This window comes from Miniopterus natalensis, chromosome 11 (assembly GCF_054644295.1).
Source record: "Miniopterus natalensis isolate mMinNat1 chromosome 11, mMinNat1.hap1, whole genome shotgun sequence".
In the NCBI taxonomy this organism is placed as follows: Eukaryota; Metazoa; Chordata; class Mammalia; order Chiroptera; family Miniopteridae; genus Miniopterus; species Miniopterus natalensis.
This window is the reverse complement of record NC_142091.1, coordinates 60347183-60608182: the sequence shown is the minus strand read 5'-3', so window position 1 is coordinate 60608182 and position 261000 is coordinate 60347183. Positions and strand designations below refer to the sequence as shown.

Below are 261000 nucleotides of genomic sequence, written 5' to 3'. Positions count from 1 at the left end.
CAGAGATGTGTCAGGCTAATAATAATATATGCTACTTTTCAGGATTTTGTGATGTGTAAGGTACTTGACAGATTATTCAAGTTTGTAAATTGAAACTTTTTTTATCATTGTACATAAACATTCATTTTTGTACAAAATTCTGTTTTTTTCCCCTACAGAGACACTGTAAATTATATAAGCTTTAGATCCGGAAAAGCTTGCTCCCCGCCTGCCCTGCCACAGCTCCTCGAAAGGTGAAGTTTCCTACAGCTACAAGTACGGTGGGTTCCAGAAACCACTCTTGTTCTTTGCCTGTCACGCCCGGAGAGGCAAAGCTACCTGAGAATCACAGGGGCATCCCCCTGCCCTGTCGGTTTCCCTGCTCACACGTTTTATATAGAAAGTCATGAAAATTCCATCCTGGTCCCTTCCAAGTGTGCTGGTTCCTGCTGGAATCCTGACCGATAAAACTTGTGAAAAGCAAAATAATGCGATGCGTGTTAAAGGAGAGTTTCTGGAGACATCACAGCTCTGTCTCGCTCAGTGCTTCTGTCTGACCAGCATGGTGCAGGGCAGTTCTCAAACTTTTGGGTTTAGAACCCATTTAACACTCTTGAAAATTACTGAAGACTCCAAAGAGCTTTCTTCTTTTCAATTTTATATATATGCACATTTATAGAGATAGATACACATTACGACTGAGATAAGTTAAATATTTATTTGTTTAAAAGCCTAATATATATTAACATAAAGGACAAATTGTTATGAAAAATCTGAGGATAATGGCATTAATGTCTGACATAACAGAAGACATTTCGCTTCCCATACCTGCCTTGCATTCTATCTGTGGCAACATTCCATATCATGTAACTTTTGTTTTTAGAGAGTGAGGGAAAGGGAGAGGGAAAGAGAGACATTGATGTGAGGGCGCAGCATGGATTGGCTGCCTCCGATGCACCCCGCAGTGGGGATCGAGCCCACAACCCCGACATGCTCCCTGACCGGGAATCGAACCGGCACCCGTTTGGTGCACGGGACAACACCCAACAAACTGAGCCACATCGGTCAGGGCGCCATGTAACTTCTGGAAAACTCTACTGTACACTCATGAGAGAATGAGTGTTCTATAAAAGAAATAACATCTTAATATTAAAGAAAATTTTTACCTCTTTGACTCCCTGAAACGGCCTTGGGAACCCACAGGGTTCTCTGGACCACACTTTGACAATCACTGGTATAGAGAAATGGACACTGATTTAAGAATCAATATCCTCCTTTGGCTTCTAGTCCTGATTCTGCCATCTCCCAGCAATGTGGCCTGCAGGAAATTATTTAACTTTTTTAAAACATAGTTTCCACATCGACTAAGTGAAGAGTCCAAGTAGGGGAATGAAGAACATTACTAATACTAAAATTTTTTAATTCTTTCCTTTGTACCTTAATGTTTACTAAAAGAAACAAGAGCTGCCTCTAAGTCACTTTGGAAGTTAGCTAATGAGATGTCAGTATGGTCGATCTGAGTATTAGTGGAAGCCCAGTGCCACAGTGTTGAACTTTTCTAAAGGCAGGTATCAGAAAAACAAAGAAGAAAAAAACTATGACACATCTAATTATGACTTATTTTGTTGAGAAGTTAATACGTATTTTGAAACTCTCAATCTCAACATTGCCAAACATTATTTAAGATAGAATGTGGTTGTGATGAGACATGTTAAAGCTTCCTGGGAAAATTACAGTGATTCCCAGCTTTCCATCAACTGGGAACTTAAAGAACTGCAAATATGTGGCCCACCTTGAAGATACTTGACATGAATGTTTTCAGTGCCAAAAAAGAAAAGTAATTGTGCACAAAACAATATTATTTAATACTGAGGGTAGAAGTTCTCATAGTTTGGGAACTGAGTTTAGGAAAAACAGGCTCCTCTCCTGCTTACTGGCTGGGTTGTGCCAAGGACAGGGATGGCTTTTGTAACTCTCCCCACCCTTCCTGGGATGTGTCCAGCCCATTAGCAGCCTTGTTACGGAACATCCAACTAAACAGGATCTCTGGGAGTGGAACCAAGGTTGTACCTTCTCAATTAGAAAACAGCGTGCACCAGTAACATGATCTCTGCCTTCCCTTAATTTTTCCTTGGGCTTGATCTTATATCTAGACCCACAGAAGACTGCCACTGGCATGTGGGAGTGGTGATGGTTGTTGACTCCTGGAGGAAAGGGGAGGAAAGAGTCAGGACACACTGGAGAAGTCAGTTATTATTAGGTAGGGCAATGTCCATGCAATAGACATCTGGCCCATTGAGAAAAGATCTCTGTTAACCTCATGGGGCTTTCGGTACAAGCCACGCTCTTTGGGTGTATCATAAATCATCTAGCCTATAGATGGTAGCCTGGAGTATGGGACTTCTCAGCCATGACTTCAATGAAAGCCGTCGCTGCAGATTTTAGTGCTTGTGGCCTCTCCAAATGTGCACTGGTTGTTCATTTTTAGATTCATAGCTTAAGAGCTATAAGTAGAGCTGGCTCCGAATTGAAAATCAAATTCTGCTGGCTAGCCAGTCCTCAGTGGTTAAGCATTCAAAAGGCTTTTATTGGGTATCTACATGTGCAGGCACTGGGGGGTTTAATGGTTAATAAACAGTCAAAATTCCTGCCCTACAGACCTTATAATCTAGGCTTCCCAGATAGCAATATCACCCTGTCAGGAATCTGTTCCCAAGGGACAATAGACTGGAGTTCAAGAAACATCCAACCCCCTCAAGTTATCAATTTAAAAATAAGAGGTTAATATCCAAAGTACATAAAGAACTCCTATCACTCAGTAGCAGAAAAAAAGACAAATAATCTGATTTAAAAATGGGCAAAGAATCTAATTAAACATTTTTCCAAACTAGACATACAAATAGCCCACAGATATACAAAGAGGTGCTGCGCATCTCTAATCACCAAGGAAATGAAAATCAAAACCACAATCAGATATCACTTTATACCTCTTAGGATGGCTATTATCAAAAAGACAAGAGAGAATAAGCGTTTGTAAGAGTGTGGAGAGAAGAAAACAAACGCTTGTGCACTGTTGGTGGAAATGTACAGCCACTATGGAAAACAGTATGGAGGATCCAAAAAATATTAAAAATAGAACTACTATATATGATCTTGCAAACTTACTTCTAGGTATATACCCAAAGGAAACAAAATCAGTGTCTCCCAGAGAAATCCACAACCCCATGTTCATTGCAGCATTATTCACAATTGCCAAGATATGGAAATAACCCAAATGTCTGTTGACAGATGAGTGGGTGAAGAAAATTGGAGGGAGATAAATGATTGAATGATTGATTGATTGATAGACAAATAGATAGATACGATGGAATATTATTCAGCTATCAAAAAGGAAGTAAATCCTGCCGTTTGTGATAACATGGATGAAACTGCTAAATGAAATAAGCCAGACACAGAAAGATAAATGCTGTACGGTTTCACTTATATATGGAATCTAACAAGATTGAGCTTACAGAACAGCTGCAGGGGGCGTGGGATAAGGAGATGTTGGCCAAACGGTACAAACTTGCAGTTCTAAGGTAAGTTCTGGAGATCTAACATACATCATGGAAAGCATAGTTAACAATACTATATCATATACTTGAAATTTGCTGAGGGTGTAGATCTTAATCTCACCACACACACACACACACACACACACAAATGGCAACTGTGCCCAGCTGGGTGGCTCGATTCCCCATCAGGGCACATGCCCGGGTTGTGGACTCGGTCCCCAGCAGAGGGCGTGCAGGAGGCAGTCAATCAATGACTCTCTCATCATTGATGTTTCTATCTCTCTCCCCCTCTTCCTTCCTCTCTCTGAAATCAATAAAGATATATTTTTAAAAAGGCAACTGTGTGAGGTGATGGATATGTTAATTAGCTTGACTGTAGTAATGCTTTCACAATGTATACATATATTAAATCAGCACTTTGTACACCTTAAATATACAGACTTTGTCAATTACCCCCTCAATAAACCTGGGGTGAAAATAAATAACTGAGATCCTGAGAGATTATATCTGTGTATCTGGGGTTTGAAGCTAGTTAGAAAGCCATTACTAGAACCCAGCTGCAGACTCCCAGACTTACCCTCTTTGGTGATACTCTATTTTCTTGCCCACAAAATAAAAAGCTTAGCTTCACATGTAGAGTCCTCAGACCAGCAAATGTCTGCTGACACATGCAGAAATCAACAATCATTGACTCTTGCAAAAGCAGAATGCTGTTTGTCTGGTATGTTTGCCAACTGCTGGAGTACATTTGTGACATAAATTTGTTTTTCATGAAACTTTCTCTTTTTAAAACCAAAGTTCAACAGAAAACTCAGCTGAGACATGAGAAGTATTTCACACATAACTTTGATGGGTGGGTGGATTTAAATGGTTAAGTATGAAGTAATGGCATTAATCCCTGTTATTTTATGTATATCAGGAAACCCTCCTGAAAGCGTTCCTCTCATCAACATGTAATATTCCTGTAAGCTGGTTTTTCGGATTGCTAAAAGGTCCTAGCATAACCTTTGTACTAATAGTAATTTTTTAAAATGTGCAAGACTGCTCGGCCAGCGTGGCTCAGCGGTTGAGCATCGACCTATGATCCAGGAGGTCGAGGTTCGATTCCCCGTCAGGGCACATGCCGGAGTTGTGGGCTTGACCCCTAGTGGGGGGCGTGCAGGAGGCAGCTGATCAGTGACTCTCATCATTGATGTTTCTATCTCTCTCTCTCCCTCTCCTTTCCTCTCTCTGAAATCAATAAAGATATATTTAAGTAAATAAATAAATAAATTAATTAAATAAAATGTGCGAGACTGAGGCAAAGTCGCGGAATAGGTTTAGGAGTAGGAAGACAGGCTAAGGTCTCCTGTTCCTTTCTTCCTTCAGGCATCCAGTGGGTTCAATGCCCTTTAGCTTAGCGTACTAGGTAGAGCAGTTGAATTCATAAGAAAATTGTTAAGTAGGCAATGTTCTAGTTGTCTCAAAAGATTTCTTTTTAAAAAGAAACCCAAGCAATGAAATAACAGTTCAGTGCAGACATCTGTGTTCCTGATTATACTCTTGGTAAACTCTAATGGGTTTACCCTTGAATGTGTTGGCAAACAGATGTGGTTGCCACTAGCTGGCATGACCTCATGTCAAATGATAGCAACTCTCCCACATTTGTACCTAGAGCTCTTTTTTTTTTTTTTTTTTCCAATTATAAGATCATACTTTTCTTTTGCAAATTAATAATTGAAAGATTATTAGAAAATTAAGTTATTTAACATATCAAGACAATGGCAGCCCTGGAATTCTATTTAATGGCTTTAGTGGGTTAGAATGAGGAGCAGTTAGAGTAGTCTTGAAGGTTCATGACAAGGCAAATATAGTTTTAACATCATCTGTATGTTAACTTTGAGTGGCTGGGACAAGAAGAGATTACAGTGACTCTAAAACCTTCCAATTCACCCTTGGCAGCACCACCAAATAGAGACTTTGGTTTGACATCGTGAAAATGTTATAATATTACAGATAAGTAATTTAATAACAGGTTAACAGGTAGACTTAACACCTGTTACATACACATCAGGTAAAGCCCAACCGATGTCAAGACGCAACGCACAAAGGACATTTCGCCATAGTTTAAACAAAGAAAAGTGCTGGGTCATCACCTGGCCTAAGGCCGTAAAGTGAACTGAAGTCAAGGTGATCTGATACCCTGATGGGCCATTGCACTAAAAACTAAATAAAACAATCGCTGTGTACACATAGATCTGAGCACCCAGAAAATTGCAGACAGTTGGAAGCAATGCTTAAAAATGTATAAAATAGTATATTTCATTAAAGCTTGCTTGCTCGCTTCCTTCTCATGTAATTTCACTGTTTTTGTAAATCAGTAGGCAGTGACCCAAAATAGCTTTTAATATATCTATCTCATAGAAAGAATTTCATAGTAGACTTTTTTTTTCTTTTTTTTTTTAAATTTAAGAAAAGTTTTATTTAGGATTTATTGAGGGCTAGCCTTGAAACAGTGCTCTGACTTGGGCGGGGGGGGGGGGGGTGAGAGGGACTTATGCAGGCAGAAAGGTAAATGAAAGTACATTTGACACTAAAAGTTACAATCAGGGTACAATTGCTTCACTGGCTTCACATCAAATGGGAGGGACGCATAGAAGGGAGAAGGTTGGATTGCTGCTGAACCTCCCGGTGTGGAAACAGGATGGATTGTAACGGACACAGATTCGGGTAACAACTGAAACTGTGCTCCAGAGAGAACAAGGAAAGGCAGAGTTTAGTTATAAAGGGCAAGACCATGAGAGCTGTTCTCATTAAGGTCCTCCATGAAAAGGAAAGATGTCGGCTAGGTCACTTGGGGTTGATTAGGCGTGCAAATGGGGAACGCTGGTTGTGGAAATGGATGGTTGCTGTCAAGATGAAGAATTCAGATGGTCTGGTCACCATGAGGAAGTCCAGTCTCTGGAGCAGTCGCTCGTTGACCCAGGATGTTTGTTACTCGGTCTTGAGCTGAGTTTAGCAACAGGTCAGCAACTTAACAGTAGTTCCAGGAGCTGAGACACTCTTATAGCTCTTCGTATAATTGAAAATCGCATATATGTGCACACATAAGACCAAAAACGTCCGTACTGCAGGCCATGGTCCTAGACTGCCAGCAGGCCGGGTGTGCGGCTTTCCCCTGCCCTACCCTGTGCCCCGCTGGGACCACTTTGGCCCTTTCCCGCCCAGCCTTTGGGACACACAGAATCCCCAGCCCACCAGCCTGGAGGACTCTTTCCAGGTGGCTCTTGGGTCCGATCTTCTGAACAGATTGGATGAGGTAAAAAGCCACAAGAGCCAGAATGGGGACAGTGCCCTTCCTTCCTGCTCTGACCAGCGCCATTGAGCCCGTCACTGCGCCTCATAGTAGGCTTTTACTAGGTGTGCCCGAGTGGTCAGCTCACCTGTTGGTAGAAGTGTACTGATTTTTATTTGAGTGTTCAACGTTTTCCATGCACCCCATGTGGCTAGTGGCTACCACATTGCACAAAGCAGAAGAGAATATTACCACCATTGCAGAAAATTCTGTTGGGTAGCACTGAGATGATAGAAAATAATATTTATTAAAGTATTTTATAAATTTCAAAGCACTTCTTAAAAGTCATGATCATGATTATCACCTTCATTTTCAGTCACAGGAAGGAAGTGATTTTCTACAAATAAATTGAGTCCTCTACAAAGTGTAGCTATCTCCCAGAAAATCTTTAACACTTTAATAAAATGATCATTATTCAATTACTCCTTGATGTTTTTCTCTCTTGCAAAATCATTTAAAATAAAGTGCCTTCCCCCAGAGCGCTACACAATTCCTCTGCTCCAGTAACAGCCCCTCTCCTTATTGCTTAACTGAAATGTAGGAAAATCTAAAAAGGCTTAATCAGGAGACTTGGGTAAGGCACTGGCCAGAGCTTCGCCCTCAGGAGTTAAATCAGCATTGAATTTGCACTGCCAAACGGTTTAGGAATAGTGCAGATGTTAATGGTTCAACTCAGTTCACTGTCACAGAGCTTTTGATTTCAGAGCCGTAATGACACAGGTTCTCCTTGTCATCCAAACTCACTCTCCAAACTCTCTAATTCACTCAACTCGGGCAATCTGAACCCAAGAACGGAATTCATTTGGAAAGCAAGGGATGATTTTATAAAGAATAAGACAATCGCCTGAAAGCTCTTTGTCCTTAGAAGTCTCTCCCAGTAGGGCCAGGAAACAACACTGGCTGATGCCATTCATTCCGTTAGAAGACAGAGAAGACAGACATCAACGCTTCTTCCACAGAGCCTTTCTGTGCCTCTAACATCCTGAAGACTGAGACTCATTTGGTTCTGAAATGTGCAAAGAAGCCATTTACACCAACGGCATTTTAAAATAGTGCTTCTGGAAATGCAATTGAAATTAAGGGCTGCTATGTTTCACAGTCTCTGTAAGTCAAGTCTTTATGCGTATACCTCAAACTCATACAGGGCTGCATGTCAATTATATCTCAACAAAACTGGAAAAAAAGAAAAAAATTAAGGGCTATACATGGAAAACATTTCAAATTAAAAAGGTGGACATGTAAGCAGTACAAAGATGGGGCTTTAGCAATCAGATGCATCTTAAGTGATGAATGACTGTAAGAAGAAAAAAACCTTCCAGCTATGAAGTCATGGTGAATTTGGTGAATTGTCTGCTCAGGTTTACCTAGGAGAGAGGAAAACAATTACAGTGGTACCTGGGTTTTCCAATGTGATCCATTCCGGAAAACCGCTGAAGTTCTGAAATGTTGGAAAACCGAGGGATCAACAGCCCACAGCTGGGCCTCAGGATCTCGCTGTGAGCGGAAGCCGGGGGCATGTTCGACTCCCGAGGCGGGTTCAAAAACCGACACGTTTCCTTCTGGGTTTCCAGCCTTTGCAAACCTAAATGCTCGTCAACGGAGACGTTTAAAAACTGAGGTGCCACTGCACTTAAAACCTTAAATGCCTTAGCCGTTTTGGCTCCGTGGTTAGAGCATCAGCCCTCGGACTGGAGGGTCCTGGGTTCGATTCCAGCCAAGGGCACTGTACCTGGGTTGCAGCTCGATCCCCGGCCCTGGTCGGCATGCAGGCCGGAGGCAACCAATCAATGTGTCCCTCTCACATCGATGTTTCTCTCTCTCTCTCACACTCTCTCTGAAAAGCAATGGAAAAAAATATCCTTGGGTGAAGATTAAACAAACAAACAAACAAAAACCTTAACTAACTGTCCTCTTTTTTGTCTGCTAAGAGAATTTGGGAAGCATAATTTAGATCAATGACTACTGACCTGAATCATACTTCTATACCACACCCTCCCCTTTGCAGACGGAGATGGAGAAAGTCCAGGCTAGGGTCTAGCAGAGACATCAACGAGTCCTTAGCTAAGAAATGACTGGCCTGGAGGTGAGTCTGGGGGCAGTAGAGAGAGTTCTGCATAGTAAAGCAAAGGAAATTATTGTTGAAGTTGTTGAGGTCCAGTGGTATGGGTGTGGGGAAGGGGAGAGACCTAGAAATGACCAAGGGGATTTTGCAGAACAAAAGAACTTGGTTCAGTTTTGCAATGTGCTGGATAGAACTGCAGCAGACTCCTCCCATCCCTTTCTCCAAATCTCCAGTAAATGTCTCATTCAACAAATGACTGCTGTTTCCTTGTAGGGTTCATGGGAATGAAGAAAACCTGACTGGCCCGGCTCAGCAGCTGAGTGTTGACCTGGGATCCAGGAGGTAGCAGTTCGATTCCCGGTCAGGGCACATGCCGGGGTTGTGGGCTCCATCCCCAGTCGGGGTGCAGGAGGCAGCCAACACCAATGACAACTCTCTCATCATTGGTGTTTCTATCTCTCTCTCTCTCTCCCTTCCTCTCTCTGAAATCAATAAAGATATATTAAAAAAACAAAAACCTGACTGCTTTGCATATGTCTGCATCATTACTGAGCAGAGAGAGAAATTTTGCAAAAGGTAGTATTCCCCTTAAACCTGAGGGGCCCAGCCCCAGACTCCAAGCCCTGGTCTAAAACAGTGCTACTCACACTACATTGTGAGTGGGAGCCCCCAGGGACTTGCAAAGAGGCAGATTCTGGTTCAGTGAGTTTGCAGGGAAACCTGAAACTCTGCAATTCCTACAAGCTCCTGGGTGGTGCTGATGCTGCTGGTCTGAGGACCACACCCTCCCTCTTTCTAGACCAGGCTTCAGGAATTCTTCCCCAAGGGCCCCAGTCCGTGTCCAGCCCCCACGAGCTTTGTCCCTGGGTCCATCCTCCAGATTATAGCCCATGTTGCTGGTGTCCACATCCCTAAAACCAAGGTTTGCCCCAGGGGTGGTTATTTGAGGGTGAATGGCCAGAGCCTAGACATACTGGGATGTCCATGATGGAATTGTGAAATGGTGGGGGAGGGGACACAGGGAGAAAAGAAGGGTGTGGACTGGGAAAACTGTAAATTTCAACTTGGCCTTCTAGGTTGTTATGAAGGCATATTTGTCAAGGCAGGAAAACAGTATAAATTTTATTTAATAGTTTGTTAAATATTTAGAAAATTGTTACGCAAGCCTCCCCTCCTATTCCTGCCCTGCTCTGGGCCTTGCAAATTTTTAGGAGCAGGTCCCTACAAATGTTAGGGGCAGGTCCCTCCCAAGGAGACATGGCTCAAGCCAGCCCAAGGGCCCTGTGGGAGCTGGAACCCGGCAGAAGGAACTCTCCCCGGGAACATGCAGGCAGCCTGGCAAAGATGTGCAGTGGGAGCCTTGAGCTCACATCTGGGTTACACTGAAATGTCTGGAAGGTATCAAAACACGATAAGACTGCACTCTATAAAAAGATGGCTCCATCCCCAGAAAACATGTGATCGCATTAGAGAACCCATAAACAAAGGCAAGTCATACATTAAGGACAGTTCGCTTTCTACGCTGAAGCGCGAGAACTATGAATCTTCAAGCAAACTCAGTGACATCTCGAACGCTTTAGTTCACCGGCTAATAGAGAAGGGACAAAACCTGGAGAGAATTACCTAATATATTCCAGTAGTTCTGTACTTGAGCTTTCGACGTGAAGGGTTACAGTAATATTACAAAATCACTGTCACACCTCTGTGTGCACAGGAAACCGCAGTGCTATCTATTCTCTTCTTCACAAGGTCAGGAAGTCTGACCAGTCAAATGTAGAGCATACCTGCTTTTAACAGCATCAGGTTCTCTTTCTTACTGGCCAAATTCCATGGCTATTAGAGGCCAAGGCCAGCCAGGTTGATGAGGGGCAGGGCCCCCCGGATTTTAATCTCCATTCTGGACTCTAACCCGCTGTGTAGCCCCGGGAAACCGTTAAGCCTCTCTGTGACTCATGTTTAAGTTAGCGTGACTGCAAGGACTTCAGCACACCCGCTCTGTGGTGTCTATAAACACACCATTGTTTTCTCTTAAAGTACTGCCGCTGATGGTATTGTCTGCTGTCGTCAGGAGAACTGACACACATCACAGAGTAAAAGAGGAGATCAATTAAATCTCATTTTTATTGGTGAGACGATTGCAGCAAAAGTTTAGTGGCTGATACAGATTCCTTCTGAACTTTAGCTGCAATACTTAAGCAGAAAGGGGGAATGTATTGATTTGCAATTAGAAAGTCCTTGGACAGGCAAGGGTTTCAGGTGCACATCCTTTTAGGTTCAAGATCAATGAGGATCCACCTGGCACCAGATCCTGCAAATTCTAGCCCTTCAAGCAGCTACCTGCAAAGACCGAGGACAGGACATTTTACATGACCCCAGGGGATTTTTACCCCCCTAGTGCCATTATTAACAACCATGTAATGCACCAACTTCCTTAAGGTAACGCCCTGGGATTAGGTGTTGATTCACAAGGAACCTGAATTCAGAAAGGGCCCCAAGCCACTGACGAAGGTTGAGCAACAGAACAAGCTGGTACTGATCCTGTTTTATTCAGATTTCACATTTATACACATACATCCTCTGTGAGAGCTTATACATGTGTCCCTCTGGGGTATGTTAAATCACAAAACATTATTCAAGGATAATATTTCAGAAGTCCTGTCCTGGAATGAAATAACAGGGCTTACATTTAGAAAATTAGGTTTACCAGCTTCATTACCCTTGTATTTTAGGGCCAGATGATTGGAGAAGCTATATAGCGCCATTTCTTAACCCATGAGGAAACTTAGACAGTAGCCTCTGTTTTTTAACCATAATATCTTTCTTTTTAAAGTAGCCAGAAATTAAATAAAGACACCTAAATGCTCAGAAACGCCGTGAACAGACACAGCTTCGTGGACCTGTGGTTTTTTTGCCATCCTGTGGTATCGGAACCGTGCTTTAACCTTCTGGTGAAAGGAAGGCCTAGGAATCGAACTGCGGTTTGTTTGGGAAAGACGTGTGTGTCAGTTGGACATTTTGTTTCTGTTTTCATTTTGTTGTTTGTTCTTTTGTTTTTGCTGTTATAGATGGCACTGCGATGAACATCCTTAGAGCTCGCTTCTTGTGCACATCCATAATAATTTCCTTAGGATAAACCCTCAGAAGTAGAATTACTAGATCAAAAGTTATGCTTAACTGTAAGGCCTTTGATGAGTGTGCCTCAACTCATCTCTAGAAAAAGAATGCATTCAAGTATCCATTCATTCCCTCGTCCTCTTGAAAGCACTGAGCGTTATGATTGCTTTTTGTTTACAGCTCTCTTGCAACACTTTCCAGGAATTATTTGCCTTCAGCCCTTGGTCCCTGACCTTTTATCTTAATTTTGCCTCAAGGACTTCCTTTGGTGGATTGGATTTTGACCATGGTATTATTTACAGTGAGATTCTGATTTGGTTGTTTGAGGGTAGAGCTGCCCAGTATTTTTTATCATTATATGGGTTTGAGGAACCACTGCTGTTTTCAAGTCAAAGTTTGTTTTAATACAAGTAAGTGCATTGACTACATTCGGGTTAGAGAAAGACAGATGGTGTGATTGTGAAGAGCATGCCTTGAAACTAAAATTGAAATCTTTCAACACTCTTCAGTGTGGTGTTTACTCAATTATTCAAAGTTTATTCATCACCGACTAGACTCTTGACCTATGTGCTTGGGATATAAAGGTGAGTGATAACAATCCCGGCCCTAGAGGAGCTTGGGCTGAAGGGGAGGCTGACAGGTAAACATAAATTGCAATGTGATGTGAAATATGCTATTAAAACATTTTTATCACAGGTCACAATAGCACAAATTGCTACATGGTGAGAATTGAACATTACATAACCTCTGGTTCATTCATTTATTTCCATGACACTTAATAAAGCCAGGCCCTGTACTTTTATTTTCAAAATGTATTGTTTTTCTTGTAACAAATCAATACAATACATACTCATTTCAGAAAGATCAGAAAATGCAGAGAAGTTAAAAAAATACTTTTAAACTGTAATGTCTTCTAGTTTATCTACCTTGAGCCACATTAGCACTTTAATATTTTAAGTTTTCTATTTCTATGACAAAAATGGGACCAAACATACATGTCTTATAATCTGTTTTTTTTATTTGCTGTATCATGAACAGATTTCAAGATAAAAGATATATTTCTACCACATCAATTTACATAGTTACATATTATTCTACTACACAGATATTCTATTATTTATTTTAGCAATCTGCCATTGTTTATCATGGACATTTTTCCTATCTTTTTACAATGACTAACAATACTGCAATGGATTTTTTTGTTACTAAATATCTGTGCTCATTCTTATTTCCTTACCACAAATTCCAAGATGTGATATCAAGTAACGTTCGATACGCTTCACCTGTAGTCAGATTGAGACACAATGGCTGTAATAGATATTTCCCAGCTCAATTGCTTTTGTGGTACTAGCTGCTGTAGATTAAACTTGATCCAAGGGTGTGAGCCCAAGGTCACTGGCTTGTACCCCTGAGCCAGCTGGAGGTATCACCTTGCTGCATGACACAGGTTCTGAAATGGAATGTCTTTTGAAGCCTGATTGACAGGATGCCTGGGATAACTTGCAGACTACCTTCCCACTTGTTTTTGTTTGTTTGCTTGTTTGTTTTCAGATATTTTTTTAACTTGCAGACTACCTTCCCACTTGTTTTTGTTTGTTTGCTTGTTTGTTTTCAGATATTTTTTCCTGACATTGATGTTTGTATCTCAAACTATATTAGTGCACTCTTGGCAAGGTTCCTCTTGGGCCATGTGTAGCTATGGCTAGCGAAAACCAGGGGAATGTTTCCTTCTGCAAACTTGTACGTGATCTTGGGCCACTCCAAGCTGATTTAATAAAGAGCATTTTACTCTCTGAGAATTATATTCTTATTCAAGGAAAATGAGAAGCAGGATAATACGGTGGGGAATCCCTTCAATGACAATCAGCCAGTGCCTCTCTGGCAGGTCCAATGTGGGCATGACAGTGATTCCAACACAGCTTGCCTAGAGCTTCTGGCTTCCTTGGTGCCCCAGTTTATCAAATATTAGAAACAACGAGGAGTCAGATTACAGAGGATTAAGAGACATGGTCCCCAAGATTATACCCTGAGAGTTCCACTAGATACCCTTAAGCCACCCACCAGCTTGCAGACTAAGTCTGAGCAAGGCCAGCTTTACTCCTCTCTTCAATATTTGAAAGGGAATTCCAGCTACATGGCAGATGAATTCCAACTACAGGACATTCTGGATAAAGCAAAACTGTGGATACAGTAAAAGATCAGTGGCTGCCAGGGTTTGGAGAGAGAGGAGGTGAATAGGTGGAACTTGGAATTTTAAGGGCAATGAATCTCTTTTGTAAGATACTATAATGGTAGATACATGACATTACACATTTGTCCAAACCCATAGAATGTACACCACCAAGAGGGAACTCTAACCAACTATGGACGCTGGGTAGTAAGGATGGGTCAGTGCAGGTCCATCAGCTTTAACACATGTACCACGGGTAGGGGACGTCTATAACGCGGCAGGCTTTGTCTGCATGGGGACAGGACATATGTGGGAAATCTCTGTATCTTCCTCTCAATTTTGCTGTGAACCTAAAGCTGCCCTAAAAAATAAAGTCTTTTTAAAAATGACAGCAAAGACAGAGTTGTCTCATCAGCATCATTATATTAACTGCTCCTGAAGAATTTCAGAAAGCAGGTTGTAATGTCAGACTCCTTCATGAGCAGATGAGTCAAATGGCAGTCACTCTAGTCATTAAGATGCCACCATCAGAGTCACCACTTTACGTAATGTCACATTAACAATAAGCAAGAATAAAGAGGACTGACTGTATTTCTTGTGCTCCCTGGAAAACACAATTTCTGTAGAGAGGTTGTGAGATGATGGGAAGAGCTGTTTCATTAGTTCTTTGTCAGTTGAGGGCCGGGTGTTTGGGGCGACTTTTCCTTGTTGCTGGCCTAAATGATGCATTTTGTTGCAGTCTGGCTTCTTTCTAGTTAATCTACTTGATCTTCAATCATTCTTTTGGAAGAGAGAGTTCTAAATGTTCTTAATTGTAGTATTTTGTGAATTTACAAATCCTTTGCCATACAATCTTAATAAGCAAAATATGTGTCGCCTACAAGGAGACAGATTTCTGGTTCCGAGCAATGAGTGCTGCCTAATTCAGTGTAACTCAGCTGCATTTAATGTAACAAATATTGATTGAGTATCTATCTGCATTCACACCATGCCAGGCGCTAAGGGGAAAAAGGTGTGGAACAAGAGCTAGACAGGGTTCCTATCTTAAAGAGAAAACAGGCAATGCAGTGGAAAGGAAGACAGACGTGCACCCATGAAACAATTCAATCTCGCCATTGGGCACACATGATAAACGTCATTCGCTCACCCACTGGACAGAAGTCTGGATGCTACCCATGGCCTGTGCTAGTGGGAACTGGGGATGCACAGTTAACTGAAATGAAATCTCTGCCTTCCAGGTGCCTGCAGTGAAATGGGAAAAAATCAGACAGGTGGACAGCAGTTCCATTGCACTCGAATGGGGGATGATTACAGCAGAGTGGGCCTGAGAGGGGGGTGGGCCCAGGGGGGTTAGGGGATGGTTCCCTGAGAAGATTGGTGCGAGGCCCAATGGAGAAACTGCCGATCCAGGTCTTCGGCAGAGAAAGTAGAAGGTGGGCCTTGGGGCGAGGGCTTGAAGTTTGTTCATTAGATGTGTCTAACAGAGCACATTGTTTTAATAACAGTCACGTATGAAGCAGACAAGAGCACTAGGTGGTAAGGAAGTTGCACGTTAAAATGGGCTAGACTACTAGGGAAGGGTTCATGGAGAGGCCAGGAGAGCAGAAACTCTGTGGACCCTTGGAGGACGACTAGGGTTTGAGAAGGCAGCATGTAAACCGATGTAGCATTTGGTTAGGGGGGGTGGGGGCACGACAGGCATTTGGTTAGATATCTTTTAAAAAATGTAAGTGCATACCCTGTGACCTATAGTACCATTTCTAGGCATCTATGCTATAGAAATAATTGCCTGGGTAGAAAACGAGTCATGCACAAGAAGGTTTACCACAGCGTGTATAGCAAAGGAAGAAACCCAGAAAGATAAAGAAATATAAAAAGGAAAAAGGGAGAGAGGAAGAGAGGGAGGAAAGTATGAAGAGAAAGAAAGGAAGACAAGCCCCTTGATAAAGAAATTACGGCACAACATACAATGGAATACTGTTCAGTCATTGACAAGATGTTACTGTCCCTACAGTAAAACGCATTAACTTGGAAAGATGGCCATGATATCTTTTCACAGGATGTTTTTAGTAGTTTACATAAACCCATATTTCTGGGGAACAAAAGTGCGGTGTGTGTGTGCATGAGTTTGTGTAGAAGGAGATGTGTCTTTTAAGCTTAAGGAAAAATTCTGGAAGGCCCAGCCGTTAAGGGGCATGAGCCTGAAGGGATAAACAAAGAATTTTCACTTCCTACTTGGCATGCTGTTAGGTGGTGGGTTTATGGTTGGTAGTAATTTTCATTTTGTTTTTCCAAATACAAATTACAAACAAAAGAAAAACATGTAAATATTTAAAATGAAGTTGCTATCCTAGATTCCTAATGTAAAATTTAAAAGCATCTCTTTTCTAACTTTGGGGATGGTGATGATTTTAAAACCACAAGCCATACACGGGAAAGATAACTATTCGAGAGTTACAGCCTTCAGTGACCTTTGGACTACCCCTTGATAAAAGTTTGGACTATGTTGGCATCAACTCAGAAATTGAGAAAACAGATCAACAGTAATTGTTTGTACTAATAACACGGTGATTTTCACATTGGAGGGGAAATTAATACCTAGTTAAATGTACCCTGAACCCCCAAATCTAGAGGAGAGCCCACATTTGCAAGTGTTTTCTTTGTATCAGGGGCTATATTTTTTACCCTGGAGCATATATTCTTAACATGAAACTAGCAAAACTAAAGTTAAGGATGGTCCCATTAGGACTGCCCCAAACCACTGAGTGAGCCCAGCAGACAGACTGAGATGGACATTACTCAATGTTATGATGTCTGAGATTTGCTTTTTTAAAATCCTGGAGATGGGGAAGTAGGTGGCAGTGTAAACAAGGTTGGCCATAAATTGATAATTATTAAAGCTGGGTAAAAGGTACATGGGGTTCATTATAAAATTCTATTTTTTTGTATGTTTGGAATTTTCAGTAATAAAGAGTTTTTTAAAGTGTATAACTAAGATCATTCAACTAGAGGTCAATAAATCTTGGTTTTTGTAGATGTCTGATCTGGTTTGCTGACCAAATTAAGCCAAGAAAACTTCCTGTACTCCAGTGTTTGTCTATAATATAGGGGTCACCCCTAATGCGCACTAACCTCTGCAATTCCAAGTGGATTTTTTACTTTGATTTGGAGTGCTTTTTAAAAAAGACTAAAATAGGGTTCAATTTTTAACCCTTTCGTGCTAATTAAAGACACATTCCCACCATATGTGTAGCCTTAATTGTCTTCAAATTAACTCAGCATTTAGAAGGCTAAGGAGATCACTGTCTGAGCTCTGAGGATCATTTTCTTCCTCTGGTCACATCTGCAATTCATCCATCCCTATGCGAGGGGCTGTCTACAATCATTCCTACTACTGAGCATTCTTGCTTAAGGGCAGACAGAGACATCTTCAGACTCTGGAAGGAATTCATCAATAGCCATAGCTATTTGGTCCTAGATCTATCCATTTGGGAGATTTAAATTTTTTCTAAAACTCCAGCTCATGAGTAAGGAATTAGACTTTTTTGGTGCAAGTTTTTAGCAAAATGAACGAGAGCCACCTGCTGGGAACAACGGAATTTCTTGGGCTGGCAAATTGTAGAGCAAGTTTCCAGGAATCCATGCATTTGAATCACCTGACACCCACTGGATTAAAATGAAGATTCCTAGGCTCTAGTCCCATTGAATTAGGATCTCTGCAGGTGAGGTCGAGGATTAGTATTTTTAAACCAGTCCTAAGACACTTTCAGGTTTAAGAGGCAAAAGCCTTAGTTCCCAAACTTGACTGATAAGAATCACTTAAAAATGCTTGTTTAAAATACTTTTATCTGGACCACACCCCAGGCTTACTGAATCAGGACCTCCAAGAAAAGAGGCTGGTTCTTTAGATGTGTAATAAGAATGTTAGATGAGTCTCAAAAGATAAACGTTTGGTAAATATTGCAGAGTCGAATGTCATACTTAACTCTAGAAATTCTCTATACCAGGGTAGAGGAGCACAACTGCAGCTAATTGATAATTCGTGTATAGGACATCCAGATGTGGGGATTGAGCAATGGTCCCTGGGTTTCCTGTCCTGTCGTTTTAACACAGCTCTGTAGTTTGACGTTCCAGCCCATCCCTTAAAATTCTTGCCCTTAACCCTCAGGCTTCTGATGACTCCATCTATAATACCAACTAATAAATCAGTGATGCCAATTCCCCCTTGGAGAGACCTGACCCACCCTCACCCCCGCTTCTAGCTTTGTGAAGGGTCAGATGGTGAACCTTGCCCTGTTCTGGGATTTATCTGGGTTTCTTTCAAGGGTCCTGCCCGAGCACCACTGACTGAGCAGACATATAAAAGATGGCTGTTGTCTTTTCTGCTTCAAGTTCAATAAAAAGTCCCAGTTACTTTACAGCAGCTCTGTGGGGGTGGGGAGAGTTCTCTGACCAGTTAAGCCTGGGATATATTGGGTTTAAAAAAATAAAATCTTAAATAAAATATTGTGCATCATGAATGTACCACAGGGAGAAACAGAACGCAAAATTTCCCAGACTTAACCACCAGCTCTTTTCTTCACAGACCATCTCATGAGACTATTCTACAGAACATGTTCTGGGGAAGTAATATTTTCCCCTTAGTCATCTCCGTGCTCTCTATTTCAAATGATCCGTGTGCATATCCAGTGGGGAAGGTCCAGAAAGCAATGCCCTTGTCCCCAATGGGCTAACCTGTTGCATGGAATGAAAAGATGGTTTTCACACCATCAGTTCCTTTTTCAACAACTGAGTGTTCTGCTAACCAAGGCATGCTTGTTTACCTATCGGTGTCTTTTTCTGCTCTCATTACATTTCACAGAATAGTCCCTTCCTTATGTTTGCACCATTCATTTTTAAAAACTTTAATTAAATTTATTTATTTATGTATTTATGTATTTATTTTTATTTTATTTTTATTTATTTAATTTTTTAAAAATATATCTTTATTGATTTCAGAGGGAGGAAAGGAGAGGGAGAGAGAGAGATAGAAACATCAATGATGAGAGAGGCATTGATCGAGCCCGCAACCCGGGCATGTGCCCTGACCGGGAATCGAACCCCGATCACCTGGATCCTAGGTCGACACTCAACCGCTGAGCCACGCCTGGCCGGGCTATGTATTTATTTTTAGAGAGAGGAAGGGAGAGAGAAACATCAATTTGTTTTTCCACTTACATATGCATTCACTGTGTTTATACCATTCTTTCTTTAGATTCATCAACCTGTGTGTCAGTGAGCCAAAGAACTGGCAATGGCCCTTGGTCTGTGGTTTTTGAGCAGCTCTGCAAAGCATGTTTTGCAAAACAGCTACTCATGTGCCTGTCTCTACATGTTGGTCATACATTTTTTATGGCAGGAAGCTTGTCCAATGCACCTCCATGGTAACTAGCACAGTTCCAGACCAAGTAGGTGTTCCATAAATGTTGTTGAAAGAATGTACCAAAAATGATCCACTAACTAAATTAAAACTTGATCACTCTCCAAAGTCAAGCCATAATCTACCTTTCTCACAGGAGTGTTCTGTTTATACTTAAATAACTGGGATTATAACCCCCTCACTTTTAAGGAAAATTCTAGGGCATTTTGTCCCCTAACCTCCAGAAACAGAAATGAGACCTTGCCCAAGGTGATATTTCTAAATTTTATTCTAAGTATCATCTCTTATATGTTTTCATGGGCATCCCAGATCTGTTTTTATTTTTTTATTTTTTTTTATTTTTTATTTAAAATATATCTTTATTGATTTCAGAGAGAGGAAAGGAGAGGGAGAGGGAGAGATAGAAACATCAATGATGAGAGATTCATTGATCGAGCCCACAACCCGGGCATGTGCCCTGACCGGGAATCGAACCCTGATCGCCTTGATCCTAGGTCAATGCTTTAACCACTGAGCCACACCCGGCCGGGCCCAGATCTGTTTTTTAATTGCTCACTCCTCTGGGAATTCTCCCAATATTTGCTATGATTGCATGAAGTCCTTTTAAATTTATCCAGCTATGTGACAGTTGTTTTCTTTCAAAGATTTTGTTTGGGTCGGGCCTGAATTGGGATGACACTACCTTTTCTTTCAATGTAACTTGCATTCTTAAGATTAAACACACATGTGCGTAAAATAAGCCATGTTCTTTTTTTTCTTGATCTAAAGTTTTATTACTTTACCCACTTGCCAACTTCCCAAAAGATTAAGTGAAATCAATAAGTTGGTTAATTTTTAAGATGACTCAGTGTATCCTGTCCACTACTGCTATCTCTCTCGATTCTTCTTCTTTCTACTTCATTACACAACACACAAACTTGGACACACGCTGGGTTTATTTTATAGTCCACCAGTGCTCAGGTGGACTATAGACGACTTTGGGGAATATGTGAAAGACAAAGATTTACAGGCTTAGTCATCTTTCATAAATTTCTAGCCCCCTTATCAGATTTTTTCATAAGGATTTTTCCTCCCTTTTTAATGGAGAAAATTACAAAACACACTTCAGGATGTGCCTCTCAAAGATAAGAACATTTAATAAACATAACCTCACTACCATTACCACATCAAAAAAGCAACAAGTATTTTGTAATAGCAAATATCCAGGCAGTGTTCCCTATTTCCAACTGTTTCATGAGGTCAAATGTTTATTGATTTTTAAATAAAAAAAATCAGATTCCAAATAAATTCCACACGTTGTGATTGGTTGATGTGTCTTTTAAGTCTCTTAGTGTACAGGTTTCCCCTCCACCTCTTTCATTCTTTGTAATTTATTAGTGAAACTCAGTTGTTTGGCCTGTGGCACTTCCCACAGCTGAAGTTTTCTGAACAAATCCTTGTGGTGCAGTTTAACATCCACCGGATTCTGATATTTGGCTGTTGGCATGTTTAATTATCATTACACTTTAAGTCATCGAGTAACCTGAATATATTAAGATAAATCACGCCTGCTATTTTCCCCGAGAAAAACTCCAGGTAGTTTCCCAGGTAACCTTTCTATTCAGTAAGTTCCTTGTCGTAAAATTCTAGTTAAATAATTTTTGTTGCTTTCAAGGAGCAGCGCAACAAAAAGAAAAAAATAGAGGGGGGGAAAAAATCAAAAACAGTTGGGGGAATTTATGTCCTCTAAACATCCATTAGAGGGCGACATTGACCTCAATATTATATTTTCCCTAAGAAGTTTTAAACTGCATCAAATTTGTTTTCACCCTTTTGGCAAGTTGAACTTCATTACCTACCGTGACTTCTTAGCTCAGCTCCGTAAGATACAGTCACACCTCGTGTGCTCTGTTAATTTGGCCTCAGAAGTTGTCTTTTCTATGACTTCCATCCTTGACTCCGTTCCCAGTTCCAACCCCGAGGCGGCGATATTGCATAAATAAAGACCCCGCCAGAAAGGAACAACTAAGCCAGAACTGCCCAAGAAAGGGAGTTTCTCCGGGAAAGGGCCATTAATTTAAGAAGGAAGGAGACAAACCAGACATTTCCAGTTCTTATCCAGCTCACGGCCCAGGTCTGAACTGTGTGAGACGCAGCACAAAGGGAGCCATTCAGGAGCGCGAAGGCCGACGTGGGGGAAACGCGCGCGCCGTCTCCGTCTTGGCTTTGAGGTTCCACGCGACCGGGCATATGCGTGTTCGCGCACGTGCGTGTGAATAGTTAGAGAACAGCGGCAGGACGGGGTGGGCTGGGCGTGAATCTGCTGGGACCAGGAGCGCTCTGACCGACCATCTCCGGACAGACGGGTTTACAACGGCTCTGCTTGGAGGTCAGCACTCACCACCGCCATCCCCCCGAGGAAACCAAGTCCTGAGGGGGCGTCCGGCTCGCCCCCGGGCGCACGGTTAGGAGGTGGTGCGTTCAGCCAGGGGTTCGAGCTCAGGCCAGCGCTAGGGACCTCGCTCACCTTCCCGTTCTTCCTGCAATAACCCTGCGCACACGCACACTCAACACCCGCACCTGACAGCAAGCGCTACTGAGCAGGTCGACGTAACAGGGGAGTCACGGGCTCTTGAGAATTTGATCAGTTGGGGCCCTCTCCCCAGAGCAATAGTCGGAAAACTGCGTGTGTAATTTCAAGTGGGGGTGGGTGGATCGTAAACTTCCTGCAGCCCGTCCGTTTTCACAGGTTCCAGGTTAAGGAGAAATTCCGTTCCGGCTGGAGCCTAGGTAGCAACTTAAAGAACCAGACGGATTTGGGAGGAGCAAGCATGGGCGTCCCTCCTCCTTCCAAACGCCACTGGAGTTCCGACTCAGAAAACGGGAGGGGTTTGGCAGAAAGTCCGGGAGAGGGGTGGAGCGCCTGAGCGGGGCCCCCTCCCCCATTCTCCTGTCACCCAACCCCACCCGGGGCCCGCACTCCAAACGCGGGCGCTCGGCTGCAGAGGCCGTGGACGCCCCCGGACGGCGGCAGGGGGCAACGCACAGGGGCTTCTTTAAATTTTTCTTTAGATCGGCAGCTCCGGAGACTAACATTGGGACTCCTTTTCCCCGATCTCTCCTCCCACCTCCCGCACGCTCTCCAGCGCTTTCTCTCTTCCCCTCCTCCACTGTCACCCGGGCCTCTGCGCCCGACTCCCGGCCTCCAGCCCCGCCCCCGCCGCCGAGGGTTTTCGCCCGCGGTGGAGTGAAATCTACATAGTGACCGCCCCTCTAAGAGATCATTGGTTTAGCCCTGCCCGTCGCGGCCGGTGATTGGTGGGCCGCCCCGGGTTATTTGCATGCCGGCGGCTCCGAGGTACCCAACTGTGCCGGCGGCCCGCGCCCGCAGAAGTTTGCTGTGCGCTCGCGCCGGCTGGTCGCGGGCTCGCTCCGCGCCGGGAGCCGCCTCCTGCCGCCGCCGCCGCCGCCTCGTTCTCTCGGGATTCCTTGTCTGCGAGCTGAGACGCCTGCTTGAGGGAAGTTGAGGTGGACAAGGGGGGTGCTGAGGAGCAGCGGCGGGGGGCCATTCCAGTGGCAGCTTTGCGCCCAGACGCCGGGCGCCCGGGGCTCTGGTCCCGGCGATTCTCGCCCACCTTCCCGCGGCCGCCGGGCGGGCGGGCGATGCGGCTGCCGAGCCCCTCAGCATCGTGAAGAAGGAGGGCGCCCCGGAGCGCCTGGAGCTTGTTTCTGCCCACTTGGAGAAGGGAGCATGGAGTTGTGAGCGCCCCTCGCTCGGCGACGCCGCCCCCGGCAGCCTCCCCATGGCCGGGACGTACAGCTCTACTCTGAAGACGCTGGAGGACTTGACCTTGGACTCCGGGTATGGGGCCGGGGACTCGTGCCGCTCGCTCAGCCTCTCGTCCTCCAAGTCCAACTCGCAGGCGCTCAACTCTTCGGCGCAGCAGCACCGCGGGGCGGCCTGGTGGTGCTACTCTGGCTCCATGAACAGCCGCCACAACAGCTGGGACACGGTGAACACGGTGCTGCCCGAGGATCCCGAAGTGGCCGACCTCTTCTCGCGCTGCCCGCGCCTCCCGGAGCTGGAGGAGTTCCCCTGGACCGAGGGAGACGTGGCCCGGGTGCTTCGCAAAGGCGCCGGCGGCCGGCGGCTGCCCCTCTTCTCCGCCGAGGCGGTGAGGCGCCTGGCCGGGCTCCTCCGAAGGGCGCTCATCCGAGTGGCCCGCGAGGCGCAGCGCCTGAGCGTATTGCACGCCAAGTGCACCCGCTTCGAGGTGCAGAGCGCCGTGCGCCTGGTGCACAGCTGGGCGCTGGCGGAGAGCTGCGCGCTGGCCGCGGTGAAGGCGCTGTCCCTGTACAGCATGAGTGCCGGCGACGGGCTGCGCCGGGGCAAGTCGGCGCGCTGCGGCCTCACCTTCTCCGTGGGCCGCTTTTTCCGCTGGATGGTGGACACCCGCATCTCGGTGCGCATCCACGAGTACGCGGCCATCTCGCTCACGGCGTGCATGGAGAACCTGGTGGAGGAGATCCGGGCCAGGGTGCTGGCCAGCCAGAGCCCCGACGGCGGAGGGGCCGGGGCCGCGGAGGTGTCAGCCGAGGCCCTGGAGATGGTCATCAACAACGACGCGGAGCTCTGGGGCGTCCTTCAGCCCTATGAGCATCTCATCTGCGGCAAGAACGCCAATGGTAAGCGCGCGGCCCCCCACCCATGAGCAGGGTGGGAGAGAAATCCCGCCCTGTCCCACCCTGGGGTGAATTTTTTAGGAGGAAGCTGGTGGGTGCGCCAGGACCTGAGAGAAAGCGTTTGATCTGTGGATGGAGTTGTTCATTAAATGGCTCTTGCCTGAGATTGTTCTTCTGGCGACAGACTTTTGGAGGGTAAAGTCGTGGTTGATCTCCAGCCTGTTCTGCGTGTCATTGTCACTTTCTGGGGGCCGCTCACTGATTGAGCCTCTTGACCAAGCCGTTTCTGAACCTCCCTCCAAGTGAAGCTTTTTGCCCCGCGCTCCTTGCCTTGCCTCAGTGGACCTGTAGTTGGCGTCTTTCCTGAGGGCGGGGCACACTGACTGTGGTTCTGCCCCCTGGGTCTCTCCAGCCTAATAGCAGCAGCCAGGGGGTCCAGACTCTTAAGACCTGAGCCTTGGAATAGTGGGACCGGAGGAAGGGAGCAGGAAACCCAGGTCTGGCGCTGCCTCCTTGGGCTTGGCTGGGTTGAAGGATGCCCTTCAGGCCCTTCATCGATAAATAGTGGTGGGTTCTTAACTCTGTGTGCCCAGGGTGATGGAACCTGGTAATTCCTGTATTCTCTTCCCAGAAACGGAACCATACACTGGCTCCCAGGGCCTGACTTTCCAAGCTGTCACCAGCCAAGTGAGCAATTGATTAAAGCCGTGTGTTGTATTAAATGCACAACCTTATGGGCTTTCCTGACAGAATCGATGACCCAGTGAACCATGTTTTGGGGAAAAGGTATGGGGGGATGGGCAACTGCATGGTGTCAAGTCTGGGAAGGAGACCACTGAGTAGTTGACTTTCTCTGGAGGATGATGACATGGCTTCCTGCAAAGGGAGAGAAGGAAGCACTTGACCTTCTCCCTAGAAAGGTTGGGGTGTGACAGTTCAACAGCAAACTGCCTATGAGACTCCAATTTCAGGAGTCAGCACACCATAAATTATTTAGAATGGTACTATGGCTACATATCCTGGCAATCTGATTGGAAGGCCATCTGGGGGGCAGCTTTCTGTGGCAAATGAGCAGTCAGTGGAAGAGGTCAGGTGGGTACTGGAAAGGCATAAAGGGAGTCAAATTTAAACATGGTTTAGCATGATCATAATCGCTAACGTTTAAAATGAGCACTTAATGTTTCAGTCTCTGTTCTTGGCACTTTATATGTTAACTCAGGTAATCCTAGCAACCCCATTAGGTAGGCACCTATAGTATTATCCCCATTATACAGATGGGAAAACTAAGGTACCCAGCAGTTAAGTAATTTGCTCAAGATTACACAGATATTAAGTGGCAGAGCTGGAACTCAAACCCAGGCAGGCTCCAGAGTTTAAGCTTTTAGCCACTAGAGAAAAGGAAACAGCTTTGTTTTTATTAGTCCCAATTCCAAGGAGAGCAGTTGACTTCCTAGATCTCATTAGAAAGGCTGACTTTGTATTCCCATGGCTGACTTTTGACTTTCATTGGTTTTGTTTTTATTTTTGGCACAGCCAAAGGAGATGCCTGGAATGGAAGAGCGTTTGCCTTTTAATTTTCTTCCTCTTAGGTCAGAGTTGAGGTCAGTCCAGAATCTCAGTTGATGATGTCATAGCTGATAACTGTGCTTTGCCCTCCAGGTTTGTGGCATCAACACCAGGAACACAGCTCCAGCAGAGGAAGTGGAGGGCAGGGGGATTTCCATCCAGTTGTCATAACCCAGGGGAAGAGTTCTGTACTTTTGGCTGAGGGGAGGTTCAGACTGAAGGCAAAGAAGTCAAGACTGCTGGGAGAAAAGACTGAGGCCCTAACCCTATAAACCAAACTAGAAAAAAGATGGACTGACAGGTGCCAAACAAAACAAAACAAACCCATGCCCTTCACAGCAGAGCTGGTGCCCTGCAGATTGAGGCACATCTCCTTTTTTCTAACTACAAACTGAGGCTGGTAAGAGCAACTGCCTCTCTCTAGGGTCCCCTGAAAATGAAGAATGGCCAGAAATTGCTAGAACATAGGTGTCTTCCACTGAAGGGCCATTTCTTATCTAGGGTCATCACTCTTGGGAAATTTCTTTACATGGGTTTTTGATCCTATGATTTGACCTTTTCTCTACCCCTCCCCCACTCTAAGCAATGCTTCATAAGCCATGCTAGTCAATACAGCAGGACTCTGTGTGACAGCACAGCTCCCCGGATCGTCAGAGCGAGCATCTCCCTCTGGCCACTCCCTGGTCCCCAGGGAACTCCCTTGCAGGAGAGGTGACCATTCACTTCCACTTAGTAACATGGATGCTCATTTTTTATACATGAAAACCTGGAGGTGGCCTTCGTAAACAATAACTAGGCTGATTTATTAAGTCTCCATAGACAAAGTGAAATGAATGTTTAGTATTAGAGCAATGAATTACCTAGGCCTGAAAGCTGACTTCAGGGGGAAGCATAAGCTGCTTAGGAAAGAAATGGAGAGATCCAAGCCTTTGCTGTACTAAAATAAGCCCAAGGCCAGCAAGGTTACCATTTACACAGCTGAAGACCAAGTGGGAAGTGGCTACACATGGGAGGGAGAGTGCTGGTTCAGATTCTTGTCCAGCTGGTCTTCCCTTTAAATTACATATTTATTGTTGTTGTGCCTGCTAATTATATAGCATGGGCACATGCATTTGACTCAGCTGTACAGGGCTCTTAAACTTTTAAAGTCTTCCAACCAGGAATTTAAGGGCCCTAATCCATCTATTCCTGTCCATTACTCAGAGTGCTGGGCAAATATGGTTTTGCTCAACCCAAGGTGGATAATAAAGTTCTGTGGTGTTTATAAAACATGACATCATAGAGCAGCAGGAGTTATATATCACTTGCTCATTTGGTATCGATGTCCCTGTTCCCAGGACAGTGTCATTAAGTGATGATATTCTTGTGGCTTTCATATGGGAGGCGGAGTAACCACTTTAATAGAGTTGTATTTATAAACACGGAGCTGGCAGAAAATAGAAACTTCTCTCATTCTCCCTCCCTCCCTCTCTCATCACTGAGTTTGATGCTGGGGCCTCACTTCTGGGTTTCTCCTTGGCCATTTTTCTTACTAAGTTTTTATGAGTCCCCATGGCATTTGAGAAAGTTTTCTTCAGTTCTGAGATTCCGGGTTAAATGATAGAATTTTGGTGAGAATATTCTTACTCCAAAAGTGACCAGGATGTACACAAGGGGCGCTCTGTCTTAGTAGTAAAGACTTTGGAGTCACAGTGAGGGTTTGAAGCTCACCTTTGCCATTTATATGAGTGACCTGGGGCAAATGTCTTAACCATTCTAAGCCTCAATTTTGTTATCTGTAAAATGGGAGATAATGACAGCACCTTACTCAAGGTTTGTAAGAAGATTCAGTGAGATCATAAAGATCTTAGCACATAGTAAATGCTCAATAAATAAAGCAATTCATTCAACAAACATTTATTGAGCCCGACCCTGTGCCCACATGCTGTGGATTAAAATTAAATAGTGAAGGGAGAGGAAGGGTCCTTCTCTCATGAAGTTTACAAACTAGTGGAGGAGACAAGAAATAAATAAGGGATATACTCTTATCAGTAAGTATTATTATTATTATTTTTTAAAAAGCCAAGGTAATGGGATAATGTGAATGGGTCTAATTTAATGCCAGCCCAGGAAGGCCTCTCTGAAGTTTCATTAGTAATAGTCAATATATCAAAACTGCTATCTAAGGATCTCTAGGCAAAAAATAGTGACTGGAGACTTTCCTGAATTATTCAGGTATCAGCTGAGGCAACTCCTAACAAATGTAGCAGCTGAGAAATAAAAGGGCTGCATCTCTAGCAGGAATGAAAACTCTCCTAGTTGTAGGACTCATTTAGCGAGGAGATTATGGGATGGCTTGCCACTGAGATCATCCATGGAAGGACCAAGGGTTAATTGAGCTGTTAGTTGCAGTTTAATCAGTTTCCACACCTGGGTAGTCTGAGGGATGAGGGCAGCTTCCCATCTCTGACTATTTTATTGAAGCCAGGGGAGCTGGTAAAACTGAAACAGAACAAACTTTGGAAATGAAAACATATTTTTTTCCCTTTGAATGTCTGAGAAATGCAACCCAGCCTTGCCTAGAGGAACCAAGTGGAGTTCTGCCTCCTCCCAAGAGTTACCTGACTCCTCCACCCCCGACTGGAGGAACCACCTCTCCCTGGGGTCTCCACAGCACCAAGAGTGCATTCTGGAATCATTTCCTGCTGTGTCTGTCTCTCCCATCGAGCTGTGAGCTCCCAGGCATCCTGTCTCCCCGGGCCTCACACTGTGTCAGGCAGAGTGGGTGCTCCATAAATGTCTGTCAGGCAATTGATTGTGCCTCCCATACAAAATGTTTAATTCCAGAAATTTAACTTGAAATCCCTTGACCCCTTGGAAGAACCTTCCCCCTTTTCTACCCTGGCAGGGAATTTCACGTTCTTGACGAATAGAGGCAGCGTTAGGGGGGTACCCAAACCATAGGGATGTCACTCAGTCTTTTGATACTTTAATTTCTAGCAAGGTTTCCTAGGCCAGCTGTGACAAGTACATGTAAATGGGAGGGATTTCAGGTCAGGGAGATTCCTTCAGTGTGAGATGCCCAAAGTGGGGGGCTCATAGTAGAAGTCTGATAGGCAAATGGGAGATCCACAGCAGGATTGAGTTGAAAATCAGAGGCAGTCAGTTCCCCTAAGAAGAGGACTTCAATCCCTCCTTGCCTGCAGAGCTGCCCCAGAGGGCAATCTCTGCTGACGACTATTGCTCATAAGAGGCGTGTCTGTTCCACCCCACCTGCCTCCAACTTGAGAACAGAACTAAGGCGATCAACTGCCGAGACACGCCGGGATGCATAAACAACACCCAAGGGTCTGAAACAAGCCAGACACTTGGCTACTAATCCCCAGGTTGGTTCTTATCCCACCTCACCATCAGCATCTAAACTCATAAGGTCTGGACAGTGGGTGGATGCTTCAGCTTCTGTGTCCACACTTCTGCAGCCGTAATAACAGGTCTGATCTTTGTACAACACTTTAAACTGGTTATCACCTTTGCTCTCCCCGGATCCCCACAAAAATCCAGTGAATGGAATGCCCTCTCACAGAAGGGTCTCCAGGAGCCCAGAATTCACAGCTCAGTAATGGCTGGGCCAGGACCAAGCCCCATATTGCTCAAGCCCCAGGCCTGTGCTTTTTTTTGTGGAGAATCATAGAAGCAAAAGTAGTGAGGAGCAGGTCAGCATTTGACTATCTTCCATTGGCAGCGAGGGCCACACTCATAGCAGCAGCAGTACTTATTGTAGATCTTGTTTGTTCATGGCTGGCTGTGTCCGAGCCATAAAAATCCATTAGGCCGGTGAATCTTCACAACCACAGTGAGGCCCAGGCATCGAGGCTCAGGCATGGATCTTCCTCCAAAGGATGCTGTGTTGCTGTTTCAGTGTTGCTTGCTGGCTGTCTCAGAGTGTGCCCTGCAGGTGCCATTGATTTTTAAGGAGCCATTATTACTGCTCCTGAGGGGACAGGGAGCTCTGCTGCCCAGGGAGGGCCTTACAAGTGTCAGCTGCTCGGTAATCAGCAAGCTCAGCTGAATGGAAAAGCTGCCGGCTCCCCTGTGATAATCTTCCACCAGAGGGGAGAGAGTCAGCTCCAGGAAGGTGGACACAGGAGGGAAGCACCGCTGGTCTCAGGAGTGCTGGCTTTGGAGTTGGCAGAAAAGCCTTTATGAAGGGGACTTTGATGTCCTCAGAGTCTACTACATTGTCAGGCCACTGGTGAAACCTCAATGCTAGCAGCACAGGGAGAGAAGGAATCAGCACAATAAGTGCAGAAATGCTTTGGCTTTGAAGTCTGAGTCAGGTCCCAAGTGCAAGTGTCTCCGTTTCTTTATCATAAAATGAGGGGCCAGGTCAGCTGTGCTTGGTTCATACTCAGTGCTCTGGGGATGTTAGAGCTGCTGCCAGTTTAGTTAAGAGATAACAGTAAGTGTAATTCCTGGCTCCCTCACTCCTGAACTGTGTGACCCTGGGCAGGTGGTTTAACTTCTTGTGCCAGAGTTTCTTCCTCTGTAACGGGTTTTCTCAGCCTTGTCACTCTAGACATTTTGGACTGGATCGTTTTTTGCTGTGAGGCTGTCCTGTGCATTGTAGGATGCTTAGCAGCCTCCCATCTCCTACCTACTAGATACCAGTAGCACCCTGCCTCCCTCTTCTGCCTGTCATGACAATCAAAAATGTCTCCAGACATTGTCACATGTGCCCTAGGGGGCAAAACCAACCCTGGTTGAAAAACACTGCTCTATAGAAGGACTGAAAAGAATACCCAACTGGTAGGATGATTGTGAGGATTTAATAAGGGTCTCTGTAAGGGACTTTGCACTGTGCCTGGCACATAAAATATTAATTCTAATTATTGGTATATTTTTGCAAACTTGCGTTGGATGCGCTCTTCGTGTTCACTTTTGCCAAAGTGGGAGTCTCTAGTGCAGGGAAATATCATGACCCAAATCCCAGGGTGACAAGTATTAGTCACAAGGCTTTCCTTGGTGACTAATAGATAAGAGGAAGATACGGAATCTGGAAAAAGCGCCCTGCTCTTTTATGGCTCGGTTGCCCCCACAATGAAGCAGTTGGCAGTGGGCCTAGAGATCAGGCCCCTCTCCCAGAGCTCGCGCCCGCCCCCACAAGGACGATAGCAACAGTGCAAACCTGAAGCTCCAGACCCCAGGGAGCAATTGCAGATATTGGACCCTGCTTGTTGCAGCTGCCCAGTCCGGAGCCACAGGACGGCAGGTGTTTTGTGTTTTGCCGGCCTGTCATGTAAACAGACTTTGTGGTCGTCTTGCTTGTTTTAAAAAAGGCCTAAATGGTCTTGCAACTTTGGCGGTGTATTTGGAGCTGCATGCTGCACTGGGAGGAGAAGTGAAGACACACAGCCCACGTGAGCCTGAGAAATGCCACGCTGGCCACATTAATCAACCGCTTACCGAGCACCAGCTGCCGACAGGGCCGTGGAGACAGCCTGGAGGAGACGAGAGCTGATCTTGCCTGTCAAGAAGTTTAGAATCTAGTAGGGCAAGCAGAGCACATGCATGGGGCCTTAAGAAGGAAGTTTGTGGTCCCCACGTTCAAATGACAGCAACAGTGCTGACAACCTCCACTTCCTGTGTGCCTCTGTCCATCGGGGGTGCTTTTCATGAGCTATTTCATCTCACCTGCCCAAGCCCCTCTGTGTGATAGATATAACATCTACCCCATAGATGGGGACCTTGAAGTTATTGGTGACTGGAGAGCTCAGATGGGAGAGATGAGCCCAGGGTGGGTGGGAGGGAGGGAGTTGGGGCTGCTTTGGAGAGCATGTGGCACGTGAGCAGGGGGACTGGGACAAGCAGAGCTGTGGCAGGGAAGGGGAGCTGGGGCAGAGAGTACGGGGCGCCCAGACAGAGGGAGGCAGTGTGAGCAGAGACCTGGAAGCCGGAGTGTGTGCTTTGGAAAACAGCAAGTCACCCTGTTGGGCTGGAAGGTTCAGGCATAACAAGGAGGAGCAGAGTAAGATAAGACAGTAAAAAGGAAAACTTTCCCACATCTTTTATCCAGATGTTACGAAGCCTGCCAGAGTGCAGGAAGAGCGTTTTCCAAAACTTATTTTTATAATTCAGAAATTTAGCTTGTCTGCTCCCCAGCTCATCTTAACCACAGTCCCAGACCTCCCATCACCCCTCCTGTTGATTGAAAGCCTGACCTCAAAAATGCCCCAGTCCGCTGTCCTAGCAACGCCAGTAATGACGGAAGGCTTTAGCCGAGCAAACTTGGGTTGAGAAGGCATGAGGAGCAGGCTTTCTTCGATCGGCTTTGCTTCTTTTGTTGAACTTGGCTTCTGACTTGGCACTTCTTCCATGGCCCTGAACGTAGCGTTTCAGGCCAATGCTATCCCGGTACAGAACCAAGCTCAGGGCTGACAAACTCATTAAATGAGACCATTGGATGGACTTTTGCCAAAGCAGGATCTTCAAACATGGAGTGGGAAAGGGACATACAACAGGATGCAATAAGAGGGCCCCAGAACTTTCTTGGGGCGTAAGTCCGACTTGATATGTTCAGGTTCCAGTTTAGTGTTTTGGGAAAAAACAGCTCAGTTCTCAGAGAGGTTTAGTCACTTTCTAATTCTTGGCAAAAGTGTTTCCAGAGGCTTGATAATAAAGCTCTCTGTCATGTTAAATGTTTGAGATTGTGGACCCGCCTTATAGCTCAGTGCCATTGGGATTGGGCTTCCTAGGATCCGGCTGAATTCCGCTGACAAGAATAAAATGGGATAGGTCATCTATGGCTTAGCTCATAGCCTGGGTGTTAGTCCCTTTACCTGACCCTGGTGTGATAAAGGAATTTTCTTGTCCCTCGAAAAAGAGAAATCTTGAACATTTTGCAAAAAGACATCTATAGTCATTTGTGGTTCATAATTTGGGGCCCGATATTTGCTTTCTCAAAGTGAGCTGAGGTTGAGGGGCAGGGCCAGGTCCACGATGGAAAAATTAAACAGGAAAGCTGAACTTGAAAATACCACAGATACAAGGTTAGGGGTGGATGGAATTTAAATTGGACCACAAAGAGTCTAAACAGGCCTCTCAGTGCATGAAAATCATCCCTGAAATTGAGGCCAAGCTCTTGTTGAAAACTTAAGTTGTGTTTTTAAGTCTGTATCTTTTAAAATATGAAAATCAGTATTTGCTGTGAGCAGAGTTGTTAATCACAAGCCGAGGCTCATGCCTCACACCAAGTGTATGTGTGCAAGCATCTGGGACAATCGTTCAGAAAGTGAGGAATTTGGATCGAAAAGTTCTGGATCGGAGCTTGGCCCCTCTGTGACCTGGAGTAAATAGCTCCATAGCTCCATCTTCTTGGCTTTCTGTTACTTTATCTGTGGTGTGAAGAGGTTGGACCGGATTCTCCAAGGGCCCTTCTGTCTCTGATAATGTTTCTAGACCCCACATGGACACTGTGAAATCATTTCCCTCAAGTCGAGCCCTGTAATTAGTATCCTTGGGAACAAAGCGCCCCAGATGGAGCTGGATGTGTTCTCCGAAGAGCTGGCTGGGTCGCAGGACTAAACACCATCCTTTTTATACTGGGATTAACTGCGATTATTGTACTTAGAGTTTTTCTTCCCCCTTCGTCATAAGGATGAGTTCTGTCTACTTTTGGCTGGCCCGGCACTTCAGCGCTCGACAGCTGCATCCAGGCCCTGCAGGCCTGCACTGTGGGGAGGTTGGCTCCGAGGTGACTTCATACTCCCGTGTTTGAAGCCCGCCTACCCAGTCTCGGGTATTTATAGCAGGGGAGCAGCTCGAGAGAAAAAAAATTAAATAAGCTACACCCTTCTTTATACTATGTGGGACAGAGACAGGCATTGTGAGGAATGTAGAAGGCAGGACTGTATAACCCAGCGGGATATTTTTAAATGCTGCTTGTTGCAGTTGGCAGGGCCCTCTTTTCAAAGAGGAGGGAAGTGAGAGTAAGTGAGGATGACAGGCTGCCAGGGACTCTGAAGCCTGAGACATGGAGCCCAAGGTGGATGGGCCCTGAACCCCTGTTCACTTCACAGTCACCACATTAGAGCAGGGCTCAGGGAGGCCACCATGGCAGGCTGGGTAAAAGGGGTGGCTTGTCATTCCTCTTCCCTACAGTGCACCCACCCTACGGTCCCCACATTGAAAAATTAAGAAAATGGCCTGGAGAAGACAAAGTATATGGCCCAGAACAGTTGTTTCTGTGCAAACCAGGGGCCTGGCTGCTGCTTTAAACTCATCTTGGGAGCTGGGTAAATCAGGTCACACGTGGGGACACTGTTTGGAAGGGAGTTGCTTGTAGCTGTTCTTCTGGACACAATCCTCCCAGAACGAGGGGGAAGGCCAGAGCTATGCTGGGACCCAATTCAGTAGCAGGTGAGAAGGCTGCTTCTGCAAAGTCATCACAGTGGCCCTCCATGTCTGGGGATGCTTGTAAAATGTCCCAGGAAAGGCTTGTGTGTTTCCTGCCGCGTTGGTCTTGGAGAAGACAGATGATGGTTACAGCAGGTGGTTCTGGAGATTAGGAACAGGGGAGAAGCCACGAGTTTAGTTTGGGATACATCCACTCGTTCATTCAGCAAATATTTACTGAGTGCTGGCTGTGCACCGGGCACTCTTCTGGGTCTTGGTGATAGAACAGTGAAGGAAAGTCCTGAAGGAGCGGAGGGTGCAGGCCGGATGGGTAATGAAGAAGAGCGAAGCATGCTGGAGGGCTCACAGTAGGCAGCCAGGCCGGGGGAGACAGCCGGGCAGAGGAAACAGCCAGTGCCTGGTGGGTTCAGGGAGACCAGTGTGGCTGGGGCGTGTGTGTGTGTGTGGGGGGGGAGGCGTGTGGTGGGTTCAGGGAGACCAGGGTGGCTGGGGCGTGTGGGGGGGGGGGGCGTGTGGGGGGGGGCGTGGGGGGGGTTCAGGGAGACCAGGGTGGGGTGTGTGTGTGGGGGTGGTGCAGGGAGCATAGTAAGAGATTCTGTTGGAGAGGGAATGAATGGAGGGGTGGCTAGTCAGGTAGGTTCTCGTTGACCATTGTGTGGTACCTTGGCTTTAATCCTGAGTTATTGGGAGCCATCAGAGGGCCTTCAGCACAAAAGTGCTGTGATCTGATTTGCACTGTAACAAGATCATCCTGTCTGCTGTGTTGGAAATGGACTGTAGCATTGGGTGTGGAGTCAGGGTGACCACTTAGGAGGCTTTGCAATAATCCAGGTGAGAGAGGATGCATGTAGGCTTGGTCCAGGGTGTCAACAGCGTGGATGTGTGAGGAATGGGAGAGGAATTAGTATGACACCAAGGGTTACGGTCTGAGCAACTAAAAGAATGAATGGCCATTGACTGAAATGGGAACAGCCACGTAACAAAGCAGTCGGATGGAGCCAACGATCCGAGTGTGATGTTGGTTGCTTGTCTCAAACTTAATATATAGAGATGTCGAGGAGGAGGTTGGCCTCCAGATCTCCTGGACTGGGAGGAGAGGGCTCTTTGAACGTGCTTAATCGTATGATGATTGAAACATTGCCCTCCTTTGTCCCACCCAAGGGTAGGCACAGTGCAGCAGGGCTGGACAGGGCCTTGGGCAGTAGAGATTTAATTTTCAGTCTTATAATTCTTTGGTTGATGGCCTTACGAGACACTGAATCTTGCTTTCTAGCTTCTTCACAGGCAGCCAGCAGCCTCTAATGAAGATCATCAAATTTGTGGTTTCCTGTCATTAGCATGGGGTCTGTTTAATTAGGTCCAGTTGTTCGTGGACCCCTGGGACTTTGTGCATGTGTCCTTCAGTTCTGGGAAAGCGAGACTCCTCCTTCAGGCAGCTTCGGATTCCTGGAGGTCAAGTCTAGGTCAGAAATTTAGCCAGAAAGAGAACCTTCCTGGGTGCTGTCAGAAGGCACAGGCGCCTGGAGTAGTTTCAGAAGGACGTTGGGAGTCATCCAAGTGCCTGACGATGGTTTGACCTCTTTGACCTTGGCTTCTAAGGAGGGGAAAGATAACACAGGGTGGCTCAGAGGTGGAAGAGTCACCACTGCTTGACTGCCAGCTAGTTAGTCTGTGAACTGCAATTTCTTCTTCTGTTTAATGGGTATGTCATGGTTCCTATCTCACAGAGTTGTTTCAGTGACTCTTAACCCTGAATTCACATTAGAATAACCTAGAGTTTAAAAAAAAAGAGTGTGTGTGTGTGTGTGTGTGTCTTAAGGCTCTCACCTCCAGAAAGTCAGATATAAATGGTCTGGAATGAGGCCCAGACCATGTGGGTAGAGTTCTTGGGAGAGTCTGGTGCTCAGAATCTCAGACATTAGCTATCACTAGTGGTAAAAGAATCATTGTTCTGGAGGCCCATTTCTGCCCCACCCAGGAGAGTGACTGACTTCCACCTCACAGTTATGCTGCTTTGGCTCACTCATCTGGGGGAATCACAAGAGAAACTCAAGAGAAGTTTGAATTGTTAGGTTTGCATGGACAGGGCAAAGAAAGATCTAGAATGGCGGTGGCATTAGATTATTGATTTATCCCACTGGTAAATACGGTGGGTACTATTAGCTCCATCTGTAAGAGGAAACTAAGGCATAGAGAGGTTAACTTGCTCAAGGTCACGCAGCTAATAAGAGGTGGAGACTGTAATTGAACCCAGGCAGCCTTACTCCATGCTCTGTACCCTCCAACCCTGCTATGTCCCCTCCCCAGCCGGACAAACCAAGAAATCTGAATTCTCAACTCTGAGCCCCAGCGCGTACATACCATGAGCCTTTGCAGAAACCAGGCATGTGCCATATGCTTCACATATATGATACCATTTAATTCCCATTATCGCCCAACGAGGTGTGGACTCTCCTTACTCTGATTTCATAGTCACAGAAAATGAGGCTCAGAGACATCCAGGTGACGTCTCGAGTAAATGACATTGCAGGATTCAAGCCGAGTCTGTTGGGCTCCAGGGTCCTCGTCTGCGTCTGTCCTCTCCCAGTGGCCTGGGCGGGGATGAGCTTATGCAGTGATTTCCTGAGCAAAGAAATGAATGGGTTGGCCCAAGAGGGCGAGAGGAACTGAAGCAAGTCCGTCCCTCACTGCTTCTGAACAACCGAGCCATTTAGGTGCCTTAAAATAGTAGCATCGCTCAGCAGGGCCGCCAACCTGACAGGCCTGCAGCTGCCGCATGGGTGTTCATTCGTTTAAAGATAATCCTGGAAGCTTTTCTTGTGTCCGTGTGAATGAAATAACCTCCTGAGACTGGGTTGGTTGCTTAAAATAGTTCAAGAGGAAGAACGTTTGGAAGCTGTGAGCAACTCGAGTCTATTTCCTCTCCATTGATGACACCTTAGAGAGCGCTGCGCCTCTTCTTGTTTACGCTCCTGGCTTTTCCTTTCCACCAGATTTTAGCATTTATGTCTTCATAAGCCAAAGGAGTCTGTCACCAGAAAAAGCGACCTTTTGTAAGTAACTGGGGACTCTCTAAACATGTAATTTTGTCTTTTAAAAGGGGGGGGGGGAATGCGGCGAGGCCATTGACTTGAGAACGGGCCATGTCTCTCTCCCAGCGGCAAGGGCTCCGAGATGGGAGCAACGATGTTTGCTCTGGGGCCAGGGGAATGTACCCGATTCATTCACGCTGAGGCCTGTTCTGGGAAGCGCGAGTTTTCTTACAGCCTTCATCCTGCGGCTGTAAGAAAACCTGAGCTGCCACGAGTGCGGGGGGCTGCTGCATTCAGCCTTGTAGCCACTAGCCACGGGAGGCTGTGTCAATGTCAGTTCAATAAAATTCAATAAAGTTAAAAAATCTCTTCCTCTGTCACACAAGTCACATTAGTGCTTACTCATCACGAGGCCAGCGCCTACCGCATTGGACGACGCAGATGCAGAATTTCTCCATCAGCGCAGACACCTCCACAGGGCACTGGCATTAGAGCGGGTCAGCGGGCGGTCACTGGGGCTGGCCTCTGGGTTTTCACAGGTCTCAACATCTCGACCACTCGCCAGGCGCTCTCAAAAGCCTCTGTTTGCAGAAACAAGAAGATTCATGGAAGTGGAGATGAAGGCCATTGATTCTTGTGGCTCTAACCTCTGGACCCCTTAACACAAGGCCAGGATTTATGGTTTCCAAGCTGCACGGCCTAGGGCAAGTCACTTAGCCTCTCCAAAGTTGTTTTCTTGTCAGGGAAATGGTGATGTAGAAATACCTCAGAGGGATTTTGTGAGGATTAAGCAAAATGACCAAATATGTATAAAACACTTTGCAGAGTGCTGGCCACAGAGTAAGAGCTTTCATGTGTTACAAAGTTTTCTATGCATTTTCTCCTTTGAGTCATACAATATTCTCCGGAGGTAGACGCTGCTGCTATTTTCAAGATGATGAAACAGGCTTCGGGGAGTGCTCTTGCTACTGTCACCGCTACCGAGTAGGACTTGAACTTGAGTTCTGCTTTTTTCCTCCAAGGCTCTTCTTTCCTCCTGGGCTGTTGATTGACCCCTTATAAGTCAGAGGATGTTGGTTTCTGTGAACTAGGAACTCTTGTGGGTAGAGGGGTCTGAGAGGATGTTTGCTCACACCAGGGACATGAGTTCAAGCCCTGAGTCCACTGCTCACTTCCCCAGATCATACAGCTAGTTATTTAACCTTTCTGTGCCTCAGTTTTCCCATCTGCAAAATGGGAATAATACTAGAACTACCAAGCCCAGCATGGTAGTTGTGGGGATTAAATGAAAGGATGCAAAAACAAAGGCACTTAGCTCAGTGCCTGGCACAAAGCAATCACCAGAACAAAACTGTGGCTGCCATCTTCATCATGTGTGCATCCAGGCAATGGCGTTGGAGTGTTTCTACTTTCATGTGTTGTTTGCATTTTCTCCTTAAGGATGTTTCATCTGTCTAGTCAAAAGAAGTGATGCAGGGGCTATTAGTGCTTACAGTGAATGTGTAAGTTAAATTTGTGTATCATGGGCCTCCACATGGTCTTCTCCCTCCCTCCCTCCCTCCCTCCTTCGCTCCCTCCCTTTCGAAGGATGATGGGGATAAAAAGCGTGATTCTGTGCAGTTGTCATTTTAGTACCGCTTCCCTCCTGCTGGTCTGGGCTGTGTCTCCAGCTCCACCCAGTCCACCGGTGTAATCAGAGCTAGATTGTTTCTATAGGATTAGTTTGTGGTGTGAAAGGCCCATGTAGTTATGCGATGGCTGCTCATTTGCCCACACCCAGAATGTGCTAAATCTGCCACTTGCAATGAAATCCAAATAGCTCAGAGCCATTTGTAAGGAATCCAGTCATTTCCATCACAACTGTTACAAGAGATGGGCTTAAATTAGGGGACTCCAAAGGCCACTGAGAAATGGTGAGATTCCTACTTTCCTTCTGCAGATGGGTCTACTGAGGGAGGTTCCAGTTTCAAAGAGAAGAAGGAAGGACGTGGGGGCAGGATATTGCGTAGTTGTGCTTCTATTGTGTAACTCAGGCCCCTCTGTGGGACTCCCCAGGCTGACAAAACCCTTGTCTGTTGTGCGACTTCCCTGGCACTGACAGGTCACTCCTGGTTAATGGGTAGCTCGGCCTCTTCTTTGCAAAGAGTTGCTTTGTTAGTTAGCCCTGCTGCTCTCTCCTCCATTTTTAGCGAGGCCCCCACACCTCAAAGAACCGTGTGTGCATGTGTGTGTGTGTGTGTGTGTGTGTGTACATACCTGTCGCGTGAGCCCACACATCTCCTTCTCCTTCTTAAAATGCAGGAAATTCTTAAATCAGTCATTTCCAGGCCTGGCTGGTTGCTAAAACATCTTGAGGCACTTTGAAAATTTATATTCTGGGACACACCCTGGATACATTAAGTCAAAACCTCCAGAAGTGAGGCCAGAACACTTGGGTTTTTTAAAATGCTCCTCAGGTGGTTCAGATTTGTGAGTCCATCCTGTGTCACAGTCAGGTTTGTCGTCGGGGCTCCTTCAAGGGTAGGCCTGGGGCAGAGGCCCCCTTGGAGAGAGAGGTGGCATGTGAGCTGGTCTTTGAGAGTCTCTCTGAGCAGTGGCATGGAGACCAGGGTTAGGGAGACTGAGCAGGAGGTAGGAAAGGATGTTACCTTGGGAAAGGTAATAGTAGCCAACATTCATTGGGTCACATCTTGTTTAATGCATCCAGCCAAACTGCAGAGGTGGTGGTGAAAAGGGCACAGGCTATGTTTGCTAGGAGGTGGGGCAAGGTTCTAAATGATGTGCACAGGTTGTCTCATAGCATCCCCATGACAGCCTGCGAGGATCAGGTGCTATCACTTAACATCACTGTGCAGAGGAGGACACTGAAGCCTGCGGACAGTTAAAATGACTTGTCCAAGGTCACACACACATAGGTGGCAGAGCTGAGATTTGGGGTGAGTGCTGTCAGGCCTCAAAGCCCACGCCTTCCATTGCTGGAAGCTGGCTGGGGTTTTAATAACAATCCTTAGGGTATTCAGAGTGGATCAAATGAGAATCCTGTAAGTTTTTCCAGAGGATCCTTTGTGCCATTTTTCCCTGAGGCACTGCCCTTTGGGCCTTCCAGCCCTGACTTTCAAAGCTTGGCCCTGTCCCTCCACAGGCCCCTGTTTGAGACCAGCAGCCAGCCCGCTCTACTGCTCTTAGGTGGAGCGGTCTGTATTTTGGTCTGCTGCTCCTTCCCTCTGCGCCGGTGCTCTCAGCTCTTCTCCTGGAACAGAGGCCTGGAGCCGGGGCCTTCCTCAGTGAAAAACTACATCAGGTTCTGAGAGTGCCGCAGTCACCACCCACGGGCACACTCAGCACAGACCTCACCTTAGCCGGCATCCGTCTTCGCCACCTGTATTCAGATGGCCGTGCCCTGTAGACCGGGAGGCATACAGCTGAGCGACTGGGGGTGTGAGTGTGCAGCTGGACCGCCCGAGCTCAAATCCTGGGCCCACTGCTTCCTTGGCAAATTGCTTCACATCTCTGTGCCTCAGTTAACTTGTCTGTAAAATGGAGATAATACTGCCTACCTCGTGGGTGGTTGCAGGGATTAAAAGAATTATATCTTCTAAAATGCTTGGGACGGAGCCTGGCATTTAAGTGGCTGGTATGTTGGCCATTATGATGATGATGATGACTCTTTGGGGCTGAAGGGTCACTGGCAGCCCTCCTAGTGGTGTGAGAGGGAGCCCACTCCTGTGTGAGGTGAGCGCACCCTGAGTATTGCAGCCGAAAGATCCAAGGGCTTTGCGGACAAATCCGGGTTTTCTCGCAGCTTTTTCGAAACGTGACACGGGGCCAGCCCCTCAGCCTGTGTGCTTGTTTTGTTCTGTTCTTTATTCCGTAAAGTGGGGATGACGGCAACACCCGCCTTGCCGTGTTGTAAAAACGAAATGCAACCATGTGAGCAAAGCTGCTCACACGGTGCAGGGGCTCGGCCGGCAATGAATGAAGGGGGCGCAAAACGGGTGGAACGAACCTCAGCAACGTAACAAGCGGGGGGAGTCAGCCTCAGGAGGTTACGTACGGCACGATGTAAGTTTTATAAAGTTAAATCTGAAAGCCGTCTGAAGGATCTCTCACAGGCATAGCACGTACTGTGCGAGGGAGAAAGGGAAGGGCTGGGAGCCACGGTGATGGTCATGCTGCGTGGGAGAGGGGAAGAAGGAGCTGGGGAGGCAGGGTGGTGTGGGCAGATGTGGAAGCTGTCCAGGCGCTAGCTTTTGTTTTGGAGGTGAGCTCACACTATGATAGTGAAATAAAAATGGTCACTACCAGGGATTATGATACATCAGACTTGTGCACCTGAAGTTCAAATACTAGTGGTTCTCAATAGGTTTATTGAGCTGTTTATTACTATTATCCTGGGAAGCCCTGGACCACGCCACAGGCCACCAGTCGTGCCTTTGGGATTCCCTGTCATCTGTGCATACAGCCCGAAAACGGTGCCCTTCGGCCCCCAGCCTCAGTGGCTTCCACCCGGGAACTGGAGCAGCCGGGATACTGATGTTGCCTTGCTTCCCGGGTCGGTGCAGGTCTTGGGCATAAGCTCCGGTGTGTGTCTAAAATAGCTGAACAAAGACCGGGTTGTTTTGGTTCTCGCCGTGCCAGATATAAAGGCTTTCATTAGAATCGCTTCAGGAACATGCGTGTTCGCCAGGAGCCTGGCTTTCCAAGGGAAGGGAACGTTTGGGTTGGATCTGGTGGTGTTTGCCTTGGTCTGATCTTAACCTCTCTGCTTTCACTGCCGCCACCGAGCTTCGCGACCTGGGCCTGTGGCTTTTCTTTATCTGCCGTCCCCTCCCTGGCACGGAGGGGACGCATGGAGGGTGTTGGAGACACCAGGTCCACGGCATCGGGGTATAAACGATCCTCATGACCTCCACTCTCCTGAATTTCACAAAGTAGAGGAGGTGAGAGCACAGGTTTTGAAGGTGAGAGCACAGGTTTTGAAGTTACGGAGACCTAGTTTCAATATTGGGATCTTCGCTGTGTGATTTGAGGTAGGGGCGTTCTCTGTCTTTTCTTATTTTAAACTGAGGTGTATAAAGTGCAGGAACTTAAATGTCATTCAGTTTGATGATGTTTTACCCCGACATACACCTGTGTAACCTGCCCAGGTCAAGATCAGGATCTACAACACTCCCACTCATGGCCCTTCCCTGATCCTGACTTTTGTCACCATCCCTTAGTTTTGAGTTTTTGAACTTCTCGGGGTGGGTACATATCAAACCTGTCTGAGCCTCAGTTTCTTTCTTTTTCAAAGTAATGTTGCAGTACTTGTGTTGTAGCCTTCCGAGAAACGAGACAGCCCGTGTAAAATATCTGTAGAACAGTTAGCACTTAATCAGGTGAAGCTGTTTATTGTTTATCAGTGCAGAGTTTGACTTCCAAGGTCTTTGCCTGTTTCTCCCCAGGAGACGAAGGCTCTCTCCCTCCGTGCTGATTGGGATTCCTGTTTCCTGTGCCCTCCGAGCCCTGGGACCCCGCACACACTTCTGAGATTGTTGCATACCTGGCTTTCAGGGTTTCTTACTAAAACCAGTTCTTCTTGCTCAATAAGGCAGAGGAAATGGGCAGGAAAGCAGAGTTCTGCTGCTTTTGCTTCTCTTTCAAAGAGGGTCTGTTTGCTCTATTAGCAAAATCAACAGAGGCTTTGCAGGAGAGCTGGCTGTGCTGGCCCCGCGCCCCCGCTCCCCCGGGTGGGGGCTTCCCTGGACGCCAGGTTTGCTGAAGTGCCAGGAGCCAGTTGTTGTGAGGTTTCAGAGGCAGTGGAGGAAACACCCCTTCCACTTCCCCAAAACAAAGACAAACAAACAGAATAACAACAACAAAAACCAATCCTCCACTGTGGATGCCTAAAATTTTGCAATTATAATTTAATACTTTAGGTCAAGGAGGGGGGAAGCCTAAATATCCTGAGTTGGGGGAGGGGAGGCTGGGGGGGGGGCATAGCTAAATGCTGTATCTCTTTGACCTTAATCTGAGTGGTTTGTCTCGTGTCCTGTCCTGAGGGTGGGTCTACATGGAGGAGCAGATAGAAATCTGCACCTGGCGGGTGGCACTGAAGAAGCGGGAGGCAGAGAGAGGTTATGAAGGCCGATTCCCTGAGCTTGTGATGTGGTCTGGGGCTGGGGCTGCCCACAGACCATGCTTCACACATTTCCAGGACACCCACTTGATGGCAAGTGTTGTGTCCAGATACAGGTGAAAAGTTACAGTCCCTGCCCTTCAGGGAGAAGCCTGGAGCTAGGGAGTAAGACTTAAAGAGGCATTTGTAACACAGCCTCCTACGTGCTAAACCTGGAAGCCCATGGCCCCTAAGCCGGGTTGGAGCACACGATTATCATGGTCCTGGAAGAAGTGTCATTTGGGTTGAGATCTGAAAGATAAACAGAAATTAGCCCTCAGACATTGAAAATATGTGACTCACATCAGGAAATAGGTTTTGTATTTATTCAACTGCTTGACACTTTTGCTAATGGCAAGACCATTGATTTTTTTATCCCAACCACCTTGCAGCCCCTCTGCCCTGTGCAGTGGAATTTTGAATACCACACAGGTCTTCTGACTTTCGTTTCCCTGGGAGGTGGGTGAGAGAGGCTGGGTGCGGAGATCCATTTGTAAACTGAAGACTTTATTAGTAAGAGTTTATAAGCCAGAGAGCAACCCTGCCACAGAACCAGGAGAGAGAGATGTTTGTTATGGAAGAAGATCCCCGCTTGGCATCCCTCGTGCGGCCGGTCATTGCGTATGGAGCCGGCACGCCAGATTTCTCCAGTTACCATGGGACCCAGACTTAGACAGGAAATCATGGTAGGATGGGAAAGGGTCCAAAACACACACGGCTGGTATACAGGCAGCAGTTAGAAAAGAGAGTATGAGAACAATCTATCTATTTTCCTGCACGAGGACTGCAGAATCAAATGGGGTTGTTTTTCCAAGACTCCTTACGTTTTATGGACCCAATTTTCAAGCTTTAATTTTTTCCACATTAAGCCATGCTCAGGTTATTTGAAGTGGCCCTATTGTATGTTTGCGGGGAGTACTTCTTAGGCTCGTTCTGTGTTTTCTAAAACTCCCAAACTCAACAGGAACCCATGTCCCTCCAGCCTGGGGGGACATTTTTCCCCAACACCTGGAAGGAATCTCTCTCCGGTTTCACTGCGGCTGTCCCTTTCCTGCGAGCGGCCTGCTGGAAACCCAGCACTCCCTCGTTTTATGGGATGTGCGAGTGGAAAATAGGAGGGGTCCACCGTGAGGCAGCACTCCTCGCGGCCGGGTTTCTTGGAAATCTCTGCTGCCAAGTCCAGCAACTGAAATTTCTCATTCATAAAGCAGCACATTTTCATCCTGCCTGCGAAGTTGTTAAAAGAAATTGAAAAATCAGGAAGGGATCTTAACTTGCACTTTTGCAGATGGTGCTCTGGAAAAGTTCAGAAGGGGCCTGGCTGTTCATAGCTTGGGAACAGCTCCAGGCCTCCCGAGGAACTTCAGATAAGTCGCTATTGATAGCATTTTCCGTGAACAGCCCTGGTATATTTCTCAGGGAGTGTGCTAAGTCTTTGATGAAATGACAGTTATGGGGTTTGTACCCCTGTACCCATTGACAACTCTACCTAATTCTCTCTCTCTCTCTCTCCCTCTCTCTCCTGGGTCAGGTATAATTTATTGGTCGAATTCATTTAATTGAGTTTATAGTCTTGGCCACACACTGTGACATTGTGATCATGGCCACTGTAGGAATGCGAGGTGAGGACAATATTCTCTTCTATGGGTACAGTGCCTTATGGATTTTACAAAGCACTTTCACAGTCTTTCTCATTTGATCTCAGCTATTACAGCTAACACAGCTGGATCTTTATACCAGGTACACCCCTAAACTTTACAGACTTTGCCTTATATCATCCTTAAAGGACCCTTTGTGGTAATGCTCAGATTATTCCCATTTTGCCAATGAGGAACTGTGGCCCAGAGAGATTCAGCCTCTTAGTTGAGATCGTGTAGCTAGTTGAGGGTGGACTAGGGATATTTGAACCCAGGTCTACCCAGCTCAAAGCCCATATTGCTAAATACCCCGTGGGACTGCCTCCCATTCTCTTGTTTTAGAGGTAGATGGCTTCACACTCCTGTAGAAGAAACTGAGGCCCGGAAGAATTTGTGTGAGGTCCCAGGGCCTATGAGTGACCCAGCATAGACCAAAAGTCAGGTCTCCCGAGGGACTGTTCACCTGAGTATCACCCAAGTGAGGTCACCAACATTCCCAAGTCAGCAGCCACTTGGTCAGCAATGGCCAGTCCTGTTCTCATTTTTAGGGCAGGCAGATGGTAAGGAATTCTGGGAGTCCAGTGCATTATTCTCATATTCCAAGTAATTCACCTGAAGCTAGGAAGCTGTCAAGTTGCTACTTATAAGTGCACTTCTTTTAGAAATTTCTGTATCAAGACACTTTTCAGGTTGCAGACACATTTCAAATCGATGAAAGCAAAGGGGCTTATTTAAAAGTCCTGAGTAGGGTTGGCTTCAGGGGTGCTTTGATTTGGGGCTTCGGAGGTGTCTTTGGGACCCTGTTTTCTCTTGTTTCCTTGCTTCTCTGGGTTCTGCACCGGGAGTGGCCACCTTCTCCAGCAGCCTTTCTCTTGTGATTATAAACTGCCTGCAGCAGCCTCAGCTTTCAAGCCTAATAGCAAAAGGAGCAAGTCAGCTTCTGGAGCAGCTCAAACAAAGACCTGATTTGAGTTTCTTTGGCTCTAATTGGCCTGACTTAGGTCATGTGCCCACCACCGAGCCAGTCAGTCCGTGGAGTCCAGCGGCCACATGCTTTACCCATGCTGGGAGGGAGGACTGGGAGCACTCAGGGTCTGAGAGCCCTAAGTGGGCTGCGGATAGAAGGGGAAAGAATGGTTGCTGTGGAGACAGGATGCTGGGGGTGGGAGTGGACTGAGAGATCCAGAGGGGAAGGAGAATGGAAAAACCTGTCTTATAGAGAAACACATCTGCTACATTAGGCTGGGCAAGGGTAACTTTTTTATTTGAAGAGAGTCTCAACAGACCATTAATGAGACCGAGAAGCTCACAAGTATCTTTTGTCACAGCTATTAAAGCAATTATTATTTATTATAGTCACTGGCTTCAGTGTATACTTGTTCTAATGTAACCTTTCTTCTCTGGAGAAAGCATTTCTTTGGCATGCCTCTTAAATATTCAGATTATAGGGAAAGAGTCATTTAGGTCCCGAATAGCTCTGGACTGGGCATATTTCTATCATTAGGACAGAAATTTAATATCTTAAATTATGCCAGATGAATTAGTGTCGCTTCTCTTTTCTTCCAATCTGTCTCCAACTCACTGCCACCTTGACCTGCTTCAAGCTTTAGTGAGACCATTTGATCTAAGCTGCGTGTTGTCAAACATGAGCCAAGTTCATCTCACAGATCCTTGTTTTTAATCAGCTGCAGATGCAAATGGCAGGTGTGACAATATTGGAGACCACATGTTTCCAGGATCCTGGATGGCTTGGTGGCTAATTTGCTTTTTTATTTCAGAACTAAGCCAGACAAGGAGGGGTGTTACTCAGTGTTCCTTTTGAAGTACCTACAGCTAACTAGATCCAGATAGTGGGACTGTTTAGCCAACAAGGGTTCCTTGAACGCCTGCCCTGTGCCGGCATCTTATAGGCATCATGGAGGACACGAAAGGGTGGTTTCTACTCTACCCTGGAGAAATGAATGATCCTGTTGCGATAATCGTAGGAACTGTTTATTCAGCAGTTTCTTGGTGCAGGCCCAGCCCTTACTCTGTGCTGAGGACTTGGCATACGTTGTTTCATTTAATCGGAGGCCTGGAGAGGTGGAGCAGCCTGCCCCAAGTCACCAGCAAGTGAGCTGCAAAGCCAAAGCCTACATCCCTCACTCACCCCAGTGTCGTGGACGGAGACTGTCCTTGCAGGATTTCTCACAGTCAAAAAACCGAGCTCTCCCCTGATAACAGATTTCATCACTCATGAAACTGCAGGCCTGGGAAGAAGGAAGGTTGCCTGAGTGCTGAGGCCAGTGCCCTTCCAGAAGGAGGGTACTTGGGTGGGCCTCCTGCCAGCCTGTGTGACCCACGTGTTACTTCCATCTGTCTGACTTCTGACTCCAAGCTGCTGGCCCAGCCTGTCTGCAGCCCAGACAGCAGGACCAGTCCAGGCACGAGTCAAATCTTTATTCTGAGATTGGGTGGAATCAGAGCTGTTCAGAGCTTCTGAGGCCACCTCAATCTCAGTGTTTTCACACACTGTACCAGATGACACATCTGAGAGCGCAGGCAGTGTGGGGGTTGGAGGTGTTAAACAGACGGTGAGGCGTTGGGTCTGGGAGGCCAGCCGGCAGACAGAGCGCATCCTAACCATACACACACTCCACCGGGGGCTCGTTTAAACCAGACTCTGCCAAGGCCGGAGAAGCAGAAAACATAATCCAGACCCTTTCTCCTGGGCAAGATTGTTTGGTTTTTAAAGTTTGGTGTATTTTTTTTATATATAGTTTCTCTTGGGAGAAATATATCTGGGAGAGGGGGAGGAGTAGAAGTGAGGGAACTTTTGCCCCAAATCTTTAACAGCAGGGTGTAGAGCCCCGTGTATAGTATGATGCTATAGAGTTGAGAATTTACTCCAAGGACAGGATTTTATCCTGGGCCGCGGATGGCTTTTTCAGCAAAGTTGCTGACTCCTGTCACTTTTGGGGTTGCTTTCCCTCAAAAGCTACTTGAGATTGGAAGGGAACTGGGAGTAAGTGAAGATAAAACTGAATGCGCCCGAGGACTGGCAGTGAGAGCCAGGCAGCATCTTTCCTGCCGGGGCGGGGAGTGGGGTCCTTGATGAAGAAGAGAGGATTTTCCTTTATATGAAAGTTAGCTTTCTATTTATCCCTAATAATTGTCTTTGCTATGAAGTCTACTTGATCTGAAATCCCTCATAGCCGCTTCAGCTCTCTTTCGATCCATGTTTGCAGAATCTATTTTTCCATACATCTCATTTTGACTGGCTTATATACCAAGTGACTTTCTGGTAAATATCACATAGTTGCATCTTTGTTTTTTACCTAGTCTCACAATCTCTCTTACCTGGTGTGCTTAGATTATTTACATTTAATATAGTTATTGATATATTTAGATCTAGGGTCTACCATTTGACGTTTTATTTCTGTTTATCTCCCTTTTTATTTCTCTCTTGACCCCCTTTGTGTAGTTTTTTAAGTGGGTGATCTAAGGTTTAACAAAATACATACTGAGGTTTGCCCAATCAACTTAAAACAGTGTTTTTTCTACTTCAGGGGCAGCGCAGAATAGTGACCACCATGCAGATGCCTTTCCCTTCCATGTAAAATCTGGCTTTGGAGGAAACCATTCTAACACCTATCAGGTAGCGCAGAGAGAGGAGGAAGACCTGGAAGGAATGAAGCTTGGTTTTATCTCACTCATTCACTCAGTCACTCACTGAGTAACATTTATCCAGCATCTGACGAGGCAACAGAATCTCTTCCCTTCTGGGTTGTATTAAGTCAAAGGCTCGTATTAGTAGCAAGAGTAGTAAGAGCTAACTTTTGAGCACTTACTGTATGCCATGTATTTGTTCTAAGTTCTTCACAGGCGTTATGTAATTATTCCAACGACACTAGCCTGTGCTACTCTACTTATCTGCATCTTATAAATGAGGAAACTAGGGCACTGAGAGTTCAACTTGCCTGAGGTCACCTCGCAGGTAAACAGCAGACTTTGGACCCATTGATTTTTATCCCATTATCAGAGGATCTCAACGGGGAAGGAGCGCACTGGAAGGTATACAAACTGCTAGGCTGTCTTGGGAACCTTGAACTCTCCACGATGCTCACACCTTCCTCTGCTGGAGCCAGTGATGGTCCACTTAAGAGGCTCCTTTGTTTCCAACCGGGTTGTCTTCCCATCCTATAAACTGATAGGAGCATTTCTCTGTGCCAGGGGTTATGCACATAGTACCAGAGCTCTGGAAATGGACCTCGAGTCTGAGGTTAGAGCCAGAAGGGACTCCACATGCGACCCCCTTCCGATGTGGAATATGAGTTGGGAGGGGTGACACCGGCAGAGGCAGAGCCTGGACTGGATGTGGGCCTCCTGACTCCTGCTTTTGGTCTTTGCGCTTCTGTGTGCCTTCCTGGCAGAAGGGTGTGGGAAGCTGAAGAGGAGCTGAGCTGGAAATTCTGATCTGTGACGGGGACAGCCAGCAGTCCCCGCATGGGAGCCCTTCCTGGCATGCCAAGCCTCAAAAGGCTTTGGCAGCTGGGCTGTGCTATTTAATCACCTTCTGGAGGCTGATCCAGTGGTCTGGCAGGATCGTGCGGCGAGGCCGAGATCTATTTGGAGCCTTAGGTTTCGCATTCCCTGAAGAGGCAGGAATGGACTTCAGAAAGAACTGTTGGAAGGGTAACGCTGTCACACTGGCACCTGCTTTTTAATCACAAGACCCAGTATGGGAATGGCAAGTAGATATCACCTCATGGACCAAAACTAATCAGATGAGGGCGAGCGCCTGGAGCACGGTGTTGAAGGCAGGCTCAGTGAAGAGAATTTGGGGACCTGTTGGTGATGCCTGTCCTGGGCTGAGGAATGGACTGAAAGCATGTCCGTCGGGTGTGTGTCATCTTAGGTGTATGGATGGGTTCAACAGGCCTTGGATTTTAGTTGTTGCGCCATAATGCCCACCCTCATAGGATTATTGTGAGGATTAAACAGGAAAATATGTGAAGTGCTCATTTAGTGGTAATCATTCCGTTTAGGGCTGGTACGGGCTTTTAATAAGAGAGAGCTTTCAGTCTATTCACTCAAATATTTGGGTGCCTTCTACGTGCCTGGTGCTGACTTGGCCCCAAGGAAAAATTGTATAAGACATACTAGGTCACTGTTCCCAAGGAGATTGTTCTAGATGGAAGAAATCGATAGTAACTAGTAAATAGGTAGGCTAGCTTCCGTGGTGATAGGAGTATTGGACATTAGCCAGACTAATAAGGTGGAGAAGGGCTGCAGCGGAGGGAAGGCAATGTGAGGAGGTGACATCTGCACAGGGGCCTGACTGTGGGGGGTCAATAATGCAGGAATCCGGGAGAACCTTCCAGAAAGATGGAAGAAAATGTACAAAAGGCCTCACGGAGGAGCAGCGTGAAGGCACAGCAGTGAGCTTTCCGAAGGCAAGATCAGAGGTGTCATACCTTGCTTAGTAAACACTTTTTAAACTCTTGCTAATGTTCAAACATTAGAAAAAGCAGAGACTGATATAATGATGAACCACTATATGCCCACCACCCCTATTCAACAATTACCACTATTTTCATGCTCTCTTCATCTGTGCCTTTCTTTTCTTTGGCTAAGGCACGTTAAAGCAAACCCCAAGCATCATGACAGTTTTACCCCCAAACACTTCAGCCTGCGTTCTTTAAAAAAAATAGGATTTGCTGACATGTTCACGTAATCTCCTTTCATTGTCACAGTAACTCTTTAATGTAGCCTAGTACCTAGACCACATTCAAGTTTTCCTGTTTACCTCAAAAATATAAGGTGGTCAGTTTGAATCAGATTTCAGACAAGGTCCACGCACTGCAAATTGTCGTTGACCCAAATGTGTTTTCAGGATGAGCGTGGCGAGAAAGGTATTTGACGTCAGGCCTGCACTGTTGGGATGGCGTTTGCCTGTCTCTCAGGCCTGGTGTGTAGTTTGGATTGTTAGGAGCCCCGGAAGACTGTGGACTACTGTAAACATTGCTGGGCTGTTTCCCAGACCGACATCAGAACCCCTGCATCACACGCTGTCCTTGCTAATGGAACTGGGGCTCTGTGTAAACTGGGGCTCTGTGTAGGGACTAGAACCAGTGTGCATTACCAGCCCCCTGCCAGCCCTGAGGTCAGCTCTGACTGACTGTTGTGGTTCTAGTCCCCTTGTGAGATAGGAGTTCAGGTCCCTGAAGGAAGTCTGCTAGGTGGGGCTTTGGGAAGGATGTTCCTCTCTTAAAGGGATGACCCAACTTTGGGGGCATCTTCTTTGCAGGCTCCTGGATGTCATTTGGGGATGTCTGGAGCCCTGATAGCCACCCTCGAATGAGGGTGCAGGGAAATCACACAGAATCCACCATCCTGGCGCAGGCCGAAGGGGAAGAAAAAAATCACTAGAGTCCTTGATAACAGTGTTGAGTCACACAACCAACCAACCAGGAAACCACCCTACCTGGGATGACTCCTCATGAGATCAGATTGCCCTTATTGTTTAAGCCACTTTTTATTGCGTTTTGCTATCTTATACCCAGAAGAATCCCAATGATACCTAAACACTCAATTCACAGCCATGTTTCTGGAGAAAGAAATATCACCCCTAGTAGGTTTTCATTTTCTTTGGATCAGAAAAGGGGAGTTGACCTTCAAACTATCCTATCCTCCTGTTTAAGCCTCTGTGTTTTTGTTCATGGTTTTAAAAATTGGTTGGTTAGCCCAGCCGGGCGTGGCTCAGTGGTTGAGCATCGACCTAGGTAGGATCCAGGAGATCAGGGTTCGATTCCCGGTCAGGGCACATGCCCGGGTTGCGGGCTCAATCCCCAGTCAGGGGTGTGCAGGAGGCAGCCCATCAATGACGACACTCTCGTCACTGATGTTTCTATCTCTCTCTCCCTCGCCCTCTCGCTGAAATCAATAAAGATATATTTTTTAAAAAATTGGTTGGTTAATGTTTCCCCTTTTCCTTTGAGCTCCTGGCATACCACTATCTGCGATTTGTCCAGAAAGATTTACGATGGGTGGACTTCTGTGGCATGGAGGACAGCGATGTTCTTTCTCTCCTTGCAAAGATTTAACCCAAGACAAAAACCTGTTTAAATAGTGCTAAGTGCTAAAAACTTAATGGAAGATTTTAGCACACGTGACTGGAAGAAAGCGAAAAATTGTGTGGGAATGGTTGATAAAGTTGCATGTGCTGCTTATTAGAAGAACTGAGGCGTCCTCTGGTCGGGGGGAGGCAGGGAGCGGGGCTTGCCCAGGAAGACAAAGGTAGTCTGGTGTGTTCTGGGAGAATTCAGCAACCCTCTCGTGTGGACTGACAGGGCTCATGGAATGAGTACCCAGGTAAAGTGAGGGAATGGAAAAGGCATTCAGTGCAGTCCCCCAACAAGGACCACTTGGGCTCCCTGGGTCCACTCTGCTTTGGAGCGGAGATTCTGCTGAGTGAGGCATGTCCTTCCCAGTGACCTGTTGACGTAACTCTCTGCACCTGGGGGAGTTGAAACGGACCGTGGCCTTTCACCATCAGCTGGACTGCGTCCGCTACTGAGTACCTTTCTAGGACCCATCTTCCCCTGACATGGATTGCTCAAGAATGCAAAATATTTAAATGCTAGCTCAAGCCAAATATCCTTAAGAAAGGAAACATGCCCCTTCCTCAAATAAAAACGAGTGCCTTCCAAAGCCATAACTAGCTCCTGTTCAGGTCACCTATGCATGTACTTGGGGGAGGTGGCCATAAATCGAGTCCCGCTCTGTTAGGAGAGATCGCGGAATAAGATGAGTGTTAAGAATAAAAATAAACTTAGGTGACATGTATTAAGAGGTTGGTATGTTCCGGGTACTGAGCCAGATACACCCAGTAACTCATTTGAATACACCTGCTCTCTAAGAAGGGGTGGTGTCTTGTTTTCCAGACGACAAAACTCAGGCTTGGAAAAGTTAAATAACTTGCCACAAGGTAACAAGCGATGGTGAGGGGATTCACGCCGAGGTCTGGCTAACTCCAGAGCTGCCTGCTGATGACTTCCCAAAGGTGACAACGTGGTAGCTGCTTAATGTGTGTTGGCCGTTCCCTTCTTGTCCACAGCCCGCCCTCGGCTTGGAGCTGCCCCAAACCGAGGTTTCTTCTCTGCCTCTCAGTCACCAGCCAGCCCGAGCACCAGCTGGTCCTGGTTGGACCTGCCCCTCTATGATAAGGTCAGAAGAGTCCAAATGAGCCTTGCTGAAGACAGGCTCTGTGACCTTGGCCACCTGGCTGTAGAGTGACCACCTAAGTCAGTGGGATGTGGGAAGGCAGGCTTGAGCCAAGGCTTCCTGTCTGCGGGATCCTGACCACGCAACTCTTCACTGCACCGCCTCGCTCCTGTCATCTGCCCCTGGAGTCTAGGGTGGCCTCTGCTCCGGTGCTCTTCCTGTTACCCCGAGGGGCTGGCAAGATGTCCCCATCTGCAAGGGCCTTTGCTGTCACTTTGCTAGGGCAGTGCTTGTCCCTGGCTTCAGAATTATAGGCTGGGAAAGGCATCCTTTGGCAGTACAGCCGACTCAGGCTAATAACTAGGACAGTCCTCTGAAGGGTATGCCAGCCACCTTCCCGAGCCCTGAGATGATACCTCTTGGTATTTTTTTCATCAGAACATCTTGTTTCTCTAAATGGTGGGTATTATGAATATTACCTGGGCTGGTGGTTAAGCTGCCCAAGGAAGACCTGAGAGCGCATTATGCGTCACCTCCCAGCTCAGAACACTGAGTTCCAGCTCCCCAGCGGGCGCTCAATGCAAAATGATCCCCTGGGCTTTTCAACTCAGTACTTACTTGGTGATTCATGATCTAGTCAAACCACCTGCTTTCAGAATGCCCAGAAATCTAAGGTGGAATGTTGATGACTGCTTCATTGTGAGGGGAGCAGCTGAGACTTGGAGTCACGTCCTGGTTCTGCCACTGGCTGGCTGAGTGGCCTTTGGCCATGTTGCCTTCTCAGGGAGGTGTTGGGGGCATGACTGCTCTAGGCGGTCTCTGAGTTGCCTTTAAAATCAGTGACTTTTAATTATGTTGCTCAAGAGTTCTTCCTATTCCTAGCATTTGTTCTTTCCGTCAGCGCCAACCCACTGAGTACTCTGGAGGCCAGATACTATAGGAGGAAGTAAGACCACAACATGAGGGGCAGGGGACAGTCCCAGCTCCCTTGCCCACAGGCCTGTAAATTCTACAGCAATGACCACGATGGCACTCTGAACAAAGGGCAGCTGGGTCAGAGGGCAAGGATTGCCTAAGCCAGGCCTCCCCAAGCCAATCCAGAGTGTAAACAGGTGTCATAGGTGACATGTGTAACCTGCCCAAGACCAGTAGTGTTTCTGTTAAACATCTGAAAACCCACACTGTGAAGTACCAAGGGTTCTCCCACGCATTTGATTGGAATGACTAGCCCTGTTGATTCCGTAGTTGCCTGCTACTGGCAACCCTGGATGTCTCTCCTGCATAATGATTCTAGAGTTGATATTGATGGGGACTGAGGATTCTGCCCAGATCTTTAAGTTCTTTCCCATGTGCTGTTCTGGGCTTTCCCACTGAGGCCATTAGCTTGTGGAGGCTGGGAGCTGTGTCATAAACTGCTCACATACCCTTGGTCTCACCACTGCCTTAGGCACACAGAGTCCTTAGTGTATCCTTAATGTAGTCAATTAGGAAAGACCCAGCTGAGCTTTATTTACTCTTGGAAACTTTGTGTGCAGTTTTTATTGTTGCAGTTGTATCACAAGTACACAGTGTATTCAAGTACACAGTGTATTTAAATAGCTCTGTTCTGAGGCTCAAGGATTATCTGTGAAGTTTGGTTGTAACAGCACCAGTGGAAACAGTAACTCGGCCTTGCTATTTTCACCCCTCTGCCTGGTGCATTCATAGTTGATGATGAAATATTTGTGGCAGACACATGTTGGACCAGGTCACTTACGCCTGAGGGTTTTGGGGGAGCAAATGGGCCGAAAGTCAGAGAAGACCCAGAGTGCCTTTCCTCCCAAAGGATCAGAAGGCCCAGGCCATCGGCTGAGCTGGACCTGGAGTGGACTTTAAAATGAAATCATTTCTAGAAAGTGAGTGCTCACCTACTCTAAGGAGTGCTTGTCTATCCAGAGGGTCTCAAGTTGCTGATGGCTGAAGAAAGGATAAAAAGAAGCCTTTTGCAGCTTTTCAGATACCCATGTGACAAGGGCAACTGTGATAGCCAGAGTCTGTGGGGCTGACCACAAAACACAGCCTCATGCTGGCTGCCCTGGGCTGAGAGCTGTGTCCCATGTGGCCTCTCCCTTCCCCACTCCCTGCCCCAGGGAGCACCCTTTGAAGGCTGGAGCAGTAGTTTCCATCCCCCTGGGTGGGGAAGGCAGAGTGACATCACCATTTTTAGCCCCATTCTAACAAATCTGGTCACTTGGTTCCAAAATTGGTTCTGGTTGTGTCAAGTGTTGGGTCAAAGCAAAACATTTTTTCTTGAAACTTTAATTGCAAACGTTTAATTAGCAGCTTCACACTGGTTGGTTAGAAATTGCTGTATAAGCTGGTTGGGAAAAATCCTGCACCACCTCAAGTCCCTTCCCTGTAAAGGGCCGCAGCACAGGTATCTGGGATTCTGTCTGTCTGAGGCACCGAGATCCTGCCCTGAGGGATGGCAGCTTCTGTTACTGCCAACATGAAAAGGGAGACTGACTTAGAAGAGACCTGTGCCCTTAAGAACTGGACTCATCCTGAAAAAAAAGCCTTGGGGCCATGGCCGGCCAGCATGTGCCCTGTCCTTTCTGTCGTGTCCGCCGATGCTTGTGGGTGAGCTGTGATTTGGGTAAGGGGAGGAGCAATGGAGAAAGAAGTTGGGTGGGGGAGAGGGGAGAACGGGAACCCAGAAGTCGTCCCTGGAATCAGTCTAATTGTTTCCATTCCTCTCGTGAATACTTGGAGCTATATTCCCCAAAGCTTTTTGGCTGCCCAAGTACAGCTTTCCATTGTTTCAGAGTTTCCCAGAGATGGGTTTTTGAACCTCGGAGAGCCAAACCTCAGACCCCTCCAAGCTCCAGGTCAGGAAAGGCCTGGACACAGGTAATTTCAGATGGGCTGATTTCTCTCCGTCAGCAGAAGCCAGTCAGCCTGAACTGGGTCTGTTTGTTCAGTGAAATCCTGGAACCTCAGGCCACTTACTCTAATCAGGACCCTCGCTCTGTGGTAATGGGGGCCCCTCAATCTAGGATCTGGTCCCACTTAGATTTCCAAATGCCAGGCGAGCTTGTACCCACAGATAGAGTGTCTCCCGCTCACGTGGCCTCCTGCAAACGCAGACCGTCCAGAATACAGGCTCGTTCAAGTGCAGGCCCCCATTTAATGTGGAATTTTGAACTCCTGGCAGGATTTTTCCAGCCTCCGTTTTTTCGATGGAGGGTAAGATAATACGTGGCAGCCTTTCTGGAGAAGTCATTTGGAGAGATGGGCTGGGACGTGGCAAAATGAGGATCATCGGGACCATTACGGGTCTGGTTATGCCTTGTAAATTCCCTGTCTCCCTCGGTTTCTCTGGGCCAGCCCCTAGAGGCAGGGCCAGTCTCGCGAGGTCCCCATTCAGAGGGCCCCGTGCTTACCTTAATGACCAGTTGTCGCTCCTTTGAAATTCTTCATTTTGAATGAGGGGCCTCCCATTTTCATTTTGCCCTGGCCCCCACGAGTCATGTAGCCAGTCCTGCCAGGAGGGTTTAGGAACCCTGGGGTGAATACATGGGGTGAAGGCTGGGCTCTGCCACTCATCTGCCATGAGACCTGGAGCTCAGGGGACCCTGACCTCTTATCTTAGCCTCACTGTCCTTTCAGATGAGAACAATCCTGTACTTTTCCCCTGTAGCTGCTGTGGAGAGAAGAAAAGAGTATGTCTCAGCATAAGGGGAAGAGAAAGATTAGGAAGAGATCTCAAGAGGTCTTCCATGAGAGCTCTCACCAGAAACCAGACCTTGATAAACCCTGATCTTGGACCTTCCAAAACTGAGAGAATATAAATTTCTGTTGTTTAAGCCACTCAGTCTGTAGTCTTTTGTTACAGCAGCCCAAACACACACAACATATTGTGTGCCAGGCACTGGGTCAGAGTTGGAGTATAGCAGCCCGGTTGAAGGAAAGAGACGTGGCCCCTGCCTTCATCAAGGCTGGAGTCAGCCCAGACCAGCTCATCCCTCCCTGAACAAATGCAGAATTCTCTGTTTTGTCTCAATTTATCAAAGAAGAAAAGCTTCAAAGGCTGGTGGGTCCAGGAGTCCTCCAGGCTGTAAGGCATAGCCCTTCACCCCGCCTTCCACATGGCCCTCTGGGCGCCCTCACGGGATCTGGGTGCTGGATACCAAAGAACTAAAGCCACATGCAGGAGAATATTCCAGGTAGTATTTTCCGCGGTCACTGTCACTGGGATCAGTCCTTGCCCTTTGCTGTTGTAAATGTTGGGACCTCATTGTGTTCATTCGCCGCAGCACAGGGTCAGCCAGGTCCCCCTCGTGACCTGCCCCCCACTTGGAGAACTCAAGACATCGTTGTGGGTGCCAGAGGAAGTCCCTCCCGTGGCGCAGTGGGCTTGAGGTTTGGACACAGCGACTTTCTGATTTCTTGCTTTCTTGTCCCAGGGGTAGTAATCGCAGTAATGACAGCAGCACTTCGGCGAATGTTTAAGTGCCAGACACTGTCCTGAGTGCTTCACCTAACATGCTGACTTATTTGCCATAGAGTTGCCAAGTCGTCCTGCTAACTCTGTGTCACAGATACAGAAACTGAGGCAGACGCGTGCTCACAGTGGCACCCCCTCTCCCCCACTGACGTGGCACAGCTGACACTATCGTCTGTGTGTGAGCCGGTGTGTGGCTCTGACTCCTGTCTCCCTGGGTGTCTGCGGTGACTTCCCTAGACATCGCGGGTCAGGTGCCCTTGGCTGCAATGATTAGCTTGTGCACAGGGAAGGCGGGGCCTGGGCTTCAGCGGGGAGCTTCTTAGCCAGGAGGTTGGGCTCCTCTGATGAGTGTGATAGTGACGCAGGTGCTGGCTCGCCTTCTGAGCCAGGTGGCCTGCAAGGAGCTACCAGACACTTGGAAGAATGTGGTCAGACCACATCCTACCCAGGAGACAGCTGGGGCGCTCAGCAGCCAGCCAATGCGACTCTCCGCCTGCGAGCCAGCCCTCCACAGTGTGCGTTTGGGGTGTCTGGTCTTCCTCTGCCTCCTCTCCCCTCTGCCAGCCGCTCTCCAGCTGCTGACCTCATTCCGCAGAAGGCCCCAGAACCCCTAGAGCAAGAAAATGCGCAAGGGCTCCTATATAAATTGCATGGCTGACAATGAGCTATTGTTAACCCTTTCGGTTCTTGGCCCATTTCCATATCAAGAATGTCGATTGGATTTTAGAGGATTTCATTTGCCAAGAAAGTTTTTTGTTTTTTTTTAAGAACGTGGGTTTTAGTTTGAGGCCCAGCCCTGCCACTTGCTAGCTCTGTAACTAAGACAACACCCTCTCTGAAGCTGTTACATAGGTTTGTTGAGAGGATTCCATGCTCTAGTGCGTGAAACACACTTGCATAGTTATGGCAGATAGTAGGTGCTCAGTTAATATTAGCTGCTGCTGTTGAGCACAGTCTGAGATAAAGGAGTATCTTTGGGGAGGCTTATTTTTCATAAGTCAGTTGAGAGAAGTAAAAAGAAATGAGAACTCTGAGGACTACAAACCAGTTTGACGTGGGGGACATCTTAGAGGGTCTTTTGGACCTAGAAATAAGGAAGTACTGAACGCACTACTACAGACAAAAGCCAGAAACTGGGTTCTGATGCAGCAAATATCTGTTCAGCCCTGGGGAATGTCTGTGGTTCATCTCCTGTGATGCTCCAGGCAGCCCTAAGGTAGTTCCCCACCCCACTCCACCCCTGAGAGAACTTGCCCCATTTTGCAGATTTGAACCTACAGCTTCTGGACCCAAGTCCAGTGTTTCTGAGTTCTCAGTGACCCTCTGAAAATGAGTGGGGAACATAGGTTTTCCTGGGACTCCAGTGTTGAACCAAACAGGTAACTGCTTTGTGTGCATCAGACATGCTCAGTCGATTCGAAGATGCTTTTCAGGCAGAAGCACCTGCTGTCCCCCAGGATCATTTTGAGTCACTTTCTCAGAATGAACTGGCGATTAGAAGTCCTGCCCCAAGAGAGTAGTACCTGATTGCTCCCAGAGAGTGCTTGCTGTTTCCTTTACTATAGGCTTGAAATGGTGTAATTCCCCTAAGGCAGAATGCTAGTCACCAGGGCTGGGTTTTAATTGCCTCCCATTAAAAATGGACACTTTTTTTCCCTTTTCTAGTCAGCCCTGGAGAGCAGCCTCAGCTAGTGTCCCTGAAAGGTGTGTGTGTTCTCTCTGTCTCTAATATCAGTGGCAACTTTAGAAGTGCTACTTAGGCAAGGTTCTCCATCCAGTTTCAGGGAGTGGTGGAGGGATTGGCTCGAAACTCCATGTGCATGGCAGGGATACAGTTTTCTTTTAGAGTAAGTGGATTTGGGTGAGTTTGGAGCTGAGGCCTTGTCCCAGCCACCCTGCAGTTTGCAGGATTATCTGTCACCTTCAGTATTTTTAGACCTCCCGGAGGCAGATAAATTTAAAAGCACTTGTGGTGCGCCTTCCTGGGTCTGTCTCATGGAAGTGCTATGTTCCTGCCCAGCTTCACCTCACAGGTCGAAGCCCTGAGGGGCCTGACAGGCCAGGGTGTGCGTGAGGCCTGTCAGGATCCACGGGGAGTGCAGTCTAGGGTCCTGGAGCAAGCTGACCAGCAGAGAGCTGAGAAACAGTATCTTCTCACAAGACCAAGAAGGTCGGAAACACAGGGCAGTGGAAGGGGTGGGTTGTGCATGGAGCCCCTTGGGAACAGAGAAATGACCTCTCCACATGGGGTCCCTCAAGACAGTGTCATTTTAAGTCTAGGTATCCTCCCTCAGGACCTAGGCTGAGGACAGGGACCACTAAGGAACTGCCCCTTTCCCAAAAAGACCACACCTGTGTGTGCATTTGTTTTTGAGTGTTCTGTGTGCGAGGATATATCTGGGGACTGAGGATATGGAAGGGCAGGATGGCAGTTGTGGGGCTAAGGGGGGGCGCGCATTAAACAGCATAACTGGGGTGCTGACCATCCCGGGAGGAGAACACTGAGCCGCTTGAAACAGGGGTGCTGACCCACATGGGTCAGGGGAGGCTCCTGGAGCCAAGGTTGCAGTGGAGATGAGAGAGGTAGGTTGTTTGAAGGACACCACAGGGACAGATTTGGAAGCTGATTGGCTGTTGGAAGTGTTGAGAGGAGAGGTAAGACAGGTCAATCAGGACTCAGGTTTCTGGCATTCACAGCAGAGTAGATTCAAGCAAGGTGGAAACTTTAATGGGAGGTGTGCACAGTGGGAGAGGAGCAGACTTGGGACATGCAGAGATTGGGGTATCTGTGAGATGCCCAAATATGGTTGTAAACAGAAAGTTGGACTTAAGTCATCAGCATACCCATGAGCAGTATTTAGAGGCACTACTTCTGGAGTCCTTCCTGCTCTCAGCCCCTTCTGTGCCTTATCTCATTTCATTGACAAGCATCTCTCTCTCTCTCTCTCTCTCTCTCTCTCTCTCTCTCTCTCTCTCTCTCTCTCTCTCTCTCACTCACACACACACACACACACACACACACACACACGTGCTTATCTGGAGTCCTTCCTGCTCTCAGCCCCTCTGTGCCTTATCTCATTTGATTGACAAGCATGACACACACGCTGCTTATACCCTGTGCTTAGAAAGGAGAGTAGAGTGGAGGCCCAGGGGGTGAAGGAAGGCACCTCCCAAACACATGGTGAATAAGTTTCAGGGTCAGACCCAAGCCATCTTCCTAAGTACCGTACATTCAATAGGATAGTGGGGAGTGGGAGATGCAAATTGCGTGGCCTCTCTATTTGGCTCCCACCTGAGAAAATGCCCTGTGGCCCCTGCCTTCAATCCAAGACCTGAGGACAGGAATGTTGGGAATGAAACCATCAGAAATAAATCTGCCAGAGACAGGAAATTGGGTTGGAGGTGTCTTATCAGGTGCCGACCTTAACCCTGCCCTCCCAGAGACGCACCAACACCCTGAGATACAGAAATACAGATATGGTTCCATTGACAGCTGGAGGCTAGACAGCTGCAGACCCCTGGGAAGCCCAAGACCCTCAATGAATCTGCGGTGCCTTTTGGCTATAAACCCAACTGCCAGGAATGTCCCAGCTTCCCTCCAACTGGGGCTTTAGGTACCAGGATTCAAGAGGTCCCGTTCCTGAGGCCCGGAGGCTCCTTAGCATTAGCTAGCCACAGGGAACATCCTGATTTGCCTGCTGCCCTAATGTATTTTTAAGGCCACAAACACTGAATTCCTCAAGGGCCACAGCCCCACTGACTGACATAAGTTGGTGACAGAAATAGCCAGCCCAGACCAACCCTTGATTTCAGGCCTCAGGGGCCAGCAGGCCTTCTCGAAGCAGAGACTTGCATGCAAGGATTCCTGCTCTCAGGTTTCCCCAATGAAATGTCCTTCACTGGATTTGAATCTGGTCATGGGTTTGAGATAGGAAGGTAAGAGTTTAATTTTGGTAAAGGAGCTAGTAGAGATCAAAAGTCTGTCTACATATTATCTGAAAATGGTTATATAAATCATAGCGCTTGGATATGTTGACATTTATGCAGCCATCAAAGGGTACATTTTTGAAGGAAATACAGTGGCATAAGAAAATGCTTACAATTTCAACAATAAAGATACATTTTTTTAAAAAGAAATGCTTACTAAATATGGTTAGCAGGAGGGTTGGGATAGGAAACTATATGCCATGGTCCAGTCTGTCATGCGTGTGTGGAAATATACCTAAGGGTTACCAGTGATTACTTCAAGGGGGTGGAAACACACAGTTTTTATTTTCTTAACTTTCTAACATCTGGCAAAGTTTGTATCCTGAGCATGTATTGTGTTGAAACGTTGTCGCATGCTAAGTGTCCTACTCAGAGGTGGCTTCCTCTCTGGATGGCAGGTGGTGGGTGATGCTGAAGTGAACATGTTCGAGGAAACAGCAGCTCTGAGCAGCACCCCCCCTCTCCCTACAGCACTGAGGCCCGGCCCTCACGCTTTGCGGGTGGATGCGATTGAACCAATTTACTTAAGCTCATTGTTTATGCTAGCTTTTTCACGGGCAGGAAAAGTACACATTGGTGGATTTAGATTTTTTTTTTAATAAAAATCTTGACATAGTCAAGATGAGCAGCCGAAGACCCATTTCGGGCCCACAGGCCCATATCTGTAATCCCTTTACATGAAAACACATTTTTGTGTATGTGTTTAATTCACTTGCTGGCATGACTGGGGTGGGTGGGTGTCCTTTGAACAGCGGTAACCGCAGGAAAGGAGGCAGATTTCGGAGCATGTGGGCGGCTGCCTCTGCCTCGAGTCCTTTTAACCGCAGTGACCCAGGTGAGCCAGGCCGCTGCCAGGGCCGTCGAGGCTGGGAGTCGCTTCTGTGACAGCTTTGGGAGCTGGAAGATGAACCAGGTAGAAATTGGATAGAAATTAGAAGAGGGTTGGACAGAAAGACTTGAGATCGCAGAGATGTAGATGAAGTTTCTTACCCTCTCTCCTTCCCTCCTTCCCCCTCATGAAAGCAAAGATCCAAGGCGCTGGTGTCTACTCACTGGGATAGAATGGAACCGCCCCCCAGTGAACAGATGGACCTGCGTATAAGTAAAGTTAACCCGACTGAAAAAGAGCTTATCATTCACATTCATTTAAGGAGGAACAGGAAAAGCAGAGCAAGTGAAGAAAAACAAAAGGGAAGAATCATTTACAGTCCTTACCGGGGTTGTCACAACTTAAAAGCTCTTCTCATTGGCCACCTTTGCTGAGCACCAAGAGTTTGCGCTCATCTCCCAGGCCAGCTTCCTTCTTTAAGAGGAAGGGTGAAGCAGCTAGGCGGAGACGTGTGGGCTCTGATGATGCCCAGTTACGTTTGGCAAGCCCAAGACAGGTATTAATGGGACCAGATCATTTTTCCACACGAGAGGCCCGATTGCCCAGCCTAGCGATTTTAGCTCTTGCCCTGCTGTAGATCGTTCAACAAATTAATGGCATGCTAATGGTGCCTTTCAGGCTTCTCGTTTATATTAATGAGTTCCCCTCCATCCGATAGCCAGTGATTTATAGCAGTGGAACTCGGAGCCTGGCTATAAAGATTGTCTTTTGTCACTCTTTCTGGGGTGGAGCAGCCAGCCTAACAAGCTAAATGGTGGGGTTTTGTAATTGAATTCTAAGATGTAAAACGCCTGATGCGAGAGCATTTCATTCTGATCAGGCCTTTGGGAACTGAAAGGCCTTCAGTGTGTCTCCCACCACCCAAAGCTGAATGCAGCCTGATCCGGGTTCCCACAACTGTGAAACAGAGTGTGACGTGATTCTTAATGCGAGGGTATTCATGCTGAGCTAGCACGACAGTTAGATCCAGCGGGCTGTGTAAATGGCTCCTCTAAAAGAAAACAGTATATTTTTAAAAGCCATAAAAGAAACCACTTTCTTACCTTGAGGGCACATATATTCTCCCCCTTCAAACCCCCTCCCCCTCACCAATGTGCCAGGCACCATGCCACCTATTTTATTCCTGTCTCATTTAATCATCCCAATGGTTCTTTGAAGTAGGTAGTAATATTCCCATTTTACAGAGACAAAACTGGAGCACAAAGAGGTGAAGAAGAGCCCCCCCCCCCCCTTAGAGCTAGTAAGTGATGGAGCCAGGATGCCGACCTCTGCTGCCTCCCAGATCGCCTGCTCCCTCTTTCCTACAATGTAAGAGCAATGCAGGATGGGGGACCGAGATGAGCAAACTCAACAAGCCCTTAGCACCAGGGCCCAAAGTGTACTTGCTGTCAGTTTGAGCCTAGGAAAAGAAAAGCCCCTTACAAATGAAAAGGCCCATCCCCCTGAAGGCTTCAGGCAGGGCTCACTTACTGGCCTGAAACGTCCCATTGGGAGTGGTGGGCTGGCAGGTCCCTGATGGAGCAAGATCTGCAGAGCTGCAGCTTCCTTGGGCTTTGCAAACAACCGCCTTCACTGTTTTCCATGAGGACTACACTGTCACGACTTCCTAAACACACAGTCCTTCCAAACGAGGGAACCTGATCCCCTCTGAGATCTTGGCTCAAACATCACAGGAATGTCTTGCTTAACTGATTTTTTTTTTTTTTTTAACATCAACTTGGGTTCATTTTCTGTGGTCCATGACCACCGTGTATAGCTGTGTCCCAGAAACGATCCGAAGACAGCTTATTTTTCATAAGCAGGAGTCTGGAAACTTAATTGATGCGCCATTCCTGCCTCCCCATGCAGACTCCTGCTCAGTCTCTTCTCTTTACCAACTTTGACTTTGATTCTTTTAGTTCTTCCTATTTTACAATCGCCAGCCATTCCAGAAAAACATCTGCTAAAAAGATCCATCCCCTGTAGTGGGAATTAAGTACATATTTTCACTTCAGACAGTTTTACCTAATGTTTTCTACATAGCACGGTGCGGAGGATTAATGCAGACGTCCCTGCAAAGCTCCTGTGAAACCTTAAGCTGCATCTTCAATCACTCAAACTGTTCAAGGGCCGGAATTTGCAAGAGGGTAAGGAAGTACTGAGAATAAAATTAGAACAGGAATTTTTATTAATTGAAACATTTATGCAGGCCCGGTCATACGTAGGAAACACTGAACTCTTTGCTTTGATGTACCCAAGCTGAGCACTTCTTTATGGGAAGACCAGAAAGTGAAATGGCTTTTACAAGTAACTGGTTTAAAAGAAGAGAGAAATGAGATTCCCATCCCCACCCCACCCACCCCCAAGTTTCCTTCTATAGTTTTCTATGTTTTAAAGGTAGAAATTAAGGTCTGGGGTTTATGTGAAGGGTATGCCACGAATGATTGAGTCTGGTCATTAATGTTGCAGTGAAATGTGGACATATATTTTGTGATGTATAGTGGAGTAGCCGAGAGTCCTGGGTTCTGGCTCTGTTTCGTACACACCGTGTGTGATCTTGGGCAAGTCACTTAGCCTCTCTGAGTCTGAAGGAGGTGGAAAAAAATTGACAGACTGTCTGCTTACACTCACCTTGAAAGTTCCCCAGTATGGTTATGTTTTCATTTTATGGTATTCTACTCTAAAGCACATTAGAAACAGTTAACTGGAATTTGGCTGGCATTCTTTAAGTTGAAACTTAAAACGTATGTAGTTGAAAAGACTGTAGAGAGAACTGCATAAGGTACAAAGCCTTCAGAGAGGCAAGCGATCCCTTAAGAAAAAGCAAAATCATTCGTCAGTTTACAGAGCATCTACCCTGTGCCAGCTACAAGGCTCGCAAGTGAGGATCTAACATGATTATGTATGTAAAGTGCCAGGACTAAACCCACCTGCCTTAGTGAAATAGAGTGTTCCCCCCTTATTCGTGGGGGTGCAGTCCAAGACCCCCAGTGGATGCCTGAGACCACCCATAGTACCATATCCTATATATACTATTTTTTCCTGTACAAACTACATTCCATAGTCAGTTCACTCTCTTGTTTTCCCACACCGCCTCTTCTCTCTGAAACCTGAACACCTACTCTCTCCTTCACATTCAGCTGTCTTTGTTCTATATACCACTGAGGAAATAGCAGCAATCAGAAGGGAATCTCCTTATTTTTCCTTTCCCGAGTTGAATGGTCTCCCTGCATCTTATCCACACACTCTGCCACCCCTCCAGTGGCGGGCCTGTCCCTCCTGTCTTGCATGTCAGCATCCCGTCACCTGTAGCCTACCTAAGAGCTTTGCGTCTGTGGTTCTCCCATCTCTGCGGGATCATTCCCATCAGCAGACAGATATGCCATTTTATAAAAGTACCGTCTTTAAGAAACTATTTTCATGCCCACTGTCCCCTCTCATTTCTGTGTTCCAGCTTATAGTGAATTCCCGGAAAGCATCGTCTCTAGTCAGTGCCATCACTTTCTCACTTCTCCTCTGTCGGCCCCACCAGCGATCAAGTTTCCTCCGCACGACTCCACTGAGCTGCCTTGTTAGGGTATCAGCAGCTTCTGTGCTGCCCGACTCCGGTCCATGCTCAGTTCCTCATCTTACTGGATCTCTCAGAAACATCAGTTTTTCTTTGAACTTTTATTTTGACTGCATTTCACATGTAGAGAAAGTTGCGAGAGTAGAATAAAGAATTTCCATATATGCTCCATGCAGATCCCCAAATGTTAGCATTTACCATGTTTGCTTTCTCCTTACCTCCAGCTCTGTGTGTGTGTGTGTGTGTGTGTGTGTGTGTGTGTGTTTGTGGTGCACACGCTCGCACACATGTGCAAGTTTCCTTCCCTTTTGGGGCTGCTCAGCAACATTAGCCACAGCTGGTCACTTGTCCTTAGTGGAACGGTTCCTTCACTTGGCCTCTGGGACACCACACTCTTGCTTCACAGTCCCTTGGGAATTCCTCCCCTCCTGAGGGGAGAAAGCTCTCCAGCTCGGCCCTGGGCCTCTTCATCATGCTCATTCCCCAGGCACTCACTCTCATTTGCTTCTGACACTCACCTTCTGCCCACAGCCTGGAATGCCTCTTGATGTCTCCATCAAATGTCACATGCCCCAAACTGCCGTCCTGATTTCACCTCCGCAGACCCCGCTTCTCGCCCAGCGCCTCCCCATATCAGCAAATGGCACATTCTAGTCCCTCTGCCAAAAAAACCCAAGCAGTCATCCTGGATTCTTTTTTCTCGCATCCCACATCCAATCCATCAGCCAGCCCATTGGCTCTGCCTTCAAAGAATCCTCATTCCCACTGCTGCTCCTCCAGTCTAAGCTGCTGTCTTCTGGCTCCTCCGCTATACCAGCACCCTCCTCACCTGTGTCCCTGCCGCCGCTCTTGCTCCCTGAAAGACAGAGCTTGCCATGCCCCCTTGGCCAAAGGCTTCTTGTCATGCCTACAATAAAAGCCAATGTCCTTTAGTGGCCTGCAAACCCCTGCCCTCCTGGGTGACTCCTTTATTACCACACCTGGGACTTTGTACCTGCTGCTACCTCCAGCCAGTTGGCCCCGTCCCAGGCTCCTTCTCTTGGTGCAGGTCTCTCTTCACTGCCACCTCCTCCAGAAGGCCCTCCTTCACCTCCCTGGGAGAGAACCTCATCCCCCTTCATTCTCTTTCCTGGCTTCACTTTTCTTCATATCATCAACTGCTGTCTGCCATATATATTTGCTTGTTGGCCATCACCCCTCACCTCCCACTAGAATGTAAGACTCTTGAGGTAGGACTTTGTTTACTGTCAAATGCCCTGGCACATAGGAAGTATTCCAGGAAGCATCCCATAGTCCAGGCGACAAAGGCAGGACGACTGACTGATTTCTGAGAAGAGCTGAGATCGGTGGCCCTGGCCAGGCTGCCATCCTCACAGACCATGACTAAAAAAGAATCCTCAAGTAAACTGGCTGGTTTCAGGTTGCGGCCAACATTTTTACCAATTTGCAAAGTAGGAAAGATCATTTTTGCGCCACAAGGCATGTAGCTTCTTGCAGCTGCTTTAGAAGTTTCCAAGTAAGTCTTTGCTAAATTGTTCCCAGTCCTCTCATAGGACGCTGTGGCTTTTCCTCCCTTCACTGCTGGGGAGGGAGCGGGTTATTAGATAAACAGAAGGCATCCAGCCTTGCTGATGATCCCGTGGACTTGAGAGCAGGGTTTCATGCAGAATGAAATATCTGATTTAAGGCCTGTTTAGATTTGCCTCCAACCTTCCCCAGCTCATGAGATCTAGAAAATATGTGGGCTGGGCTTGGGACTCAGAAAATTAGTATCTGTGGCCTATGTTTTAGACGTGTCAAATCTATTCAGCTCAGATTCCTAGTGCATTCATTTAAATGGTAACTTTATATTATTTAAGTCACTTGAAAGATCATAAAAAAAACACAAAAGCCAAAACTCTAATTAGCTACAAGTAGGGATATTTCTTTGTGGACCATTTTGCCCAACTGAAAGCCCATTTGTGTAAGACCACATTAAAAACAATTTTAAAAAGTAAACATAATCCGTATCAGTTGGAGGAACAGTTTTCAGTTCTCAGTTTTCAGTTCTGAGAGCAGGGAGCCATCTCTCTCCCAGCCTGTGACCTTCCAGAGTAGAGCTGCCAGTTTGGCAGGGGTCTCCCCCTGCTCCTTCCAGGCTGGGATGTGTTTACAGACCTCCCTCACCCCAGTGTGAGAGGCTGGTTGGGAAGCAGAAGCTGGTCCACTTGGGATGAAGACATCAAAGCGGATTCTGATCCAATTAGAGAAAGATACTCTTGTCCTCTGAATCCCCCAAGTTAGCTGGCTGTTAAGCACACTTAGCCAGTGTCCTTGGGGATTGCTGTGGCATTGGCTTAGATCTGAAGCCCACTGACATGCACACATGACATCAGAACCCCGGCTCCCTTTCCATTCAGCAGATGCAGGTTTGCAGGTTTGCACGGTGGCTGGAAGACGCTATTTTCCTCAGTTGGTCTTAAACGAATGTTAGTCTCTTGCGTCTTAGAAGGAAGAGTACAAACGCTTTATTGGGGGGAAAAATGTATAACTGTTTCCATTTATAGCACTTCAGAGAGTGAACATGGGAAATGGTTTAAGCGGGTAATTTTAGCTGTTAGTCCTGGCTGTGGAATTCCCAGACATTCATCCGCGTTCAGGTCACAGTTATTCTGTCTTCTCTGGCTCACACTGTCCTTTGGTTCCACTCTGTTTTCCTGAAGCTTTCCTGAAAGCCACCTGTCCTTCGTGGTGTGTCGATGATTTTCATACCTGCCGTATGCGGCTGATGAGCTGCCTGAAATCTCTGCTCTATCCGGCTGCTGTCACCTGTTAGAGAAGAACCACACCTGTAAAGTTTAGAAAGGGTTTTCCTGGGGTTCCGTGGATTGGTGTGGGCCCCGAGGTCAGGGGGAATTAGATGTAATCTCTGCTCCCTGGCCACAGTGTAACCCTGAACTCTAGCCGCCATCTGGAAAATACAGATTATTGATCCTAACCGGGACTGAGCTAGGGAGGGCAGCCACGTTGGCCCAAATCCAACCCCACTCTGCAAAGATACATGCCCCCGTCCAGTTGTTTCTATGCTTTAATCATTTTATGATTTCAAAATTATGTTTTTGTCCGCATCTAAGTACCACTTGACTACATTGCGCTCAGCATTTCTCTTTAAATCATTTTTTTAAATTCGGCCTTTTTTCTGAATAATATTATCTTTACAACGGCATGTTTGATGGGCTTATTATATTTTTTTCTAACACATACACGAAACTATTAAAAATTTTTTAAATGTTAATCCAGGTACCACTGGATTTCCATGCACTGCACTTGGGGCAATATTTCTTTAGTGGTTTAGTTTAAGTGCTTTTTTTCTTAAATAACTTAGAAATAGCTTTGGAGGGGGGATGGTCAGAAGGTCTGTATTTAGAGAATACATAAATAAGCCCTATTCTGATTTTAGAAATGCAAAAACTCAAGGCAAGGACACACGCATAAACACATTATGCTACAATACAAAAGTGCGGAATCTCTGTGGCCCTCTCTGGATACAAACAATAGAACGTTTACAAGTATTGTCAAGATAGAACCTAAATAAAGATTAGAATAGAATCATCAGGGTTCCCACTGTATTTAACATGGTTCATTTTCCAATTTAAAAAAAAAAATGCAAAAAGGGCTAAGAAAATGCTTCATTCAGTCTGATAGCCCATTGTGGCTACTTATACGTGTGTCCTCTATGTGGGTGTATTTGATCTCTGTCACTCTCACTGTCTTTCACATAAGCATAGCTTTCAGGCCAGCACTCTGGCCCAGAGACCTCAGATGGAGCCTCTTTGCCAGCTGCCCTAAGCAAAGAGGAGTTCCTCACCCAAGTAATTCCTATTAATGCATAATCCCATATCATATCCTTAGAAAATGGTCTCTTTCTATTACTATGTTTTGGTAAAAAGTTAAATATTGCATAAATATTTTAACTCTTAGTGACAAGGGAATAATACATGCTAAAGCAGAAGACTAGGTTGGGGTCTGTTTTGTGTTCTTAGACCAGGTATTTTTTTAACCACCATTATAATGAATCCATTTGGAATCATATTTTAATTCTGTTTTTGAGTACGAAAATTTTCATACTAAAAACTTTTCAATACCTTAGTGTTGTTATTTACATATTTTCCAACCTCAGGAGAAAAAAATGGAGTAAGCTAACCTTCAGCCGCTTGTTTGCTGGCGTTTATTGGCATGCTCAGAGGAGTGTTAGCTTCAGCGAACGTGGAAATTGGTATTGTGAGAAAGTCTGTGATGGGGGCTTTAGGGCTTGTAAAGTTTAAGGCAGTAGGAGGAGCATTTGGGGGCCAGTATTAAAAGTCCGTCGTGGAGTCAATACAACTGATTTGCTGTGATTTAGGAGACCGCCTAAAATGTCGTCCATTCATCTCTGTTAATTTGTTTCAATGAAGATGTTGGAGGTAAGACTATGGAGAATAGAGGGGCCTATAGTCAGCCACAGTCCCTGCCCAAAAGCTATTCACATTTAAACTTAAAGAAGACAAAAGAAAAGAAAAAGCCAAGCTGCATGGACCAAGCAACACACTTCTGGCCTGAATTGGCCCCATGGGTTCAGTTTGACATCTGCTATGGAGCTGGTTCTTTATGGGATATTCTTGGCCTTGGGGGGATCAGTTCACCATCTCAGGTTTTAGACACCTGTCCGCAGGACTCCCTCGTTCAGGCCCTGTGGCCTTGTGCTCCTGGCTCCTGCTCATTCTGGCTGGCCTGCCGGGAAGGACTGTGTCATCAGTTGACAGAGTCACTTGTATGGGGAGGAAAGCTTGGGGTTAGGGTACCTTCCGGTTATGGCCTGAGCAGCGTTGGTTTGTGGAATCTCAAGAAGTCCATGGGTTTCCTGGTGGTCCCGGAGTCAGGCCTCAGTAGGTTCCAACTCTGCTGCTGACAAGTTGAGTGGCTCAACTTGTGTTTCCATTTGAGGGCAGGGGTAAGGATGAGGTATGGGATGAATAGCCCCAGAGGGATAGTGAAGGTCACTACCGATGTTATGACCAGATGCAGGAGTGTCTGGAGGAAAACTGTGTTTCATGTCAGGGTGATACAGTGAGCGTTTCCAAGTATGTGCAGCTACGACCCCTCCCTCAGTCTTTGTGGTGGACCTGGGGAGTGATTCTGCAGTGACAGTGAAGCCTGGCTTCTAGGGCAGTGGCCTTGGAAACGTGGCTGAAGGTCATCCTTCATTGTCATCCCCCGGTGGACCTGTGAGTCCCTGATCACCACCACCCCCACCTCACCCTCCTCCTGGGCTGAAAACACAACTGAGAAGACTAATGACAAGGGGAGGAAACAACACAGCTAGTGCTCTGTCCCTCCGTTTGATTCTTCCAGACCTGACCTAGGGCGTTCAGAACTTGGAAGAGGTGCGTGGCTCTAGGGGCCCCTCCTATTGGGAATCTTTGATGATTCTTGCACTGAGGACAGCTCCAAAGAGTGCTCTTATCTCTGGTTCATTTCCTTTGTTTATGCAATGGGGTGTTTTTAGATGATTGAATAGAAATTGGTACAGAAAATTTCAGTGGGTTAAAGGATGGACAGAGGGACAGACAGATGAGTAGATAAGTGATAATATGAGTAAGTAGAACAAAATGAGAGGTTCTGATCTAGCCGCTGTTTCCAGTTGTTCACCGTGCAATGCTTTCAGCTTTGCTGTATGTTTGAAGATTTTAATCATCAAATGAGTTGAAATATTTGGTTGTAAAACTTCTGGAAAATGGCAAAAGAGAATTCACAGATTTGTGACTCTACCTCCCCCCTCCCCCCACCATCGTTTCCCCGTTTGGTTCCTGCTCTGTCTTCCTTGTGGTCTGTTCGCTCTGTTTTGGGCACTTTGGGGCACGTTCTAGGCGAGGTGGACATGACAGTGAGCCAGACAGTCCCCTGCCTGTGGAACACGCATCCTTTCACTCCTGTGGGAGGACAGACAAGTGATTGTGAAAAGTTTTATGAAAAGAAAAACAACCACCTCGGAAATGCACAGTGAGGAGGGGTTTGAGCATCTGTATATTGAGGGCTCAGGAAAGGCTTCTCTGAGGGGGAGACATCTGAGCTGTGAGCAGAAGGCAGGTGGGGAAGAGCTGGGGCAGAGGCTGGAGATGGCACAAGCGCGGTGTATTTGAGGAGAGGAAGAAGCCGGTGTATGGGAGAGGAAGGGAGTGGCCGAGAGGCAGGTCTGGGAGGTGGCCAGAGTCTTACACAGCCAGCCTAGGATGTTACTCTTACTGTCTGCAGGAGGCAGCCGTGGGGGGAGGAAGGGGGAGGCGCATCCTGCTGGGAAGATCTCTGGGTACCATTCACATTGCATATGATGAATGGGGGTCCCCAAAGGCAAACAGTGCTTGTGGAGGCCATCGCTTGGGCATAGAGGCTGTGTGTGCTGTGCAAAAGCTTTGAAGAAGCAGCTCTCTTTGGTGACTAGGACCAATCGATCATTCCTAATTGCAGAATTTCCCCACCTCTGTCCCAGGAGGACATCAGTTCTGTTGGTGCATATATTTTTTAAATTATCATATGGTACAATTGGCTTTTGGGGATGTAGAGTTCTGTGAGTTTTAACACATGTATACGTTTGTGTAATCACCGCCACAATAAAAAATACAGAACAATCCCATCGCCCCGGAGCTCCTTCCTGCTATGCTTTATAGTCAGTCACACCCTCCCCGGCCCCCCTCCACCCGGCAACCACTGATCTGCTCTCCATCATTTGAGAGTATCATATGCATGGAATCCTGCAGTGTATGGTAACCTTTTGAGACTCCCTTCTTCTCATGTAACGTAATGCCTGGGAATATGTTTTTAAGCCTCCAAGGGAACATGTTGAGAAAAATATTTAAATGGCCTTTTTTTTTTTTTCTGGGAGTGAGGGAAGGGAAAGAGGCAGCCTGAATACAGTGCTGGATGGTAAAAACCAAAAACAGGAGTGGGGGACCCAGGTGGGCCCTGGGACAGGACCGTGGAGGGACAATCATAGGTATGCGAAGGGAGAGTGTATAAAATTGTCTTCTATGAACGTGTAATGGAAGCTCCTATGATTTCCCCCAAGAAACCTTCAATACTATTGGGCTGTGGAGTTGAATTTATTTTGGGGATGTGCCAAAAGGCTGAGCCTTCCCAGGTACACGTGGGCCGAGGACAGAGGCTGCCCGTCAGGTTCTATTCATCTAGAGTAGAAGCTGCCGTGAGGGTGGGGGGCTGCGGAAGGAGGGGCAACTTTGGGCTTAGACAGGAAACAGTGGAATAAAAAAATCAGAAAAGTTGTTGCCTCACTGTGTCCTGGGTCCATGTTCCTGAGAAGCAGTGAGAGGCCAGCTGCCAGGTGCTGTCATCTAGGGCTCGGCGAGGGGCTGGTGAACTTAGCCCAGCACTTGAAAAGTCTGGAACCCCTGAGAGAATCTAGCAGTTTGTGCAGATGTGTGATGGGGTGAGTGTAGCAGGACCAAAGGGCAGAGCCATGAGCCCCTGCCTTCCCCCGGCTCCACTGCCTCGAGCATCAATCCTCCTCTGGTCTCCGAGATCACATGTACAGACAGCTTTGGAAATTACAAACCTCTTGTGGCCTTTTCTTTATTAATGTCCATTTCTGTCCCTTCCTGATGGAAAGGCCTGCAGGATAAAAAGGAGGAGTGGAAGAAAGGCCAACCTGTTTTTCCATTGGCAAGGATGCATTGCCATGTTCCTTGGTCACCCCCAGAGCAAAGCACAGGCTGGGCCCTGCTGCATAATGAGGAATCCCCAGGGACCCCCGAGAGTGATCGATAGCACCCGCCTAGCTCTGGGGCTTGAATAATGAGCTGTGCAGCCCTGCCAGAGTCACCAGCCAGCCTCAGGGAAGCCCCCCCCCCCCCCACCGTCCACTCCTTCAACGAACGACCCCTCCCCACCGACCCCTCAGTTGGGTTTCCCTTTGATTGGCAGAGACCCTGTTATTTCCGCCTGGCTTGCCTGACAGCCCGTCAGCCTGCTCTAATTATGCCGCGTCTATTCTCGGGCCACCGCAACCCCAGGAAGGCTTTATCAGATTGTCCAGCTGACCGTGACCAGATCGCCAGCACCTGCCTCCCTCGCTGATTGAGAACGGAAGGTGTTTGTGCACAGCCCAGCCGAGGTCTGATTAACTGGCCGGTGTCCTGGGCTGTGGACGGCCGGCCTGAGTATCCGTGATGAAAACTGGAGCCGCCCGGCCTCCCAGCCTCATGAACGGCCCCGCCCCGTCCAGATAGTATCAAGTGGCGTGTGTGCAAGCACAGCGCCTGCTGCCATTGTCCAGGGTCCTCGGGGACAAGCTTCCGGCTGCAGCGGTGCTACTCGGGTCTACCTCTTACCAGTTTTGTTGTCCTTCGCTCCCTCCACCTGCCCTGTTACGGTCACCCGTTCCCTGCTTCCAGTTCACCCTTCTCTCATCCACCCCAAGTCTGGCCTCTCACCTTTGTCTTTCACACCCACGCCTGCCTTCCTAGAAGCCAATCGAAATGACTGTTTGAAGGCTGATTTATTGGCCTTATATCTTTGCTGCTGCCCACCTTTTTCAGGCACCCAAGGGTGTTTCTGGTCATACAAAGGGTTCCTGTTAGGCAGCCCGGACATTGGGACAAGTCCCTCCGGTAACTGTGGTAAATGACCCATCTTGATAGGAGGAATAAATCATCAGGGCCCTTTAGGGTTCCATTTGGATCATTTGCTAATTGATCACTAATGGCCTGAGGAGGTCAGAGTTTTCCAGAAGCCAAGCCATTGCTGCCTCCCCCCGGATGGCAGGATTGGGTCCATTGTCTCCTTTAAGCTCAGCATCCCTGGGCTCAGTTCATTTCTTCCCTCCGAGAACCATGGGTTAGGGCCCTTCTGCTCAAAGCGTGGCCTCCAGACCAGCTGCAGCATCAGCTGGGAGCTTGTTAGAAATGCAGACTCTCGGGCCCCACCCCAGACTCACTGAAGCAGCATCTGTGCCCTGACAAGATCACAGGGACTGCGTGTATGCTATAGTTTGAGAGGCTCTGTACCGGGACATTATAAATTCAGGTAGGGAAGCCCCCCTTTAGATTTGCCAAGAAGAACAAGAAATCAGCAACTTGCATAAAGCCATCTGGTGAAGGGTTCTTTCTCCCTTCGGGCTTTGGAGGGGTCCTTGCTAGGAGACAAAAAACCAGTCTGAAGTGCGTTTGCTGAGAGTAAGGAACCAAATGTGCCTCTTGGGCCCCTGGGATTATGCTTCTGTTAGCAGCTTCTCCTTGTTCCCAGGGAAATATTTTGGTGTTGAAAGACCACCTAAAAAAAAATTAGTGTCCTCTACGGCCACCTTGGATGATACCCTCAAGGCTGGTGGGCATTTAGTGACGATTTTCCATCTTGACCCATGCCCTAAATTACTACTGTTTGCCTTTGGTTAATTTGAAACTTTAAAGTTTGTATTTATGGGATGGTGTTTTTTCTTAATGTATGTTTTTATGCTTGCTAAATGGGAACAAGCTGCTTCTTTAATCAAAAGAAAACTTTTAAAATAACTTGTATTATACTAATTTGTCCAATGTAGACAAACTTTTAAAATATGGGTCATTGCCCTGCTTGGTGTTGCTCAGTGTTTAAAGCGTCAACCCTTGCACCAAAGGGTCTCCGGTTCCATTCCCAGTCAAGGAGGACACGTGCCTGGGTTGCAGGTTCAGTCCCTGGCCCCGGTTGGGGCACGTGTGGGAGGCAACCAATCAAAGTGTCTCTCTCACATCTCTAAAAATCACTCCCTCTAAAAATCAATGGAAAAAATATCCTCGGAGAATTAGCAAAAAATAAAGTATGGATCATCAAATAGAAGCATACTGAAGTCATCTATAATTTCACCTTTTGGGGATTGTATTTTTAAGATGTTAATGCACATAGAGGTATTTTCTTTATAAAAACATGATCTTTCATATTATTTTTAGAACCTGCTTTTCACTCAATATATTATAAATATCTTTCCAAGTTAATAAGTATATCTTTTCTCCATATTTGTTTTTAATGCCTTACAAAGTATTTCATTATATGGGATATTCTGTATAATGAATGGATTGATGTCATTCATCACCTGTTACTGGGAATTTTGGTTTACAGCTTTTTCTCTGTTATATCAACACTGCCATGAACTTCAGCTGTAGCAAAATATTTGCACATAGTCCAAATGATTGATTTAGGATAGCTTTTTGAATACAGTACCTATATAAAAGTGTTACATTTAGACTAGAAGAGTTCAGACACAGTTCCAAGAGCTAGAAGGTGATGGTGAGATTTGACCCCAGCCTGCCATGTCACTTTGTGTCTTTTAATCGTAACTTCAGGTAAATAAACTGTCAACCTGCTGGATTAAGCGGTGCACCCTTCATTGTGGCAAATGGCTCTTGGGAATCATCTGGTTTTTCTGAAGAAAACAAATTTCTTGGGTTCTGGAGCTCGGTCTCTTGCCTAACGCTGAGAAGGCTGGGCTAAAATTTCAAAGCACAGTTGGCAAAGCATTGGTGGCAGCTACAAGGGAGGTACAGAGGCTCCTATAAGTGGTTGGAAAGCATGACGCTGTATGTATGTCTTGGGGCCACACCCTGGATCCAAGAACAGATCCAAGGCTTGGGTGTGGGCAGCTATGCTGAAAAGGGGAACTCAAGGTGGTTGCAAGCCAGTGCAGAGCTGGGTGCCAGGATCAAAGAGTGGAATAGCCTCAACAGTAAGGGGCAGATCGGATTTGAGAGCCAGCTGGGTGGAACCACGGTCGACTGTCTGACTGAGAAAGTCTTGGAGACTCTTCTAGGTGTGCTCTGAAGGGATGTCCGAGCCTGCCTGCAGGAGATGCCTGGAAAGGGCTCTGCTGGGTGCCATGCTGTTGCTGTGACTGTGGTTTGGGGTGCAGGTTCTCATTCCTGGGGTGCCTAGAACTTAGCTGCTCATCACAGTGTGTTCCGGGCTCCCCGGCGTCAGGCAGCTGTGGCCACTCCCAATGCCACCTCCGAGCTTGAAACAACCTCTTCTTTTTTGCTTTATCTGTGTCACAGCTACGGCATTTCCGATTTTCTTCATTGTACTGTAGTTAGTTGTGTGTGTGTTTGGAAAAGCAGTGTGGTGTGGGGAGAGCACCAGCCCTTCACTTGGCATTCAGTCTCCTCCAATCCCTGGGTCACTCTTGGGTAGGTTACCTAACTTCTCTAAGCCCGAATGTCCTCATTTATAAAGCGGGGTGGTTGGAAGGATTAGACGTAATGACTTAAAGCGCCCCCTTAGTACCTGGCTGTATAGCAGGCGCTTAACTTGTGCATTATATTTGAGGGCTTAGTGTAGTCTTGTCTGTAAGGGTGGATGGATCATTGTCTGTGGGCAGACCCCACTAGACATGCCTGTTAGGTTAGTAATAGGGCCCTGAGGTCAAAAGGCTTAGGATAGCCGTCCTGCCCCTTCCCACAGACCTGGGCTGGGGAAACAGTCGCTTCCAGCAGATTCTAAAGCAGTGCCCTTCTGAGATGGCAACAAGAAGGAGCCCAGGGCAGCTGCTGGAGCTGGGACGGCACTGGGTAACCGCAGGTTGTGAGCAGGCGCAGTGACAGCTGTGTGGTGCTGTTCTCTCTGTCCTATGGGTTGGAACCAGCCTGGCCCAGAAGGTAGGCAGCAGAGCCACGGCCTGGCCTCCCTGTCTTAGGCCCCGACTCGCCCCTCTCCTTCCTTCGTGGTGCTGTGGGTATAGTGGTCAAGCCCGCACATGCTGGGGACCCATCCCAGCTCCATGCTTCCTGCCTGTGTGACCTCAGGCAAGTTCTTGACCAGTTTGTCACTCAGCGTTGTCATCTGTCCAATGACCGTAATGGTACCTCTTGAGGACCAAATGACTTTATCTAGGAAAAGCATTTAAAATAGTGACTGGTTATAGATGGCATTTTCTTAATAAGCGTTGCTGGTGCCACCTGGGATTCAGATCTCTATGTCCCAGGCCTTTCATCTGAACATTGTATTTCTTCTTGAGACCAGAATCCCCATCTGACCCGTGTCACCCCCACAGTACAAAGTAAGGATTCCTAAATATTTGTTGGATTGATAGGTGGGGGAAACTGAGGTGGTGACACCAAACAGATCTGAGCTCAAATCCCAGCTTTGCTCCTGCCTCTGGACCATTGACTTCTCTGGCCTCATTGCCTCATCTGTAAAATGGAGTAAAATATTAGACTTCTCCCAGGGTTGTTGTGAAGACACATGAAAGAACACGTTTGGAGGACCTGGCAGTAGTGAGCTTTCAGTGAAGGCAACGCCAGTGAGTGAAATGGTGCCTCCGAAATGCTCATTCCACTGCATCAAGTAAGTGGCTCGTGCATTTGTTCAGGTTTCGTGTCGAAGCAGCAGGATGGTTCCTGGTTTCTGTTTAGTTTTCCCCACTGACTGTCAGAACTCGAGGAAGAAAGCGGGACACCTGTGCACAGGGACATCCTCTCCCACCTCCCGCGGCCATCCCTGTAGAGCTGCATTTTTGTATGTACTTTTCACAAGTCGTTGTCAAGCATTAGACCACCCTGGAGGTTAATTGTGGTCTTTGGAGTCCACTGCATGTTCCTAGTGGCCTGGATCGTTGGGCATCTTCCCAGCCTGTTTGTGGCGGTAGCCTGACTTCGAACACATCTCCCAAGTGTTTCCATTTGGCATTGAATCTCCTGCTTGGAAATTTGAACACACAGCTGAGTGTGCACAGTGATTGAGTGCTCATGAAGGCTCCTGTGAAATGTCCACCCTCACGGGGTATTGGATATTTGGGAGACTTGGCAGGTAGTAAGCTGTGTCCTCGACAAGCTCAGATGCTACAGGGTACCGTGAGAAGTCAAAGAGAAGACAAGATTCTGTCCATTGTCTGTCCACAGGAGCTGGTGACACTCAGCCCTTCCCTCAGTGCCTCAGAACGGAAGCCGGCACATTGGACTGCCTTAGTTTCCTTATCTGGGAGTTGAGGTGATGATTATTAACTAGAGGACTTAAGTATCAACCAATCCCTAGGAGCTAGGTAACAACACTGAAGAAATTTTAGGTTATCTAATTATCCCAAAAGAGTTTATATAACAAGTGATATGTGAATATTAAGAAAGGAGACTTTGTTATTTTTAAATAAGAATATGGTAGAATTTAAAGTATTTTGCAAAAATAAACTATTTGGTAAGTTTTTCGTAACCAGTCACTTTTAGATTTAATCATAAAATATTTACTGTTCTTTTGAAATATCAGGGTGGTGATGTGCTAGAAAATGCCTCCCTAGGGGTCAGACTGGAATCTGAGGAAGGAAGGTAAAATTTGATATTTCAGAGATGCTTTTTATGAGACCCTGAATTAAGAAGGATTGTGCACCCAAGTAGTTTCATTTGAGCCTTGAAACACATTCCCAGCCAAGTGCAATGAGCCAGCCCTCACCCAGGGGTTACAGCTCTCGGGCTAAAGTCGGAGCGGTATGAAAGATCCAGAGTGACAGATTTATCCCGACAAATACTTTCCATTTATTTTGTGTCATTGGGGACAGCACTCACAGAACTGCCTTGCACTGGAATCGCTTTGACGAGAGTCATTTGAGAATCTGAGGGTCCTTGTTACGCTGCACCGTGGAAATCAGGGCAAAGTACCAGACCCCCCCACGAGCCCCTGTGCTCACTTCCGCTGACTGTTTTGGCGAAGGGTGGAAACGCAGATCTGCAGGTCAGTCAATGTTACCCTGGATCCGAGCGTTCATTAGGTCACTTCTGAAACCTCTGTGTCAACTAAACAAGAAACGATGAACCCACTGCAGGCTCTTATTTGTTGTTGCAGTCCTCCAATTGTACATCCGTCTTACCCCTTCCCTCCTGTGGCCTGTCAGGCTAATTGGATTTGACATCCTGGCATTTGAGATTTGTCAAGTTTGTAACCCTAAGCAGTACTAATATTGAAAACCATACTTGAAATTTATATAATCCAGATGTGCATGCCAATAAAGCAGAGAGATGGAATGACAGGCTTGGGTAGGGGAGGGGCATTGGGTGAGCAGGAGACTGTGTGTGTGTGTGGAAGATTCTTGTTGCCCTATATTTTTTCCACATGGTCTATCTAGCCGAGAAGGATTTTATACATTAATATTTTCCCTCAAGAATAGTAACTGGATTATGAAGTATAGTTTTAAGTAAGTACCAGCATCAGTTTTATTTGCAGCCAAGAATAACTAATTAAGTTTTGGGGAGCAGGAAGGCAGTCTATTTTAAATGCTTTTAAAAACTTTTCAATTGGTCAGGACTCTTCAACAGTGTGGTCTTGGGAATTATTAGTCAGGCTGAGTCAAGATTTTTGACATGGCTCTCTTTAATGTCAATTTTTTTTCTAGTTGAACATGTCATTTTTCTTATTTGAGGGCCTTTGGTGTCACTCAGAAGTCCCCCCTAAGAAACAAAAAGCTTTGACCCCTGAGTGGTCAGTTCAGAGCCCTCCCATGTTGGTAATGCCCAAATGCCATTTCTGTTTTCTGGAATCTCAATGAGCAGCTGAATTAAATGTGAACCGGTCTCTGTTCAGGTGATTGACAGTGGCCTTACTTGAAGGGTTGAATGTCTCCCCTCTCCACCACTCAGCAGTAGTCCCCTGTGTCCCCACCAGCAGGACAGTCAATCACCTCTTTTGCCCATGGCCTTGCCCACCTGTGAAGACCACAAGGCTTTGTTCAGGTGACCCAATAGGAGTTGTTTATGTAGCTGATCTAACAGGCAGTTCCGAGTCGAAAGTTTGGGTTGAAAGTTTCTGAGTCGAAAGTTCTGGACATGAAAGCGTGGCAGAATGTGTTATTATTCCTCAGCATAATGTTGTACATAATTAACAACTACCTTTAACCAGACCCACTAGCCCAGGGAGAACTGGTCATACCGGCTAGTAAAAGCAGACGAGAAACGAGGCAGAAAGGGAAGCACTGGAATCCACATGCGCGGAGGTGGCTTCTGCTGGACTGGGCTGTTGATTAAAACCGTGGCTGCCGTTGGTACCAGTGTCTCCTGTGACTATTGCTAGGCAGGAAATCAAAGATCCAGTTGCTCCTTTAGCCTCTCTTAGGGCAGAATATAAGGAACATGTTCCCCAGTATTCAGGGAAGCTCCTGGCTTGCCCTCAACCCTACCGTTTCCCCTTCGCTGAACGGCTCTGGAGAGAGTCTAATGTGCAGTTTCCGAAGCAGAGCTGGGACGGGTATTTACCAGCTTTTCTTTTGTCATAATTTATAGCAGTGATTCCAAGAGGGTGAGAAGGACAATGCTTGCGACTCAGACTCCCTCCTCGGCGGAGCCTCAGCCTGTGGGCTGCAGCCCTGGTCTGACTCAGGTCTTGAGTGAGGAATGCTGTCCTGGATCCAAGCCAAATAAATTCCAAATGATGGAATCTGGCTTTTCCTGTTGGGTTTTGAGCTGAGGGAGTCAGGGTCGGGTGTGATCAGGCCCCTGTGGTTTGTTTACCTCATGGACACTCAGGCACAGGGAGTGGAATAAGAGATCTCGAGTAGGCTTGGCCAGTGGAGTGCAGCCAAATCATCAACCCCTGGAAACGACCGTCCCCTCCGCTTCACCCCCTCCACGAGGCTCAGCAGCGCTGGGACTGGGGCCCCAGGCGGGAGTCAGACAGCGAGGGCTGCTGGTCCGGTTCCCTCCGCTGACATCATCACCGCGCTCGTCTGGAAGGCCAGCGGCTCTGCCCGAGGAGGAGAGCGGGCCGGCAGTGCAGGGCGGCAAGTGCTTCAGGGCGGAGCGCACCGTGGGTTTTCAAGGCAAGTTTCCAGGCTGAGCCGGCCACTGGCCCGCACGTCTAACAGGGGCCCCGGACTGCGGTGGCGTTCTGCAAACCCACTGGGATGACCTCGGACCTCTCAACTAGAGCACAGTGAGACTACCTGGAAAAAATAGATGATGATGATGATGATGATGAAGATAGATAGATAGATAGATAGATAGATAGATAGATAGATAGATAGGTAGATAGATGATAGATAGATAATAGATGTAGATAGATAGATGATAGATAGATAGACAGGCAGGCAGACAGACAGACAGACAGACAGACAGACAGACAGACAGACAGATAGATAGATAGATAGATAGATAGATAGATAGATAATAGATAGATGTTGATAGATAGATAGATGATACATACATACATACATACATAGATGATAGACAGATAGATAGAATCTGTCTTTTTCTTTTTTCTCTTCTAACGTTATCCAGCTGAGGGGTACTGTTTTTTGCTTTTTGTTTAATATATACATGAGTAACCCATCCCGATCCACCACCGGATGCAGGGATGCGTCAGAGCGTTACTAAAAGGGCTGTAGCGAGAGCTAAACCAACCACAGGGGTCACAGCACTGATAAAGGGCAACGTGAGAGCCAGGCTAAGAGGAGCTGTGGTCGTGGGTAGGTGGCTGAGAGCTCCCACGTGGAAGTCCATGAGCCCCGTTTAATTCCTGGCTCTGTGGCTTCTTAGCTGTGACCTTGGCCTCTCCAACCTTCTCTTACTATACGGTGGGCTGACGGTACCACATCATAAACTGGTCTGAGCACTGAGTGCTCCTAGCCCAAAGTAAGTGCTTAATAAATGGTAGCTGTTAGCATGATGAGTGTCATCCCTTCTCCCACAGCAACAGCCTGTTTTGGGGTGATGCCCTCCACGCAGCTGAGTGGGTCTGATTTCCTTCCTCTTTCCTGTATCATGGCTCCAATTCTGGTGCATAAAGGGGTATATGTTCTTAGGAATTTTGACCTGGAAGCCAAACCGTGCAGCCTCCCTCGGTTCTCTTCTCCCACGGCTCGTTGTCAGGATTGGGCTCTGTTTCATCCAGTCTCCTCCAAGGTCTGCTAGTGTCGCTCAGCTGTGAAGCCCATCTAGGGGCCACCACTCAGATGGACGGAGGAATCTTTCAGAGGAAGTGTGAGCACTGGGATAGCATTATCTGGGGTCAAGTGCTGGCCTTTGTGGGGTGGAGAGGCCAGGAGAGCCTGCCAGCTCTGCCCCTCCCGTGTCCCTTGCCTGTTTACTCCCCAAAGCAGTGAACCTAGAGTCAGCCGAGGTTCCCAACAGAGACCCCAGGCCTCCAAACGCACGCTCAGGCTTAGACTGCCTGAGCTTTCCTTCCAATTTGCAACATGGCTTTATTCCAAAACAGAACAACAAAAGCAGACCCCTGGTGTGTCCTTGGCTCACTTCTGTAAAGCGTCGTGACCGTTAATCCAGGGAAAAGAAAGGTCTGAGCCCTATGACAGATAGAAGTCAGGCCAAACTTATTCTGTCCCTCCCTGCCCGGGGCCCAGGAATAGATAGTAAACATAGTGCACATCATAATTGCTAAAAATCATGGAGTGCTAATTTAAGTGCCTGCCTGGTACTGGCATTTTACATATAATAAGTTATTTAATCCTCCTAACAACCCTGTTAAAAAAGTGCTATTATTGTTGTTCCCCTTTTACAGATAAGGGGACTAGGGCACAGAGCAGTTAGGTAACTTGCTGAAGTTCACACAGCTAGTAATGTCCAAACCAGTTTTAGAACCCAGACAGTCTGTTATTAACCATAAGCCTGTACTGCCTCTCATGATAGTTGCAAGTTATAAAATGTTATAATTATAAAAATAGGCTATATACACTTGTGATAAAAGACACCTTATTCCAATGTCAGTTGCCTAGCTTTGCTGTTGTACTATAATTCTCTAAGATATAATCATCTAGGGAAATTGGGTGAAGGGTACACAGGACCCTTCTGTACGATTTTTGTAGCTTCCTGGGAATATAATTATTTCAAAATAAAAGATTTCAGCACGCAAACTCTGTATTGAATTCTGATTGTATGCCAAGCACTGTGCTAGGCACTTTACGTTCATCATCTTATGTAATCCTCCCAGCAACCCGGTGAGGTGTGAGTGCTTTATCATCTTCAGTCACAGATGAGGAAACTGAGGCTTGGCAAGTTTAAGTTATATAAAGTGGGCAGGAAGTGGCAAGGCCCCTGGGGCTTTCTCACTCCAGAGCATGAGCTCATAATGCTTCTTTGGAAGAGAGAATGCTTAGGAGGTGTGTGAGGTGGGGGCCCAGCTCCATGTCAGGCTCAGCTATAGAGCGAGACAAGCTCCCCAGGTGACAGGAAGCTCCTTGAGGCAGCCGTGGGACCTTGTTCTGTCTGTGACAGACCTGAGAAGAAACTGAGTCAGTCCATTTCCATCTTCTTTTGTTTCCCCACTGGTCCTCCTAGCAGTCTCCTCCTTTCCATGAGAGGTGCACTTGCCATACAGGATCAATGGCCCTCAGAGGTATGTCTCTGGGGCTGAGTTGCCAGTGTTCCTCACATTCCCGTGGGAAAGCAGACTTTGGGGTCAGACCTGGGTGTAAATGCTCGCTCGACTAGCTTTTTTACCTTGAGACAGTTACTTCAACTCCTAGAGCTGTGTGTTTTTTTGAAATCTGTACAACAGGAATAATAACGTCCCCTACCTCCAAGTTTTATTACACTCCTCTAAGGAGATAGAGCACCTGGCGCATGGACGCCCTGTCAGTGTTGATTTCCATGTGTTCGCTCAGCAAACATCGAGCCCTTCTGGGTGCTATGCCCAGTACCACCTTGGCCGGTCGAAGCCTCTGCTGAGGTTTGGATATTGGCTCTCAGGGATATGGGGACGAGGGTGACAATAATGACATGGTTCTACCACCAAGGAACAGGTACTGGGTCACGGTGCAAAAGGCAACTTATAAGCATTTAGAGGGTGAACCCGGAGGAGGGTGCCCACTAAACCTGGAGCCCCTTCCTCTGGATCCAGAGGCTGGATGCTGGACCCAAGCCGGCACCTTTCTGGGATTCAAGGACACGGGTGCGGTTTGGAAGGGGAAGCACTATCCATCACCATGCAGGGTGGCATCAGCGATTATCATCTTCATTTCCATCAAAGGTACCTTGTGACAGGGTATCGTCAAGTTCAATTTAGTCTGAATCAGGACATGGCAGGACTTATTTTTTATTTCTGCCCTGGGCTGAACCTGTCTTGAATAATTCAGTGTTCATCTCCTTCCAAACACTGAGCTTTTTTTTTTTTTTCCTGTATTGCTTTGCTCAGGGTCAGGTGGTTGCTTGTTTCTCCCTGTCTCCGCTCCGAAAACCCACCCACCTCTGGTCCCAGCAATGAGCGTTTCTTGGAAAGCGTTTCTTGTAGCATAAGCTGCCTAAAGTCTAGGGACAGTCCTCAGGGCAGAGGCTGCACCTGGTGGCCTGTGGCATCTTTTGACCCAACATTCTTTGGGGTGGGAATTAATGATGCTGTCATCCAAAAATCAGGAGATTTCCAGATCTGGCAACAGTTGGTGGAAGCTGAGTAGCATCTGCCCCCTTTAGATGAAGCGAATGTTCTCCAATTTGCTGTAGGCTTCACCCCCCCACTCCATATATTTACTTGTGTGCCTGGCCCCCGCAGCATCTAGTTGTCAACTCCCGCCATAAACGGACAAGGAAAACTCTGTCTCCAAAGGCGCAGCCCATGAGACGGTTCCGGAGCTGATCGGGCCCCAGTGGATCCCGAGATTCGGCTGCTCCCTGGGTGTGGATGCAGCAGAAGCCTCGGGAAGGTGCTCATTTATCCATCTTTCTCCTAGGCCAGTGTTACACCGAGTCTTCTTAGGTAGGGAACTGGGATGCCGGGGAACTTGCAGCACTGCACCAATCCCCCAGTTGTGGCAGAATTCCTGGAAAAGTCATCTGGAGGGTGACACGCTGACTCAGGGAGTTGTGGGCACCCATGTGTATCTGCGGCGAAGTAGCTGGCTTGGAGCATACTTGGGTGATGTGGAGTATTAGCTGGGGTACCAGACAAGGAGTCAGAAGATGTACGTTTCAGGCTGGCTTCATCGCTTGCTAACTGGGCATTTGACTACCTGGAGTTCTGGTTTTCTCATCTGTAAAATGGGGTTACTGTCAAGTGTGCCTCTCAACAGGATCAGGTTGCATGAGCCTATGAAAATATGTTAGGAAGTGTAACGTCCTATTAAAAATTAGGTGATAGGACAGCAGTGGCGAGCTGTGGAAGATCACACAATCTCTGTGCTATTCGAAAGTATACAGATCAGGCTGGAGCCCACAGGACAAAACCTGCCCTCTAAGAATGGTTTTTGCATTTTGAAATGGTTTAAAAACAAGCAAAAGACAGAGGATGTTTTATGGCACATAGAATTTCTATGAAATTCCAATTTCAGTGTCCATAAATGAAGTTTCCTTGGAATATGGGCACGCCCACTTGTTTATGTATTGTCTGTGGCTGCTTTCACGATACAGTGGCAGAGTCGGTAGTTGTGACAGAGACCAGATGGCCCCCAAAGCATAAAATATTTACTGTCTGACTCTTTACAGGAAAAATTTGCCAACCTCTGGGGTAGATCATGGAGAGACAGTGATTCAGTTCCTCTACTTCTTTCTCTCCATTTCTTCCACCACCCAGACTCAGGTGCTATTGCAGATAGGTGACCCAAGGAATATTTACAGATATAAAACCATGGGGCAGTCCTCTCTGGCCCCCAGCAAATCTGCCCTTTATGACGAAGCCAAGAATTAACTCATGGAGCAACCCTCCCATCCTCTGGGCTCCAGCTAGGGGCACTTCCTGATGAAAACCACAGCATTTTTCATAAAACCAACCCCCCTGTTAGCAACAACCACAAAAAGAGAAGAGGCTGTTCTTGACACAATGGGCATTTCTCCAGCACATTAACCACTGAACGTGCCTGGCTGCAGGGCTTCCTTCCCTCAGCCATAGACTGACAGGTGACACAGAGGATAGTGACTGCTCTGATAAGCTTGTGAGGGCAGTGTTAGGGCTGAATCGTTTCCCCAAAAAGACAAGTTGAAATCCCAACACTTAGTACCTCTAAATATTCCTTATTTGGAAATAGGATCATTGCAGATATAATTAGTTACATAAGACTAGGTCCTGGTAGAGTAGGGTGGGCCCCTCGTTCAACATGACTGGCATCCTTATGCGAAGAGAGAAATTTGAACACAGAGACACACAGGGAGAACACCATGTGACATTGGAGGCAGAGATAGGAATGATGGATCTATAACCGAGGGATTAGGGGCCACCACCAGAAGCTAGGAAGAAGCCAGGAAGGATCCCACCCAGCATTTTAGAGGAAGCGTGGCCCTGCTGACATCTTAATTTAGACTTCTAGTCTCCAAAGTATAAGATAATATATTTCTGTTGCTTAAAGCCACCCAGGTTGTGGTATTTTGTCATAGCAGCCCTAGGAAACCCATACAGGCTGCTTGCCCACCCTTGGCGCAGCTTTCTGATGCCTTTCAAGACACTGAGCAGTATCCCCATTCTAAAAATGAGACAGTAGAGGTGTAGCAAGTTTCAGCTGCCTGCCTGAGGTTTTGGCTCCTAGCTGAGCAGGATTCAAACCCAAGCCTTCTGATTCCAAGCCTTCTGATTGGACTGCCCAAGGAGCAGCTTTCCTCTCTCTGTCTGTAGCATCTTCAAGGAGGAAAGGGCAGGTTCTCAAAGGGATGGCACCTCCTGCCCCGTATTTCTCCTTCCAGGAGTTCTGAGGAGAGTGTTTCTTTGCTGTGGTCACCTGAACTTATTTACTTGAGCTCTCAAATGTACAAGAAGAAAAGTCAGTTGCTAACTAAGAAAAAGGATGGGTGGATGTGTCTCGAATTCATCTGTGTCTACGATTGTAAATTGGACAAGAAGTGACTATCACTCTCTTAGCCACTTACACTGTGTTGTCTGAAGAATGTGCCTAAGAGATCCTTGAAGAGATACCCTCAATAAAATCCCAACGTGGAAGAGTTAAAAAGGATGTCTCCAGTGGCCTCCTGGAAAGCGTAAGAACACGGATACTTCCTTCTTTGATAGCAACTGGTTGGCCAAGCTCTTGTGTAACATGCACATGCAATCGGCCCCGAACACTCTGGGGATGCTGTAGGGCGGTTCCTTTAAAACTCCCAGTGCACATACTGGGGAAGAAACTCCGGTCGCAAGTGAAATCTTAGCATTGAAAGTCTGGGATCGTGTTTAAGGTTGTCTTTTTCTGTCTTATGAATGTTTTCAACTGTACAGACAAGTGTAAAGGGTTGTATGAAGGACTCCAACATCCCCATGGCCCAGGGTCAACAGCGTGTGATTTTTGCCCTTTACCTATTGTTTTGTCCTTGTGTTGCTGAAGGATATCCGTATCTGATGCCATTTTACCCCTTCCTCCTGTAGTATGCATCTCTTTTAAAAAGTGGTGTTTTTTTTAAAAAAAATAACCACAATATCATTATTGTGCCTATGCACATTGGGAGTGATCTCTGGTGTCAGGGCTACCCAGCTCATGTTCATAGTTCAGGTCTAGGGTTTTTAAACTACATGGGTGGGAGTAGGGGCTGGGGGACAGGTTTGTGCCATTTGGGATGGGCAAGAGGATGGGGTCCAGGAAAGAGAATTTGGGGAAGTCCTCCAGACTACAAGGGGCTTTCAGAAAGTCACCAAGACTGAGCCTAAACGGAATGTCCCTGGCCGGTTGAGTCTCTCCCCTTCTGCCATGGTGACCCAGGTTTCTCCGTGGAACTCTGCCAGCATTGGCTGGCTCCTCCAGGCCGCTGCCTCCCGCACACCCCTGAGTTGGCTGCGCGGCCCCAGCATCAGAGGACTTAGCATTCATGACATGAGCTGGCAGCGCCCCTGTGTGTGCTTCTGGTCGCTGCCAATAGAGAGCCTTGTTCCTTTCTCAGAACAGTGTTCATTTACATGGAGAGAACTTCCCTTTCCTACCCCCCCCCAAAAGGGGAGGGAAACCCTTTTTGGGATTCGATTTTAGTGGGCTCACTCAAAAGGAGCTTTATGTTTATTTTGAGTAGCTCTCTGCACTGTTGTGTCCATTTATCATGCCTCACTTCCAGCCCTCCCCGTCTCTCCTGTACTCTGCAAACCTAAACTTCATCAAACTGTTCCTAACGACTACCACATGTCCACGGAGGGTGCGGGGGGGGGTGGGAGGTGTGGGGGGCGGGGGGGGGGCTGGGAAAGGAAGAACTCCTCCGAAAGGAGCACAGTAGCATATTAAAATTCAATGGCTTAGTCATCAGAGTTTTCAGCCCAAGCACGGAAGAAAAATAAATGAATGTTCTGTAACAGTCTTGTGGATCTCAGAGGAAGGGGGTGGCAGGGGGAGGGAGGGAGGGGCGAGGCGGTGGTTTTTAGAGAGAGGAGTTCATGCTGTAGAGAACAATTGGGGCTTTTGCTCAGAAATAACAAGACACGCCGCTGTTTTCCTGCTCCACAGAGGCGCACACAGTGTCGGCTAGAAGGGACCCTTCCAACCGGCTAGCTCAGCTCACACAGGAGGAAGCTGAGGCCCAGCAGGGACCATCACTTCTTCACAGTCCTGCTAGGAATTGGTGGTAGAGGTGGGGCTGGATCCTGGCCCTCCGCGCTTCTCAATTAGTATCTTCTCCTAATCGCTCAAAGAGGGCACTTTCCCCTTGCTGGCAAAAGGGACCCCTCTGAGCTACCTCTGGGGTTTAAGAGCGTCACTGCTTGGACGAGAGCAGCCTTGGTGTCCCCGAGATATCAGGGGATTCACCAGTGACTTTAGACTGTAGAAATGCTGGCACAGCCCTTCCCCATCCATCTTCCCTCTCACTGGGGTGGGGAATGGAAAGGGAACTGGGAGGCAGTTCACGCTGCTCAGGTTCTGAGGCTGTAAAAGGCCTGCCTCTGAAGCTTGTCACCTAGCGTCTGGGCTCCTATCCTTGAGCCTACCTGGGGAGGCAGAGGCCAGCTCACCCTTTCATTTGTTCTTAAGCAAAGCAGCTGAGTCAAAGGTTGTAAGGTGAGTTGGTGAGGTCCTGAGTTGATAGCAGAAAAGCTGGCTTTGCAATGTATATCTCCTTGTTCCCAGCCTTGGGAGTTGCATAAAACCCCTGCTTTTGGTGACCACGGGCAATGAAGGACAGAGGAATTGTGAAACCTTTAGGCTGAGGTGTTTAGAGGAGAGCAAAGGCAAGTTCCTCCTTCTGAGGATGAGGCGGGAGGGCCTGGCCTGGGGTCTTCAGGCCGTGCCCTGCAATAACAGTCCAGCAGAGGTGCCACACCCGCCCAGGACAGTAGCTCTGAACACACTGCAAACAGTTTAGTGTCCCAGGGAGGACTGAAGAGTGGCCTGTGCATGACGCCCACCACGGGTCCTCTTCAGGGAGAGTCCTGTAGCTGACTATTGGCTATGAGTTTCCATTTGATTTCTTTGATCAGCTTCAGGGCAAAAACTGAAAGAGGTGGAGAAAGTGACCAACCAGCTCAGCTAAAGGTTGGCAGCAAAAAGTCAAACAAGATCAGATTTTCTGAGCAAGGTTGAAAGATCTCTGTCGAGTCACTAAGCGAAGTCCCCTGGATTTGGGCCATTGAGTGTCATCTCCAAGGGCATTTCCCCATTCTCCCTTCCCATATATTGTAGAAATGCCAACTGTATCCAGACTGCTGATCGCCCCTCTTCCTGTCCTCGGTCCCAGGGAAGGAGCCATGGCCCATGTGTCACCATGTGCCCTTGATGTCCTGCCGTATGCGTAGCATAAATTGATGCTCTCGTTTCACAGAGGAGGAAATTCAACTGAGAAAACTCAAGGGAGAGTCTGAATTAGGATCCCAGCCCCTGGCTCCCTGTCTTAGGCTCCCGGCCTCGGGCCCTGCCCACTGTGCTCCCCAAGTAGTGCTCCCCTCCAAGCTGCTGAAAGATCGAATGGGTTTGGAGACCCTCCTGATGGAGCTGGCACCCCCTTCCTTTTTGTCCTGCTGGAGAAGCCTGGTCCAGCCTGGGTTACCTCCCTCAGAGAAGAGGCTGGGAAACTTTCTCTGGAAGACTACTGACAGCATAGCCAGTCAAATGTCAGCCTCCATGAAGATGTCAGCGTGGATAGGAGAGCCGCCTGGGCCTGCAGCAGCACCCCCTTCCCCGACACACACATACCAGCCTTGTTAGCAGGCAGTTTCGTGTGCTCCCTCCCGGGCCCCCAGATCACAGCCTCCCCAGCCAATGTCAACAGGAGGGCCCGGGTGGAGCAGGATAGGGGTGTTGCACATGTCAGATGTACCTGTAATTTCTGAGTGTGATCTTGCTCTTTGGACTTGGAGAAAAGGGCTTCTGGGGGCAGGTTCAAGCGTCTTTATTTCCCCTCTTGCCCTAGAGTTGAGCCCTGTCCACGGAGGTGCTCACGGCCTACTGAGAAATAAGCAGGAGCATGTTAGTCCTGTGCAGGTGCATGCTTCCCCTGCCTGCCTTTCCAGCCTCTCCAAGAACAGGTCAGCCAGACACAGGAGAGCCTTAGGGAAGAGCACTTTGACCCAGATACACTTTAGCCACCTGGGCCTGTCACAGGTGACAGTAAAACTAAAACATGAGGGGACCTGCCATTTATACGTGTGGGGGTAGAGGTGAGTGCTCTGTCCCGAGAGATGTGCTGATTAAAAGCTGAGACCTTCAAGAGAACTTATGCTTAAACCCCAACCCTCTCACACCCACCCTGCCTCATCCCACTTGTTCCTTTTGTTGCAGTAAAAGCCTTTTTGCCCCCACAACTGAGCCTTTGTTAATGAATTTCAAGCCAGAGTCCCAAGTTCAGGTATGTGAAGGATGAGCCTGGCTCTGATGCAAACGCATGCACGCACAGACCACCACACATGAGCCCAAGCACACAGTGGCTCCGCTCTGTGTCCCCTCCATTGCCATAAGCAGAGTTTCTCAAGACACAGACACTTAACCTGCCAGGGCTTCCACAGGCCCAAGCGCCTAATGAAAACCAGAGCTGCCCCCAAGCATGCCCAATATGACACCAGTCCCCAGGCGGTCAGCTCTCGCCCTGGGCTGCTGGTGAGCTCAGTTCAAACAAACCTGGGACCCATTATCTCCTTGGCCTGGTTTTGTCTCCCCCGACTCCCTTGTGAGTTCTCTGCTGACACTCTGACATGCTCCATTGGGCCCTGCTCTGTCCAATTTTTCGGGGTTTTTGCAAACCCAGTGAGATGGAGTTTGGGCAACACAATGTGGAGGGCAGTGCTTGGCACCAGTGCCCCAGGCAACTTGAGGGTTCACAGGTAAAAACCGCCAGCAAGAGACGGCAGGAAGTAGCATGGCATTGGTTTGGCAAGACCTCGGGGAGGCTCTTGAGAAAAGAGTATTGCATTATTGTCACCATTAATAATGGCCCTTTATTTGAGCCTTGCTAGGACAATGCTCCAAACAAAGCTGAGAGGAAGAAATGGTCCCTGCCGTGGGGCCTTGTAATTTATCAAGGCTGGCGTAGGAAGAAAAATCCACTGGGGAATAGTTGTTGGGCTAGGCTGGGCTGGGCTGGGTTTTACAGTCGCTGGAAGTGTAATTGGAAGATGCCCACAGACTCACTATGCGTCCCTGTTTGCTTTGTTGCAAGAGCCCTGTGTCTCCAGACCCTCCTTTATCCTGTCTGGGTCACTGGATCTGAGCCTCAGATTCCTCAACTGCAGGAAAGCACCCAGATCGTAGATCCCGGGAGTATAAGCCCCTTGCATCACTCACAGCATTATAGCCGCCAAAACGAGATGGCAAGAGTGTTGCTGAAAGAGGACTTGCTAGAATTGCCTCTGCACCCCCGAGAGGGGGAGTCCAAGTGCAACGCTTGGCCCTAAGTAATGTCGCCATTTATTGAGGGCCTACTGAGTGCCACGCACCTGACCTGTTGCGTTTCTGGACCTCATTTACTTCATGATGAAAGACTGGTCAAGCTGAAAGACTGGTCATGAGAGTGATCACCTTCACGCTTTTTCAGATGCAGATGTGAGTCTGTCTTGTCTTGTCGTTGGGTGTTGGGCTCATCGTACTGGGGGTGGTGTGGTGGCATTTGGGGGCTGGAAGGGCTCCGTGAAAGCCAGCAGCCTACCCTGCCAAGTCGGAAGTCCTGCTCTGAAATGCTGGCAGCCAGTGTCTGCAGCTGTGTTGCAACAAGTCTGATTTAATTTGGGGGGTGGTACAGACAGCACTGTGCGATGTTTGTTAAAAACCCGAAGAATGCAGCTTACTCACCAATCTGTGAAAATGGCTGTGCGTTGGGTGGGGGAAGCCAGAGGCAAATGCGTGATAGCATTTGAAAAGAGTGGCAATGATGAGAACTATAAATTTATCATAATGCCCATTATGCATGAGGTCTGAGTGGATTAACTCATTACAGCTAAGTAGGCATCAGGTTTTCTTGAGGCGTCTTCTTTCCCGGGCTTATAATTCTGTATCTGACCCTCCCATCCTCTCTATTAATTTGTAAAATGAGAATCTAATCATTGTTTGCCAGGAATCATCACCTTCGTTCATGGTCCTTTTATCTTCAGCTTGGTTTCCCAGAAATAAAAATTAGGGAAAAAAGTACACTTTTTACATAATGCAACTGGTATAAACCCAAAAATACCAATTTGGGAGGGATTTTTCTAAGTTAAATCTTTTTTCAAATGCACGAGAAAAACAGGCCACTCACTGGAATCCTAAGGTAAATAGTCTTGTACAGCATAGAAGCATCTGTATGTTTATCTCTTAGGCAAAGCTGGATTTTCAATATCCACAATGATTACACTGTGTACTCAGCTGGTATTTCAGCTATTCTGGCAGTATTTCTGTTTTCACATTAACATATCTTTTCTCTAGAAAATCTCTTAGGTTATTAAACCTAGGTAAGAATGATTGAGACAGAAGATGTGCGCTTGCCTTATGTAGTATCATTTAAGTGTAAGGATGCTGTAAACTCAGCAAGGAAAAGGCATTTGGAGGCAATGGGGCTGTGGGGAAGGTAGGATGAATGGACACCTGGAGCAGAAATCAGGAGCCTTGGTGTCCCCTCAGCTTTCGCATGGCCTTGGACAGAACTCTTGTTCTCTGTGGGCATCAGTAAGATGAAGGTTGAGAACGTTTAAGAAAACCCATGAAATAAGTAATGATGATGGAACTCTTCCAAGGAGACAATGCTGGGCCAAATGTCCATTTAGAAGAACTGTTACTGCCTTGTAATCAGTCCAGATTTATCCCTGGAAATGTGCAGGAGTGTTTCTGGACAGCGTTCAGGGTGGAAACCTGATCTGGGGATCCTGCTGCCTCCTCGAGGCCCTGGAACCGCAGTGTGCACAGACCCCTCATTGAATTACACTGTGATCGGCGGTGGGGACCTGGCGTATATATTATTCAGTAGGCAGTACACCGCCCTGCCAGTCCAGGTACTATATCAGGGGATCAGGTGGATTATTGCATTCAGAAAATCCTCATTTTGTATTCGGCTTGCTTCTCCCTGTTCCACTTGACCACGATCCTCATGGGCTCTCAAGGCCTCTGGGGATTTCACTGTGCACATGGGCAGGAACACCAAGCAAAGCAGTAGTTCCACGGCCTTACCTTTTTTTTTTTTTAAGTTCATTTTGGGGCAGACCTCTGGGGATTCATTGACTAATGCCAGTTCTCTATGGGTGCTGAGCTTTGGAGTACAGTGGTGAACATGCCCCCGTGACCCAGCCAGTACTGAAAAGCGATCTGATAGTTATTTTCCTGAGCATTTGAGTGTCAACAGTCACCATTTTTTAAGGCTCCAGGCTAGATCCCACCTGCTGAAAGAGAGTAGGAGACAGACTGAGGGACGGGGACACCCTACAGATCCTTGAATGTCAAAACAGAAGGCTGAATTTGTATATGCCCAGAAGGGAAACGTTAGTTTGCTTGTTTGTGGGGAGTAAGGGAGCTGAGTGAGGGAGGATTTCTGTAGTCGTACACCCTGCTCTCCCTCCAAACAGAAATCTGTTCATCTTTCGGAAGTTTCCATGGTGGTTTTCACCCATCCCCTAAACTACTTGTGTACGTTTCGCAGTCACACGCTGCGTTTCCTCCCTTATCTTGCCCACCTTCCTGGTTCATGCTGTAAAATCACACCTAGTCCAAACCACAGTTGTGGAATCTGACCCTCCCATCCTCACTGAGGCTCAAAGGGGATGCCAGACACCTGCAGCCTCACTGCAGAGGGCAGGCGGGAGGCCCAAGGTTGGGCCGGGATGGGGAGACCCATCAGACTGTTAGACCAAACTGCTAACAAGCCTGACAGCAGTAATAGTAACAACAGCAGTAATTGACAATAGCAGCAAATATATCTGAAGCACTTGGACTTTGCTGAGCATGTGGTTAACTCTTCACACATCGGATAATGTGAGCAGAGCAGTGGTGTGTATGTTTATACAACCAGGTGTACAGTGACCCCCCCCCAACACACACACACACACACACACACACACGCACACACACTACAGCCTTCTCAAGAGCCGACATTTCTTCAGAGACTTTTCCATGCTGGGCACAGTGCTGAGCACTGTTCATAATCTAACTTACAACAACCCCAGGAGGCAGGTACCGTTGCTGTTCCCATTTTACAGATGACATTGAAGCACAGAGTGGTTAAGTACTTTGCCCAAAGCGACACAAGATTACCCTGTCTTCTTCTGGGTCATTAACCCCACCTTGTAAACCCTTGGCACGTGTGTTTCTCATCTATAAAACGGGTATGATGGTAACTCCCTCGGACTCTCTCTCAAAGTGAGGATTAAATGGGAAAATCACACTAAAGTGGGACAGAAACTCATGCATTATTTGGTATTCAAATGAGCTGCAGGGGAAAGGGGGTGTGGGGGGAGACAGTAATGATCAGTGACTGCTGGAAGGAGTACATAAAGCTTATAGGACAGCATGGCAATCCATGAAGTATGCTGTGGAACTTCATCTTTACATGAAGAGTTGGAGTTTTTAAGGGGAACCTTGAAAGGGGGGTTCCTGGGGCCATTAGAGCACTCTGCCTGAAGGCCCCCCAAAAGGGAGCCAGGATGCTGCCGCAGTTCCTCCCTCCCCTCCCCTGGAGACTGGGGACTGGGGACTGGCTGGGAAGAGTCATGCAGCGTGGCCCACGATTGGTCAGGATGCGCTTTGGAGGAATTTGGGTTTCAGAGGATTTTGAACAACGCTCAGGTAGAGAATGTCCCCTCTAGGCATCAGGGTCCATCTTGGCTAAAAGGCAGCTTGCTCTCCAGCCTCTTGGGTTCTGTGGCCAGTGTCCTGGTGTGAGATGTGAGCTGGACCAAGTGGGCCTGAAAGCCCAGGGTCCCAATGGCTTTGAAAGGAAAGAAAAAGAGTGACCGCCAGATGGTTTTGCTGGAGACAGTTCGGGGGCTTTTCATAAACAGTGATTTGAGGCATGATCTTGTTATTACGCTATCTAACACAGTAGCCACAAGCCTCAGGTGGCTATTTAAATTTACATCTTAATTAATATTACATAAAATTAACATTTTAGCTCCTCAGGAATGTGAGCCACATTTCAAGTGCCTGTAGCCAAACATGACTATGACCACTATGTTAGCACAGATACAGACCATTGTCCCCATTAGAGAGAGTTCCAGAGGTTTCCTGACTCTACTGGGTGTATATGACGACAGGCCTGCTCTTTCCTAGGCTCATGCCATGGCCCCTTCTAGTCTCACAGCTCTGCTTCTCTGGGGTTCCAGAGGCCTCCTGGACACTTGGGTGCTCTGAGTTGCTATTGACAAGCTCCCATCTGAATGCTTCCATCATGTGCTGCTTCTCTGATGCCAGAGAGCCAGGTCTGCCTGAGCCTCACGTGGCTCTCGGGCCTGTTTTCTTTGGGTTCCGTTGGTTTCTGGAACAGCCGTCCTCCATGTGTGCTTAGAATGGCCTTGGCTTACTCCAGTCAGGATGGACAAGTCAGAACTGAAAGGTCACTCTTAAGACCTGTCTTCCCAAAAAGCCAGACCACCCGACGGGCCCAGGATCTGCTTCTTGGCGTACTCACTCACAGGGATCGCTTCATGGTGAGGAATAATGAAGTTTTACTGTATATCTAGAATGTTTCAGTTTCTTCAGTGAGTTTGTGTGTAAGCAGCTAAACTACTGAAAAGGCATTTGATTACAATGAGCTGCCCCTGTATCTGGGGGAGCCGTGGTGTGGTAGCGATTCAGAGCAACCCAAGAGAGCCTGGGTGGCGGACAGGGCAAGTTCTGTGTCACTCTTGCAGCTGCACAGCTGTGACAGTTTGAGAAACGGAGCACTCACCGGCCAGGTATTTTCAGGATGTGATTTTCCTTTAGGATAGCCCGTGGCTCCCCCGTGCCATCCCTTTTGGGGTGGGTGTGTGTGGTGTTAAAACTAGAAAAATAGACCTTGTGAAACATTTTTCACTTGGGAAAGAAAAGAAAGAATCGTTGGCGATTTTGCCGTGAGTGTTTAGAACCTGACACCAGCCTAGTTTTCCTCCATTAAGCCTCCAAATGTCACACTGCACAGGTTGCCGACACCGTGTCTCATTACTGACTTGACTCCCCCCCCCCCCCCCCAGCCTCCTTTTCCCAAACAAACCCCTCACATCTCGAAGGTCAGAACCCCGGACAGCTTTTTACACAGCCACCATATGGTGTTTGCTTTAGCATAGATCCACAAATGATGTGTTATTACAGCGGAGGTGCAGAAAATTATATGACAAAACCGGGTTTGTTTCTCCGCTCGAAACCCAAGGCTGAAATACTGCAGTATTCCTCCATGCCTCACTCAGAAGGCGAGAGGGAGCCTTTCCCAGAACCAGGGGGCATTCACCAGGGACCAGGGGAAGAAATAACAGTGCACTGATCACTACTGGCTGGGCTCGTGGTTTATTTTCTGTCTGTGTTTTATTAAATTCACGTTTTCCATTTGACAGTTTCTCATATGATTTATTTCTGCTCTAGATGTCCCCATACCACCCCCCACCCCAGCCCCCACCCCCGGAGATTATAAACTGCCTGTAGTATGGGCATCCCAGTTAGCGGAGACTCGTCAATGGATGTCATGAAGGAACAGGAATGGGAATGAGTGTTGTGCTAGTGCCAGGGTGGTTGGCAAGGACTTAGTGCCCACCCAGTGGATTATACCATTTTTGGCCAAATGGCGACGTCCTGAGTATTAGGCTGATCCTAAAGGAAATGATCAGGAATTGGGATTCATTTAAGGAGGTATTGGCATGTCCTTGAGGCCAGTGTGGGCTCACACCATTTTCCCTCCTAATTATGGCTCCTGGGACAAGGTTGGTGGAGGAGGGAAAGAATGTATCTGATTTCTGCCTAACTTTCCTCATTTTTAGAAAAGCAACTTGGAACCACACAACAGCTTAGAGGATCTTAAATCCCAACCATCCTGTCCTTTTGGCCTGAGGAGACCATGCCCCAAATGTTCTGGAACCTTCCACCATGTGCATCCATCCCTCTTACTTCCCGGGATAGAGGAGGGAATGGTGAGACTGTGACATGTCATGTGGAGCCAGAATGGGCTCAGTCAGGAACACCTCTCCTGGCCCTAAGGTCAGAGGTCAAGTGGGGGCAAAAGTCAGGTAATGGGAACAGTGTGGGAGCCTAGAGAGTGAAGAGCTCTGAACTTCCGTTTTCTCATCTGTAAAAGGGGTTAATTTTACTTGCCCTGCTTGCCTGAAAATTGAATGAGATGGTATATATGGAAACCCATTATATAAAATATGATCTTATACCTGTGAGGTCCAGTAGGGTAGCCACTGGCCACTCGTGGCTATTTCAATGAAAATTAATTAAAATTAAATAAAAGTACAAATTTAGCTTCTGATAATCACTGGCCTTATTTCAGGTGCTTGATAGCCACGAGTGGCTCTTGGCTCTCATATTCACCATTGCCACTGTGGACAAGCATGGGGAAGTAGGTAGTTAGTAGAAGCTGCGTGTCATTCTGGGGGCAGGAGGAATGGGGGCTTGGGAGCCGGTAGTCATGAAGAGAGTTTATCTTGGGAGATGGGGGTTCAATTCTGGCCTCTGACAGTCCCCAGCCATAGGACTTGGGCAGGTCACCTCTCTTTCTGAGCCTTCATTTACTGCTCTGTAACATGAAAAACAGAATAGTACCTTCATTATGGGGTGTTGCGGGGGGTTAATGAAACTGTCAGCTCAGTACCTGGCACTTCCTAAGTGCTCAAATGATTCCTCAGTCATTTAAGTCACGACTTGTTAAGCTGTGAGTGCTATCACTGCTGCGACTGTACCATGTAGGAAAATCCAAGTCCACCTGGCCGGCCTCCATAAGGCCCACCTGAGCAAGAATGGAGTACTTCACCAGGGGAGGGTGGGAGGAGGCAGTGTGGTAGTTTTAAGCCCAAGGGGGCAATGGTGAGACAAAACAGTTTTGTCTCAAGTGCCCTAAATACCAAAGAAAGATGAAATTGGTAACCCCCCTCCAGAGAGGTGGAGGCCCTGTTCCCAGGCATGAAGAAGCTGAGATAATCCAGGCTTTTTGCTTCCTCTCTGGCTCCCCTGGAATCGGTGATGGCAGCTTCACTAAGCAGGGCTGGCTTCTCTAGGCAGCAGGGCAGGGTCAGGGATGTGGCTGTGTCATGAACCCTGCTCCCAGATCTTCTCAAGGAAGGAAGCAAAGTCCAGGCCTCTGATGCCTCCTGGCCTGGGGCAACCTGGGTGCAGGTGATGAAATGGGAGATCATGGCAGTGATGCTCCCAAGCCTGGAAGGGCCCAGGGTGTTTGATTTAGCAGCGTGTGAGGCTTGTTGTCATCTGGGAAGAATGCTGAAGAGGTAACTGGGACTGCCACTGTGACAGAGGAGAGCTAGTTGAGCAGTGGTCACTATGAGTTTCCCAGACACCCCAAGAAGTACCTGCTCCTGAAGGGAAGTCAGCCCCAGCAAGGGGCTTTCCTAGGGTGGACATGGCAATGAGCTGTGGAGGAGGGAGCTCAGGGCCAGCACTGGTAGGAGGTCTTTGCACTGATGGCAGCTGTGGAAGCAGCTTTTCTTCTTGTGGATGGAGGGGTGGATTCGGGCCCTGAGCTGTGCATGGGCCACTTAACAGCCACCTGGAGTGAGGAAGGAGAGGTCCAGGTGTCCAGGACCTTATAGCTCTCTGGAGGCCCCCCAGCCTCCTCTGGCCCAGAACTAAGTTAAGGAGGGCTCTGTGATTGCAAATTGTAAAAATATATTTGAGTATAAGGTGGAAATAAAAGAGGAGGATTATTAGAAACAGATGGAGCCCCAGGGCAGGAGAGCTGAGCCTTGGGCTGGTACTGGGATCAAGGACCGGAAGGATAAACACACACACACACACACACACACACACAGCCCTTCTCCTTCCCCCTTTCTCTCTCTCTTCTCCTCTGCTTTCTTCTCTCCCACGAGCATCTCTGTGAACAGGGGCACATTGTGGTTGGAGGCAGGGGGTGCCCTAAATGTGCAGGTTAGGAATCCGGTCACTCTCCCTGGGTCCTGGGTCCACATTCTCCAGAAAGGGGTCAGTGGCCCACCCATGGTCCAGTGGGGGCTGCGGTCATGCCATCCAAGTGGTGCCCTGCCACTGTGACTGAGGAGAGCTAGTTGAGCAGTGGTCACTATGAGCTTCCCAGACACCCCAAGAAGTACCTGCTCCTGAAGGGAAGTCAGTCCCAGCAAGGGGAGAGGTGTGGCCACTTCCCAGAATAAACCAAAAGGGAGTTTTTAAAATTCCCCTGGCATATACCTTATGTCTTTGTGGTGCTCCCATTGGAAGAACATATGAACATATTTGCATTGCACTTGGTCCCGGGGGGAAAAAGAAAGTCTTACAAGGATGCATATAATACAAGATAAAGTAAATAAATAATTCTCCTTTCACCCTTTCAGTTAGACCATGTGTCTCTTCTATCTCAGAGAGGAAATGTGGCTCCCCGCAGGTCACCTGACATCCTGCTGGGCTTGGGAGCAGACACCTGGTCAACAGTGATCTCAAGGGGAAGGAGGGTAGGGTCCTGAACAGAAACAGTCCCCTGAGCATCCGCTTGGTGTTGGAGAGAGTGTGGAGGGTGTGATGTGTTGTGTATGTGTGTTTCTGGCTGTATTTCTCTGTGCATCTCCCCCGGGGCTCTCCCAGGCAGAGCAGAAACACTGTCAGCTGTCTGGGCAGACACCTCGCCCTTCACCCAGCAGGCATGATTCACTCGGGAATGAAGCCCTCTGAAGTCAGAGTGGGAGCCCACGCCCACCAACACAGCCTCTATTTTGGTTTTGGTTGTCATAGAAGAAGGGAGGAGCCACTCTCCTTGTCTCTGAGAGGCTGCTCCTACCTTTCCTCTGCCACAGCCAGGCTGGTCCCTGCTCTAAGCCAGGGTGAAATGTTCATCTCTCAACCCACCAGCTTCTACTTGCCAATTCTGTGGGCCCCTGCCCTCCTTCCCTTCCTCCTTGATATAACATCAGGGATTCAGAAGGTGGGGGAAGCATAGAGATTAAGAACATGCATTTTGAGGTCAGACATGAGTCCTGTTCTGTCCCTAGCTAGCTGTGTGATGTTGAGAAAGTTACTTACCTCTCTGAACATCAGTTTTCTCATCTGTAATATGGGGAAGGGGATATCTACCTCTCCACATTATCCTGAGGATTAAATGAGTGGCGGGTGGTAAGAGCACAGTCGTGGCAGCTGCAGTTTTATTCAGGGGGGGCCCCTGATCTTTGTGCTACAGGAAGATGCTTGGGGTTGGTGCCGTCTCTCTGAGGGGGAGTCTCAGTCAAGGCTTCTGGGGTTTGGGAGGAACTGGTGTGGAGACTGGAAGGATGAAGTGTCTTCTGCCCCGACTGCTCATGTTCCACATCACCCCTCCTCTCCCAGACCTAAGTGTCATTCCGATAAAGGCAGAAAGCGGGCCCTAGGGGTCATTTGAGAAATTTTTCCAGTTGGCCAAAACTCTGTCATTTGAGTCTATAAAATCTCCTTTGCCCACAGGAAATCCTTGCCTCTTTGGCCAGAAAGAAAGGGATTATGGATTCACATTTATCATTTCTTTATTCAGGAAGTATTTACTGTATGTACACCACGTGCCAGGCATTTTCATGGTGCTGGGAACAACCTCCTGACCTCTCCTCTCTCTGTTCCGGGACAGCCTGCACCTTCTGGCCTTTGCTCTGGCCTGGAACCCTTACTCCACCACTCCCTGCCTGAGCTTCCCAGGTCGTCCTCCAGGGCCAGCACAAGTTATCACTGAGTCCTCTGTGAAGCCACTTAGAACAGTCGGGGGTTATCCTGCCAGGATAACAGATACACCTCGACACCAGTGAGATCTCATCTTACCAGCCCCTCTGCCCCCCAGCTTAGTGATAACAGGGCTGTGAATTGGGCTTCAGCTCTGCTGATGGTATGCAGTGACAGGCGCTTAAGAAATAGTTCCCTGACTGAGACAAAGCTCTGAGTAAGGGGTTCAGGTGGGGTCAGGCTCAAACAGCCTTCCCTTTCAGAAGGTCGTGGATGACCTACCCAGGGGGCCTGCCCCTCTTGCCAGTGCTCTGGTCTTAGCAGTAGGGCCCTGTTGTGTTAGAGAATATTCCCAAGGTGTGTTCGATTCTCTGGGCCTTTTAAGCTGGTTGCTTTTGTAGAATCAGATTTAAGTTTTCACCTTACTATGGAGATTTTGGTGTAAAACTAGTATTTCACCACTTCTTACCAACTTTTTCAGTTGCTCATTGACACCTGTGTTATCCTACATTGTCCTCAGCCACAGTTCAGGGCAGACTCTGAAACCTGTCCTCACAGGCAGGCCCATGGCAGGTCTGAGGCTGAACTTCCATCACTGACTCAGCAGTGGTCCCGACGTTGGTCCCGACTCCCGTCCATGGCCAACATCCGCAGGCGTGCAAGTCGTGACCAACTTCAAGGTGCATTCACGTTGCACAGGTTTTTATATTTACATAGCGCATCATCATTTTTAGCAGCTTAAGTAGATTTCAGACCATGAGTAGGTCAATGGTTTTTGCTGTTGAAATAGTCCCAAATTCAACACGTCCCTCTTTAAAAAGTTGTACATTTGCGTTCATTTGTGAAAACCTAAGTAAGCTGAGGGGACAGTGTTGTAAGAACGTCAGAGGCCCAAGTGGTGCCGGCAGGTTCCCTCGGGGGGGGGGGGGGGGGGGGCTCTGAATTGGCTAGGCCACAGTCCCGCAGCACATTCTTTTTGATAATTCCTACTTTGGGTCCCAGCTGTCTTGGTTTCTAGGGCTGTGGAATGGAAATGAAGTCATAATGAAAGGTAGGGAGGAAGTTTGTTTTTTACAGGAAACTTGCAGTTTGAGAAAATGGACCATTACTCCTCACTGCTCCCTGTGTGTACATTTGGGCTTTCCCACAGCGGGATCCTACGCCGAGCCGGGCCCCGGGCAGATGCAGCCCTCCTCTCTCCCTGGGCTTGTGTAAGCACTCAGCACATACTACATGCCTTTCGCCTTGGTCACATTTAAGTTTCTCTTTCTCCCCTATTTCTTCGTGTGCAAAGTAGTGCCAATAAGAGCTTTCCTCGTGGAGGTGTTGGGAGGGCTAAATGAAATGAGGCGTGTAAAGTGCTAAGGCCGAGTCGGTCTCAGCTGTTGCTCTGAGTGCTGGGGAGAGTCACTGGTTTGCTGAGATTTCTCAGCCTGCTCTTTGGCCCGGATGGATGGCGACTCCTCTATAGATGGGTCCTTAGCGTTCATCTTCCGCAGAACTGCCGAGGGGGCAGAGGTTGTGCAATGAGAAGCCTGATGGGCAGCCCGTGACAATGACAGCCGCAGATCCACCAGCCAACAGGCCGAGGCTGAGTCACACAGGAGGCCTTGGCCAAACTTTTTAAGAAACTGAGCTTCTTGCAAAAAGTCATTTGTTGAGTGTTCCGAGGCTCAGTACAAAGAAGCTCATTTGTGTACTACAGATGTGAGCTTTATAAACCCCGTAAAGAAATGAGTGTGGTTTTCTGTTGCAACAGGGCGCAGAGCAAGTTGGGATGGTTGGGTGTGCAAATACTGAGAACAAGGTTTAGGAAGACAAGATTCGCCTTTTCAAAAACAAACAAAAAGCCCTTTTGTCCCAAGTTGGACAAGAGCCTGCCCAACCTTGGCCACTCCTGTTGAACTTGTTTAAGAAACCCACATAATTGCCTGACTGGTTTCTCGCTCTTTTGTTTGGCTGGAGAGTCTCCATTTGAACAGAAATCTCTTCTTTTAGGAAGGGAGATAGGGTTGAGAGCCAGGTGGTGACGCCTGCTGCCAAGGTCCTCGGACTCCTGACTGGTCCAGTGCCTCCCGCCCACACCCCTCAAATCCTCCTGGACCTTGTGCCAGTCACTGAGACTGCACTGGGGATTGGGACATGAGGAATACTTACTGCTCTGGCTTCCAGCGTGTCTGGTGGGGAACCTGCCACCCCGAGGCTGGATCCTGAGGCTGTGTGGTAGGACAGAGGAAGCCTTAGGCAGGAGGTGCTCTGGGCATATTGAGAACATCCAACTCAGGGTATTGGGGTGGGGGGAGCAAGAAGTCTAGGGTCCCGGCCAACTCCCCTGTCCTTTTACTGTCATTTGTGCTGGACAGCTGCTGAGGGACACACATGGCCAGGAACTGACAGCAAAGAGCAGTCCACACACGACACGCTTGTAGTCCCCAGATGAGGAAGGCTTGTCTCCTCTGCTGGGGTCCATGTGTTCCTGTGGCTGCAGCATTGAGGACCAAGATTCCTCCTGGTTTGCATTATAGCCCAGAACAGGACAGTGGCTGCAGACTCTTGGGGACAGCCTTGGAGGGGAGCTGGTGGATCCTGTACTTTTCAGCCATACCTGGCTCCTAGATCTTTTAACCAACTTCCTATAAATAAAGCCAAGCACAATTTAATTTTCAGAAAGAAATCTGCTTGGAGGCGCCTCTTGGTCCCTTAGGAAGAAGCATTCTGCGCGGAGTGTGGTTTCTGGGAATGGTACAGTGTGCGGGAAAGAAAACCAGCTCTGGAATTGGATGGCTTGCATTTGATCCTGGCATGGCCTCGCCTTAGCTATGGAAGCTGGGCCAAGTTATGTCGTCTCTCTGTGCCTCAGTTTACTCATCTGTGAATGAAGGATGGTAACGTAGTGGCAAACATTTGAAAACACTTTCTGTGTGCCAGACTCAGTTCTGAGTACTTTATACTTTAATTCCTCACCCTCACCCTATGAGATGAGTCCTGTTATTAACTCTCTATCACTATGTGGCTGGTATACGATTCATTAGTAATCAAGCATGTTAACAACTGACAATATTGCCTGGATCCTAATGCACTCTCAGTGAATATCACTTATTTTTAATCTTCTTTTGGCTGCTTCCATTCTGCCCTTCAACCTCATAGCCAGGGTTATTCTTTGACATGAGAAACCTCAGCGGGATTTGGTGATGAGAGATTTTAAAGGTCAGGCTGCAGAGAGCAGCTCTGCCTGACAGAATCTTCAGGCTCTGAAGAGGAGATGCCTGTGGAGGCAGCCAGAGTCCCTGGGATAGCCAGTCCCAGGCCTAGGTGTTGCCCCTGCAAGTGGCATGGCCCCTCTGGGAAAGGGTAGCTGGAATGCATTCACCCTCCCTCCTGTAGAGACTGGCTGCCAGGAAGCGATTCCCTGCCTCTGTCTTCTCCTTTCTCTGTGCCCTCAGGCCCTGGGGGGGGGGGGTCCTTGACCACTAGACCATGTTAGCCCTACTGCTCTGAGTGCTCATCGCACCCTCCACTTCCCCTCTTGTACGTGGTACTCATTCATTCCTTCATTCATTCAACAAGTATTTGCCAAGTGCCTTGATGTGCCAGGCACTATTTCAGGTGCCTGCAGTATGTCCCAAAATAAAACTCACACAGATCTGCACTTTACATTCTAGTGGGGCTGGGGAGAGGTGAGAAGATGGTCGACAGTAAATACAGTTGGAAAAAATCGTATACTAGAGGGGGGTAAGTGGTAGGGGGGAAATGAGCAAAATAAGGTGGACCCAGAGGGCAGGGGCACAGGGGAGGAACTGGGGTTTGAAACAGAGTGGTCAGGGTAAGTCTTAATGACTGTTAAACATAGGCTGGAGGGACGTGAGAGAACGTGCCGTGAGGAAATTGGTGGGAAGAATATTCCGGGCAAAAGGAGCAGCCGGCATAAAGGTCAAGGGCCTGACAGGTTCCAGTGAGGATCAGCCAGCCTTGTAGGGCCTCACAGGCCATTCTCAGGACTGACTCTGAGCGAGATGAGGCATCCCAAGGGCTTCGAGCAAAGGGGTAACGTGATCTGGGGTCTTCAGTGGAAGGAGAATTGACTGCTGTGTTGAGTCTAGACTTGGGGTGACCGTGTGAGAATATCTTGACCAGTATCTTCTTAGATTGTAAACCTCCTGCGGGCACAGCTGGGGTCGGTTTGCTGGGAGCTTTTGTCACAGGCGTGAGAGCAGCAGGGAGGATCAGCTGGTTGAGTCTGGGTCGGGTCTGACCTTCTGACCTTGGGAAGTTTCGGTGTTCATCGCGTGTAACATAGAGATGGTAGGTGCCGGGCTGTTGACAGTGATAACAGCAACAGCTGGCATTTACTGAGGACCTGGGCCCTGGATCCTGTCCACTGCTGTCTGTGGATTTGTTTATTAAACATTCACAACACTCTTAGAAGGCAGGTCCTAGCATCCCAGTTTTACAGATGAGGAAACTGAGGCCTTAAAGAGGTTAAACAACATGCCCAAAGTCACCCAGCCAGGAAGGTGGGGGTGGGGAGGCAGAGTGGGCGTGAATATTTAAGAGTAACCCAGGCAGCCTGACTCTAAACCAGTTCTTACCCACAGTGGTGAGAAGCAGATGAAATTAAATGAGATGATCCGAATGAAAGGCTTAATAGAGGCACAAAGTAAGTGCTCATTCAGTTATAATGAAGGCCACGGGATGTCTCTGTTTCCTGAATGCTTTATCATCCTGCATTTGTGCTGGGGGCCCAGCTGTGGATTATTCTGGTCACATGCTAAAAATGTGCAGGGTTTTCAGTCTCTTTGTGTTGTTGGCAAAACTGCTGTTTATCTGCTTTTCCCACTGCCAGCCAGCCTAGGGCAGCTTTCATTTTTGACTTTGAGCTTTCAAAGGTCAGGGGGTTCCTGATAAATGGTTCTCTTATCTCGTAGGTGCTTTAGAGCTGTTTTTTCATTTAATAACCAGAAGTGATTCTTAAAAAGAGAAAACACCTCTTTTGGTCAACAGTGACATCTCCAGAGGTCAGCAGCTGGTTCCCCAGGCAGGCCTGGGTTGGCCTGCAGCTCCCCAGGCTGGCTGCTAAACAAGAAGCCAATCTGGTTTCTCTTTGTGTGTCTGGGGCTAGGCAGGGCCTGGGAAGGGCAGGTGAGGAAAGAACAGGTAGGCTGTCAGTTATGGCAGGGGGGACATTTGCAGTGCTAGCTGCAGGAGGCAAAGTTCTGACTCCATCCTTTCTCCAGACACAACCACTCTGCTCCTAGGGTACGGAAGGATCTCAGGCACATTCTGGAGGGATTTTCCAGAGTTTTTATAGACCAGCAAATGTGCTCTGCTGAGTCACTGCATCTATACCTGGGGCTGGGGCGTGTCCTGGGAGAAAGAGCCCTGCTCTGGACAGCTCAGGATTTCCTTCTTGTCTGACTTGATGCTTGACCATAGGGCTGTCTGTGGGCTTCAAGTTTCCACCTTTCAAAGGCTGAGTCTGTGCCAAGCACTTTCCGTAAATGATCTTATTGAATCTTCATAGGAGCCTTATAAGAGAGCAAATATTGTTGTTCCCATTTTCACAGATGATAATCTGTAAAATGTTGATAAAACTGGGGACCCGTCTCCTGGGTTTATTTTTGAAGATTAAATGAGGTATTGAATGGGAAGCATTTCTCAAGGGTGATAGAATGTAGTAAATGCTCATTAGATGTTAGTGATTTGTGTTGTTAGAGGGGGAGGGAAGGAGAAGTGTACAGGGAGAGGAAGAGGGTGGTCATGGATCAGCAGAGTGGGATTGAGGAGTGTTAAGTGATGGGCCTGAGGTCATGAGGCTAGTCCTTGGCAGGCAGGATTCTATTTCCCGCTCAGTGTTGAGATAACAGCCTCCCTGCCTACGGCTTCCTGTGTTCTTCAGAAGCCAAGGTTATCCCGAGTGTGAAGCTAAGAGTATGTGATAGCTCCTCCAGAGGTACTAAGTTCCACCAGGTCTTTCCCCTCCTTCTGCTTCCTCCTCAGGCTCCCTGATGTAGGCTACCTGTGAGCTGGACAGGGCAGGGGGAGGGGAGGTGAAAGGGACAACCTGGGGAAAGGGGTGAGGCACTCTAGTCCAGGAGAAGCTAGGGAATCTTCCTCCCTGGCCTTGGTTCACCTGGGGCCAGATTCATGAACTTGGCTGAGTTGTCTGACCCCTCTGGGCTTCAGTTCCCTCTTCTGGATAATGAAGACGATGGTTGTGTCCATCCTATATAGACGTTAGTAAGGACTAACTGATACAATGCACACATGAACCACTCAGCTAAGTGCAAAAGTCGTGCTCACAAGCCTGCAGTGACCAGCTAGATCTGTCACACAGCCTATGACCCCAGAGGGTCATTTTCCCCATGAGTCCATAACCCTCTACTCCCCAGGACACCAACACCTCTCATTCCCTCAGCGTTAAGGCAGCTACCAGTGCAGTAGAGCTCTGTCACAGTATTCCTCCCCTGCCTGCCTGCCTTCCCAAAAAGAAATGCTGTGATCCAGCAGCAGCTCCCACTCACTGAGCTCTATGTGGAATGGGCGAGGCCGGCACAATGCCAATGTTTGCTATGTCGTCATCACCGCCACCATCACCATCACCATCATGTGCCAGATACTTTGTACTAAGCCCCTCACAGTCATCAGATTGCAAGAGTCATAAGCAGCCTGGGAATTCCTAGGGATGGGAAATGGTGTCCCCTTGGTTCAGTAAATGCCTTATATCAGGAGGGCGTGGCAAGGTCTGACTCACGGCTGACGCAGAGACACTTCACGGATCTGCAGTCCTAACGAGAAGGCAGCCTCACACGCCTGAATGAACCCTGGTTTCATTTGTAAAAGGCCATGAACAGTTGTAGTGTAGCCTGGGGAGTGGGGGATTCCAGAAGCATGGTTAAGGTAAACAGTGACTCTGCAGAGAGATAGCAGAGGGAGGGACCAGGCAGTAGCTTCTGCTTTTCGATCTCGATTCTCACTTGTTCAAGCAAACAAGGGGCTGGGAGGCAAGATCAAGTCATGGGTTCTTTTCTTTTTTTTTTAAATCCGTGGATTCTTCACAAGACACCGCAGAAGGGCTTAGCTTCTCATAGCAGCCTTGGGAGGGAGGTGCTGTTTCTGACTTAAACTCCGCCTTGAATCTTAAAATGTTTATGTATTAGAATACAGATAGCCAAAGTTACATTCCCCCTAAAGAATACAAGATTGGCAGGATCTTTTAAAAGTAATAATAAATTTATCAACATTGGAGCTCTGCATGTGGGGGATGCAAGACAAGCCTGCTGGGTTCTTTCCTGTCTCAAGAGAGGACTCCCAGAAAGACGCCTCTGTGGTTCCTAGTGTCCTTCCAGTGTCTTCCACTCCCCCATTTCTTCAGTCTTTCTTCCATGGTACTTGGGCAGCAGGGATGTCATCTGGCAGGAATCCAGAGGATGATGGAGACACCCTTGGACTGTCCCTGGGTAAACGCCGCCTCCTCTCCCCACCCCCTTACCCTACGCCCCTTACCCTACGTTGGAAGTGCACTCGGAATGTTTGATTATATTCTCTGCTTCTCCTTGTTAGGCTTACTTATTTATTTCTTTGAGGGGAGGAGAGAGAGAGATTTGTTGTTCTACCCATTCATGCATTCACTGGTTGCTTCTTGTATGTGGCCTGACCGAGCTCCAACCCTCTACCCTGGTGCATGGAGACGCCACTCTAACCAGCTGAGCTCCCCGGCCGGGGCTCTCCCTGTTAGGCTTCAGGACAGAGGTATTAACTCACTTATTCCTCACGACACCCTATGAAGGAGGTTACTAACCATTATTCCCACGATAAAGATGAGGAAACCGAGGCCAAGTAATTTGCCCAGTGTCACATGGTTCCTGATGGAGCTGAGACTGGAACTCACACCATCTGGCTCTGGAATCCTTCTTTCACATGGGACTCTTGTAGAGAAAAGGCAGCTCTGACCGAAAGGCCTCTTCTTTTCAGCACCCCCTCTCTCGGGCCCCAAACCCTGTCGGCCTCTGAGGATTTCAGCCCAGCGTAGGTGCGCAGGGGATGAGTGGCCTGAACATCTCTCGATGCTCTATTACTGTATCACTAGGAGCCCTTCCCTGTCTCTGATCGCCCGGTGCTGACAGGGGGGCCCTCTCTGGGGGACAGCGGCAGTGAGGGGAGGGGAGGGGAGCCCTGATGCTGGGGCCCCCTCCGGGGTGAGGTCACCCCATGCGCCTGGGCCAGGTGGATGGGCAGCTTCCCCCTGCGAGCAGATCCTGTCAGCAGCTCGGCTCCGTGGCCCGCAGATGAAGTGGGTTCATCCAGAGGAAGGGCTGCGGAAGCTGCGGGAGGAGGGCGTCCTTGAGAGCCCCCTTGGCTTTAAGCTTGCAGTGGGGGCGGGGAGAACGCACAGACAGCCTTTTCCTTCTCCTCTGTTCCCAGGAGCCCAGGGAAAAAATAGGACTGTGACGAGTAGCATTTGAAGTTACGATGATTTTCTTACGAATTAGCAAGCCTTCTGTGTCCATTCACTGTGGTTTTGTGGTGAGGAAACGGTGAAACTGAAATCAGAAACTCTACCTGACTATTAAGTGTTAATTCAGTCCACCAGACCCTTGGCCCTTTACCCGATATCTTGTGTGCATGTGTGTGTGTGTGTGTGTGTGTGTGTGTGTGTGAAGAGCTTCCGTGGAGATAGACAACTTTCTCTCAGAAAATGGTCAATTCAGACCAGAATGTCTTCCTGACCTTGGGCCGGCAGAGGGTCTTTGCCAAGAGGTGGGGTGATGGTGGGGAGGGGGCCCCAGAGGGCAGAGTGACAGCTGCAGTTGGCTCCCCTAATGTCAGCTCTTCCCAGACTCTTGTCAGAGAGACTTATTTACCTTGTCCTCTGCACAGGTCAGAGAGTTATAGGAAAAGGCCTGTCTTGCAGTCTCTCTGGGTGGTGGTTCTTTGCTGGCAGAAAGCCCAGGGTGAGGGCAGGTGAGGTCGGACAGAGACAGAGACCTGAGAGTGAATTCTCGGTCCGCCCATCCTCGGGTTAAACTGCTTGACATGCTTCTGAAAAGCAATGTAGGTGGGAGAACAACCCAGGAGCTAGGTAAACAGTGAGGTAGCCAGTCTCTCCAACTCCTCATCAGATGTCTTTATTCCATAGATACTCTCTGAGTACCTCCCAGGTACCAGGCACTGTCCTGAGCTCCAGGGACATAAGGATAAACGGGCCGACACAGCCCTGGAGCTTCCAGTCCAGCAAGGAAAACAGACACCAATGATCACAATAGGATGCGATGAGTAATGAGACCAGGCACAGCAATGGGCAAGTCACTTAGCTTGCATGCCTCTGCTTCATTTATAAAGTGGAACTCGGACCTCCCCTCACAAGCTATTGTAGGCTTAATGGCATTGTGTATATGTTAAGTACTTGGCATAAGGTAGGTACTGGATTAATATTTATAAAGATGCATGGATGAAGATGAAGAGGGTCATATGGCAAATCTTCACCCATTCAACAAATATTTATTGAGCACCTACTATATCCCAGGCATTGTTCTAGATGCTAAGAATATAGCAGTGATTTTAAAAAATGCAGAGAATGTGACGAGGGAGATCTGGAAGTGCACAGATGAAAAGTGACATTTGTGAAAAGCCCTAAAGGAGGTGAAGGACCTAGGCAAGCAGGGACCTGGGAAGGAGCATTTCAGGGAAAGGAACAAGTGCAAAGGCCCTGTGGCCACATCCTGCCCAGCATGTTTGAGAACAGCAAGGGGCCAGTGTGGTGTGGCCAGAGACTTGGGGGCATGGGAAATGACATGGGGCTTTGAGGCCTTTAAGTGTAGTGCTGGGGGAGGCACACAGGGTGTGGGGCAGAGGAGGGCTTTGACTAGAGGAGGGGCTAATCAGGATTGGTCTCCAGGTTTTACGGGATCCTTCCCTTTGTTCTGTTGGGAATAGAGCACAAAGAAAGAAGCCGGGAGATCAGCTAGGCTATGGCGGGAAGCCAGGTAAGCACCGATGGCCTCTTGGACCAGGTGGTATCGGCGAAGATAGGAAGATGGAAATTGACCTCCTGGGGGAGGATAGTATATTTCTGGTAGAAGTGACCTGCTCTGTCCCATCCTGACCTTGCTTCTCAGGTGTCAAAGGAAGTTGATGGTAACCACAGAGCCCTGACCCTGAGGTGCCCTGGCTCCCTGCCAGTCCCCCTTGAGAAAGACAGAGAGGCTCAAAAGGTCAAGGGCAGACCTTTTCTCTCCAAATAAGGTGAGAGCTTTAGAAGTACAGGTGAGCTGTAGCTGGCCTGGCCTGGCCTTAGAAGGCAGTGTTTCCGGGGTTTTATTGTTTTGGCTGGGGGCTCTTTTCAGCCTTCACAGTTGTCACATCCTTTCCCCACAGACAGTTGTAACTTAGGGAGATTCTGAATTGCCTCTAAGCGTATTCCCTGGCTTCTTCACTGTGTAGACTGGGGCTCTTCTTGGGGGAGGGGTCCCCATTTAAGCCAGCCTGAAAGAGGCAAGTTCAGATTTATACAAATGATAATTGAGAAAGTGAGAATATCCTTTACAAAGAGCATGCTATGACCATTAGAACACTCATAAATAAGTTGGCAAAGGAATTTATAGAGATAACAGGAAACAATTAGAAACCAGAGCATCCAGCTATATCAGGAGGGGATAGTCGTGGTAATTGTTATAAAAACAGCCAATGTTGAGTGGTTACTCTGTGTTCATCAGCCCATTTAATCTTCATAACAGCCCTGTAGAGGTGGTGATGTGGACTCTAGTTTACAGAGGGGAAAAGCACGGCACACACACACACACACACGCGCGCGCGCGCAAATTCAGTAACTCGCCCAGAATGATTCAGAGGTAGATGATCTGTCCCCAAAGCCGCCTGTTCTTGGCCATGACTCTGTAAGTTAACAATAAACAGCTTGCTTCCCTCCTACAATTTCAATGATTTTCGGTCTTTATGTTTACATTCAACTTTCTCATAAACTTGAGGATCACAGATAATCGCTGCCAAAGCATATCTGCAGATCCCCGAGTCCGGGCCCCTGAGGGCTTCGCCTGGCTCTGACAAGCGGAGGTGCAGAGGCTGTCCAGAACGATTAGGGCGGAGGAGGTGCTAATCCATCAGGGGGAGGCGCTCTCAGCCCCCTGACTCGTTCATCTCCCTCCTCTGCTCCTTGTCTCCATATCCTCCCCACTCCCTCCTGGCCCTGCCAGTAAGCCTGATGTATCGGCATCTCAATCACTACTGCTTCCCCGGAGACCCAGGCCTGGCCTCGGGCCCTGCAGCCTCCAGGAATAAATCAGTAAATTAGGGGGAGGGGTGTGGAGAAGAGATCAAAAGAGAATGGGGTCCTCCCTGCTTTCAGCTACCTATAGTCTGCTGCTTACCCCATCCTGAAGACAGAAAAAGGGTCTGTCCCCACAGGACCTTGAAGGCAGCTGCCCTCAGGGAAATGGAGGGGGGAGAGGGAGGGTTAAGGTCTTTCTCCAGCCCTAGAAATAAGCTCTCTGAAACCCACCAGACAAACCAGCCCAAATCAGGAAGAATTTTTTTTTTCATTAAAAAGTACATTAAACCATGCCCTGGCTGGTGTGGCTCAGCCGGCTGAGCATCGGCCCATGCACCAAGAGGTCGCCAGTTGGATTCCCAGTCAGGGCACATGCCTGGGTTTGGGGCTTAATCTGGTGGAGGGGGCATGCAGGAGTCAGCCAATCGTTGTTTCTCTCTCTCTTCCTCTCCCTTCTCTCTCCAAAATCAGTAAAAGCACCTTTTTTAAAAAGTACATTAAACCAAGTACTGTGCTTTCCGCCCTTCACACAAGGCCAGAGGTTACACAAGACAAGTGTGCATTCTCCAAACTGCCACCACAAGAGCAAAGGAAGGAGAAAATTTGCATATTTTCTCAGCAATTGCAAAATGAGTTTTTTTAATTTCAGAGAAGAAACTGTTCCAAATGACCTGTTCTTTCAAGGGAAATAACTCTATTTTGATTCATTTTTCCTCCCCTCTTTTCTCTGGTCTCTGTCTCTTTTCTCATTTTTAATCTCCCTCTGACAACAAGAATCTCCAAGGACTCCCCACCCAGGACCTCTTCTCTTCTCTTCATTGCAGAGCTGTCTCCACCAGCCCTCGTCCTTGCCCTGGCCCAGTCCTTGCCCTGGCCCAGCGGCACTTTCCCCTTCTGGAGACTGGCCTGCCCTGGGGGCTGGGCAGCACACACCGGATGCTGTTCTTGCTCTGACCACACAGCTCTCCATTTAGGGCTCTGCTCCTGGAGGGTCTGCTCCTGGTTTTGTCTATTACCTGGGGTGCAAAGACTGTTCAATTAGCTATCAGCTAACCTCCTGCAGCTAATTAGTGCCTTTAGCTGGACTGAGCAACCCGGATCAGGAAAAGCTTTGCAAAAATGGCAATTAGTGATGGATTGCTTGTCACTGCTCCCTGGGAGTGCTGTCAGCAGGACCCACAGTTTGTGGCTTATGAGCAAAACAGCAAACCGGTCCATCCCCACTCAGACTGGGTCCTGGATGATTCTGATAGGCAAATCCTTTTAGGAGGGTGGGATCACAGGCACCAGTTCCTTTTGATCTTGAGCCCTGTCATCCCTTTCCTGTGGGGCTGGTTGACTAAAAGCTAATTCACTAACTACTGGGGATGTAGCAGCTTACTGAAGGGCCCAGAATCTTTCTATCTCTGATAATAACAGAGAAACCATTTACTGGTTTCTTGAACTCTTGCCCTGTGTCAGGCATTGGGGTTAGGGCTTTATTTGCATTTGGCCTTTCAGCTGTCACCATAACCACTAGAGAGAAGAAACCATCTCCATTTTACAGATGAAGAAACTGCGGTCTAGAGGTCAAATAACCAACCCAGGATCACAGTCAAACAGCTAGTTAATAGTAATCATTTTTCCCCCAAAGATATTTATTGAGCATCTACTGTACGCCTGCCATTGTTTTAGGCAACCCCTGCCAGAAGAAGTTTGCCATAGAGGGGAGTGCTGGGCATGGAACAGCTAAGTAAATAAATAAACAGAAATTTGTTTAAGTGCTTCAGAGGGACTAAAAGGGTGCTCTACCATGGCACAGCCTGGATTCCCGGGGCTCTCTAAGGCTGGCAGGAGCAGGGAGCATTACCCTGTAACCTGGGGTCCTCCTCAGGCAAAGTCACCTGGATGGCCCCAGTGCTTAGCATTAGGAAGTGATTATGTGCAAAGCACCTTGGCCTTGTTTTATGAGAAGCAGAGGCAGAGCTGGCATCGAGGGGTTCCCACGACGCTGGCACTTTGCGAGAGGAAATTGCATCTCTCCTCCCCAAGGGGATACCAGCCCTGTGCCTCCCTGGGTGTTACTACAGCCTCACCTCTGGTGTTAGTAGTCTTGTTATCAGTGGAAGTTACCAGGAATCTCCCTTCCCTGATTGGGGAAGCCCTGGGTAATTTACGGTGGTTCTGATGTTCTGCTTACAGCTGCTGCTCTAGGAAGACCAAGGAGGGGACAGCCCAGGAGTTCTCATTAGCAGCTATTAGTTGTTCTCCCCTGAGACGGGAGCCCCCATCTCTTCCCTCCTGCCTCCCTGAGTCAGGGCTCCACAAATAGCTCCTCAGCATGATTTCATTTCACTCCGGAAGCTCCTCCGCCTGACTCAGGGCCTGCTCTGGGCACCTCCTCCAGGGAGAGGCTCTCACCTCGCCCCACCGCAGCAGGGGAGGAGCCCAGGGAAGGGGAAATCCCTCACTGGGACAGAAAGCTGAGGAAGATACCTGTAGCCCCAGCCTGGCTCTGCTTCAGGTGCCTGGAACTGCCAACACCACTGGCCATCTGAGAGGCAGGGCCAGCTGTAGACACAGTTCAAATTCAAGAATGCAGAATACTCCACTCAAATACATGTAGAGCCAAACGTACTGACCTGAAAAAGTTGTTCACAAAATATAGGATCCAGCGTTAGGTGGAAAATAATGTTGTTATGATCCTATCTGTGAACAAAATATCGATATGTTAAATATACACACAAAAAAGACTATTTGAAGAAAATATATGCTGTATTAATGATAGTTATCTTTGGGAGGTAAGATTGTAGGATATGGTTTCTTTATTCATTTTCCCTTTCTGGTTTTAAAATAATAATCATACAGAGCACAAACTGATGGATGCCAGATGGGAGGGGGTTTGCGGGACTGAGTGAAAAAGGGGAAGGGATTAGGAAGTACAAATTGCCAGTTATAAAAATAGTCACGGGGATGTGAAGTACAGCGCAGGGAGTATAGTCAATAATGTTGTAATAACTATGGATGGTGCCAGGTGGGTACTAGACTTATTGTGGGGGGATCACTTTGTAAGTTCTATAAATGTCTAACCACTATGCTGTACACTGGAAACTAATATATTGAATTCCAACTGTAACTGAAAAAAAATTTTTTTAATGAGTTAGGGGAAAAAATCTTATTTCTCTTTGTTATCTGAAAAAACAACAACAGATTTTAGGGAAAAGAGTCCTAATAAACCAAACCCAAGTGTCCTACAGGGTGTCAGCCTTGTTAAATGCCTAACAGCTACCCAAAGGTGGCCTTGAAATGCATGAAGCAAGTGGGATGGACTTACCATTCACCCAGCAAATATCAGCTGCCTCCCTAGCCAGGGAAGGGCAAAGCCACCGCCACAGCGTGTGTCCCTCATGCCCCCCTCACCTGTTTTCTTGGCCATTGCATTTTTTAGACCTGGCACAGTGCCTGACCCCCAGTAAGGTTTGCTCAACCGAAGTTTTTCCTTTGAGTGGACATGTAAATGAGTAGATTCGATGCGATCAAGCGTTGCAAGTGTCATGTGAGGTACGTGTCCGCAGGTTTCAGCGGGGGCCGAAGGGAATTAGGAAAGTCCGCGTGATGTTTCTGGGGCATTCTATCTTACTTTAAGGATTCCTATATTCCTATTAAATAACATTTAATCGACTTTTTTATTTTTAGAATAGTTTTACATTTATAGAAAAGTGGCAAGAATGTCACAGCAAGTTCCCAAACACCCCACACCCAGCTTTCCCCGTCATCACTTTACATTTGTCACAGAGTTCATTTGTCACAGCTGTTGAACTGACGTTGATGCATTGTTACTGACAAGCACCCTTACTGCATTAGGATTTCCTTGGTTTTTGCCTATGTTTTTCTGTCCAGGATCCCACATAACATTTAGGTAGCCATCATGTCTCCTCAGATTTCTCTTGGCTGTGACAGTTTCTCACGCCTCCGTCGTTCTTGGTGAGCTTAATAGGTTAGCAGAGGACTTGCTGGGTATTTTGCTGAATATGCTTCAATTCCAGTTTGTCTGGTGTTTTTCTTGCAGTTCGATTAGGATGTGGGTTTGGTGGGAGGGAAACCACAGAGGCCAATCATCACATCAGATCAAGGGTACCTGCTATCAACATGACTCATCACAGATGGTGTCACCTTGGCCACCTGGCTCAGGTCACGTTTGCCAGGTTTCTTTACTGTAAAGGTACTCCCCCCCACCCACCCAGTCTCTGGCCCTTTGCATACTGAACTCCTTAGAATGAAGTCACTTTGCACATCCCACACTTCTGGGAGAGGAAGCTCTGCTCACCTCCTTCGGGGGGGGTGTATCTACATAAATTAGTTGGAATTATTTTGTATGAAAGGTTTGTCTGTCTAACGTCAATTAGATTGATTGTTCAGTCATTCCATCATTTACTCATCGCATGGGTACTTGGATATTTATTTTATATGCTGGGTTATGACCCAACACTCTGCTATTTATTTTACTGCCCACATTGATCCAGCTTCCCTGCATCCCTTGCCGTGCCCCATCATTTTAGGGGTTTTGGGGGGGCTTTTAGCACTCCCTTACTTTTGGGCACTACAACAGGCTCATCCTGCATACTCCTGCTCTATCTCTAGAGTCTGCCATTTCTCCAAGGGGTTCTGGGTCCCTTTACTGGAGAACGGTATTGGAAACCAGGACCTGGGCCTGAGACATGCTCATTGCTACTGGGGTATCTGGGAAATTCCTTTTGCATGAAGGTTTTCAGAAACTAGGGAAAGAGGAGCCAAATATGTAATAAAGTTTTGTGTTTAAAATAACAGGGAAGGGGCTAGAAGAGGCAAATCTAATCAACAGCTTTAGGTGGACACCGTGCAGGTTCCCATGGCCCCTGCCTTGGGACGGGGGGGTGGTGTGAACAGTCCAGTGAATGGCCACAGATGCTTTAGGGAGGGAGCTACCATCATCTAGAGGTCCTGAGGGGACAGGCTCTCCCATCACCCATGTACTAGACCCTTCCCTGCCCACCCCGTGGCTCCAGGGACCACTCTTAGCCTATCTTGAGTTCCAGGCACTGCCTCAGGCTCTCACTGGGCCCTCACAGCACCCTGCAAGGCACTGTAGGTATCAGTGGCCCCTTTTACTGCTGAAGGGCTGAGGACTTGTCCAGCATGCCCGGGTAAGTGGCTGACCCAGCATTCAAACCTCGGTGTGGTCCTCGGGTTCTCCTTCACTGATCTGTGCTGCCCCTTAGTGGGGTCTGTGAACTTTTTACCTTCGAATGCAGGAGTGGTCTGTGATGTCCCCAAGGTCACAGGCCCACCCTCTCCTTTCTCTGATGAGAATGGTCGTCACAGGGAAATGTAAAAGCTGTGAGTGTGTGTATGTGTGTGTGGGCTTGCTTCCCCCAGAAAATAGACTACTGATTGCCAGGGCAGGGGTGGAGGTAAAGATGCAGAATGGGATGTGACTACTGGGTACAGGGTTTTTTTGGGGGGTGATGAAAATATTCTGGAATTAAATAGTGGTTATGGTTTCACAATTCTGTGAATATACTAAACAGCTCTGAACTGCACATTTTCAAAGGGTGAGCTTTATGATATGTGACTTATATCTCAATTTAAAAACACACCAGGATTGACCTATACATGCTGGGCTCCCAGGTTCCCTGCGGTGGAGCAGTGAAGAGCGTGGGCTCTACTGCTCACTGGCTGTGTGATCTTGGGCAGTTGCTCAACCCCTTGCAGTGTCAGCTTTCTTAGGATAAAATGGGGACACCATCACCTCCCACAGTCCCTGGGACACCTTGTTCTGACTCCCTGCCCCTTCTCCGTGTCCACCTCCTAAGGTGGTGGTTTGTCCTTGGTGCGGGCGATCTTGGTTTTGCTTTCCATCCCATGACAGGGACAGCCCCACCATTAATACCACCCCATCCAGCGACTGGGCTCAGGCTCCTGGATGAAGGACAGAGGGATGGCTCGTCCTGCCAAGCCATTTCCAATGTTTGTTTGAGAAAATAAAAGTCAAAGAGGCAGTGGCTTCTTCTAAATCTTGTAGTTAATGGAATGTCGCGGGGCTTCTAAGCTCCAAGCACTCACGGGGCATGTGTTTATTTTTCAGACAGACACTTTGCATTCTGTTTCTTTCTCCCTCTTCCCTCCTCTTCTCTCTCTCTCCCTCTCTTTAAGGCAAAGGAGTAGGAGAACTAGGGGCCAGGAGGGTGGGCTCTGCAGTCTGCAAACCCAGCATGGTGTCAGAGCTGTTGTTTATAGCCCACGACTTCCCCCGAGACCATAGTGACGGGCCCTGCAGGCCACACTTCAGGGCTCCGCTCCATCCTTTGGACCACAACCAGGGCAGTCGGCACCTAGCAGGCCTCTGCCCTCAGACGTCAGCCCTCCTGGGTGGCCATCTCCTAATTCCCGTGCATTTGGAGGAGACTGGTGTCACAGACACGGGGTTTTTTCTTTAGCTTGTAACACCATCGGACGCCAAAGCCAATGTTTGGTTTGCTTTAATATTGAGAACGTCCAGTTTTCATGACGGCTTAGAGCTCATATACATTTGTGTTTTCTGAACATGGGTTTATCATGCTTACTGAGCACCTATTAAGTTCTTGGACCTGGAGAGATGACAGAAGGAGGGAGTAAGATGACAGCTATAGCTTCTGCTCTCAGATAACCACTGTTATGTTAGGTGTTATCTGTGTGTTTCAATAAAGCCCTGGGATGGAGAAGTTATCTTCTGAAACAGCTGAGAAGGTTGAAAGGTTTTGATTCTTTCTCACCTCCGCCATTGGGCAGGTGGCTCGAGGGGTGGACGGTAAGATCTCCGAGGTGACATATTGCTTCAGCCTTGGTGTAATTTGGGGCCTGCTGACTAGTCAGTGATTCGAGTAATGAGACATGCCGGGGAGTGAGAGGCCACTTTTGTGAGCACTGCGCTCACCCCAGCCTCCCGCCTCCCGGGCACAACCCCTCACAGGGGCATCTGCTGCAGAGCAGAGGTGACAGTTCTGAAAGCTAGAACAGGAACGGAGGCCACCCAGGCAGGAGAAACACACCCTAAAATAAGGTCAATCTGCTCAAGGCATGACAGAGAGAGAGAGAGAGAGAGAGAGAGAGAGAGAGAGAGAGAGAGAGTGTGTGTGTGTGTGTGTGTGTGTGTGGAGGGGGAGGTTATATTGGCAGCTGCCTCTGCTTATAATGATTGTGGGGGGGAATGTAAATAGAACTGGGTGCTTCAAATAAAGAAGTGAGAAAAGTATGAGGGAGTGGAGGATTTCACGGTGGCAGAGTGCCTTCCCCTCTGTCAGTGTGCAGCTCAAATCCAAGCAAGATGCAGCCCAGCTGCCTTGGAAGGACATCCTCTGTCTGCCTCTCGCCTGGCCTGTTGCCCACACAGCTTTAGTTGGGGAGGGGGTCAGGGAGGGGGGCTCTGCCCCAACAGGCTGATTCAGTGTTTCCACTGGGTCCAACGCCGTCTTGGTGGGCAGATCACACGCCAGCCTCGTAAACTCACTCTCTGCTTGTCCGTGTGACATTTACAGCCCTATGGGGAGCTGGTTTTTTAATGAGCCTAATTTGAGACTATAAGTAGGAGTTTGTAAAACAAACAGCGAGGGAGTCCGGCCAAAGCCCAAAGTTGCAGTTTAAGCTCACAGGGTCACATACAGCTCTGCAGACAGACCGACTGAGGCTGCCAAGCCCGGGGCAGCGGGATGAAGGTGCTCTCCAAGGAAAAGCCTCCCTTCTGGGGTCCCGTTTTGGTTGTGTGAAAGGCCCTGGAGGGGCCTGGCTTTCCCGTGGGAGGAAAGGACTTATTTGGGACTAGGCCTGTGTGCAAGGCCAGGGCTAAGTGTCAGTGAACGGGAAGGACCAAGCGCTCCCTGCCTGGACGACAGCCCCACAGCCAGCCCCACGAGGCCTCTGGGAGTGAGAGGCTGTCATCCAAAGACGCCTGTGAGGAAACCCCACATTTTCCTGTAGCTCTAATTCCATTCTGGGGAGACCTGGTTTTCAAATTAAGAATGAAATGGCAGATACTGGTGTCTGTTACAGGGCCCTGTTAAGGTCACCTCTCTCTAACAGGTCCCAAGTGGAAGATGAGGTCCCTCACCTCTGCACAGATGCTTAGGGCTTGCTTTGAGGGGTGGGATGAGAGGGTAGGCTCTGTAACCTACCCTCTTGTCCCATTGTCCAAAACCGTGTGGCACGGCTATAAGAGAGCCTCGGGAAGGGTTTGTATCACATAATCATTCCAGGCAGAATTGGAGTTGTTAGCCAGGTAGGAGAGGAATGGCATTGGATAGGTCACTGAGCAGGCCAGCACAGTTTCAAGCCTCCGGTGACTTTTCGTACATCTTAGCAGGAAAAGGCTAGGTGTCCTTCAAGATCCTGAGAGCGACACAGCGAGGTCTGGAATGTCCCCATCGTGGGAATGAGGTAACTGCAGGCATCTCCGTTCTGTCAGTGAGCTTCCTCCCCCTCCCCCAATTCAGCTCCCTCGGGTGTTGTGTGATGTCGCTGAGCCATGAGATGACCGGGAGCTGTTGGCATCTCATAAGGTCTGTCAGGTTCTGGTGGGGTTCTCAGAGTAAGTGGGCGCTTTCTCACACATCCTGTTGTTTTTCCTCCCTTGCTAATGAATCAAGCCCTCTTTTCAGACTCCTGCCAAACTTCTCGTAGCCACTGCAGACTCCTTCTCTAACGTTTATCATGGTGGGTTTTAATTATTTGTCTACGTGGTTTTCCTGCCTTCTGGAGCAGGCTCCTGGGTCTTACCTACCTCTATACTCCTAGTGCTGCACTCAGTGTAATTAATGAGCGTGTGATGAACCCTTGGTTAAGTGAATGAATTATGGCAATTGCAGAGAGGACGTTCCCCTATCCTGCTCAGACACTCCAAATTTAGAGCCATCAGTCAACCTTGACACAGAGGGTCCCAGGGCCTTGAAGGATGTGTTCTCTGTGGGTTTGTTAACTGCCTGCAGGCAACTCTTTCTGTGCATGGCAGGTGGGTATGTGCGTGTGTGCTCCATGGGAGTTGCAAAGGGAGTGATGTTACCTCTGGGCTCTGGTGTCCCCAGCACACTCAGCGCTGGGGTGTCTGTTCTGGCCCAGATCTCGAGACACGTGTTGTACAAATTTCCCTGTTCCTGGTGAGTTACCTTTTGGAGCCTGATAGATGGAAATCTGCTGACTGCTTAAAGTTGATCCAGGAACATCACCAATTTTAAAAGTAGTCAAACATGGCTTTCACTTATTTAGGCTTAAAAATGATCTCTTAATGAATTTTAGTTCTGAAAAATATAATCTGCCACTTCTGTCTTTGATGTTTCAGTGCTTAGTGAAGACCTAAAAGGAATGAGCAGCGTGGTTGACATGAGAGCCCCTCGTCGGCCGGGGTAGATTTGGGACAGTGAGGTCCATGGGAAAGGTGGGGTGGGGGGGAGTGTGCATGTTCCGCCCGCAGTGGGCTCTGTAACCTACCCTCTCATCCCGTTCCACACCGCTGCTGAGTTATCTGTCTAAATGTACGTATGACCCTGTCCCTCAACTGCCTAAACCCCTTCCTTCAGTCGCCCTCATTGCCTTAGAACAGAGTCCCAGCCCCTTAGGCTCTGTGACCCTCCCGTCTACCCTGGCCCCTCCCAGGAAGCCTGTCAGGCTCCACCCTGCACTCAGAGCTTCTCCTCTCTGTCTCTGCAGGAAACCTTCCTTGACCCTAAGCCTGGGCAGTCCAGCTTAGAGACCCTTCTTCTAGGTTCCTTGTGTTGACTCTATTGTAGCCATCTCTACACAATATCGATTTGGCTGGTATGCCGTCTGCCCGCCTTCACTAGACTGCAGACATTGTTTTTATGTCCCCAGAGCACAGCCACTTCTGGCCCATTATTAGGTCATCAAAATAAGCAGCTGTTGAATGAATGAGTGCAGAATGAGTGAATGATTGCCGAGTAAGTGACCCATCTGTGTGAGTAAAGCTTGTTCTTTCAATAGCACAGCCCACAGTGGCCTTTAGGAAAATAATAGAATAGATTGACCTTGGGTCCATCCCTTCCTCCTAATGTTGATAAGTACTTTTATGGGGTAACGGATGGCTTTATCCCAAAGCCACTGACCCTGGGGCTTGGCAAGGCCATTTATAAGCATATTCCCAGCCCAGCCGGGCGTGGCTCAGCAGTTGAGCATCAACCTTGGATCCAGGAGATCGAGGTTCGATACCCGGTCAGGGCACATACCAGGGTTGCCAGCTCGATCCCCAGTCGGGGGCATGCAGGAGGCAGCGATCAGTGTTGACTCTCTCATCATTGATGTTTATCTCTCTCTCCCTCTCCCCTTCCTCTCTCTGAAATCAATAAAGATATAAAAAACAATTATAAACATTGCTACATGCTTCCTGTGTCTCAGGCACATTGCTAAGTGCTTACTGTCTTAGCTTCTTTTAATCCTCAGTCCTGTAAATCAGGAGCTATTGTTAGGCGTATAGACACACAGGTGAGCAAATTGAGGCTCAGAGAGGGTACACACTAGTCCAAGGTCTCACAACTAGTAAGAGGCAAAGCTGAGTTTGGAACCCTCATCTCCCTGCCTCTTGCTGTTAAATCATCTGGAGAGTCTAATGGTCAAAGCCCTTTGAAATGGAAACCAAGAACCCAAAGCCGGCTGAAACTTTTTATATTTGCTAAAAGGGCTCTAGCACTGTACATTTCTGACTAATGCATTCATGTTCTACTAATAAACACCTTGGCCATCTGCCCCGGACCTTGTGACATTTGCATCTTTTTATAAAACCCCCAGGAAGTTTCTGGTGCTCACTGTGGGTGCTTGGGCTCCTTTATCCCTCGCCTCCCCTCTGGGCTGACAGTTTGTCCACCACTCAATTTTTCCTGCTAGCAGCACTGCTCTCTAGCCTCGGATGCAGCTCAGGAACCACTCCCGGCAGGAGCTTTGCTTCCTTTCCCACCCCCAGGCCCACCTGTGCCCCCACCGGGTGTTGGCTGTGGGAGGCTCCTTTTCCGCGCGCGGTGATTCCAGCCGCGTGGCATGAGGATTTTCCCCAGCTCTCCCTGTTCTCGGATCCCAGCGCCTTGCAGCCCACAGCGGCCACTGCAGGGGTTGGAGGTCCAGGCGACCGCTTGGCTGCGTCATAATCACACAGGCTCAGTGCCGTGGGCACACAGCTGGGCCCAGTGTCGGGAAGATACCACAGGAAGTCACACAGGAAGTCCCGCTGCTGATGCAGCCACCGAGTCACCCGCACCTGGCCAGGCGAAGGGGCTGGCTCTCAGAAGGGCCGATTCCTGGAATGAGGCATGGGGGCAAAACCTCACCTCCTGGTTAGCAGTATAGAATGGTTTCTGCCGGAGTTCCCTCCAAAAGAATTACCCTTTTCCCTAATCTTATTTTTTTAGTATCATTTCTATAAGACAACCAGGTTTTCCTTATTTACTTTTTATTTGCTTCCATGAGCTCGCAATGGTTGTAACAATGCTTTAATTTTCATTAAAACACACTTTTCATTTGTATTGAGACGTAGTTGACACACAGCACTGTAGAAGCTTAAGGGGGATGGCATAAGAACTTGACTTACATAAATCATTATTTAATCAGGAGAAAACAGGGTGAAGAGTTACGGAGGGAAAAATCATCTAAAATTCTCCCATGCAGAAGCAGCTCTTTTATGTTAGATGACCTCCATTCTGAGCCCTTTACAAGTAACTAGATTATAGGTTTGTTTATTCTAACATTCCCTTGTTTTTTTATATAAAAATTTAATTTCTGGTAACTAATTTTCTGCCATATTTGAAATTATGGATATTCCTTTGCTCTGAAGAAACATTCTATCAATCTCTTCTTCTAAATACATCAGTCATGATTATCACTTTTCCTGCACCGATAAATCATATTCATTTACAAAGGCTAGAAAGCAGGGTAGTTCAGAACATTTTTATAAGACTGGCTAGAGAGAACCCCCTTTTCTTGGTGCTGTGTGCACTGGTGGGGAAAAGGCCGATATTTTAGGGTGGTAACTTTACCTGTCTGTCTCCATCTCAGGTGTTCTATTTACTCTGCGTGCGTGCGTGCGTGTGTGTGTGTGTGTGTGTGTTGAGCGTGCTGCTTTTATACGAAAGTGGCTCAAGGTTGCCCTTGGCTTATGGAATTAGTGTGCTTACACACCGAGGGTCAAGGACGACATTTGACAAAGGACCGTGGCCATGTGGTGGATTTTCTTTTTTAAGTGATGGCAGTTCTAAGACACATGCTTCCTGGGACACTCAAATTCCCGATGTGTTACATCAATACTTTGGAGAGAGGCCACCCAAAATCTCTTAAAAAGTATTCTAAAACACTGCAGAGAGCTTTTTCCACAGGAAGAAGCTCAGTAGTTGGCACCTGTGTTTTCTGCTCCACACTGCCCAGAGTTGTGACTGTTGCTGGTTTTTCCAGAGTTCACCTGTAGGTTTAACTTCCTGAAATTGAGCTGCTTGGTTACTGTGGCTTCATTTTACTCTTGCAAAGAGGAGAAATGGCAGTGAACAGACTGCATTTTATTAGTATTTTTTCTTCAAAAAAAAATCTGGGAGCAATCTGTGATCTCTACTAGTTTGTTCTTTTATAGGTACCCAATATTTACCCTCGGGGTCTATGACAGACTGACGTGTAAATTAATTAATCAAATCACGAAAATATCAGTGATCCAGCATTTGTAATAGGCATTCTGGGGTCACCGCCACTGCTTTGTTGGTCTGTTATAGTTTCATGGTGGCCCCTACCAACCCCCTCAAATCCTTGCCCTGCTTGAGAATTGGGTGAGCCAGCCCTGAGGTCGGAGGTCATAGGGGCTGCTGCCAGCTGGAGGGGAAAGAGTCATCCCCAAGACCAGCTTTCCAAGCAGGGCCACCACCAGCAGGCCCGAGAATGCGAGAACTCAAAGGGAAATGAATTCCAGCCCTATATACGTGGTGAGGTTCGCTTTTTACCATCTTTTTAAAGAGAATTGGGGATGCTGGCAATGAGCCTGCTGCCTTTGATCTCACCCCGGGTTCTCTAGCCCCAGGCTCCCTGGTCAGTCGTAAATGTGCATTATTATTTACTATTTCATGGTGAGCTCTTGGCCCCTGGGCCTGACTTAACTGGAAGACCACCTTTAGCTCAAGTTGTTCTGATAACTCCACCACAGTGAGGTGTCAACCGGAGCATGGTTGTGTTTGCTTTTAATTTCCTGACCTTAAAGAAGGGGAGAGTGCAGTGCTAGCTGGACTGGCGAGTGGTGAAGGAAGGGTTCTGTTCCTGGGCCTGAATGGGGGGAGCCTCATGTGGGGGTCAGTGTGGTGTGGGGGTTACTGTTGCGGACTCCAGTGTCGGGCAGGCTGGGTCTGAATCCCACCTCTGCCCTTTGCTAGCTTGTGACCTTAGCCCATCTAAACCTCAGTGTCCCTCATTGGTAAATAGGCCTAGTAATATACTAGTTAATAGCTAATAGTAATAAGACCACTGCTAGGGGTTTTGTGGGTTTTCAAATGCTGGTTCTCTGTTCCTGGCATAGGCTATTACACAGCATATGCTAGCCTCTCTGTTCAATATTAACCCACTGTTAAAACCTGCTTCCCAAACTCAATTTAGATACTGCCCCCCAACTCTTCTCTCTCCCTGCCTCCCAACCTTTTCTCCTCACTTGAACTCTTGGGTCTCACAGTACAGTGGTCCCATCTTCAATTATTTTTAAATCATTTTTATATGAATGATGAACAACTCACCAGGCTTTTCTTCTTATTTCCTCCATCTTTCCTTTGCCTCAACACTCCCCCCTCCCCCAAACACACATCCCAACCTCTTTGGATCTAGACTCTCAGGAGAAATCAATTCAGTGAGGTTGTTTTAGAATCAACTGCCCTTATACTTCATTTGGGTCTCTCTGAAAAGAGTCATGCTTTAAGTTTTCAGCACTTTGTTTCATTGTGACTAACACACGACTGAGCATTAAACATACTATATATAAAGTTCCAGATCAGAGAATGGAAATACTTTTTTTTTTTTAATTAAAAAGGTTGGATTGTGTGGGCTACTTGGAAACCATTCAGTGGGGCAATATAATTTTTATTTTCAGAAGCTTATGGACTGAACCCCACCCAGGCTTCCAGCTCCTAAGAAAACTGGCGGAAGACACCCTGCCAAGTTTCCTCACCAGGGCAGTAAAGGAGTAATCCTCCCATCCCAGTTTTCAGTTTAAAGAAGCAGGAGACAGGCAGTGGCCTTGCTGTCTTCACAAATGAGGTTCCTTGGGCCAGGTGGCCAGAGTGGGGGGGTTCTGGTGGGGATTGTGGGGGGGCAGGGACAGGAGAGGGTGCTACCCACACAGGCTTGCACATGTAGCTGGACCCACTGCAGTCACTGTGACCTGAAGAGGAGGTTTACAATTCTGGGGACAAAGCTGGTAATGTTTTGTTGAGTTGAGGGGACAGTTATGTTACAGTCTTGATGGCTGCTCAGAAAAGCCAAACTATAAATCATCCAGTTTTCACAAAAAAAGAATATTTTCTTTACATTTAAAATTGTGTGTGGGGGGATTATAGCTTGGGGGGGGGGGCGGGGAACTAAACTGTAGGAAATGGTAATAACAAGATCTGTTCATTCCCACTGTTGACAGTTCAGAAGTTAAATGTTGGAATGAAAGTGGGGAGAGGGCTGTAAGGGGTGTACTTTAGAGCTAGAGTGTGGAGGTGCCAGGTGGGCAGTGGGATCCTGGTGATGGAGAAGACTTGAGAATCAACCCCCAGGTTTTACAGAGGAGAGAATGAAACAGCACCCATTGATAGGGCCTTTGGGCTAATCCCTGCTTCTGAAAAACCTTTGCGCTCAAAGTCCAGTTTGTCAACCCAACATGCAGTCCATCTGCCTCTGGCTTGGGGCTGACTCAGAAGCCACAAGCTGAAACCCAGGTTGAATTCCTGGTTGGCAACCACCAGCAAGAAGGCGGGGTTCCCAGTCTCCTCGGCAGTGGGGCCCCATTTAACTCAATGGCGCCCTCTCTGGGCGCTGGTGGAGAACCACCTGGAAAGGAATTGGGTTGCTTTTCCAAACCCTGAGCTGGAGCAGAGCCAAGCGCCCAAGGCTGGGAAAGCAGCTTGGAGAAACGTGATCAGGTGTGCACAGGCTCCTCCGCTTGACTGATTTCCTGGGAGGTGCTGGGAATTCCCCCTTTACCGGCAGAATAGTTTTCATTTCTAAATTTCAGAGAAAGAAATAAGAATTCTTAACTGTGGAAGGGAGTTTAAACTTCTTGGTAAGGGCCGTGGGGAAGTCCTTGAAGAGTGCGAAGCTCCAGAGGAAGGTGACCAGAGGAAAGGATGGCAGGGGCGGGGTAAGACTAGAGACAGGAGGCAAACTAGGAGGCTGCCACCCTAGCCAGTGAGGGCAGACGCTGTCCCCGCTGGGGCACAGCAGTGACAGATTTCCGGGACTTGAAGGGGGTTAAAGGAGCCAGGCTTGGTTGATTGGATGTGCAGGAGGAGGGAGGGACTTGATAAGGATGACTCACGTGTGTGTTGTTGGGCAACTGGGTGGCGGTGGCCCTGTGCTCAGAGGCCTGGACAGTGAAGGAGGCTGCGCCCTGGGAAATGAGCTAATGAGTTCCCAGATCCAAGGGCTGGGCACCTGGGCTGAGAAGAACTGAGTGATGGAAGATTACAGTTCTTCCTACACAATGAGAAATGTGGAGCTTCGCGTGCGGTGAGAGCGCACTGGAGCGGCCACTGTTTCAACAGAAACACTGGTAGCTGGCCTGTGCCCACTGCCCCACACTCAGGAATCCGTCTCACAGTCGTGATCTGAGTGATGCATGTGCGGTTTCTCTGTAACTCTTACACAGCTCATCAGGGCTTGATCTGGAGTGTCCTTTTTAACTAATAAAGGGATCAAGGGAAATATTCCAGCCTGCTTTCTTTTCCATCATGACTAAAATAACTTTTCCTAAGCATTTAACTAAATAGGAAGGGGGGGGGAAAGCTCTTTTTTAATTTTTTCTTGAAATCTCTTTTCACAGAGTGACCTTGCACTGGGTCCATATCCTAAAGCTGGGAATTTGTGCGAGGCAAGGAAGGCCTCGAAGTGTTGAGAGAATTTAAAGTAAATATTTTCCAGTGAGAACTGGAAATATCTTCAGGGAGAGCTTCTGAGGAACGGGCTTATGTGGGAGAGAGAAAAATTTCGATTGACGTAAAAAACACTTTCTTAAGGGGCAGATTTGGAAGACAAGCTGTGGAACTGAATTCTGGAAAGATCAGAGGGAGTAAAAGACACAGCCTTTCATATGTAGAGTTTCCGGGGAGACCTCCAAGGATTTTGGCAGGAGGTGCCTGGGGACCCATGAAAAGGAAAGTCATATCTCTGGGTCTTACTTTGAATTTCCTCCTATCAAACCAGGGCCCAAACAGAACTCCTCTTCTTGAAAATATTCCAGTGCTTTCAACTAAAGGACAGGGTGACCAGAGTTAGAACGTCATTTTATTTCAGAAATCAAGAGATTGAAATTTTAGCCCCAGAACAGTTTCTGACCCTCAATAACTTAGGACAAGTCACTGAACTTTGGGGGACCTTGGATTTCTCATCTGGAAGATGGGTATGACTGGGTACCTTGCAAAGTCTTGGATTCTGTGTGATCATGCAAGTAAGTTATCACAGTACCTGGCATGTAGTCAGTCCCCAATAATAGCATTATTGATAATATGACTATTGATCATAATTGCCTTCCCTTCCTTGCTGGAAGAATTCATTACTTGATGTAAAAAGTCTCTTAAGAGCAAAAGGTACTATGCAAAATCTGTAATGTTATCAACTACTATTATTAATAGTAGGTTCATAATTACTTTTGCCACAGTATTAAGTGAAAGTCCCTGTGGGTGGGTGATGACTAGGAACATGGGAACTATTATTAATGGAGCTGCCAGCTCCTGTTACTAGATCCATTGACATAATATTTCTCTCTGGGAATCCTTTGACAAATCAGCTGAATTTCCTATTCCCTTGCTTTAAGCACTGCAAATTTGATCCACATGTCCCCAGTGTTGTTTCTGGAGATTAATAACGGAGAGAAGAGGAGGAACCAGACCTGCACAGGGACCCGTAGCTGTGTGCAAACTTCCCCAAGTGTTTGGGCTGTCCTGGGTTCAGCTTGCGGTGCCCGCGGGCATGAGGCGCTCTCTTGTTTTGCTTGTTTCAATGCCCCAGCTCTTCCTAATGGGTACTCATCTGTCAGGGCGAGGGCTTTTTTGCTTTGGGGCGTAGGGCAGGGGGAACCCGGTCATGCCCTCCGGCTCCCACTGGAAACAGCTTTGAGGAAGTGCTTTGATGCGGGGCTTTGCCAAGTCCATGAGCCGGATGTGAGGGGGGGCCGCTGCCATCAAAAGGGGCAGAGGGAGGTGGGAGGAGGGGCTCAGCCACTCCAAAGCGGTGCCCAGCTCCAGGGAGGCAGCGGGGAGGGCAGGGAGGCGGGTCAAGGGAAGGGCAGGCTGGCAGGGCAGGGCTGACCGTCCCCTGAACCTGCAGGGTGGTCAGGATCTGGGCAGGAGGAGGACTGCCATGTGCGTTGGCCCCAAGAAAGAGGAACACACAGGGGGCTCAGTACCGGGGCTCCTGCAGGTGAAACGGGCAGTAATAATATAGCAGTGTTGTCACACACACGCCACCAAATCGGGTCAGCTGTCGGGGAGCTTGGCGGTGTGTTCGTTGGATCTGGGCTTTCAGAGAGTTAAGTGTGAATGATCTAGAGTCCATCAGAGCCAGGTTTGAATCCCAGCTCTGCTACTTAGTTGACAAGTTGTTCATTTCTCCGAACATCAGTCTCCCTGTATCGAACGTGGACACAGCAGTGCCTACCTGGTTGAAGGAAAAATGAGAGAGTGTGAACGAAGCCCGCACGCCCAGCACACAGGATGTAATAGCCACAGCTCCTGACAGAGCACTTCCTCTGAGCCACACGCTGGTCCAGGCATCGATGTCCAGCAACTCGGCTCATTGTCACGGCCACACAAGCTATGTACTTTGCTTATCTCTAGTTAACACACGGGAAATCGGAGGCACAGAAAAATGAAGTAACTTGCCCAAGATCACACCGCTGGTTTAAGTGACAGCACCAGACTCCTACACCCAGAGATCCCAGCTCCAAGGCCCTGTTTCAACCTCTCCTACATGCCCCGTGGCTGCTGCCGTCCTTGTTCCATTTCTGTGTTTAGGATAGGGAAATCTAACCCGCGTTTGGCCACACCCCAGCGGCCTCCAGTTATCTCAAGGAATTTTAAGAGATTTTCCCCAAAAACTGGCTGATTAAATTCCTGTGGGTATTTTCCTTAAAAAAAGTCCAGGGTGGGTGAACAAAGAGGCATTGATCAAAGAAACAGCAGTTACCCAAAGTTGGGAATCTCTGACCACATGCTCTTAGGAACCACCATGTAATTTTAAGCCAGTCTGATTTTGCCTTTCTGGTACTTTCTAAGAAGCCGCACAGTGAGCCGGAGAAATTTACAGGCTCTCCCCCTGTGGGATCGATGCTGACAACTCTATTCCTCTGTCGCTGGAGTGCTAATGAAAAACACTAATTGCACTTGGCCAGCGGCTGGGATGGGTCCTCCCCTGGAGGTCTCTTTCCCTGTGGTTTCTCCCAGTCCCTCTGGTGGCTTGAAGAGGGAAAGGGGGCAGTGAAGGCAGTGAGAGGCCTGGGGCAATGCTGCCCGTTAGGCCGCGAGGTGGAGATTTATGCCTGGCTCGGCCATCCCCTGAGCTCCATGAAGACACAGCCAGGCCTCTTTGTCACCCCAGCACCCTGAGTGTCGCTGGCGCCCGGCGCCCGGGCCCATTGAGGCACTCTGCAGGTATCCAGTGAACAAGGAAGTGAAGAAGTGAGTTGTGTGTTTTTTTAATACATCTTTTTCTATTCAATACTATTCTGATCACTGATGGTCCAAGAACATTCAAATAATACACCAAAAAGAAACAAATGTTAAAGATTGGTCTTCAAACATCATAGCCACTGATGCCAAGCTTGCCTATGATCTCGCCAACATAAAACCACGTCTTCACCCCAGTGGCCACCAAACCATTCAGCAACGCTTCCTTAACTGTGAGCTGTTTGAAGCTACCCGTTTGAGCACGGCAGACTATTTTTCTCAAGCTCTGAATAGCTGTGGGGATCTCAGCAGGGGTTGGAGGAATCAGCTCCACCTTGGCATAGTGCCAAAATGTGGTCAATCGAGGCTTTGAGTAAGTCACAGCAACGTCACAGCAGCGTTCACCAGTGGGGACCTTCTCCGCGAGGTTACGGACCAGCTGGGCCATGGCTCTGGGATGGAAACCATGAGTGAGTTCTTGTGTGGCCCACAAGCCTCAGTGGGCCAGTTCCTTGTGCAGCTCCTGGTCTCCACTTGGCTTAGCATCACGCCTCCAAGGGGACCCCTCCTCACTCTGGCCCTGCAGCATTGTCCACAGTAAGGGCCGGCCGTTCTCAAGTGGAGCCTTGACGTTTGCCACTGACCCTGCTCTCCCAAGAGCTCTGCTTCCTCCCTGAGGTGACCTGCCTGCCTTGTCTCCCCACAGGTGTCCTCTCCCTCCCGGCCTACTTCAGTCCCTACAACGGCGGCGGGTCCCTGGGCCAGGATGAGCGCGCAGACACCTACGCTCAGCTGGAGCTCCGGACCCTGGAGCAGTCCCTCCTGGCCACCTGCGTGGGGAGCATCTCGGAGCTGAGTAAGTACGGTGTCCCCGTCTAGCTGGCTCTAAGGGAGGAGGCAGGGGAGAGACTGTCTTCTGGGTTCTGGCCTCCTCCGCCTTCACTCTTCTTTGCTGAAAGCTCCATCCTTCTGGGCCAGAGGTTGCAAACTCATGGCTCATGGACCTATATGGTTTGGTGGCATGTGGACTTCATCACACACAAATCTGGATTTCTGGCTTCTCTGGAAAAGTGACACTGGGCCCCACCCCTGCATATCAGTGATGGGGGAGGGGACTGTGGAGCAGCCAAGCAGACAACTTGTGTCCCCTCCATTGTCACATACCTCACCATCTTATAGCTGACCTGTTTCATTCATTTATTTTACTTGCCTGGCCCCAAAAGTTGTGAATTTACAGCCGGTATTCTTTCTTAAAAGAAAGCACCCTTGAAACCTCAATGAAGAAAATCAAAACCCAGCCACTCTAGCTGAAGGAGGACATGGAGGGGTGCCTCAGCCCCGTAGTGGCTCTGGGCACCTCCTAGGGCCTTGGGGTCTGTGGAGCACAGCTGGAAACCCCTTGGTCTAGGTCATTGCCATTTCACAGCGGCTTCAAAGGGGTCTGTTAGGAGGCCAGAAATCCCACCCATCTCCTGATCTCCCCTCATCATCCCAGTTACTTGAGAAATCAAACTGCACACTCTTTGTCCTTACTTCTCCCTAACTATGTCATAAGCCCTCCTGGCAGAGGGCGGCCACACATCCAGGGTTGAAGCTCACAGGATGGAAACAGATGGAGCTTTACTCCGCTCCAGCCTTTTCTTTTGTAATTTTTTTGAGTTTTCTAGCCCCTAAACAGTGAATGACAAACCTTTCTGTTCCTTTAGGATGAAACTTCCTCCCTTCATTCTTCCTCCCCTTCCCAGCATAAGAAACAAAGGTTCCTGGTTCAAGGTCACAGAGCAGATCAGTATTGGGGCTGGGAGAGAAATCCGGACTTCCTGTCTCTGTCTCCTGGGGGATTACAGGATGGCCACCTGGGTCCCCTGCCCCTTGAGGGACATGCAGGAAGTGGGCTCGGTGTGTTTGAGGCCAAGCACAGCCTGTGTCTGGTAAACTCTCTGGCCCCGAGAACAGTGAGGGATGCACTCAGCCCTCAGACCATTGGGAAGCATCTTGGTTTTGTTTTGCATTTTAAACATTGAGCACCTACTGTGTTCAAGGCACCACATGAAGCACCTGACTCACAGGATCTCATTTACTCCTCAGAACAACTCAGTGAGGTGTGTCCTGATGAGGAAACTGAGGCTCAGAGAAGAAAAGTTATTTCCCCCCAAGTCAGGCAGCAAAAAGAATCAGGGTGCAGGCTTGACCCCGATGGGGCTGCTGTTAGCAGAGCTCTTTTTCACATGGGACTATGGGCTTCCTGGACATGGCTGTCAGCCCTACCACCAACAATCAGGTAGCTGACGTCAAGACTGAGCTCTGAGCCTTTGTCTCTTCCCATGGCGGCCTCTGACCATTGTAGTCCATAGCCAGGCCGAGGGGAGCACTCAGAAACTGCCCTCAGGAGATAATTGTCCTTACTATTCAGTCCGGAGACCAAGTCTTATTGGTCCTAGGTTCTAAAACTATCTCAGATTTTAGTTTTCCCCATTCACCACCTCCACTGCTATCAGCTCAGCCCACCCTAGAACCGTTTGAACACAAATTGGGTTATGTCATCCATCTGTTCAGCATCCCCTCCATGCCTGCTGTGCTTCCCAGCTCACTCAGTGAAATCCAATATCCTCACCATAGCTCCAGATCGAATATTCAATCTGGCTTTATCACCTACAACTCTTCTCTTGATGACTGTGCTACAGCCATCCTGGCCTCCTGGCCAAGTACCTACAACCCCAGGGCCTTTGCATTAGCTGTTCCCTGTGCCTGTGACCTTTCCCCCTAAATATTCAGTCAAGTGTGTTGGACTTGCACTTTCTTCAAGTCTCTGCCCAAATGATACCTTATTAGAACAGGCCTTCCCCGAGCCCCCTGTGTAGATGAGCACCCCACTCATTCCTCTGTCTCTTCTCTTGTGGCTTTGGGTTTTTGCAAAGCACTGATCGCCACTTGACATTTATCATCTATTCGCATGTAAATAGTTTGTCGTCTCTCATCTGACCAGAAAGAACAGTACCATACGCCATGTGTGTGCCCGCACATATGTGTGTGTGTGTGTTAGAAGGAATGAGTTCTCTACCGTCCAGTGTGTGCCTCCTAAAACCCTCATAGGATCGGTCCAATTCCTGACCCAGCCACTCCTCGGGGCAAAGGGAAGAAGCAGCATAGCATCTTTTCACCGACACCTGAGCGGTCTGTATCTTTGCCCAAGTTGCCTGAGCTCCCTCGCTCTAAAACCAGGGTTTCCACTCACCCACCATGAAGGAGGGAGGAGACAAGGTAGAGGCAGATGTTGCAGTTTTTCTCTCTGAGACTAAAGAACTTAATGAGGTTAGTGATACTTGGCACAGAGCACCTTGTACCTAAAACTTTACCCCAGGTTTAACAGGCATTAGCTCCCTGCACCTTGCCAAGCCCAGCCTGCCAGGTAGGTCAAGAAGTTTCTTTCTTGCATCAGGCCCAGCTGCACAGAAAGCTCGGGCACTCCTATGTTTCTCTGTCCCTCTGTCCCCTTGAAAATGTAAATGGGAGGAAATAGGAAACAAACAAAACCAACCCCCTCTTTTTAAAGGCAACCAGATGGGATAGGCCTCATTCTGAAGACAGTGCTAAATTCCAGACTCTCTGCTGGTTTTATTTGATGGCTCATAATGAGGGTTGTGCAGACCAGAGTGAAACCTGCAGCACCTCTGATCAAGGCACTTGTGATTAACAAGCAGCGAGGGCTTGTTTTTCATGCCCAGTGGGTGTTTCTGGGCTTCAGACTGAGGTTTCATCGAGCTTAGGATCAAGTGATTCTCAAGTACAAGAATTTTCCAGAGGCAGCTCCGAGTGTCCACCTGCGCTGTGGATTCTCAGACAAGCCGGGGATTTTATCCACCCTGCCCCCACCCTGCAGACTGAAACTTTAATAAAACACAATAAAAATAAATGTCCAGAAAAGTGATATAAAAGGCATGTAAAATGCAGGCCAATTTTTTTATTATTAATAGGTTAGATAGACATTGCTGTGAGAGTTTTCTAATTTCTGAAATTTCGAAAACTAACTTGCTGCGAACCAGTAACAAACAGTTTGCAGATCTGTCCCTGTTTGAAGACCACACTTTAGGTAGCAGTGGTGCAACAGCCAAGAGCAAGTGGTTGGGACACAGGGCCCCCAATTCAAGCCCTGGCTGGTTCACTTACTAGTTGTGCAACTGGGACAAGCTATTTAACTCCTGTGAGCCTATTTCCTCGTCTGTAAAATGGAAATACCTCCCTTAAGGGGTGGTTGTAAAGATTGAACAAGATTTTGTCTATCTTTTCATGTCTATTACAAAGCCTAGAAAACCTAAGGTGGCCGAGAGGAAAATCACCCTGGGAGAATAGCCAAAGTGAACCACTTTCTTTGGCCATAAATGAGGGGCGCAGAGCAGTGTAAATTTTTAGATGCCTGATTAGAGTTGTGTACAGGCACCTGTCCTTTTGGTCTTCCGAAGAGGCTGGTGGCACATAGCTAGGCTTGGAGCCAAGAGTCCGGGACCCCATCTCCAGCTGCCATTCTGCTGCCTCCATGGTTTTCCGGAAACTTCCAAAGGCCTCTGTGTTCCTGGCTCCTCGTTAGGGAGCCCTTCAGAGGCACTTGCATTTCTTTCTGGAATTTTTTTTTTTGCCTTCATTCGGGCTAGAAGTGTGCTGCCAAGTGGTTCTACAGCAGTAACAAGAAAACAATCAGAAACATAATTAATGATGACGATGTCTACCTTGTCTGCCTTGCAAATGACATTCAACAAGATTTCTCTTGGATGCTATTGCTGGCCCTTTGGCTTCTCCTCTTGATCCTGTGGTCCTGCCGGAAGTGATGGCATTTAGACCTGGAGGAGCGGGAGCCAGGTTTCAGCTTATTGCAGTCTACTCAGCTGTGCAGCTAGCCATGCTGAGGCGGCTGGCGGGGGTGTCGGTGCCCGTTTCTCCCACCCAGGAGCCAAGGGCAGCGCTGGTGGCTGGCATTTCAGGACCAGACTCCTGTCCTGGGAAATGTGGGGCAGCACTTGACTGCGGGCAGAGGTCCTGGAAGGAAGAGCAGCACGGAGGTGCCTACAGGATAGAGTGATAATAGTAGGACAGTCATCTCAATGGTGTTATATTCCACCTTTATCAAGTACTTGCTCTGTACCAAGCATGATGTTGAACACTTTCCATTTATTATTTATTGGAGTCCTCATGATTTTTAGGTTAGATTTGATTATTCCCATTTTACAGATGAGGAAACCAAGGCTCCGATCAGTAACTTCTGTGAGGCACGTGGGTTGGAAGAGCCCTGATTTGAACCCCAGTCATGTCTGACTCTGGGATCTGTGCTCTCATCCACTTACCTGGTGATTCTCAGATCTGGCTGGACAGTAGATTCACCAGGGGAAGTTTTACAAAAAGTACAGACACCTGGGTCCTGCCCCAGACCAATTAAATCAGAGTCTTGTGGGTAGGAGCCAGTTGTCAGTAAGTCACTGCCCTCCGCCCTTTTGGCCATAGGGTTTGCCAGGAGACACCTGGGCAGCTGAGCCACAGCTGCAGGGACAGTCAGGCATGTGGCTAGGAGTAAGGACCTGGGGGTGGGGGACACAGAGGGCTCTTTCCCAGTGGAGATCTCCAATTCCAGGGGGTCATTGTCCCTGTTTGAAAGCCAAACATCACCTTTGTGGCTGTCATGGGAGAACCAGGCAGCTAATGAATTCAAATTAAGCCCCACCAGACGTTGTATTTTAAAATGAAACCAAGGAATAAGGCTATTGCTTCATTCTCTAAACATTTGCTGAGCACCTCGTATGCAGTAGATCCTGTGCAGGGTACCAGGGACACAGTGGAACCGAGTACCAGACTCTCAGAAGCTGTAGAGTGAAGGTAAAATGAATGAATGAATTGGTTTTGCCATACATTGAATGACACTTTACTTGCCAAATTAAAACCTGCTTGTTTCTCCCCCTCGGGGTCAGCCATATCCAGATGGCCCACAGGGGAGCCCCCTGAGTTCCCAGGCCTGAGTAGGATGGGAAGGCGCCACTTTTCGCAGAAGAGAGGGGCCCGCAGGTGCCTGGGGCTGTTTTCCCCATCCTTTCTCAGCATTGTGGCCTCACACAATGATGGGATGCTTCCTGCCTGGCCTGGTGGGATATTGAAAAGACTTGACTTGGGCAGAAACACAGCACAGGATATGGGGCCCCGAGGACCCCACAGACTTCAGTAGGGCAGGCCACAGCCCAGGTGACAGCTCAGCTCGTAGACTTTGGATCAAACAGTCCTGGATTCAAATGTAGACTTCACCGTTAACTGGCCACCTGGCCTTGGCCAGTTAACTCAACCTGCATGCACTATGGCCTCCCTGTGACCAGGGAAATGTGTGGGGTCAGTAAGTATTTGTTTACCGGATAAGTGTCAATGTCTTTATCTGTAAAGTGGGGATAATACTTGGCCCCCAACATTTTAAGGATCAAATTAAATCCTATTTCTAGGGACGTGAACACTTAGCACATAGTGAGCGCTCAGCAGCCGGTGGTGGTGGTAGTTTTCTTTGACATCATGGGGATTGCAGTAGCTTCCCTACTGAAGGATTTGCTCCTTTGCACAAGGCAGCACAGGGTGCTGGTCGTCGGAGGCTGGGAGAATAGGCCCAGAGGGATTCCCTTGGTCACAGAGCTGGGGAGAGGCCTGTGGGGTGGTGGAGAGAGTGGGGATGTTGAAAAAGAAACCACATTAGCCTAAATTCCGGAGGAGGCGGGCCTGCCAAGTGTCTCATTCAGCTATCTAGGCGAGACTGGAAGTGAAAGGGAAACTAAATTGCTGTTGTGTGTCTAGGTGACAGTTTCCACCTCCGCCTCTTGGCTCCGGGGTAAACAGTAATTATGAAGGCTCTAGCTGCGTATCCTTGGATGAATGTGGGCTGCGAACTCACACTTTGTTTTCTTTTTTTCTCCCCTTCTGCTCTCCACCCCAGGTGACCTGGTTTCCCGAGCCATGCACCACATGCAGGGGCGCCACCCCCTGTGTCCCGGCTCCAGCCCTGCCCGTCAGGCCCGCCAGCCACCTCAGCCCATCACCTGGTCCCCCGACGCCCTCCACACGCTCTACTACTTCCTGCGGTGTCCACAGATGGAGTCCATGGAGAACCCCAACCTGGACCCCCCGAGAATGGCCCTGAACAATGAGAGGTAGGGATCTTCCTTGGGCTGCTCACCTCGTGGGGCAGGTACCTGGTGGCCTGCTGGTTTCCAGTCTAGTGTTTTCTCCACAGAGTCCCAGCCCTTCCCCAGCCTGGGGTGGAGCCTCTCAGAACAGGTACACAGTTTGTACGCTGAGCAGGGGCCCCAGAGAGGAGCGTGACTGAGAGACACCCGTGGGGCCACGTCAGCTGAAGGACAGGGAGCTTTTTCTAACTGGTCACTCAGAGAGCGACCTTTAAAATTATTTCTGCCTAGAGAGGATGACTTTTTTTATAATTTTTCCAAAACAGCGTATATGCTGGCATGAGTCTCACCTGGAGACCACCACATGGCCACCCAAGGCAGGGTGTGTCCATGGGCTCCAGAGTCCTGTGGCCGGAGGTCCAGGAAGTGGGACAGACTCGCCTTTGGCTGAGGAGGCCCTGTCTGCACACATCTCACACATGCAGGGCCCAGGAGAGGGAGAGAGCCCAAGGGTTTCTGTGCCCATCTGGGCAGATGATCAGGAACCTGATACAGGAAGCGCCAGTGCCTTCCCAGGCTGCCCAGCTGGCAGCATCTGCCCAGCATCTTTGGGTGACTGAGGCTCTGCAACTTTGGGGTCCTCACACCCGCTCCACAGCTAGGCCCACTTCTCCAGTGCCTCCACAGTCACAGAAAACAAAGGTGCAAAAGTAGATTCCTGCACCCAGTTCACAGAAATAGCCATCGTGAACATATGGGATATTCTGCAAACCTATGTCAGACAGAGCTGGGGATGAACAGTCAGGTGGCCTGGGCACAAACAGCAACTCTGGCATTTATGAGCCTTGAGACCTTCGTGCAAGGTTCCAGACTCCCTGAGCCTGTCTCCTGGGCCGTAAACGTGGGGATAGCAATGAAGCAGTTAAAAGGATTAAATAATGATAGTCAACATTTGCTGAGCATTTACTATATGCTAGGCACTGTGCTGAGCACTTGACACGTGTTAACGTATCTAATGCACACACTTCCAGGAGACGGGTGTTCTTCGAAGCCCCATTTTACAGATGAGTAAGTGGAGGCAGAGATTCAGTAAGTTGCCAAGGCCACATAGGCCCTGCTCATAACCAGTACACATACTGTTTGTCATTACGAGAGGCATAAAGCAGCAGTGGCCCAGTTCACAAGGTAGTAGATTCCCAGTAAGTGCTGCCACCACTGTTATTATTAGTGGCATCATTATTAGATCATCGTCTTATTTCTCTGGGAGACGGACAGTATTTACAGGGCTGAGGCTGTCACTCTGGGCCTGACACAGACAGAGCAAGAAGACATCAGGTGGAGGCCCCGGCTTTTCTGAAGGAAGCATCTAGCAGGGAGGTGAAACCAGAGCATGGGCCCTGAGCCCCAGCTGTTTCTACTTTGCGAAGAAATTGTCGTGGTTGCTGGAGTCGGCTGGGAAGGGGAAAGGGCAAGGAAAACATTTGGGGTAGGGGAGGAGGGTGCTAGACTGGGCCTCGTCACCCAAGCAAAGGTGGCTGGGAGAAGAGAACAGGAGCCTCCCGGGGACCTGCTGCCCTGGGCTGTGTTTTTTTCCCCTCTCGGTGCCTGGACCCCTCTGAGAATGAGGGAGCAGAAGGTTCCAGGAGGCCCCTCCCTCACTGCTTACCTTGATGCTGTGAGGAGAGGTGCTCCTGCCAAGATCCACTCCCCCCACAGCCACCCCAGTCTGGAGCTGACTAGCCTTCTTCACGATGCAGTGTGACACTTCTTAAAATGTCGTCTCAAGTGGTATCTGGGTTAGTAATAGTACTACTAATACAATTACTAATACTGCTAACATTTACTAACATAATACTGCTAACATTACAATTACTAACATAACCACTGCTACCAACAATAGTAATAATGCAACGGCTTCCAAACACCACTACGAATTATAGCCAGCATCACAGAGAATGTGTTAATAGAGACAGATAGCATCTTGAGCGTGTCACTTATTAACTCACATTGCTCCTAGTACTTCAGTGGATCAGTGGGGGAGGGATATGAGGATTATGAACAGTGGCTTATGTGATTGAGTCTCCAGCCTTAATGAAGGAGGCAGAAAACAAGACAGAAGGAAAAAATGAGCAGAAACCAGCAGACAGTGTCGGAGGAAGCCGGTTGCATGGTAATGTCCTATTGGCCCTCAGACCCTACAGCCTGCCTGGATTCACTCCCAGCTCTGCCTCTTAGAGCGGGGTGGCCTCGGGCTTGTCATTCGACTTCAGTGCCTCGGTCTGTTCTTCTTAGCGTGGGAATAATAGTGCCAGCCTCACAGGGGTATTGTGGGATTAATTGAGTTAATATATGTAAAGCACCTAGAATAGTGCCTGGCACACAGTCGTGTCAGTCACCATCATCGTATTCAGGAGGATCTTTGAAGAGGCTGGGGCAGTTAGGGGTGGCATCAGGACAGACTGGGATTCTAACTGGGCCTTGCAGGACAGCCACTAGAGACTGGGACAGGCAGGGGGTTATAGGCAGCAAAAGTAAGTCGCAGAAGGCCTTTGGTTGTTTCAAAGTGCATATTTCATGACAGAAATGGATCTACATTTTAAAAACACAAAAATCAGGTGGTTTTTCTTTTTAGTCATCACTAATTGTTTAGGCAAATGCTTCTTGGCGGGACTTTGTGCATCCTCAGCTGCGCCCTCATGAGGGTGAGGCCCTCCTCCAGCTCTGTGGTCAGTCTCCTTACCTTCCGAGCCTCAGGTTCCTCCTGTGTAAACTGAAGATCTGAGCAGTGCCTACTTCCCGGGGGAAGGGGTCCCGAATTCTGGGGAAATGCCCTGGACATAAGTGAGGTTCACAGCGAGGAGAGAGATGCCTCTTTGTTCCATTCCAGATGCAGGGGGGGAGGTGTCCCCCACCATGAGCACTTTACATAAATAGGAAGCGCCCACGGATAGGCTGTGTGCTCAGCCTGAAGAAGTGGGCTCGTTAATCTTTTGCTCAGCTTGCGAAAGTGTTTTCTTACCAGATAATAGAGATGATGGCAGGGGTGGCTTTATGCTACTGACTTGTGGTTCCCTTAAATACCATTTCAAGAAGATCTGCAATGTTAAGCTCTTTTCTCTCCTCCTTTTTGTGCATTAAATTTCCATCTGTTTACCCAAAATGGAAGTTAAAGAAAGAATAGCTAATGGGTGAGTTAAATACTTGTTTTCACGTATTCCCCAGACTGGTCCATCCAGTGACCCCTGAGGTGACTTGTTTATGGCCTGCAGTGCACCTTCTTCATCGCCCTCAGAGCACCTTCCTCTCGCCCAAATCACTTTGCTTACATGTTTGTTTGCTTACTTATCTTACCTCCTCACCTTCTAGAATGTATCATGGGTCATCCTTGTTCCCACTATGTCCTCAGCACATAGAACAGTCCCTAGCACATAGTAGGCAGTTAAATATTTTGTTCAGTTAATGAAATAGGCTGTAGGGCTAAAGGTTGGACTCTTTGGAGTCAAAGACGATAATATGGGGCCTCTGCTCTGCCTTTTACCAGTTATGTACTTTGGGCAAGTTATTTAATTTCTGAGGCCTCAGTTTCCCCACCTTTAAATGGAAAATGACTTGACCTACTTCCAAACGTTTTTGTAGGATCGAATAAGGTAATTTAAAGGACATAGCTCAAAGTAAACTTCACGCATGGTAGCTGCTATTGTTGGTATAATTAGTTTTCACAAACCTATGGAAGCCCTAGAATAACTACATCTTGTTTAATGCATAAATAATCCAAAAGCAATGGTGACTTTAAATATCACAACTACTCAAAATGCATGTTTTCTCTCCCTCTTAGATGCTCCTTCTCCAGTCCCTGCCCTTAATTCCCTCTTAACTCAGCCCTGACAGTAGGCAGGGAGCCTGAAGATGAGGTAGACCAGATGCCACAAAGGACTAATGCAGTGAGGAAAATTTTGGACAAACAAAAGTACAAATTTTAGATTTATCATAATCCATCACCCAGGGGTTTCAAAGAACTCTGAAACCTGGATTTCAGCCACCTATTGGTTCAGAGACCAGAAGTCAGTCAGTCACTTTCTAAAGTTACTGGTGGCCCGTGCCTCAGCCGCTCACTTATTGGTTTGGCCTTAGTGCCCACGCATGATGCATTGTCCTTGCCTACTGTTAAGCTTGGGAGTGATATGATCTGGCCTATTTTTACACTGGCCAGAAGCATCTAGACAAAGCTTTACAGTTTATAAAGCACTTTAAATACCCAGCTGTCTAACAGATCCTCATGTTAGCTCTTGGAGGGAGCCATTGCTGTCATTTACAGATGAGCGGACAGAGGCCTTGAGAGAGGGTCGGCCTGGCACCCAAGGTCACAGATCTGAGCCCAGGCAGGGAGGCTCCATTATAATAACACAGTGAATTGTCAGGATCCAGGGAGACATATCCTTCCCGCCTCCCAGGAGAGAGAAGGCAAGACTCTGGAAGGCGGATCTCTGGGTCAGCACCTCCTCTGCCCAGCATGACCCTTGCAGCTTACTCTCAACTACTTGGAGCCTCTTTCCCAACAGACATGAGTTTTCTGGTCCTGGGGAAGAAGCCTGAGGTGGGCATCTGTCCAGCATCCAAAAAGGAATGGGCCAGGAATTAGGGGCAGACAAAGGAAGTGGCAGTGCCAGATAACCAGGCAGAGACTGGACAGGATCCTGGCCCAGCCATTGATAAGTGCCCTCAGGGGCTACCGGTTGCCTGTGACTTCCTGTCCCATTGTTGGGCCCACTGGTCCTCACAGAAAAGGAGAAGACTGGGAACTGCCAGGCCCCGGGCTTCATTCATTCGGAGTGTTTTTATAACATGGCAGCAACAATCCCCTTTGTCTGCAGTATTGCTGGAAAATCCCACCTCTGAAGGGGAACTGAATTTCCTTTCTTAAAGAAGGTCCTTTCGGAAGCAGAAGCCAAGCTGTTAACTTTCCAGACACTGAGGATGGGGGCAGGAGAGGAGCTTGGGGATACCTGGCATCAGGCTGGGCTGGTTTCTGGCCTGCTCCTACTTGCCTGCCAGGCAGCTCTTAGATTTTCCTCCTCCCACAAGATCAACCGCCTCTGACACTGACGGATCCCCCTTTACTGCTTTAATATTTGAGATTTGGGAGGAAAAGGCTCTGAAAGGTTCCACATATAGCTTCTGACTTTGGGGCCCAGCCCAGCCTCCTGCTCCTGCCAACATCAGGGCTGACGGGGCTGTGGGTGCAGAAGCTTGAGTTTGGGCGGAATGGTGAGGTGAGCCTTTTGTCTAACATGCGGGCTCAGGGCATTTTGTGGGGGGCAGTTTGTTCTCATGAAAGACCCGAGAATCTTTTTTTTTTAAAAGCCAGACAGATCATCATTGGCAAGCTATGTCACCTTGGACATGTCTCCAAACCTCTCGAAGCCTTGGTTTCCACGTTTGTAAAATGCTGACTAATGATGGTACTTCCCTGGCAGGGTGGCTGTATAAGAAGGCTGTGTATGCAAAATGGCCTCATGCTTACTTGGCACATAGTAGGCCCTCAGCACATCACAGCAGGGAGGCCTTGCTGCTCAGAAGCCGATGCCAGAGTCTTGCCCGAGGCTGTGGTTGGAATGTGGGTGCAGAATGGAGGGTCGGGTCCTGGGAGCCTGCACTGCCTTTTCCTCTTTCTCTGGTTAGGTTGGGTCAAAGCCATTAGCCGCCAGTCAGAAATTTCCCCCTTTCACTGTGCATTTCTGTCAGGCCTCAAGAACCCTTACCTCTTTCTAGAAGTTTCTGGAAACTCTTTACCTGACAATCTGAATAGGTCATCATTCTGCCTTAGACTGTGGGATGTGGGGAAGGTGAGAGCTGTGTGATTTCACTCAGCTGAGTCCAAACAGGAATTCCCATCAAAGCCCTAAACAAAAGACCCCCATCCCATCCCACTGCCCAGCAGGTGTCTGTGGAGTAAATGAAGCAGCTAAGCCAGCGGGTCCTCCCAAGCCTGCCTTGTTGGCAGAGGCGGGCGGGTGGTGACAGTGCCCTTGGGAGGGGCATGTGTTTGAACAGGTTGGAGGCCTTCTTCTGTCTGGCTTCCATATGGTGCAAGAGTGTGTGGTCTCCGTCAGCCACCACAGACACTGAGCACGGCTCGAGAAGGCTGGCCTCTTGCACATGGCAGCAGGGAGCCCCGTAGGTGAGGTGTGGCCTGTGCCAAGGGAGCCACACCCCAACAGAGGGGAGAGAGGCTCGCTTTCACCCCGGGTGTGTGGGAAGCAGCGATACTCCGGCCTGCTAGACCAGCTGCTCCCCTGCCCAGCTGCTGTGCTGGGAGCTTCAGCCTGAGAAATGGGCCAGATGCCCCAGACCTCACAGCACCCGGAGCCCTCCCTGCCCTGTGAGAAAGGGTGGAGGGGTGGTGGCCTGCATGCCATCTGCACAGGAATCTCTACCTTCCCACCCACGGAAGATGCCACCCTGGAGTCAGGCCCAGTTACCAAAGACATGGCTGTGTCCCCCCCACCGAGGCCCAAGGGCACAGTGACATGTACAGAACCATATCTGCCATTTTCCACCCTGAGAAGGCTCGATCCCAACATCTAGCTGCCTGCCCCCCCAAAACTCCCTTCACCAAGCTACCCCAGAAAGCTGTTCCTGGGTAGAAAATTCTCCTATGAGATGGTCCTCTTTCTATGCAGGAAGTGTTTTCTTCTTTCCTGAAGAGAACCAATACCCAGACCAACTCAGGCCTCCAAGAATGGAAGACAAAGCCGTTCCCCATTTCCCGAGCTCATTCGCCTGACTTAGGACCCTGGAGCCCTGCAGAGCATTCTAGAGTCAGCACAGACCCCTGAGAACATGGGGGCAGCCCGAGGGCTTTGCCTCCAGGAGTGAGGCCTGTGCCACGCCTTCATAAATGCAAAGGTTGGGTTTCGGACATGGGTTCCTGTGCTGAGGGATGGGAAACATCAGTGAGCAAAACACTCTCTGCCTTCAGAGAAATTACAGTCCAGGGGAGGAAGCAGACAAAAGCCACAGAAATAAAGTAATAACAATATGGTCTCAGTGCTGTGAGAGTGTGGGGCTGGAGGGAAAATGGAGACCCACCTCAGGGTCGGTGGGCAGGGCCAGCCTCCCACTGCCTGGCAGGGATGGCGTGGGCCAGGAGAGGCTCACTCCGGGTGCCCTAACACCAGGGTGACCAGATGTTCGGTTTGCCTGAGACACTCCTATTTACTCCTGCTGCCTTGATATTACTGGTAATAGCATTCCTTTCCCCTCTCAAAAGTGGCCCAGTTTGGGTCACAAATTATATGGCTACTATGCCTAATATTCATCACCCCTAAGATGAAGGCGATGGCGCAGGGTCAATGGAGGGTACTATTTTGGAGCGGGCACTCTGCCTGGGATCACATCTCAGCTCTGCCACTTACTAGGTGCATGACCTTGGACAGGTGACTGCACCTCTTTGGCCTCAGTTTCCCCATGTGTCAGGTGGGGATAATAGCAGTACCTGCTTCATATAGTAGACGTGAGGATTAAATGAGGCCATGGATAGAAAAGGCTTGAAACAGTGCCAGGTGCTTAGCAAATGCTCTGTAAATGGTAGTTATTAGTGATTTTCTGTTATTCCTGGACACTCCAAGAGCTGGTCCAGGATGTCCCAGTTGTCACACAAGCGACCTCCCGTTCCAGTGCTCGCTTTTGGGCTCCACTGGGACCTGAAGGGCAACCCCTGGGATCAGGCAGGAAAATCACACACAGCTCATCCCGACTTGGTTGTATTTTAAATTCTTGTCCATATGTGGACAAGTGGAGGTTTATCTGGTGCCTCTAATCTATACCAGATGAGCTTTAATAAGAAAAGTGTATTTTCCCCACAGAAAGCCCTAAGCTCTGCTTCTAACAGAAGTCACCTGTCCCCAAGCTGAGATTGTGTGTGTGTGTGTGTGTGTGTGTGTGTGTGTGTGTGCAGGGTGGGGGGTGGGGGTTAGCTCCAGGTTCTGAGGCAGCCTTACTGCTGGAGAAGACAGGCCTGGGGGGGTCAGAAGAAAGATGCCTGCCCAGCTCTGACTCTGAGCTGAGCCAAACCATTCTGGTTTACCAAGTAATTCTAGAAAAATAATTAGTCCAAGATGTGAATTGGACTAGAATTGCTTCCTTTGTTCTGGGTATACAGTCTGACTTCAGTTGGGACAACGTTGGTTTTGTTCTTTGTGGACGTTTTGGCTTGGTGTTAGGCCATGGTGGCTCCCTGGACAGAGCTGCAGGGCAAAGCCAACCTTGACCTTCCCAGGAAAGTCTCTGCCTGCACTGTCATTTGATTGGGAACTGTGGCATCTTCTCAGGTTCTGCTCGCCAGCCCTGGCCCAGATAGCACTGCGGGGAGGGGCATGGGAACAGCTCGCTCCACAGCAAGACCCGTGAGAAGGGTGATTGCAGGAGAAAATCACCCCCTCCAACCCTGGTGCTTGCAGTGGCTCCCACTGAAGGTGGGGCAAAGTCATCAGAAGAATTTAGGGCTGAGGGTGGGAGACATTCTGGCTGCCCCCTCCCTTGGTCTTTAGCCTCAGCTGTCCAGCTGGTCCCAATGAGATTCCTCTCCTCAACTAAGTGTGCTCATAGCTCGGGCTGGGCTGGCTCAGAGGGTGATGGGGAAACCTCTTTAGGGATCCAGCCTAAGGCAACCTGGACCTCCCAAAACCCTCCCAGCCCTGGGAGCCAGGCCCGCACCCCAGATCCCTCTGTGTTCCCAGCCAAGGGTAGGAGTTAAGAAACCACAACCCAGTTTTCTCAGGGCTGATCTCTGGCCAGGTCTTGAGGCCCTGCCCAGCCAGTGGGCACATCTGGCTTCTGCTTGAGTCCTCATACCCATTCCTCATGTGTGGGCACGGGGGGACCTACCTGCTGGCCCTGGACTCAGCCTGCCGGCTGGGGACAGAGACACACGGCCTTCTCATGCCTGGGGCTCGCATGGCCCATCTGCCAACCTGACTCTTTTCCTGAGGCCCCTGCCCACCTCCAGAAAGAACAGAGCCTCCTTTGAGCTGGAAATTGGAGGCGTTTCCTGTTCTGTGTTGTTAAGACACCGCTTATAGGACTGTAATCCCAATAAATCATATGCTTGCTGAGTGGGGCAGGGTTTATTTTTTTTTTCCAGGCTGCAGGGACCTCTTAAAACCAAGGCCTTAAGAAGTTTATTCTCTTTCATTTTTTAACAGGGAAAATGGCTTTTGCAGACCTGGTCCTGTTGAAGGGCATTATAAGGCCATTGGCTTGATAGACTCAGGCTCGTCTATATGATTAATTTAAAGAGAAATGACGAGAAACAGAGTTGTGACCTGTGGGTCTGGTCTCCGTGTTGCTGCTTAACTGGCTCTGTGACCTTGGGCGAGGGAGCCGGCCTCACTGGGCCTCTATTTCCGCCTCTTGCCCTCTGCCATCAAAGATTCTTTTTCATCTCTGTGTTTCCTGGATCTCCCCCACCCCATGACAATAGTTCTTTTATGCAAACAAAGACAAATGCCACCAGTCGATGACCCTTTTAAGTGGCTTTGTTTGTCATAGCGGGGACTGAGCGGATGTGTTTGCATGAACGAGTGTGGGGTTTTGCTGGTTAGGCCACCAGCAGCACTTGGTGCACGCAGGGGGTGCAGGCCCCTGGCAGTAATCCCATGCCCACCCCCATCAGCACCTCCCAAGTTCATGACCCACAGCCCGAGGTCTATGGTCCTTGTTGGTCCTTCCCCTGTGTGGGGTTCTCCATAGCCAAGGCCCAGCGCCCGCACCACCAGCGATGGTTTCCAGATTACATTCGACATCGCGGTCACAGTTGTTTTCTCTCTTTTATGAGGCGGATGGTGTAGGTGGTGGGCAGCTTGCTGGCAGGCTTTTGCAAGCTTTCCGTGTTTATACTTGCTAGAGGGCCTGCAGGGACAGAATTGGCTGGACCCGAAGAGGCTGGAGCTGAGGCATTTAATAGGACCAGATTCCCATAGCCTTTTTCTTTTTTTTCCTATTATGCACTTTGTCTAGCAGCAGATACTGAAATAGAAATAATAGTTAACCTTTATTGAGGACTTACCATGTGCCAAGTGCTCTCCTGAGCATGTCACATACATACTTCTTGTGAGGTAGTCTTAGGAGTTCTTCCCATTTTGCTGATGGGGCACTGAGGCTGAGAGGTGATGTAACTTGTACAGGATCACAGTTTAAGTCATTGGCTGTGTGCTGGGTTCCATCCCAGGAGTCTCCCTCTGAAGCCTCTTGGTCACTGTGTAGTAGATACAGCTCTTGTCATGTGGAGCCTGTGAAGTAACAGCAGAAGGGGTTCTCACAGTGGAAAATGTCTAGAAACACTGACCCCCTTCTTGCCCTAGCGGGTGGCTCAGCTGGTTGGAGCATCGTGATGTACACCGAAAGGTTGAAGGTTCGATCCCCGGTCGTGGCACATACAGGAGGCAACCCATCGATGTTTCTCTCTCACATCCATGTTTCTCCCCCTCCTCTTTCTCTATCTCTCTAAAATCAATTATATATGCTCAGGTAAGGATTTAAAAACACACACACACAAACCCTTCATTAATAGAAAAACAGGCCAAGGAGGGTAATGATCTTCCCAAGGTTGCAGAGCCAGTTCAGTTGCTTCCAGGACACTAGAACATTCTCCCAGAGAGGATGCTGCAGAGTCGGAATGTAGAACCCTCAGATCCTGGCCAGGAGTGTGCGTGCAAACCATGCGCCATTCCATGACTGGCCGGACCATGTGCCAGCAGGGCCGGAATCTGAGCCCCACACCCACTGCCACCTGCCAGCCAGAGCGCCGCTTATCTCAGGGATCTGCCACCTGTCTCAGGCAGCAATTCCCCAAGTGGGGTCAGAGAGCCTCAGGGCCCCAGAGACTTTCCAGAAGCTCACGGGGCCAAAATTATTTTCATTAGGATGTGCCACTTGCCTCTCGCTCTCAATTTCTCACAAGGGTCCAGGAGTTTCCCAGAGGCGTGTGACGTGCAGTTATGTTATTTCTCACTGACGGCTGATGGGATGTGAGCTTGTGTATTCAGATGTTTTAACATTTTCTCAGTTTTAATTTCTCATACAGTAAATATCCATAGAATACTGATACACACACACACACACACACACACACACACAAAAGCTCTTGGGGGGCCTCAATCATTTGTAAGAATACAAAGGGAATCCTGAGACCAGAGCTCTGAGAAGGGCTGTCCCGAGGTGCCAGACCCAGCAGAGCGGAAGCTTGGTGGCCGGAGGGCTCCCTCAGCCTTGCCCTGCTCTCTCTGGTCCTGGCCCTGCAGACACATGCACCATGGCACTGAGAGGCTTGCAGCCAAGCACAGACAAGGAAACAGCCTTTTTCCTTGGGAGGGAGCAAAGCAGAGAGACGCTGGGGACAATGCAGACATCAGTCATTCCCAGCCTTGCTCCTCTGGGGCCCTTTCACCCTGGAGTTAGGACACAGCTACAGCCTAGGGAGTTTTTATGGGGATTTTCCAGAATGTCCAGTAGAGCAAGCCAGCTCTTCTCAGCATGCCCAGTGGGCTAGATGAAATTACCAGAAAGGAAATAGTGACCAGGAACCCACAGGCCAAGGGTAGCATGTTACTGAGAAAGCCCATCAGTTGCTTGTCATTTAACCTTCCCGTGGACCACAGGCCTGGTGCGTGGGTAGGCCAAAGAGGTAGTTTGGGGGCTGGCAGGGCCTTGTTTGTGGGCAGGTGGGCACCCACCACCACCCCAGAGGCGAGGACCAGCCTTGACCCTGGAAGATTTCTGCATGCTGAGAATATTAATCAGTGTTCAGTTCAGGAAGCAGAAACCACACTAGGTATTTTAAGCAGGAAGAGATTGAACGCAGGGAATTAAGCACCAACAGAATCGTTGGAATGGCTCAAGGAGCAGGTTCAAGGCTGAGCCCCTAGGGGTGACTTCAAGGACAATACAAAACGTGTCCATGGGAGGGGGAGGGGAAGGGGGAGACTGCTCCCTTTTCCATGTCTCCAACAAAAATAGTGAAATAGAGGCCAAAGGAGCCCATCCCCAGTGTCTGCCCAACGAGGTTATGGATACTGAATTTTTTCATGGGCCAAGTTTAAGACGCATAAACAGAATGAATCACACCATCTGACTAGACTTCATAATTTCTCCAAGTTCCCTCTTGGATTTCCCCAAGAACAGCTTGGAGATGGCACCTGAGCGGCCCCAACAGGGAAGAATGGCTGGCAGATCCACAAATTCTCTTTCTGTTTACACTTCACTCCCCAGCACTGGTGGTTTAGATGGAACCTTCCTCTTGGGTGAAAAGGACTGATATATACAACTGTGTCTTTGAGGTTTCCTTCTAGCATTGCCATGTAAGAATTGTAAGATCCCGAAACATTTGGGGGGAATTCAGATGGGCACTTGTAATCAAGAAAGATCTGGTAAAAAAAAAAAAAAAGGAAGAAAGATCTGATAAACAGGGGTAATTCACAGATGAATTGTTGGTCCTTTCTAGAATCTACACATTAGATTCCTGTCTTCCCACTCCAACGCGTGTGAACACCACACCCTTCAAAATTATATGCCATTCTTTTCTGGGTAGAAACAGGGCTTGATCCAGAACTGAACACTTGGATGCATTATACTGAGTTCCTGACGCTTAGCCACACATTACTCATTCAGCAAATGTTTGTTGAGGACCTGTTGTGTGTAGGCCCCGTGCTGGGCATGATTTGGAGAGAGCAGAGATGAAGGCGTCTTCCTGGAGGCGGGAGAGTCTGGTCAGGAGGAGGCACATTCGTAGTTGGAAGAGAGTTCTAAGGGATCTTGGAGCAGGAGGTTATTTTCTTTGGAGAGAGGGGGTTTGGGGGGTGCCCGGAACTGAGCCTTGAAGGATAATGGTATCTGGACGAGCAGAGGTGAGAGCTGGTTCAGGCTCGTGAGCAGGTGGGAAGGGGTAGGGTGGACGTGAGGACCCTGAGCGCCCGGTGGCCTGGTATGCCCGGGGAAGGTCGGAGCCTGGGCCGGACCCTCTCTCTGCTGCGTTGCAGACCCTTCATGCTGCTGCCACCGCTGATGGAGTGGATGCGCGTGGCCATCACCTACGCAGAGCACCGCCGCAGCCTCACCGTGGACGGCGGCGACATCCGGCAGGCGGCCCGGCTGCTGCTGCCCGGCCTGGACTGCGAGCCCCGGCAGCTCAAGTACGGGATCGGGAGGAGCGGGACGGGAGGGCCCCGGCGTCCGTGCCAGCCCCTGGCCGCCCCCTCTGTCCCTCTGTCTCCTGGAGGCTGGGGGGGCGCGAGCAGGCACCACAGCATGTTCAGGCCGCTCTAAGGGCCAAGCCCCTTGGGACTATCATGCTAGACCTCGGCTGCTTTCCGGATGCATCTTCTGCAGCCGCTGGTCTGGCCCACAGAGCAGACACGCACAACAGTCTGACTCTCTGGGCTGGGCGGGGGCGCAGAAGTGAGTCCTCCCCTCTCTCCCTGTAATCTCCACTTCCGAGGCGCAGGCACTGTGCCGAGCCCTCCTTTTCGTGTGCATTATCTCCGTCCTTGTGACAACTTTAGAGAAAAAAGGGCTGTAATGCTCATATTACTGGTGGAGAAACTGAGGATCAAGGGGAACAGTTATTTGCCCCCCGATATGGCCATGCCCCCATCTGAAACTAGGTCCGTGTGGCCCCAGCCTGGGCTCTTCATTTCCTTCCCAATGGGCCTCTCTCAGATTGGTCTCCTGAAGGAGCCCCAGAGAAGGTTCTTTCTGGCCACCCTTGGCCTTTGAGAACCTTGCATCTTTTTTTTTTTTTTACCTGCCCAAACCCCAGTTATGGCCTCCTCTGTTTTCATGGCAAGTGCCCAGGTCTCCTCCTGGGACATAAACTTGCGACACATTGGCTTCACCAAGGCTCCGGGCCGAAGCTGCCTGTCGGAAGCCTGGGGTGCCCTCTGCAGATGCTGGGTTTCCGTGAATTCCCTCGGTAGGATGGCTTGATTGCAGTGGGACCCTGGGCTGCTCTCCATCCTTTCTTCAGTACTTTAGGGTCTCACCAAGCAGCCTGGAGGGGAGAGAAGGTAAAGCTAAGAACTGGGAAGTGGCCACAACAACTGTTCTAGAGGCTGAGTGTGGCCTTCTCTGTGCAAAAAGTATTCAGCCAAGCTCTGTGGCCAAGCCCAGGCCGGGGCTTCCTCCTGGGCAGTCAGTCCCCTGGTAGATCATTTCAGAGGAGACTTCATTTCCAGGCCATTGACAGTGACCTAGAGCTCAGAGCACTTCTGTCACATGTTTAAAGAACAGCAGGTGTGTGTTCTTCGTGTCACTGAGCATGACAAGGCCAGTCACTTTTGATCGGATAGTAACTCCCAGTCCTTCCCACCCACCCACCTGCCTGTCACATCTCATTGGGAGGCCGTGTCCCACCAGAAAGAATCCACACACAGTCACGCTCACACCCCCCCCCGCGTCTTCTCTGCGCAGACCCGAGTGCTGTTTCAGCTCCTTCCGGAGGCTGGATGCCCGGGCGGCTACAGAGAAGTTCAACCAGGACCTGGGCTTCCGCATGCTCAACTGCGGGAGGACGGACCTCATCAACCAGGCGATCGAGGCCCTGGGCCCAGACGGGGTGAACACCATGGATGACCAGGTGCGTTCTGAGCACTCCTTAGGGGTGCGTGATTGCCAGAGTCGGTGGCATGGTCCTTTCTGCCCCAAGCCTGAGAGCTGCTCTGAGAAGGGGGCTACCTCCGGAATCGCACCCTGCCCATGTCGGGTAGGATGTCAGCTTGGAGACCTCCCTAGCAGCCTTTGGGAAAACTTTGTAACGAGGCTTCTGCTTCCTCTCACTGGGAGGCTGGAGACTGTCGCAGACGGTACAGGGCAGGGGAAAGTCCAGAGGAGTCAACTTGATGGCAAGCTATGGACAATAATCGTCAAAACTTGTATTAGAGCATCTCGCATTGCCTATCACGTGCGAGGCCCACGGACATCCTTGCCTTCATGGAGCTAACATTCTCGTGGGGGAAACCTATAATGAGAAATAGAAACATGCAAAATACAGTGTTAGTAGGAAGTGCTGAGAAGTAAAACTGAGCCAGAAAAGGGAGTATTGGAGGTGTTTACAATTTTAGATAGAATTTACCTTGAGTTTTTGGTTTGCTTTGTTTTGTGTTTTTGCCGTGTAAAACACCTCGCACTTACCGTGTTCCAGGCGTCATTCTAAGCACTTTGCACAAAATAATTCATTTAACCTCAGTAATAGACCTATGATGTAGGTACTGTTATTATCCCCATTTTATTGATGAGGAAACCGAGACGCAGAGAAGTTGCCTTACCCAAGGTCACACAACTAGTAGGGAGCAGAGCTGGGATTAAAAGAGCCCACGCAATCTGACTCCCTGCCCTTAACCACTGTGGAATACCATTTGATGCTATTTTGTGAGCACTTGCCATGTGGACAGTGGCGCCGCAGTTTGCAAGACCACCCAGGAGCACGGGGAAATTTAAATGGCAGCTCGGGTCAGGTAACGCTCTCAGAGGAGGTGACCGCATGGCCCAGGGAATGACGAAGCACCAGGTGAACCACGAGGCCGAAGTGGACTTCAGCAGGTGGGGCAGGAGTGGCCAGGGAGGGCTTCCTCCTGGAAGGTCTGAGCCAGGCCTGAGGGAGGAAGGATGGGGGAGAAGCAGGGAGGAGTGGGGACAGCAGCCAGGGAAGAGCACGCAGGTGGGGCTGCCGGCACGCACGCTGGGAGAGAGACCGTGAGGCTGGGGGGAGGTGGCGCGTTGGGTGTCAGGTCTCCCGGAGGCGCCTCTGTGAATGCAGGTTCCAGGGCTCCGTCGACTCATCCCCGGGGAGCCGCCGTCCTCGTGAGGCGCGTGGCCCGTGGCTTCAGGCGCACTTGTGTCCCAGCGGCCATGTAGCCGTGGCATCCCGGATGAGCGCCTCTCTCTCAGCCCCGTTTCCTCACCTCCCGCATGGGGCATAATAGTACCTGCCCATAGAATTATGGTGAGACTCGGCCCCTGGCACATGGTAAATGTTCCGTAAATGTCACTCTGGGTTTCGTTGTCCACATGACAGCGATGATTACCCCTGGAGCCTGTTAATCAGCTTCTTTCCATTTAGCCTCTTTATGTTGCTGAAGTAGGGATGGGCCCAACACACACAAGAAGTATTTTCTGCTCACGAGGCTCCTGGCCTGCTTTAAACCCCAAATCATGTACAGATGTGTGGGGGACCAAAGCCAGGCATGTGCGGGGATGAAACAAAGCCAACTTTTCGCTCTGCGGCAGTTGGCGTTTCTCTCGATGCCCGATGCTGTGTGTTCCTCGGCCTTGGTGTTTACACAACGGTCTGCGGGTAAACAGCCCTCTCGCCCATGATTAATCTCAGGCCATTTCTCTATCTCTGGGCATGAGGCAAGGATTTATGAGGTAAGGAGATGTTGTCTGCACACAAATAGCCTAATAAATAACAGCGCAGGCTGCAGACAAGCGCCTGCCAGCATCCAGCTGCGGGATAACTCTTTCCTCCGCGGCCTCTGCTGTTACTGGCCCCGGAGAGGATTCCCGGCCGGGAGGCAGCCGCTAACCACCCACCTGAACTCAGGGAGCGACGGGCCTCAGCCGTCGGAAAAGCTCTGAACTTCTCGGGAGCGTGAGAGGCGACAGTAACGCGCCTCTCCACCTTCCCTGAGACGCTTCGAGGGGTGAGCTTCACCGCTCAGGTGGACCTGGGGTTTTGGTTTGAGTTCTGCTCTGGCTCGTTGCGAGGCCGTGGGCAAGGTAACCCCTCTCTGCTCCTCATCTGTAAAGTGGGGCTAATATTAGAGCCCCACAGTAGGGGTGTTGTGGCGATTAAATGAGGTCATGCATGTGAACCACACACAGTGACTTACGTGGGATGTGGCAGTTTAGTGTAGCAGCAGCGATAGTGTTATTTTAAGTGCTTAGCCTGGTCAAGGTGAGCTTACTGCATCCTTAGCACTTTATACACTGTAACTCACACTCTTTACAACTCTGTGAGGTAGACACTGTTGTTATTCCCATTCTAAAGATGAAGAAACTGAGGCACAGAGAGGTACAAGTAACTCGTATACCAAGTTTCCTGAGTCTGGCTCCACGGCCTGTGCTCCTCACCCATCTGGCATCCTGCAGTGCTCATGGAGATAGTCCCTCCTCTCCCTTCAGGTGTCCTGTGTCCAGTGGGCCTAGGGGAGGCAGGTCATTCCAGCACAAGGCATGGGGTTGCTCCGGATGACACTGGGACCTGTGGTTCTGGGGCAGAGGCCTGTGGAATACGTGTCATCGTGTTTTTCCCCCAGATAGTTTAGCATCTGCCTTTGGTCCCTCTAGGGTATGACGCCACTGATGTATGCCTGTGCTGCTGGGGACGAAGCAATGGTCCAGATGTTGATTGATGCTGGAGCAAACTTGGACATCCAGGTGTGTAAGCCCCAGGGCTGCCCCAGGTCCCTAACCCAGCTAGAGAACACCCCAAGGACCTCATCAGCCATGCTGCATGCTGGGTGCAGTGTTTTGAACAATGGGGTAGAGGTGTCTCAAAAGACTGGAAATACAAGGTGCATGGAGATCACAGCAAAGATTTGGGGTTTCTGAGGGAGTGTGCTGAAGGGGGGAGTTGAGTGGAGAGAATGGCCATGATTCTGTTACTGTTGCACCTTTTATCTTTTACCAACCTGATCCCCAGTCATCCCTACCATCCCCATGCTCCTGGCTCTCCCTTCCTCGGAAGCATGAAGTGCTCCCTCTCTGCCCAGGCCAGACATCACTAATTGAACATCCTCTCGAGCCTTAGCCACTTGTGATCCAGCCAGACATTTCCAGTCCAATGTGGAAAGCACCTGAGTTGATGCCTAGCCGCCATCCCTGCAGGGTGCCCCCTTCGCTCACTCAGGTGCCTGTGTGACCTGCCCAAGAACGCCCCTCACGCACGAAGCACTGATCGCTTGTGGTATTTCCCCAGGTTCCAAGCAACTCCCCGAGGCACCCGTCTGTTCACCCCGACAGCCGGCACTGGACCGCACTGACATTTGCTGTGCTGCATGGACACATCTCTGTGGTTCAGGTGAGCTCAGGCCACTGGGGCCTAAAGGATTTGACACTCCTTCCCAGAGCTCATGTAATGCCCCCGCTGTCCACTGGATTGAGAGTCCTCTGAGGGCAGGGGTCATGTCCAGCTCGTCCATCATTGCCCTCAGCCCTGGCCTGTAGGAGGGACTCAGTAAATGCTGGTTGCCAGGCTGGCTGCACGTCCTGCCCTTTTCAGTTACTGTCCTAAGGATCTGAGCAAAGCTCCAACCTAGCCCAGGCTGGCCTGCAGAGATGTGCCCCATACTTGTCTGGCGCCCAGTTGCCCCGACGGGCAGTCCTCCACCTCCTCCGCCTTGGTGCAGTGGCTCCGGCGGCGGTGCCCTGACTGGTTTCTGACAATAGTCTCCAGCTGACAGCACCCCCTGCTCTCCACACACTGGGATGGGGCTCGGAGGTCAGCCTGGACCCCCACACCTGGTCCCCGGGTGAGAGGCAGACGGGGTTTCCTTGAGACTGCCAAGGATGGAAGGTGGCTTCCTCCAGAGCAGCCTGTCAGGAAAGGTGAGATAGAGCTGAAAGTCACTTGAAAGTAGTGCAGACGCCACCCTGGCCCCAAGGCAAAGCTGGCCCAGCTCAGCTGAAACTGCCTGGTATCTGTTAACCCTGCCCCATGTGTCCCCTGGCAGGGCCTACCCTTGGCAGAGTGGGGAGAGGCCACGGGGTGTCCTAGACAGAAAGGTTGTGCCGCAGGCCCCCCCTACTTCCCAGCCTTGGGCAGCTCACTGAACCTCAGACGAGAACCCTAAAAGCCACTAGTTATCGAGCCCCTGTGGAGAGGTGTGCACCACTCCACTTAATCCCCAGCAGTGCTGCCAGTCCTCTCCCCGTTTTTCAGATGAGGAAGACTGAGGCTCGGTTGAGGCGCCTGCCTCAGGTGACCCACTGGCTGGGTGGCCTCCATTAGCACTCAGCTCTTTCTAACTCTAACGCCTGTGTCCCACCACCTCCGCTGCCTCCTGGAGCCTCGGTTTCCCCCAGTAGAGTGGGGAGGGAAGGCAGTACTTTCTATTCTGCTCATCTACGTGAGTTCTTACAAGGGTCACTGCAGAGTAGCTCAGAGGTTCCCACAGCTTAGGGGCTTGGTCCAGTGCCACAGGAGTGGAGGTGACGATTCTAGAAACTTGGAGCCCTGAGGGGAACCTGGAGTTCTACAGCTCCAGTTCCTCGGCTGCTTGGGTGAGCCAGGTCGAGTCCGTCCCCACAGCCTCCTGCTGCACACACCCCACACTCCCTGCCACACTTACGTGTCCTCCCTGTGCCCCAACAGTTGCTGCTGGATGCCGGCGCCCACGTGGAGGGCTCGGCAGTGAACAGTGGCGAGGACAGCTACGCAGAGACCCCCCTGCAGCTTGCCTCTGCGGCTGGTAAGTACAGTGCTGCCCTGCTGAGCAAGGGTCCCCGACCGCCCTAAGGCTCCCCCTGCCCCTCCCCAGTGTCACCCACCTGGAGCTAGACATTTGGCCTCACACGTGGACCCCTGTGGTGAGCCTTGAAACCCCTCCTCTGGGCCTCTGGGGGCCCCTCTGGCCCCATCTGCCAGTGTTTCTGCCGAGCTTGGCGCCCAGGCAGGCCCAGCAGAGGGGCAGTGAAGTGGGCGGTGGGCACATCCTTAGTCCGCCCTGCCTTTTAGGGAACTACGAGCTGGTCAGCTTGCTGCTGAGCCGAGGCGCCGACCCCCTCCTCAGCATGCTCGAAGCCAACGGCATGGCCTCCTCCCTCCACGAGGATATGAACTGCTTCAGCCACTCAGCTGCCCATGGCCACAGGTACCTGCCTGGGCTTCCTGCCCCCTGTGATGTGGGGGCACAAAACAGGACTCAGGAGCCCCAATTCCCCAACAGGGAGCAGAAGAGCTTGGCTGGAGATCTTTCCAGACATGGGCAGGGGGGAGAGGAGGGCAGGGTTATGTGCCAGAAGGGAGATCCAGGTCCTCCACCAGCTCGGGGGCCCCAGAAGTTGGAGGCCTGGAGACGCTGGGTGGCGGCAGGTCGCTTAGAGGCCCCACAGCTGGTCCTAGGCAGCCCTGGGACTGGAGCCTGGGGCTCCCGACGCCCAGGGCAGGCTCTTTGTTTCCCATAAGACTCTCTGCCCTGCAACTTTGGGGCTGCCTCAGAGCCATGGCCCTTCCATGCTCGGTGCTGGTCTCTGGAGCACAGCGGCTCCAGACGCTTCCACACAGCATATGGCTCAGCCAAGCAGAGGCTCGGACGGCTCTGTGGGAAATCACGTCCTGCTCCAGGAGCAGATGGTGGGCCTTGCTTGTGGGGGCCAAGCCTGCCCAGGGGTGTGACGGGCAGCAGCAGGCTTAGAGAGCAGAGCCATTAGGCAGCTCTGGGGGAGCAGAGGGAGACAGATTATTAGAAGGCAGCGAAGGGCAGGTGGACACCTACTTCTCATTCCAAACACTGTTCTCAAAGCCAGGCTGTGCCCTTGCTGTGGTCCCTGCCCCACGATGCTTTTCCTCTACACCTGCTGCTGCCCCACACTCACCCACCTAAACCAGCCTCGCCCTCAGCTACCCTCTTGCACATCATGGCCTCTCCACACCACCCGTGCCCGTATTTCCCCCCACGGTGGTCTCTTCACCCTGCGTGGAGATTGCCTATCTGCTCACCTGCTTCCGGCTCTCTCTGGAGTGACTCTGGTCCTTCAAGAGGTCTCTGGGCCATGAGCTTGGCTGCCTGGCACAGCCTGGCCTCCATCAGAGTGGGGAGGGGGGTGTGTGAGAAGGGGGCCGGGCAGGGCCACTGGGAGGAGGTTCAGCCCCCAGGTGACCTTTGGGCCATTGCCCATGCTGCAGCCACCCGAGCCTTGAGCCACAGAATGTCACGAGCCTGGGGCTTGGAGCCAGAGTCTTGGGTCTCCACTCCTGCCCAGTGTGACCTTAGGTTGTATTTGTTACCTGTAAGTGGCAGTGTTCATGGGACCTCACAGGGTTAACTGCCACAGTACATGGGAACATGCTCCATCAAGTGTAACACCATACATATTCGTCTATACGAATGAGTTCTATGTGACATTCGTTTTCACGTTCTTATTGAAGGAAGTCAGTGTAAGCACGGCTATGCTGCAGACGTTTTACATTAAAGGCTGGACGCTGGCTCAGAGGACCGCTGTGGGTCAGGCTCTGCATTTGAGGCCGTCACACTGGCCCCACGTTAACTCCTGGAGAGGGTGATTGACATCTTGTTCTCTGGACAAGCAGTCAGGGCTCAGAGAGGTGGAACAACCTGTTTGAGATCACACAGTCAGGACAGCAGAGCCTGCCTGGCCCCCGAGCCCGTGACTTCTCAGCAGTACCAGGATGGCAGGAGGGAAGAGTCCCCAGCACCCTCCCTGGCCTCACCCAAGCCCCTAGCCCAGCTTGCCTGGGTGGGAAGGTCATGAGCACTTCTGCCTGCAGATGACCCAGAGCCAGCCATCTGGGTCATGGGGCACACAAGACAGCTCAGAGGACACCATCCATGGTGGGGACCTCAGGCATCACCCTCCTTTGTCCCTGGCCCACAGGAATGTCTTGAGGAAGCTCCTGACGCAGCCACAGCAGGCCAAAGCAGACGTGCTGTCCCTGGAGGAGATCCTGGCCGAGGGAGTGGAGGAAAGCGACACGTCCAGCCAGGGCAGCGGCAGCGAGGGGCCTGTGCGGCTGAGCCGGACCCGCACGAAGGCTCTGCAGGAGGCCATGTACTACAGCGCAGAGCACGGCTACGTGGACATCACCATGGAGCTGAGGGCACTGGGTGAGGCCACGGGGTGCGCGTGTACATGCACATACATTCATTCTGATGCTCTTAAGCAGGCCAGAGAGGGCCATACGGGCACACAGGCCACAGGGCAGCTGAGCACAGGGGGCTTGGCCTACCCAGGCCTGGTGGTGGAGGCCCTGGGCCTCGGGAGTCCTCAGCAGGGACTCATCTGGGCTCATCACCCAGATCCTCAGGTCCTCCACCAGCCCTGGCCGTGGCCCTGGAAAGTCTGGCACTGTGAGCATCTAATACTAGGAGTCAACATTTCTGGTCAACAAGATGCTCTCCTGTCCCACGCCAACCTCTTTCATTCCTCAGGTTTGCAAGTCTCTGGACTTCCCTCCTCCAGGGAGGCTGGTCACAGACAGACCTGGGTGAGGTCGCAGTGCGTCAGTACAGGAAGCACAGGGCCTGGTGCCAGCTCACCGTGAGCACCAGTGCAAGATGGCAGCATCGTTACTGTCCGGGGGCACACACACCCAGGACTGCATCGAGAGAGCAGGAGACCACACTGCCTTCTTGTAGCAACTGGGCCTCAGTGTTCTTCACTGTAAAGTGGGGTGTCACTCTCTCTACAGTCAGTAAACCAAGGATGCTCATGCCACTTACAGCAGGTCCCAGGAATGCCGTCTGTCCTCCTTTAACCCACAGTTGGGGGGGGGGGGCACTATCTCTCTAATTACCGGGAACAGTACTAATTTTTACCATGGCCTCACAAAGTAGTTTAACTTTCCCTGTGGCCCCCGATACTCCCAAGAGCTGGTGGACAGCAATGTGATGTACACTAACCGAGCATGACGTGGGCCCTGGTAGAAGCCCTATGATAGGACAGGGTTCATCTCAGGCTTCTAGACAGGTGTGCGGCCTGTATGTCCTGCTTATAATTAACAGGTCTGCCCCAGTAAATAATTCCAGGGCCCACAAGCAGTGGGGCCAGTGCAGCCACAAGTTGAGCTACAGGCCGTCAGAGCGGGCACCCTGCATTTGGGTCGCAGCCATTCCTCCACCTCATGCAATGAGGACTCAGAATCCCCTCTGACTTCTCATGGAGGCCTGTCAGGGAGAATGGGTGCGGCTGTTCCATGGCTGCGCTGAGGGCATTCAGTATGCAGGAATGGGGTGCAGGCTCAGGTAGGACAGGGAGGGGTACTCTCTGGCTCATCCAGAGAAAGCCTACCAGGAAAGGGGGGAAAGGGGGCCAGTGTGGGAAGTGTTCTGCCCAGGCAATGACTGCCTGCCCTTCCCCTGCCGGCCCAGGTGTCCCCTGGAAGCTGCACGTCTGGGTCGAGTCCCTGAGGACCTCCTTCTCCCAGTCACGGTACTCGGTGGTGCAGAGTCTCCTACGGGACTTCGGCTCCATCAAGGAGGAGGAATACAATGAGGAGCTGGTCACCGAGGGCTTGCAGCTCATGTTCAACATCCTCAAGACCAGCAAGGTAAGTGTCGCCGGGCAGGTCCCCACCCCAAGCTCAAGAGCTCTGTGTTCCAGAGCCCAAGTCCTGACCCAGACCATAGGACAGACACGCAGAGAGACACCCCCCCCACAGACAGACGGATGACACAGGCACCCTTAGGCACACAGGTGGACACCTGCCCCACACCCAGACTTGCACTGCCTGGCTGCAGAGGGCAGAAGCCATGCATTTGTCTGGGCCGGAGCCTGGCCAAAAAGGCAATCTGGGGATTCAGTGGTGAAGGAATAGGCATCTCTTGCCAAGGCAGATCCAGGAGGAACAAAAGACAGCGGCTGCTCGAATCCCAGCCTGATGTATTTTTAAATCAGCCTGACGGATCTTCAGCTGTAAGCAGACTGCCAAAGTGGGTGGGCTCACAGCCTCTCTCTGCCTCTCCACCCCAGAACGACTCCGTCATCCAGCAGCTGGCTGCCATCTTCACACACTGCTATGGCAGCAGCCCCATCCCCAGCATCCCAGAGATCCGGAAGACGCTGCCGGCCAGACTAGGTGAAGGCCTGTCCCCACCTGCCCAGCCACCCACCACCCAGACCTTCCAGATCTCCCTCCCCTCCTCCTTCCCTTCCTCACCCTTTCATCCCTCCCAGGTGCCAAGGCCCTGGCCTCCATTCTTCCCCTTTGTATCCCACCCAAACTGGCACCCCAGAGGTGGGCTCCTCATTTCCCTTCATTCTTCCCTTTGGGTACAGATCCTCACTTTCTGAACAACAAGGAGATGTCGGATGTGACCTTCCTAGTGGAAGGAAAGCTGTTTTATGCACACAAAGTCCTGCTGGTGACAGCTTCTAACAGGTAGGTGCCAGCCTCCTGGGGAAGAGGCTGGGGCTATACCGGCAGCCCCTCAGGGTGTATCACACAGCAAGAGCCCCCCCTCCCCACAGGGGACACGAGGTAGCAGGACAGAAGGGATGAGACCCAGAGTTCCTTCTGGCCACAGGTGCCACGGTCATTCATATGGGGGCAGTGGGGACAGAGCAGGGCTTGGCCCAGCTGTCAGCCCAGGGTGATGTAAAATGTCACTCACTGAGAATACTTCTGGAGCATGGCAGTGATTTTTTAAATCACTCCGTCCCCCGGTGACCGGTCAGGTGATGGATGACGCCATCACCGCAGTGATGGAGTCACATTCAAGACCCGCCTATCTCGTCTCCTTGCTCCAGGTTCAAGACGCTGATGACCAATAAATCAGAACAAGATGGCGACAGCAGCAAAACCATTGAGATCAGCGACATGAAGTACCACATTTTCCAGGTGAGTGGATCTCTGCGCTGCACGCTTTGGGGAAATACCTTCTCCCCCAGGAGCCCATCCATCTGGGGTGGGGGGCAGCTGTGGGTCAGTCATAATCTTCCACTCCATCCCCAGTGCCCCCGTGTTCTGCAAAATCAGTAGTCAGGTTGGAGCACCCAGAAAAGGTAACCATTCCATTGTTGGGGCTGTAGCTTCAGAGCCTGTCTCACAGGTCCTGGGCTTTCCCTCTGGACAAGGGGTCTGGGCAAACTGACAGTCGTGTAAGAATAGGCATACACCACACACGTGTGGGCTCCCGCACACAGACACTGCCCCAGCGCCTGTGGGAAATGCAGAACCTCAGGCCCCACCCCAGACCTCGAGGTAGGCCATGTGCACACGGGTCAAGAAGCACTAGCATTGGCTGCATCAGTCCTCTGGAGCCATGCTGGCCAAGCAGAAAGAGCCATGATGATTCCCTCCTGGTTGTGGAAGATCAAGGTCAGGTCTTTTGATCTCTGAGCTTTGGAGAACATCAGAGGTTGCATAATGGAAAGGCCACAGGCTGTCTGCCAGTTGTAGCAGACGAGGTCGGGAGGAGACAGGCTGCGACCTTAGCCGAACCCCAGCTGAGAGCTCCTTTCTGGAGAGAGGCAACTACAGGTCTCTAGGCTGTGTGGTGGGCTCTGGGCTGCTGGGTGACCATTAGGGGCTGAGACTGAGGTCAAAAAGCAACTAGTGGGGGGGGGGGGGGTCCTGGCCCTTCACAGGACAGGCTCGTGACCTAATGGGAGAGATCAGTCTCCCAAAAGCCCCCATCTGAAATGGCTGTTTCTCTCATGCTCCCTTTAGTCATTTATGGGTGCTAGAGAGATGGCAGTAAACAGGCCCAGGCCCCTGCGCTCCAGGAGGCAGGGCTGTGAAATAGTGGGATAGGTGTGGGGGGAGAGCAGGGGATCCTGCTTGGGACCCTTCCAAGAGCAGACCCACCAGCCCCAAAGGCTGCCTGCTTTGGGAGGCAGATGACCCACGTTCTCCCTGAGGAGTGCCAGGCTGTGCAAAATTAATCCACCTCTGCCTCCCAGCCACCCAGCTCCCTCAGCAAAGCCCCAAGGGCACAATTCTGGTCTGACTTCTGTGGACTTGTGCATTCTAGTGACCCCAGGGCACCACAGATGGCTGGGCCTTGCCTGTCTCCCAGCCCACACCCCCTCTTGCCAAGGGGCTGCCCCGAGGCCATCTTTTAGCAAAGAATCCTGGGAGGGTTTACCTGCCCACCTGCTCCATTCCCAGCCATGGGCCAGGGGCTTTTGCACTGATAGCTCACAGCTGTCCTGTACGTGCCCAGCATGGTGAGAGGGGGTGGGGTGGAGGAACCCAGGCATGGGCCCACCCGATGCACAGGCCACCTGGAGGGACAGGCACATATGTGTAATGGCAAGATTGCCATGGGAGCCCCCACTCCCCCATGGGGAAGGAACCAGGACTGGCCCTAGCTAAGACGAAGCTGGCCAGGCCACCTCCCTGCTCCTCGCCCCAGAGGTTGGGCTCCTTCCCTAGACCCTCTGGTGCCTCTTCCAGCCTGGGCCCCAACCTAACAGAGCCCGACTGTGCCGCAGGAGCTGTGTTTACTTACACACTTGCCAGCTCCTTGCTGGGGCTGTTTCTTCAGCCAACTAGGGACATTTTTCTTTTTCCAACTAGGAACCTCCCTAGGCTCCAGTGTGATGGCAAAGTTTGTAAATCAGACCTCAGCAGGACTGAATGTAGTTTCTCCCCTCCTGGGCCACCTCATTTGATATCCCAGGAAGGACCCTCTGATCCCAAGAGCTCCAGTCAGCCAGGTGGCCTCTGGCCCAGACTCCAGCGGCTCTGTGCTTTCTTTCCAAGGGATTGAATCCAAGAGGGCCCGGATCTGGCTGTCACCTCCACATGGAGTCCTAGCACAGACAGGAAAGCTGGGGCTGGCTTCTGAGGGCAGCCAGTGAAACTGTTGTCCCCTCAGGCCCAACCTCCCTCCCAGCCCCATATTTAGAATTTAGGTACAAGGAGGAATGATCAGTACGGTACCTGGTGCACTCGGAGGGCTCTGGCGTGAGTGTCAGGGGAACTGAGTGACTTGAGCCATGTCAGCTTCCCTTCTCAGGCCTCAGTTTCCCAGCTGTGAATAGAATCTTCCCTCCTGGGCTAGTAGTCTATCCTGAGGCTGGAGAGAAAGGTCTTGGGGTTGACTTCTCGAGTCTCAGCTTGAGCGGGAATAGAAGACCTGCAGACATTAACATAGGGAGGGATGGACATGGCTGAGGTCCACGGGGGAACATTGGAATGGCATTCTGGGAGCAGGGTGAGGACTCTGGCACTGCGGGTCCATTCAACATTCACACGGGGCCTCTTCCCACTGCAGATGATGATGCAGTACCTGTACCATGGAGGGACAGAATCCATGGACATCCCTACCACCGACGTCCTGGAGGTGAGGAGCTGGCTGATTTGCTCAGGCCCAGGGCCCGGTGCTCACCTGTCCGAATCTCTCTAGCCTGAGACACCTGCCAGGTCTCAACCCTGCTTTCAGCATTTGGAGAGATGAGGGGAGGAAGGTGGCTCTGTAAGGACCTCCTGGTCCTTTTTCTTTGTGTGACAGGAAGGGCCATTCTGAGAGGCTAGGGAATTGTGCACCCATGGAGCCTGACCTTCTGGCCACACCCAGGAGTTAGAAAGGGACTCCCCATGGGGATGGTAGGCCCAGGAGGATCAGAAGATGGCTGGGCCTCCCCCTCACCTCCTCACCACTTAGAAAACAGACCTGCTGTTGCCTGGGCACCTAGCTAGAAGGTCATGTAGACGAAGCCTGTAGCTTAGAGTTGAAGACCTCCTAGGTCAGAAATCCCAGCTAGCATCTGTCCATCCTGTGCCACCTAGGTATCCGATCAAATACTTAGTTGGCCTAGAGCAGAAATAAATCAGGCCATCAGACTTGTCCTGCCGATGTGGGTGGGGCCCTGAGGGTTGGGAGGAAGCAGCGTATGCAGCCCTCTTCTGTTCTGTGATGCCTGGGCCCCAGGCCTGGCCCTGCATACCCAAGGCAGCCTCTGCCTCCCACCAGCTGCTGTCGGCTGCCAGCCTGTTCCAGCTGGATGCCCTGCAGAGGCACTGCGAGATCCTGTGCTCCCAGACCCTCAGCGTGGAGAGTGCCGTCAACACCTACAAGTACGCCAAGGTGAGGACCCCAGATGCCCACCAGATGCATCCTGATGCACTCTGCTCCACCCAGACTAGAAATGCAGGTGCCTGGGCAGCTCTGAAGGCAGTGTAAGGAGCTGAGGGAGGGTTTAAACTCCCTCTAACCTGAGGTCACTGCCGCCCAGTAGGGCCACATGCAGCTTGTGAGATGAGCATGGCACCCAGCTCACATTCCAGCTGTGCCCCCAGGCGGTGGGACTGGGGGCAGATGGCTAAGTTTGAGTCATATCCATTCCACAGATTTACTTGAGTTAAAATAGTTACTGTTCTACGACATGAACACTTGTGTGCTGGGCTTTGTGCTGGATGCTGGACACCCAGCAGTGGATGGTCCTTAGTATGAAGCGTCCAGTCCAATGGGGATAACTGCCATTCAACAAAACATCCCCTATGCGACACAGCCAAAGAAGATAGTGGGGCCAGGAATGAGACCGGTGATATTCCTGGTGGCACAGCTGGGATTTGAACCCAATCAGTCCAACCTGAAGGAGGAGCTTAGGGAGGGAATTCAGATAAGGAGGAAGTCACCTCAAGCTGCAGAGACAGGGCCTGCCTCCCCCAGGACTGCCACCATGGGTAACACCTGGGAGTGAATGGGGTCGTGCTAGGCTATGGGTCTCACCCCTTCTGCCTGACCCCACAGATCCACAATGCCCCAGAACTGGCCCTGTTCTGTGAGGGCTTCTTCCTCAAGCACATGAAGGCCCTGCTTGAACAGGACTCCTTCCGGCAGCTCATCTACGGCCGCAGCAGCAAAGTGCAGGGCCTGGACCCACTGCAGGACCTGCAGAGCACCCTGGCCGAGCGCGTGCACTCAGTCTACATCACCTCCCGGGTGTGAGGCGGGCAGGGGCTGAGCACACTCAGCCCCCTCCGGGTTGGGGCACTGTCTCTAGGCATCTGGGCTGGGAAAGGCTGGGAGCAAGTGCTCCTGGAGGCATCTGGACCACTGTGTAGCTAGGGCCTGTCAACGTACCAGGGCCCCACCGGGCGGGGAATGGTTCTAGAACCTCTTGGAGCCAGGCACATGGGTCTCAGTTTCTCCCTTTCCCCAGACATCCTCTGGTGTCGGTCTGTCCTGGGGTAGTCAGATGTGCCCTGACCCCACCTGTCATTGGTAGGCCCACCCTCAACCCCTTTGTCCCAGAGCTGTTCGCTCAACCAGTAAGGGGAAAAGGGCAGCTGTGGCCAAAGGGTAGCCCTCCCCTCCCCCAATACCATTTGCACCTTGAGAGCCACCGTTTACTCACCCTTGTGCTCCCCTTCTCCCCTTGAGGTCAGCAGCTGATCCTGATTTGCCTCTGCTCTAAATAGCCTCCAGTGATGTCCCCTGAACTCTAACCACCTCTGCTCCCGGGGCCTCAGTAAGCTCAGACTGTCCCACCTGAGGCTCATGGGCATCCTATGAATGTATAGAGTGTATAGTCTAGGCCCCAGGCCATTTTGTTCCAAAGCTAGTACTTTTCTTCAAAGTCAAATCTCTGAACTTACTCCTCAAAGTTGTGCCTTTGAAAGGCTTCCTATGGGCCTCCAGGGACCTGGGGATCCCTGCTCAGAGGGTCACTTTGAGTTCCATTTTCTTTGATATCTGGGCCTACAGAAGGCCTCTTCTGGGGACCACCAACCTGCTCAGTTAGTTAGTGGTGGAAGGCAGTTTCCCAGCGATGCCTTCCCAGCTTTCCAACTGAGCCCCAGGCGGAAGGGGTGCATGGGGTACATAGAGGAGCCTGGTGGCCTCAGCTTTTGTCTTTGCTGCTGAGTTTAGGGGCCAGCATAAAGGGGTAGATTCAGCGTCAAGGGTCAGGCTTCCTCTGTAGGCTCAGGAAGCAGAGCCCTAATTGTGCCCACTGATCAAATCTCTCAAGTGAACAAGTCCTTTAATCTGGACAGGGGAGCAGGGCACACGCTTGTTACTGGGAGCTAAGGGTCGGAGCCTGGGTAGAAGGGAAGGGCTAGGAAAAAGGCCGGCTGCTTCCCCTCTCCTACCTGCCACGACCTGCAGGCTCCAGGCTCTCCTGGGGTGGAGACGTAGCACCAAGCCTGGACTCTTGTCATATTTATGACCAGACACTGGGGGAGCATTCTGGACAGCTTACTCTAGGTGTAGCCTTCCTGGGCTGTCTGGCCGTACCTTAGAAACTATTTATTCACCGAAAGTCCTGGGCACTTGAGGCGGTGTTGTTTGGGTCACCTTGAAAAGCCCCCAGGGCTTGTGATCCTGGAAAATACTTTCGACTGGCTGCTTGAGCTGGATGTACAAAGGAAGAGGCATTATTTTATTGCTGTAATATTGTATGATACTGTAACTGTACATTAATGTCACTTACTGTAAATGTACTATGGTTTTATTAACAATAAACACCTGTTAACAATGACCTTGGCCTCGTTACTCCTGGTAGAGTTGCTCAGAGTTCAGAGCTGGGAGAAGCCCATTTAGGACCAGGAAGACAACTCAGAGCTGATTCCCCATTTATTCGGGGCTTCTGTCTCTCAGAAAGAAAGGACTCCCCACCAAAAGCCATGCTGTGGCCACCCTCACTCACCTCACCCAGGACCTGAGCCTGGGTCCAACCCTCACCAACTCCATGGCAGGGAGCAAGTACAGTAAACTCTCGATTTTGCAGACCTCAATTTAATGGACTTCAGATTTAACAGACAAAATTTCCAGTCATATATATGTGAAAATTAACACCCTGTTAATTATTAAATACTTTTAACCAAGATTTGCTTATAATTAACAGGTTATTTTTTGGTTATTAGTTCAGTTATTTTTAACGAATTTTAGCAAATAGGCCATATGTTGGAAAATACACTGTAGTAACTTTGCCAATGTAAATAAATATTACATATTTACAACTACAGTCTACATATTTAAATCCAAGAGTCACCACTCATAAACAATGTTTGAGGAATGACTAGAACATGATCACACCACATCACACACAGGAATTGGTTCTGTTGTCTCAGGGTGAGACTTTCTGCAGCAGTTTTAACACTGCCAGTAGATGTTCCCGACATGTGCTAAGCTACACCCCAGCTGTGTGCATTTTTTTACTTGCAGTGACTGGTGACTGCACACACTTACTAGACCTAGTCAGTATAAGTTTAAAATTACTGTAACACATATAGAAAAGTTTTCTGTGAAATTAAGTTTTTTATACATAATTTTAATTACACAAACGTGCCTATATAAGTAAAAACATGTAAACTAGCTAATTTGTCAATTTTTTAACATACACATTTGGAAAAACTACTTTATTATCTAACAGACTTTCGGCTTTAACAGATACCCTCCCCCCCCTCCCGAATTAGTCTGTTATATCGAGGTTTTACTGTGCTTCCCTTGCTGGGCCTTAGTTTTCCTGTCAAATGAGGTAGCTGATAATATAAAACAGTTCCCATTTGTTAAGCACGTATGTACCATTGAGCTGGACAGAAAAGGTGTCTGTGTGGAGGGACCAGAGCCTGATGACTGGAATAAGACACCTGTCAGGGGTTTTTCTGATCTTCCTTGAGCCCAGACCCCCTCCCCCAGCCCCAATATGGGAGCTGTTGTTGGGGTCATCTTAACAGTTAGTTGTAAACTCCTGCATAGTCCAAACCTGTATGGCCCAGTGAGGTGGGGGCAGGGCCTTCTCCATCCAGGTCTGGCCTGATGATGGGGCACCTGTCCCTTGGTGGCTGCTGCCTCCAGGACCTGCTGAGCCCGAGCTCGCTGTGCTACCTGGTAATGGAGGGAGGACAGTGAGCCAGTGACTCAGGCCCAAGGGTTTTCCGGACCCAGTTATAGTTTGTTTTAGGTACAGAGTCCAGGGGTTCCTGGCTGTAGGGGAAAAGAAATTGCTAAGGTCACTGGGAATACTGACAGTGGCGGCAGGAGTTGGAGGACAACATGAAGACCTCATGGGGTCTGCACCAGAAAAGGCCCCCTGCCCAGCTGTGCTGGGTGGGGCCCAGGTGGGGCAGCTAGAGGCCCAGCCTGGCGGGGAGAGGGCCCTGCATGGACATATGGCGCCCTCTGGGGGGCAGAGGGAGGAGGTGCACACCACAGCACCACCCTCCTGGCAGAGGGCCTGTGAGGGAGGATGAGGGGTTGCCCCTCCCTATCTGCAGGGGCTGCCCTTCAGGGGTCTGTGTCCACCCACCTCACAATCCCCCCACCCCTGCAGGATGCCTCTCAGTCCATTACCCAGCCTAAAAAGCAAGATCTAGTTTTGAGCTGGCTCTGGATGGGGCTCAGCCATTTCCTTTGCTTTTTTGGAGGGAAAGGCAGGTTAAAGGGAAGGTGATAGGATAGATGGGTGGGACCCCTTGGAGCCTGCATGCAGTAGGAAAACACTCTTATGAGAGCACTTAAAACAATAATTAGAAGACAATCAGATGTTCTTCCAAGGGGCTAGGAGGCTGTAACAGAAGTAGTGGTCACCTTACCTTATCCTAGCTGCCAGGCCTCCTCAGGGCCACTGCTCCTGAGCATGGGCGCCAGGTACCCTCCAGCTGCCTGCTGCAGGCTATCAGCAGCGAAGGGCAGAGTTGGTGGGAGGAAAGTGAACTACTCCTTAGTAAGAGTCCCTAGGAAACAAGGGGTGGAAAGTGTCAGTTCTCTACTGGTAGGATTTCATTCTACTCCAGCTGCCCCACAGGCAACGATAAGCTTGCGCTTATGCTGCTGAGCCCAGGCCTCCTCCCCCCAAAAAACCTCCTTCAAATGTGAGAGGGCCCCAGTCCAATCAGGGCCCCCAAGGCTAACACCGAGACCACCTTCCTCCACAGGGCCTGGCCCCTGCTTTCCTGCTCCAGAGGCCTCCCTTTACTTTCTGCTGTCTGCCGGTTACCTGACAGAAGCTAATGCAGGGTAATCACAGCTTTCTCCTCCAGAGCTGCCTAAAGCACAGGAGGGAAAGCCTCAAGCCTTCCCCTTTCCACACAGGCCCCCCCTTTGCAGAATCCACACATTTTAACTTTAACCAATTGTTTACAGAATGAGCACACCCCTTCTCTCTAGTCTCAAGTCTGAATCAAATTCAGGCCCCAGGGGATTCCAGCCCCACCCCCTCCTTCAGGCCTGAGGGCTGGCGGCTGGTGTAATGGCCTCAGATAATGAGTCTACATTTTTCCAAGGTGACAGTCACTTATTCCCTCCCCTCCCCCAGCCTCAGCAGCCCCCTTTGTGTCGTCTCCTGGTCACTCGGTAGTCCTCTGGGGCTGCTGGGCCAGATGAGCGGTGGAGGCGCTGAAGCAGGCCTGTATCAGCCCCTCCCTGCTCCGGGATGAAGACCATTTAGGCATCTCCTTTGTTCAGGCTTCTTCAGCCCCTTCCCCATGTCCTCCTGGTGGCAGCATTCATAGCCGGCCTGGCCGAATTCATTTCGCAAGTGAGAGCTCCTGTGACAGCAAGCTTTACAGATGTCACTGTCTGGGGGCCAGATGGTGAGGCCTGGGGGAGGCATGCTCTTTCAGATTTGGAGGAGAATCCAAGATCACAACCAGGAAGTGCAGAGACCTGTTCAGGAACATTCACTTTGCAAATAAAAGGACCAGGACTGTACACAGGAGGCAAAACGTTTGCTTGCTTTTTGTGTGGAAGAGGGAAGCAAACCTCGCTGGAAGACACAAAGCCAGCGCCAGACAGTCTGACTGTGAAATGCACGTTCCTTGCTGCCCAAGGGGACTCCTCTTCTAGCTCAGGTTGTGGGTTGTGAACAAAGCCAATGCCATTCAGTAAGTCAGCACTGGCAGGTAACTGCAGCACGCCTTGCCACTCTCTGGGCACAGAACTCAGACTTGGTGGGCACTTGCTGCCTGCCAGGCACTGTTAGCTTTTCCCGTTCTACCCCTCACCACAGCCCTGAGCTAGTGTTGTCATTACCACTTGCATATTACAGATGTGGACCCAGACAGCAGGGAGAGCTAAGTGGTACACCCAAGGTCACAGTGAGGGTCAGGGCAGAGCCAATATCAAAGCCAGGCAGTCTGCTCCATAGCACCTCTTCCTATGCCCTGGAGCCAAGCAGAGGGCAGGCCTTGGGGCTAGAGACTAGTTCGAGGGCTCAGGCTAGGCCCCACACCTGTGGGACATGGGACAAGACAGGAGAGTTAGGATACACCCAGCTCAGCCCATTTGAGATACTGATTTAGCTTATGGCCTCTCCTAAGATCTTTTAAAGGCAGGCTCAGGCACTCTCCAGAGAATGGATCAGAAATTATTTTCATCTCTCCTCAGCAAACTCTCCTGCAGACTTCACAGGGGGTCTTTAGGCAGGAAGTTGCAGAGCCAGGAGACAAAAGGCCCCTAGGGCTATGGAGAGAGATGCAGGGGACAGAGTTTGTTCTCCCTGTGGCCATGAGTCCCCTGGGTCACCTGTTTAATCTTCTTTGGTCCAGAGGCTCCCCTTTAGTTCACCATCCATGCGTTGTCCAGCTAGGAACCTGGCTACATATCAGGGCCGAGGAAAGAATCTATTTCGACTCATAGAAGACCAGTCCTTTTAAAGTCTAAGAAAAAGCAATGAAGATCAGTAACCAAGGCCACATGAATTTTTCAGGTAAAAATAAGAACAGAGTAGAAGCTGAAGACTGATGCCACCAGGGCACTGCCTGGTTGTCCTCGCCTCGCATGCTGTGGCAGAAGACAGAAAGATCAGAGAAAAGCACCAGAGCTGATTCCACCTGGAGCTCTTCTTGAACTTGTGACATAAATAAGGAACAATACTACAGTGGACCTTCAGGGTCAAGGTTTCAATACCACAGTATAGGACTGGGGACCTGAAAATAGATACCATCAAACAAACATACCAAAATATGTGTGAAGCCACCACATAATTTCTGTTCCCAATAGATGGAAGGGTCCAAACCACCTGACAGAAGCTAGGGAGGAAAAGAGGCACAGCTAGCTGGCTTCCAGGCACCACACTAAGTCCCTCAGAATAACCAATGAGTGCTGGCAATGCCAGCACTTATCCCACAGGCTCCTGGGTTGGCAAGCCCTGGCCACCTTGCCCAACCTCAGTCTCGACTCCAATACTCCCCAAAGTCTACCCGGCAGCTGAGATCCACCAGAAGAAACAGGGCATGATGTCACTTCCACCTGTGTGGTCAATGAGTACCCACAGGCGGTTGATCTTTCTAGGATGTTATTTATTAAAAATAGACACTCTATCCTTCCCTCACCCTTGCTAGTGAAGGGGTCTTTCACAATATTTTTTCCGAAGTGGATGAAGTAGTAAGTTTGGGGAACTCGAATGTCATCTCCTTCCTGAATTAGGTCGGGCTTCTCTGGGGCACTGAGCAGCAGCCTGCAGGAGCCAGGAGTGGAATGGTGTATAGCAGTACACATCCCACGGCCACCTGGTAGGGCTCCCGCTACCCCAGGCCTCAGGGTGTCTGGACAAGTCCATGACAAGAGGCCTCAGTGCTCCACCAGCAACCTCCTGGGCATCACCTGACAGCAGTGTACTCAACACCTGAGACGGAACAAGAGTCAGAGTGGCTTCTACAAGTGTGGGAAGGAATAAAGAAAGCTGGGCCCAACACAAAATATGAACTTATGGGAAAGGAAGGCCAGGCCTGGGGGAGGAGACAGACCCTTAGCAGGGCCAGAGGTTTGCCCACCGTCAAGGTCCAAGCAGACCCATTCAGAAGTGTCTTTGCTTTAAGCCAAGCTTGGTGCATACACTGAATTCCAGGCCAGCTTCAGGGTCTGATGGGGCTCGAGTTGCTTTAAATGGTGCAGCCACCGCCCAGTCCAGCCAGAGGCAGTTCAGAAAGTCAGGGCCTCTTCATGAGTCAGCTGCTGATGCCCAAGTTTCTCTTCACTATTTCTTCTGCTTCAGTTTCATATCTTTTTTGTGCTTCATGTCTCTGTTTTTCTTCAACTTTTTATTCTGTTTGGGTTCTTGTTTCGCTTCCAATTTCCTTTTCTTGTCACTAGAGGGGGGAAAAACAGCAGTAGAAAGAGAAAGAATGAAACATGCAGATCTAACACCTTTCAGACTGCTTAGTCTGAAAAAGGGTTTCCATCATCTGAAACAATGTAAGAACAGCCAGTCAGACATCACTGTTTTCTGTAAGCCTATCAGCATGCCAAGCACTGGGCTGGGGGCTGGGGACACAGCACAGCAACCCAGTTCCTACCCTGACTGAGCTCTTAGTCTGTGGAGGGTCAAATCCACATCGTTCATAAGTTGATTTTGAGAGAGAGGTGTGTGTGGGGGGAGAGAGATAAATACCAATATGAAAGAGAAACATCAGTTGCCTCCCCAACCAGGGACTAAAACCACAACCTTTTGGTGTACGGCAGACGCTCCAACCGACTGAGCCACCCAACCAGGGCACAAACCCACATCTTAACATCTGAAGTTGGAGTTCTCTTCAGAGTCCTGTATGCTCCCCTCTCCCAAGAAGCCCCCCAAAATGTAAGGCATTACCAGGAAGATTCTCTCCCATCACTCATCACTCAGGGTTACCCTGAAAACCAGACATATCATCCCAGCGACCCTAATAGAAAGCATGAGACACCCAGGCAAACCCTACACCACTTCCTGGTGTGCTGTTGTTGTTTTATTTTTCCTAAATCAGAAGAAAGCCCGAGGAGTACTGACTCAGGTTACACATGGGCCCTGCAGTGGACAAACCTGGTCCTATTCTGGCTCTGCCCCTTACTAGCTGTATGCTTCTTGGGAAGGTACTTAACACCTTCGAACCTTGGTTACTTCATATTTATAAAGCAATGATGGTAATAAAACAGCTGCCTGTGTTGTTCTGAGGGCGAGCTGGACACGGCACTAAAGCGCATGGAAGTGCTCAGTGCCTGGCAGCTCTGGGCCAGTCCCCTCGAGCCCATCTCCCTACTGCCTAGGGAATATGAGGTATGCTGAGGTCCAGCCTAGGAGATGGCCCTACCTGATCTGTAGGAGGGATGCCACAAAAAGCAGCAAATGTCAAAGTCTGTGCTCCAACCTCCTATTTCCTAACTGAAGTTAGAGAAGCACAGAGGCCAGAATGTCTCTCCTGTCAAATGCAAGGCCCTCACCTTTTCAGGCTGACAATCGAAGCATTCTGCCCAGCTTTGTTTAAAACCTCATTCCACTCTTCATCATCCCCACGGATTATGTATCTAAAAAATAGAGAAAAATATCAAAGCCTGCTCTAAAGAAAAGGGAATGCTTAAAAGAAAAGAAAATAGTGACAACATTCCTATCAGACACGCCTTGCGACCAAAGCCAGGCTGAGCTGCATCAGCGTTGGAGCAGCAGGGAGAAGACGCCTGCGGTGGGACAGGAGACCTGGAGCCAGCCTCATAGGACATGACCTTCAATGGAGCAGAGGGTCAGCCAGCCTGCCAGCAGGGGTCCGCAACAGGCCAGTCCTGCACAGAAGGCAGCTGCCCAACTTCTCCCTGACTCTGATTAACTGCTCACCGAAGAAGCCTCCCATCACCCCCACCACCTTCTTGATCACTCCTAGCTCCAAACATGCCCACAAACCCTGGAAGTGTGCCTCCTCCACCCCACCTTGCCCCACCTCTTGGGATCCAGCAATGCTGGCAGGTAAAGGTTTTGATACTGCAAAGCTGATGGGAAGAGCTTGAACCCTGCCCAGGGACCTCCTGGACACCTCCCCATCTCCCATGTCCAATAACCACCATCAGTAATGATCCGGCCACTGCAGGACTAAGGTCAGAGAGGCATGAAGGCCACTAGTTCTAGAACTGTTATTCACATCAATCCACAGGGTAGGCAATGCCCTGCTGTAGCTCAAAGGGCACTAGGATTCCCAGTACACAGAGGGTTCCAGAGCAAGGGTTTTGTTGGATATGTTGGCAGCAGAATCCTTTCTTCAAACAAATTCACAAGCAGAAACCAACTATAGAAAAGTGGCCATTAAAAGTGGGTGCTCAATCCCCTTCCCTGGGGACCTGAGGCATGACATGGGATCCTAGGGGTCTCGGGAGCATGATCTGAAAGTCAACATGGTAGAGCTGATCTGGGGAAACCAAGTCCTCCAAAATCATGCAAATAGTGAATTAGGAGGCTTTTAGCTGTTAGTGCTTCAAAAGTAATCCCACGAAACAGCTTCCAGGGAACCCGAGACCCAGGATGAGGAACAGAAGAGACCTGCAGGCAGATTCTATGGGCACTTGAAATCAAGGCAGAACCTTCACTTCCCACAAGCAGCAGAAGGGGCCTTACTGAGAGAGGTCCATGTCCTTCAGCTTCCCCACTTCTTTCTTGTGTTTCTCCTGGAATTCCTTTGCTGCTTCATCCTGTGGCCAAGGCCCCAAAGAGTGGGTCAGAGTCAAGCAAGGGAACAAACCACAGAAGAAGGTGAGAGGGTAGAATAACACCTCAGTGAGGAAACATCTCCTGCTCCTCAGTTCACCCCTCCACTGTTGGAAGCAGCTCCTACTAAACTGTATGTGAATATTCAATGTGCATTTGAAAAGTCTAAAAGGACCAACAAAAAGTTCACAGCAGCAGCTGGACTGCCTGTACACACACTTCCCTCAGTGGAAGGCAGAGCAACCCACGTGTACTCAGGCACATCCAGGGCAGGGACACATGGGGAGGGAAGGTCGCCCACACCTACAGAACATCACCACCACTGAGCACAGTGAGTGCCCTGACGCTTGCTAAAGGGGACCGGGCAAGCACTCAGCGCTCACAAGGCCTTCAACAGCATACCAGGTCATCGTTCAGGGTCTTCATCGTGGGCTCCATGATCACGTCCTTCACTGCCACCATCTGCTCCTCAATGGCCTTTTCCTGCACTTCATTAAATAGCTACAAAAGACAATGGCCAAGAAGCAGAAGATGAAGCTGCAGCAGGGACCCAGTCAATGAGCACAAACTCTACATGGTCTAGGAGTATATGCATTCGTGGTAAGAGTATAAAGTATAGACTGCACAGATATCAAGTTCCCAGCAGTGGTACCTCTGGGAGAGAGCACCACAAATACAGCTGAAGCCCCATTTCTCCGGAAGGTGTGTGCGCGTGTGAGATGATCTGCAGCAAATATGGCCAAATGTTAAAATCTATTCATCTTGGGGCAGGGAGTAGGATTGTTTTATTAGAAGAAAAAGACCAAAGCCCTGCCCTCGGCCAAGGTTACCTTCACAACTTTGCGGATTATCCGGTTGAAAAGTCCCATCAACTGGCCTGAGGGCAGTTCGATCTCCTTTTCCAGCTGGTCCACGGACTTATGCTGCAGGCCGACCCCCAAGAGAAGAGCCTAGAGGATGGAAAGCCTCACAGAGTGGCTGACAGACAGGCCCTTGCCCATTAAAATGGCACTGAGAACAGAGCTGCTCTCTTTGGACAAAGCTATCTGGTATACAAAATATCAACTGCCCCTGTGTATTCTGGAATTTTCTCTTTCATCCTGTTACTGAAACTACCGAGAAACGCTCCCTCTTCCTAAAATCCCCAAACTAACTTATCCTGACAAACAGCTGCTTCACAGCAACATTAAAAAGTTTGGGCCCAGCCAGCGTGGCTCAGCAGTGGAGCATCAACCTAGGATCCAGGAGATGGAGGTTCGATTCCCAGTCAGGGCACATGCCCCGGTTGCAGGCTCAATCCCCAGTAGGGGGCGTGCAGAAGGCAGCCAATCAATGACTCATCATTGATGTTTCTATATCTCTCTCCCTCTCCTTTCCTGTCTCTGAAATCAAAAGACATACTTAAAAAAAAAAAAAAAAATTTAGGGTGCTCCTAGACCTCTGCTAAGGCAGAGTAAGAGTGAAGGCACCACAGCAGAAAAATGTGGGATCAAACTGCAGCTCTTCCTTGCTAACTATATAGCTGTATAGCTGACTCAACTTCAGAGCCCAAGGGGGATCCCCACCTATACCACAGGAGACCACTACCCACCCACCTACCAGAACCTCAAGGGATTAAACACACAAAATTATGTCAAAACATCCAACCAGATATCCTGCATGCGAATCATTCCACAAAGCACACAGCAGCAGGTGACCTACCGACTGGGCAGCGGACAGGGCCAGGTCCCCAAGCTGGTTCAGGAAATACATCCGGGAGATGGCCGGGATCATGTCCATGATGAGGTGATAGTCAACCATGTTCCGTGAATACATTTCCAGCCTCTTCAGGTCATAGGGGAGAAAGAGGGCTTCCAGCTCCTCTCGGCATAGGGCTGCACACGAGACAGAGCCAGATGGGTCAGGGCAGTCCCTGGGTGGCACCCTGACAGATGCTCCTCCACTGGGCCTTCAGCCAGAGCAGAACAGGAGAGGAGCCTCCAGAAAGTGCCTGCCCACCGACATAACGTACCACCCAGGCAGCCCTGACCCTTCTCCAGCAAAGGGGAGGCAGCTCTGGGCCACACAGGGAGGGGGACCACTGGCATGTGACCTTTAAGCAGAGTTCCAGCCAACACACCAGATCAAGGAAAGGCTCCCGTGCCCCAGGGTTAGAGGAACTGACACTCTCTCCCACTTTGTCACATCTCAGGACCCCACCTCAGAGAAAGTGTGCCTGCTCTGTTCAGCTCGAGAGCAGGTTTTTCAAAATATAACTGGCAAAACAAACTATACATACATATTTAGCAACAGAACAGAAAAAACTCATACCTGTTAATATAATGATCCTTACTTTTTTTTTGTATTTTAACCGAATTTATAATGCCCAACACGCTTCTAAATGTTGGCCACAGAAGGCTGGAAGCATATTCCTATTACAATTTCACAAATGAGGAACCTGAGCCTCAGAACAGAACTACTTACCCTGGTTCACAGAATTTAAATAGGGTTCATAATTCACTAGCTGAATAACCTTATTTGACATCTCTGAAGTCAAATCACATCCCCAAAGTCTTGTTACATAGAAAGCTACTGTGTGTGACAGTGCCCCTAAGGCAGGGCAGGGCCCGCTGAGCGGGAGGCGGTCAGCAGGGGATGTAGGCCTAGAACTGGTCCCTCAATTCCCAGTCCCTCCCTCTTCTTGGATCACTACATCCACCTCTTACTTCCACACAACCAAGCCACTGTCAGCCTGCACGCCGCCCTGCCCGGCTCACCTGGCTGTGCTGGCTTCCCGATGTTCCTGTTCTGAATAATGTTCAGAGCCAGGGGAGGAGAGAAGGTGCTGAACTGGTAGGACAGCAGAGCCAGGAACCGCCTTCGGAAATCTGTGGGGTACAACCACACAGTCAGAGATCTGGAAGCCCCCCACTGTCACCTGCTGTCCCCCTTCCACTCAGGTTCACCTTTCCAAAAAGCTGAGAGCCAGGCTCCCTGGTCAGCCTCATTGTCATCAGCCAGCGTCTTCAGCATGATGCACGAGTGTTCTCCGGTCAAGTCATTCTGGAAAACACAAATTCCTAACTAGCACCAAAAACCCCCTTCTGTGAACAAACCGTCACTGTTAATGCGTAAGAACACAGAGTGAGAGGCTTGGTGCTCCCACAGGCCTTTTCCTCTTCCACAGCCAGGAGAAGTGCCCTGGCCTTCCCATTCTCACGTGGTACCATTTCCCACACCAGGGATTCCATGTTGTCCTGCAACTTCTCAGCAGACGCCATGGTGTCAGAGTAGAGCTGCTCAGATCTCGAGCACAACCTCTGCTCTGGACCCAGAGAAGTGAGCCACTTGCTCTTGTGAGGTAGATTATGAACTCCAAGTTATTACAGCTTAAACTCCACATGATCCAATAAATGTGTTTTGCTGCCTTACAGCAAAAACTTTGTGTGTGAAACCCAGGGTTTCCACGCTGGCAACCAGTTTGCATGTGCAGGCTTCTTTAGGTGCTAAAACAGTGACCACAGGTTTTTAAACGTTTACTACATAACAACAAAGCCCCAGACCATAAAAATACGTAATGGATTTTGACATTCGTGTAACAAAAAAACCCAGCACAAATGAGCAGCACACAGCACAAGGCCACATTGAGGTCACACTGAGTTCAATGGTCTGCATTCTCCTTGCAGTTGACTCCAAATTTATCTCAGCCTCAACCTCTCCAATGGGTACTACCCTGGGATACTGGCTCTCTACTCTCCAAAATCAAGCCTCCAGCACGCCTTCCTCTTTTCTGATGACCTCCTCTGAGAAACAGAAGTGATCAGAAAAGAACTTCGTCCTGCCCACACCAAGTCAACCAGCCAGCCAGCACCTTCCGTACCCATACCCTTTGCCTTCCCCCGTGAAGGATGAGATGGTCACCTCTTCTCCCGCACTCCAGGTCCTACCCCACCTCCTCAAGGCCTGCCTTCCTGCAATCAGACCCTCCCTGTACATTATAATTATTTGCATGATTTCTGCAGGATCATACCCTGCAGCATACCAACATGTTCCAGAATCTCCCATCTGATAAACTTGCCTTAGCTCACCTCCCTCCAGCTACCTTGTTTCTCTGCTCCCTTTTGCTCTGTGTATGACTCAGCTACTCAGTCTATTTCCTCACCTCCCATTCTCTCCAGTCACATTGATCCCTCCACTCCACTGAAGCTGCTTTCGGTCAGATCACTAATGCTTGAGAAGTCCAATGGCCAATTGTTTTTCATCTTAATTATCCTCTGAATAGCAAATGACTCCCCTTCTTGAAACACCTGTTGATCTTGGCCTGCGACCCAAACCCACCTTTCTCCTAGGGATCAAGGTGGCTCCTTGTCAGTCTCCTTTGCTGCACCTTCCTCCTCATTCCTCTAAACACTGAGGACTCCAAGGACTCACCCTCTTCTCTATCTACCTTCAGCAGCGTTATTCATTCACTGAACAAAAGCACAGACGGCCTTCCATATCTGTGGCTTCCTCACCTTCAGAGGCAACCAACCATGAATCAAAAATATTCAGGGGAAAAAAAAGTTACATTGTCAGGGCCCTGGCCGTGTAGCTCAGTCACAAACTCTTTCCCCTTCCATAAAAATCTCTATGGCTGTCATGAACACTCCTAAAACCCCTTTTCTTTTCTTTTTTAACGAAATTCACGGAGGGCCTAGGTTACAGGCTTTCAGAACTTGCTAAGCAAGTCCACGTGCACCTCGGCTCTGTTACAATCAAGCACAAAGCCCAGAATGCACCAGGAGGAGATGCGTAGTGGAGATAAATATGCAATCACACTGCCTTTCAGTGAGGTTGGCTGTTCTGGTGTCCATCAGAGGCACAGGAGCACCTGCTCAGAGCACAACAAGGGAAACCTGGGCTCTGGGCAAGGACAGACCTGCCACCAACTGTAACCACAAACCCATACTCCCCTCTGCTAGAAGCCTCACTCACCGGGGTCTGTCTCAGATAAACAGGAACGAACCCAGCTCGTTTCCAGAACCTGCAAAAACACAAAGAGAGCAGGTCGCTGTGTGCACACTCTGGGAGCAGCAGATAGACAAAGCTGGGAAGGGCCAGGAGGGGAGAGAATCTACGAATATCTGACAAATACCCACTGGAAAGACAGACACAGCCCACAGAACTCTCATTCTCAGGTACCAAGGCCAAGGGGGTGGTTTGGGAGAAGAGATAAGCAAACCCTTACTTGAGGAGCCTGGGGGTCAAGCCATAGGACACACCCAGGTAATCCAGGCGCTCGGCAGGCCTCTCATTCAATTTGAGGAGCAAAGGAGGCAGGTCCTTCCGAGGAGTGACAACTTCTTCCAACAAGCTGACGGCCTAGAGAATGCCAGGGAGAAAACATAGTCCACCAGCAGAGGGAAAGGAAGGTTAGTGACCACCTGCCACACCAAGCTCTAGGCTGAATACAATGAGCACCAGTACAGGCTGCCTGGTTTGTTCCCATGGTTTTTAAAATATAGGACCACGAGCGAGTCTGGTACTCATTCCTAAGTATACCCAACCCCTAGACAAGCGTGGAACCACACTGCTTAGAACTCATGTTCTACAGAAGGGCCAAGCGATTTAGAAATGCCAAACAGATTCACAGAGACAAGGCAGGGTTCCGAAGATGGGGGCTGAAGATCCAGGTCTGTCACTGGATGGCTCTGTGACTTGGGAAGTGACAAACCTCTGAGCCTGACCATAAATATAAGTCCTTCCCCACCTCCCCAACAGGCACACTGTGAAATTCAAATACATGTGTGTAAAAAGCCATCACAGTTTCTAGTATTAACCACGCTCACCAAGAAAGAGGGCGCTTCCCTGAGTCTGGGCCTAGGACTAAGAGGTCAGAGAGCAGTGGTTTTACACTGGAATGTGCATCAGCATCACCTGGGAGCTTGTTAAGACACATGTTAGTGCCCTATCCAATTGCTCAGTGGATAGAGCACTGGCCCTTGGACTAAAGGGTCCTGGGTTCAACTCCAGCCAGGGGCATGTGCCTTGAGGCACATGCGGGAGGCAACCAATCTATGTGTCTCTCTCACATAGATGTTTCTCCCCCCCCTTCCACTCTCTCTGAAAAGCAATGGGGGAAAAATATCTTCAGGTGAGGATTTAAAAAAAAGACACGTTACTGGGCATCACCCCGAGCCTGATTCAGGTCTGGGGCAGGACTCAAGAATTTGCATCTTTAACAAGTTCCCAGGTGATGCCAATGCTGATGATCTCAAAGTTAGTCTCAAGAAAGCAGTTTCTCCAGAACAGAAGAAATCTGCTACTACTCAGAGACTCCAGACCACTAACTAGTTCTCAGTGGTCCTCCTGAAGACCCAGGGAAGGGTCCTCCCAGAAACCAGGAGTTCAGCCCAAAGTTGCTCACCTCACTGCTTACAGTGTGAATTTCTTGCCATGTCTCAATGACCTTCTCCTCAAGACAAGGGAACCTGCCTTCATAGTACATCTGCAGCAGCTGGAGAGCTCGGCTGCCGTAGCCCATCTATGAACAAGCACAGAGGGAAATGGGCAAAGGAAGAGATGTTCTAGTCAGTCTAAACCACATCTACAACCCCGTATTGCACCCAGGAAGCCTTCACTTTGGGCCAAACTGCACTTGACAAAGTACCAATGAAACCCCTCAATGAAGCCAAGGCAGAGACCCTAAGGACTGAGCGTAGTATGACCCTCCCTCTCGCACTGTCTAGCCCATCAAGAACAGCCTATTTGCCACCTGAGCGTGAGGATGGCTGGCTGTGATTTCTGGCCCACAGATCAGCAAGCCCAAACCTGATGTCCCTACAGCATTTCTAAGAGACAGGAGGTAATTACAAAAGGATCTGCTACACAGGTCCCCTGTCCTCACAAAGGAAGAGCAAGCACATACAATCATCCTGCCTACCACCACTCCAGCCCCAGGCAAACTCCACAGCAGAAGAGTGCCTGGAACTGCCTGCTCCTTGACCAGCTTCCCATTCACACAGCGAAGTACAACTGCCCTTATAAGTCAGAAACACAGCTGCAGCTAGTAACAGCACACCAGGTCCGAGAGGCAGGAGGACGGTTTACCCCTTGATAATCTGGGTGAACAGCAATGCGAACAACTCTTCCACCTGAAAGGCCACCAAAGTCTGGATCTTGGAACTGTGTGGGAGACACAAGCCATCAACTTAGCAACACAACATGCCCTCTGACACAGCCAGTTTCATTCACACTGATATACCAGGGAGAGCACATCACCTGTTCTGACACTGTCCACGGAATCAGGTCTCCAGAAGCCTTCTTGCCTCGAGACAGGCTGTTCAAGATGGACTGGCGAGAAATCTCCCCCTCAAGGCACACCTGTGGGGGAAGAGGAACAGTGCAGACAGGAAGGCCAGCCCCAGTACAGAGCCCACTCACAGAGCATCATTAATGTTCACTGGTTCTGGCTAAGTCAGCTGTTTCCACTCCAGGTCAAGCTTAACCCTGTAATTGACTCATCCATTTCCAATGGAAGTTTCATTGCTATCCCCCGTAGGTATCCTGACACTGTCACTAACAAGGTAGAGTGCTGACATCTTCCTGGCCCAAAAAGCAAAAACCACACTGGAAGAGAGTCTCCACACATGGTGTGCATAAGATACGGGATGCTCATACAGCTCTGTACAGAATAGTACAAATTCACACTAACTCAAATATCTGATAGAAGAATGGTTGAACAATATGGTATGTGCATGTAATGAAATACAATGCAGACTTTAAAAATTATGCAGATTATAAATACTTGATATACTGACAAAAAGCAGATTACCAAGCACTGTGATCCCACGTCTATGAAAAGGGAAAGTGATATAGAAATGCACAAACACATGCCAGGCATTAAAAACACTTTTTCCCAGTCTGCCTCTTTTAATTTTATAAATACCATGTACTGCTTTTGTAACAAAGGACAAAAACAAGTCACGTTTTAGGAGGAGCCAGTGCTAACTTTCACCCACCCGTGAACAGTGGGACCTTGGGCTCCTGTCAGTGGTGCACTGCTTTGATGCACCCTCACTGCCTCCCTCAATACACCCAGCCTCTTGGCTGCAGACCAGGAATCAACAGCTTCCCACCTGTGGTTACTGAGCCATTAACCCTCCATACCTAAGTGGTTCCCAAAATCAATGCCCTCAGGATGCCTCCGCTTCTGTACCTGGACGACAGCGAGCACCTCGGGAAGGGCGTTCTGAGTGGGGGGTACGGGGGGCAGGAGGCAGAAGAGATGGTGAGCAGGCGCATCAGAGAGCATCTGGAGATCGTTGGGAGAGTTCTGTGGGCACAAACATGGGTCAGAGAGAACTGCTCCTCTTTTTGCCCTTTACTCAAGATGCTCCTGGGAACCAATAGGTGACTGGAGCACTACCTTCCCTCTTTAAAGCCAAGCGATGGGCTGAAACCCAACAAAGTGCCCTTCGAGTATCTTGGGCACTTTGGCTCAAGTGGGACTCAGCCTCAAACATTTGCTGTCATCTCCCCACAAGTGCAGAGGCTGCAGAGCAGGGCGGAGAACTGCTTAGTTAGTGCTGCCTGTTTCACAGCTGAGAAGGGAACTCAGTCCTGATGAGAGGCTGCAATTTCAAGAAAGCCTGTTGCCACTCCTAACAGCAACTTTTCAGCCTTCCATTAAAGGTTGTGCATAAAAATGTTACCTACACACTCAAAAAATGTCCTTTCCTTTAGTTTTTATGACATTCATGTATTCTAAATTTTCACTGCTCTTTAAAATTAGCCCAGAGGTAGAAGGCTGGTCTCAGGTCAAACAGCACCAGCAGTCTATGTCATCTGAGCCTATGACCTTAGCATTCAGGCAAGAAACAGAAGTACCCCTTTTAAAACACGCAGTGCTTTCCATCTCTCCAGTTACCAGACGTGGAGCTACATACAGGAATTCCACTCTGCAGGCAAAGCTGGAAGCCCAAGACAATCTCAACAGTGGGCAATGCAATCCCTCCAGCAAGATCACTGGCCCTTGCCAATGTCAGGACATTTAAGTCCAGTGGCATGGTCACCTGAGCCACTCCACTGGGTAATAGAAGATGTGAAAAATGAGGTAAGAGGGGACTGTCAGGGCTGAAGGTCACCCAAGGGCTAGTCGCAGTTACCTTGTAGTGAGAAGCCACGTAGAGGGCCATCAGCCGCTGCAGGAAAACTTCAGAGGCCTTGTGGTAGCAAAAGAGGGTATCTCTGTTCACATAGTAGCTGAGTCTGGAGTTAAGCAACCAAAACAAACAAAGAAAGCCCAAACAGAACATCCTAGGATGACCTGGAAATGTGGATATCCCTCAGCTTGGGAAAAGGAACCCCGTGTCCTGGGCAGAAACACATTAGAGAAGGAAAGCAGGGAAGCCGAGAATGTTCCCTAGAGCACAGCCCATAAAACAAAGACCGAAACCTTCTGTGTAATTCTTTCATCACCCCCCTCCCTTTCACAGGGCAAATGACACCCAGGAGGATACAGTTCGCAGGCTTCCGGCAAGGGGCAGCCTGACACTATCCGAGTAATGTTGAGGCAGTCCAGGCACAGCAAGTCATTCAGCCACTTCTCCACCGCGTCCCCAGGGGCATATCGGATCGACTCCTGCAGGGAAACCTCATGCAGCGTTCGCGCTGTTCCCCACAAAACACACACATAGTGAGAAATGGTTATTAAATACATTTTGTCTAAAAGAGCAGGACAAATGTTCTATTTATCTTTGTCACAGCATGCTCACAGAAATATGGCTCAAGAATGTAAACAGAGTGGTTTTAAACTGCTCTAGAGGGTGTTCAGCTTGCCATACACCAATCCCAAAGGGCTCTCACAAAGTCAGCTGCCCCAAGATGGGGACAAACAAGGGTCCAGCCACCAAATGCCCTGGCCAAGCTCCCATCTGGTCACTAGCTTGTTACTCTATGGAGAAAAGCAACTTCAGCTCTTGAGGACTGAACCGGATTGTAGGCAAGTTTGGTATCACCCACGATGTCACAAGGTGAAGGGCCCAGCAAGAGAGTCTAAAGGACTTGCTGTGCACTTCAGGCCCATTCAGAGCTCCAGGGTACCTGAGGCCAGCCTGGCAGTCATCGTGGTCTTGTTCTCAGCAGTGGTGCTGATCTGGCTCTGGGCACTCTGTTGACGGAGCTGCTGAATTAGCTTGAGAGACAGTGACCGTCCAGTGCCCTCGTATCTAGGCGCAAAAGCAAAGGCCATTAGGCACAAGGTCCCAAACCCATTCTCTAGAAGGGGAACGAGAACTACTTTCCTCATCTTGCTGAAACACCGGGTTCCTGCTCCCCCAGGACAGCCCTGGTCACTTCAGAACTCCTGGACAACATGGGCACACCCAAGGGAGGCAGCAAGGTGGCTCAGCCTGGAACCGGCCTTGGTTCAAGTCCTGGCACGACTACCTAGTACCTCTGGGCAAGGAACTCAACCTCTTTTAGCATCATCGTCACAAGGGGATTATTCTACACACCTCACTGGACTGTGCTATGAACTAAGTCAAATAAGGACTGAAAAAATTATGTGAGTAAAGCCTTGAGCATAATGAAACTGAAACAGTTAATGGTCAATTCCTAAGAGCTGCTGTTAGAAGTAACAACTTGAAGGAATAGAGAACATTTCTAGTCTGGAAAATCGAGATTAAACAAATCCACCACCCAAGTAATTCTTTTAATTACTACTTTCACTTAAAAGGTAGCTTGGCCACAGTGGCTCAGAGGTTGAGCATCAACCTATGATCCAGGAGATAGCAGTTCAATTCCTGGTCAAGGCACATGCCGGGGTTGCGGGCTCGATCCCCAGCAGGGGGCGTACAGAAGGCAGCTGATCAATGACTCCCATCATTGATGCTTCTATGTGTCTCTCCCTTCCTCTCTCTGAAATCTGTAAAAATATATATTTTTTTAAAAAAGGTAACATAAAATAACTCGTAAAACATTTGGGGGGAAAAAAGAAATTATCTATATTCTGACCGCTGAACCAGCACTTTTCAATTTTATTTCCTCCTTGTATTTCATCACAACCACATGTGACCACAGAGTACAGACTGCTCTGCAGGCTTTCTTTTTTATTATTTCACCACTTTGTAGTACTCATATTATAATGTTTAATACTGTAAATATATAAATATTTCCTCTTACTGTATAAATATTTCCTCTTACTCAAATATACTTTTAAAGAATGACCAAAAAATTGGAATTTTGAAGTATTTTTTCTCCCCTCTCCACACCACAAAGCAAAGCTTTCTTAAAGGAATTCCATTTACTTATTTAAAAACAAAAACAAGAAGAAACACAACAAAACTAAAAGCTTTTGTGCTTCAAAGGACATTTAAGTGACCAAAAAGTAACACAGAATGGGAGAAAAAAACTGTAAATCCTACATCTGATTAAGGGACTTGTATTTAGAATATATAAGGCATCCTTACAACTCAATTAGAAATGAGCAGAGGATCTGAATAGCTATTTCTCCAAAGAAGATATACAAATGGCCAATAAGCTCATAAGATGCCCCACATCACCAGCCCTCAGGAAAATGTGAATGAAGACCATAGGAGACACCACTTCACACTTACTAGGATGGTTATAATCAAAGACATATGACAAATGCTGGCAAAGATGTGAAAAAACTGGGACCTTCATAAACTGCTGGTAAGAATATAAAATGGTACAGCTGCTTTGGAAAACAGTCTGGCAGTCCCTCAAATGGTTAAACAGAAAGTCACCATTTTACTTAGTAATTCCACTCCTAGGTACACATCCAAGAAAACTGAAAACATGTCCACACAAAAACCTGTACTGAATACTCACAGAAGCATTATTCCTAATGGTCAAAAGACCAAAACAACCCAAATGTCTATCAACAGGTGAATGGAAAACCAAAATGTTTATAAACACACAATGGAATATGAAATAAAAGGAATGAAGTACTGATACAAGCTACATGAATGAACCTTAAAAACATTATGCTACCCAGCCGGACGTGGCCCAGCAATTGAGCATCGACGGAGGATCTAGGAGATCATGGTTCGATTCCCAGTCAGGGCACGTGCCCGGATTGCGGGCTCGATCCCCAGTGTGAGGGGGGTGCAGGAGGCAGCCGATCAATGATGACTCTTTCATCATTGATGTTTCTATCTCTCTCCCTTCCTCTCTCTGAAATCAATAAAGATATATTTTTTTAAAAGAAACACACACAGCATTATGCTAAGTGAAAGAAGCCAGTCACAAAAGACCACATGCTGTATGATTCCATTTATAAGCAATGTCCAGAAAGGGTAAATCTATAGAGACAAAAAGTAGATTCATGGTTCCCTAGGGCTGGGGGAGGGGAAGAAGGGATTAGAGGGTGATAGCTATACGGCACAGGGTTTCTTTTTGGGCTAATGAAAATGTTCTAATATTGACTGTGGTTAATGATTTTGTACAACTCTGTGAATATACTAAAAACAATGGAATTATACACTTTAAATGGGTCAATTGTGTGGTATGTAAATTATACCTCAAGGAAGCTATTACCAAAAAAAGTAAAGTCCATTTTATTTAAATATTTTCAGTGTAAGTAAAGCAGTCACAATAATAAATCTATAATAGAATTATCTTTTCAAGATGTGACTTCCATATCAAAATATTTCCAATATTAAAGTTATGTATTTATTGACCTGGAAAAATTTCATAGTATATTGTTATGGGAAAAAGCAAATTAAAAACAATATGTAAACTATGTTTATGTTTTTGTTCAAAATTAAAAGGTAAAATAAATGCACAGAAAATGTGCAGCAAAATTCTAACAGAAGCTATCTCTAGATGACTGGGTCACCAGTGATTTTTCTTTTTGCTTACCTATTTTTCCTAAATTTTCTATAGCAAACACGAACTAAATATTTCAAAATTTAAAAAAAGCTCCCAAGCCATTATAAGCCCAGTTTCTTATGCTAGTTCTACAGTTATTTTCACACAATCCTAAGATTTAAGACATTGGTATTGCCATCCATGTACTTTTAAAAACTTGATCAGGCCTACAGACAGGAGACACTCATCACCTGAGTTATGAAATTCTTTAGTCTTGTGAGGCCCACTTAATGTCAGACCAGAGGTGAGCTACAGTGGATTACTGAGAGGTCAGTTCCCATTTGCAAGAGTCCTAAGAGAGACTGAAGCAGCCCCAAGGACTCAGACTTCGGGAATTAGACTTAGCTACCCAGGCCATATTCCTTACATGCCACCTAATCTGCAAGAACCTACAATGAGAGCAATGACTACACCCCGAGGTGCCTTACCCGTTGATGGTGGATGCCATGAAAACAAGGTAGGGGCCCAGGAGGCTCTTCACCAGGGGGAGGGGGATGGCAGCTGCTTCATCAATCACAACGAGTTCAGCCTGGCCCAGTTTCACAGCGTCTGCGGGATGTATATACTGCAGGGAAGAAATGTTTATATTATTAGCTTGGCCACCTAATGTCACAGCAATGATCACTGGTGAGGCATCATGAAGGCCTCTCTTTCATCTCTCTCCCCCTTCCCATTTCTTCTTTCATTCCTTTCCACTTTTCCTTGGCAGGGCAAAAATGTAATGGGCTTGGAATCAGACACCTGGGTAACAGTTCAACCACCTGTGTGACCCTAGATGGGTCACTTAATCATACAGCACCTCAGATTCCTCTCCTGTAAAATGGAGGAGACACCTATCCGATGACTGCTTCAGAAAAAAATAAGGTAAATCTGTAAAAATTCCTTGCCCAGTGCCTGGCCTAGTGTACTAGGTGGTGCCTCCCTTTCTTTTCTCTCTTCTGCCTTCTCATGCTTCCCCCGAGCCTCATTCTGGCCAGTGAGCCAGAGGCACAGCTTGGCCTAGTGGTGGCTAATAGGAGGATGTCAGATTTCTCAAGCACCTACTATGTGCTGGGTACCGTGCACCATGCTTTGATACCATCATTATAAAGGCCAAATCCCCCTGCACTAGTGGGATACTTCTAAGACTTACTCCCTTTTTAACACACACACATTCACATGTTTATTTATATTATTGGCTTGGCCACATAACGCCACAAACTTGCCATAAGCTTGACATCCTTATGCATACAAACAGCCCCTTCAGTCTCTTCAGGGCTTCCTGATATTTTCAGTTTGCAAAAGAGCACATAAAACAAAGGCACTCAACCACACTAGTGATTAGTACATGCTAAAGACAACAGGGGATCCTATTCCACAAGCACACAGGTAAAACGCTCAGTGTTTGTGAGAACTTGGGGAAACAAAACAAAAAAAAACAAAACAGAACAAAAATCCTGGTGTGAAGGTAAATTTAAAGAATTTGGCAAAATCCAAGAAAGCTGGAAAGCTACATACCCCCTAAAACCGAACAATTCCACTTCTAGAAACATAAATAAACTGTAGTATATACATACAGTGCTTAACAGCAACCAGATCTACAAGGTTGGATCTGGACAAATCTTAAAGACATGCTGAGTGGAAAAAGGCAAGCTGAAAGAGGACAAGTATAGCATGTTACCATTTATGGATGCATAATTATGCAGTAAAATATAAACACATGAATTGAAAGGAAACAAATCTCAGAATAGAGTTACTATGGGGAGTGACAGAGGGAATGGGATCGGGAGGGGTACAAGAGGGATGTCTGTGATGTTTTAGATCTTTAAAACAAAAACATAAATGACTTTTAAACTATGAAACAAACACAGCAAATAGCAAAATGTCAACATTTCTTAAGCCTGATTGCAGGGCATCTGAGTATTATATTGGTCTCTGCATTTTCCTGTATGTCTGAAGGATTTCGTTACAAGTAAGATTTTGTAACTGCTCTGCTCGAGGTTGATAGGTCAGGAAGGCAGTGACCCCACTCATTTCTAATAGCAGGATACACATCCCCAACAGGGCCCCATGTCTTGGGTTCTTAAAAGGGAAAACTAAACAAGTGCCTCATGAAAGTAGCAGAAAGCAGTCCCCTAGAGAAGGCATAGCAGACTTTAACCTAATATTCCTCTTTTTTTTTTTCCAATTTCCAGCACGAAGAAGACCTCAAAGGGACATAAATGGAGCCTCATAAAGTCAGGTCACCGCTTCTATGTTTAAACTCCAGTCTGGAGACAAAAGGACTCTGGTAAAGCAAGAGGGTCTGTGATTAAAAATCCAAGCAGCAGCAAGGGCTGAGCCAGGGTATTTCAGGGAGAGGTTTCCTTCTTTGGTTTGCGTATTTTCCTTCAGTTTTAACAGGTCTCTGTATTCTCATCACCTGCAGCCTGCCTCCTACCCCAACATCAGTCTTTCCTCCTCTCAGCTGAGGGACTCAGGCAAAAATGAGAAGAAATGTACGGAATGAGAGATTCTAAAAAGAGACCTAATAAGAAAAAAATTAAGATCCTTAGGTAAAAACATAAACACTTAACATCATTTATAATCTGGACTTGTTGATAAAAAGGTATACCTCCTTCACAGGCATAGCTCCCCGACAGGCATAAAGGTCAAGGGTATAAACTGCAAGTTTACCTGCCCACTTCCCACCCCAACCTAACCCCAACAATAATCAATGAACCTCCTCCACTAAGAGCCCGTAGGTCTCCATCCCTTCTGCAAGCCCGTCACACCGATGCTTCTCTACGACTTAACAAAAATTGCAGCCTTTGGACAAGTGCACGCCATCCAGGCTTACAAAGCACTGGATCTGTAGGGCTTTCAGTGGAACACTGTTTAAAAAGGAAAAGAGGCCAGGGTATGGCCCAGCGGTTGAGCAGCAACCTAGGATCGAGGAGATCAAGGTTCGATTCCCAGTCAGGACACATGCCTGGGTTGTGAGCTCAATCCCCAGTCGGGGGCATGCAGGAGGCAGACGATCAATGACTCTCATCATTGATGTTTCAACTCTCCCTTCCTCTCTCTGAAATCAATAAAAACATATTAAAGGAAAAGAGGCCACTCACTAAACCAAAAGACTCAAGAGTCCAATTTTGTAAAGTTCTTTTTTTTTCTAGTTACTGATGCACCGATTCAAAACCTGCTGTAACTAAGCAAAATTAGAACTGGTGTCAGAACAATGATTATATTTCTTCTGGCAGATTAGCATACTCTCAATCCCACATACTCAATTTTCATGGGTCAAAACTACAATGCTCCAATCTGGCTACATACACTTGTTAGTTTGCTTGAATGGTTTTCTTTAGAAGAGGTTGAAAATCTGGAACAAGTTTATCCTAAAACCACCACCATCTAAAATACATGCAATTACACAGGACATAAAGTGACTATAAAGGAAAACACCTTAGAGCCATTTAAAACCAGCAGGACACTGCCCCCACACAGCAGGGTTTTGGAAAGAGCCTCACCTGAATGGTCTGCCTGTGTTCTCGGAATATGTTCACTCTGATCACTGCTTTGTTAAATTCAGGATTTAAAGACTGAATAATCTCGTAATCCAGATGTTCCTGATAGAGTCAAACCAATGACAGACATTAGCAACAAGCTTTAGAAACTAAATAGTAAGAAAGTAAGCACACATTCTAAAGACTTCTCCTGAATTAAAACTCAGTATTGAATCAAAATTCTTACCCTGATTTCCTACCTGATACTGTAGCGCATCAAATCCTTTAAATACAAATTCAAACACAGTGTGGAGGTTATCAGGGCTTGGGGAGGTAACAAAGATATTGGAGTACCTAATGAACAAAAGAAAAAGAAAAATTTTTTAAGTAATTAGAAAATCTAAGATATGTAGGGAACTTAAGTAAAAAGAAAACATCTTGGCTCTAGTCACACGAGTGATAACCAGAGGCAACGGCAGGGAAAAAATCAGGACACTTTTTGGGAAGGAAAAGTAAAACAACTTCAGACCTGAAGATATTTTTCCTCCCAAACTAAGGAAAACACATTAACATCCTGAAGGTAGCACATCCAGGCCATTAGCTCCTGACATGTGAAAATGCACTGCTAAGGGGTGCTGTGGGGATAGCTCCCTCAGTGTGCAGAACCAGCATACTGGTCCCCAGTCCTGTGCCCTAGGATAAGACGGTTTCAAACTGTGAAGCCAGAGCTGCATTGGTCCTCAGGCCAAGGCCACAGCAAACCTAAGGGATTCTCATGGATACACAGCATGCTAACACCTAAGGGGCCGACTGGTACCCTTGGAGCAGCAAGAACAAAGGACTAGGAGTCAGAACTGGGAGTACCACGGAAGATGGCGCATATAGGAGACCATGGTCTCCTAGGTCCACTCTAGGCCCAGTGTTGATGTCTGTGAAGTTGGAAGCATGTACTGTGCTGGCAGCTGCATAAATCTCCCACCCAGGGCAAAAGACAGAAGTAACATCACACTCAAGGCAGCTCCTTGGAAGCAAACAGGATCTTCTATTGATCAAAATCATTAAAATGCCAAACTTGTACTTTTCTCGGTCAGCAAAGTTGGTCACACACATTGTCGTATTCTGAGAATTATAGTTTCTCACCAGCATTTATTTGCTTTTGTATCTGTTCAACTTTAAATACTGACCACAAAGGCGCTGGAGTGTGTGTCTGTGTTTGCCTGCACATGTATTTGCAACTCTGGGGAGTTGAGGGAATGTGCTGCTGTTTGTAGACAGGAACCTAAGACCTATCACCAGGAGCCTGCTCAGACCCAGAACGGCCTCCTAGATCCCCGAGTCCTAATCCCACACACTGCTCCCTCGGAGCCCATGGCTCCAAAAGATGGGTCATTGGGCCCTCTTACCCAAAAGCCACTGCCCCAGCAATAGCCAACCCAAGGGCTGCAGATTTTCCCCTTCCTCGGGCAGCTGTGAGTGCGACAGTGCTCCTCAGGGTCTTTTCAGAGATCCCCTCGATGAATTTCAAGACAGCTTTGGCCTGTGGAAAGAGACATGTATTAGGTGAGCTCTGAGAAAGACTGAGTTTTAGCCATCTACCCCCATCACTGTGGAGAAGTCAGGCTGATGCCAAGACCAAAAAAAGGGGGGGCAGTTCTCATAGGCTAGAGAGCGAGGCTCAGCATTTGGACTTCCGCTCCTATAGTCACCTCCTCTGAGCCTTGAGGCTTTAAATACCAATCTCCAGTGCAACTGGCCCTGCACATCTCCACTTGTACCTTAACAGGCATGTTGAACTTAAAACCGAACACTTAACGTGCTCCTCAAACCTCCTCCACCTATAGTCTTCCCTATCAACTGTCCAATTGTTGAGGCTAAAAGCCTTCTCCGTTTTCTCCCCATTCCTGATTTATCTGCAAATCCTAAAAGTGCTACCTTCAAAACATACACAAATCCTACCATTCTTCACCATAATCCTCCTCTACTACTCTGGTGGAAGCCACCATCCTGTCTTACCCGTTATTACAGTACCTCCTAGTAGAGGAATCTTTCTGCTCCCACCTTCATTCCCCTACAGTCTAGACTCTGGCAGCTGTGCTGAGAAAAGACTAGAAACCTAAGACCTTCCACTGGCCCCCATCTCTCTCGGAGTAAATGCCAAAGCCCTTCCAGAGTCCTGCATGGACGTATACCATCCGATCTCCATCAACTGCCATCTCCCATCCACTTGACCTGCTTCAGCCCAGTCAGCTTTTGCTAGTCCTCAAGCACACCAGGTAGATCCTACTCAGGCCTATGTACCTGGAGATCCCCCTGCCAAGGCACTCTTCCCCGACAGAGCCACAAGGCTCATTTTCTCAACTCCTTCAAGTGTGCTCAAACATCACCTAAACGAGGCCGTCCCCAACCGCTGTATCTAGAACCACAGCACCTCACCCTCCTCCTGGCACTTCCTGTCCCTTTTTCCTGCTCCATCTTGTAACTGGAAGTTTGTACCTTCTGACCACATTCCTCCAATTCCCCTTACCCCTTACCTCCAGTACCAAGTTTGATCTTTTTCTGAGCTTTGTTTTTAGATCCCACATATTCTCAGGAACCACAGAGTATTTGTCATTCTCTGTCTGGCTTATTTCACTTAGCATAATGTCAAGTTCTATCCATGTTGTCACAAATAGTAGGATTCGTTTTTTATGGCTGAATAATATTCCGTTGCATATATATACACCACAATTTCTTTATTCATTCATCCATCCATCAATAGGCACTTACGTTGTTTCCATGTCTTGGCTATTGTAAATAATGCTGCAATGAACATGAGGGTGGAGATATCTTTTCGAATTAGTGTTTTCATTACCTTTGGCTATAATCCCAGAAGTGGAATTGCTAGATCATATAGTTCTATTTTTAATTTTTCGAGGATCCTCCATACTGTCTGCCACAGTGGCTACACCAATTTACATTTCCACCAACAGTGCACATGGGTTCCCTTTTCTCCACATCTATGTCAGCATTTGTTCTCTTGTCTTTTTGATGATGGCCACTCTAACATGCGTGAAGTGAGATCTCATTGTGGTTTTAAATTTGCCTTTTTCCCAGTGACTAACGATGTTGACCATCTTTTCATGTATCTGTTGGCCTTTCATATATCTTCCTTGGAGAAATGTGTATTCAGGTGCTTTGCCCATTTTTAAATGGGTTATTTGTTTCTTTGCTATTGAGCTGTAGGAGTTCTTTATGTTTTAGATATTAACTCTTTATCAGATATATGGTTTGCATATATTTTCTCCTATTCAGTAGATCTTTTTACTTTGTGAATTGTTTCTTTTGCTGTACAGAAGCTTTTTAGTTAGATATAGTCTCACTTATTTTTTTATTTTGTTGCTTGTGCTTTAGGTGTCATATCCAAAAAATCATTTCCCAGACCAATGTCAAGGAGCTCTGTTCCTAGGTGTTCTTCTAGCAATTTCACTTCTTATAAATGTCTTTAATCCATTCCTAGTTAATTTTTGTGATTGGTAAGACAAGGGTCCAGTTTCATTCTTTCACATGTGAATATTATTCCCGCTCCATTTTTATTTTTTTTTATTTATTTTTTAAATATATCTTTATTGATTTCAGACAGAGGAAAGGAGAGGAAGAGAGACAAAAACATCAATGATAAGAAAGTCATTGATCGGCTGCCTCCTGCACGCCCCCGACTGGGGATCAAGCCTGCAACTTGGGCATGTGCCCTGACTGGGAAGCAAACCCCAATCACCTGGATCCTAGGTCGACACTCAACTGCTGAGCCACGCCCGGCTGGGCTCCACTTTTAAAAATACTGTCTTTTAGCCATTGAGTATTCTTGGCTCCCTTGTCAAATATCAGTTGACCAAATATGTGTGCTTGGGTTTATTTCTGGGCTCTCAATTCTGTTCCATTGGCCTGTGTGTCTGTTTTTATGCCAGCACCATACTGTTTTAATGACTATAGCATGGTAGCATAACTTGAAATCATGAAGTGCGATACCTCTTGCTTTGCTCTTCTTTCTCAGGATCTCTTTGGCTATTCAGGATCTTCTGTGGTTCCACATACATTTTAGGAGTGTTCTTAGTACTTCTGTAAAAAATGCCATTAGAATCTTGATAGAGATTGCACTGAACCTATAGATGGTTTTCAGTAGTATTGATATTTTCACAATACTGTATTAATTGTTCCAATCCATGAACACGGATACCTTTCCATTTACTTGTCTTCTTCAATTTCCTTTATTAATGTCTTGTAGTTTCCAGCATAGAGAGCTTTCACCACCTTAAATTTATTCCTTAAATATTATATTGGTTTTATTTCTTTTTCAGAAATTTCAGTTAGTGTACCAGTTTCTATTTTTTTTTTTTTTTTAAATATATCTTTATTGATTTGAGAAAGGAAAGGAGAGGGAGAGAGAGAGATAGAAACATCAATGATGAGAGAGTCATTGATCGAGCCCACAACCCGGGCATGTGCCCTGCCCTGGAATCGAACCCCGATCGCCTGGATCCTAGGTCAATGCTCAACCGCTGAGCCACGCCCGGCCGGGCCCACTTTCTATTTTTAATGCATGTTCTTCTCTACTTACAAAAAAAATTTTTTTTTTTTTGGGCTATAAGTCATTTGTTCCCCTGTAACTCTTCTACTATTGATATTGTAGTTTCTCCCTCTTCTGCCTTTTCCTCCATCCTGTCTCACTCCCTCTCTGCTGATAAACAGAGTACTAGGAAATGATTCAAAGCAGCGAGCTACAAGCTGGTGATTCTATTTCCAGAATGAAAAGAAAAACCAGCCTGTTTGGACTCAGCCCCAAGTGGGAGGTGTCACTGTGGCTGTTTTCCATCACGAGAGCAGAACCCAGTACCAACAGGCCTGTGCTGCTCATATGGCTGAGGCTTGACCAGAGCCCTAAACACACCTGACAGCTTGAAGGCCTTGGGGCCATACCGTCAGGTCCCAGCACAGCCCAGGAACTACCAAAGAAGCCAAGTTTACCAGCCATGGCCATCTCAGTGAGCAGAAAACTACATCCTGGCAGCTCCCACCCAGCCTGCCATCTGCACTAAAGATCAGGTACACCTGACCCCACAGGGCCCTCTCCAGGCCTCACACTGGAACCAGAGTAAGTACAAGGGTCCTCAAGCTCTCCTCTCACTCCTATACAAGGCAAAAGCAAAAACTTTTATGTGATCAAAACTTAATTCAAATGAAAGAACACAGGCATAACACCCTCTCTTGGGAAAAGCACTGAGGAAATTCCTCTTTAAATTTAATCTGTCTCCCCCCCAACCCCAGCTCCCTGAACTACTATTAATGGGAGATGCGGGGGCGAGGTAATCCCCGAACTTCTGTTGTGAACCCAGATAAGACAGAACAGCCCTGCTGTCACTGCATGAGTAGGAGCAAGAGAAAACGCCTTCCCCAGAGAGGATCCAAGTCTTGACTCGTCCTAACCTGGCTTCCGTTGCTTTCTGCATGCTACAGTTTCCCTCTGTGCTATTTATACTGGGGCAGGGAACTTCTGACTGCCACACTCACCTGGTCTAGGGTCTTGCAGCAGTCTACCAACACGCCCACGGGCTGCGTGTCCTGCAAGCTCTCCTTCAATTCCTTCAGCTCCAGATCAGAAGGACCAAGACTCTCATCCTACCAGAGAGAAGAGAAGGTTTGCCACTGCCACGGGAGTGTCCAACAGAAAATGCAGCCTCCCCCAGGTTCTCAGACCCCTGGCTGACTCACCGGGGTCTGGGGAGGTAGGGCCTCAATGCTGGCGGCGTGGGAGGAGATGGGCAGGATGTTGAGCTGGTCATCAATGACAAGACACTTCTTACAAGAGGCCAAAGATAGAATAAATCTGAGGAACAAAACCACCATAATGAGGTGTGGGGGGAAGGGGACCAATGTCTACACAACAAAAGTGTGGCTTTTCTTCAGGGAAATCATTTGGCCTCAGGTGTCTGAGAAAGCCAGAGAAAGCCAACCCAGTCGAAGAGCAATGTGAGGAGATTCTGAGCCTCCTCTATGGGGCACCCGACCACACTTTATGCAGTAAGAGAAGAAAACCAAGACTCTCTTGAGACTGACTCCAAGCGCTCCTCCTGTGCACAGCACCACTGTTCCCTGAGCCATCTGGCTCTTCCTGCATGCTTCTCACCACTCAGCACTACAGTGTCTTAAGTGGGGCACTGCAAACCCACCCCGCATATGCTCACTGCTCACATGGGGAGAAGTAAGCAAATGGATTTACCTTCTGTCACAAGGAAGAAAAAAAGAAAAGGGAGGACAGGAAAGCTCCCTTAAGAAATATAACATAAACATTCTTGCATGTAGAAAAACGTTTGGCTACGAAACTGAAACTTCTCCCACAAATGCAGGAAAAAGGCCTCACAGGCTACTTTCATAGGCTTCGGTTCTACCTGGGAGCCGAGCCCACAGTAACTTCCTGGCCTACTCCTGGTGAGTTCATCTCAGAGACAGTGAAAATTCGAAAGGCTCAGGGTTCACCAAGGCCAGGATTTCTAAACCTCAGCACTACTGGCATTTCAGACCAGATCATCCTCAGTTGAAAGGGCTGTTCTGTGCCTTTTAAGCTGTTTAGCAGCATCCCTGGCCTCTACCTGGTAGGTACCAGTAGCACCCTCTACCAAACCCCCTTTCCCCAAGTTATGACAATCAAAATGACGCCATGCATTGCCAAATTACCCTAGGGCAAAACTGCTCTGGTTGAGAACTAGTGATCTAGGCCACAGTTTCTAAGGTGTTTCACAGGTGGCTACCTGGTGTTCCCTAAAAAGGGCCCTATGGCCATATAAATTTGGGAAACCATCAGTTAAACAGGTCCCTGCTGCTACAAGACTTGCAGAGGCTACAACAGGGTAATGTAACTCTTCGTAAAGGAAAACCATACCAGCATTTGCCAGACACACTGGGCTATAAGACCCTTTTGTCATAAGGTTCCTCTTAAAACACTAGTGTTCTGCAAAACACATTTTGGGAAACAGTGACCCAGACGAATCGCCCCTTTTATAGATGAGTAAGCTAAGAGCGGAGAGGGAGAGTGGCTTGGTTGAGGCCAGGAGCCAGACAGAATCCAGGTCTCCTGGCCCTTGCTTCCCACTGTCTTTTATTGCTTCCAGTTACTTTCACAACTGCTCCTGTCAGAAATCTCACCGCTTTGGACTCCTGTACTACTTCCCTCAGACAGAAGCACAGCTCTCAGTTGGCTCCAAGATAAAAATGTTCCTCCCACAGTGGTTCCCACAATAAAGGGGCTGAGAAACGTGCTGCGGACCTACCTTTCATTAAATCTTCCCACCACATCCTGATGGGCCTCAGTTCTGTATCTTGAATGCACATCCTAGAAGAGAACATCCATTAACAAAGGCATCCACAGGGGGCTGAGGCTCAGGATCCAAACGTGAAGTTCTATCAGGCAGCCCTGGGATAAAAGAGGTGCTGACGACGCTGTTGGAAAAGAAATCCACTTCTCCATAACCTGCTGCACTGAACTGGCCAGATGCCATCTTCTAGAACTGGGATCCAACACCAAATGTAATGTTACTTATTACAACAAACTGCCCTCACCTCACCTTTGACTTTTTCCACATTTTACCCAGCATCATAAAATGTATTCATTCATTCAATAAAAATACATACCAAGAATGCCAGACATGCTGGGCGCACACTGGTGTTTAATACAGCATGACCTCTGTTCTCGTGGGCTTATAGCGTCATGATTAGAGGGGGACAAATGAGTAACCAGATACAAGTTTTGGCAAATGCTACAAATGAAAAGCAGGGTGCAGTAATAACAAATGGGGAGTTACTACTTATACGGGGCAGTGAGGGAAGGCCCTCTGAGGTGATAAGCAGGCAGCCAAGTAAGAGAGGGAGGAAGAACAAACAGTGCTGTGGGCACAAAGTCATTTGTTCATTCATAAATATTTAATGAGTGTTTACTAAAGACCAGGCACTCTTCCAGGAAGAAAACTAAGTCCCTGCTCTTGTGCAGTTTAAAGACTAGCAGGAGCTGTAAAATGCTTTAAAGAAAAATAAATCAGGTTAAAGGAGTGGCCAACAAAACCACCTATTCTCAACAGGGTGTGAGAAAAGACCACACTGAAGAGGTGATATTTGAGCAGGGACTTGAGTGAAGTGAGGAAGTGAGCCACACAGACATTTTGCATGGGAACAGCAAGTGCAAAGGCCCTGAGGTAAGACTGTGCTGGGCATGTCTGAGGACTTTCAAGGAGGCCAGAGGGGCTGAAGTCACAAGTAAGGGAGGAGTAGTGGTAACAGGAATCAAGATTTGAGCAAAGTCCATTTCACCAGATGAATCCGGCTCACTCAAACCTGAGGCCAATTCTAACACCATTTCCACGCAGCTAGGCTGTGGACAGGACTACAAGCCTGCTGCTCAGAGACCCACGTGGCATCCGATAAGACATATCCCCACTCCTAACCATATCCTCAGCTTTAGAAGAAAACTACCCCTCCCAGAGTCAAAGTTCTTATTAACGTGGGAGTGGAACTGGCAAATGGTCTTCCATTATCCATTAGGATAGAGGCCAATGAGGAACACTGTGCACAGCCCCTTTTCTGCAATACACAAAATTAGGCACTGGCATGAGTTTCTGTGATTACTACTTCAGAAATTTAACTCTGTAACAGCTGCATCACATCTGAATCTAACTGGTATAGAATTTGCAAATGCTCGGCAGCAAATGCAAAATTCAGAGACATTCCTAGGCACACTCAGGGCCACTGAGTATTCTCTGCATTGACTTTCTCATTAGCTGCAGTCAAAGAGCTCCCAGCACAGAGACTGTGCTGACCGCTCACTAGAGTTGCTCAACAGGAATTCTTAAAAGTGACTGACAGTAAGAACACAGGTTGATTTGAACTCTCCACAATTAAGTTAAAAAACACTTACCATGGTCATCGTGTATAACTGCTTGAGTGAATTCATGGTCCGTAGGAGAATAACCACCAGCCCACCGCCTTCCACTGTTTCTACAGTCCTGGCCAGCAAGTTTGGAGTCAAAGCTTCAAAATCCTGGAAGAAGGAGATCTTAGAAAGGGCTGATCGTGCAGAATACCCACAGGGAAGCTCAACCAAGGGCCAGGTACTAAAGCAAAAGGAGAGCTTCAGAGTACAAACTCAAGACCATATCCCTCGCCCAACTCACTGGAGATACACACACACAGCCCCTTATTTAGGGCTACCACAGGAGAATGGGTGCTCCTGGTTTTATATACCAAGTGTTTCTAATAATCCTATTTAGACAGCAGTCCTCCAATCTTCATTGATTCACACTTGAATTTCAGAAACATCTCTTTCATCTTTTGATACGTTTATAGATGGAAACTGTTTGACAAACTCAACTGCACCACACGGGGGAGCCACTGCTTAAAGGAGCCATCATCGCTGAAACTGGTAACAGTGAGCTTAACAACACTCCCTTTCTATCAGTAATCAGGTGAGAATGAGGCAGAATGGATGAGACAATCCACTGGAAGGCAGAAAAAAAATAGAACTCCTATTCATAATCCACATTTCTTAACATGTTTTATAATGTATGTAATCATAAGAGTACATGTAGATAATACGTACATACCCAAATGTGGGGATTTGTGCTTAAATGTCTTTTTTTGTGAATCAAAGAATAAAACAAAGGCCACCAGAGCTCAAAACAAAGAAAAATGTGAAACTTCATCTATTAACTGGCCAGGCAAAAGCATACACACCAGTGAGGAAATTCACTGGTAGTTCTGAGGGGGAAGAGTAAGGGGAGTGTAAGGACTAGAAGGGGGGTGGGGGAGGGGAGGGGTGGTGGTGAGGCTAGTCAAGCACTCCGGACAAGACATGAGTGCACAGGTGTGTACCCAGTTGTTTAAAACAAGTCCAATTGCTCACTTGTCACCAAAGTCTTTGGTTAGTTCCATTAAAGACCTAGGGTGCCAGGGTCACTTGAAGTTCACAGTGCTTCTTTATAAGCGTTAGCCCATGAGAACCAGTTGTGACAGAACATCACTGCCAGTTTTGATATGTCTAGACAACTGCAACTTTAAATAGAAAATTTTCTTTTAATATGGGATGAATTGATCATTTCCTTTCAAAAGTGGCTAAATATTCCACCAATAATGCCTGGGGGAGTAGGGTCCATGTGAGTCTTCTCTTTTCCTATACACCTGCTCCCCTGGGGAACCAGGCAGCCCAGCACCCCACCCCCTGAATGCTAACCCCAGTCCCAGGCTGTAAGCCATCACCCACCTGGAGAACACACATGCCGAAGGTATTGCCCAGGATCTTGTGGGTTTCATTGTAGTAGCAGTAGCGAATGTTTGTGGCAGCGACAAAGAGTTCAAAAGGGTCATCTTGCTTTATGTTCAGTGTCCCATTCTTTATTTTCTTCTGCAGCTGACGCATTCTTTTCTTCCGGTGACTGCAATCACACACACACCCCATCCCATGAGAGCCAGTTAACCAGAGGAGCTAAAGAACTGGGAGCAGGGGATAAGCGAAGGATCTCCCACTTAGATCCTCAAAGCTAGGAGGGAACTGGGAAATTGTAGGGCTGATCCGCTCCCTTGAAAGGTAAAGAAAACTGAGTGGCACTGGAGCAGAGTGGTTAGGAAGCCAGGCTGTGGAGGGAGACAGAGGCATGCCTGTGTGTGAACTCTGCTATTCTGCTGTCATTTCAGCAGATACTTCACGAGTACCTAAACCTCTTTTGGCCAGAGTCAGAGCTTGAAACCAACTTCGGTGACCTCATTAACTCAGCTTCAAGCCACTGCTTCAGCTACACGGTGCTGCTCCCCAGAAGACCTGGGAAAGGCATGGTGATGGCAGGTTATTGTATTCAGCTTTCCTAAACAAATTCATCCACTTCCTTCCCAGACTGTGGGATCAAGTCCACAAGGACAGCTCTAACCTCAGACAACACTGATAGAGGATATAAGGAGATAAAGTAATCAAATTTAGCCTTTGGACTGAGTAAAATTAAAATAACTTTAGAGCCTGTTAACAATACATTCAACTCAACAAATATTGCTGAGCAACTACTACAAACATGCCAGATCACATGAAAATAAAAAGATAAACTGGAGAGGCTTCCTAACCAAATGAACTTATCACCTGGAAGTAAAAAAAGATCACTGTGCAAAGGACTGTATCAAGAGAGAGGGAAAAGATAGGGTGACAGGCACCGTAAGAAGAGACTAGTGCTGAAGAGGTGTGACTGAGAGACTGAGGAAAAGCTTCAGGAAGGAGGCAGGCGCTGAGAAGTGAGGAGCATCCGGTAGGTAATGACAGAGGTGGGAGTGGCATCCAGCGCACAAGAGGTAGCAGGTGCAAAGGCAGGAAGTTTAGCCACAGCACAGAGCAGCCAGAGCTGGAGACAGGACTTCAGAGTCAATATCAGAGACAAACACATTTGGGAATAAAGGAGAAGAGGCCCAAGGACAGAATCACACATGCTGGCTGGGCTTAGCATAGAAGAAAATAAGATCGAGGGAAAGAGAAGAGTTCAGGAAAGTGGTCTGAGTACGTGACCTAGAGGCCAAGAAAGGAGAGCATTTCTGAGGTTATCTGCCAAGTGACAGCACTACGCACGCCGTAGTCCTCCACACACAGACTTGTAGGTAGAACTGCCAAGTTTCTACTAAGTGAATGACCCACCTCCCCTGGCCCAGAGGGGGTGGGGGGTGTCTTTCCACATGAATTTGGGAGAAAGACTGATTTCCACATAGCTGAACCTGAAACATGTAAAACTCAAGTGCTGTTTATGCAACGGGGACAACAGAAAATAGAAAGCTGAGCTAAAGAGGGAAAAAAGAGAGCAGACATAGAGTCGAGAGAACAAGCAGGACTGGGAGCATCGGCACTCTCGCTCTGCATCCCGAAGCAGCGCTGAAGCCTCATTCATCCCCGAGGGCTCATGAGCTATCCCCTACACACCAAGAAACTCCCTTGGTGCCTAAGTGTGTTTGTGTTGGAGGTCTGCTACTTACAACTACAAGTCTTAAGTTCACAGCTTCAAAAAAGTAAGAAAGGCCAAGATAGTGTCGCACACAGCAGTAAAATAGTGAAGGAAGAGCTCTGGAAAGAAGGAAAAAGACGAAGAAAAGTTACCACATTAGGTATCAGGTCACCAATGATTTCCAAGAGCACAATTTGGTCACGATGGCAGAAGCAGCCCGAGAGCAGATGTTGCCAGGAAGTGCAAAAGGCTTCTGTTTCAAGATGTTTGGCAAAAAGAATGAGAGAAAATGCTGCCCTGAGGGATAAAGCTGGGTATGTAGATTATTATTACTGTTTGAGAACCGAGAGAGCTGAGCATAATTGACAGGAAAGAGGAGAAAGTTTCAAAGGGGTACAAAGTGTCCGGCGAGGAAAGAAGGTACAGGTCCTGAAAGCAGCTGGAGAAGAAATCCAGAGTAGATCAGGGGGTTTGCTTTAAACATTGGATAAGGTACATCCTCCTCAGAAACAAAAGAGCGAAAAGGGAGAGTGAAAAAACGTGAAGTAAGCCTGAGGTAAGAAGAGGCAATTGAAGGAACTTACATAAAATGGGTTTAGAAAAGTAGAAAGAAAAATCACCTGTGGAAAGCAAGAAATTGCACTAGGGACTTAAAGAGCATGAAAATGATCTGAAACGTCAGGAATGAAGAAAGGACACCAATTCTATTATTTTCTCTATTTGGAAGTGTCCTCAGAGATAGCACCTCCACTAACAATCCCCGAAAAACTATGTCAGGGAGTCATTTTCTGGCATTTAACTGACAAACAGGAATTGTAAGTATCATGGGACACTCAAAGGTCCGAGCTTACCTGCTAAACCCCAGCTCTTTCTTATAACACCACAGCACTGAAGGCCGAGCCTTCACAGTTGCTTTGGACAACATGTGATGGAGTATGACCACCTGCCAAAGAAAAAAAGTCACAGAATCTCAGAACAAAAAGAGGTCTTTGAGTCTGCCAGGACCAAGACCTCATTTGACAGATGTGGAAACTAAACTGAGGGCCAGGGAAGTGCCCAAGGTCACAAGGCAAGTAGTACTCAAGCTGGGACTAGAAGCCAGGTCACATATACTTAACTTTGTGCTCAGACGAACACCCCAGGCATCAAAAGCTGTTAACCTGTCTGCTAATAATTTTAAACACAGAGATTTTTGTCACTTACAAATAAACAAAGGAAGATTACCCAGTAGGCATTTTACTTAAAGGAAACCAGTCAAGGGACCTTAATGTCATTATGTACTAAAACCCAAGAGGGCCTGTAACATGCTGACTCTTTGGGACAGGACACAGTAAGTCAGGAAGCATGTACCAGGTCTTACCTGATCTTTCCCTCGATCTCCAACCACAACAAAGAGAGACCTTTGCCGCTCAGCTACACCATTCTCTATGAGAATCCGGATTCGGTTATCTACTTTCTTCCGATGCATGATGAAATACTATCACTGAAACAGAAAGAAAAGAAACACATTGGACATGAGCACCAGATTCTCGGTGAGGACCATTAACTGCTGCTTCCTGTGGGGTCAGGGACTGTACTAGGTACATTTATAGGTACCATCTTAACCCTCAAACAGCTCCCTGGGGAAGACATCACCCTCATTTTTTAGATTAGGAAGCTGAGGCTTGGAAGGTAAAGGAAATTTTCCCTCAAGATGGGAAGTCAACAGGAAAGCTGTAATTCACATGTCTATGGAGGGGTATTTTAAAAAATCAGAAACAATGTTCAAAAAAATAGAATGATTAAACTATAACTATATAATGGTGTATTTATGAGATAATAAGGCAGTTTTCAATAAAACTTTTTCAAAATCATTAAAAAATTAAGGATATGAATATAGATGCTTATGAGGAAATAACATGGCAAGATTAAGTATGATACTGGTTTTTTATGCATATACATAATACATAGAGAAAGAAAAAAACTAGAAGAAAACACCAAGATATAAAGTAGTTATTTCTCGATTTGAGGTTGTAGGTGATTCTTATTTTCTTCTTTTTTTGGAGTTTTACTTTTTAAAAAGTCACATGCATTACTAATAAAGTCAGGGAAAAGAAATCAATGACCACTATGATGAAATGCGTCCAATTGGTTCCTCAAGGGAGGAAAAACCATACTGAAGCCTGTAGCAGACAGACCTCAAAAGTTATTGTAATTACATACAATAAAATATTACATCATTACCACAATAAATACACCAAAAAACATCAGATATATTATAGTTAGAATATAAAATTTAAAATGTTACTTAGAAACTCTAGTGCCTGCTACATTCTAAACATAAAGCTCATTAATTGAACCTTAACCCTGCCTTAACTTTCCTAATTTCCCAGTCCAAACATGGGATTTAGCAGTTTTATTTTATTATATGCACTGTGTCACAATCAGTGGTTCCCATTTTATAAGGAAAGGAGCAAGTATAAATACTCAAGCATCCCAAGGAAGAAAATCTATGGAGACAGGACTCACACTCAAGTCTGCCTGTCTCGAAAGCCTGAGGTCTTTCCAGTGTTTTCCAACCTGCCCAGTTTCTCCGCTGTGTGTCAGGCCACATAAAGACTCCATTATAATCAATTAGTAACTAATTACTGGGACAGGACACAGTAAGTTAGGGACACAGACTGCTTTTTGCTCTAGTTACTGTGGGAGGCCCAGAAGTAGTACCAGACGAAGTCCTGGTTTCTGATAAAAGTCTGAGATTACTGTGGCTTGGCGTTGCCATGGAAGGCTTAATGGATGAGGAAGGCCTTGGAGGAGGAAAACCGTGAGTATTTTTCATTCACTGTCTATAGTCCAACAAATATACATAGCATCTACGTGCCAGGCACCGTCCTAGGTGTAGTGGTAAACAAATGGAAGTCCTGAATGTGACTGCTGAATGAAGAGTATAAATAAACGAGCAGTGTGGGGGGATATCTGGAATCAGATTGCCTCATTCAATGCCCAGCGCAGCAACGAGGAACTGTGGGAAAGCTCCGCGGAAAGCAAGGGTTGTCACCCACCGTCACCTTAGTCCCCCAGCTAGAGGTCCCTAGGGGGTGGAAACGGAGCCACGCAACCCCCGAGAGCGCTCGAGAAGCACGCCCGAGTGGCTGCCCACTGGGGAAGACGCTTCTGTCAACCAGGAGCGCCCAGGTGGGGTGGCAGTTGGCGTGGGCCGGGCAGAGGTACGGATGCAGAGCCATCGTCTTCGAACCAGTCTCCTCCGGGCCCAAGGACACGGACACCGACCTCGGCACCCACCCCACCCCACCCATCCCGTAAGAAGTACCTGCGTCCCGAGCTAGGCGAATTCCAAATAGCAGAAGCACGTGGGGCGCCGAACGACCGCCGGAGGACCACGGCGCAGCAGACTGCCCCTAGCGGGCGCCTGACGCAGGCTCCCAGAGTTCGCCGGGCTCGGCGCCGCGCGTCCCGCTCAGGCGCTGGTAGGCGGAGCGCCCCAGCGCACTCAGTGCGGCGACGGCGAGCGAAGGGGGACCTTTCTCAGTCCTGTCTTTGGGTGATGACGTAAAGGCCTGGGAGGCGGAGCTACGACCTGTCGCGGCCGCGGCTGTGTAACCTCTGCCCGTGGTGCAGAATGTAATTTGGCTCTCTTCGTATCGAAATTAAGATACCGAGCTACCAAGGCCAAAATAAGCATAGCGATGTCCGCACCCTCACCGCTGCCTCTGAGCCGGGGATAACTCGCGTGCTCAGATAGGTGCAGGGCAGCACGTGGTAATTAATTCAGGGTTTTCGATGTTAGCCTGGTTATGCGAGACGACTGGTTTCTGGGACCTGTGCGTAATTTTACCGATCCTCCTAAATACCTTACCATTTTAATGTGACTAGATGAGAAACCCCGATCAACAGACCTTTATTTCATTTATCTCACTTGACCCTCCTCACGCCTAGTCGGTGACCTTGTAGTCTGGTTTCTACCCATTGCAGCCGCTGTACTTTGCAGGTTCCCTGTAGGCCTACGGCCATCCAATACTGGCGCCCTTCTGAAAACCAGCTCCGCGGCTCAGCTCTTGTTCATTTACTGCCCCAGTTCAACTCCCTGGAGAACTCGTCTAAGAACATGACTATAAGGGCCACCCACCCATACATACTTTTACATTGTCTTTGGGCCAGATAGTCGAACTAAACAAATCCAACTGCTTGACATTTCTTCTTGGACACCTCAAATTCAGTATATCTAAAGTAGAAATCATTTCCCTTGCTCCCTGAAACTTTCCTCAAATCAAGACACTTCCAAATCTTATGTAATCAGTGCCACCACCCATCTAATCCAATTTTTTTTAATTCACTCAACAAAAAGTTAATATGCCAGACACAAGGGGTAGTAACCACAATGTTCCTGTCCCTTGTGAAGGTTCCATAATTCTAGGCAAGTGTTATGTGGTATTAAGACTAAAGTATCCAGTGAGTAAAAAGTGACTAAGGGTACTGTGCTAGAGGTGAACATGAAACAGAGACCTGAACTTATAATGTGATGGGAAACCACTGCGGTTTGAGAAACAGGGAAGTGACAAAATCTAATTTGCCCTCTTAAAAGGCTCATTCTGGCCACTGTGCAAAAGTTATAGCAAGAGTAGAATCAAGGAGAATCATTATAAGCTGTAGTTAACTTCTAAGCTGGTAATGCTGACAAGTCACAAATGCTAGATGACTCAGTTTCAAGTAGAACCATGCGGAGTTGCTTAAGGACTAGATATAAGGTATGAAAGGAAATCAAAGATGATGTCTAAGGTACATTTGCCCTGAGCAACTGGATGAATGTAGGTTAATCAAGAGGTCAACTTGGCATACTCATGACATTCAAATGAAGACACTGAGTATGAACTGTTTCAGAGTTTGGGACCTAGAAATATTTAGCACTAAAATCCTAATTGTGTCAAAATCATGGGATCAGATGAGGTCTCCTAGGGAAAAACATTAGCTAGAGATGAAGTCTGATAATCAAGGCCCGGAGAACTCAGCAAAGGATATAGGTAGAAAATACTTAGAATCCATTTACATGGGCTACTTCAACAGCCATCCCTTGACCCGTACATTTTGTTCTCAACACTGCACTGAGTGTTCTTTAAATAGCATTTATTAGGTGACCCACCATTCTTCTCCCTATACACACAGCTCAAAAATCTTCAATAGTTCCCAACTATTCTTACAAAAACATAACATGGTATATAACTATAAAGCAGTCTATAGTAGCGCTTACATTTCTTCAGCCTTTCTCACTCTGCTCCATCTGTACTCAAACTTTCACTTGAGCCAGAGAGCCTTCCCAGTCACTGGAGACTGGACCTTTGGACATGCTATTCTCCCCTTCTTTGCCTAGTTTATAACTCCTCATTCTTTAAATCTTATAGTTCAATTATCCATTTCAATGAAGTCTTGCATGATCCTTTTGACTAGGTCATATTTAATCAGTCATGGCCTTAAAATCTATCAACCATGTTGCTTCATCATGGCATTTGCTACACTTTAATGTGATACTAATACACATCAGTATCTTCAGTAAAAGCAGCAACCACAGTGATTCTGTCACCACTGAATGCTCAATGTTTGCCATGATGCCTGGCAATGGCTACCCAATTTTTATGAATGAAGATTTAGAGGCTTAAAACAGTGGCTCCCTAATATAAACACAAGACTTAAAGGAAACTAGTACTTACAAATAATAGAACTCTAGAAATTGGCTTTAATAGGTTAGGTGGTATTTCACTATATAAACTCAAAGTGCCAGTCTTCTGCATGGGACTGGATTAGGCTTCTGAACAGCTGTTTAAAGGTATTAAAAACCTGTTGAGAATACTGTAGTCCAGCCCTCTTAGAAATCAAGGCTACCGAAGAGTTTTCTTTAAGCTTTTTCCTCTCCTAAGTATAACAAGCATGTCTTAAAGCTTTGCTGAATGATATATACAACTAAAGCAGACTTCACTCAAGGATAATAAGGAATCAGATTTTAATGATTTAATCTAATGTAATTAAAACATTCACTAGTCTTTTCCAGTATTTTTGCAGAATTCAAAATTGGAAAAAGTATAGAGATGAGCCTTAACAATTTACTTTCATTTGCCTGAGGGTTTTCTTTCCCCCATTACCTCTTTAGAAGGGATAAGCTCAAGGGCAACACTGACTCTTTTAAATATAACTTAGTCAACAAAACTGAAGAGTGCTTAACAAGAACTCAAGTGAGTTGGGATTCAGGAACTTAAAGATTAAATGGTTTGAACTCAGTGCTTACCTGTATCCCATTCCCCCTAATTAGATATATTATTGAAAATAAAATGAATACAAATTTCCTAAAACACTTAGAAGGCTGACTACTCAACTACCTTCTACATTTTACAAATTGGTTGTCAACCAAGCACCTCAGTTACTGAGCCTTCTGATAATAAACACACATTCTCATGTCTTCTTAAGTGGGAAAGTCTCCCATGTTGCATATATAGAAGCCAAAAGAACTACAGAAGCTATATGATTAAAAGATATTTAAAGGATACTTGTTTTAGTATCAAGATACAATGATCAGGAAAAACTTCCATATTCGTTAGGGATATTAGGATCTGAAAATAAAACTGCCCTCACCAAGGTAATCTGACATTCTACCTTAAAGCTAGAACAGAAGTCTCATTATCCATATGTGAGATGACTGATACTTGTACATTTACAGAAGTTCTTTATGTATGGAGTCTTGCTGTAGAAGCTACATTGACACGTAACAATCATTTCCTTACAGCTCTGCTCAACTATGCATTTGACCAAACAAAAGGCCTTCTGCAGATAGGACAGGTATACTAGACAGACCACTTAGGACCAAGACTCAGACCTTAATGGAACTTTTTACAAAGTTCTCTGCCTCATATGAGGCACTCCTTTGTATAGTCTGAATTGAGGCATAAGAGCTTTACATTTACACTGCAGTGGTAGAATGCCAAAAATATATATAGTACTTCAAAAAGAAACAATTCTTTAAAAAACACACATAAAAAAAATCAAACACTTTACACATTCACATCTGCACTAATGCATAGAATTTTGAAATCTAGAAAGCGTTTCTCCCCATTCCATCTCTGAACTGATTCATAGAGATCACTATAAAGAACTTCGATTGTAAATGTCATGAAATTATTTTCTACATAGATAGCAAACTTAGTTTTATATAGAGGATTGTAAGCATATCTAGGGATTACCCAATAAACCACAAATATTTTATCTAATCCCTCTAAAATACACCTAACATATGGTTGTGGTACATCCCAGGCAGATGTAATTTAAAGCACACAAGGGGAGGTGCCAACAAAAGAAATACTCATTTGCAAATGTAAACAGATAACCCTCCAATATGATGTACCACAACCACACGAGAAAAGTCAAGAACTTACTTTATTTTAAAATAAACATTGAAGACCCCACCCCTTCCCCACCACCCTACAAAACTTTTAAATGTGGAATGTTCAACCGCCTATCCACTTTAGTAGGTTACAAAACCAGCAAAAACTCCAGTTGTCTAATGAAGAATGTTTGAGAATAGTTTTGTGTTATGTTTGTGTGTTTTTTTTAAGTAGCTGAGCACCTACTGGAAAAATTCCTTAGCTAAAGGCTGAAAACAAAACTTAATTTCTGCAGAGAAAATATCATTAACTTAGTAGGCTTTGCTTAATAAGTGGGCTTAGTTCTCCATGAAGTCAAAGTGGGAAACGACAAGCAGCATTAAGTTCACAGGCACATAGAACTAGTGCTCAAACTGCTAGCACATATTCCAACAGAGTACATAAATTACTAAACTGTCACTCTCCATCAAATTTGTGACTCTCCCTATGCATCTAAGGAAAGGAATCACCACTTTGAATATAAATACCTCCAGGAGAAAAGGACAATTAGGGTTAGACAAAAGATAAGTGCAAGTACTATAGAAACAGCTGCTGGAGATGCCCATAAAATCTGTAACAATGCATGTGAACCACATAAGCTGCTAGCTGTTGAACACCAGTGTTTCAAGATACAGCTTTTATAAACATGTTTTATTTGTTTTGCTTATACCATCAGAACTGAAACTACTGACTGTCATTTCCCTAAAATAGGGAAATCAATCTAAAACACATACTGGTGCTTTTCAAAAGATAGCAATTTAAAAGGGTGGTAGCAGCAGGCATTTGATCTTTTAAAAACCTTCAGGCTACAGGAAAACATGTGACCAAGAGTGTTATGATTATCCATTATAGACTTTCATCAGTACCTGTACCAATTTAGGTGACAATACATTAAGATCCAAGGATTAGTGAGAGACAATGAGCATCATAAGGAATGATATATAGTACCAATCCTTACAAAGTCATTGTCAAAGAAAATGTTATGTGTTCAAAAGTTATCTAAATACTTCACATTAAGTACAGAAGCGGCCATCCAGATTACATCCCATATTTGTTGCATATTTTTCAAAAAGTGCCAATCAAAGCCTAATTTTGCATCTTGGCTTTGTCTTATACAGTATTAGCTGTTAAGCAATTTACATGTGTTTTTAACCACAGTCATTTGGCCAGAGGATGAATAGTGCTGTGTCAAAGCCAGTAGCCAGCCCTGTATGTGTGATTAAGGGCCCATGCGTAATTTGGTATGCATCTAAACGTTCAGTGCTCCGATTTAACTGGAAAAGCTGTGAAATGCAGATTTTCTGCCAAACCACACTCCTCCTTCCATCTTCCTTCCAAGGGAAATATATTTGTCAATTACCACTGAATAATGCTAGGGCTGATTTGTAGATTTTATCCAATGTCAAAGTCAATCTTGCTTTTTCCAAGCCACTTCGATTAACTATGGAGATATTATCACCCTGTAAAGTATATTATGTTTTACTCCTAAGCAAGGGTGAGGAATCTGAGTATCATGTGCAAGGCTCAAGATGACGCTTAGGACAGAACATGCAGAGTAAAAATAGTTTCCTTCCATATCCAGGTAATATAAAGCTGACAATTGTAGTCCTGTCTTTATGGGATGAAAACAGTCCCTTTACAATAAGTTTCCTGAAAGGGAGAACAAATAGATAATAACTCTTCTGGTAACATATTATGGTACACTGGCCAGTGTGTTTTTGGCGATTAAACATAATCCTGTGAATCAGATTAATTCACTTGCTGAGTGTTCATTTGCGGCATCCCTCTGTTGGGTCTTGGGGGCCCTCCACGACCTAGAAGACAAAAATGGCATTTGGTTTTTCTTTCAAATACTATTTGTTTTGCCTTCAAGCAGATTTTCATCTGAAGTCAAGAAGCATGTGGGCAGCTTGTCACCACATTATTAGGTTTAAGAGGTCAATTCTTCAGTGTTCAAGTTTCACCTGTCCTGGAAGTTGTCATGCGCAATTTGCTCGTTCTCTAGCTAAAAGAAGAGTAGAGCTAATGGAGTATTCCACCAGTACTCATTCATTCATTCATTCAACAAGTATTTATTGAGTGCCTACTATGTGCCAGGCACTGTCATCAGGCGTTGGAAATAGATACAGCAGTGAAGACAGACAAGGTACCTGCTCTCATGGAGCTTACATTCTAGTGTACACTCTAGCTTACATTTCAGTAGTAAGTAACATCATACTATCAAAATTAATAAAAGCACCAGAATGAAAAACAGACCTTATTACCTAAACTGTTAAAAAGAAACTACATAACATTGAAAATTATATAATGACTTGTAACAGATAAAATAACTTTTTACATGCTATTAAAACAGGTTTTTAGCTACCAGTCAACTCAACTTTCATAGAATATGCTACAAGGTGAAAAAGAACATAACCCACATTCACATGCAAATATCCTTTGATATTTCAAGTCAATAATTTCCCATTGATCCATTAATTAATACACCTTTTCGCTGGCCAGTTTCTACTAGCATTAAAATCAAAGTACTTTGAAATTCCTCAATATACATTTTATACATGTAATGACCAACATCTAGAGGAAACCTTTTCAATTTACTTCCTTCAAATAAGAGAACCATTTAGAACTTCAGATCATATGAAATGCTACCTCTAATTGTTACATAGGTTGACTTCCTGCCAAAATAGTATGAAGTAGTTTTGCTGCAGTAATAGACAAAACCAAGAACTCCTAAAACCTGTAATTTTTTTTAATATAATTCAATTACTTAGGAATTTGGAGGTTTTATTTAAAAGTCAGAAATAATTGGGTATTTATAGAATAGTGGTCCAAAAGGCTTTGAAATTTCAATTAGTTCTATTACTTCTAAATGGTTCTCTAAATGGTATGGCTTATCTGGCCATTAAAGGGTCTCTGGCCCTAAAATATAATATGCATGTTTCAAAAATAAAAGAGGAATAATAAATTTATATAAATGTTCAATCTCATTCCAAAAATGTCTTACAAAATGTTTCAGTAAGTACTTCCTAAAAACATTTAGCAGGTTTTAGGACCTGAAAAATAATTTGCAGTTGGAAAAACATTTTTTTTTTCTGAGGAGAAATGTTCTAGTTTTTGAAACAGAATATAGTAACAGGGAAAGTCATTCAAAAAATTAAATTTGGGTTCAAGATAAATTTTAGAAACAGAGCATTTCATTTAATCCCTAGCAACAAGTCTGGAAATGATCAATGTATTCCTAACATGTAACCTACATGCAGATTATGAACAGCTCTTCCAAGGCCAGAACAGAAGCTCCACTTAGGAGCTAGGATCACCACCACAAAATATTACCTCGTGGGGCTCCCCGTGGTCCATTCTGCCCAGAGCCTCGCTTGAAATTCTGCTGATATCCATCCTAAAAGACAAGCTAGTTAGTACTGAAAAGAAGGAAAGGTAATTTTTAAATCCTTAGCCATCTATATTCTTTGCCTAACACTTGAAGAATATAGAATTATTCCTTATTTTCTGACATTTCAATATAACTATTATTTGGTAATTGTACTATTATTCTTAAAAACCTTCAATAAGACATTTTATTTCTCTGCTCTTTAACAGACTCTATCAAATGAGCACCTATAATGAGTACTAAGAAAAGCAAGTGTCATCATTCTCCATAATGAAGTATCTTGTACAAAGGGATAAAATCAGCCTCAAGTCGATCAAGTAACTACATCAATCACTTTCACTGGTATATTTCAGTCAGGTTTATATTTTAAAACAACTTTACTTACCCGCTGATAGCCAGAGTAGTCCCGGGGAGCACTGAATTGAGACTGTGTGTAACCACTGTTTGGAGTGTTAGAGAATGAAGGGCGGTAACCATCATATCCTCCTAAAATTTAGGACAAGAAAATAATTTTCTTATCTTCACACGGAATTTTTACTTACTACGGGTCAAGGGAAGAACTGAAAAATTATAAGCCATGCTAGTTATTCAAATTAATTTCTAATTACCTATCCTGACCCAATATGTTTATGTATTTCTATAAGCATTAGTTGCCTTAGAAGATGAAATTTTCACCCATCCATGTGCATACACACATGAAATGACAAAAACGAAAAAAATCTCCATAAGGTTTGATAATGTATAGCAAACAATTATCCCTTAGAGAACAATGGTAGGCATGGATTTGACACATACAAAAAACTCACTGGTTTAAATGGCTTTATCAAAATACACAAAAATGTTTCTAACTCTCCCTCCCCCTCTCTCTGAAATCAACAAAGATAGATTTAAAAAAAAAAAAAAAAAAAGCCCAGCCAGGCATGGCTCAGCGGTTGAGCATTGACCTAGGATCCAGGAGATCTGGGTTCCATTTCCGGTCAGGGCACATGCCTGGGTTGCAGGTTGCAGTGATCAATGGCTCTCTCATCACTGATGTTTCTATCTCTCTCTCTCTCCCTCTCCCTTCCTCTCTCTGAAATCAATAAAGATATATATATTTTTAAAAATGGTTAAATTGTACATAAGAGTATAATGCAGAGAGATACATATCTTTACCAAAACATGACATGTTTCTATATATTTTACAAATCAGAAAAGGACATGAACTTAAGTGTTGTTTGTTTTTACCTCTAAATCCATTAGCAGGGCCCCTGTATCCATTCATCAAGCCTCTAGCACCACGAGAGCCTCCACGAGACACACCACGACTGTTGTAATAGGGCTGACTGCTACGAGGAAATCCAGTGTTCTGCTGAGGAGGCTGCTGGTGGTTACCAGTCACTTGATGGGGCTGGTCCTGGGAACCATGGTAAGTGCCAACCACTATAATAGAGAAAAAGAACCATATATGTATATGTGTGTGTATGTGTGTCTACATATATATATATATATGTAGACACACACACACACGTATATATAGACACACACACTACACACAGCTCATTACAATTTGTTCTCCCCCTATGCTTTTTGATTTAAGACGTGTCTTATACAATCACCTCAAAGTTTAATTCTGTCTTTAAATTTTCATATTAACTATAGGGAAAACCACACATTAATAAGTCCCTGCCTTTCTCTTACAGTGGAATAAAAATCTCCAACAATACTAAATTTTTGAAAGCACGCAATTGTGAGACAGCACACAATTCTATCCTTCCAAATGATCTGAAAGGCTGTATTATTAAACATCTGAGAGGCATCTGCCTATTTGCAGCACGAGATCAAAAATAATTCAAAGGAGTTGACATACTGAAACAGTAAAATTACCATTTTATACCATTTAATTATTTATTTTCATTATAAAGTTCCTTAGTAATTGAAGCTTGCTTATTCTTTTAAATCTCCCTCAATATTTAGTGAAAACATGTAAAACCATGTTCCCATAGCTAAGCAGCTATATGGTACAATATTCAGTCAATTAAAAAGATAAACCAGCGAAAGCCTTCAACTTATACCCTGCTTTAATTCCTGTTTCATTATAAGTACTTCTGAATACAGCCAATTTTGAAGACAGTTAAATGATATACTAGCATGCAGCCAGGTAAAGTGAAAGGAAAGTCCTAGAAGGCCTACTACCTTGCACCCACTTTCCTCCCTTTCACAATGGTGAATCTCGAAACCTTCAAAAATTAAATACCAAGGTACATATATGGTATTATACCAATGCTCATAATTCATGGGGGGGGGGGGAGATGGGGTGCTAACTGGACCTTTAGGAGGTGAGGAAGGTAGAGGCCACAGGAAGATCTACACTCCAGGAACAAAAACAGTCAGCAGCCTCTAGCCAGCCCAAATCTCCCATAATTGGGCAGAGAGGAAAGGTGGTATGACTCTCAAAAATCTTTACCTGACCTATTTTATATCTGCAAGAAACCCCAAGTACATTCATTAGTTCTTGGAATGCTATTTTGCAATAAAAAATCTAGAGGATGTCTAGGAAGAGAAGGGGTCATGACTCCTTTTTCAACTATGTAATGAACCAAACACACGATCCACAATGTGATCTTTCTACATAAATTACCTTTTATTACATTCCCAAAATTTAAAATTACAAGCAAATATCACCAGTACAAGTAATATTTTCTATCTAAAAAGATTCATTTGTATACATGTAGATAGTCAAAAGAACCGAATTGTCGACTCACTTTTTATGACTAAGAATTAATGTTGGGCCTGGCCGGCGTGGCTCAGCGGTTAAGCATCGACCTATGATCCAGGAGATCGTGGTTCGATTCCCGGTCAGGGCACATGCCCGGGTTGTGGGCTCGACCCCCAGTGGGGGGCATGCAGGAGGCAGCCGATCAATGACTCTCATCTTTGATGTTTCTATCTCTCTCTCCCCCTCTCCCTTCCTCCCTCTGAAATCAATAAACATATTAAAAAAATAAAGTTAAAAAAAATTAATGTTGGTCAAATCTCACTGCAAGAAACTCAAAGCAAAACAATTAAGGTGTGATCTTTATTTAAAAATACCAGAATCCCCTTTTTCCTTTAATCAAGTTAAACAAAACTTCTGGAATGATGGGACACACTGATTTGTTCAACAACTATCAGAGTGCCCTCAACATGCCAAGCATGTTCTAGACATCAGGGATGCATCAGTTACCAACACACAATCGTTGCCCAGATGGACATTTTAATAATGAGAGATAGTAAGTGAATAAAATACTTATGAGTGAAAACATCTATATTGTATCAGGTAACCAGTGATAAGGAATAAACCACAGTAGGATAAATGAGTGACCAAAGTGAGTACAATATATTTAGACAGGGTGATAAAGGGAGGTCTCTGTAAGGTGATATCTGAGCACAAACCTAAAAAAAAGTCAAGAAACAAAGTCATGCAAAACAAACATTGGTGGAAGAAAGTTTTGGGCAAATAGGAAGAAAGCACAGGCCATGAGAGCAGAGAACCTGCTGTGTTTATGGCTGGTATGAAAGGAAATAGGATATATAAAAAAGACACAACAGGATAAAGGCAGGGACCAGATCATATAGAATCTTATAAACCAAGGTAAGGACTTTGATTTCTTTTCTAAATAAAATGGGGATTCACTGGAAGCTTTTGAACAAGAGCAAGACATCTGATTTACATTTTAAAATAATCACCCTGGCTACTGTGTGGAGAACAGCCTGGGCTAAAATAAGTCAAAAAGAGGTAACTGCAGCCCTAGCCAATTTTGCTCAGTAGCTAGAGCACTGGCCCAGGACTGAAGGGTCCTGGGTTCAAATCTGACCAAGGGCATGTACCTCAGTTGCAGGCTGGATCCCCAGCCCCGTTCAGGGCGAGTGCAGAAGGCAACCAATCGATGTGTCTCTCTCACATGGATGTTTTTCTCTCTCCCTTCCACTCTCTCTGAAAAGCAATGGAAAAAATATCCTCAGGTGAGGATTAGAAGAAAAAAAAAAGAGAGATAACTGTAATAGTCCAAATAAGAGATGATGATTGCCTAGAATAAGCCAAGTATATGCGCTGATTTTACTTTTTTTTTTAATTGAAAATATCGGTAAATGTTATGAAGTTAATCTTTATAAATAACATATTATTTTAAAATGGTAAGAAAAGCCCAGCCAGTGTTGCTCCATGGTTGATCATCGACCTATGATCCAGATTTCGGTTCAATTCCCAGTCAGGGCACACGCCCGGGGTTGTAGGCTTTGATCCCCAGTAGGGGGCGTGCAAGAGACAGCCGATCAATGACTCTTAACTGATGTATGTTTCTCTCTCTCTCTCTCCCCCTCCCTCCCCCTTCCTCTTTCTGAAATCAAGAGACATATTTAAAAAATAAAATGGTAACAAAAGTTTATCTAGCTAGCTCAAGTGCTTCACAGCCAATTAGTGGAGTCAAGTAGAATATAAGAGCAAGACAGTTTGAAACTAACTGGCACAAAGGGTAAAATTAACCAAGTCAAATGATATATAGTAATTACTTTTAATTTCATCATACCACCTGAAAAAAATAGCAAGCATGTCAGCACAATGTATAAAGGCCCCAAATTTACCTGTTCCACAACCAACTTATGAGTACATGGCAATGAAATAATTAAAGGAGCCTGAGAGCAAGAAGCCCAGTTATTCAGAAGCTGAGCACACACAGCATAACTGACAAATTTTCTATCATATTATGGCTGATTTAATCTCCCTGATTAGTAATGAGTACCTACAGATATATGTAAGAAATTATTACTGAAAAATCTACAATGCTGATCCAGGTCTATTAAAAAAATTTCATAGTTACTTAAATCAGTCTGATAAAATCAAAGTAATAACTCCTATGGTTTTAGCAGGGTTTGCTAATTTGTTGTGGGATTCCAATTAAACTCCTAGGAATTAAATAACCAAAGGCCTAAAAAAGATATTTCATGTGTTACAAATCTAAGAAATCTAAAATATCTCTATCTACTTTATTACTGTGACGGGTATAACTGGCTAAATTACAACCATACTTTCCAACAAGGACTTTTGTTTCAACCTAGTCCACACCAAATGTAGCCACACCAACTCCTTACTGCTTCCTAACTTTTTAACTGAATGCCAAGTATTATGCCAGCAGGCTTCAATAAATTAGCAGCTAAAAGCAAAATTGATCATAAATTGATCAAAATTGATCATAACAAGTTTAATTCCACTAAAATCATATAATAAAAAAGATATGCAAGCTCACTGACCAAAGGAAAATGGGTATAAGACCACTAAAAATTGCACGTTATTCACATACAGCAAATATATACTCAATTTAACTCAGGATTAGCGATGCAAAATTCATAAGGTCTAATACTGAAACAAGAATCCTTAGAGACGGCCATCTAAAGTTTAAACTATCCTAACGCTGTTGTAAAGCAAGCAGCCAAGGAGGTGACACTGGTTATCCTACCTGTTTGAAGCTGTTCTTGCTGAAGCTCTGTTTGTTCTACTTGGTGAGGCTGACTGGAAAAGCTCTGGTTATAACTGGCCTGGTACTGATTCTGCTGTTTTAAAGTTTCTGGTTCATTAACAGGAGGAACTGGGGCATTCATATTGAACACCTGTAAGTAAATAAATGATTAGTCCATCCTGTTATGCTAATAACTTCCCTACTTTTAACATGGCAGACTTCAATGCTGGTTTTACCTCAAATGTAAAAAAGAGCCTTACAGGAAAGTCTCAAACATCGCACACACAAATCCCTCAATTAATGCACTTCAGTGTGGGAAAAAATATATATACCATACAGCACTCAAAGCAGAGTATTACGAGTGGGGATTTAAAAAAGCCTAAGGAAACATAATCAGCAGCCTTGGAAATGCTATTATAAATGAGAAATCTTTATAAAAGATGCAAACCCCTGACACAATATCACTTACAGATTAATTCTATAAACTTGAACTATGAGTTGACTATTTACTTCAATTATTTTATTTTTATTGATTTTTTAAAACACAAGTTAATATTTAAGTATTTAACTCTATGAACTTTCCTGTGAGCAATGTTTTAACCATATCCCACTGATTATAGTACTTCCATTATCATTATTTTCTAGAAACTCCACAATTTAGAGATGCTTACTGAATAACCAGGGTGAAGTATAATTATGTCTGAAATTTACTTTGAAATATATTTCAGTAAAGTAAATGATTAAGCAAATGTAGCAAAATGTAAATAATTATTAAAAGTAGGTAACGTTTATGTATGGATATTATATTGGTCTACTTCTCTGCATGTTTAAAATTTTGTTAATCAAATCAAAACGGTGCAACTATAAAACAAGATGTGATCACATAACTCCTAAGACTCAAATCTAGCTCTGAAAGCAAGAAAATCAGAGTTTAGATTCAATTAAATACATCCTACAGTTAGGGTAGATGGAGACACAAGCACAAAGTTAAATGAAGACTTTTCCTTAAAACTCTAGCATGATAATAGTACACACTAGGCACACAATGTTAGTTGAATTAATTTGCCTACCGTTTGCATGGACTGGAATGGAGCTGCATTTACATTGATTCCACTGCTATGTAAAGGTTTGCTTGTCCCAGCCTGGAACACTTGGGGCTGAGAAGCAGCAGGAAGGGATGATGAAGCTGTAGTCTGGTCTGCATTTAAAGAGATTGTTGCCTAAACACAAAGGGAATAGATGCACTTTAATGATAAACTAAACTTAATTAGCCAAGGCTACTATCCATATGTGGATTAACAAGCTCAACTATTTAATGAAATAAAAATACTGTAGTGAATGTATTAGGTCCAAAAAGAAGAGTCACTATATTAATAGTAATTTACCTCTGCCCAATTAATGAATAAGCACCTCATCAAGTCTACATAACCTGGGTAACAGAACTTGCCTGAATCTGGTCGATTGGTTCCTTTTGTGGTCGTTGCTCTGTAGCATGAGAAGGCTGGTACAAGGGTTGAGATGCTGTATATCCCTCACTTGTGGATGAAACCAAAGGAACCTACACAGAAGTAAAGAAATCAAAGCATCTTTCTGTTATAAATCAACTCTAACACGTACAAGGCTAAAAAAAATAGATGTGCCTGTTAAAGAGACTACAAAACCTAACAACTGAAAAAAACACATATGTTATTAAAGCTCAAAGTTAAGTAAACACTAGTCCAAGTATAAAGTTCCCCACAAATGCTTCTAAAATGGTAATATCTATACTAAACTTTAGAATTATGTCTAAAAGCTTCTTCATTATAATAAACTATTATAAAACACAAGAATTTTTAAAATTTTTTAAATATCACAAGAAAAATAAATGTAAACACATGCCAGATTTGGACACTGATCAAATTCATACCTGACTTTCATAAGCTAAGAAAGAAAGTGACCCAAGAACTGACCAAAAACAAGCCTGCAGAAATATTTCTATCACTCATACCTGTGTAGCTTCTGGTTGTACAGGAACTTGGTTAGGTTGAGCAAGTCTAGATTCAGAATGAACTGCAAAATCACCAAAAAAATAGTTATACAAAATCAAATTTCTTCAGAGATGTCTAAGTACCTTTTACTTGGTAGCAAAATGCAAGTTTCTATAGCCAAATCCTAAATAAACCTTTTAGCCATCATGAAAATACACTGAGTTTTAGCTTTCAAGTGAGCATTGTGTTTACTGGTAGTAATTATTAATCAACTGTCAAAACTGCTTTTTGTGTTTTGCAAAGGTAAAGATGTTAGTGATAAAGTACTAACAAAGTGATAAGAGGGCAGAACAGATAAGAATCAATACCAGTGTTATCCAAGAAAATGCCTTCTAAAGCAACAAGTATAAAGTAGCATTACTCTTAAGACCATAGATAATATTCAGTAATATTTTAACATTATCAAGCTTCAGTATAATCTCAAATGTTTCCATACAAAAAAATGTAAATATATTTTTAAAAAGCCTGTATTTGACTCAGTGTGCATATTACTCCCAGCTCCACCATCCTTCCACTCCTCTCCCAGCCATGGTTAAATTAGATAATCAAAAACACAGGACTTCTCCCTGGCCATGTGGCTCAGTTGGTTGGGCACCATCTGGAACACCCAGAGGTCACCTGTTTGATCTGGGTCAGGCCACATGCCTGAGTAGTGGGCTCAATCCCTAGTAGTGGGTGTGCAGGAGGCAGCCAATCGATATTTTTGTCCCTCTCCCCCCGCCCCTAAAAATATCAATGGAAACATATTTAAATAAATAAAATAAAAAATACAGGATCTTTGGTTAGTTATTTAGAATTGCCTATTTATACTGAAGTGTCTAATGGACAAAGGGTTTACCTGAGTTATCTCAGTGCTGTTAGCACAACTTAACCAGCTAAGAAAACTATATAGTTTATTCCTCTGGTAGAGTTCAGAAAATGAACGCTAAAGTCTGATTCCTTTCTAGAAGGCCTAACTCTGATCTGTTTTCTAACTCTTGGTAGAGATGTGACAAAGAGGAGCTCCTTTTACTTTGAAAAAATCCTAACTACATTACCAGATTAACTCTATCATTAAACATGCTTTCACTCAGCAACTCCTTTTATGACATTTAAAATTATACATTACATGTGTTACTTTGCATAATTCCACTTTTGTGCCCTTAATGCTGTCATGTTCTGGGGGGAAAAACAAGGTTCAAAATTACTAATGATACACTTAACCCAAATACAAGGCACCAGTTCTACTTAGTGCTGCTATTTCAAATAATGGTGTTAAGACCAATAAGAGTTTGAAGCTTCAACTGTCTTATCTACTTTCCCTTTCTTCTTCAGCATTCCCTTACCCACTTGACTGTTAAATCTCACTTTTATTTAGGTAATGTTTTATTTAGGTAATAAAAAGCTGCAAGCATCCTTCAGAAAAAGACCTATTATTTTTATTCCTAGATTAATTTTGACATTTAAAAAGCCAAACAAAATTTCATTTATATAAATTACAGAAACAGAAAAAAATGGTCTGTAGTTTTGTAAGTGAGGAAGTAATTACCAGGGGACTGGGGGAGAGGGTAACCAGTGACAGAAAGGCAACAAAAATAGGCTTCTGGGTACTGATAATGTTCTGTTTTTGAATGCTGGTGTGTTCAGTTTGTGAAAACTTGTCAAAATGTACATTTGTGTGTACTTTTCTATATGTGTAAACCAATAAGAAATTACAAAAAATTATAGAACTAGTTATTTATATTATAGGAAAAACCAATGTTTCTTATCAAATTAAAAGGTAGATCTAAAAGTTAAGCAAGCAATAAAAGAAAGAAAATTAATTTTACAAACTTTACAAAACCTGAAAGCATTGGCCCTACGTTTACTTCTCACATAAAAATATACTATTACTAACCTGGAGGGCAAACCAGTTGGGGCATGTCCATGTTTTGTGTTGGATTCATAGGCTGCGCAGACACAATAGCAGGATCAAGTGTCTGGTTTTCAAAATCCAGCATTGAGTCCTACAAGTTAGTATATAATGGAATTAAGTTAAATAATGTAAACACTTAAACATCCTGTTACAGTGTTTAATTAAACTGCACATACCTGTATGAAATTATAAGGCCCCTGCATTTGTGCCATAAGGTCCTGTACTCGCTGTCTTCTCACAAGGGGGTCTGCCTGAGCCACTGGTGTCAAAGAATGGGGCTCTGGTACTGAAGGAGATGCAGCCTGAGGTTGCTGCTGGAGTGAATTTACCACCTAAAGTGGGAGGAGGGGAGGGTAAGGGAGGAGAGGAGAGGGGAGTAGATTGGTAGAATGAAAGAGCTCCATTCATTACCATCATGACAGGTCCCTAAATTACTTATGCTATCTATACTGTAAACAGAATAGTAGACTTTAATGTAGTTATTCAAATTCACCACAATTGTGTCAAGTTTAACATTCTGATCAATGCTATAATTCTAAAGTGTTATCAATTCTACAAGATCACCCTGTAGCATTTCAGAATTACTTTATAGACTGTATTGTTTACTTCCTAAAATCATGTATTTTGCTTAAACTGTTTAGCCTTCTACAAAGTAAATCTATATATCTATATTAAATATGTATCTATCTCAGTACCTAATGTATAGTCGGCACTCAAGAAATGTTAGCTATTATTATCAAGCTTTGAGTTCCTATTGTTCCATCCTCTCTACCAATAACTGCTACAAAAACCAAAGCTTTTTCCTAGCTTTAATAATCTCTCCTGCCAGGCGGGCGTGGCTCAGCGGTTGAGCATCGATCCAGGACCCAGGCAATCGGGGTTGATTCCCAGTCAGGGCACATGCCTGGGTTGCGGGCTCGATCCCCAGTCGGGGGCGTGCAGGAGGCAGTCGATCAATAACTCTCTCATCATTGATGTTCCTATCCCTCTCCTTTCCTCTCTATAAAATCAATAAAGACATATTTTTTTTTAAAAAAGAATAATTTCTCCTGATTATCTTTTTTAATAATTCCCTGCTCTGCTGGAAAAACTCACTAATTTTTATTACATCAAATTTATATTCTGCCCTGGCCACGTGGGCTCAACTGGTTGGAGTGTTGTCCTGTGCACCAAAAGGTTGCAGGTTCGATTCCGTCGGGGGGGGGGGGGGGCTTGCAAGAGGCAATGAATTTCTCTCTCATAATGATGATTCTCTTTCCCTCCCTTTCTCTCCCCCTCTTCCTCTCTCTCTAAAAAAACAAAATCAATAAACATATCCTCAGGTGAGAATAAAAAAAAAAATTTATGTTCTTCTGCTTGGCTTTTTAAGCCTGGGCAAGTCAGACCTGTTGAGCTTGAGCAAGTCATAACCTTCCTTTATAAGGAAAATTGAGATAATAGAGCCTGGTAACCAAACAGCCTTAGGGTGAAGAAGAGTCTAAGATGACATTCCAATATAGCCCCTATAAGTGGGATTTTTCTAAAGGCTATCCATGTGGGAACCCAGGTTTGTATAGAACAACCTAATAACAAGTCATATACTTTAACACATTAACCCTAAGTTATACATGGTTATAATTTCTTTTTTTATTAAACCTCCACAGGGATAAACAAATCACCTTTTAAACCTAAGTCTTGTGAATTGAGTTTATTTTAATAAATGTACTAATAGACTATCTTAATTTGTTCTTAGGAGACATAAAAATTACTAATTAAAGACAAAAAACATCAACCTTGCAACAGAGAATTCTTACCTCGACTGTTTCAACTGTCCACTCATCTACCTGCTCCTTTTCACCACTGCTGAACTGTGTTTCAGCCATAAATTGTCTATTTACATACTGCAAAGCAAAGTAAATGTTTGAGACTTCTGTTTGGAAGGCAGAAAAGGAAAGCCAACATTAAATAAGAAATCATACCTCTGTTGATTCAACTTCACTTTGCTCAGTGTATTCCTCTGCTGGCTCAGGTTCTAAGAGGTTAAAAAGTAGTAAGAAAGAGCTAAGAAATCTTTTTTAACAGTGTGCCACCAGTCTTAATTTATTTACAAAGTTATAGTTAACAGTAAGTTTCTGCATTTTGTCATTCTTACAATAATATATTTAGAAAGAGCTTTCTTTACCATTTATTCCAGAATAAATTACTTCCGTTTCAATATAGTTATTCTGGATCAAATATAATGCCAATTAAGAGCTACTATGTTAAAACTTCTCTCCATTCTTAGAAGTAATATTATAAAGCAGCATACAGATTATGCTGATGGCAAAGGAAAGTAAAACCAGGACAGTAAACTAAAGCTCACTCCACCTAAGTACTCACCAGCTTCAGCTACCTGGTCTTCAACAGTAGGTACTGAGGCTGCCTCTTCTTCCTCACATAGCCCATTCTGATGGTTGTGGGTGCTATCGAAGTAGTTTGACTGGAAAACACGCTCAACAATTTCCTTTAGAGCTTTATCTAAAAATAGAATATGAATTATAATGTTAAACTAGCTGAGGATGCCTGGCTTAAGATTCAACATCATACCAAACATTTTAAGAAGAAAACCTCATCAACTGTTACTAAAACATATAAAAACATTAAATCCCATCAAGAACAGAAATGTATTACAGAATAGGGAACAAAAAGAACCTATTTGTATTAAATTTTATCTTTATGTATTTTAAGTTACTTCAAAAAAAAAAGTTGACAATTATCATATATTCATTCAACATAGCACCTAACTAAATAAATGTTAGGCACTGTGCTAGGCACTGGAGCTACAAAAAGATACAGTATCTGCCCTACCTAAGCTTATAGGCGAACAGAGAAGAGTTATCAAATACTCACAAAAACAGTAAAAGTACATGTGTGAAAAGTACTACACAGAAGTACAATGGATTGGACCTAGTCAGGGAGAAACCACGAGAAGCTTTCCTGATGTAAGTGCTGCAAGAGCTGAGATCTGGAAGATGAGCAGTAGACAGAGAAGTGTTTCAAGGCAGAGGCAACAGCATTTACAAAGCCCTGTTCAAGAAGAAGGGTGCCAAATACAAAAGAATGAAAGTATGCACTGTGGATGAAGCACAGGGAGTAAGAAAAAGCGTAAGGAAATTTGAGTCTGGAGAGACTGGTAAGGGTCATATCAACGCAAGGTCTTAAAATTTAGGACACATGTATACTAAATGTAATTAAAATAAAACCATTAAGAGATTTTAACGAGGGACAAGGGGGATTCAGTTAGAAGACTGCATTAGACAAGAGAAAGGGAGAAAGTAAAAGAGAAAGAAAAGTAGACAGATACACGATATTTGAAAGGCAAATAAAAAATTGTCACAATTCCATACACTAGGATATGAGGAGGGCAGGGCTGCAGGCAAAGGTGTGTGTCAAGAATTAAAATCTTGCCCAGTCGGGTGTGGCTCAGCAGTTGAGCATCGGCCTAGGATCCAGGAGATTATGGTTCGATTCCCGGTCAGGGAACATGCCCGGGTTTCAGGTTCGATCCCCAGTAGGGGGTATGCAGGAGGCAACCGATCAATGACTCTCCCATCATTGATGTTTCTATCTCTCTCTCCCTCTTCCTTCCTCTCTCTGAAATCAATAAAGATATATTTTTAAAAAAAAGAACTAAAATCTCAATTTCCTGGCCTCATATAGCAAATGTAGGGTAAGGCTATTCCTTAGTAGGTCACACGCTACAGAAATAAAACTTCAGGAACCATATTATTTCAAATTTCATAATAATAAAATTAATCCTATTAACAATAATTTGAATTCTGAGCACTTCATATGTATTCCTTCCTCCACACTTCAGAAATCTGTGACTTGGAACTATTTATTTTAAAAAAATGAAATACAATAAAACTGAATGCATATAAAAACACTAATGCCCTGGCCGGACAGCTCGGTTGGAGCATCATCCAGTATACCAAAAGGTTGTGGGTTCAATTCCCGGTCAGGGCACATACCTAGGTTGCAGGTTCAATCCCTGACTCACACTGATGTTTTTCTCCCCCACATTGCTCCAAAAATATCAATAAGAAGCATAGCCTCAGGTAAGGATTAAAAAACAAAACAAAAAAAAAAAACACACACAAAAAAAACCCTAGCGTTGAGTACATTAGTAGCTTTCCATTAGCTATAGATAAAGACAAGATCTTAAGACGCAGGAACAAGATTGGGTAGAAAATAACACCAAAACAATATACATGGTTAGACGCTTAACCCTTGTCACGCCTCAATAATGCTCATGAAAATTTAATCAGGCTTGACCTAAAACTACTTTTTCAAGCTAACAAGTTTATGCACACATGTCAATTACTTTCCAAACTTCAAGTGGTAAATTCAGTACACACTTATAGCAAAACTAAAATCAAGAAGCCAAAAAGATTTTTTATAAAGAAATACAGACAACACAAGTTAACAAACCAAGAGTTATTTCTTACATGAAAAAATATAAAAGGATTGGTTCCTCATACGTGACTTTACACGTTTCCTTAAAAAAGCAAATATACAACAAATTGTATCACACTGTTCTGCCAATTAAAACATACAACCCAATTTAGTATCTTTTCAACCCAATAGCTAAAAACAAGGTATGAACAGATAGTTTTACCTTGATATGTTCAAAACTCTTCTTGGCTAAATCAACTTTATAAATAGTCAAGATAAGGAGTTATTCCCTGATTTACTAAAGGGTTAAAAACCTAAAATTCCTAATTAACTGAGTTAGTGAAACTTCAATGTCCCTTTAAAAAAAACAAAAAAAACATACAACTGGATTATTTCAGGTTAAGGAGCTCACATATAGAAAATAGGAATAGATACCAGCACCTTTTAAAAAATACAGAAAAAAACCAGTCAGGCATGGCTCAAGGGTTGAGCGTTGTCCTAGGATCCAGGAGATCATGGTTCGATTCCCAGTCAGGACACATGCCAGGTTGTGGGCTCAATCCCCAGCTGGGGGCATGCAAGAGGCAGCCAAATCAATGACTCTCTCATCATTGATGTTTCTCTCTCTCTCTCCCTCTTCCTTCCTCTCTCTGAAATCAATAAAGATATTTTTTTAATTAAAAAATAAATAAAATGTAAAAAAAAAAAAAAAAAAAACAGAAAAAAAGAATGTCCCCAAATTAGCAAAAGTGTAAGAAAAATTAAAGACTAAGGCAATGACCATATGAAATTCAGTAAATACTTTCACAAAATTTTAGCTATAAGGAAAAACCAGTCCCCAACTAATACACCAAAAACTAGAAGGTAAATTTGGTGTTAATCTGTCCACTTCAAGTAGAGTAAGTTATAAACAAAACCATTTTAAGTTTGGACAACCATCTTTATAGATTTTTGGTTGGTTGTTCCTGGTGCTTGACTTCCTGGCAACAAGAAAAAAAGCAAAAAAAAAAAAAAAAAATCAAACATGAAATAAAAAAGCAAGCAATGGATATTTATATGGTTCTAAAATTTCAATTACTACTACTACTACTCTTAAGTAGGAAACTAATTTTTAAAGATTCTTAGTTACAAAATCATAAGGTGTCAGTGATACTCACAGGTTGTTCCACATACAGGTTTTTCTTTGCCTTCCAGCAAGTCCCACAGATGAATGGAGGCACGTTCATACTGTTCATTCAACCTTATGATAATTAAATAGCTAATTAATTACCTTTCAACTGTCAACTTAAGGCAACATTTAGAAGTTTCTATTATCAAATACCAATATACCTCAAGCTCATGTCCCGTTCAGGGTCTGCTAACTTGTAGAATTCATCCAACAATGACAATTCCTCTTCAGACAATATTGGCACGCCATTCAAACCCTGTTTCAGGTCAGTTCGCACTTCTTCATCTCCCAATTTGTCCAAAACATACTGCAGCTCAAGTACAGTTTTTAAGCGTTTTTGTTCAGCTTCTTCCCTCATAAGCTGCTCCCGTCGTGCTGTTTTCTTTATTGTTTTCTGAATCTGCATAAGAATATAAATATAAGACATCAAAGTAAGTTTTAAAAACTCAGTTCAATCAATTTCAGGCCCAATGTAAATAAGACACATTTCACTCAGTGAATTATATATGTGACCCCAATACATAAAAGGGTAATTCCCAACTTACAAAGAGAGTTTAATACACGATCTATTTTAAACAGCTGTTAGAAATTCAGAACACATCTTTCCCTAGAAGGTATTATACTACTGAAATGTTACCAATGAAATGATATAGCTGGGATTTGCTTCATAATAATCCATCAGACAGGGAGTAGGGAAGTAGGCGACGGTATATCAAATATGATTGCCCAGGGGATAGTAAGTATAGAAGATAGATATGGATACATGGGGGTTCATTATATGTTTTAGTTTTAAAATTTTCCATAATAAAAATAACAATTAAAAAAACTTTTTTAATTAAGGCCCTGGGTCAGTTAAAAAAGAAACCTAACCACCACAACAAAACACCTTAACTATATCTTCTCTATGGAAAAATGATCCAAAGTTCTAAGTACCCATTACTGACTAGCAAATAAATGTCAAAACCCATTACTGTTACTTCCACTCAAAAAACCCACTGCTGGTAAAGGCATTCCAATATATTGAAAATAGTGACTAAAACTGATTCATTTTTATGAATAAGCGGATACTAGCAGAGAAAAAGAAGGTGGTAGTAAAAGACAGATAAAAGCTAAATAAGAATGTATTTTTCCCACTATTTTCTCTCTGCTACACTTTTTTTTTCCCCTGGGGAGGTTGAAGGGAGAGCATCAGCCAAACTCAAAATATTTCTCTTTTCTCACGTATAGCATCAGTGCAGGGTCAAAGAAAAGTCAGTCTTTTCAAGAGCCAGGACAGTGTTTTCCTTCCCACATTCTCCCCTTTCTCTAGACTCACTAATAACTTGAAAGAGAGAAAACCAAAATAAGGACAAATAAAACATATAATAAAGAGAGAAATAGGAGAGGCCTGGAAGGAATAAAGAAGGTTGTAATAAGACAAATTTATAATGGCAGCAGAGAGGGTAGTAGATTAAATATCCTAGCAACAGGTGGCAAAAAATAGCATACATGAACAGAAAGATGAGATCTCTTAAGCTAAGGTGGAATGATAGCTTTCAAGGAGAAAAAGTAACATCTACTCCAAAGACGGATGAGCTTTCAATCTTATTGGGGGAGTGTGATTTTAGGGTAAGGAGAGGTCTTTATAGGTAGCCAGAGGCAGGAAACATTATAGGAAGAGAGGCAGGAATGTGAAAGGAAATCAAGAAAGAAAGAAAAAGAAAGCAAGCCACATTAGATGAGTTGAGAAGTTCAAGTAGGGAAGAATATGAAAAATAGAACAAGTAGGCTAGAATTAGGTTTTAAAAAGCTCTTGAATGCCGAACAAAAAAGGTGTTTAAGCCTGGCCAGGCGTGGTTCAGCAGTTGAGCATCAACCTAGGATCCAGGAGATCATGGTTGGATTCCTGGTCACGGCACATGTCCTGATTGCAGGTTTGATCCCCAGCAGGAGACAACCGATCAATGACTTTCTCATCACTGATGTTTCTATCTTTCCCTCTCCCTTTCTCTCTCTGAAATCAATAAAAATTATTAAAAAAATAAAAATAAAAAAAAAGTCTGGGCCTGGCCAGTGTGACTCAGTTGTTGAGTAAACCTATAAACCAGGAGGTGACTATTTGATTCCTGGTCAGGGCATATGCCTGGGTTTCAGGCTCAATCCCGGGCAGGGGGTGGGGTGGGGGGGCTGTGCAGGAGGCAACCAATCAATGACTCATCATTGATGTTTCTATCTCCTCTCCCTTCCTCTCTCGGAAATCAATAAAAATATTAAAAAAAAAAAAAAAAGATATTTGGAGGAAAAAAACACTCCACTTTGTTGGATCAAGACCCCTAAAGGAAGGAACAGTTACCAACTACATAAACAGGCCTATTTTCTAATAGTTAATGGAACTATAAGATGGTCATTAAGCATAAAGGAATATATAAAAAATAAATGCCTACCATGTTTACATATTTTTTAAACCAATGAGAACCTTAGGGTAACTAGTAATACAAGGACTAAAACCAGAAAGACAACAAAATGTCCTGCCTTCCTCATTTTTAATATTTCATAAATATATACACCACCCTTTACTTACATCTTGACTTAATGCCATGAAACTCCTCTGTAATTCTTTTGCAAACTCCAAGTTATTTGTGACTTCCTGGTACTTAGATACGGCATCCTAAAATAACAAAGACAGAACACAACTTTACTGTAAACACAAGCACAAAATTAACTTTCTTGTTAAAAATATTAAGCATAAAATCTTAAATAAAATGTAGCATCTTTACCAGCTGATCTTGATTAAGCCTTTCCCCTTTGTTCATTCGCTCCTGGTAATCGTCAAGCTTGCCCTATGTTAAAAAAAAAAAAAATCATATTCTATATTCAAAATATATACCAGCTTAAAATAACAAAACTCACATTATCCTCTAAGTTTGTCTCCAATCTTGACCTAAATATACTTTTTAGATATATTCCAGTTTGAGTTAGTAAATAAAACAGTGAACTAAAAATGAAGTTAAATACTCCAGCCACTGCTAAATGATACCAAATATTATATCAGAAGCCAAAGACATATTGCTTATTGTTTAGGTTTCTTAAAAAAAAAAAAAAAAAGAAGTAGAGATCAGATGACCCAGCCACCTGGTTCCTCCAACCCACATGGGCGAGGGCCACAATTTGATTAGGATCCACTTATACCCAAGTGAACCTATCAGACATTTTATGAAGTGTTAAAAAATGTTGTCCTTCACTCCCTCTGCAAAAAAATTCATATGAATTAGTGATATAAAAGTGGTGTATTTTCCTGCCCGGCCGGGTGTGGCTTAGTGGTTATCAATCTAGGACCCAGAATATCAAGGTTCAATTTCCGGTCAGGGCACATGCCCAGGTTGGGGGCTTGATCCCCAGTCAGGGACGTGCAGGAGGCAGATCAATGACGACTTTCTCACCGTTGATGTTTCTATTTCTCTCTCCCCTTCTCTCTTCCTCTCTAAAATCAATAAAAGAATTTTTAAAAAATTTTTTAAAGTTGTGTATTTTCCTAAATAAACCCATATGCATATTGTCTTTGATGTGCCTCATCCATTTCTCCTGAACAACTTGAGATAGTTCAAGCTATCATATCACCTGTGGGTACTAGTCAGCAGCTTTCCTTTGTTATTTTCTCAAAAATAGAATTAAATGTATGAGAGTGGGGGCAGTAAATTAACCATTAACCTCTGGTCATCTTTTTTTTTTTTTTTTTTTTTGGTACAATGAAAACTCTGGAGGTTTCCTAAGCTACTACCATCAGATAAAATCCCAAAGAAAAGATGCTCAGGTAATGCAACACGGACAAGAATTTAGTTATTGTCTTATGGGTCAAAGGAGAAGGAAATAAGAAGAAATCTAAATTAAGAGGGTTAAGTTTTTAAATAATCACAACAAATTATGAACATATGTAGTTCCTTACCCTTAGCAATAATAAAATTAACCAAGAAACAAAATACAAAGAAAGGTTTTGATAAAATGCACTCAGAGGCACAGAAACAAGTTTAAAGACAATGTTAATAAGTAGTTTTATATCAAATGACCCATTTTCTTTGTACCAGAACATCAGTCAACTTCCATAACCATTCTACCCAATTAAAACGCCTACCACAATTCCTTAGTTATACCAGAGGTTAATAAGCCCAAAATAATCATCAAAACATTAAAGGCTGATGGAAGTATCTAATTTCATTCTTCTGTGAACTATTTCACACAATCAATATGCTGTGGCTAAACAGGTATAAAATTCAAGCCTTAACAGTTGAAAACTCAAGGTTTTTTACACTGATCTGGCAGGCCTAATCCCAGGTGCCAAAGATATGCTCAGCTACCTCAAAATACTCAAACAATTTAAATAAAAAGTATTTTTTAAATTCTTCCCTTTAATCTAGATTTCTACTTATTCCCTCTCCTCTGACCCCTGAACTGTCTTGTGTTCATCCACTTTTTTAAAAGGGTAGGCTACTTTTAAGAAATAAAAAACCAAACAGGTTAAGATTTACTTTTAATTTCAACTTAGGATGTAATAGTATTATAATCAGAATTCCTCTATTTCAAAATACATGGATAATACAAGACATGCCAATAGGAGTCCCTGAAATTTAGTGCTAGTACAGTTAAAATTCTGAACTAGCTATTAGGCAAGGAAAATTGCTGTTAGCTTATACAAGGCATTTATCTTCCCTTTTTATAGTACTGTATTTTTCATGGAAATTGTTGTTGAACCTAGAAATTAATACACAGTGAGTGTACTATATATCCCTCATAGGGTAATGTTTTATATACCTAAGCTTAACTTTATCATTTAATATCTTGAGAACTTAAAACATATATGCTAATGAAAATGGATGTCAAGTCAAATTCCTAAAAAATGCTTACATACATATAAAAACAAATATGAAAAGACCTTTTTAAATGTTAAGAATGATACCTGAGTGGTATAATCATAGATGGAACTTTTTTCCTTTTCCTTTGTTTTGTACACTTAGATATTCTGATAATAAAATTTTAATTTCATGCTATATAAAGTTAAGATTGACACATTTCAGGAGAGTTGTCAAGACTGTCACCTACAAAAATCCTTAAATATGAATCTATACTAACCTATAGAACAAGCTATCCTGTGATACAAAAGCTCCAATTTTCTACACAACAGCAAAGTTAGTATTCATCCAACCCAGAGGTCTATGGCAGATTACATTTTCCAAAGATGGCTACCGTATCTGCAGTCCCACCTACTTTTCTACAATGTGACTTTGGCACTTCCCCATTAAGAACTAGTCCAATTCTCCTGCCATCATACTGAGTGGGCTTCAACCAACACAGTACTGTAAAAGTGATCCTGTATGACTTCCAAGCCTGAGTCATAAAAGCAGTGTATCTCTGCCCTGTTTGCTGGTTACTAAAAACACACCATGTCTGGAGCCCAAGCCATTATATAAGAAGTTCAATAACCCTGCAGTTGCCATGCAATGAGGAAGCCAAGCCATGAAGAGAGGTCTTGTATAAGAATCTGATCAACAATGCTAGTGTTAGAGTCATCCTAGCCCACACATCAGACATGTGAGTTAAACAAGTCTTAGTTACCCAGTCGAGGCCCCGGGCATCATGGAGCAGACACACCAACCCCACTGTGTGCCCTGTCTGAATCCCTGAAAGGCATAATCCACATACATGATATAATGATTTTAAGTTTTAAAGCAATCTCTCACATAGCAATAACTGGGAACAAGGTTAAAAAAGAAATGAAAGGGGAGCGCAGTTACTATCTGGAACTCAGCTTCAATATAAGTGCCATCACTAGATAGTACGTAAAGAAACCGTGCAGCCAAAATAAAGATATATGATCTTATTAAAACTCATACATCAATTTATTATGATTTTTTATTATTATAACAAATTTGAAAGCCATGATTTTTAAATGTAGAAGGTCTGCTACAAACACCACAAGAAATGAGTTTACTATGAGGGAAGAAATGTGTTAAACAATCATGATGTAACTAAAAAATCTCAATGATCTTTAACAAGGATCTTCAAATAGTTGAGTTAATGCCATCTATAGGTATCCAATTTTTAAAAATGCAGTTAATCAAATGAATGGAAACCACAGATCTTTTGTGAAACATTTTTCTAATCATTAGAGTTTCATCATACCTTTACATTTGTTACTTCATAGCTATTAACACTATACTACTGTTATAAATATCCTATCCCCAGTCCTTGCCCAAGCTTCAGGAAAGCAAGATCCTGGGTCTGGTCCAAGTTCCTAATAAATAATCCTCATTTGAGAAAACAGCCATCACTTACTAATAAACTAACTGCAGAATGACAATTCAAAAAACAAAACTGTTCTACAGCCCTGGCCGGTGTGGCTCAGTGGGCTGGAACGTAATCCCATGCACCAAAGGTTGGAGGTTCAATCCCCAGTCAGGGCACATACCTAGGTTGCAGGTTCCATCCCAGGGTGGGTGTGTACTGGAAGCAACAGATCAATGTTTCTTTCTTTCTCTCTCTCTCTCTCCCCCCCCCCCCCCGCCCCTTCCCCTCTCTCTAAAATCAATAAAAATATCCTCAGGTGAGAATTAAAAAACTGTTCTACATTAGAAGGGCACTCATTTTTTCTTCATCAGTATAATACAGGATCTCCTGGCTACTTAGGTGTACAGGACTTAATCACCACAGAATTTGAACTGAAAGCACTATTGCATATAATTAGATCCCCACATAGTAGAGACCCTATGCTGGTCTAGGTCAGTGATTCTCAAAGTGTTATCCTCCTAATCAGCAACATAAGCCATCACCTAGGAACTTGTTAGAAATGCTAACTCTCAGGCACAACTCCAGACCTCTGAATCAGAAACGGGCGGGACCCAGTAATCTGTTTAATCAAGCCCCCTGGGTGATTGTGATGCGTGCTTAAGTTTGAGAAACACTCACCTAAGTCAAATACATTGTAATTCTCTTATAAATACTGAGGTCCAGTAGAATATAGAAATAAATTATTCTGAATTGTACGTAAGATACGAATTGTGAACCTAGAAACCATTATATAGCAGCCTCAATTTGGAAATAGGTTACTTAAAAGTTCAACTTTAAACAAACCAGAAAACTTGAATGGTGGTTTACTAGACCATCTATTAAAGCTATTTATCCTATTATCCTAATTATTTGCATAAGAAAAGATCCATTTATGATCCGAACACTAAAGGGTTATCACCTTCCATTTGTAAGTAGTACTTTTATTAAATCTTGCATTGTGAGCCAAAGCTCCACAAGTTTAGAGTACATTACGATTAAACTCAGTGGTAAATGCCAAATTTTTCACTAGAAACAGAGAGAATCTTAAGGACAATCAATCGATCTAATTGTCTACTTTTCAAAATAAGGGTAGCTTGTAATCCCAGCTCACTCCTAAGGAGCTTTAAGAGAGAAGAAAAAGGATGTGGTACCTGCAGGGTCCCAATACAATATGCCAAACCTCTGAAAGCAGACTAGAAACAAACAACACCATCATAACTGGCTCATTCCTATTGTCACATCCTACTCAAATGGCCCAAGTCCAAGTACAAACATTGTCCATTTGGGGTTAAAATTTGCAGTATGAGCTAAATCAATATATAAATAAGGACTTGCTTATCACACTGGCTGATCCAACATTAACTCCAAAACAGCGGAACAAAGGTATGAATAAAGCACTGCAAACACACAGCTTTTTCCTTCCCTAAGCTAGCACAGTTCCCTAACACACAGTGGTGTTAGACAAATTGATCTACTCATATCATCCACATAAAATATATATTAAGCATTTTTTCTGGAGAATGGAGCTGTTTTCCTAGCATAAAAAGATAACTTCATCAGAAAGCCTACTATAATATTGATAACAAAAACCTGCCCTCTTAGATTCTATCTTGAAATTCAATTTAGGGTTCCTTCTTCAACTACTGAGTGTCCAGTGTGTTAAAAATTCATTTACAACACCACATGTGAGCAAGATAAAAATCAGGTCATTTCCCAGATTACCCAGAGACTCTGAAGGGGGGCACCATCAGATAGAGGTGTGACTATACCTGGTAAATGTCAAAACACTATATAGTTATGTGGTACTAAGAAATAATTACCCCAGCAAGTGCTGCCCGGTCCCCCTCTATCTTCTGTTTCTTCATTACTTATAACAGTTGGCATTATGTGACAGATACTCTGGTAGCTAACCCTATCAGGGAGGCAGTATTATCAAACATATTTCACCTAATTGGAAAGAAAGAGCAATTAAATAACTTGCCTCAGTTCATAAACCCCAGAAAAATCATTTGTCCTATAACACTTTCCCTTTATTATGCGACTCTGGATTCCAGCTGTTGCTACATTTCATTTGGGCCCTGCTGCTGTTTTCCTTTCTTTTCTCCAAAAGGGTAATTATATTGCTGAATCACAGTACTGTAACCTAAATCTTCCACTCTTCCCAAAGATCCTGTTCATCACTAACGTTACTTTACTGACATGTTTTTTTAGAAATTCAGTACAGTTCCATGAGGGTGCCAAAAGATGAATATGCAAAATAGTTGTCCTCCTCCTGAGCTTTCCTTCCTTACTATTATAACCAACAAATTCCATAAAGGAATAATTTAAGAAAACATTTTTAAATTATACAAATAAAAAGAAATAGCAAAGAGATGATTCTCCCCACCCCACAAAAAATTATTCAACGAGACAAATGTAAACAGTCATAACATGAAAGATTAGGCAGAGACAACTATGAAATTTTGGCTATCCAGGAAAGCATGTAAATCCTGTTCTCAATTAAGGAGATCTCCAAATTGGGATAGAACACATACTTAAAAATGAAGCCTAAAGTAACAAAAGTAGCAAGAACACCTAGCTATACTTTAAATTTCATCTTCAGTCAAATAATCACTTCTACAGTACTGAAAGAACCTGTAGAATGACAAATACAAAAATAAAAGATATGTTTCTTTCCCTCTCAACTTCCCATAATGTTCAGTGGCCTTTTGGGATACTGTTCCAAGTCCCCACCCTTCTTATATTCCCTGTTCTTCACTTAGAAACATTAATTCTGACTTTGCCCACATAGTGGTAAGGCAGCTGACTCTGGCTCCTGTTCACTCTCCACCAATTCAACTGAAAATCAGTTGCTAGTAAAAGTCATTAGAAGTTAGGAAAGATAATAAGAAACAAATGTTTCCTCAATTTTTAAAAGGACAGTAAAGAGAACATATAGTACAATCCATAGATGATCCATAACAGCTATCTTCAAATGCTGGAAGTCTTCTCATGTAGCAGAAATCTGAGTTGTTCCAGGAAACAAAGTATATATTGAATAGTGGTGGTGTAACTCGAACATTAAGAACTTGTCCAAGCCCTAGCCGGTTTGGCTCAGCGGTTAGAGTGTAGGCCTTCAGACTGAAGGGTCCAGGGTTTGATTCTGGCCAAGGGCACATACTTCAGTTACAGGCTCAATCCCCAGCCCTGGTCGGGGTGTGTGCAGGAGGCAACCAATCAATGTGTCTCTCTCACATTGATGTTTTTCTCTCTCTCTCCCTTCCACTCTCTCTGAAAAGCAAATAAATATCCTTGGGTGAGGATTTAAAAAAAAAACACAACTTATCCAAAAATGAAAGACTTTCATTGAGAAATGAGCATCCCACCAGGCTCTAGAAGACTGATTGAATGCAAGACTTCTGATAACTAAGAAAAGTAAAAGGATGCTAAATTAGATGTTATCTAAGGTCCCACTGTAAGATCATTTTCAAGCAGGTAAGTAACAAGTTTAATCTGACAGGACTTTTACCCAACTGAAAAGGAAAAAATGACGAAAGATAATAATCCTGTAAAAACCCTTATTCCTTGTCCATGGCTGTAATTCTGCAATTAAGTCTGAATGAATTTAGCAGCTGACCCTAATAGGAAAACAAAAAGTATAATGTTAAAGAGTTTCAGAATCATCTACTTTGCATTACATTTTTTAAAAAGTCTAAAGCTTGTGCATTTGAAAAACAAGTGATCATTTATAATCTTAAAGGATGTCTTTTGACTTATTAGTTGTTTTAACCCAGCTACTCATTAGGATAAGCTGGCACAACTGAATGATTTATACACTCTGCTGGGAGTTCAATGTAAAAAAGAGTAAACTGGGATTCATTTAAAATGAAGACCAAACTTTTTTCCCCAATGAATAAAGTATATTTCAATTATTTCTGTTTGGATAACACCTTAAAGGGGAATGCAATGAAATTTCTAATAATTGTTCAAATACCAAGAATTGTCAATTTCCTCCTTCCTAAGATTATTCACAATCTTGCTTACACTACCCTAGATATTTTTATTATTGTTGTTTTTAAATCCTCACCTGAAGTTATTTTTTCCATTGCTTTTCAGAAGGGGTGGGGAGAGACATAGATTGGTTGCCTCCCCCCCCATGTGCTCATACTGGGGCCCGGAATCCAGTCTGCAACCAGGCACCTTGGCCATAATCAAATCTGGGACCCTTCAGAACTCAGGCCAATGCTCTAACCATTTAGCAAATCTGCTAGGGCTCTAGATTTTAAAATAAGTGTCTTCTACTTGCCTACTCATTAACTCTACTCACAAAAAAAAAAAAAAAAAAAAAAAGAAAGCCTTCAGGAAAAATTCCGTTTTAATAAAAAACACAAGTAAACAGCTCTATACAAAAAGCATGTCCCCCTCACGGATTAATCTATTTTAACAGGGTTTTGCTACAAGTATTTCTATTCAATAATTTAGTCAAACTAGAAAATATTTATTTAGCATATACCATGCAGAAGGCGGCATGCTATGTTATTAATAGTCTCTGCCTTGAAGAAGTTTAATACCCGTTTTGAAAAACACCTAAGGTAAGAACATAAGGCAACATAAAAATGTCAAAGAAGTACACAGACGATAGGTAGTACAAGAAGTTAAAATAAAAGGAAACAGACTACTTTAGCTGAGCATGGTCAAGAAGCACACCTTCCCCCTTCCCTCAGGAAATGAAATTCTAAACTCTGCCCAATAAAGTCTCTTTCATCTATATTTTTTCACTCATATTCTACTCAACAAAAGCACTGGTATAGCTAGTGGTAAAAATAAAGAAATGTGCAGAAGCCAAGCAATTTACAATTCCAACTCTGGCTAAATTTCTCTCCAGCTACTTCTCATTCTTCCCTACAACATACATATTCCTCCTTTCACCCAGAAAAAGGGACCAATTACTAAAAAGTATCCAGACGCCTGGAATACAATTAAGATAGAAAGGTCGACATACCTCCTACTCTTTTCTACTGGTAATGCTTTTCCCAAATTTTCTGGTCTACAACATACTAAGCTTGAGTAGAGACTGGCAAATGTGCATTTGGGGCTTACCTATGCATAAAGAGAAACCTCAGAGTTCCAACTTAAAAGTTCATTTAATTACAACACGGATGTCCCAACAATATGGGACATACCTGTACTGCTAGTCTGACAAACACTAATTTAGCAAAGAGAAGTTAATAAAGGTCTAACAATGAAGAAAAATGAAAAGCTTTTAGTTTTGCTTTCAGCTTTTTAGAACAAAAGAACTCTAAAACTGAAGGATTTAAAGTAAAAGGTTTTACTTTACTTGGTTCTACAGGATCAGCTTAAACATAAAAAAAATACACTTATGTTGCAGAGCATTATAAATTCTAATTATCCCCATAAAACATTACAAGAGACCTTGGGATTCACCCATTCCAAGCCAGGTCATTTCACATGAGCATCTCAATTTCCTCTTCTGTAAAATAAACTGGATTAAATTTAAGATGGCTTTAAGCTCTTAAAAAAAAAAATCATATGATCTATAACAGTATGGTAATAAAATTAAGGCCATATTGTTTTAGTTTAACCTTTTCCAAGTATTTATTAATTTATTTTTTTAAAGATGAAATAGTACTAATCATCTAATTGTAAATGTAAGCTAAGAAATTAATTACATAAAATTATGACAAATTGTATGCTTAATCTCTAAGTTACACAAAATGCATTTCTATACAAATATTTGCCACATAGGAATTATCCTACAGTAAGATAATGTAGCCAGGTTAAAACAGTCCACTCTCACTGTAATACTTAGGATTCTACACTCATCCCAGAAAAAGATACCTCTATTGTCACGTGAGGGAATTCACATCTTTTCTTTTTTAAATTCAAATTTAAATATTTCCCTATGGCACACACACACAGCAGCCCACCCAGACAGCCAGAGGGGAACAAATTAAGCATTATAAATGCTTTTATTTTCTGTGACAAGGTGAATGCAATTCAAAGTAATCTTGTCCTCTGCATTGCAGAGGAATAGTTCATGCAACCAATGGAGAAGCTAACACATCAGAGGCTTTTTAACTGTCAGGAAAACTTCAGATGTTAGCCCAAGATTTTACTTATAAAATAGTTAAGAATGTTTTTATTTCAAATACTTAAAGAAATTCTGTACAACAGCCGCATTAAAAATTCCAAGTAGAAGTACACTGCAATGCTCTGGAAAGATGTTGCCCTCTCTAACAGGGAAAGCACCCTTTTTCTGAATATTAATTGCAAAGACATAAAGATCAAGACGACTTTAGGTAGTAGTATGAAAAACAGTACACTTTGGCTAACACATCACATATTGGTTACAAAGATGTCAGGCTGTCTTGCAAGAGAACACTGGTTAACCTTTCACCTACCAAAGTCACTAATGTCTAAATCTATTATATTTACAAAGTTTGTAAAAATTGTAAATATCTATTAAAACGCCGTTTATTCTGCATCAAATCTGATTACATCTTTCCATATAAATGAGCTCTCTCTTCAGTTAAAATTAGGACTCCATTTAAAAATACCATCTTGCATAGCCTAGGGGCCAGTTTTACACCAACAAACTGATGAACAGTAGGCAATCACTCAATTCATTATTATTTATATTTTAAATCAGTTAAAAGATTTGTAAATGGAGTTTTACAATAGATTTTTATTATAGCTGCATTTCTTCTCTCCGCTAAACAATCATGTAGTCTTTATAAGCCCAAATTTCAAAAACTACCAGGCCATTTAGCTGCATTACATAATAGGATAGTACTTCTTCAACGTTAAGCATGCAGTCTCACTGAATAGATGCTTAGCTTTTCTCTAATGACTGGCCTTACTAGAAAATTAATAACTTTCTTTTTTAAATAAAGTGAAATAAAATGACTGCAACTATGTCTTAACATAAGTGATACGACATATCTAGTAGTAATTTCTGTCAGGATACTTGATTTTAGAACCCATGGGAAGTCATTTTGTCCAGAAGGCAAATACAGCTCAAATATAAGTTGTCAACTGAAGTAAAAAGAAATCCAGTTATTCATATTATCTTACTTTATCCCCTAACGGTTTCTAAAAATGTTCAAAACCAGTTTGTAAAGTAAATCCTATTTTAGGTGTCTTAGAAATCTTCACCTACTATTGAAAAATGAATCACTGAAGTCCTTTCATAAAACAAATCATCTAGCTATCAAAAAAAAAAAAAAAGAGTCAAGTTTCTCTAAAAGTAAAACTTCAAGTTTTAATAGTAATTAAGTCACATCAGTACTGCCAACTTAACCATTTCACAAATAGGCAGCTCAGTCTGTGGGTTATCAAAAAGCCTCACTTAACTGTAATTTGACCTTTCTGCTAATCTAGCACCCAAAACACTTAAGACAGAAGATATGAAATACATTTGTTACTTTGTATACTTTGTTAAATCTCCATCATTCAAGGGAATTTTTCTGTACTTACTAGCCTAGTCTCTAATCTCTGTAATATTTACATTACTTTTTCCTCTATAACTCTGGGAGTGGGGGGCAGATAGGTTAGCAATGTATAGCATATAGTAATATAAACCTATGCAGGAGTGACCTGTCATGGGTCAGGCACTCCTAAGGCTTATAAACTAGATTTCTATTTTTTTTCAATACACTTGAACACTAGACTCTTAACAGTCACCTCACAACTAAGCTGGCTGCTTATCTGCACCTGACTTTATATTAATACCTTTGAAGAATTATTTTTCAGTGATTAAAATGTGAATGTCTACACTTAAAATATTACATCATTAATATTTACCTTCTCATTCCTATCCTAAAAGAAAACAGAGATTTCCTAGGAATTCTGAAAATTAAAACATTCAAGCATCAACCAGATTGACAGAATTGTTTATTGCTTTAAGAGGTTTTTAAAGGATACCTAAGTCTCCATTTCAAATAGAGTACCAAAAACTAAATCAGATGGCAGACTGTCAGACCTATACTGGCCTTGGCCATGCTTATTCTATTACATATTTGAATGTAGCTACTTCACAATTAAAATACTTTTGTTGCCTTGTTGATATTCATAAATCTATTATTGCAACCACTTATAGTAAACCACACTTGTTTAACAAAACAAAGGATCAGGAAAAAGGTAAAAATCCATATTTAGAATCTCTCTCAATTGAAAATTAAAGTTCAAGAAATTCCCAATACAGAATATGAGACAGAGACATATCAAATCTAAAAATATGTTTTAAAACTCAAGAAAGTAAAATGAATCATTAAGTAAGCCCTTAAAATAATTAAGACCTAAACATCACCAGTTTTCTTCAAATTATTTCCCACAGCCCAAATTTTAGCCAGTCACTATCTTAACATCTTAAGGAACACTATTAGGTGGCTAGCAAAATAAATTTTTAAATGACTTCCTCAAAATTCAGCGTTATAATAAATGTTTTACTAGAAGCAGACAAGAAGTTACCAAATGAAAGTCATTATTTTTCTTTTTAAGGTAAAAGTCAAAAAGTTTGCATAATAGTCACTGATGTAATTATCCCACTTTTTGTACTGATTTGTTTCTCCCTTTTCACCTCCAATCTTATGAAGGCTGAATTATATTCACTCTGCCTAGACCTTTCCTCTACACACACACACACACACACACACACGTGTGATCCTCTAAAACAGTTGATAGTGTCCCGGGCTGAAAGCATAAAACAAAAGGCTGACTTGAAGATAAACCTCATGCTGTGACCTAGAATGGCTAAATATTGATTCCAAAATATTGTGGGTGTGGCTCGATTGGGGGGGGGGGTCGAGGGAGACCAGAAGGGGAGGCTGCCTGGTCTCTGCCCTCCTCATCTGCTTTCGCTTTGTGCTCACAATGCAGCTCTAGTAAAGCGCTTCCCTCTCCCCGCAGCCGCCGCCATGTTAGTCGCTCTCTCCATGTGCCCAGAGACCTAACGATCCCCTCGGTGTAACCCAGACCCACCCCCCAACGAATCTCAATAGGTGCAGTCTCCCTCCCGTCCCTCGTTAGGGTCCCCGAGGGACAGAAAGCCGCTGCAGAATATTTTCTCAGGACCCAGTTGAGCCTGAGGCTCAGGGGGCACCTAGACAATTGAAACAAAGAAGGAAGCATTGGGGAGCCCATCAGATGGGGGTGGAGGAGGCAAATCCAACACCCACTCAAAAGGGGCTTGATGGAAAGCAATTCTAGTTTGAGATCCTAAATGCACTTCTCTCTCAAGGGAGAAGGGACACTGAACAGGCCTCACAAGTACACAGTAACGGACGGAGGAGACAAAACCCACGGCTAGGGGACGTAGGCCGCCCTACTCCACGAGGCAGTCGGTTGAGTCCTGAGCCCCCAAACCAGAATCTCTTTTCTCTCTGCTGGCCCTACTCAAAAGAATTCAGGTCTCGGTAACGGGGAAAAGGGCATCACACAGTTCAATCTGGCGACAGGACAGATCCCCACCCTAACACATCCCTCTCCCAAAGCCTCCAAGGCCTGGCCCACAGCAAGGGGGCAGTAATCTAGAGTCCAGGGGGCAGTGCCGCGTCCGGGTCAGGTGACAAGCACCTCCCCTACGAGCCCGTTTTCTGGGCTCGGAGCTCCCATTTACTGTGGACACAGGGCGGGGGGACGAGGGGAGGCAGGGGAAACGCCGGAGACGTAAAGAGTGAAGGATACAGCAGTCAGGGTCAGAGCATCAAATCCTCCCTTCCCCGCCAACTTTTAGCACCTTTTTCTTCTCCAGGTTCCGAAGTTTCTTGTCGATCACCCCGAGAATCTGTTTCATGGCCTCGGTCTGGACAGCGCCGGTGCCGGTTGCGGGGTGCTGAGAAGCCGGTGCAGAGGCCCCGGCCCCCGCCTCACTCCCGGAGGAACCCGACGGGGGTGGCGGTCCGGACGACTTGCTGCCGCTTCCGCTGTGGCTGGTGGCCGAGGGCATCTTTAGACAGTGAGGGGAGAGAAGAAAAAGCGGGAGGAAGGACAGGAGCCGCGAGTCAGGCGGCGGACGGGGCGAGACGCGGGACAAAACGCGCTGCGGGCGGGAGCCTGCGCGAGCGGGTGGGGGTGGGGATGAGGCCGCGCGCGCCGCGAGGGCAGGAAGGGACGGCCGGCGCGCGCGCGCGACCCGCCAGCGGGGCGCCCGGCCGGGTCTCGCGCCGCCCCCCGCCCCGCCCCTCCCCCGCGCCCGCCGCCCGCCGGGCCTACCCGCCCCGGGGCACCGAGGCTCGCGCTGGGGGCGGGGCCTCGCAGCGCCGGCCAACGGCCTGAGCAACGGTCTCCACGAGGGAGGGCCTGCCGGCGCTGTCGCCTTCCTAGAAAGGGAGGGAAGAGAGAGGTCGGGGCTAGGAGGCCGAGAAGGGTGGAAAAGGGCACTGGGAATGACCGGGGGAGAGGGGATGGGAGGAGACTTGAGGCTCAAGCTCCTCGCGAAGGTCCAGCTGATCCGGAGGCATAGGACACTCGGGGCAGCAGCCCTCTTCCCCTTCAGCGCCTCGGTCCGGGGTGGCGCTCACCGTGCGCGCGCGGAGACCGCTGGAGATCCCGAGGGGGCAAGGGTTGCAGTGCGTTCCGGGCAGTGTCGTGCACTCCGTGGGCGCAGGCCGCTTCGCCCCGTCCCCGCTGCACCGAGAGCCGCTGCTAGTGAGGCGGAGAGCCGGGAGCGGGAGGGACTTAGCCAGCCAGCCCTCTGGGGCGGAGGGGGCGGGGGAAGCAGCGGGCGGGGTCCTTCGCGGCCGCTCGGGCTGCCCGGCGCGAACGCCTGTTGGGAAGCCCCCGCCCCCTCCACCCGCCCGGGCCGCCTACCAGCCCTGACGACGTCCCCGCTCTCGGGGAGCGGCCGCTCCGCGCAGGTCGCAGGGCCGCGGGAAGGCTACAGGAGCCGTGCCTTGAGTTTTGAACGAAATCGAAGCTAGGGTCCTTCAGGCGAAATCGCTTGACGTCCAAACGGGGACAATAGGTGTCAAGCAGCTGGATCCGAAGCTGGCTACTGCCTCGTATAAAGCCCTTATTTTGGTGGGGGTGGGGCAGGGTGGCAAAGGTTTCTGCGACTACGGGGTGGGTGGTGTAATCCCCGCTCCTAGAATTCCTTGTTTGCAGAGCATACAAACTTCCACATCCCAAAAGGTCGTGAAAAAAGACAACTTCCCCACAAAACAGTCACCCAGTAACCTAGGAATTCTCTAGAACGCGTTGGAAATGAGCTACATGGGTGGCTTAAGACTTAAAACTCCAGCCTCATTAAAAATAATTGTCAGCTGCCTTAAGATGACATCCAGTAGGCCTGAGTATTGCGACTTAGATCTTTTTCTCTTGTTTTAAATGTACCTGAAACTTTGAAGAGAATGTTTAATGAAATAATATTTTTTGCTCCAAGAGAATTTTCCAGCCTTGTAATTGACCTAGGAGCAGGGTGGGTGTGGCTGTGGACAGTGAAGAGAACCTAAGCCAAGTGCTGGAAGGAAATGTATAAAAGGAATATGAACAGTGGGAAATTAAGCAACATAATGTATGACAGCAGTAAATGACAAATTCCATAAAAAGGGGGCATTTAGACAGAATTCTACCAAACTCATTGTTCTTTGGAGACTAAAATGAGTAACACCGGCTGGCACCAGTATATCCTGAGGAAGCCTAGAGAAACCACTGCAGCCTCCACCTCAAGATATTTCAGTTAGCCACAAGGCCTAATGACCACAATCCATTCCTTCAAATACTTATTGAGCACCTTACTATGTCTTAGTGAAGTGGTAGAAAAAATCAACAGGGTGGTCAGGAAAAGCCTTAGTGAGTGACACTTGAGCTACGACTGAAGGAAGTGAGGAAGGCCAAGCAGTTACCTTGGAGGAAGAATTTTCCCAGTAGAGGGAACACTCAGTGTCAGGGTCTGAGACCAGAGTGTGTTTGGTGGGTTGAAGGAGCAGCAAGGAGGCAACAGTGGCTACAATGGCTTTTCCTGAGTGAAATGGGGAGTCACTGCATGCATAGTTTTAAGCATAGTTTTAAGCAGAGGAGTAACATGATCAACCTGTGTTTTAAAGAAATCCTTTTGCTGCTGTATAAAGAATTTAGAGTAAGTGTGTAATAGAGGTGAGAGGCAGAGTGGAGCAAGAGCAGACACTGGGAGTCCAATTTGGAGGCTGTTGAAATAATGTAGCCCAGAGACAGGGGTGGTCAATAGCATTGTTAAAGGTGGTGACAGGTTGGGTGCTTTATACATTGTGATTGTTGACCCAAGAGGGTTTGCTAACAAGTTGTATGTTAAGTATGAAAGAAGTCAAAGTTGACCTAGATTATTCAAGATTTAAGGGCCTGAACTGTATGCAAGCCTAGAGGCTAGACAGATCAGAATTCTTTAGCTCCTTGCAGCCTTTAGTGTAGTCAGACTGACCGCTATCACTATGGAAATCTCAGACCCCACCCCAGACCTACTGAATCTGCATTTTAACAAGATCCCCAGGGAAAATCACTCCTTTATTCCTTAGAACTTGACCAGTATCTTTCAGATCAGACATGAAATACTCTAGCAGGCAGATTCTCCCCAGACCTACAGAATCAAACTCTTGGGGGTGGAACCCAGCAATCTTTAACAAGCCCACCAGGTACCTCTCATGCATGCTAATGTGTGAGAACCACTGACTTGGAGACCTCTAATGATTCAGGTTAAGAAAGGCCTCACCCTAACTGGTTTTGCTCAGTGGTTAGAGCTTTGACCTGCAGACTGAAGAGCCCTGGGTTCCATTCCGGCCAAGGGCATGTACCTCAGTTGCAGGCTCAATCCTATGCCCTGGTCAGGGTGCATGCAGGGAGCAACCAATGTATCTTAAAAAAAAAACAAAAAAACCCTCTTCTGCCTTTAGTTGGCACATTATGATGCAATAGCAGTTATGCAGTTATGAAACATAAAGTTTCATGGTCAGCTAAATTGGACTTTTCAAGAAAAAGGAAAGTAGGTTGTTGATGACAGTACAGGTAACCAAGAATCTCATTTGGGGGTCCATCTCACAGCCCAGTATATCAAGATAGGGTAGGTGGTACTGCAGTAACAATCTTGAAAGCTCTGTGACTTAAAATGGATTCACAAACTATAGTCCTTGGGCCAAGCGGCCCTCCATCTGTTTTTGTAAATAAAGTTGTTTTGGGACACAGCCATAGCCATTTATGTACATATTATGACCGTTTTCATGCCACAGGAGAGCAAAGTTGAGTAGTTGTGACAGAGACAGTATGATATGTGATACCTAAAATACTGTCATTCTTTAGAAGTTTACTAATCCCTGGCTTAAAACAAGTGATACATATTCATCATGGTTCAGCAAAGGACTCTGCTCATAGTGCTCACTCAGTACATTCAGGCTGATGGAGGAACCATATCTCAAGTGTTGCTGATTACTATGGTCTAAAGAAAAGGAACTCAGGAGTATCTGGAATGTCATGTACTCCAGACAGGTAGACTTGCTTCCTTGGTGCTCACACCTCAGTGACTAGGAAGAGTCACATGACATCAAATAGAGAGATGCTGTTCTAATCAGATGCCCAGTAGGATGTCAACTGAAACAGAAATATCTGATGAACATACACACCTGTCCTGCTCTCACTTCTTTCAATATGGTATCCTGATCCCATTGGTTTTTCTGACATTCTTGTAGTTCATTCAGGTCAGCAAGTCCAGGAAAACCAATAAACTTAAGGCAAAGCAGTGACCTGCCCAGCCCAATGCCATGGTCCCAACAAACCAAAGTTGTCTATATCTTACCTGACAAAAATGGAACTAAAGCTATGTTTATATAAATTTCTAGTATTTTTTTTTTTACCTTTTTTCTAATCTAAAGCCACGTAGTACTTGGGGTCATCATATCACCGAAGAAATAGAAAAATTTAAAGCGTTTTCCCAGAAAACCAGTTGGAGCACAGAATATATAAACAAATACACTTTCTGCAAAAACCTTTGTATTAAAGTTATATCCATTATTAATATATTTTAATAACACAAATCTCCCAAGCTGACGTTCACTTGTTTAATTCATTAAACAGCAATCTGAAGTCTCCACAGTCAAGTGAAATGGATAATTGAACAATTTACCCTGGTCATTTGGCAGAATAGTTTCATCTGCGTCCATTTGAATCACCCAATAAGCCAATACCAAGTTTATCTGTAACAAAAGGGGAACTTTTCTCTGAATAACATTAACTGCCTTACTGCATCAGATTGACAGAAACCTAGCCTAGGTGTGAATTATGCTGCTCAAACACCTAAGGCTCTTGTTTTTCAGTCATTTTACAATGCAACAGCAGACATTTTTATCCTAATTTTTCTAGTACTGCCTTTTTTATGATAAATGTCATAATTATGTGTTCATGAACCACTATTAGACTCTGATCTTTTCAAGGGAAGAAAGCAGTTGTTTTCACCTCTGTATCAGAAGCAATAATATGCCTGGCACAAATGTTTTGTCAATAAGTATTGCCTATATTAACATACCAGTGTGGTATTATTATTCTTGGTCCATATTGCCTCTTTCCCCTGTTACATTGTCGATACTAGCCGAGGTAACATTCTTTTCCACTTGCATTTTCTTTTTTGAAAATTTTTATTTATTGACTTGAGAGTGAGGGAGAGAAAACGTCAATTTGTTGTTCCACTTATTTATGCATTCATTGGTTGATTCTTGTATGTGACCTGACCGAGGATAGAACCCGGGCACTTGGGAAAATTCCTGGATTCCGCCCCAGACATTGTATCTACATCCCAGAATCAGAGACCTAGGAATATGCATTTTAAAAATGAAACGCCCCTTTGCACATTCAAGTTTGTGATTCTCTGAGGCTCCATAGAAGTACTGCATTTATTTTCACAAAAATAAGTGCCAAAATGTTCAAACAAAAATCTTTTCATGGCATCTTCTTTCTTCCCAGGGAGTGCTGTGAGGATCTCTGAAGGAGGGCATGTTGACAACCACCAGATAGGTGGGAAAGGACCACAGACTGGAGTTGCTGATTCAGGAAAGAGCAATCGGGTTCCAGACTGTTGAGAGAAATACGCCGAGGGAAGAATCCAAGCAGAGTGGTGAGTGGAAGGTTAGGGGAAGGGAAAGAAAGGTGGCTCAGCGAATCTGTTGCCCCTGCTAATGTACATTGCACTTGAAAAGCTGATGGCTAAGAAAAGGGAGAGGAAGTACAGTGGAGGCGCTGAAACCTGAGTGCACCTCACGATCACCTGGAGGGCCCCTGGAGGCCCGGCTGCCTGGGCCTTAATCCCAGAGTGTGTGGCTCTGGGGCAGACCGATAATTTATACATTTCTAGCAAATCCTCGAGTAACATTGATGCTTCTAGTCTTGGAACCACATTCCAAGAAGCTCAGGATTCAAGGAGTTAGAAAAGAATTTTTTTGAAACTATTGGAGCAGGAAAAAAACAACTAGGTAGAAAAAATTTTAAAAAGTAATCAAAGGTGACAGTAGTATAATATCATGTTTTATGCTGCTACTCTGTGTTTTGTATTTTCAGAAGAGAAAGAAGAGAAAAAGATATTGCACAGGCTGGTGATACTCAAGTAACACCATTGCTTCCAGAAGACAATGAAGGAAGGAATGAGCAGCTTTTTCTCTAGACCCTTCTTGCCTGAACCAAATGCTGCTGGCAGCCCTGGCATCCTGCAGGATCATATTCCTTGGCACTCTTTGGAGTTAGAGCGGGTAACACACACTTCTGTCATGAACGCTGTGCTAACATCCATCGAAAGAAGATAGAGGCCAGTTTTTTAGGACTGTGCAGGCAGTGAAAAAGAAGAGGTAATGCCCGGCCTGTGTTGCTCAGTGGATTAAGCAGCGTCTCATGCACCAAGAGGTCGCCAGTTCAATTCCTGGTCAGGGCACATGCCCAGGTTGTGGGCTCGATCCCCAGTAGGGGGCGTGCAGGGGGCAGCCGATCGATGTTTCTATCCCTCCCTCTCCCTCTCCCTCTCTCTCTCTCTAAAAAAAGTCAATAAAAACATTAAAAAAAAAAGATAGTGCAAAAGAAATACATTTGTGTCACCGTTTCGCAGGAAAAAAATACAAACCATAATTAAGTATATTTTTAAAACCTTTGTTTTTTGAAATTGCAAGAGTGATATAAGCTTATTGCAAAATAATTCAGATAAAAAGTAAATTATTTTAAAAAGTAAAACTTAATCATTCAATTTCTTGTATAACAGTTTTATTGAGATATAGTTTACATGCCATAAAACTCACCCTTTTAAAGTGTACAATTCAGTAGTTTTTAGTATATTCACAAAGTAATGCAACCATCAATCACCATTGTCTAATTTTAGTACATTTTATCACCCCCAAAATTAACATGTACCCATTAACAGTCACTCCTCATTTATCCCTTTTCTCATCCCCTGGCTGCCACTAATCTAATTTCTGTCTCTATGGATTTGCCTAGTCTGGACATTTTATATAGATGGGACCATATAATATGTGTACTTTGTATCTGGCTTATTTCACTTAACATAATATTTTTGAGATTCATCAATGTTGTAGCATGTATTTTCATTCCTTTTTATGGCTGAATAATATTCCATTGTATGGCTATACAACAGTTTGTTTATCCATTCATCAGCTGATGGACGTTTAGGTTTCCACTTTTTGGTTATGAATAATGCTGCTGTGAATATTCATGTACGAGTTTTTTGTGTGAATATGTATTTTCAGTTCTCTAGGTATATACCAATGTCACCCCAATAAATTTAATAAAAATTTTTTAAAAGATAAGGACTACGGCGGGGCGGGGCTCAGCGGCTGAGCATCGACCTAGGATCCAGGCGATCGGGGTTCGATTCCCAGTCAGGGCACATGCCCAGGTTGCGGGCTCAGTCCCCAGTCAGGGGCGTGCAGGAGGCAGCCGATCAATGACGACTCTCTCATCATTAATGTTTCTCTCTCTCACTCTCCTTCCTCTCTCTGAAATCAATAAAGATATTTTTAAAAATAAAATAAAATGAGGACTACCCCAAAATAGAGGACCAGTAGAGTCTGATGTTTTACTGACAATCACAGCAGTCAAAACGAACATGAGCAGATTCTCCAGTTTCATTTATTAAGACAATCTGAACCTTTGGAATCTGAAATTATCTCACAAGGGAGACAAGTAGAAGGTTCCAAGGCATCTGATTTGAACATTAAGAGGAATGTGACCTCATTTTGAACCCCACTGGAGTGAAACAGGATATATCGGTTTAATCAGATTTGTATTTTTAAAAGATCATTTTGGCTGCTTTATAGAAAATAGATTGGGAGGAGGAAAATATGGATGCAGGAATACAAGAGGCCACTGTTATCAGTGATAGTTTGAACCAGAGACTTGCAAAGATATGGAGGGAACTGACTGTGTTTATTATATATTCCATATATGTTAGAGGGACAATAAATAGAATGTAATTGATGGAAGATGAGGGGCTGGTGAGGCAGAAAGAAGAGTCACAGTGACTCCTAGGTTTCTGATTTGTGTATCTCAACGGATGGTAGAACCATCTCTGCAGAAGGACCAGATGGGGAGCTAGGAGATGGAAAGTTCAATTTTGTGCATATTACATTTGTAGACTTTATGAGACATACAATGATTTGCTAAGAAGATATTTGAGTTAGGTCTAGAGTTCAGAGGTTAAACATTCATTTAATGTGGGACTCATTCCCATATATATAGTAACTGAAGACATGAGGTGAGAATAAGTGAAATCTATTGAAATATAAAAGTACAGAGAAGATGACCCAGGACAACACCAATATTTAAAGGTTATGTCAACGGGGAAAGTCAGTATAGGACACTTAGAAGTTCAGGAAGAAAACCGGGAAAGTATGTCATCACAAAATCAGAAGAGACTATGTTAAGTGATTCTGGCAGTCAAGATGGAGTCCAGAAAATCTGTTGATTTTAGTTGAGATGGGTTTACTAAAAATATTTAACAATTAACTAGTATGAGTTGGGCACAAACCAATCAGAACGAATGTGAGCCTGATATGGGAGTTGGGTGAAAAAAAGTCACTGTAGACAGCTTTTCTAAGGTGTTTGACTTTGGGACAGACAGAGTGATGGCTGGAGGTAGAAGTGGGAAATATTACTTTTTAACATGCTGGCAGAAAACTTCAGCATATATGAATGGCAAGCACAGTTAGATGGAGAGGCCCCAGTTAGCACGAATAAGGCTGGAAGGATATAATTTTATAGATATGGGAGCCAGAAGTTGAAGGAATTCTTGCATGACAGATTTTTTTTTTTTTTTCTGTGAAGTAGGAGGTGAGAGTTATTTGCTGAGAATGAAGGGAGATGTAAGGGGTCAGAAGTTTAATAAGCATAGGTAGGTGAGCGGGGTGCACTGGGAAAGTTGCATTAGAAGTTTCCAGGTAATGTGGATGATGCTGGTTCAGAGACCACACTTTCAGAGACTAGTATAGAGAAAGTATATAGTTACCTCCCTAGTGGAACACCTTCATCTCCCAGCTGGACCCCAGCAGAATTCCCCTCACTGTGTCCCAGCTCCATCTATGCCTTCCCCACAGTACAATTTCTACACAGTACCCAGAGTGTTTTCGTTTTTTTAAAGACAATCAGACCATTTCATCCAGCTGCTTAAAACTCTTCAATGGCTTCTCTGGAACAAACAAAATCCCAAGTCCTCATTTGGGTCCTCATAAGGCCTATATGATGTGGCCTCTGGATATCTTCCCAACCTCATCTTCTACCACTCTGTGCATTCTAGTCATACTGTCACTTTACTCTTCCTCAAAGCACACCCACCCCAGGATCTTTGCACCTACTATTCTCTGAGTGTCCTCTCATGTCTGGGTTCTCAGCTCATTCAAGTCTCTGCTCAAAAGTCACCTCTCGGTGATGCCTTCCTAGATCATTGCATCTAAAATAGCACCACCCTCCTACCCCCATTACTTTCTATCCCTTTTCCTGGCATTTGTATTTCCTCAAAGCACTTATGACCTGACATATATTAAATAACTATGTGCCTATTTTCTGCCATCTCCACCAATCCCCTGTCAGGATATAAACTCTATAAAACCAGGGCTATCATCTGACTTGTCCATTTTGCATCTTCAGTGCCTATAGAAGCACATGTCACAAAGTTGAGGCTTATGCAATACCTGATTTATTGATGGTTGATGTCAACCATGATTGGGTTTTGCCAGAGTTCTATCAAAAAGTCAGAAGAACAAATTAAATGAAGATATTTACAAGACTAATTGAATGATAGGACATCCAATCAAATCTGGGTAAGGAACCAAAGAGATGACTATATGAAGAGAGTTGAGTCCTCAAAGAGGTTGGAGAATGATCGTAATGGGAACAGCTGGTCAAGGAAACTCTAAGGCAAGAATCTGTAGTCAGGAATGGGTTACTTGTATTTATGATTTTGGAGGTGAAGTAGTTTCAAGGGGCACAGGCTCTATATGTAACTGTGGGAGCCAATGGTACAGGACAAAAGAGGTCACTGGAGATAAGGTGGTCAGGATAAGTGGGGCCTGAGAATTTCCATCACAAGTTCCCAAGTGATGTGGATACTCTGATCCAAGGACCACACTTTGAGACCATGGATGTAATGGAAGACCTGTGACCAGCGTGGCGATGAAAACAGGAATGAGAATGCAGAGTAAATTCATCCCAACCATCTTCCAGAGGATGTCAGGTTCTGGGCTAATGGGCAGAGGGCTTGGCTCCATTCACTCTAAGTGCAATCAGCTTGACACCAGGGGCCTTAGTCCATTCAGCTTGGGGGTGGGGTGAGAATCTGGTCTTGATTTAAATGGTGTCAGCTTAATCTCAGAGTATATATCAATAAGTCCAGAAATCTTTATTATGGGACCTAGCACAGAGCAGTGCTGCCTTGTGAATTGAAGGATATTTTTACTAAGTCCAGTGGAATTAGGGACTGGCCTAAAACTGCATTGCAGTGGAATTGTTGGGGGTTGGATCGTGAAGTCTCAGCAGTGATATAATCAGGCGTCTGGCTCCACTAAAAAGTAGTGATAGTGCCCGAAACAACCAAGGACTGCCAGGCATAGACAACTTGATCAGAACAAGATGACCTAGAGCTGCCAAAAAATCTTGAGTCTCAAACTTCACAAGCTGGATGATACAAACAAAGCAACAATACCTCACTATGAATACCCCCGTATAGCAATACCCCTAATCTTGATGCTCTAAGACCTTACCCAATTAACTAGCAGGAATTCAAATAGTTTCCAACACTTTCCCTGAAAATATTTGGGAAGGGCTAGGGAACTGAAATTTGGGATACCTATATAAGAGTAACCTCACTGAAACTTGGCTTGAATTCCAGGAATGTTTTTGAACTTTAACTCCAAAATCTCAAAGCTCCAAGCCCTAACTTAGTTGATTTAAAGATGACACAGAATCTCTCAGATCTCTCTCTCCTAACATTTGTGAAGTTCCCAGGGAAAAATACACATGCCCCTGAATCACTGCTGGCCATCATTTGCTGCTAGCCTGCTAATAGAGGGAGAAGTCACGTGTATCCTTTCAGGCAGAAACACTAGCATATGAGTCAGAATAGAGCTGAAAGTTCAGTCTGAACAGAATGCAGAAACTCATAGAAAAAGGAGTGGCATTTTTAGATAAAGCCCAGCCAACTCTCTGGAGATTGCAGGCGGAACTCCCCTTCTGGCACCCATGATAAAGGGGTGCAAGATCTCTATAGGGTCTTCAGAGGAGGAGGAAGACTCAAAGTTACACTAACTTAGCCTATTAGTCCCCATGAATAAAGCAAAACTAACGTCACTTCTGTTACTTCTCAAGATGAGACTCGATTGGTTTGGGACCTTCCCCTTTAATTGGCTGTGGGAACAGAGTGTGGCCACCCATAAACACCTGTGTGTACCCTGGCTCAGGGCAAGGGCAGAGCAAGCCCTTACAGAGCCAGGGACCTACCAGGACATAAAATATCTGCCTGGTAAGTCCTTAGACGCTCTAAAAGTGTTGTGCCATGTACCCTCTGGGCATGCTAAAGTTAACTGGAAATTAGGGCAAGTAAGCACTGCTTGGCAACAAAAATTTGAACATGCTCCCGGAGGTTCTGCACCGTGGAGTTCAGGGGATTAAAAATCCATTCATTCAAATAAATATTTATGACACCACAGCAGAATCACCAGGGGCACTTTTTCCCCCAAAGACACAGGTCTTTAAATGTTTGCTTTGTACAGTCCTTTGGAGGCTATTTCTTTCTTTCTGTAAACTATGCCTGAAATATAGGCAACGTAAAAAAGATGAATGATGGCACCTGTATAGGACTACATGGCAAACGGGGTTGTTTTTCCCAAGTCCCAGGTAACCTACTCTAATCAAACATCCTCAATAACTTTTCTGTAGAAATCATTAATGAAGCAATTACTAATTTAGAGAAAATTAAAGAAATAAACCCTAAGTAAAGTTGAGTACTTTCTTAGACCTAAAGAAAAATCTAGTTTGAAGTACTGCTAGTCTAATTCTAATTCTAATTCTAATCGAAAGACCTAAGTAGAAATAATTATGGCTGCCATTTATTGACCACTTACTATGTGCCAAGCACTTCATATGTGTTCTCATTTAATTTGCACAATAATCCAGTGAGATGGGTGCTATCTTACCAATAAGAGAGAATGGAGACTCAGAGAGTTTAGATGACTTAAAGATCTAGACCTACAGTTTTGGTCAGAGTAACTGAGGCTTTGTTTGATGCTGGGCCTAAAATTTAGAGGGCAAGAAAAACAGTTTAAAAGACATTTTAAAGTCCTTTCCACCTTTAGGGAACATTCTTTACCGTTATCTCCCTAGCTCTGGCTTTGGTGGCAAGCTCTCCTGCATGCTGGGCATTACTACCCTTTGGCAACGTAGCAAGATTTGTCTGTGAGAAGCCTCGCTCCCCTTCCACTTCTGCTTTAAGGATGGAAACATGCCCATTGCCATGGTGCTGGATTTGAACACAACTTAATGTTGGTCTTTAAAGACCAGGGAAACTATCTTTTTCCTTCCCCTCTCTTTCCTCCTCTTTCCCCCTGCCCTCTTTCTTTCTAAAATTAAGCTTCTGCTACCTCTCTAGGAAACAATTCTCTTTTAGTAAAAACTAAAACTCGACTACAGCTTCCAAAGCTTTGGAGCAGAAAGTCAAACCGAACTGAGTGAGCCTGAAGTTTTCTGCATCTGCTCCTGGATGCCGCCTGCTCGCTCTGCTAAAACCTGTGCTGCGTAGAGAAGTTTCTGCTCAGCACTGTCACCTAGGGGGCCAAGACACACAGCCCACTGAGACTCTGGCAGGCCAGACTGGGGACTGGAGCTGATGGTCTGGACCCCATGGTACTCTAGGCTAGATCTCCCTGAATTCCGCATGGCACAGCAACTCCACATCCCCAACACTGTCATTCTGTCCAAGCCTGCCTTCGAGGAGACTGGGCCAAGGCCTTGTCATAGATCCGGACTTTGATGCAGAAGCAAGCCCACTGGTCCATGTTCTTTCTCTCCTCGTGGGCAGTTTTTATCACCGTGATAAGTATATTTCTTTATTTCCTATCACAATCACCCAAGTAACTGTGAATAGTTTTTGTTCATTTTAAAAAACTCAATGAATGAACATTCTTCATACTTCAGCATTAGTAGAAAGAATATTCAACTAGAACTTGAGACCAGAATTGTATTTCTGGCCCAGTCACAAAGTAATTACTGCCTCTGAGGAAGCCAAATGAGAATGTTTGGCTGGACTATCTCTCTGATTAGATCATTTTTACGATGCCTTCTCTTTTGGTTATCATTGCATAACAAACAATCACAAAATTTAATGGTTTAGAACAACAAAAATTTTTTTTAAACTCTCACAGTCTGTGGGTTGGCTAGGCTCAGCTGGGTGACTCTTCTGTTCCTGTGACTGTGGTCATCTGGGGGCTCAACTCAGCCAGAATGTCCCAGATAGCTCACTCACATGTCTGGCAGCCTAGTGAGGATGGCTGG

General features: G+C 46.6%; 3 protein-coding genes, 1 long non-coding RNA gene and 1 pseudogene across 6 annotated transcripts; 1 reads left to right on the top strand and 4 right to left on the bottom strand.

Moving 5' to 3' along the window:
- Window positions 1-23142: 23142 nt before the first annotated feature.
- Window positions 23143-168538, top strand: ABTB2 (ankyrin repeat and BTB domain containing 2). The gene is made up of 17 exons (XM_016206206.2): window positions 23143-24297; window positions 133136-133285; window positions 139382-139595; window positions 152606-152758; window positions 154035-154200; window positions 156912-157001; window positions 157543-157644; window positions 158938-159034; window positions 159301-159436; window positions 161181-161410; window positions 162674-162852; window positions 163275-163380; window positions 163581-163683; window positions 164052-164142; window positions 166526-166594; window positions 167225-167338; window positions 168005-168538. The coding sequence occupies exons 1-17, from the start codon at window positions 23415-23417 to the stop codon at window positions 168200-168202; spliced, it is 3081 nt and encodes a 1026-aa protein (XP_016061692.2). The 5' UTR covers window positions 23143-23414; the 3' UTR covers window positions 168203-168538.
- On the bottom strand, window positions 132557-132877 carry LOC107531973 (ATP synthase F(0) complex subunit g, mitochondrial pseudogene; annotated as a pseudogene).
- Window positions 164253-170671, bottom strand: LOC107531976 (uncharacterized). 2 transcript variants are annotated; one of them, XR_001602673.2, is made up of 3 exons: window positions 169493-170671; window positions 166192-166387; window positions 164253-164268 (listed from the first exon to the last, which is right to left on the bottom strand). It is a non-coding gene; the product is annotated as an uncharacterized LOC107531976 (long non-coding RNA). The 2 variants fall into 2 exon arrangements; XR_015715291.1 differs by lacking the exon at window positions 164253-164268 and adding an exon at window positions 165931-166061.
- Window positions 170672-171796: 1125 nt separating this feature from the next.
- Window positions 171797-209545, bottom strand: NAT10 (N-acetyltransferase 10). 2 transcript variants are annotated; one of them, XR_001602672.2, is made up of 30 exons: window positions 209255-209545; window positions 207305-207427; window positions 206796-206887; window positions 204237-204408; window positions 202896-203018; window positions 201259-201320; window positions 199703-199817; window positions 199502-199609; window positions 195361-195494; window positions 194218-194311; window positions 193982-194080; window positions 190922-191058; window positions 187704-187828; window positions 187121-187271; window positions 186767-186863; window positions 185818-185934; window positions 184881-184982; window positions 184710-184784; window positions 184027-184143; window positions 182848-182981; window positions 182595-182643; window positions 180587-180683; window positions 180398-180508; window positions 179343-179515; window positions 178472-178591; window positions 178044-178142; window positions 177552-177625; window positions 176393-176476; window positions 174973-175287; window positions 171797-171933 (listed from the first exon to the last, which is right to left on the bottom strand). XR_001602672.2 is itself a non-coding variant. In XM_016206204.2 (29 exons), exons 2-29 carry the CDS (start codon window positions 207410-207412, stop codon window positions 175176-175178), a joined length of 3081 nt encoding a protein of 1026 aa, XP_016061690.2. In that variant the 5' UTR covers window positions 207413-207427; window positions 209255-209545; the 3' UTR covers window positions 174482-175175. The 2 variants fall into 2 exon arrangements, 1 of the variants encoding a protein (XP_016061690.2); XM_016206204.2 differs by lacking the exon at window positions 171797-171933 and having other exon boundaries at window positions 174482-175287.
- A 2374-nt stretch (window positions 209546-211919) lies between these two features.
- CAPRIN1 (cell cycle associated protein 1) lies at window positions 211920-247954 on the bottom strand. Its single transcript, XM_087821810.1, has 18 exons — window positions 247745-247954; window positions 234468-234530; window positions 234272-234358; window positions 231873-232111; window positions 231701-231783; window positions 228489-228626; window positions 228089-228141; window positions 227924-228010; window positions 226307-226462; window positions 226113-226221; window positions 224197-224258; window positions 223657-223767; window positions 223280-223429; window positions 222210-222360; window positions 217963-218157; window positions 217121-217221; window positions 216681-216744; window positions 211920-215161 (listed from the first exon to the last, which is right to left on the bottom strand). Exons 1-18 carry the CDS (start codon window positions 247952-247954, stop codon window positions 215097-215099), a joined length of 2124 nt encoding a protein of 707 aa, XP_087677936.1. The 3' UTR covers window positions 211920-215096.
- Window positions 247955-261000: the final 13046 nt, after the last annotated feature.

Excerpts from the sequence above, each read along its gene's own strand:
- NAT10 (XM_016206204.2), bottom strand. The coding sequence starts at position 207,412 with ATGCATCGGAAGAAAGTAGATAACCGAATCCGGATTCTCATAGAGAAT. Across the intron at positions 184,144-184,709 it reads TTCACCCAGATTATCAAGGG|ATGGGCTACGGCAGCCGAGC; the intron begins GTAAACCGTCCT and ends GCTTGTTCATAG. Across the intron at positions 180,684-182,594 it reads TTTATCTGAGACAGACCCCG|AATGACTTGACCGGAGAACA; the intron begins GTGAGTGAGGCT and ends TGTGTTTTCCAG.
- CAPRIN1 (XM_087821810.1), bottom strand. The coding sequence starts at position 247,954 with ATGCCCTCGGCCACCAGCCACAGCGGAAGCGGCAGCAAGTCGTCCGGA. Across the intron at positions 234,359-234,467 it reads GGCTTAATCAAGATCAGCTG|GATGCCGTATCTAAGTACCA; the intron begins GTAAAGATGCTA and ends TTGTTATTTTAG. Across the intron at positions 216,745-217,120 it reads ACTACTCTGGCTATCAGCGG|GATGGATATCAGCAGAATTT; the intron begins GTAAGTAAAGTT and ends CTTGTCTTTTAG.
- ABTB2 (XM_016206206.2), top strand. The coding sequence starts at position 23,415 with ATGGCCGGGACGTACAGCTCTACTCTGAAGACGCTGGAGGACTTGACC. Across the intron at positions 139,596-152,605 it reads ATGGCCCTGAACAATGAGAG|ACCCTTCATGCTGCTGCCAC; the intron begins GTAGGGATCTTC and ends GCTGCGTTGCAG. Across the intron at positions 164,143-166,525 it reads TGAAGTACCACATTTTCCAG|ATGATGATGCAGTACCTGTA; the intron begins GTGAGTGGATCT and ends TTCCCACTGCAG.